General features: G+C 39.3%; 1 protein-coding gene across 7 annotated transcripts; it reads right to left on the bottom strand.

The window, feature by feature from the left end:
- Window positions 1–78,761: 78,761 nt before the first annotated feature.
- On the bottom strand, window positions 78,762–218,168 carry ELAVL2 (ELAV like RNA binding protein 2; the record flags this gene model as incomplete). 7 transcript variants are annotated; one of them, XM_080819360.1, is made up of 8 exons in its annotated part: window positions 78,762–79,092; window positions 79,698–79,736; window positions 87,646–87,871; window positions 92,016–92,169; window positions 118,983–119,086; window positions 146,175–146,418; window positions 149,254–149,344; window positions 218,086–218,168. In XM_080819360.1, 8 exons carry the CDS (start codon window positions 218,166–218,168, stop codon window positions 78,762–78,764), a joined length of 1,272 nt encoding a protein of 423 aa, XP_080675486.1. The 7 variants fall into 7 exon arrangements, with proteins under 7 accessions (XP_080675486.1, XP_080675490.1, XP_080675489.1 ...); XM_080819364.1 differs by lacking the exon at window positions 218,086–218,168 and having other exon boundaries at window positions 78,762–79,089; window positions 146,175–146,415; window positions 149,254–149,325; XM_080819363.1 differs by lacking the exon at window positions 218,086–218,168 and having other exon boundaries at window positions 146,175–146,415; window positions 149,254–149,325.
- Window positions 218,169–288,358: the final 70,190 nt, after the last annotated feature.

A 288,358-nucleotide genomic window follows, 5' to 3' on the forward strand; every position in this document is an offset into this window, starting at 1 on the left:
TCTCCCACTACAAACTTAGGAAGTCCTGGATGTTGTAAGCTCCAGGGATTAAAGGGTGGAGAGTGGAACCCTAAACACCCAGCAAGACTGTTGGTGCTGAAAGGAAAGGTCATACTTTGCCTCCCTCTGACCCAGGAGAATGGAAAACACTTGGTGATTACACATAGGCTTGAACAATCACTTGGCACAGAGGTATGCAGAAGGCATCTCATTAGGGGTCTTTATCAGGCTTCTCTAGAGGAACAGAATCAGTACAGCATGAGAGACAGAGAACATGTATGTGTATGTGCATGTGTCTGTAATATAAGGATTTATTATAAAGAACTGGTTCACACTATTACGGAGACTGACAAGTTCCAACATTTGCAGGGTTGGTATATAGTTCCTGCCCAAAGGTTAGCAGTCTTATCTTCTGAAACATTAATATCATTCAGAAATACCCTCACAGGGGCGCCTGGGTGGCTCAGTGGGTTAAAGCCGCTGCCTTCGGCTCAGGCCATGATCCCAGCTTCCTGGGATCGAGCCCCGCATCAGGCTCTCTGCTCAGCAGGGAGCCTGCTTCCTCCCTTCTCTCTCTGCCTGCCTCTCTGCCTACTTGTGATCTGCCTGTCAAATAAATAAATAAAATCTTTTAAAAAAAAAAAAAGAAAGAAAGAAAGAAAGAAATACCCTCACAGACACACCCCGAGTAATGTCTGACAATTATCTTGGCACCCGCAGTGACCAAGTCAAGCTGACACATATCACCAACACAAGATCTCCATCACGTGACATTTAAGGCCATTTCTAAAACTTAGATCCTAGGGGCGTTTCATCAAGGCATCGAGAGCTTAAGAAGAAAATGCAGGGATGGGATTTGTTGGGATGCCTGGGTGGCTCAGTTGGTTATGTGGCTGCCTTTGGCTCAGGTCATGATCCCAGCGTCCTGGGATCGAGTCCCACATCGGGCTCCTTGCTTGGTGGGGAGCCTGCTTCTCCCTCTGCCTCTGCCTACCACTCTGTCTGCCTATGCTCGCTCGCTCTCTCTCTCTAACCAATAAACAAATTAAAAAAAAAAAAATTTAAAGAAGAAAAGGCAGGAATGGGATGTGTTAAGGCTTATGCCCAATCTTTTTTTTTTTTTTTTAAGATTTTATTTATTTATTTGACAGAGGATCACAAGAAGGCAGAGAGGCAGGCAGAGAGTTGCGGGGTGGGGAGCAGGCTCCCCGCCGAGCAGGAAGACCGATGCAGGGCTCGATCCCAGGACCCTGAGATCATGACCCGAGCCAAAGGCAAAGACCCAACCCACTGAGCCACCCAGGTGCCCCGGCTTAGGCCCAGTCTTGCTGGGGGTTGAAGTTTCTTGCAAGGAATGTTTCCGTATAGCCAGTCTGTGTCTGGGCCCAGTGTAGCACCCAGGCACAGCAGTTTTATAGTTAAATTGTCAACCACTATACAGCATAAAACAAGTTTTTTAGAGACAAAAACAGCAAAACTTTCCAAGGCTATACAAATCGTGCTTCTTCCATATTTTCTGCTATGCCAGTAAGGGTTTGGTCCTAGTTAAGTCAGTACAATGTAGTGATTAAAATATGTTCCAGGGGCACCTGGGTGGCTCAGTGGGTTAAAGCCTCTGCCTTCAGCTTAGGTCATGATCCCAGAGTCCTGGGATCGAGCCCCGCATCGGGCTCCCTGCTCGGCACGGAGCCTGCTTCCCTTCCTCTCTCTCTCTGCCTGCCTCTCTGCCTACTTGTGATCTCTGTCTGTCAAATAAGTAAATAAATTCTTTAAAAAAAAAAAAAAATATGTTCCAGACACAAAGGCCCAAAGGCCCAAAGGCCCAGGTTCAAACCCAGGCTCTGCTTAGACCTACACAATGACCTTTGGTAAATTATTTAATTCTTTGAACCCCCATCCTCACATCTGTAAATGTGGGGATGACACGTCTTATCCTCATTAAATCACAGGATACCAGTAAATGACTTAGCTCAAATATTTAATCTATATAGTAAGTGATTATTATAACTTAAGAGTTCTTTGAAATGTGCTAGTATCACCCTGAAGTCTTTTGAAAAATACTTAACTTCACTCTTCCTTTCTCTTTCTCTTCCACTCCACACCTTAGTCACAACAAAACTACCACTGATTTTTGAGGTTAAAAGAGATACTGCTGGTAGAATACTGAGTGATAATTTCCTCAGAAACCCAGGAACTCCATTCAAGGGCAGGCCTTTGACTTGAGGCCAGAAAGTTGGAAACCAGAAAACAAAGATAAATAATCCGATTTCCTCCTTCAAATTAAAGCTTTGTGTGCCGGCATGTGCACCAGAAAATACTGACTTAATCAGAAGCATTCAATTAAGATTAGAAGAAGTAAAATACAGCATCAGAACTATGGGACGCACAGTAATCAAGTAGTTATTTCCAAAAAACCCAACCTCATGACAATGCTCAATATTGCTGATGTGTGGATATAAGCAATTCCAGAAGCAAAGATAATTACACCATTTGACAGTAATGCAAATTTTCTCTCCCTATGTCACTTTATCTCCAGCTGTGAGGCCAGAATTTTCCAGAGAGAAGACACTCGGGAAGATTCTGCCTTGCCTACTTCTACACTTGATCTTAGACAAAAGGCCAAAAAGAGGTAACTATTTCTAAAGATATAATTCCTAATAAATTTTTATATGCAAATTTCGAATTACATAAAGAAAGTAGGGTTAGCTACAGTTTGCTAAAATTACATTTGTCTTAGACCTATACTGGCTTCAAGCAATAGCTTCAAGAGTCAAATAATTTTGAGAGGGTAAAACACCAACTAGTTTCTTTAGAGAGAGTTTTGTGGATATAATAAATGGAGGAAGATGCTATTTGACTAAATATAATGACAGATTCCACATGCTGTGTCAGTGTGGATTCCACAAAGAAATAACACCTTTTGTGCACAAGGAGTTTAAAAGGAGTTCAAAATACTGTGTGAAAGAAGTTACACAAAAAAGAGCATATACTAAATGCTCCAATTTACACAAAATTCTAGAAAATGCAAATCAGTAATTTCTAATGACAAAAAGCAAACCAGAGAGGTCTCCTGGCAAGAGAATAAAGGGCACCATGGGCACTAAGCACCATGACAAATGGGCACTAGAAAACTTCTGGAGGTGATGGAAATGTTTCATTTTTCTAGATGTGGTGATGGTTTCACAGGCGTGTATGTTATGCCTAATCTAAATCCTACACTTTAAACATATGCAGGTTATTGTTCTCTAGCTAAGCATAAAGACCAAAAAAACAGAGAATTATGATATGAGCAGTCACCGTAGCAAGTAGATGCTCCAAAAATGTTGAATAAATAGGACTCTCCTGGGCAGAGTCTGCCTACTTCTACTGGTTCTGTGTTCTGTGAGTGTTGTATGTGTCCCATATACTGGTATATAAATCTGTATCCTCTGTATGTTGTAATTAAGGGATTTGGATGATCCATGTTCTTCATTAGTCTTTACCACACAGTTTCTGATTTCTGTGTTCACTGCATCATATTTTCCTCTATGACTGTTTCTTCCTCTGTCCCATATTTCTTTCTCTTCTTCACAAAATGCATTAGAACTGCTGCTAACAGCATCTTCATCTCCCTCTGAGGAATGGCTGAAACTTTTCTTCAGCCTGTCAATCAAGAGTTGCCTTTATTTTTCTACCTGAGTGGTGAGAACGTAAGTGCAAACCATGGACAGGCATCTGGCCCTGCTGAGGGGAGACCTACCTAAAATGGAGCCAACACAGAGGAGAAATGGAGCAATAAGGATCATGTGAATCCCCAAGTCCAGATGGGCTTGTGGTTAGGCCTGTCTCTGCACTTGCAGCTTTGTGACCAAGTTCACTTTTCAGGAAGTCAATGTCACCTGGGTGTTCTGTCTTCTGCCATGTGTCCCCTATGTCCCCCAAAAAAGACCAGTGCCATCCGTGGGAAAGCATCATTTGGTGGTCTGTCCGTCAGGGAAAGATGCATGGGAAAGTTTAAGTGTAAAGAGGACCTGAAACCACTAAGTGGGCTTCTGTAACTATGAACATTGGTGTCTCCAGACAAGTTGACAAGCCAGAGGAAGCTCACAGGCATGGTCCCCTCTACTAAACATGTCTGAAATCAATCTCAGGCAAGATGAGCACAGGAAGCAAAATAAGTGCTACCAGCTGTGTGACTTTAGCCATATTTCTGGAGCTAAGTCTCACTTCCCTAATTTTAAAATTTTTAACCATAAAACCGTAAGGGGGCTACCGTACGCTCCGCTTCTTGGTTTTCTAAGACTGTTACATTGAGCTATACACTTCAGTCCTTAGTTCAAGGCCCGGAACAGAGTAGGCCTCTGTTTGTTGTATTACTGTCACTAGGACGTCATTAATATTCATCTACACCACAAAGCCATTATGGTTCTCTCCCTTCTCCTCCTTGACCCAAATCCTGTGCCTTCTTCAAGCCCTACCTCCTCCTCCAGGAAAATCTTCCTGGATTACTTCAATATATAATGCACGGATTATTTTCTTATCTGAATTTCCAAACCATTTATTTTGCACATGTGTCTGATGGCGCACCATACTGTGTCATAAACTGAATTCCCAGTACTTGGCTAAAGCCAGTTCATTTCAGCTTGTGAGAACCAAGTGTTAAATTTTCAGGGATTCTGAGAGGGGGTTGTTAAACACAGCCATTTTTAAAAATTCGATTTCATAAAAGTATAATTAAGTAAGTTGTATTAAAAACAAAGGTACTACACTCAAAACACAACATTTCCCAACTGGTTATATCATATTTTACTGTCATCTGTGCTCCTGAGGTTACTTAGGTCTGTGATATATGTGGGAAGGAAGTACTATAAAATGGAGGATTACCACACATCTCCTTCCAACTCCACTTACAGTGACATCGTGTGGGTAGCACGCAATCAGTTACGGTGGGAGAATTTATACCACAGGAATCAGCAAACGCCAATCAGAGCTCTCTCTCCACTCCCAGCCCACTGAGACAGCTGTTCAACATTTACTGGCATACCACTGGTTTCAACTTTCTCGTATTTGTCAAGTGCTCTGAGTTCATTAGCTCTTTGACAATAGGAATGTTTCACATTTCTCTTTGTTCTCTGTGTTGCTCAACATAGCATTCCATACACAGTAGGCACTAAACATATTGCCACTTATTAGAAGCCTAGAAAGAGGCAATCATTGCACAAAGACTACTATGGCTACATCTATGTGACCTAATGTGTTTAAAAATACACCCTACACAAAAACCTTGTAGTTCTACCACTGCATGAGTTGTAAACAATGAGGAAAAGGCCAAACATGAAAGCAGAGTAAAAATATTAAAATGGGACAAAGTAAATGTGCACTGACACACTCCTACCCCATAACAAAGAGTGAGATTGCTCAAACTCATGTCACAGGGAATGGTCAAAAAAAATCAGTAATGCTCCTCTTAGAGAGTGGAGAAATTGTAGGTGCACAGAGGGTAATAAAAATGTCTTCAAACAACTGAAAGGCTATCACAAAAGAAAAAGATTGGATATTTTCTGTATTGCACTAGACAATAATACCAGAATCAGTGTTTAGATGTTACAGAGACACATTTTGATATGATGAGGAAGAACTGTCCTACAGAGACAACTCAAGATGGATGGAATGAGAAGGGATGAATTCCTGCTCCAGGGTTACTTGAACACGTGGACTGATCACAGGGCTTGGCACATACTATTAACTCACGAATGAGTAAGTTAATGGGCCAGCAGTGGTTCTCAACTGGAGGCCACTACTGTTCCCTAGGGAGTGTCTGGAAATTCACTGAGCCACTTAGTGAAGGGGCAGGGGAGCAAGGCTGTCCCCACACAACAAAGAATTCTATAGCCCAAAATGAAAATTGTGCTTCCACTGAGACCTAGCGGCTTAGGCACATCCTGGAGGGGATGTTTTAAAGATCATGCAGCAAGTGCTTATTGGGCGACCAAGTTTCAAGCACCCTGCTAATCTTTAGGCCTAGTTGCACAAACTGAAGCTTCTTCTTACAAGAGGCTCAAGACTAGTGGAGGAAGATGAGGAAGTAAATGACCAGTTTCAAGAGTGATACATGGCTAATCTAAAAATGTGACTGGGTACTGAAGGAGCAGAGGGTTCTTCTCACTCTTGTAGGACAGGGTCATTTAAAGGGTGGGGAAGGCCTCTCAGAAGTACTGGTGCCTTCAAGTTGGGTTTTCTAAAATGCGCACAGGAGCCCACAAGTTGGAAGAAGGAATTCCAGGTTGAGAAAATAGTATGTATATAGGAACAGCAATGTGAGAGAACAAGGTACTAGAAGTCTGGTGCCATTAAAAAGATTTTGTTTTTTGCAACAGTTACATTTGGGCACCTGCTATGTTTTTTAAACATTTCCCTCAGATGGCACTGAAAGAACCTAAGCATGGCTTGTGTGAAGGTTGAGTACCAGAAGTTGAGAAAAAAGACTGGGTGCTTTGTGAAATGTCCCTTCTAACCCTGAGGATCTTTGAAACTTTCCTGATGTAAGAGAGGAGAGCTATTACCAGGATACCCTCTGATGAGCAGAGCCCTAGACCCTCATCTTAGTGTACTCTCCTCCTTCCCCCCATTCCCTCCGCTCCAGCAACATGGGCCTTCTGTCTGTTGCTTTATCACAAGGCTAAGCCGCTCCCCACCTCAGGACATTTGCACAGGCTCTTTCCTCTACTTGGCACACTCCTTCCCAGATACATAGTTGGTTCCTTCTCATCCTTGAGATCTCAACTCAGTATCACCTCCTCAAAGAAGCTTTCCCCATCCATCTCATCTAAAAGAGCCTTATCGGGAAAGGTCTTATTCCTTTAACTGACTATACTTTGTCCCCACCACTAGAATTTCAGTTCCACGACTGTAGTATCTCCTCTATCTCACTACCTGTGTACTGCACTGCTAGTATCCAGCGGGCTATTTATGCACACTTGGGCTCCCATCCTCTAAGAGATAATATAACAGACAAGAGAAGATAGAGGAGAGCACCTGGGATAGCTGCATTGCCAGAAAGATGGCTGGCATGTATCCTGCCAGTACTCCGGGGATGGGACTAGAACTAGGAAACCGTGTCTCTGGAGAAAAAATTATAGGGCCTGAGATACTCAGCTTGGTGAAAAATCCTCTCAAATGGTGCATACTCTTTTCAAATATCAGGAGAGCATCATGTGGAAGGGGGACCAGAATAACTGAATCAATCCCCGAGGGGAAAGACTACGGGACAGAAACCATGTTAAGAGAGACTCTGGCTTCACACGAAGGCAAAACAGGCAAGTTAAAAAGTTAACAGGCAAAACAAAAGTCAAGGTTCAAAAGGGCCCTCTGGAAGGTTCAGGGTTTCATCAGTGGAGTTTAAGCAGAAACTGGCCAACCAACCCAACAGAGACAAAAAGTCCAAGCCTCAGGCGGCAGAGCAGACCAAACAATTAACATTTGTACATCACCTACTGCCAGCCAGGCAAACTCTTCCAGGTACAGGACAAATATTAACTCATTTAATCCTTATGACAACCTCAGGAGGCAGGTGCTATTATCATCATTTTACAGAACAGACAGAGCTGCAGAAGTCAGCTCACTTGACCATGTTCACCCTGCCAATAAGTGGCAGAGCCACCTTTTTTTTTTCTTTAAATGACCTTTAATGCCTCTTCTAAATTTCATAGTAATTCCTTTTATGCCTCAACTAGAAACGAGTTGACATCCTATTTTTATCGTCTCCAGGGAAAACCATTACGGAATGTCCAAGTGTGACCACCTGACACCACAGAGATTAAGACAGCAGGTGAACACAACACAGCCTGTGCTCAGAACGGACCTCCAGAAAGTCTGTGCCCGGTGAGGGCGGGGCTCGGCCCTGTCATAACCCCCATATTTCTTTTTATTGTCTATCTCCCCTTACCCTTCCGGCCCACAAGGGAAGGGATTTTGTTTTGCTGAGTGCTGTATCCTCAGGTGTTAAATAAATACTTGTTGAAAATGGAAAGTAAAGCAAAGCAGGGAGGCAGAAAGTCCACATCCTCATGGGTTCTCCACCCTGGGCTCTGCACATTTGGCTCTTTGTGGTCCCGTTCATTTGAACCTACCAAGAGAAAAGAACCACTAGGAGCCCAGATCTCAGACAAACTAAACATGTAGCCCTTGTGGTTTTCAAAAGAATCCCTCACAGTCTGGGTTCCACGGTTAAAAGAAAAAACAAAACCAAGCATCTTTCAAGCAAGGTAGCTGAAGCATGGATAAAACTTTAGAGTACATCTCTGGGTCGCTTTCAAAATCCCATTCTGATTAAATGTAATAAAACAGAGTCAATACTAAAATGTTAATAAAATGCTGTTTTTTCCCTAGTCACTACCATCTAATAAAGGTATTTGATCCTATTTATGAAATAAATTATATTACTTAGTACCCACGGGAGCTATTTTGGCTGTGGGAGGTAATCATATTCTAATTTAATGACAGAGGGGAAAAAAATATGCATGACTAAAATAGCTATAACACAGGCTATCCAGCTTTAAGACGACTACATCTTGTAAGGGGCTACAGACATGCCAGTGCTTGTGAAAGTATTAAAATTAACATGTTTAAATTTTTTCATTTACTATATATTCAGTTTTGCCTTCTTCCAGATCCCATAAGCCCACACTATCTTTCTCATGAATATTTAATTTTTTTTCCCTGGGAAGTCAACTCCGCAACCACCCCTCCAGAAAAAGAACTGTAAACAAGGCTGGAGGGAAAAGTGAGACAAGGGAGATGAGGCGAGAGCAAATGCAAAAGGACAGATGGCTAAGAAAAGCAGAGCGTCCCAGAGTCACCCTCCAAGGAAGAGAGAGACAATTAGAACCCAGAAGTGAGCAGATTCACTGTGGAGGCATTTAGCGCTCTAATACCTTATCCAAATGGAGAAGTGGGTTCTATTTTGAGGCAAAGGGGAGGCTTATGAATACTTTATAATATTTGCATTAGACAGCCTATGTCAGCACGAATAGATTGCATCCTTTGGGTGAGTAAGCCACTCCCTGGTCAGTGGTTAAAAATTGTAAATGTCTTTCCTGAAGCAAACTTCCTGGGGGCAGTTGAGTCACCAGTAAGGTGATTTGAAGGCAGACAGAAAACCTTCTTTGGAGTAATAATGAACCACCTCGTAAACACCCATTAGGCCAAAGAGTCTACTGGGCCTCCGAACAGAAGTCAGCGGAACACCATTAAGTGTAGCCACATTTTGAAGCAGCATGAAGACATCCGTGGAGGGGCCTACAGAGTGAAACTTCTCCTCGCCCACTCCATCGGTATCTTCTACCTTAAGCTGGGTTGGGGCTCCTAGAATTGATTTGGTCAGAAAACAGTTAGGGGTCGGCATGATTTATTAAAATTCAAACTGCTGAGTCAAAATTCCCAGAGAGAAGAACATCCATTTCTAACACCCAGGTACCATTAGTGAGGCCAGGCTAGTGCTGCCCCGATTCCTGGGTTCAGTGTGGAAAACACGTGCTTTCCCTTCAGATTGCTAAGGGCTAACTAAATTCCATGGTTTTATTGGAATGGCATTTGGCCTGGGGATATTTTATAGTTTAAGGTTGCCCCCCAGAAGTAGATGTAGAGGTGGCTATCAGCATGTAAGTGGGAGGCGATCCAGGGATATACCAGTAAAAATGCTGACAGGGGGACGGGAAGAACAGCAAGAAAGAGGTCATTATCAAAAGGTCACCAGGAGGGGCAAAGGAGTGTAACCCCACAGAGGAATGTGGGAAGCCTCACACCCCACCTGAGGAAGGAGGAGACTGTGTTTTCACACACCGCTCCCCTCCCACCGTGGGCTGGAGGAGGAGAAGGGTGAGGAGGAGAAGAGAAGAAAGGCCTCAGTTGCCCAACCTGCAGGGCCTGCTGTGTACCTGCAGTGGGGCTTTGGAGCAGGCTCCAGCATCCAGAGGGGTGCCGAAGGGATGAGGAGCAGGTGCTGACGCTGGAAGTCAGGCCCAGGCTGCATGGATATGGCAAAGGGCTAGCGAAAGGGCAGCAGTAGCAGCTGCTGCAGCAGGGAAAAAAACGTGAAAAAGGAGGTGAGTGCCAGTACCTTGAGGTGGACAACAGGGAACCAGAAAACATGGACTATGAGCATCTAACACGCAGATACTGGCCTGTGTTGCTGGTTCCAGCCACAACGTAAGAAAAGTGACTTCTCTCCATTTTTTAATGTGGGGGGAGTATGTATACAAACAATAAGCTTCTTCTCTCCCTGGTCTTCAAAATCTTCAGTAAAAGCAACATTATTTACCAATGTTTTGGTATGAGTTGACTCCAGGGACATTAGAATGCCACTGGTCTACATCTTTTCCAGGCAGAGACTGACAAAGGGACAATTGCATCCAGATCATAACCCTGTTTCTAGTACGTTCTTAGAGACCAAAGTTCTAAAACAAGTGACCTGCAGGCTAATTCAGTCTCAGATATAGATGTTGCCCCACTTCCCAAATTTTTTTTAAAAACTGGTTACCAATATTTTTCATGTGACAGATTTCACGTTAAAATTCTGACCTCCTGGAAAAATACATCAGAAGTTATTATTCACAGGAATCGTCACCTAGCAACGAACAGCCACATAGTATGCATTATTTAGATTGCCACAATCCCCACCACTCTTTATTGTTCCCCAAATACCACACTGGTACTGATTTTTGCTAGCAAAAATCTATCAACCAAAAATGGAAACAAGTCAAAAGGTAAAAAGAAAACAGCCACCTGGGTGGCTGAGTCAGATAAGCACCTGCCTTGGGCTCAGGTCATGATACTGGGGACCTAGAATCGAGTCCTGCATCAGGCTTCCTGCTCCGTGGGGAGCCTGCTTCTCCCCCTGCCTCCCTCTCTCTCTCTTATGAATAAATAAAATCTTAAAAAAAAAAAATAACAAGTACAATGCCTGATTGAGCAATACCAGAGAAGAGCTTATTATTGTCTAGTAATTTGTGACCATCTCCTGTATTAACAGGGAATTAAGGTGACTTTCATAAATCTGCATGTAACTTCCTTAAAGGGGAGTAAAACTTCGAGAAAAAACCTGGAAGATAAAATTGCACTGGGAGGATCTGTTTCATAGCTGATTAAAATAGAGAATTATTTCTAAAAAAGAAAAAAGAGAAGAAAGCTATCTAGAGTGCGGCATGATTCTAGGAAAAAAAAAGAATGCATACTACTCTGTGGAAGTGAAGAACAATCCTATGTTTAAAACAAAAAGTGTGCATTAAACATGAGGTTTCTAGAGTCCTTGAGGGTGACCTTTGTGCTCAGAAAAGATTAGTCTGATGGTACTTTGGTTTTAAACATAAATATTTGATTTACTCAAGTTACAAATTTAAAAGCCTAGTTTTTCCTTAAGCTTCTCATTTCAGCTTACAAATTTAATTCTATTTATAATCTAGTAAATTTTAGCAACTGCTTCTAAAGGGACTTAGAGGAATATTTAGCTCCATTTATAAACAGTTATTTGAAGCTCTTCAAACATTTTAAAATTCATTTATAAATTTAATATATTTGATTTCCTTTAAGTACTTCAATTGTCTGACTTAAAACCTTCCTGAGTAATTAAATAAATCTCTTAAATCAAATAAATTAAATTTATAAATATAGCAAATCAAGTTCTTTTAAATATTCCAACACTGTAGATCAATTTAGTAATATTTCAACCTAAAACCACAAGTCTAAATCAATTACTCAATTATGCATTTTAAATTAGAATTGTAAGACTGATTTGTTACTCTACCATATGAAATTTTCTTAACATATTATAAAAACTTTAAGTACCAAATAAATACAGGTTTCTTTTTAACAAGAAAACATGTTATGATTCTTCTAAATGTTTTTCTTTTTCAAAAAAAAAAAAAAGGCTTATTTATTTTAGAGAGAGAGAGAGAGAGAGAGAGTGGGGCAGAGAGGGAGGTAAGCAGACTCCCCACTGAGCAGGGAGCCAGTCATAGTGCTCAAACTCAGAACCCAGAGATCATAACTTGAGCCAAAGGCAAAAGTCAGATGCTCACCTGACTGAGTCACACAGGCCCCCCTTTTAAAAATATTTCTATATTTAAATTAAAACTGTGTCTGGTTAAAAGGGATGAATACTACTTTTCTAGTTAATAAACACTGTTATTGATCTCAACCAGTAGACTCTAGACTCAGGTTGGGAAAAGTGACGGGACATCCTGAGTCTTATTTATGAAGTTCTTCAAACCAAAGCAGGTGGTCACATACCAGGGTCCTAGGATTTTAGTCACATCATTACTAAATTTCAAACCAGATTAGAGTCTATAACTGTCACTCAGGCGGCTATATACATATTTGGATTACATATTTCTTTGGCACTTAAGATAAACCTTTCCCCCTTTCAAATCTAAAGACCTGTGTCCTCATGGCAGAATACTCATCCTTTTCCTATACTTCCTATCTCTGTCCTGCCATTCTAAAGGACTTTAAAATGTATAAAATTTATTAAAATGATATCCAAATGTATTCTGGACATTTCACATATGCTTCTGTGGATTTGCTCAAGATGTCCAAGGTAATTTTACCGCAAGTGCCATGTGAAAAGACTATACCAGGCTCCCCTGCTCAGCTGTCACAGGTAGGAATTTGCTTTGGCCATGTGGTACACTGTGAGGTGTGCCACACTATGAGATTAAAACCCCAAAAGCTGTTAACATGGATCCCAGGAAAGCTGTAAAAGCCCTCAAGTTAAAATGGAGAACAAAGGGATATATTCTTTATTCTTCACTTCTTAGGAGTCACCAAACTTTGAGAGAATCTGCTAAAAGTTACAGACCCTCTGCCAGACACACAAACACACAAACCCTTTAGCTCACAATTTCCAAGATTTCGTGTTTCCTCTGATAGTCACCAATAGATACCAGGTTAAAATACAACAACCCTTAGACTAGATGGATCTTTAAAGTCGTTTCCCAACATGGTCTTGATAATGTATCTATCACAGTGACACATCACAGAGGTGATACCAGAAATTTGGTTCAGAGGATTGGTTTTCAAAATGAGTAATCTAGAGAGCTTGTCAGAGTCAAAGTAGAGTAGAGTTCAGTAGATATCGGCTAGGGTAATTTTCTTTCTTACAAAAGAAAATTTTATAGTCTGCCTGAGTTTTCATTAAACATGTATGTCAGAGGTAGGGTGTAGTGAAAAAAATGAACCTGTAATGCTAAAAAAAATTTTTTTTTACTTGGCTTTCAGAAGCAAGAGTGAGGAAGATTTCTGTGATGGGTTTTCCCAATAAATAAAAAAGGGCTTTAAAACAAAAGAAGGTAATAAGCATGTGCTCCATTTTTCTATAGTGTCAGGACATGGTACCACATGGTTTGGGGTTTTTTTTTGTGTTTTGGTTTTTTGGATGAGTTATTAAAGACAAAATAGAAACAACTTCTCTAGAAGTCATAACACCTTCAGCGTTCCTAATCTGGCTGGGATAATTAAGGATTACTGAATAGTAAGAGGAAGAATCACATGTTTTATGATTAACAGATGAATAAATGAATGAAATCTTACTATTCCTTCCAAACCCATAATCTGACATATGTCATGGCAGATCACGGGGTTTTCCATGAGCTTTAGCAGCTGTTTCCTCCATATACACTATAACATATTGTTTATTAAACAGAAATAATTCTACCTCCTATTATTGTATGTTTAGATCCATATTTTACCTAGTAATGTCAGTCTAATTGAGTTAAAACTCCACATTGATAGCACAAGCTTAAAGGAAGATTTATACTACCATACTCTCTTTGTGTCCTCTATGTGCTAAAAGCCAAAGGCAAACTTCTAACACAGGTTTTTACCTTCTGGACTATTTTTAGAGGTACTGCCCCCAGAGCCAGGGCTCCTGCATTGAGCACATTCAAGGCTTACATTTAAGCTGTCTGGCTTTTAGAGTAACACAGAAAACAAAGCTCTGATGCATGAGGCCGTCAACTACAGCAACATGCTTTCTGTGAAGTTTCAGTTCAAGAAATGTATGCCTTACAGAAAAGGTCTTTGATTTCAGAAGTTGTTTTGTTTTGTTTTGTTTCCCACTCAAAAGCTCTCATTTTAAATTATGTTTTAAAAAATATATTATCTATTGTTGTTTGGTAGAGATGGGAATCACCAAGGTGCCTACAGAATGATGGGGTCATAGCGAAGGGAAAGGCAAGAGGCTTGAACTCTGCAACCCTGGGCAATCCTTAAACCTCTATGGCAGAGGTGGTGAGAATAAACCTAACACACAGAGAGTGAGGGGAAGGAGCAAGCATCGCCAGGATTTGGACAGCTACCACAAATGTCTGGTTCCCCAGGAGTCGGGCCTCCTCCAAAGGTATTCAAATTTGAATTTTAAAAAATGCAGTAGAAAAGATGTCCATGAAGTGGATGAAACCCAGGGATTCAAAGACAGAGTAAGGTGTCTTTGTTACCTCCTATGCAAACACTGCTGATCAGTGAAGAAGTTGGCAAATATGCATCTTTCTCCTTTCAGGAGAAGTGCCCTAGAGGTAAAAAAAACTTCTGCCAAGATTCCTCAGTACTGTTGTAGCCAAACCTGTCAATATTTTAGGAAATGTTTCCATTTTACCCTCACTTCCTTTAGGGCCAAGTCCCTTCTTTCCACATTGCATATTTTTCTTTTTTTAGATTTTTTTAAAATTTATTGATTTGAGAGAAAGAGAGAGAGTACAAGCAGGGAGAACAGCAGAGGGAGAGACACAAGCAGAGTCCCCACTGAGCAGGGAGCCGGATACAGGGTTCAATCCCAGGACCCTGGGATCATGACCTGAGCTGAAGGCAGACATTTAACCGACTGAGCCTCCCAGGTGCCCCACACATTGACTATTTTTCACATACCCCTTCAGTTAGCAATTTGAAACAAAATGGTTCATGTTTATGTTGACATAAAACATACCATATATTAGAACCTAAAATCACGATATGCAAATCCCTAAAATGACAGCAGAGTGACAAGCAAAGATATATTAGAAGATGTGTTTTAGTCCAATCATATATAAAATGCAGAAATGATACTAACTCAGCAATCACTAAAGAATGAATTTATTCATCTACCCATTCATCCAATTATCCATTCACTCATTTATTCATTCATCATATACTGAGCCCCTGTTATGTGCTAAGCACTGAGGGCAAAAAAGTGAACAAAACAGACACTCTTTCAAGGAGACACTGCCTGGAATGTGGTAGACACAGGGCACTGATCATAAGATAACGCATTAGAGCATTACAGATGACATTCTGGGAGGAAAGAGAAGGCATACCCAAATTCAGATGAGGGAGGAGGCAGGAGCTCTAAAGGCGTCTTGAATAAAGTCTTCAAGAATAAGCAGACATTAGCTGGGTAAAATGGAGAACAGCATTTTAAAGTTAATGGCTTTTTTCACACTTAACAACAAAATACACTTCCAGTACATGGAAGTTTTCCAAGGCTATTATACCCACATGAGGCTCAGATCTGGTCTAAACATAACCCATCAAATGATATCTCCTTGAAGCTCATGTGAAGTTGGTATGAGTTTTCCTAACACAGGCCCATGATTCCTCTGACAGTACAGTGGACCTAGAATGCAAACTTGATGGCATCCCAAAGAAATACAGCTAGAAGACAGCAATTACAATCCAATCCCTCTTGCATACCGAGTGTGTACACACACAGCCACACAAACATAAGAGCCCCAGAATCCAAAAGCTCCATTCTAGCAACAGAACGTTCACAGTCCATTTCAGCGGGTGAACTAAATTAAAAAACAAACAAACAAACAAAAAAAACCCACAAACCACCCCCCCCACACAAAACCCAAAAACCAAAAACAAAACAAAACAAAAAAACCCAAACATTAAAAAAATGAGGAAAAGTATCTTATAGAAATAGTTGCAAATTAACAAAGGAGATGAATTCTTGGACTCCCTTGCATTTTCCAAGTGAGCTGGAAGAGCTGCACTCCCTCTTTCCTACTTTGCTGAAGTCACTGTTGTTTTCAGCTCACTGTACTTTTATCAGTACTAATTGGAACATACTTCCTGCCAGGGTTTAGCATTTCCAGATTTTTTTTGTAGGCACTGATTTAATGGCGCTGACATTAAGGTTTCTATCCACTGGGTCACATAAAAGCCAACTAAAATGGGCTGCAAAAGGAGAAGACTGTTGAAAATCAAAAGGAGTGGGAGGGCAGAAAGAGGACTGTCGATGTGCTTAGCCCGCCACAGAGACATGATAGCCGCTGCTGGCTCTAGTTATTAGCACAGCATGATGAAGGTCTACTGAGAGTTTCCACTGAGCCTCCTCCTGATGGGAAAAAGCTCAGAAAGGAGGAGAAGGCTACAATCTATCTTCTTTGATCTCACAGACAATGAACCAAATATTCCCATCTTAGTAGAAACAAACAAGCCAGTCCCCAGATCAGATCTTTGAGCCTTTACCAAGGGCTGTGGCCAGTTTGGTCACCCCAGTGAAACTCAGGGATTTGCACAGAAAGCACAGATTCACAGCTCTTTCAGGAAAGAGCAAAGGCATGAGGGAGCCACCAAGACTAGTTTTTCAAAGCCCATCTTGAATCATTGCCTAAACCGTGTCAGAACCAGACAAGTAATTGAGGGGAGGAAGCAAGTGTGGGTGTACCTAGAGGGTGGGCAGGACTGGGATAAACTGGAGAGTCCAGGCCCTATCAAAGGGGCACCCACTGTTCAACTTTAGCCCAATGTTCTGCCATAACAGCATGGAGTCTTCTGATATTTTAAGAGACGTGGAAATAGAAGTTTAATGTGAAATTCCCAATTTTGAAATGTTAGCAACAAATGTAAAACACACACACACACACACAAAATGTAAAACACATCCAGGTCAGAGAAAATAGGCCTGGTGCCAGACACAGCTGCCAGATCAATGGTTTGTATCGTCTGATCAAAGTTTTAAGGCAAGAGTTTGGAGATCATCTCAGCAGCAGAAAATAAGACAAAGCAGACACCTCGCTCAAGCTTAGGTCCCTGAACTACACTACTCTAACCCAGAAGGACCCCAAGAAGCATACCAGCTAGCCTTGGACACAAATGCCTTTTATGTTTTCTCTTCTTTTCTCAAAGCAAACTTACTATTAGGTTCAAGATTTCCTAGGAAGAGAAAGAAAGAGAGACCTGGTTTTGATGCTGTGGCATTCTTTTGAAGGTTTTATGTGGCACTATCGGATAGTTTGCATTGGATCTCTACATTCAGTCTTTATTGAAATAAATTTGCCAGTTTGGTTTTCTCTGATTCTCAAGATGACTGATTTTCACAGAGAGGAGAACTGAATAAATCTGAGTCTTCTGATTAGTTTTATAGACAAACTGAGGACTTTTCAACCTGCTTTCCTCAGCATTTCAGGGACTGTACGAACAGTCTTCAATACACTAGGACATCCCAGCTGAATTTCGTGGTGGTCAAAAGGAGTTCAGAGTTAAAAAAAAATCATGTTGTAAACCTGATAAGGCTTCATAGCCATGGGTCTATTTCTGTGAAGTGGGTGGTCACTGGGCAAGAAATCAAGCCCAGACAGGCAGGGGGTCAGTCTTTCATTCTTAAAATCCCCACCAACGCAGAGCACAGGCTTAAGCAGTCTGAAATAGAAAGAGTCAAGGGGATTCATAGGTCCATCTGGGAAATATTTATTTAATGCCTTCTATAGGCCAGGTATTGTTCTAGGGGCTGACGACTAGCAGTAAATTAAACATATGTACAGCCACCATTAAAAAAGTCCCTCAACAAATAAATGTATATTGTACTATCAGAAAATGTCAAGTGCCACGTGAGAGAAAGGAGAGAGTAAATGAGTCATTACAGGATAATAACAGCATGTTTTCTCTAAGTCACAGGGAGCATTTCCTGGACACAGGAAGGAGCAAGAAACATTCCCACACCTGCATTCACATCTCCCTTCACCTTGCAGGGAGAAAGCGCAATTGGAAACCCAGCCAAACTAGTTAAAACTCCTCTCTTTGGGCAGACTTGGGCTCCTCATGCCTCTCTTTCCTCACCTGTAAGATGGGGATAATATTAGCCACCCACCTCAAAGGATTCAAAGTGGATTATATGTGGCCATGTCACAAGACGGTGTGCAAAGATCACTGTGTCACTGTGATCATTATCGTCACTGGGGCGAGCACAGCATCTGCCTCCAGGCAGTTCCTCAGTGGACATCAGTTCCTTTTCCCTTTTCACACCCCTTAGAGTGGGGGCGCCGAGTGGGTGTGAACACACACGTGTATGCTCCAAATAGGACTTCTTACGTAGGAGTGTGTGGTAGATTGGATATGATGGGGGCTGAGGGCAGCTTGAGTTCTTTTTGGACCAAAGTAAGGAGCAGAGTTCTGATTTCAATGTTCTCTTCTGTTCTTTCCACACAAATAGTCAAACTTTACACAATAATGAAGAACTAGAAAGCAATTTTCAAAAGCATTTTTGGACTCTCTTACAGAGTTTTTTTGTGGTCAATACAAATACTTCCATTAAAAAAAAAAAAAGAAACTTAAAAAATTAACAGTTGTGTGAAACCAAATCCTTTAAAATGGTAGTGCTAGAATAGAACTTTAATTTGATTTGTACGGATTGATGGCTGCCCAAAAATTGCATAAAATTTTCTAATGCAAAAATAAGAAAATCTGTGAAAAGGATGAAATGCTTCAAAAAATATGTTTGATGAATCAATCCTAACACTAGTTGAATACTGACTGTGAGATTTTTCAAAGGTTGTTGAAAATGGGTCCCTTTTGGCAATGCAGGTGAGAGAAAAGTTGAGAAATTGAATTCAAATTAAATTTGCAAACTTAATCCCACAGCTGCTTACCTACATTTGCCCAGATATGAATTTAATAGATTTTTCCCACTCACCATTAAAAAGGAAGTATGTGTTAGTCTCTTGAAAAACTGCCCCTAGGAAATCTACTTGAGAAATAATAAAAATAAAGAAACAACCATTAATTTATGAAGAACAATTAATTTCTAGATGTGCTATGTACAGCATTACAGCCAGCATATTGGTAAATTTATTCCAAATCTTTCAAATTAATTAAATGTATTAAATCAGAAGCTGCCTAAATCACAATATATTATAAAAACTAATGTTTATTTCTACATCTAATATATCTGTGGAGAAACCATGCCAGTTAATTTCCATCGATTGTCATAGGCAGAAGAAAAACAAGACTGGCACAGCTTTACCTGAAACAATGAATTTGCTTTGCCATCAACAGTTTTCACTGTACAGAAATTACAGGTCAAATAATTGGGCCTAGCATTAAACCTATCACACAAACCCTTTGTTGAACTGTATTCAAACTTTCAGCAACATCCATTATCTTAAGTTCAAGTAAATCTGATCCTTTTGACCACTATGCTTAATAACTCAATGTCCCTCCCCCTGACTTCCAATGTCCTTAATCAAACTCTCCTTCGAATTCTCCTTTATCCACAACACTTATCTTACTTCTTCTTTGTGTGTGTGTGTGTGTGTGTGTGTGTGTATGTATGTATATGCACACATTTTACATAATACCAATGGCTTAATTTCCCTCAGAACACTGTAACATCCCCAAGTGTAGGAATCTTTAATTTGTCCCACAACAGGATCCAAACACTTAGAACTGTGCCTGGCACATAGTAAGCTTTCAGTTAATATGTGTTGTCTGGATAAATCTAAATGCTTTTAAAGAAGCTCATTATTTAAGGCACACGATGGTGGAAATTTTTTTTTTGTAAGATGAATTCTTCTTCCATTTAAAAATGTACATACATTTCCTACTTATGAGCCCATGTTTCTCTCTGCCAGGTGCTCTAAAAGAATAAACTGCAGTTTGTGTATCAAGGGGAAAGACAGAAAAGGTCACTAAACCACAATGTGGTTACTTACATCCTCATAACCAGTCATTCTCATATTTAACAGCTCCAGGCCACCAATGTACAAATGCCAACATACCAAAATGTAGCCATACAGACATAGTCTGGCCCAGAAATCAAAAGCATGCCATTGAGACATTAATGTTAACACAAAAGCATGCTTCCTGGGGGAGACCACCTTCATGTCAGGCTCATCATTCAGCTACAGTCACAAGCTCGTCTATATTTACATGCACCTTATTTTACTCCTTAAAGGCAAAATGCATAAACACTTAATGCTGAGTACTCCAAAGTATCAATACAATTCCAATGTACACAGTTCTCCTTCAAATGGCTAGCCAAACACCTTTTCTCACTCATTCTGAGTCAATCATCAAATCACCTATCTTTTTTTTTTCAGGTTTCCTATAAAGAAATATGTACTAAAGTCTGAGATATTAAAAACAACCCTTTAATGTGATCTCTACATTCACCAGTGGCATGTTCTTGGGTATAACGCTTACATTCTTGGAGTCTCAGTTTCATCATTTTTTGAACAAGGTCAGTGCCAGGCAGAATTGTTAAGGTTTAAAGGCAGTGAATGCAAAAGTCTTTTGAGCATGGTTTCTGGCATATAGTACTGTGGCACAATTTTTATTGAGGTAATAATTTGAATTCTATTCATAGCTGTAAGAAGCAAAATCACGAGCAGTTATTTTGTTCCATTATAAAAATATAGCTATGTCTCTGTGATCTGACTTCTAGGGTCTTACTTTGGGCTTAAAAGGGGCAGCAGGTGTCAAGGGAAGAGAGGAAGGTTAGTCTTCCTTTGAATGAGAAGGCAAACAGTATGCCCAAAGGCATCTTCCAAATGAGACTATGTGGTACCTAGAAAGGCTAACCAAATTGTTGCTCAGCACCTTGATGAATGATGGCTATGTCTAACTCATCTTAAATGAAACAAGATGGGATCAGGAGGGAGACAAACCCTAAGAGACTCTTAATCTCACAAAACAAACTGAGGGTTGCCGGGGGGAGGGGGGTAGGGAGAGGGTGGTTGTGTTATGGACATTGGGGAAGGTATGTGCTATGGTGAGTGCTGTGAAGTGTAAACCTGGCGATTCACAGACCTGTACCCCTGGGGCTAATAATACATTATGTATTAATAAAAAAATTTTTAATTAAAAATTAAAACTTAAAATGGGGGGCACCTGGGTGGCTCAGTGGGTTAAGCCTCTGCCTTTGGCTCAGGTCATGATCTCTGGGTCCTGGGACTGAGCCCCACATCAGGCTCTCTGTTCAACGGGGAGCCTGCTTCCCTCTCTCTCTCTGCCTGCCTCTCTGCTACTTGTGATCCCTCTCTCTCTGTAAACAAAACAAAAAAACAAAAAAACTTAAAATGGATCATGTTGGGGTGCCTGGGTGGTGCAGTCACAAGTATCTGACTCTTGGTTTTGGCTCAGGTCATGATCTCAGGGTCATGGGATTGAACCCCAAGTTGGGCTCCACGCTCACTGCAGAGTCTACTTGAGTTTCTGGCTCCCTCTGCCCCTCGCCCCATGCTCTCTAAAATAAATACATTGTTTTTAAAAGATAAAATGGATCATTACTATAATGAGTTAGTGACAACCAATACAAATAAGAATGAGGACATTTTCACAAAATGTCAGACTGTGTAAGGAATCCAGAACTCATGTAATACCTTAGAAAGATCTCCACTCCAATAAAATCATTGGTGTTGGACATCTACGCACTTTGGCAAGTAGAAGTTTAGATCAATTTGAGCTTTCCACAATTGCGGAAATACAACATTTATGCATCCAAATGTTACAGAACAAATTCATACCCATCATTCAAATGGGATGCCCCACATTAACTCCATGGAGGGATTTTTCTCTGAGTGAGGGGAATTGTGGAAGTTTTTTGTTTTTTTTTTTTTTAAGATTTTATTCATTTCTTTGAGAGAGAGAGAAGGCATGAGCAGGGTGAGAGTCAGAGGCAGAAGGACAGACTTCCCACACTGAGCAAGAAGCCAGATGCGGGGCTCGATCCCAGGACACGGAGAACATGACCTGATCTAAAGGCAGACATTTAACAGACTGAGCCACCCAAGCACCTTGGAAGCATCCTCTGTTTATCAGAATGAAATCAGAACATCTTCAGCATTGCTGCATCATGTCTTCAAGCCCATAGTACATTCCAACATCTAATCTGTGGGACAGAGCCCTGGGACACAGTCACTAGCTGCTTTTTTTACTAAGGGAGCTGCAACTCCCCTGCAAAGCAACTAACCATTCTAAACTCAAGCCATCAAAGGAAGCTTTCTCCTTAAAATGAACTTCAAAAAGGTGAGTCACTCCTTTTCATAGTAAGTTACCTGTAGGTAAAAAGACAAGGGATGGTCACTTATGCTTCAACACTGAAAATAAGGGTTATGAAATGCTCCTCTGGATGCCTTTCAAAACAAAAGGACTTGAGTAACTGCAGTCACCGACGTCAGGAGGCACTCCCCAGGGTGACCACACAAGCAGCAGCAGCATCGAAATGGAAAGCCCTTAATTGAGAGCTTATTCACGTGCCAACCACAGCCCTAAGCACTTCCTAAGCATCTTCTCGTTCTGTCCTGACCACAAGCTACTGATACTATTATCCCATTGTTTACAGATGAAGAAATTCAGATTTAAACGGATTAAATGAACTACTGAAGAAACAGCTAGTAAATGGCAGAGCAGAAGTTCCTGAGTCTGAGTTCTGATTCAGTGGGGCACCCGCGTCAGAGGAGCACTGGACTGTGGCTTCTCAGTCAGGCCAATCGAATCCCAGTCGTCAGCCAGCTGTCCTATCTTTTGTACTTATATCCCTTCTCTTCCTGACATTGCAATCAGCAAATCTTCTATCCTGGATCAGCCAGGATCCTGGGGAGAAAAGCAAAACCCACACCAAATATCTTACCAGAGAGAATGTGACGTAAGGAATTAGTTAAACAGGCGCAATGGGACTGAAAAGGTGAAGGAGGAAAACCACGATAACACAGAAATGAAAACCAAACAAAACTAACACCACCCCTAGGGAAGAAAGGGAAGAGATGGGGGTAATTTGGATCTGGAAGCTTGGAGAAGGGACTCAGCAGAGCTGGGTGCAAGCTTCTGAGAAGTGGGTGCTAACCAGCTCATGACCAGTTGTGACAGAACCAACCAACAAGAGACTGAAACTAAGGGCCACTGCTGGGGTGGTGAACAGGAACAGCAAACACACAGGAAGGAGCAAAACTTTCTTTCACCTCAGGTCATGATCTCAGAGTACTGGGATGGAGTCCCACATCAGGCTCTTTGCTCAGCAGGGAGCCTGCTTCTCCCTCTCCCTCTGCCAGCTGCTCTGCCTACTTGTGATCTCTCTCTCTCTCTGTCAAATAAATAAAATCTTAAACAACAACAACAACAACAACAAAAAACAACCTTAAGGACTAACTAGCACACACCCTACCAGGATGCACTGGTAGAAGGAGTCAGCTCATCCCTGACAATCCTGTCCCTCGGCTGATGATGAAGTGTGACCCATAAGAATGCCAACTGAAAACACTGTTCCCATCTGATCTGGCCTCCAATAAACAGCTTCATGAATGAGAGAAAATCAGTCTGTGTTTATGCCCACAGTGTGTAAATATTATACCGAGAATCTGATCGCATGCATCTTTACATTCAATGTTCACACAATTCAGCTATAATTCAACACAGGCATTCCCCAAAATCAGCCTGCTATGCAAAGAAACACAATAAAAACCCAAGACTTGTGGGGCAAAGTCAGGCTAGGGGTGCAACACTCACAAACTTGTCAGTGACGTAGAGGAATCTAATAAAAATAGTACACAGTTTTATATGTATTAAAAAATACATTAGGAACTACAATAAATAGGTATGGAATTCTATGAAACTTGACCTTGAAAACACCTCAAGTTTGCTTGTGGAAATGAGCATCAGACAGGCTGCAGGTGATGAGTTATTGGGATGTGGTAGGAGGAGGGTCACCTGAAATCAGAGGGACAGTTTTAACACCAGTTGTGGGGATGTGGATGGGTGTGGCTAACGGCCCAAAGAACTGAAGTAGGTGGTGGATGTCTGAACTGTGAGTGTGACCTGCATATTCCTACACAGCCCAGTTCAGCTGGGTATAATTTTCTGCATTTACCTAATGTTTCTTGCAGACAAAAGCCCACTTAACTCAATACAAAATCCATTTTGTGATCTAAATGTTCCCTAATATACCAATATTAGAATAAATTAATGGTTTCAAAATAATTATAGCAGAACTGATTATATTCTGAAGGCCAGAAAGTATTAACTCCAATATTACAGATGAAAAAACTGACTCAGGAAGACCAAACTTCTCAAAAAAAAAAAAAAAAAAAAAAGGCTATCTTTCTGGGGGCAGCACTGTATTTTCTCATCTAAGATATATCACTTGACAGTATGAGGTCAAAGCAGTCAAACCTAAGGACAGCTTTCAGCGCAGTTTTGCTGGTGACCTTCTTCAGGTGGGTTTAAGGTCCCTGGGATGGAATGGCCAGTGATCTCAATCTTCTTTAGGTCAACGTTTAAAGCAGAGGTGCTGAGCAAAGGAATTCATGTCTCTCCTTCACTTTCTCATAAATGAACTTCTAGACCTCTGTCACAGTGCTACTCAAAAGATGTTTGACAATAGTTGAAACCCATGGAAATAAATATCCCAATGTCTAAGGTCCAGAAATAAAACATAACATGAATGTCTAAGTTTATTGTTCATACTCTGCCTAAGTATCTAAGATGCATAAGTCAATGTTATTCCCAAGATGAATATTCTTTGATGGTTCCCTAATGCCTAAAACATAAGGCCCCATGCTCTTCAGCATGGAGGTCTGGGTACACTTCTAGATATGGCACCTACTTACATATCCAGCTTCATCTCCAACTAAGCACTCACCTAAAACCTAGGCTCCAATCAGCTGACAGGTTTGCTTTTCCCACACACCCAAGTTCATTTCAGAGCTACATAAATCTGCCCACACTAATCCCTCAGTTGAATGCCTGCATGCTGTATGCCCAACTTCTGAACACCAACCCACTTCTGTTTACATCTCCTTGGGTGGGATACCCTCCCCATATCATCAGGCAGAAGTAACAACTTCTTTTGTTGGGCTCCTACTGTGTCCTACACTAACTCCTATCATAGTACTCTGCCAGGTGTATTTGTATGAAATTTGACTCTTTTCTTCTTCTTTTTTTTTTTTTTAATCACAGCCATCTATAGGTATTGGCCATGTCTGAAATATCTCCACATCCCTAGAACCTAGCTCAACGCCCGGTAACTAAATGTACCATATATGTTTAAGGACTCAATGACAAAAGGCTGTTATCATAACAGAAAAGAGATAAAGCTGTACCTTTTTCTTTCTTCACCTTAAATCTGGAAAGGACCCTCAGCTCCACTAAGTTTCTGTGTAGGGTAAAACCTACTGAATTTTGGGAGGGGGGTGGAGAGGGCAGAAAGAGAGAGAGAGAACCTTAAGCAGGACCACACCCAGTGCAGAGCTGATGTGGGGCTCAATCTCACAACCCTGAGATCATGACCTGAGCTGAAAACAAGAGTCAGGCACTTAACCAACTCAGCCACCCACACACCCCTAAAACCTACTAAATTGATAAAGGCAGATGTCATGGATTGAATGTGTGTGTGTCCTTAAAATTCATATATTGAAGCCCAATGCCTGGTGTGATATTTGGAGATGGGGCATTCAGGGACGGGAGGGGGAAGGGGGCAGGTTTAGATGAGGTCATTAGGGTGAGGCCCTCCTGATGGGATTAGTGCCCTTACAAAAGGAAGACAAAGAGAGTTCTCTTTCTCCATGTACCTGCACCAAGGAAAGGCCAAGAGAGCCCGTATCAAGAAGGTCACTGTCTACAAGCCAAGAAGCAGGTCCTCACTAGGAACCAAATCTGTGGACACCCTGATCTTAGACTGTGAGAAATTTGTATTGTTTAAGCCACCTAGCCTGTGATATTTTGTTATAGCAATCCAACTAAAGTAAGATGACATATGACAGTAGATACATCAAATGATTTTGCCAAGATGAAGATGGGCTGGGTCCCCCAACTTACATAAAAGTGTAAAATTCTAAAGGACACAAAATGCACAGAGGCTTCACACAAAAGGCCTACTGAAAATACAGAGAGTATCAAGAAAGTGAAAATTAGACAGTGGGAAATGCTCACCTGGGTTGAGTTACTAAGTGAGGTACCTACCCAAGAAGCTGTGGAGGAGAAACATAATTTTGAGTGCTGTGGAAAATCAATACTTCATTATAGAATCTGAGGACTGTAAGAAAACTGCCCCACACCCCACAGTGGGAGGCTGACAAACTCTCTGTTTAAGTACCAGAGGCCAGTCACCTGGTTCCACATTGAGGCCAACTTAAATCAAATACCTTAACAAGTTTGCAGACACCAGATCTAGGACACTGTAACAATACAGATTGTTCAGTGGTTTGCCTTGTGATTTTCTGGATCTGCATTCTTCAAGAAATCTCCTGTACTAACGGGTGGAAAGTGGAAATCTCCTGTACTGATGGGCAGCAGTGGAAAAAATAATAAATCACGTGATAGTATATCCAGTCCCAAGGAATACTAGGCGTGCTATTCTTGAAAATGCATATTCTAAAAAAAAAAAAAGTATCCTCAAAACATCTAGTTTTTTCCCTCCATTTGGACCATGCATTTCTGATCATGAAGAAATGGTAAACCCTGAAAATCATATTCTTACATGGATATCAGAAGATGAAAACAGGTATATTTAAAGGCAGGTATCATGGGCCCTCATTTAGGAAAGTTGGCCATACTGAGGTTCTAGGTCTGTTTTTCCAAGCATCCAAGGAAGATTTCCACAGTATATCTAACAGTTGCCTCAAATAATGCCTAAAACATCCTTCTTTGGTCCCCTTCCCACAAACATGCTGACCTGCACCAAAGCCCTGTTCCTCACGTTTGATCATCAGCCCAGCTGGATTACCTGGGTCAAATCCTTAAACTGTCCTTCACTTCTACTTGTCTCCTCTGTTAATAAAATCTTGTCACTTTTTCCTGAAAGTATTAGGGACAGGCAAAACACCTAAACCTTTTCCTGACCAGGCTTTGGAACCAAAGCATACATTCTGGGATTGGCTACAGTACTGTTGGGAGGTGGCTGCCCAACCAGTGGGTCCACTGCTTAGCCCAAAAGTGTGACCAAAAGAGTTGGTTCCAGACCAGGGAGTGTGAGCAATGAAGAGGCGCCACCTCCAGGTCAGACTCATGGAAAACCCCCTCATCGTGCTCCTTTATGCCTGTCCCTTCTCTTCTGGCAGTAGCGAAACCTGAGGTCTTGAGAGATGGGGGAGCCACCGAATGGAATAAGCCTGCATTCTCTGTCACCATGTGAGAGAGAGTGAGTTGCCCTGTGTCCAACAACATCCCACTAACTGGATACATCAAGAAATAGGTTTTATTTTAAGCCACTGAAATACTGTAGTTTGCTATTTTACAGCACAAAGAATAAAAATTCTAGAACCATATAAGGTTAAAGCCATCTCCGTATATGTGATAATAAGGGCTATGGCACTGCCCTTGATTATAGGATTCTAACCTCTCCTTTTTCGGGTGTACAACAAACATACTGATTCAGTAATTCTACACATAACATTACTCAATGCTCACCACAATAAGTGTAGCTGAACACTTGATTCAAACCTTAGAGTGATTCAAACCTCTTAAAGTTTACTACTGCTTTGTGAAAATAATTGTAATTGTACTATGTATCACATTAAAAGGAGTCACCATTTATTGACCTCTTTCTGCATGCGAGGCAGGGATCATACTATGTGTTTTATGTATTTTAATCTTATGAACAGTCTACAAAGTAGATACTGCTAACTCTGTCACTTTCCACAAATGAGAACACGTAGGTCCAGGGAAGGTAGCAGGGACGAGCCTGGGTCACAGAGCTAGAGAGCAGAACTCAAGCCCTATGCTGTCCTTCTCTAAGGCTCCTAGACTGCTAGCTATCCAGCCTTCTTTAAGATAAAACCAAAACAAAACAAGGTAAGAATGTTAATGGCTTTCACTCCAGTTTCCACATGAGACCCTGCATTTCACAATGTGCATGTGAATTTACTTTTTGCCACACAGAATAAACAACCTCGTAGTTTAGTTAACACTACTACAGAGTCCCTCAAGTCTCGCTCAGGGACCCCCAGCCTGATCTTGGCAGCCGTATAATGAAAGGATGGTTTTCTGCTGCTCATCTCCACTTGCCCTGTACGCCACCAACAGCAATGCACAATTCACCGGTGAGAACCTCACATACCTCACGTAGGTGCCTCTGAAGTTATGCTTGTATCATTTCTGACCATCTTTAAATTCAATCACCTGCCTGAGAATACAGATTTCAGGTCTGATTTCCAAAACAGGAGATCTTCCTTAGCAAGTGGGCTACATGCTAAGTCAGTTTATCAGACTTTAACTTTCTTCCTCTAAGAAAATCCAGAGGACAGGTAGCTTGCATTGTGCCTTTGAACAGTCTTGAGAACTGAATCAGATCCCTAAATGATCCACTACAATGAGTTGGATTTTTTAATTAATTAATGATCTTTCCATAAACTGCCTTGTTTATGACCGACTGCCTTCCAAATTACAAGCTGACAGGAGGGACAATTATCAGTCATGGAGTCTCCCTACACAGAGCAACTTACGTGACCAACTGTGACTGACAAAGCCTCTCCCAGCAGACAACAGGGGAGCCAATTAGTGAAACAGGATAACCAGGCAGGGCTGAGGTCATCTCTCCAAGGGCACTGACCTCCTAACCCACAAGAGATTCCAGACAGGTATTTTATGCATCAACCTTGGCACAAAATATAACTTTCTGAGTCAAAATGAAGACAAAGACAAATTAGGCACTTCCATGAGAGTACTGATTTTTTTTTCCTATTGCTATGGTAACACCACTCCATTTTAGGAGAGGGAAAAGGAAGAGTGGGCCTTAAAAACTGAGCTATACAACTTGTCAATGATGTATCAAAATGGACTAAAAAGATATTCCTTTTAATTATTTCACTGCTAGGAATTCATCCCAGAGAAACAGTCTGATAAATGTGTACGTACAAGAGACTTTATGACAGCACTTTATTAAACAGTGACATTGGAAAAATAAAAAATGTCTAACAATTAAATAAATAATGGTATATTTGTACAGAGCAATACCAGCCATTACGAGTTAGGATGCAGAGATACACTTACTGACATGGTGCATGTTCGTTGTGTACCTTTAAGTCTGCAAGTTAAGTCACAGGATAGCATATAGCATTTGACTCCATTATAAAAATTTCCCAGGGAAAAATATCTGAAGTTATTTATGTCAATACACTAACAGGAGCAGTTATGTCTAGTGAGAGAAATTTGGGATGATTGGAAAGGTCTGCTGTGTGCTTTTCAGCATTTTCTAGGATGACTTTTCATTATTTGTGTTATTAAAAATAGGGAAACATGTAACCATGGCTACATGTTATATTGTAATTATTTGTAACTGTATTATTTATTCCAAAATATTTGCTGCCCCTTCCTAGAGGCCCTAGCCTGCTATCTTCTTTACTGAGAAGAAGAGAATTCTTGTACCCGAAGACATCAGGTTAACTATGTATTTTGCTTCACTAGTAAAAGATAAAACACGGAAGGCCACGTGTGACTCCATGCAAAAACTTTAATAGCTATTATGTGTTTCCACCAATTTTTATTTTCCTTCTACCCTGACAAAAGAATGTTCCAGATAGACTGCTTCCTCTGCCTGATTCACAAAAGGAGAAGATGTAAAACAGATTTGACCAGACTTGCAACAGTCCTACTATAAGTGAGAAATAAATCTTGGGTTGTCATAGCCACTGAGACTTTGGAGCTGTTTGTTACCATAGTGTAATAAATTCTAAGCTGACTGATACATGAACTTTTCCTACCACCTTCCCAGTAAGACCAAACTAAGATTTAAGTATAACACCCTCTTTACTACCTATCTCCGATTAATTCTGGAGTTTTCATGTTTAACGTAAACCTCCCTGTTAATGGTATTTTTAAACTGTGATCCGTGGCAGAGTTTACTACACCCAGGCTTCCCTTTATCCTGTCTGCTTCTCCACAGCCTCTGTGCATCATACTGATTACTCCTCTGCCTTTCATGACCATTTCTTTTAGGTCTCACTATTCTCCCTATAGTGCAGGCCTTGCTCATTTCGTATCTACATATGGTGGTCATGGACACTGACACTATCCTTCAATGTTCTTCATACAGAGGTGTAAGATTTGCCCTCCTTCAACAATACTTTGCAATTTACCACCATGGGCATACTGAACCTTTAGCCTGAATTCAGGCCACTTCATAATTCCTCAAACTCACTACCCTCCTAACACAAATCCTCAGCACTGGCCAAATAGCAATTTGTTTGTTTGTTTGTTTGTTTGTTTTGTTTTAGCAAGAGAGAGCTCAAGTTGGGAGTGGGGCAAAGGGAAAGGGAGAATCTCAAGCAGGCTCTATGTCCAGCATGGAGCCCAACACAGGGCTCAGTTTCACAACTCTGAGACTGTGACCAGTTACAGCTGTAACTCTGTAATCCAGAGTTAGAAATTTAACTGACTGAGCTACCTAGGCACCCCATCAATTTTGTTATTTTCTGTGCACACCTAACATATTCCCAGAATCAGGGCTACCTGCCCAAGATTACAGTTATGATGTCAGCAACCTAAGCCCTGTGGAGAAAGGGTATACTGATAGCGGAATGAAGGAATAATTTCATGGGTGACTCTAATATATATATAGGTAGTGTGCTCTTAAGGTACAGCTGACAGAGTGGGCAGAGTAGAAGGCATGGTGATAATCTTCAAATGTGGCCACCAAAGACTCCTCATACCCTGGAACACACATGACCTATTTCCTTTCTCTTAGAACTGGGCTGGCTTTGTGATGTTTCCACCAATAAAATGTAGTACACATGATGTTCTGAGATCTCCCAGACCATAAAAGATCTGAGGCTTCCCCCATCTCAGAGCCCAGGCAATAAGCTGTAAGGAAGTACAACACAGACTACAGGAGGATGCGAGTCATGTGGCCAGGGACCTGGAGAACTGGTGGCCACCTCGGATTTTCCAGCTCCTGCCAAGATCCCGGCCAAATGCAGCCATCTGAGTAGCCCCAGGCAACAGTAACTACCTAGTTGAGCCCAATCAACCTAAACACTCATGGGGACAAAAAAAGAAAAAAAAAAAGGATAGTCTTATGAAACTGTTTGTGTCACAGCAACACATAACTAAGACAACAGGCATTCTCCTTACTTCTGCCCTGAACAGAACACCGTTCCAGCCTCTTGGTGGATGGTGGTTTATAAAAGAAGTTTACACAGCAGCAAGAGGGTACCCCCAGGTGACTAACAGGAAGTGAATTTAAACAGTGGAATGAGGGCTGGGGGTGCAGATGAAATGGGAGAGGAAAAAGATGGCAGATAGCACCAAAATCTTGCTCACAGACTGACCTATAGGATAGAGCTAGATGAAAACCCAGAGGTGGTGGAAGATCCCCACTGAAGCTGTGGCAGGAGCCAGTACAGTGTGTTATTCTTTCTGTGACTCTGTTTCCTCAGGCTAGTAAGGACTTGGAAAGAGTCAGGGGCATTAATAACAACTCAATCTATACACATCCCTAACACCCACCATGCTCTGGTTATCAGCAGAGAACCTAAGTCCATCATGGGCAGAAACACAAACCTGCCAACATCAGAGCATTGAAGTCCCAGGTGGCAGAGACGGCCAGCTGATCACCGAACTCATTTCCTCTGGTTCTGAGCAAACAGGCCACATTCTCCAGCCTCCCTTGACTCTAACAGTGGCAGTGTGACTGAGTTCCAGCCAAGAGAATGGAGATGGAAATTATGAAACCACTTCCCAGCCTGCCCTTCAGAAACCTCCATGTCTCCCCATTACACTGCCACCTTGGAAGGCACACATCAACGTATAGCCCCAAGAGGGCAGACTCTGGGTCTCCGATCTACTGCTTGGAGGAGAGTCATCACCCAAACCAACACATTGATTCTGGTGACAGAAAAGGAGTTATCTTTTATACCCTGCTAATACATCCTAGTTGCTGCATGGCAACATCATATGTGAAAATGTCCTTCAGTACAAAGATATCCAAAACAAGAAGTTTCCAGATACTGTGAAAAACTGCAATATAGTAATGAAAATCTTAAGTCTAAAATCTAATCAGCATGGCAGGGCAGGAGTCAATGTGAAATCTTAATTCTAAAGGTGGTCTGGAACAGATCTCTTGGTAACCTTTATCTTTTATCTTAAGGCCTTCAACTGATTGGATGAGGCCCAGAGAGATTATGGAGGGTAATGTGTTTTACTGAAAGTTTGTCATTTCAATGTGAACCACATTAAAAACAAACAAAAAACAACAACAAAAAACTCTCAAAGCAACATCTAGACTGGTGTTTGACCACGTAACTGGCATTTGACTAACCCTAGCCAAGGCAACAGCTAACACTAACCACCACACCAGAGAAGCTAAAGTCTTAGTGAGCCTCTAAGAGCCACTGCCCTATAGAACTGTGAAGCTATATAATCTAAGAGAAGTAACATCACCTGACTGCAAAGAGTTTTCAATTACAATGACCTCTCTTTTTTCTTATAGAACTTTTTATTTTTAATCAACTAGGAAAATTAGGTTCTCACACCCCCAAATATTTGAAAGTTCTGTGGTTGCTTCCTAAATTCAAATAAACAATTTCTGGATTAGTCATTTTATGTGACCTGAGCCTCCTCTTGATCCTACAGGTATAAAATCCAACAGTTTAGTTTTGGTGGTGAGATCACCATTCTCATTAGACAGACATGGACACTAAAAGTTAGTGTGGTCTTCCATCCACCCCTAAGATTCCTCAAATCTCCATGGATCTGTTTAGAAACCTGAATTTTAAAATTAATGCTGGTAGGTATTCTGACCAGGCACTTAATAATTACATGTTACATAAACATGAATAATTTTGTATGTTGAGAAGTTGGAAAATGATGATATAAATGAAATGTTAATTATTCTCTTTTAAGAGAGTTGTATCCTACTAGGATTAAATTCTTGCTTTTTTGACACATTTTTAAAATCTGCACTTCACAGCAGTTAGGAAATAGCAGAATTTGGTTCTGATTTAATCATATGAGAACTAATTCAGCTTCAGGCCAAAATGACACTTGGTGGGAGAGGTTGGGAAGCTTTCACACTACATTTTTTTAAAACACAAATTTCTTTCAACTCTTCCCTTGAACTTTCACTCTGCTTGATACTATTCCTAGATTTTAATTCCTAATTCCCCGAAGGGTAGAGAAAACCATCTAATGTATTATAATCTAAGACATCTTTAGTTTAAATAGAAAGGTTTTAGAATATTAGAATCAAATAAGCCACTTTTTTAAAAATCTGATTTTGGCAAAGAGGACAATAATATTTATATACAGAAACACGTATCATTTTGACCAAAGTCCTTTAACACCAAAAACATTTGAATATCCCTTAGCTACATTATTTCTGTTTCACAAATTATTTGAATTTGAATATCCCTTAGCTACATTATTTGTGTTTCACAAATTATGCTCCACACAGATCTTTGTAATAGGCATTAGGAAAAAAAATAAATCAATCAGCTGGAAGGAAACTCTAAGTTAAACAGGCTCCTTTATTCTAGAAAGTCTTATTTTTTTAAGATGTTAATATATGTGGTGCTTAAAATGCACCTTTGTGTGCACACAGAGGCACAAAGTATGGGTGGTTTCCCAAACTTACATGCTCATGGGCAACTTTTGTTCCCCGCTCAGAGCATCTCTCAGGATTTAGGTTCTACTAAAACATGCTAGAAAATGGCCTAAAGATGCATCCAGGAAGAACTGACACTAACAACTATAACCTTTCCTTTAATGACATGTTTATAAATTTCAGGCTCTCTGTACCTGACTCAAATCCAGTGTCAGTAAGGCCCACTCATCAGATGAAGGAAAATAACAGAGTCTAACCTGAACAGCAGCAATGCTTCCATTGTCCAGCATTCCAGAAAACTGATTTCCCTAAAAAATGCTGACAGTCTTTCAAACCAGGGTGGGTGAATGGTAGAACAACTGCTGGGACAGGGCACTAATGCAATATGCTAAAAGAAGTCAAAATTATCAGTATCCCTCATTTCTAGGTTGTTAAAATTATGGGAGGTTTTTTCCTTTGTGCTGTTTTAAGTATTCTAAATTTCCTAAAATGAGCTATAACTTTTCTAATTAGAAAATAAATTTAGGGGCAACCCGAGTGGCTCAGTTGGTGAGGCGTCCAATTCTTGATTTCAGCTCAGGTCATAATCTCAGGGTCCTGAGACTGAGCCCTGTGTCAGGCTTTGCACTGAGCATGGAGCCTGCTTGAGGTTCTTTCTCTACCGCCCCTCCTGCCCCTCCCACCTCTAAAAACAAAAACAAAACCGAGAAAACGAAGAAAATAAATTTAAATATCATTTTTAAAATACCACTTTAAAAGGTAGTCAAATATATTGCTTCTCAGGGGAGCTTTTTTAATGTAAATATTTACAACAACAACATATTCATCTTCATAATCATTAGACTACAGAAAACCTAGATCAAAAATTAAAACTAAAACATGAAAAATGACCAAAAACTGCTCAACCTGGCTTTGTTTTTTCTGTCAAGGTACCTGAGCTGCCCTTCAGCAAGAAAGGAGAACCTTCCTTTGCATTAAGAGATGCAGAGCAGGGGCACCTGGGCGGCTCAGATGGTTAATTAAGCATCTGCCTAGGCTCAGGTCATGATCTCTAGGTCCTAGGATCGAGCCCCGCATCCAGCTCCATGCTCAGTGGGAAGTCTGCTTCTTCCTCCTGCTCTGACATGCCCCCTGCTTATGTGCTCTCTCCCTCTCTCTCAAATAATCTTTAAAAAAAAAAGAGAGAGAGAGAAAGAGATGCAGAGTCAACCACTGGAAAGACAGATTTTGCCTAACTAGAACTCAGATTACAAAGAAAAATTCAGCACTACAGTCAGTAAATCACTTCTAGAAGAGTCACTTTCAAAATAGCTCACATGCCTGTGGTAGGCTGAATAATGCACACCCACCCCCAGAAGGTACCCACACCTTCATCTCTGAAGCCGGATCAGGTTTCAGACTTTCAGCCTCCAGAGCTGTGAGGGAATAAAGTTCAGTTTTCTAAGCCACCAAGTGGGTGGTAACTAGTTAACAACATTCATAGGAAATGAATGCAATGTTCCCGTCTTAAGGAGGCAAAGAGTCTCGATTTATACCAGGCTGCAGGAGACTCACCCTCTGGCTGACCAGTTCCTGAGGGCAATCCTCACCTTGGGTGGTTGTCTTTTAGTCCTGATTCAGGGATGATCAGGACACTTGTGTGCAAGCTCTAGAAGCAGCCGCTCTGAGTCACACTTTATTAAAGTGAGTTATCTCTAGGACACAGAGCCCAGTCATGTGAATACTACCTGGGATAATGTAGATTTAGTATTAAATACATCATTTCCTGAGATCTTTAGTGCGTGTTTAAAATCATCTCTCTGGCTAGGATATTATTAAAACATGCACCTGACACAATTATATACACACCTATAATCCTGATGTCCAACAAAAAGCCCCACAAATCTAGAAACCAGCAAATGTTTTAAATAGGAAACAGGTGAGAAAGAGACATTTTACTTACCTTAGTTATTGATTAAACTTTGAAAGAATAAAACATATACTGAAGAAAGAATTGCTGTACTTGTAAATCAAATTCATTCCACTTAAGAGCTCCATTATCTCCTAGTAGTACCAAAATTGAAAAGAGGTTATTGCTTTTAAAGGTTTAATTTAAATTTAGGCCCTTCAACAGCAAGTTCAATGATTTATCACACTGACTGAATTCTAATTCTCTTACTATGTTGAATTCCAGAAAGCCATTTCCTTCAAACATTAGGACCACTGAGATACAAACCAGACTTACAGGGACTCATTCACCCTACAAAAAAATAATGTAATTCACACAACATTTAATTAAACAAGACAGTGTTACTGTCACACGGTGATTAAAGTAGTGGTGCAAGGAATATGAGGAGGCATGGCTCTTTTTTTCATGTGGCCTTCTAGAAAATCTGGTTTTGAGAAATGATAAAATATTGATAACTTAGTGTGTCCTGAATATGAAATGAATGATACACAACTACTAGAACACAGAGATAATAAGCTAAACAACTCACTTGTGTTCAGGAGGACTTCATTTCCCTTCCCTTGACTCACTCAATACCATACTCTACGTAAGTGGCAATCTCAGTGGAGAGCCTTGGGAATTCATATCTGAACACAGATCAAGTCCAAATAAACATCATGGTAGAGGCCTGTTAACTATTCAAACACCATTCTCACCTTTCTCCTGGAGGCCTAGATAAACTAGATTTCCCAGCCTCTCAGGCTCTTATTACTGTTGAACACAGGACCGACATCTGGCCAATCAAATACAGCTACAGTGATGTGCATCACTTCCAGACCCGGCCTCTGAAGCCCCAAAATGACCCGCCACACTCCTCATCCTTCCGCACCAGCCTTTGGAGCTATGTGTTAAAGAAGGCCAGTAGAGTCACAGAATGGAAGGAGCCTGAAGGAATAAACTATTGTCATTGATTTCTTGAAGCAACTAGCATTAGCTTAACTATACTGTGGTTTTGCTTGATTTGTTAATTTATGTGTTGATTCAGTTGAAACAAGAATACACTGGCTGCTCCACACATGCCAGAAAATAAGGAAACAATGACTCAACCCAGGAAACTCCCCAGTCAAGGAAATAACACAAGTAGAAAAAATTCCAACGCTGCATGGTCCTAAATCCTATGAATGAAATACGCAGAGAGTTCTGAAAGTTTTCGTGGAAATTGGAGAGCGGCACTAGGGGAATATGGGCCAAGATTCCCAAGTTGGTTCTTGAAACACGGGCATGGCAGGGGCTTCTCCAATCACAGGAAAAAAAAAAACAAAAAAAGTCAGAAACTATATGGGGACGGAGACTGCAGGGCCTGTGGAGAATGGAATGGGGAAAGAAGAGGCGGGGAGTGATAACCATAGGACTGGTACTCTCTGCAACACCTCCAAAGTTAATACCGAACAATGCTAGTAGATTCGCTAAGAAGAGTGTACTTTATCCTCAGACAACGGGAAGTCACTGGTAGTGTTTATGGTGACCACAGGCAGACTTAAAACTCTAACCTGGGGGAAAACACCCACATATGAAATAGAGGGTAGGGTTTTGTGTTTTTTTCCCCTTTAGGAGATGGTGTGATTCGGAAGGAAAGGAATCAGCAATAAAGGGATCAAGTTTACAAACTACTGTAATTCTCATATTGAAAATCAAAGGTTCTGCATGTGCAGAGTTCCCATATGCCCTTTCTTTCTTTTTTTGTTAGAAATTTCTTTATTCTTACTTAATTTTTATTAAGTACCAGCTTGATTTTTTTGTTGTTAGAAATTCCATATGCCCTTTCTGCTGTATCCCACATACAGACTCCCCTAAGGTTAACATCTTGCATTACTGTGGTACATCTGTTAAAACTGATAACCCACTATACACACACACGATCTAAGGTCCATAGGTTGGTTACATCAGGGTTTGCTCATTGTACTGTGCAGTTTTGATTCGACAAATGCACAAAAACGAATCCAGCATTACAATATCATAAAGTTCATGGCCTTAAAAATCCCGTGCCCCGCCAATTCATCCTCCCTTTCTTCTCTCCCCCTGAACCTCTGGCAACCATTCATCCTTTTCCTACCTCCCTCGTTTCACCTTTTCCAGAAGGTCATATATAAAAATCATAGAGTTGTTTAGCCTTTTCAGACTGGCTTCTTTCAATTCCTAATATGCAAGATTCTTCTAAGTCTTCGCATGCCTTGATAACTCATTTACCCTTATTATTCGATTAAAAACTGCTATTGTCTGAACAGAGTAAGAGTTTATGTTTTCACCTGGTAAAGGGCATCTTGGTGGCTTCCAAGTTTTGGCAACTATGAGTAAAGTGGCTACAAACATTCGTATGTGGGTTTTTTGTGTTTTTAGCTCATTTGGGTAAATAACTAGAAGTGTGACTGCTGAATTGTATAGTATGACTACATTAAGCTTTATTAAAAAAAGTACGAAACAGTCTTCCAAAGTGGCCGTACAATTTTGCATTCCCAACAGCAGTAAATGAGTGTCTGTCACTCCACATTCTCACCAGCATGTGCGATCAATGTTTAGGATTTGTGCCGTCCTGATAAGTGTGTAGTGATAGATCTTGTTTAAATTTGTAATTCACTAATGACACATGATGTGGAACATCTTTTCATATGCTTATTCTCCATCTGTAAATCTTCTTTGGTGTCTGTTCAGATCTCTTACCCATTTTTGAATTGAATTGTTTCCTTTTGTTCAGTTTTAAGTTTGGGTTTTTGGTTTTGTTTTGGGGTTTGTTTTTTTTTTTTGGTATATTTTGGATATAAGTACTTTATCAGATGTGAGGTTTTTCCAAAGATTTTCCCCTTGTCTGTGGCTTGTCTTTTCATTCTCTAACAGTGCCTTTTGTAGAGAAAAAGCTTTTAAATTTAATAGAGTCCAAATTTACCAAATTTTCTTTTGTGATTTGTGCTTTTGGTACTGTATCCAAAAAGTCCTCACCAAACCCAAGGTCACTTAGATTTTCTTCTAGGTTATCTGAGGAATTTTTGAGTCTACATTTAAGTCTATGATCCATTTTGAGCTAATTTTTGTGAAAGGGGCAAGGTCTGTGTCTAGATTCATTTTTTTGCATATGAACGTCCAGCTGTTCCAGCACCATGTGTTGAAAATACTATCCTTTCTCCACTGCCCTGCCTTTGCTCAAGTAAGTCAAAGATCACTTGACCATAGTCGTTGTTGATCTACTTCAAGGCTTTCTATTCTGATCCACTGATCTATGTGTCCATTCTCTCACCAATACCACAGTGTCTCAATTATTGTAGCTTCACAGTAAGTCTTGAAGTCAGGTAGTGATTTTTTCACTAACAAAGAGAATTAAGACCTGCCCTTGCAAAGTTCACAGGCGACTTGCTGCTTATTTCTAACTCGGGAGAGAACAGAGCACCTGGGAGAGGTACAGACTATTCAGCCAGCCTGGACCCCAGAGTGAGGACCACATGGGGCAGAGGCCTCAGCTAACCCATCATGAATCTTATGCATTAAGTGGGAAGAAATTTTTGCCATTTTTAAGCCAATGAAGGTTCTGGGTTTTTTGGGGTTTTTTTGGTTTTTTTTTTTTGAGATTTTATTAATTATTTTTTTGAGACAGGGCAAGAGCAAGCACACATGTGCTTGAGAGAGGGGAGGGGCAGAGGGAGAGGGAGAAGCAGCCTCCCCATAGAGCAGAAAGCCCAATGCGGGACTCGATCCCAGGACCTCAGGATCATGACTAGAGCTGAAGCAGATGCTTAACTGACTGAGCCACCAAGGAGTCCCAAGTTCTGGTTATTCTTTTAATGCCACATATGCTAGCCTATTGCAGGCACCGAAATTTGGACTGGGAAGACAGTTTCACAACTTTAATGAAGAAAAGCACTTTGATCTCTGAATGCTTCATCATAAAGAGAACAATCAGCACCAAAAGTGCTCCTGTTAAGTGTAGTCACATAATATTAGTCATGGCTCTCTTAAGAAGAAAGAAATAAAACCCTCAGCTTCGGCAGATAAAGATAAGGCTCTTAAGAGTAATAACTCAGACATGTCAGTGCATCTGTACCCAGTGTGAGCCTCAGTTAGGCATGGAATCTTACCACCCGACAGACTATAGTCTGCCTCGGCTCACCAGGGCAGAGAGGCTGAAAGCACGGGCAGGAAATCAGAGCAGAGAACAGGTAGAGCTACCACACTACAGCACACGGACAGAGGTGCCTTGACAATCAGGGACTCACTGCATGTATTATGCAGAAGAGACTGGACTCAGACCAACTGAAGAGATACTGTACCTGAAGGAAGTTGTGATCAATTTCATTAGTGAAGACTGAGAAATTCATGCAATGAAGGGCACCTGATTCCAGAACAGTCTTGAGGGGAAGAACAAGGACAGAGGAAGAAAATGAGCAAGACACAAAAGGGGTACCCAAATTGGGCCAAAAGGAGACTATTTTAAGCCACAGGATATACATTCCCACCAGAACCCTTGTGAGGAAGAGCGATAAGTTCGTATCACATCCTCTGAACTACCTAAAGGTGGGGCATATTCACATTTTAACATATATAGGACACATTTTAATAAATGAGAGCAGATGCTGGCAAACTATAGTATGTAGTCCACATCCAGCTTTTATAGTAAATCGAGTTGTAGTGGAACCCAGCCACACCCCTTTGTTTCTGTAGTGCCTCTGGCTGTTTGAGAACTACCACTGCAAAGCCGAGCAGCTTTAACAGAGAGACATACCGATTGCAAAGTCTGAGGTATTTGCTACCTAGCCCTTTACAAAAAGAAGTTTGCTGATGCCTGATCTAGAGTACAGATTTAGTCATTCAATAACTCTTTTTGTTGTTTTTGGGAAATTTCAAGTATTAAGGGCACCTGGGTGGCTCAGTGGGTTAAGCCTCTGCCTTTGGCTCAGGTCATGATCCAGGGTCCTGGAATAGAGTCCTGCATCGGGCTCTCTGCTCGGCAGGGAGCCTGCTTTCTCCTCTCTCTTTCTCTGCCTGCCTCTCTGCCTATTTGTGATCTCTCTCTGTCAAATAAGTAAATAAAATCTCAAAAAAAAAAATTTCAGGTATTAAAGAAAGATTCTACTATCTTTACTTTAAAAGGTCCTACTGGACCACGAATGTCAATATTTTCTTACCCCCAAGAAAATGATAATGGCACTTGCTTTAAGGAGATGACTGGGAGGGTATGGAAGACAAACAGTTACTCTTCACTGTGTTCTTTCTCTTCATTTAGACTATTTTAGCAAAAGCACATGTTAAATTCAATTTCTATGTATATCCATGCACACATTCTTTTTACTTAATTAAAAAATGTCTCTAGCAACTAAAGTTATACAGATTAAAGGTTTTATCAGGGTTCATTTTATTTAACTCTTCAACTGTAAAGGGGAAGAAATAACCTCAAGAAAAAAACTGAGCATTGAGAGAGTGTTTGTAAGAGTAGAAAGTGGAAACCAATTAAATGTCCAATTTTCCAAAAAATGACCAAGGAAAGGGGATGTTATGTAAACTGTGGTATATCCATTCAATGGAACTCCACATTGCCATTACAATAGTGAATTACATATGCATTTACTCACATGGAAATATGTTCACAATGTGGTACTGAGGAAAGCTAGACAGAGCACAACATAAATCTTAAAATACACTTAACGTGCATATGTAAGCATTGAAAAGGACTGGAAGGATATACATCAAAGTTAAAAAATTATGTATTTAAAGAGAGTATGTTTTTCTTCTTTTGCTTTTCTGTACTTCTAAAATTTTCAACAGTGAACATGGATTCCTTTTCATTATTGAAAAGGAATAAAGTTTTAAAATATTACTGAGTAGAAGGAGTATGAGGGGATGCTGGTCATGTTTGGCTCCTGACCTGGAGGCCTGTAACATCACATGAATGTTCAATATGTGAAGATTCATCAATCTGTACACTTACATGCACTTTTTGGGTCGATGCATATGTATGTACACACACGTAATATTACAGAACCCAAAAGGGAGGGGGAAAAGCACTCATTTGCCATTTCTTACAGAATTTCATTCACTCATTTGATACCTATCAACTATCTCCCACAGACTGGACACCATGCAAAGTATTAAAATAAAGACACACCGAATATACATTTACAGAGCTGGGTGGAGTACAAAGGCACATAAAAAGTCACACACTTACATGTACGTAAGTTGTAGGATTCAATTACAGGTTCATAAATAATTAAATAAACTAGCTTAAGCAAAAAGGAAAGTCACTAGCCCAAAGAATGTGAAGCAGCACTGAAAAGGAAACTAAAGGCAGAGAAGCATCTAGGCCAGCGGTTTGCAGACATGATTTTGCCCTACCCCCACCCCCAGAACCTTTGGCAATGCATGAAGACATTTCTGGGCATCACGACTGAGAACACTAGTGGTGTCTAGTGGGTAGAAGCCAGGGATGGTGTGAAACATCCTACCACGCACGGTGGTAGGACAGTCCCTTGCAAAAAAGAATAATTTGGTCCCAAATGTCCAAGAGTGCCAAGGTACTCTGAGAAACCCTGAGGCCTTGTTACTATAGACATGGTCTACTGAGCAGCAGTTCTAACCAGCAGCTACAGAAGCAGGTCAGAAATTCAGAACTGGGGTCCCAGCCCAGATGATTTAAATCAGAACCTGTGCACAATCCCAGGTGTCCCCTAAGCATCTCGGGATTTGAGAAGTACTACCCTCAACTCCTACAAAGAGAGTTAGGAACTGACTTTGCCAGGCAAGTGGCTCCCTGTGTGACTTCCCTTCTCTTGCTGACAATGAGATTCTGCCTCGTGCAGAAATCCCAGCTGCTATGGATTCCCAAGGCACATGCCTCATAGTTCCTTCTATGAGAGAGGCACACTGACTCTCTTCCTCAGGTGCTGGGCTACCAAGTCATAGGTGGCTCTCCTAGCTACAGGGGAAAATGGAGTCTCATAAGACAACTACCTGAACTTAAGATCAAAAGAGCCCACACTGAAAATTCAAATGCATTTCTGAAAAACAAGGACAGTTAGCAAGACCAGACATTTGTTAAAGATTTGCTAAGCACCTATAATGTTTCAGACACTGTTCTGACTCTGGAACTAAAACAATGAAAATGACCATGTCCTGAGCCTGCCTCTGAGTTCTAGCTTACATTCTACTGCACAGAAGGGGACAAACACGGGAACAGAGACAACGCAATTACAGAATGAAAGGCACCCTAGGAAGTGGAAGGAGGCCAAGGTTCTAAAAAGTAAGGGATGAAGTGACAGAATGCCTAGGGCACAAGGACAAGTATTTTAAGGATTCTCCAAATGAGGTAACATTTGAACTCATCTGAAGGATAATTAGTCAGAAGCAGCCAGGGGCAGGGCATTCCATAAGGAAAGCTCAGGGACAAAAAGGCCGTGGGGAGGAGAGAGCCTGGTGGGCTCACAGATGAGGGCAGGGTTGGTGGTGAGGAAAGGCGGCACAGAAAGGAACTGGGGATCAGAGGAGGAGGACGGGGATAGGGGAGCAGAGAAAGGGACAAAACTGATGGTGCAGAAAGAGAGAAATATGGTACTGTTGTTTACATTAATCAAAATAACCCACCTTCTGAGGCAGGGCAGGAGGTGGCACAAACTGACGAGGGCTCCAGGCTCTGGTAGCCTTGGTGGGAATCTGGCCTCCACCATTTAGTAGAAGTGTGACTACCTCACACACTTACGTATTAGTTCACATATTTCAAGTAATATGTGAAGATGACTTGGAACAAGCCCACTGCCTGTTTTCATATGGCCTATAACCTACGAAAGTTTTCTTTTTACATCTTTAAATCTTTACATTGGGAATGGTTACATTAAGTACTTGCATTATATCCTGGATTTTGCCGTTGGTCCACAAAGCCTAAAATACTTAGCATGTGGCCCTTCACAATAAAAGTTTGCCACAGAACCAGGTGTGCGGGCAGCAGGTGCTCAGAGGTGAGAGAGATTACTGCCCTCTGTCATCTCCCAAGATTAGGTGGATCCCCAGCGGGCACGAGCTGAGCCTTTTTTGTGTAACGCCTCCTAAAACAACCATTTGCTTGATTTACAATTAAAACACAGTCAAGTAACTTTCCAAGAACACACAACTTAACTCTAAGTCTTGAATTAAAATCCAGTTATTCATGTTCTCAAACCCATGGTCTTTCAGTTGACAGTGGGAACTCCATTATGACTAAGGCTTTATTTTTTTTTAATAAAGATTTATTTATTTGAGAGAACAAGAGAAAGCACAAGCAGGGGGAGTGGCAGAGAGAGAGAGAGAGAGAGAGAGGAAGAAGCAGGCTCTCCACTGAACAGGGAGCCCGAGAGGGGCTCGGTCCCAGGACCAGGGGATCATGACCTTAGCCAAAGGCAGATGTTTAACCGACTGAGCCACCCAGGTACCCCCAATTAAGCCTTTATTAACCTGTTTTCCAAGCCAGACATGTTGTTCCAAGCATGTCTGACACACAGTTCAGATAGAACTGCATGTGGGTACCTGGGTGGCCCGGTGGGTTAGGCCATTGCCTTCGGCTCAGGTCATGATCTCAGGGTCCTCCCAAATTGGGCTCTCTACTCGGCAGGGAGCCTGCTTCCCTCTCTCTCTCTCTCTGCCTGCCTCTCTGCCTATTTGTGGTCTCTCTCTGTCAAATAAATAAATAAAATCTTAAAAAAAAAAAAAGATGGAACTGTATGAATTTTATCACTTTGCTTACTGTATGACCAAAAAGGGGGCCAGGGAGGGGAGGAAATAATTGTTTTTGAGGGTAAGACTTAAATCAACTTATTATCCTTCTTTTTACTTTTCTCCTTTTCCAATTTTCTGTAAGTGTGTTACTTTTGTAATAGGTAACTACATTTTTTTAATAAAGAAAGCAAGCAGAAATAATCAGTCTTATGGGAAGTATCTACATTGTACTTTTTAAAGACAGCACTATTTTGACAGCCAAAAAAATACATTTAGGAATGCAGCATTACAAATTCAAGATCATGTCTTATGAACTTGGCTTAAAGAAAAGCCCTCTGAAAAAATACAACCTACCATCTGTACAATGTATTAAAAAATGATTAGCATAGTATGAAAAAATAATGCTGGAATAGCAGAAATTTTTTCATATTTTAAGAATGCCCCTGGTTCAAGGTTCTTTTCAGATTTCTCCATGAGGTATAAGCAAAGGCAAAATGGAACTTCAAGTCGAGAAGAGAAACACAGAAAGTAAACAAAGATGGACAAGGAACAGTAAACACCCTTTACTGAAGACGTGGCCCTGCTCTAGAAATTGCACAGAGCCCAAGAGAGAGAACTTTTGTCTGCATGCACCCATGTGGAGAGCTGTACGGGAAAGCCTCCCATCTCTGGCTTCAAATGTGGAGTCTGAGTCCTTCTTACACTATGTCAGCCATCAAAAGCGACACAAGCCTTTCTCTGACAGCAGGGCTCTCACTCTCATGTCAGCAAAGTGAATCAGCAGAGCTTGCAGATGCAGAGCTGGAAAAAGTCCCTCATAGCTGACCATGCAGAGGGAGCAAAGGGAAGCGTGGAGCAGGCTTTCCGCCTGGGAGAGCGGCCTGTGGCCCCGTGCTCAGCTTCCCTGCTAATCAAGGAATAGCCTTGCACAATTCCCTCAACCTCCTTGAGCCTTAGCCACACACACACCAAATTTAAAAAAAAAAAAAAACAAAAAAAGGAGTTAGGCCAAGACCTTACAGCCAAAAAGCCATTCTATGCTTTTCTGATGTTAAAAAATGAGGTGCTGTTCACATTTATACAAATAATACAGTATTATACAAATAATACAGGCTTAATACAGTAACTTCCAAACATTGTCAGTTTTAGGAAATTGTGTCCCATACATGTTTACATATTTTTCCCAAAATGAAAAAAAAATTAACGTTTGCATTTCATACCTATTAGGGGGTATTTAACATTCAGGTGTAGTGCCCCAAAGATCTCCGAAACACCAATGCCTGCATCTGAAAAAGGAGGCGGGGTGAGTTTTGCTCCTATCTTGCCAGTGGGCCCTGGAGGACCCCTACAGATGACCTTGTTAGTAGGAAAAGCCAACCACACCAAGAGGTTATCAAGAGAATGACCTCCAGCCCTCTGTGGCAGCTGGGAGTTCGGTGCCTAACAGAACTTCACCTCTCAGGGGCCAGAAAAGCTCATTCAAGCCAGGAGGCAATCTGTCTGCTCATGATCTCCACAATCTCTTCAGTTTCATAAGTTGCCTTACTGGATGGTTGGAATAGGTCAAGTCCTTAATACTGGCAAACAAAAATGCTCCTTTAATGCTGACTTTGTTTGCTCTACAGACAGAAAAGACAGGGAAAAAAAAAATCATACCTCTGACAATGCTCCTGCCAAGAAGGATCTAAGGGTTGGGTAAGACAGACATACAAACATGTTTTCCCAGAGACTGCCAAATAAACTAACACAGAGGTCAGCAAACCTACTGTAAAAGCCCAGATAATAGGTTAGGTTTTTGTAGGCCACAGTTTCTGCTGCAACTACTCAACTCTGCTGTTTCAGTGCAAAAGCAGCGACAGACACCATGCAAAGGTTCCCATAAAACTATTTATGAGCACTGAAATTTGAATTTCATATCATTTTTATAGGTCACAAAATCTTTTATTTTTTCCAACTACATAAAAATGTAAAGACCATTCTTAACTTGCAGGCCATAAGAAATGGGTAGGCAGTGGCTTCCTGATACCTGGCCAAGAGAATGAGCAAGTGTCCTATTCAGCATCCCACCACAGAGGATGCAAAGTGCAGAACCTTGCTTCGTAGGCTTGGTCACAACTGATTTACCCCTTTCCTTCCCCAAACACAATCCTTCTAAATAGTCTACCTATGGGGGCACCTGGGTGGCTCAGTGGGTTAAGCCTCTGCCTTCAGCTGGGGTCATGATCTCAGGGTCCTGGGATCAAGCCCCACGTCGGGCTCTCTGCTCAGCGGGGAGCCTGCTTCCCCCACCCCCTCTCTGCCTGCCTCTCTGCCTACTTGTGATCTCTGTCAAATAAATAAATAAAATCTTTTAAATAAATAAATAAATAAATAAATAGTCTACCTATGGATCTCTCTCCCTTCTTTGCTCCCACCATCCTGGCTCCTCCTCATTCTGCTCACATTACTCACACGACCAAAGCAGTCTCCAGCAGCTTTGGGCTCTGAAAGGAGGTGGAGTCAGGTCATTAACTCCAAACTCCTCACTGGGACCTGCAAGGCCCTGCCTCTCTCTCCAACTTCATTTCTGCCCCTCTCTGTGACTTTGACCCCTATGTAATTTATCAACCTGACTGGGTCACACAGTGCCCAGACACTTGGACCAAACATTCTTCTATATACATCTTGAATGAGATTATCACTGGAATCAGTAGAATGAGTAGAGCAGACTACCCTCTGTGTTAGTCAAGGTTCTCCAGGAAAGGGGCACCTACATGGCTCAGTCAGTTAAGCATCTACTTTCTGTCCAGCTCATGATCTCTGGGTCCTGGGATCGAGCCCCGCATCAGGCTCCCTGCTCAGTAAGGAGTCTACTTCTGTCCCTCTCTCTCTCAAATAAACAAAACCTTAAAAAAAAAAAAAAAAAGGCTCTCCAGGGAAAAAGAGTCAACAGGAGATTGGCTAATAAGATTATGAAGGCTAGGAAGTCCCAGGATCTAAGTCCCAGTTTAAAGACAGAGAAGACTGATGACTCAGTTTAGCAGTTAGGCTGGGTGAGGGGGTGGGTGGAAGAGAGAGAAAGAACTTAACCTTTATCTACCTTTTTGTTCTATTTGGGCCCTCTGAAGGTTGAATGATTCCCACCCACATTGTGGGGGCAATCAGCTTTACTCAGTGCACCAATTCATATCTCTTCTGGATATGAACACCCTCACAGACACACCCAGAAATAATGTTTAACATATCTGGGCATCCCATGGCTAAACAAGTTGACAAAATTAACCAGCACTTTCTAATGTAGGTGGGCCTCATTCAATCAGTTGAATGCCTAAATAGAACAAAAATGTTAACCTACAGTTAAGTAGGAAGAAATTCGTCCTGCCTGACACCCTTTGAACTGGGACATCAGTTTTCTACTGCCTTCGGACCTAGACTGGAACATCGGCTCTTCCTGGGTCTCAAGTTCACCAGCCTTCAGATTATAACTATACCACTGGCTTTCCAGCTTGCCAACCTATCCTGCAGATGTTCCATAACTGCTTGAGTCAATTCCTTCTAACAGATACACACATACACACACGTCCCCACTGGTTCTGCTTCTCAATCAATACATGAGTTCACCTGGACCACTGTGAAGTCCTCTGTTCTTGCTCTCAGGACCTATCACTGAAATGTAAGACTTGCTCTCACAAGGAGCTATGTCTTAATGGTTAACTGTATATTCACACTGGTGATTCAGGTTAACAATTAAAGTCACCAATACGCTTGATCCACGGTAGGAACTCTCTCTCCCATGATCAGACTGTATGCACAACCTCAGGTTCTGGGTATCTCTAGTTCCCAGCAAATAGTAGGTACTTAAACGTCTGCTGAATTAATCAACTTATCTAGATCTCCTCACTCATTAGATGACTTCTTCTGAATCTGCAAGACCCAGAGTAACAGCGGTAGATCAGTGGCAGGGGAGGAAATTAATGGGTACAAGATTTAATAAGGCTTTGCTTAGAAAAGTAGAATTTGAGAGCCCATCAGCTTAATGTCATACTATCCTATTAAAGTATAAAAGCACAGTACTTTTTGAAAAAGTATAGTACTTTTTTACTAGTAAAAAGTGCTTTCCTCCTCTTACTTTTCACCACCTTTGGCAGGTTCCTCCCAGTGACTGCTTGCTTTCTATTCCTCACACTCATCCGTGAGAAGAGCTTATGCTTCCACATGGTGCAGAAAGCAAAGTTAAAGTCAGGCAGTTACTCGTGGATTGGTTTGTGGTTGGTCTGTGGTAAAGCTGATGAGCTTCTGTTCTGTCCTGCCTCAGCCTGCTTCCCAAACCGTAACAGAAAGAACATCTTTAATTTAGGTAAAACAATCTGATCTCAGGACATGCTACAACTTAACTGAAGATAAAATAACCTGTCAGCCCTGGTTACGTGAGGCTGTCACCCCACACCTGAGAGCTCCCCAACGAGGCCAACCACGGTCATCTGAAACCTGCCAGCAAGTCTGGGAACCCAGTCCTGGGAAATAATCCTTTGCTAGAACTGCTCTATCACAGGGAACATCAGACCCTCGAAGATCTTCAGGCCTGCATGGCCTGGGATGGCACCCGGCTCACCTCGTTCTTTAATGCAGAACATTCACAATGGAGTGTGAAATGTGTTCATATCCTGTGGGGCAATTTTCTTTCCAAGTAAGAAGACCCCTTGTACCTGCTCTACTGAGAGGCTTAATCTTGTCACTTTTCCAGGGTGCACTGTCTGCTGCAAGGGGCTAAGTCTGAGGAAAAACAAGGCAGCTATTTTTATAGCTGCCCAACTTTCTGTGCATACAGCCAAATGGGCTTATCTGCAGTGATGCCTCCACAAGCTCCCAAAAAAGACCCTCGACTTAACAGAGACTTACACCTGAGCACTTCCCCCTTTGAATTTAATTCTCTTTACAAGGCAGCACCTTGAGGTGCGAACTTCAAAACAACAACGGAGGGCAGCTGCAGGCATTACAGTTTCCTAGCTCTGGACCTCACTCTGCAGGCTGTTAACTCTGCAGCTCGGATCCAACGTGGGAGTAAGAGGTCTGGCATGACAGTTTAAAAAAAAAAAAAAAAAAAAGCCAATTATGTGGGACATATCCTAAGTGATTAAGGGCTGGCCGGCAAAACCAGAGCTGCATTTGATTCACTAGAAACACATTTCCCAGCCCTGCATTCTTTTTTTTTTAAGATTTTATTTATTTATTTGTCAGAGAGAGAGAGAGAGCACGAGCACAGGCAGAGTGGCAGGCAGAGGCAGAGGGAGAAGCAGGCTCCCTGCCGAGCAAGGAGCCCGATGCGGGACTCGATCCCAGGACGCCGGGATCATGACCCGAGCCGAAGGCAGCCGCTTAACCAACTGAGCCACCCAGGTGCCCCTCCCAGCCCTGCATTCTTATAAGGCAATGCAGCTCAGTTTATAGTGCAGGTCTTGTTACACAATATTTCTTTATTTGAGTCCAAGTACATATTCATGAGATATTGCTAAAAGTCACAAAGGGAAAGAGGGCATTAATCGATCGTGCTGATTCTAAGCTTTACCTCCACAATATACAGGGAAGTGCTAGAGATGAAGGAATGTCTCAATTTGCCTGGAAACCTCCAACATGGCTTTCTAATAATAAGTGTAACTACTGGGTAAAAGCATTTCTCAGTATCTGACTAGTGAAGCCTCCCACAGCTGGTAAGATTAGGTTTCCAGTAAGACTTGCCCCCTGGCCCTCCCCAGCTGCATGAGTGAGAAATACAATGGTCTCTGCTTGATTCCAACTATACTTTATTCCTTAACTCAGACTCTGGTTTTCTTTAGGAGGGCTGTTTAAAGACAATTCAACAGTAAAATGATGATGATGATGATGATGATGATGATGATGATGATGTCATGAACGTTCTTCTGGAGAGCTTCTGCACCCGGCTTAGTTACCTGAACATACTAGCGGCCTAAGGATGCAGGGCCACAAAAGCTGACTAACAAGAAACGTCTATCCTAACAATCAGAACAAGTCTCCATTTCCAAAAGTGCAATTCATTAAGTAGGGAACAAGAAGTTTTCTGAGAAAACTGCATATAGGAAGTAGGGTTAAATAAAAGTTAAATGGAATACTTTTTTGCAGAATTTCTCTGAGCTTTTAATATCCCAACATGTATGTTGAATCCTGAACTTTCTATCAATGAATTCTTTTTCATAAAGTGCAACATTTTGTAGGGCTAGCACTCTATGGGATAAATTTTTGGGATCTTTGGAACAGGCCAATTAAAAGTGTCCAAAGTATTTTACTACCTTTTCTGTCACACACACATCCTCTTCACTATTTCCTATCACTCCATCACAAGGGTGTTTTGCATACGGCAATGTAAAATACAGTATTACACTAATAGAGAGGATACAGGGCAATGAAGATGTTTCCAAATGCTCACTGGCATTATTACTCCTATTTCCTACTTGGCTGGTATTTTGGGAAATTCTGGGATGGGTCTTTCCTCCGAAGCACATGGTGATCTGAAGAAAGCCTGAATGAACAAAATGAGGGGCCGCATAGAAGTGTGACTGCCACATCTGTTAGCAGTGCATTTGGTGAGCCTTCCCCTGTCACTATATATATTCAGAAATAATGACAAAGAAATGCAGTTCCTCCGGGCAAATGAAATGGAGGTGCAAATTAGAATCACACCTCCAGTCTCATTTTGGTATCACTTCTTGTCTGGATAAACAACACTTACTCTCACTTTCCTACTCATGGCAGGTAGCCACTGTTAACACTTGCATTAGGGATCAGTCACAACAAATTACAGTTAAGTTTCACACTGCACTGCAGGAGGCAGCGTGGGCCCCAGGGGAGCACCGAGCTAAACTAGGCCCGTTACCAATTTTGAGATAACTATCATCGGGGCTGAAAAGGCCCCTGTGCCTCAGCCACATGAAGTGGTTAAAATTCTAATAGTCTAAGTGGTATTTTAATATTACTGTGTATGGTCGTTTATTATTCTCTGTGGAGAGCAGCAGTGGGTAGCTGCTTGCAAAAAGGGTGATTTTAATCACCAATCATTTTCAAGAACACAAGAGATCAGTAGTAGTACTCAACTGTGAAAGCCTTATTATAATGGGAAACTGCCTGTGTGGATTAAACACACAAACAGATTTCACTTCAACATAACTGTGTTAGATGCTAAACTTGTGGCATGCAGAGAGTAGCTACCTTGCGTCATACAAAACTATCTGTGGGGAAGAAGAGGAAAATACAGACTGTAGACTCTCCGCTTCCATGAATTTATCTTAACAGGTGGAGAGAAGAAAAGGGGATTTGGTAACCCTGATTCTACAATGGCTAGCTTATTAGATGTTCAAATAGGGCAAAGTAGTTCACCTTTTCTAGTGAAGCATACAGGTGAAACCTGGAAAAAAAAAAAAAATGCCTGTAGAATCCACACAATCAACCTCTTTTAAAGAAGTCAAAAATAAAGTAAATAATATCTTAGGAAAACTTAAGAATCAGCATAGCTATGAATAAATAGGAGAAATAAGCAATGTTACACATTGTTCGAATGAAACCAATTCAGATGAACTCATTCTTCACCAGATTTGCTACATTTTTTTGGCAGATTACTTATTCAGGGAATCTCTACCAAGTTCCTGAGTGATCCTCACATTCCAAGATGGGAGGGAAGAATTGAGGCCCTTTGTGATATGGGACCAAATGACTTTCCCAGATCTGGGAACAGGATTCATTTTATAATTTAGTATATTAAGAAGGTAGCAGAGATTTTTGACATGTTTTAACCCCAAGTAAAACATGGATGGGTTTAGGATGGCTGTAGATCTCTTCTCCACAAGGCTCCTTCCTATTGCTGTTTCAGGTATCTGCTAGCTCTTCTAGAAGTACAGGAAAATTATTCGACTCCATCATATGTATGTCCCCTCATCCCTATACCTTGGAACATCCATTAAAGTGGCCTCTCTTATTTAGAAGAAATCATTATGTGAAAGGCCCCCTTATAGCCCAATGTTCACAAAGTTATCAGTAGCAGCACTCCTTAATGGCAGCGGCCACACACCAAACTCCGCACTAAGTCCTGGGTATGCACGATCTACCTTATCCTTCACAATAAATCTGTAAGCAGGTTTTATTATGCTTATTTTACAAGTGAGGAAGTTGAAGCTCAAAGGGATTTTGAAATCGATTGCTCCTGGTAACAGGGCCAATAAGTGATACACTATAGGTTCAATCCCAGCCTGTCTGACTCCAGTAAGCATGTACACATCTTTATTGAGGAACCAGAAAGTACAGTGTAAGGAAAACAGACATGTGCAAATCAAGATATGTTATCAATGAGCTTAAAGCTTAGTGGAAACCAGTGTGAGAACCAGAAACCGGGATAGGGTACAATAGATTTCAGGCCAAGAGAGGAGAATGCAAAAGGTGGCTTTTGAAGTAAAGCTTGGGAAGAGGAAAATGTTCCCTTTTCTTATTGAAATCCTGTTCTTCTTTCCAGGCTCAACAGGATTTGGTAAGTGGGACAAGGGCATTTCAGACGAAGAAATAACAATGTAAGCATAAAACATAAAAAAATGAAGCTCACATGTTCATAAAAATGCAAATTCTGCAGGTTAGCTGAGATGTAAGTACAAGGAAGGACGTATAAGGTTAAGACTGGAAAGATAGGATTAGGCCAGTAATGCAAACAAGATATGCTTTGGAATGGTACTGAACTCTTCCAGATCACTGCCAAACTCCATCTACCCTTGCATTTTCTCCCAAACCTCTTCCTTCCATTTCCACAAGCATTTCTTCCCTTTCCTTTCACTTGGCCACTTAGTCTTCTACTCATTTGCCATCTTTCTTGAGTTCTCCTTCAAGTCCAGCTCAGGTTCTGTCACTATTCCTCATCTGCAAACCTGGCCTCCTGTACAGTATCCGTGGTCCTCCCTGACTTGGTCCCATGCCTTGTCTTCTCCTCCATCTCTCAATGTACTTAACACTTGTTAGGTTCAATTTAGGGCTCTTCCCAAAATAGCTCTAATGGCTTTGATAATATACCATTAACTCATCTCCTCCCCCAACTCTGTTTCGCCCTCACCGTTCCCCATTTCAACAAATGAACAAGTGAAATTAGAAAGCACAACTAGGATAGAAATCTCATCATCAACCAAAACTCCTACCTTTCCTCTGCTCTGATTTTGAATGTAACCGATTCTGTAATTCTGTAACCGATCTCCTTAATTTTAGAATCATCCTCCTCCCAAGTCCTCATCCATATTTTTCATAATAATGAAATTTAATCAAATCACTTCCCTGCTTAAAACTTTTTAAGGTATCTCACTGGCCCTAGGAAAAAAAGCCTAATCTTTTAAACATGGTATACAAAACCTGTAAGAGGGGCACCTGGGTGGCTCAGTGGGTTAAAGCCTCTGCTTTCGGCTCAGGTCATGATCTCAGGGTCCTGGGATCAAGCCCCGCATCGGGCTCTCTGCTCAGCAGGGGGTCTGCTTCCTCCTCTCTCTCTGCCTGCCTCTCTGCCTACATGTGATCTTTCTCTCTGTCAAATAAATAAATAAAAATCTTAAAAAAAAAAAAGAAAAGAAAAGAAAATCTATAAGAGTTGGCCCCTGTTTGTATGTGTAAGCCTTGCCTCTCATTGTTCTCTCCCTTGTCCCTGTACTCTCGTTCACAGGAACTACTGGAAAGTTCTTAGACTCATATGCATTTTTTTTCCCCTTATCTCTGGACAGGCCAGGCCTGAATATAGCCTGTCTCTCTGGGCTTTCTACATGGGCCTAGCTAACTAATGCCCCCCATACCTTCCAGAGTCTCAGCTTATACGTTCCTTTTTCCAGGAAGACAGATGTGTCTCTTCAAGTCTAAGTTAGGAGTTTCTCTGCTGCTCCTCTACAGCACCCTGATAGACTTACCTCTCCATTCTGTATTGCAGTTGTCTTTTTTGTCTTTCTCACCCATTATCTTAGGAAGCTGTGCAAGATCTCCTAATTCCTGTAATCTCACTCATGAGAAAATGAACTAATAAGCCAATACCACTGAATTCCCTCATATTTATATATTACTTACTCACTTTTCACATCTCTTCCTCCAAATCTGAAGAGAACAGTAAGGAAAAGAACTATATTCACACAATTTTCTCCACTCTCTTCCTCTGCTTTTACACAGCAAACTTAGCTGATAACTTAACTGGTCCATTTGAGAACATAACAAACATCTATCAGTAGGAAAATACAGTAAATGAGAGTCTTAACAAGTGAAGACTCTATGTACCAGTTTTTAAAGACTGTATGTATAAACTCCATTCACATCAATTAATGGTACCTGGAAGCTTAGACTAGAAATAAGAAAGATGGGGAAAAATATGCCAGTTTTTCCCTCTATCCTATAGTTCCTTACTTTCCTCATTTCTCATTCTTTTCTGTTAACAGTGAATTCTCCTAGTAAAAAAGGGATCTTGGCATGGGGTGTGACTGCCACATCTGTTAGCAGTGCATTTGGTGAGCCTTCCCCTGTCACTATATATACGGCGGCTCAGTCAGTTGAGCGTCTGACTCTTGAGCTCGGCACAGGTCTCAATCTCAGAGTCATGAGTTTGAGCCTTGCACTGGGCTCCACACTGGGTGTGGAGCCTGTTGGGGGGGGGGCGAGGGGAGAAAGAGCTGTTGGGTACAAAATGCACTTTGGGCACCTGAGGCCTCCATTTATCTCCAACAAGATGTTTAAATGGGACACAAGTGGTTGCCCAACTGTTTGACTCATCCGGAGAAAATTAAGTCTTAAAATCAATAAACACATGAGTATGAATATTGCCTTTCAATATTAAAAAGGTTAGTACCTGCCCCTTACTACACATTCTTTTTTTTTCATTGAATAAAAGTTTATTAAACATCTATTGAATGTATTCATTTACCTAGTACTAACCCAACACATAGAAGGTAGCCCTTACTACACATTCTTGATGAAAAACAAAAAGGCAAATGTTGCATGCGTTGAACAAATCTTTCTCTTTAAATTGGGTAGTAAAAGCAGAACTTTCAGATGGGCAAAATTACAATCCTTCCCCATGGAAATTGGAGAGACAGGAAATGATGCAAAAACAATGCAGAAATATTTGACTGGTATTCACATTCTAGCTTGTAAACAATTTCCAATTCACTTGCCTAGACAGTTAGCCATCAGTCTGGATGTAAAGAATTTAAGCCCAACCAAGAAACAGGAAGCATCAGTTCTGACACATGTGTGTTTATTTTGGTGGCTCACATCTGCAGATTTTCCCCCTCAATGTATCCTTTCAGAGCCAAAATGGGGGAGGGAACAAAGATATTGGGCCTATATCCATCACTGTGATTATGATAAACTGAACCACCCACTGCATCTTTAGAAGGAAGTTATTAGTTTTACAATGAAGAACTCCAACCCATATGGAGGCAAAGTCTAGGAATAAAGGAAGTCTATTCAATATGATTGACTTTATTCAGTATACCCAATGGCATCCCAAAGCTGAACTAGTCACATTCAGTTTAGAAACAGCTTATCTAAACGGATGTGTTCGCACTGATGTTCAAAGGCATTTGGTGTGCTTTTGGGAGTCAAACATCAGCAAAGGATCTTCCGGACTTCATCTTGTGCTGATGATGAGATTATTTCCAAATAATCAGAACCTTTGATAAATAGGGAATGAACCCAAAGCCTTTGAAAAATCTCCCACATACACTGAATTCTTGTGGTCTTGAATAGGGGTTGAAACAAACCCTGGCCCACTGGTTAAATCTTGCTGACCACCTCTTACTGTAAATAAAGTTTTATTGGGACACAGCCATGACCATTCATTAATGTACTGTTCTGTACTGCAATAAAAGAGTTAAGTAGTTGTGGCAGAGATCACATGGCCTACAAAGCCTAAAATATTATCTTGCTCTTTACATAAAAAGTTTCCAGATCCCTGGTATAGAATGGTGGGTTATTTGCCGATCCCTGCTCTACAAAACCAGCTTCTGGATCAAAATTATTTTGTCTTGATTCTATACTTCTTTACTTAAAAGACCCTAGCACTTAAGGCTTTGGGTTGGCCCAAAGACAACCCAACCCTCCACTTGGAAACACTATAGGAATAGGTCCAAATGGCAACCCTACAGATCTGAACAGATGCCTATTTTTCTTCTGCCCATGAGACAGATGGTCCTCGGAGAGGGGAGAATAATTCGTCCATGAGAGAGAATTCTCTGTGCAGCACTAAATTTGGAAATTTATCCCTGATCCATCTGGCCAAAAAGGATTCCTTAGGAGTACCTTTGCTATTTGAATTTGCTTAACATTCAGGAGGGGAATCCTAAGTACCAAGGCTAGAATATCAGGTATTTTCTCTCTAAATGTCAGTAAAGCTTTCCAAGTCTGCCCTTGAGATAAGAAAACTCAAATACTTGTAAGAACAAAGGGTGATTATAAGGATGAAGACCAGCTAACCACTCATTTAGGGGCCCATTGCAAAGAATTTGTTCACTTCTCTGACAGTAAGTAACCCTGCTGGGTAAGGAAAATAACAACCAGACATTTTTGCCATGTGCAGAAAGTAGGAGGAGCAATATTTACTCTCTGACCCTACATGCAACCTTCACCTTCTCATTAAGACTCTAACCTGTCTTTGATTTTCTGACTTTGTTGTACCAAGGAGCTTTTCTCCCTGGGTAAAACCCACACATTTTCAAAGTTCATTAACTCAGATAAGATGTTTTTTCCTCATTTCATTCCTAACCCTGCTCCAGAGCTGAGTATTTGTTGGGTATGTTCCATCCAGAAATAAGGGAGAGACAAAATTAAGAAGTGACAAGGAAAAGTTAGGCAATTGGAAACAGGAGCCCCACAGAAAGTAATTGTGTAGGGATTCTTTCCATTCAGTTTCAGCTGACAGGCTTCTGAAGTCTGATGGTCTTGAGTTTGAATCCCACTTCTACCACTTACTACCTAGGTAATCTTAAGGTCCTCAACTATGAACAAAATAACCTACTTTCCTGTGCAGTTATCAAAACAACTGAATAAAAATGCATATAAATCATTAAACAGTGCTTGGTTAGCAATAAGTCCTTACTATGTTTTTAAGTCCTTAATACGTACTTAACAATCTTAACGGAGCAAAGTTCCTGCTAAGAGCATAGCTGCTTTCAGAAACAAACGAAAGTAGACTAGGGAAAAGAATCGCAAGGGAAAGGCATCTTTCTCAACTTTCTTCTAAGTCATACGTACTTGGAGACAAAGGAAAAGTCTTAGTAGAAAAGAGGTCATTAAATTCGATATCCACTATTCTTATCATTAGGAACATTAGGAATATCATTAGGAACAATAACAACACCTACTTTTAGAGTGCTTTTGGCCCCAAAACCATCTGTGGAGTTCCTTGTGAGCCTGCTACGCCATCCAACATTGCCTTACTCAGTCACAACATCAAGGGACAGAAGATGCTGCCTCAAATAACTGGAGGTCTCTGTAGATGATACTATGCCACATCAGTCAATCAAGAAATAGTTACATGCCCAGCATTATTTAGGCAGAGTAGATTGTGGAAGAAAAGAGTTCCTTCTACAAAGAAAGTAGCTTAACATTAGGAAAATAATATCACTGACCCTGATGTGGTAAAAGCACTTAGCTGAAATTTAGTCTTACGGGATTTTCTTTAAGAAGCTACTGTTTGTCTATAAAATCGTAACACCTTCCATGGGAGATCCCTAGATTCGTGTACAAATGTAGGAACAGAGACAATGAAATAATAATAAACCAAGGAGCAAGAGTAGATTTTCAAGAAAACCAGGCTGGAGACAAAAATGACAAAGGACTTTATAAATGAAAATCAATATCTGAGTTGTTTCTGGAAGCAAATGGGCAACCAGGACAGACTACAGAACACAGCTGCAGTGACTTCCAGCTGCTGTTAATCTTATAGAGCTCACCTCTGGGGCAACTCCCTGAAAGCAAAGCAACATTATCCAGCTCCTCTCCCCAGATGCTGCTCTTTCTCCAAGCTCCATGGGTTTAGGTTACATTTAAGCTCGCTTTCACCCATGTTGCGAGCTAATTACAAAGAATCCAGAAATGTGGGAATGAACTGGGAATACCGTAGGCTGCTGTAACAAACCTTAGCACCATCTGCTGAAATATTAAGATGCTTGTTTAAAAAGTTGGCTGCCAGAGAAGGAGGTCACAGCACTGGCAGTGGGGAAGTTCTCTTTAATAATTACTTTTTACTTCTCTTCCCAGCACACAAACAGTGGAGCACTGAGCACTGAACTAAAGGTGAACAGTCCAGAGATAAAAGACCACCTTTGCTTACCTTCTTCTCCTACTCCAGGTGCCAGCAGGAAGAGAGCCTAGAGAGCCTTGGTCATCAAAGGACAAGAGAGATGGTCAAAAGATTGTGGCATGTTTGTGTGTTTCAGTGAACAACAACAGTTATTTGGAGAAATACATAGGAATGTCATTAAAATTCCTTTCTTTTTTATAATGATTTGGCAGAGAAACAATCAAAGTGTACATGTATTTATGGAAGACATCATGTAAATATGGTTTTATCCAGGTGTGATCATCCCTTGGACGCTCATAGAATTTAAGGTTCCCTTTGCATACTAGATGTTTCTCTCTCACACCAACAGTCAAAAACAGCCTCGGGTTTGTGAACAAAAAGCAGGTTGACAGAGTTTCAAGGGGCTTAGGGAAGGGAAAGGAAACTCTTATATATGATTTAATGTCACTGTTCACACAATCATACACAATCATACTGGTGGACAAGAAGTGGACAACAATAGCTCTGGTCGTTCGTACTCTCTCAGCAAAGGGAAGAACATTCATCAGTCTCCAGGTGATGAGGACAGCAACAACAATAAGTAACGGCAGCCAACATCTCTTGAGCACACACACCCTGTACGAGGCACTACGCTATGGGCTCCCCCTGCTACACATTAATCCTTCCAACACTCTGAGGCAGGTACCGTTTTCTCATTTTATAGGGAAAGGAAACAGATGCTTACAGAGGGTAACAACCTTATGCAAGAGTTCATCAGCCTGGAATGGGCAGAACTGGCACAGAAGCCAAGCAATCTGTCTGCACGCACAACCACTGTGCTCTAGCACCTGCAGACATGGTGTCAGTAGGCCCGCTTACACAAGGGAGGGTCATCATAAGGTACGAGCAGCAACAAGGAAGATAGACTCTATAAGAGTTGAGCCACATGCTTCACAGAGACAAAAAAATGGAGCCAAAGTGACTAGAGGGGCGCCAGGCCACCCATGTTCAAGACTTCATTCTTGTGACCACCAGCTACTCTGCCTGTCTGCTTCTCTACACTCCACCAGCTGGCTTCCACTCTGTAACTGCCCAAGTCACTCACTGGCTAGACTACACATAGGCCATTCTTGAGTCAAATACCAAGGGTCCACTTAACAGAGGTCAAGTACAAAAGCCTGGGTCATGAGGGCTGCAGAGGGCCGCAACTTCACACGAGTTACTGGAGAGGCAGACAAGCATGAAAGGAGCTAGGAGCACAGCAGGCCCCAGGCTACTCACATAGCACCGAAAGAAACTCTCCAATCCTACCTGGATCCTGACTCAACATTTTTAGCGTTTACAGGGATTATTTATACCCAAAAAGGCACACAGGATTATTTCCCAGTATCAGTAGTTTCCGTGTAGTGAATATCTAGATGAAAAAGTGGGTATGTAAAGATCTCCTACTAATAAGTGTGAAGAGTACCAACAAAACAGACTAGTAGCCTGTGAAAGCTTTTCCTCTCCCTCCTTCACTTTGTGTTTGTTTCAATGTCCTGTTTATCAGAATTAAAGGTGCACGGGTTCTGAATTCCACTTACCAGGAGGCTGGTCATTTTTCTTCATTATGTGGAGGGGTGGCTCTGAGTTTAGCTCAACCATCTGTCGTCCCTCACAAGCCTGAGGGAATCACAGCAGGATCAGGAGAGTTTGCCAACCCTCTCGAGCAGGCTCTCAGGGCAGGGTCGACAAGTCACTTCCCAAGCCTGTGTTGACCAGACAGGAAGAACACATGACTAGATATAAAGCCAGACATGTGGGCCTGATAGGTCATAACAAAAGCGCAAGTAACCCTGTGGGAGGAAAAAACCCATCCCCCCAACATTCACTGTCGAAGTCTCAAGTGCTCATACAGGATACTACCTTCAACTCCAAATGTCTCTAAAGCCAAGAGGCCAAAAATGGTCTCAAGGTAAGTAAGACATTTTATATAGACAAAAATTAATGAAGCAAACATTCAGCTGCAACATAAGCCAAAAGATGAACAAACCTCTACAATAAGTGTAAATAATCCACTGGGAAGAATACTTCACTTTTAAAGAGGCAGGGCATTTTTAAAACGTTTTCCTAAGAAAGCTAAGTTCTAAAGACATGGGTATTAAGTGTTACTAGATTAGATCCCCAACTATTAATGCATTTCAATTTTACAAGCCTTTCCATGAGATGTTTACAATTCTCAACTACTCTGCTAACAACTTTTCCAGCGTCTTTTAAATACACTTGTAACAAACCGTTAGATTAAACATGGGAAACCTATCAAGGTTTGGAGTCAACAGTGAGCGTCTGCTCAGAGGCTCTGCCATTTACCAACCTTGTTCAATTCAGCCAGTCCTTCCACCACGTGGCTGAGTTTTAGACTGGTTTTGTTGGTGTTTTGTTTGTTTGTTTAAGATTTTATTTATTCATTTTGAGAGAGAGTGCACACACATAGGGGGAGGAAAGGGGAAGGAGGGAGAGAGAGAATCTCAAGCAGACTCTGGATGGACTGTGGAGCCCTAGGTGGGCTCTCATGACCCTGAGATCTCAACCCAAGCCTGAAATCTAAAGTCAGACACTTAACCAACTGAGCCAGCCAGGCGCCCCCCCCCCCCGGTTGAGTTTTAGATTCTTACCTATCCAGCCCAATCCCATCTGTAAAAGAGCACGTTAGCATCTACCCTATTTCACAAGATTATGAATACTTTTAAAACTTTAAAACTTTGAGGTAGGCACGAGGCATTTTCATTTCTAATGGCCGCATGGGCTCATATCTATTTTACCTAGCTTTCCACAAAATGTGGCACATGTTGAGAGTAGGTTCCAGAACCCATGTTCAAATCCAAATTTAAAATCTCAGCTCTGCCAATAAATCTTGGGGATTTATTTAAGGCCATGGTTCCTCAGCTGTTAAGAATGGAACGCACAAAAGTTAGTGTATGGAATTGTGCAGTACCTCACACAGCACTCAGCTAATGGGATACTCGATGAAGCACTGGTTTTCTTATTCTAGTTCCATGGTCCCTTCCACCTAAAACTTCCTGAGCTACCTGATGGTTCTGAGATACCACAATTTCTTGCAATATAGTAAGTGCATATATATATATATATATATCATGCCCAAAATGAACACTAAGCCTTCTTCCTAGGGCACATTCTCCAGAAAATAACCTTCCAACTTTTATCTCTATTCCAAAAGCAGAAAAAGTCAAAACAAAAGAAACTGCCAGAGAGCATGAATTTTAAAATCCTGATAACTGGCACAGAAGAAACTTCTACTCTCAGCAGTCACTTTATCAATTGATGAATGAGTTGCCTTTTATTATTATAGGGGGATGTTGAAAATTAAGGGCAAGGAGCAAAATCCCACATACCCAAGCTTCACCACCAAATTTAAAAAGCAAAGTTTGCTGAGTTATCACACCCACAAGTAGCGAAGCAACTTTTTTCTTTTATTAGGATGTATCGAATACTTAAGGCCAACCAAAAAAGATTAACAATGGTTTAAATATTGCAGGAAAAAAATGCTCTAGAAAAGTTTACTTGGAGGGGTTGGAGTATGAATGTACCAGGTCCAATGTTTTTTAAAAATTTCATGATACAGGGGCGCCTGGGTGGCTCAGTGGGTTACGGCCTCTGCTTTAGGCTCAGGTCATGATTCCAGGGTCCTGGGATCGAGCCCCGCATCGGGCACTCTGCTCAGTGGGGTGCCTGCTTCCTCCCCTCTCTCTCTCTGCCTGCTTCTCTGCCTACTTGTGATCTCCCTGTCAAATAAATAAATAAAATCTTTAAAAAAAAAATTTCATGATACAAACAAGAATACATTTAAACTCCAAGAGCTTTCATTTTGAGGTGAATACAAACATACTTATGGAAAGGCATCCAACATCTACCTCCCTGCAAATGTAGCAGTCATACAAGGGTGGGGCTCCCTACTTCCTGACCACACTGATCAACAGAATCATTTATAAGCCTTAAAGGTACCTATGCTCTCAATGGATAAACACAGAAAAACACCTTGAGCCAAAGTAGTAAGCAGCCAACCCTCCATACACAAAACTGCCTTAAATTGATTTAAAAAGGAAAGATTGGCTGGCCAAGTAGGCTGCTGAGTTCTGATCACTGTTTGTGGTACTTGGCAAGGGCAGCGATGAGAAATTATGAAGAGTTCTTAGAAGGAACTGGAATCTTAGAAAAGCTGAGATATACAATTCTTCCTTTTTGAGAATAAAGAGGCAATGCTTCCGGCCAACCCATTCAGAGGCTTCCTGGAAACCGTTCAATTATTATTTCCCTCTTCTATTTATCCTTACATATGTATTTATCTATATAAATGTATCTTCCCTTCTCATAGTGACGAAAGAACACTTTTCCATCAACCTCAGTCCTTCTCAGGATAACTTTTCAGTAAGTAAGGGTAAAACTGTTGTGGACTCCACCTTCAGCCCTTGGTAAAAAGTACCCAGAGAACTGGCTACACAGGTTCTTAACTTCATGGAGTTCAGCCAACCAAACGATAGAGGGAATAACCCAACCCCAGAGGCCATCCAACCACTGCTGCAAGGTATGCAGAGACAGGACAACTTCCAATGCATGCATTCCAGACCTACTGAATCAATCTCTGAGCCCAGGATTCTGTTTTAAGAAGCTCTCTGGGTCCATCTTAAGCACATTCAAATTTGAGAAACACTGCCTGAGAGCACTGATTCTCAAATTTTAATGTGCATATGCATCAACCTGGTAATTCCACAAAAATGCAGATCATGGTTCAGTAGGTTGGAGGACAGAGACCCAGTGAGTCTGCATTTCTAACAAGTTCCCACGTGGTATCAGTGCTGCTGATCCATGGACAATACTTAGAATAGCAAGACCTTAGAGAACAGAGTCCAACAACACTCTTGTTCTGTGTACTACAATAATTTATTAACAATCTAATCTGGGAACCAAAATTACGTGACGTTGAAGGTTGGAAGGGTGGTAATGGTAAGTAATCAGACCCAGCCTAAGATACTGTGCATTTTAGAAAAAACCATACCTTCCATTTTTATGCACTTCAATTTAGATAGTAAGTGCTACTGCAAAATGTATTTCCAAGTATCATTTCACCTGATCCTGCTCAATTTCTAAATTACAGCTTGGTACTTGGAGGCCTGCAATTCTAATCACACAGCAAGTGCTCAACATTCGTCAAGCCAATCGTTTCTCTTCTACCCAAGTTCCTCACCAGCCAAATGAAGGCATTTAGTCCAATTAATCCACAGGCTTATGTACTCCTTACAGGTGCAAGAGTATGCACGACCATCAGGAATCATTAAAAACAGAAACAGCCGCAACTTGTACCGACATAATTTTCTACACACAGAAAGCAGTAGGGTAACTGTGTATGTTACCACCTAAAGGACAAACGTTCTCTTGTCTCTGAAGGCAGAAAAATAAAGACTTTAATCTGAACTAGGTTCCATTACAGCTTGCGAGCTTTCTGATTTCTTGGAGGTGCAGGTACCACAAGACACAAAGGAAATAATCTGAGTTCCAGTCCCCAAATGCATTCCCTGGGCATACTTTAGTTACTAAATACGTAATTGACCATTTACCTACCTGGACATGGAGAACTCTCTTTTCCATTTAATTTAGCAATGATAAAAGAAGCTAAAACATTTTTCCCCCCCATCAGGGTTTCCTTTGTCTCTTCAACCCTTGGGTTTTCCTATCTGTAGTAGAAGAATGATATGATGCACCTTTCAGAATTATCATGAAAATTAGCAACAACTCATTTGAAATGCCCAGACTCCTGACTGGGTCGTGGTTGACATTCAACAGAACAAAGTCATTATGACAACACAGTTTTATACGATGAGAGTCTGGTATGATTTAAAGAGATATCTTCAAATATATGCCAGAACTCCACACGGAATGTTATGGATGGGGTATTTGTACCCACCTCCCCCCACTCCCCGCCCCACAATGCACATGTAGAAATGGAATCCCCAGCGTGATGGCATACGGAGTGGAGCCTTCGGGAGGTAATGAGGTCATGAGAGTAGACTCTCACAAAAGGGATTAGTGTCCTCCTGCAAAGAGGCCAGAGAATTGGCTTGCTCTCTTTTCACTATGTGAGATCACAACAAAAAGTTGGCAGTCTGCAACCTGAAGGAAGACCCTCACCAGAACCTGAGCAGGCAGGAACCCTGATCTCAGATGTCCAGCCACCACCACTGTGAGGAATATCCTCCTGTTGTTTAGGAACCTACCCGTCTCTAATGTTGTATTTTAGCAGCCTGAACTAAGATACTACACATAACATCCTGATATTCTGGTATGACTCTCCTAGGACTTGGATGTAGTCGAGAAATGACATTAGTCAAGCTATAAACTCTAAGCAGGGAATATTCTTTTACCTAGAGTAAATTCAAAGAGGCCATGTTACTCTTCTGGCTATTAACACCATAATATTTCCATAAAAAAGGGAAGAGCTGTGAAATCTCGTGTTTATAAATGTACACAAACACCAGGTCACCTGGGACCCTGAGAAACAAGGCCAAAGACATTTCAACTTCTCTTTACGTTTCTGTCTCATTCTCACTGATACACACGCTATACAGACATAGAACCAGATTATACATTGTCCAAGAGAAAAGACACTAACTGTTCATATCCCTAACGTTCACATTTGGAAGACCTTTCTACTCAAGGAGAACAGAAACAGAATGCGTATCAGAAGTCCCTGGGTGGGCAGACTTGTACTTCCTCCTGGAGCACCGTAATCCCTTTCCCATACTTTCCCTGGGGTCATCATTTTACAATTTAGTTATTATTTCTGACCCTGACTCGCCCTCAAAACAAGCAAGCAAACCTGAAATGTTTAAGAAACACAGATACTAGGGGCGCCTGGGTGGCTCAGGGGCTTAAAGCCTCTGCCTTCAGCTCAGGTCATGATCCCAGGGTCCTGGGATCGAGCCCCACATCGGGGGTCTCTGCTCAGCGGAGAACCCGCTTCCCTCTCTCTCTGCCTGCCTCTCTGCCTACTTGTGATCTCTCTCTGTCAAATAAATAAATAAAATCTTTAAAAAGAAAGAAAGAAAGAAAGACAAACACACAGATACTACAAGCATTAATTTCCTGATAGAGAAAATACATTTAAGAATATACTGGGTCTAGGGATGCCTAGGTGGCTCAGTCAGTTAATTGTTGTCTGCCTTTGGCTCAGAGGTCATGATCTCCGGGTCCTGGGATTAAGCCCTGCATCAGATTCTGTGCTCAGCAGGGAGTCTGCTTCTCCTTCTCACTCTCCATCTGTGTGCACGCATGCGCTCTAATAAATTTTTTAAGAATTATAAAAAAAAAAAAAAAGAATAAACTAGTCTCATACCAGTTCAAATTCGGAATAGACAGCAGCTCCTCAAACTTCATCCTTCCCTTTTATGTATTCTACAAGTATGCTGAATGCTCACAATGTGCAAGGTGCTATAGTGGACACAGAGGAAAAGGAACACCAAGCTGAATCACAGAAACACCCTACTCTAGGGAATTCCCCAGTCTAGAAAGTGAGCTAAAACATGAACAAACATATCTATGTATTATGGACTTCGCAAACACACACACACACTCCAAAACACCCCAGCTGGACTCTTTTCCAAGAGGAGATGTATTTGCAGCAGTAAACCCAAACCACCTCATTTTAGGGTAAAACCAAATACCTAACAACATGGCTGCCCACTATTAACCATGACAATATCAAGTGTTGCTAAGACTGTCGCTCTGAAGTCAGATAGGAAGCTGAAGCGCTCGAGTGACTTACTAACTGTAGTCCTTAGACAAGTTTCTGTACTTCTTCAAATCTCATTTTATTTCTCTGATAAATAGGGATTATTACAGTACCTCCTTGTGATTTTAAGATTGATACATATACTGTATATAAAGTGTTTATTAGCACAGAGCTTGACCCAAATACATAGTCAAATATAAGTTTTCTAGGTGAAAAATGAGGTAGGAACAGACAACAACAGGCTTCCCAGAACCTGAAAAGACTACAACAGAAAAGGAAGAAGAAAGAGACAGAAAAGGAACACCCTGTATTCCTACATCCTTTAAAGCCCATTAACCAATATACCAAGATGTCTCTACCTTGGCTGAAAAACCTCCCTGCACTATGAAGCCCATCTAGAATTTATCATAGGGCCAGAGAACAAGAATCTAGGAGTGAGCCTCAATATTAATGCTCCTAAGTTTCAAAAATGAGTGTCAAGCTCAAAAGTGATCATGAGAACCACCGTGGAAGATAAAATATTTGAGAAGTGCTCTAATATTTGAGACATGTTTCAGCTAAGATCTGATGCTTTACTTTGAGGCTAATACAGCTAGCTGCCTACTCTTCAAAATCTCAGGATCTCTGTATTAAATTATCAAGGAGTCTTCCTAATGAGGTTTTCACTGATTCATCAGTACAACCTCACCTCCCCAGGGCATTCATTGCAACAAAAAGGACAGCGTCACATTGAGGTGCCTTCACTCCTCCATTCAGATATTCTGGCCAACCCATCTAGCCACGTTTCCACATCCCTCTTATCTCACTTAATGGCATCTCTGTTGAGTCTTTCCTTTATCCAAGATAATGCTGCCACACTGCCTTCAAATGTATTCATAATCAAATCTGAGTATTAAAAAAAACCTTGTCCAATAAACATACTTCAATCCTAGTAGTTATATTGCCCTCTTATATACTGGTTAGGTTTCCAAAAGGTTTAACAACATGAGAAATGGTCTCAAAAAGTTTGTAGAAACAAGAAAGCCACCAATAATTCATATTACAATTATTTAATGTTATTCAGAAAGGGAAAGGCAATAATGTCTTGCATTTTGCTGAAATTTTTGTATGTTCAATTCAAATCATGATTCTTTGGGACTATAGCATCGTTGAAAAATAAAGTCACCCAAAGAGAGAAAAATTTTACAGGAAAATTTATTAAAGTTACTAGGTTAGGGGTACATGGCTGGCCTTGGTGGAGCATGCAACTTGATCTCACGGTTGGGAGTTCATGCCCCACAGTGGGCACAGACCTTACTTTAAAACAAACAAACAAACAAACAAAAACAAAACAGGGGCACCTGGGCAGCTCTGTTGTTTAAGCATCTGCCTTTGACTCAGGTCGTGATCCAGGGGTCCTGGGATTGAGCCCCTCATCGGGCTCCCTGCCAGCAGGGAGTCTACTTCTCCCTCTGACCCTCCCCCCTTTCACACTCTCGATCTCTCGCTCTCAAATAAATAAAATATTTAAAACAAAAACAAGAAACTAGATATTTAGTTTACAGGTGTTCATACCTCTCCAACTATATGAAAACTTTTATTGGAGGGTGTGATTAAAGAAGAAATACTACACTTGACTTAGTAATAATAGATTAAAGCTGGCTAATCAAACAGATTGCCATCTGGTCAATCAATTGCCATTTGAAAGGCTGCTCTAAAAATATCTTCATTTAAGTGTCTAAATCTTAACAAAATGTATTGACTCCTAATTAATATAGGCTAGCTAGCAGGAAACAAATTTTCACTGAACATTTTAGATTTCCACTTATAATACAATTACCAAAACCCTCCAATATTCCCAAAATATTTCCCCAAAAAGAGATGAAAAAAACATATTCTAATTCTACTCTAAACTTTCCAAGAAGTCACTATATACTAGTCTTGGGCATTAAAGCAATCTCTAGCAGCCTTTAAAATAAAGCAGAGTTCATCAGCCTGCTTCAGCTTAGTACACTGGCAGTAAAACACATGAAATACATATTTTCTTTTTTGTACAAAAACAAATAGCCACAGTACAGAACAGTTAAGCAGGTGGCTGGCTACCCACTAACTTTGAGGCTATCTACTCTTCCAAAAAATGGGGACAATCTAGAATTCCCTGCCTCACAAGTTGCTGTGACATTCAAATGTCAAAATGTATATAAAAGTATATGATGAATCCTAAAGCAACATGACTATTAAATATGTACACACATATACCCTCTTCTATCAGAAGTATATTCAAAGGCAAAAGATGGGATAAAAACCGTGAAACCCACAATCCCTTCATTTGAGCTGCAGTTTCGGGAAGTGTCAGGCATTAAATTGGAGCCAAGATTATCTAAGAAGTCATTCTTCGCTACAGATATAAATCTGAGGCACCAGACTGTTCTGTGAATCTCTTTCTCACACTTGCACATGTAGATTATCCCACAAAAGCCCCAACAAATCAAGAGCAACAAACAAGGAGTAAAAGCAAAGGACAAATTACTGGGAAAAGCACATGATGCTTTTGGATGAACCATGTTCAGGTTTGCACAGGGAGGAATCAGGAAGAATGGGAGAGGTTCATTCTGCAGCATCCCAGCTTTGTGAAGCCATCCTGGCTTCCACAGAGCAAGGTGTTTAAGTGACTGATCAGCACACCATGCTGATGATCCCATTGTACATCTGATTTGGCTCAGGATCACCCAATCGAACTTGGTAACACAGTAGACTCCAGAAGAACCACCCGTTAAAAACAACCCAAATACAGACTCTAAATGGGCATAAGGCCTTTTGTGATCTCCGCTGGAGCTTATAGTATCTAACAGCTGCAACTGTGACTGTTCTAGCTAATTGCTCTCAGCAACAAAAATAAACAATCGCTCCAGGAAGAAGACTGTACCCGCCAAATATTAATGAATTTTTTAACAGTAAGAAATCTCAAATCTTGGTTTAAAAGCCCTGCTACTGGTTTAAAAAAAAAAAAAAAAAAGTCTCCAAGAACAAACAGGGTTGACGTGGCCGAGACAGAAAGTCCTTATTTTGTACTTAATCCTCCCCCACACTTCTGCCCCCCCCCAAAAAAGAAAAGGAAAACTGCCTTGTGTCTGGAAGAATTTAAGCAATCTGAGATATTTTAACTCATGTATAACTTTTTAACATATGGGGGAAAAGAGTCGTACTGATTGGAGCTATTTTTAAAGTGCAGCTCTACCGTAAAAATAGACATTTACTCATAAGGATGCTTGAATAGAGAACAAGCCCAATCTACGTCTCATTGTTAAGAAAGGGGTGAAAAAAGGCTGCTGTGCTTTCTGGAGAGCCGTTTATGGTCCGCCTGTGATGTCATGGCAGGATCCAGGTGCACTCTAACAAGCGTCTTTCAGCCTCCTCAATCCTTTTAAAAGTGCTCTTCTACCATCAGCTACTTCTCTGAGCACAAGCAATAAGGAGCTAGTATTTACTCAGACCTTTGCAAGAGGGAAGATCACTGCAATCAGAGACGCATGGAAGGAGAAAGAAAAATTACTCACCCACAATTAGGTGCCTCATCATCCTCTCCTCGTCCACCATTTCCTTTTGCTAAGGAGAGAAAGGATAGAAGCAGTTGACTTATCAGTACTCTGGGACATCTATATGTCTTCTGTGCATAAGAAGTAGTAGTAACTTCATAGCTCTCTCCCCATTCAGGCCCCAGCTGCTTAGGTGACCCTCACAACCACATACCCGCCGTAGATAATGGCAAGCAGGCATTTTAGGCATCTCCACAACATAACGCTTGGAGACATCACCCTGGTTTCCGGATCTCAACTGGTCTTTAGCCTGCAGCAATGGAGTTGTAATGGGAAACCATGTAGATACCCTGAATTTAAGCCCTCCACAAGAAAATGTCAGCTGCAATCTGATACCATAAAAAACCAGCAACGGCTTTCATGTGCCAGGTCTTAAACCCAAATCAGAATGTATTAATTTATGTCTAAAACAACAAAACAAAACAAAAAACAAAAAAAACTCTCCATACACACCTGGAACAAAACCAAAAAAGGGGGAAAGAATCCTTATCAAAAGAAAACCAAAAACCAAATGTGAATGTTAAAAATTTTTGTTTAAAAGATTAGATACATAATCATGACTTTAAAAATGTCAGAGATAAATAAATAGATAAATAAATATGACAGAGAAAAAGAGGTGCTCAAATATCTTTTTCACAAGAATGAGTTAATTCTGATTTGTGCTTTTTGTACTTTATAAATTTTCCACAGGGACTGTATTATTATTGATTGAAATTATCCACAGGGATTAAAATAGCATCAAGTGCCTCATAATAAAATGTATGCATCTGCCTATGTTCAACTTCTAGATGCCATGTATATCTGGCAGGATTTAAGAAATCTGATTCCACAAAAGAACACAGTTTATACAAGTTAATTTAGCACGTGTTTTAGTACTCAGTTATAGTGAAGGGCAAAGAGCCAGGAGTTAGGAGGGCTGGATTCAAGTGCCAGGTATCACATTAGCATAAGAACCTTTGAGAACCTTACCATCTCTGGGACGGACTCACACATCTGCTGAACAAGACCCCCAAAGTGTCTTCCGGCTCAAAACCGGAGAAAAACTGGACATAAATTAAATGTTAAGCCCAGAAGCATGGCATAGCTACTGGTACAGAGCAGGTGCTCAATGTATATTTAATGAAAGAATTACCAAAAGAGAAGTTTTAAAAAATATTTAAAACAGAGCATCCCAACCTGTGTGCCACCAAGTCGAAAAAGGGCTAACAGGTGTGTCAAGCTACTGATCTCCTCAGGACCATTTGTGAATGCCAAAATCATTCGTGAAGCACAACTTTTTAAGTATACTAGCACGGTGCACACTGAACCATCTTTATTTGGAGAAGTTCATGATCAACTTATAAAAGAGATCAACTTATAAAAAGTTCAAGATCAACTTACAAAAAAAACTTATAAAAATTGCCCTTCATTAAGAAAGACAGCATGTGGGTCTCTATCAACTGATACTCAAGCCATTTTATCTGAAAACAGCATGAGAAGCCTTTTGCTTAAGAAGCTTTGAAAGGGGGGCGCCTGGGTGGCTCAGTGGGTTAAGGCCGCTGCCTTCGGCTCAGGTCATGATCCCAGCATCCTGGGATCGAACCCCGCATCGGGCTCTCTGCTCAGCAGGGAGCCTGCTTCCTCCCTTCTCTCTCTCTGCCTGCCTCTCTGCCTACTTGTGATCTGTCTGTCAAATAAATAAATAAAATCTTTAAAAAAAAAAAAAAAAAGAAGCTTTGAAAGGGACTCCTCTCACACAATTATGGGTGTGAACAGGTACTTCTCTTAAGAATAAAGTCTGGGGGCGCCTGGGTGGATCAGTGGGTTAAAGCCTCTGCCTTCGGCTCAGGTCATGATCCCGGGGTCCTGGGATCAAGCCCCGAATCGGGCTGTCTGCTCAGCGGGGAGCCTGCTTCATCCTCTCTCTCTGCCTGCCTCTCTGCCTGCTTGTGATCTCTCTCTGTCCAATAAATAAATTAAAAAAAAATGGTGAAGAATAAAGTCTGAAAACCAAAATCCTCTCAACATATACTTGGGTACATATGGAGAACACACAACAGCAACCATTCTCAAAGATGAAGTTCTGCAAAAGAATATTTAAGTAATACAGTAGCAACTGCAATGTGCGGCTTGAACATTTACAGCAATAGCTACTTATCCTTTTTGATAGTAACTTGGGAATTTTTCGGTGTGAAAACCTGCAATATTTCTTGCGATTATTAAAACTCGTAATATCACAAAACCTATTTTTCTTTTGAGAAAGGAAAAGATCAGAAACATATGGAGGGGGTTACTTTCAACCTGGTGCTTAACTGTACTTCTCAACTGGCTGCTTTTCCTTCCGCATTCAACAAATGGAAGTTGTGCATCTTTTGGAAGCCCCATCGCCTGTATTTAGAGGTCATACCCTTCCCTTCCCCCGTCTCACCACAGTCACTTCACCTCTGTCTCATCTGCAGTGCAATCCATAGAAAAAAGCTATCTTGCCAACTGTACTTCATTCCAAAGTGTGGGTCACTCAGAAGGGGGCTGCCAGTTTCTTCAGATCTGCAAGGAAGTCCATGGTGGGGCTGGTGGCTTCTGAAACTGTCCAGGGAGGATTCTCGGAAGGAGTGTACAATGAAAATCAGAGTTAGAGATGGCATATGGCTGACCACGATCTGTAGGTCTGAGGGGCCTGCAGAATAAACAAACAAGCCCTCCCCCCGAAGGGCCACTTTGATGGTCTGCCTTTCTTTCCTATGGTTCTTCATGGAAAGGGAAGGTGTGGTTATTAACTGAACTCCCAAAAAAACCCAGAAAGGTAAAAAGCTATCAAACTAAAACCTCATCTTGGAAATACCTGAGGAACATCTGAGACAATGTTCCCCTCATCTTATAGGAATGTGGCTCTTGAGCAATATGGAATAAGAATGAAAATAAACTGCAGTCCAATATTAAGAGTCAAATGGGTACTATGGCCCTAGAAATAGTATAAACACTATAGAAGGATCACTTTACCATCTAAAATCACGGAGTTTGAAAGATATACACACTGACAAATAGACTGGTCTGTGTTCTGGGGAGATTACTGGGGAGATTTTGTAGGGGTTTTTGCTTTTGTTTTGCATACATTGAACAAATGCTCCAAATAAACGTCTACCTTAAAAGAAGGGATTGTCCTTTCTAGCAACTCCAAAAATCACATATTACCTATTATAGCAAGTATTTCTAGTGCTGCAGTAGAAATATGGGCAAAGGAACAAAAGCGAAGTTTTGAATGTTTAGATACTTTGTATTTCATTATGGACTCAACTTTCTGACTCACCTGAGATTTAACTAGTCATAGTCATAAAAGTGTTTAACAAACTCAAAGGTCTATATTGAATGACTTAATTGCCCAGAAAATACTGTAAGTAGACAGAAGCTTACCCACATGTCTTTGATCAGTGTTCTCTTCTTGACTTCCCAACCCCCCCCAATCTCTTTCAAATCCCACTTAATGCCCCAGCTCAATTGCTACCCTGTGTGACTTCCCATTTCCACCCAAATTACCCTTCCAAAACACACACACACACACACACACACACACACACACCCCACTCCCTTCCTCCTTTTCTTTTTAATGTACTTTGTCCACAGCACTCTTGATCTTCTTTCTACTGTATAGTTACTTGTAGATGTGAACAAATCTTGAGCACAAGACAGACTGTGTGAGAACAGAGAAGCGTATGTCACGCAAACACTTATGTCTGCCCCTTTGAGACACTGTACATTGTGGGGGTTTGTGCTTGGTTGCTATAAGGTATTTGAAAACGTAACATCTGTAAGTATTTCTGGGGGTTAGTATCAATTACTTCATCTTAACCTGCATCTTTAGTTAAACTAAAAGTAATGTTAACATTGAATTTGAGACCATAAGATGTGACATGTCTTAATTCAAAGAATAATGCCAGTCGGCATACTTTTAATATTCAGGGTATTTTACCATATTAGTGCTTTATAAATCATCACCCCTATGTTACATGTTTACAGAGGGCAAGAACATCTGGCCAAATTCTTCCATCAACCCAACTATTCAGATAAACAGTGTCTTATTGTATATGATAACTTTCATTTTGTTTCAGAAAGGATATGGACAACTTAATGCATATGAGAGCACTTCAAGATTCACTAAATGACACTAATGTCAGAAAAAAAATACACAAATGAGCTAATAATTAAATCCAAGAAAGGAAAAGCAGGATCTGTAAGAAGGGGAAAGCAGGTTCACTTTTGCAAGTTCTAACTGGGCTTATAATAACTAGAGCAAGTTAGCTGGAAACCTATTCTGGGCTCTCAGAGCACATGCGACATTGTGGTCCTGGCCCTGTGGCTTATCTGTCCTCCAATCTGGGTGACAGTTTCCAAAAGGTAAGAGCCACACTTTGGTCATTTTTATAGAATGGGGGCACAACACACAGTACACAGATAACCAATAAGCCCATGCTGAACAGCCAAAACAACTTCTGTTTATTTCTATAAACCAGAATTCTGGAGAGGTTAATTTCAGTAACCCTATTATCAACAGGTTGCCTGTATTAATGGTATAGATGTTTTAATTCTTCCAACTTAAAGGGAATTGAGCCTATTTCTGGGAATTTTCAGAGAAAGAATACAAAGAATAATAGAGAAACACAAGCCATTCCCTGCAATGACTGAAGTTAAAAATGTTCTTCAAACAGTAATAGTTACGATTTGGGCAATACTTCTGTATGGCGTTCTGATAAGGTAACAGATACAAAGGATCAAAACCAATGCCTCTTAAATGCATCTTCTGAGAAAAAAATATATATGCATACTCTTCTGGAAGTATATTAAAATTTCAACATAGTTACTGTTAAAATATATGCATTTCCTTATTTCTAGGTAACCCTCTGAAAAGGATGTTATAAGCTTTCACTACATTTTTGAACCTCTCATAAAGTAAGGGTAGGACTCTTACAGTCTTTCTTTTTTTTAACAAAAAGGCTAAATTGCTAACACTTTTACTCAGATCAGATTGAAATAATGTAAAATGATGTTAAGATTTAAAAATTTATGTTGGCAACCCTAACACAGAACTGCAATACTCTAGGATTATTTGTATTATTTGCATTATCTCTCCCTGAGAGGAGAAAGGATTCTAAGGCTGAAAAAAATCTCTGAAGTATACCAGTAGTCTTACCAACCTTCTTTACTGAGAATTTCTCCACTATCTGCTTAAATATAAAAGAACTGCTGACATGCAAACCAGTCAAAATACAGGTTGACATGCAAACCAGTCAAAATACAGGTAAGCATGCAAGAGGAGAGAGGTAAGGGGGGGATGTTCTGATATCACAAAATCAGAGTATTAAATTCATATAATAAAGAAGCGGGTATGGAGATTTGAGAATAATTGCATGTTAGAAGAAAAGGAATTGTCTTGTCACTCAGCTATGCTCCTGACTACTAAGTTGTGAATTCAGAACAATTACTTTAGAATGGCTTTTTACAAAAAACAAAACAAAACAACTTACAGATATGATCAAAATTTAAAAAGCCATTTAGCACACTTTATAAGAAAAAAGAAGTACTTCATTAGTGTATCAAATTTTCTTAAGTTCTACAGAAGTAGAATCTTCGCATAAAAGATCAGCAAGAAGTATTTTTCTTCCTCCACAGACCTGGTAAGGATGTGTAATGAGAACTGAACAGGTATATGCAACACAGATTTGGCCCAGTTCCTGACGTGGACCTGTGCTACCCACATTAGCCTTAACCGAATGAAAACGGAGTTTCTGATTTCAGAGAAGAGTTGCTTCACAATCTGGCACTTGGGCAACAAAAATAAATCTCACACACCAGCAGTTAATCCCACGGGTGAATTAAACCTTGCCGGCAGAAGCAGAATAAGTTATCTTCCTTCTCTGGTTTTTCTTTAGCTCAAGTAAATGTGTGAGGACAATTCTCATTTGTTTAAAAAAAAAAAAAAGTTGGTGATTATTAAATCAGAGAAATAGAATGATGTCAGCATCCAATTACCCAAACTTTACAACTAGCAGATGAAAGTACGTATTCCTATAAAAATTACTCATTAAGTAATATTTGAAAGCTAACTATCAGAAATGTCATTCAAAAAAAATTTTTTTTGCACATTCTACTTCAATTAACATGCTTCTGGAATTCTTACTTTAGATAACACAGCGTTCAACTAAAGATCTGAGAGAACCTCTTAACTCAAGAGGGTAAGTTTATAAGCCTGAGCACAGGAGCCCCCAAAATGCGTATAAAGACCTACTCACCACACTGTTCTTTCCCTTCAACTTTGTTTATTGATGTACTGAACATGAAAAAGTACAAAGAATCCAAACACAAAAGAAAACATGTACAGCCTCTTAAATACTCAACAGAATATATTTTCTATTCCAACAGATGTGAATTAAGTCATACTGTACAACTTCAAATAAATACCAGCCTTACATTTTATTAAGTGCTCTGATAAACACTGTAAAGTGAAGCACAATTTGCATGCCCTCTCATCAATGCCTTGGTTTGCTACAGTAGTATAGGAAAGAAGCATGTAGCTGCTGTTTTCCCAGGAGGGAAATCTTATTTTTTTTTTTTAAAGTATATACATGTATTTTGTTTTTTAGTTTTTTTTTTTTTAAACGCAGAAGGTTAACTCTGACAATCTAAATGCACCTAAGGATATGAGAAAGTGCTAAGCCAATTGATTTCTGAATAGCATTGAGTGGGTCAGCATGAAAACTCGCTTATTCACTTTAGCACGCGCCTCACAGTATATGTACTGTACTATACTGAAAAATTTTATAACTACAATTTTAAATAATAAAAAATAAAACTCAACGCAACCGCAAAGATAATGTACAACTATGTTATGCATAGCACATTGCCTGTTCTAAGGGGAAGCATGTGAGCATCTCAGTTTATACAAAAAGCAGGACGTAACTATATAGTTCTCAGTGCATCCTGATGAAGGCATTTTTGCCTTCAGCTTTTTTGAAAATTTATTATAAGCTAGATGCTAATCAGAAAATATTTTGTATTTTTTAAAATTTCTTTCATACATGGTAAAGACTTATTTTATTATTTCCCCAAATAGTGGTTTAAGCATCATACAAAGTTAAATTTCAGTAGCATACAGATATTTATGATTTTTGTATGAAAAATGTAAGGAAATTTGTTCAAAACCTATGGTTATACTCGTTTTTTTTTTTACCACAAACATATTTATAAACGAAAATGTAGCATCACCATAAACAGCTGAAGCTAGACTATCTACAGACAAAATTAGCAACAAATCTGATGCACTGTAAATTCAAGTCCTCAGGACAACAAAAGTGATTAAGCAAGACCTCAAGTAACAATGTTAATGCCATTTACAAAGGAAAAAACTGATACAAAAACATTCAAAACCTGAACATCACTTGGCATGTAAGTGAAAAAAAAAATCAAATTAGCTGAAAGGTTCATAAACACAAGGTCTTATTTACATTACACAAAGCTCAGGTGTTAGCCTTGAACGTAACTTTCAAAATACCTTCAAATATATCCAACTCAGATCACTTTTGCTGATTTGCTGCAGTACAAATCATGTGCAACATCTTTTTTCCTTAAGACAAAACAATTCTTCAAACAATACTGCAAGTACATCACTAAACACCATGAGCTCTATCTGAAGGGATTTCTTTAGGAAGAACAGATTTTTTTTCCCCCATCTCTTGGTAATTTAAATTTCTTGCCTGCTCTTATATATTCTTTTGTAAATTTTTTTTTATTTGTTTCAAAATCACAAATCAATGTGAGCCACCTATCACATAATAACCAGGATGATCAGACGCTCCACTGGTGATTACAAAAACGAAACCAGCAGTGTTTCCCCCATTGATTCTACTCCTTTCATACAAAGATCTCAAAAGTAGTATTTTCTACATCATAAATCTTTCTAAATTTTCCAACCGCTGCAAATTTCCTGGTAAATTTTAAAAGCTCACTAGGTGTCATATGAAGAGATTTCTCAAAGTATTCAAGTCAAAATATTTGTTCCAGGACCAGTAAAAAGTTTCTCCAAATTTTCTTTTTTATAAAAATAGATGCTTTTTTTAAACCCACATCAAAGAGGCTCTTATCTCTTTGGCAAGGTACTGCTTTACGAAAAGTTCTCCAGTATTCTTACAATAAGCGTTTATAATGTAGCCCCCCCCTTCCCCAACCCAAATCATAATTACAAAATAAATACTGTTTTTAACTTCATAAATAAAAATGTAAACTTCAAAATACTTTTCTTAGACATAACAGCAATGCTTTAAATGTAAACCAAACACAAAGCTAATTGGAAAAAGAAAGAAAAGGGGGAAAAAAAGACACAACCAACTGAAGAATTACAACACAAAGCCTCAGTATTTACTCACAGGTTCAAGGCAGTTATGTAAAAAGAAAAGAAATGTCTTCCCTTAGCTGAAACACTTTAAAAGGTCCACCTTCTTCAAAGAAGGCAATAGAATGCAATGTGACAGGTAAAAACCCTGTACCTCTTGTCCATATTCAAACATAAAAGATATTTAAGAAGTTTTAATTCAAATACTAGCAATAAAAAATCTCACATATTTCTTAGGATGCTAAGTAGTCGTTTTATCCCCATCTCAACACTGACTTACAAAGACATTTACTAATGTATAAAGTTTCTCTTAACTTGCCTTTGTTGTATAGTTTTCATATATAAATGGACTGAGGACAAGAGCTCATTAGGCTTTGTGCGTTTTGTTTGTCTTAAAGGAGACCTGCAGTACTCTGTCTCCCAGACGGTATCCATTGAGGCTAGCTATCGCCATGGCAGCCTCATCATAGTTTGTCATAGTCACAAATCCAAAACCTTTGCATTTATTGGTGTTAAAGTCACGGATGACCTTCACGTTGGTGACAGCTCCAAAAGGCCCAAACATTTGCCACAGGATACTCTCATCTGCGTCAGGAGCCAGGTTGTACACAAAAATACACCACCCTGTTCCTGGATGCCCAGGGATATTAATTCCAGCCAAACTGGTCATTCCATCAATGGTCATTGGAGAAAACCTACTAAACAAAATAGGAAACACACACACACACACACACACCACACACACCACACACACACACACACACACACACACACAAATAGAAATAGAGGTTGGTTACAGCAATGGATGTATTTTTTCCCCCTCCCAGCCCAAAAGTTGCAGTAACCCCCTCCCCTCCAACAGATATATACAACTATCTGATGTTTCAACCAAGGTCTGTGTGTGTGGCTTGCGGTGACATGCTATATTGACAAGGTATTAATTATGAAATGGCCATTATGTGCTGTACTGAACAATACAACCCACAAGAGCAAAGAAATATAATATATTTAGAAGTGGCTTCATGAATTAAGCAGGACTGGAGGGAGGGGATACCAACACATACACACACATGCTATAGCGTCGCAATGCAATATAAAACAAATAATGGGGTTTTTAAAGACCAGGTGGCATCCAGTGGTATACAAATACTCAAATCAACCGTGCTTCAAAAAGCAACTTTTCATTAGGTTGTACATGCAAAAGAAAACTGAACACAAACTCATGAAGGGTGTCACTGCCAAAATCAAAGAAACTAATCAATTATGGGAAGGGATTATGAGTATCATGAACCTCTATCATTACCTCTTTACTCCATAAGCCATATTGAGCAGATTGTCCAACCTGCAAAACATACATTTAGCAAACTTCAGTTTTTAATTTTCCCCCTTGATGTTCAAGAAAGCTGGATTTGTTATAGCCATCTTCCAAGGGGATATTTGTATGTTAATTCTATGTGAAGTCTCAAAACTTTAGGTCTTTTCACATTCCTGGGAGAGTGAGTACCCACTGCCCCAAGACACTAGTTCTTCCGATGGATGGTTTATCCCTACAGTGACCAGAGCCATGCAGGCGAAAGGTATGTGGTCATTCAGAGAGGAAACGTGGAGGCTCTGAGCAGTTAGTCTTTGGGTTCTCACCTATTACCAGGTAAATTCTAAGTTCTCCACGTGCACTTATGGGTAATTTATACTACCGTTTAAAAAAAGAGAGAGAGAAGAAGAAAACAGGCCTCAAATGGAGTCACCTGTGCTGAGCCCCATCTCAGCAAACCAAGACTTAATATCTAATCTAATAGTAGGTTCAAGAACACAAACTTTAACCAGTCAAGCTGGAATTACCTGGTCAGCTCTAGTGATATACTTTGCCTGAAACGACTCCCACCCCTCTCCCAAAGGAAGGTGACCTTGCCTAAAACAATCCACTCTTTGTTAGAAATGTCCCTTTTCCTGCTCCCTTCTGCCTATAAAAGCCTTCCGTTTTGTACAGCTTTTTGGAGCTCCTTTCTATTTGCTAGCTAAAATGCTGCCTGATTCATGAATTGAAGAATAAACCAATTTGATTTGGTGTTCAAATTTCCTCAGCTGAATTCTGTTTTTTAACATTAAGTTTTATAACTCCATTGACTCCTGTGTATACCAGGCACACTGATTAAGTGACTTGCCAAAGACCATAGGGCTAATAAATAGTGACACCAATATTCCATAAATTTCCCTTCAACCTCTCAACTCAGAAAGACTTTCATTTCTTACAAAATGGTGTGTTACAGGTAGAAAGAACCTTACAGACTGTATCAGCTCAATCTGCCATTTCTCCTTGTGCTCAAATAAGGTACAGAAAAAGACAACAGACTCATTGCTTCAGTGAGCAACAGGGCAAAGAGTTCAGACTCTGAGACTGATGCTTATTTTGACTATGCTACAGAACATGTAGCTCTACGCAAAGTCTAAGTCAGGTAGAAACCAACCAACCATCTTGAACATCCCTTAATATTTTTAAAACAAAGTACTTGGGGGTAGGTAGATACTCTTTAAAACTCCCCATCCTTTCCCTATTTCAAAAATTAAGTTGATTTTATAATATTTGCTTCTTTTTGCTTAGAGACCATTCTGATGTCCCAAATTTCCATAATATATACCAATTAATTACACGTATTTAGACGAGGTGGGCACAGCTTATGGTAGACAGAACCACCTCCAACTGCCACACTCCAAGTGAGACCCTGAGGCAGGGGGAAGAGTTTTATTCTTTAACACCTATGAAAGGTAAGTCTGAAAAATGCCTCAACGTTGTCTAACCTGTGGCCTCAAATGAGACTAGGGAACACACAAGAAATCAATTGCTTCTAGTTTTATAAAAGCCAAAAACCATCTCTTTCTGGTGTTTTAGAATTGGAAAGGGAATCTTCACACATTCCTGTCCACAACCACCTCTGGGCATTTTGTGTGTTTTGTAAAAATGGAAAGAAATAACTGAGCTGATGCAATGCAAAGTGTAAGGAAACAGAACAAATCACAATGACAAAGGATTCTTATCTGTGTATGTCTGTCGTCTTGTCCCAACACCCTCTCAGAAGCAGGGACATGTTCATTCCCCACTGTGCCACTAAGCATAAAGCACAGACCTGGATCAATGCAGGCTTAAAATAACTATCTGTTGACAAATAAAGCAATAGGGTTACAAATACTATCCTTAACTACTTAATCCAGAATGAAAAGTATCAGGAGGGCTGGCCTGATTGCACATGCAAGGAGAAAGCACGTGTGTGGAAAAAGTACACAGGTGGGAGGGCTTGGTTTTCTGCAGAGGCAGTAAGTCAAAGACATCAAGGCTTTATACACCAAAAGAAAGGCAAAGGCCACAAACACCAGAATAAAGATGCATACAACTTAGTATCACCAACCATCAAGTAATGTCATACAGAAAATATCATACAGTGACAGGAATGATAAAGAACGCATTTGGCATATGACACCTGTAGAGTAGAATGGCAATTGAAGTCTCCTTCTAAAATGCTGAAGGGCCCGGACGCAGAGACACTCTATCAATTCACTCAAAACAGAGTTATACCATCTCTGCCCAGGTTGGGAGTGTCACACTTTGCCACCATCAATCAGTTTACTATACCAACCGAAAGCCCAGGGATGGAATCTCCTAAGCAAGTGTTCAGTATTTTCAAGACAGGTTGGAAACCAAAACTGCTCCAAAAGTGAATTACACGTGTTAGGGAGAGACATCTCTTTCTCCATTCTCCATCCAAGGACCTTCCAGGCAGGAGGCCTAAGACTTCTACACTAGGATCTCTGAGGACCCTCTCACTGAGCCTCCTAAGCAATGTGTGCTCCACGTGGACACTATGCACCCCAAATCTTGTAACAGCTGGAAAACCGTAAACTAAGCATCTTCCCTTGTAACTGCCTAGTTTACAGTTCACTCAGACACAGGACCATTATTACTCTCCAGAACTATATATTGTTGTTGGGTGTGTCCAGAGCTCAAGGACAGCCACCTTTTATATGTGGTCATTTAAATACAGAAGCCAATAGTTAATGGAGACTAAGTCAATAGTGTCCAGAATGATCCAGGGAGGTGTGAATGATGACATACTACAGTGTGGAAGAAGAGAGTCCATTCAAAAGATACTTTCAACTTTAAAAGTATTCTTTATTCAGATTTAATGGCTGCACCGCAACCAGTACCCTCACTCATCAACAAGTACCCTCAATCAGTCCCCACGCATTGCTTCCTTTCCTGAGGGAAGACTGAGCAGTCCTCAAAGGAGGTGGCACTCTTCCCCTGTTCTGTAGCTTGGATATAATCCACTTTACAAATAGCACATTAAGTGGATCTGGAGGATTAGATAGGGAGGCCTAGCTTTAATTAAAAAAAAACCTCCAAGAAGAGGTAGCTTCACAATGATTTCTACAGAAATCATCATCATCATCAGAGTCAGGATGATACCAGTAAAAGCAGTCCAAGTCAACAGAAACAGGGAGAGCTGACTATTTCTGATTATTTCTCCTCTTCCTAGTACAAAGTCCATGGTGAGGTCAGACACAAGATAATCCAACAGGCAGTTCAAAATTACTACGATACTTTCACAAATCTTGCTTTAAAGATATAGGATTTATTAAGATACTGGATAAATGAAGTCAGCATGATAATAAGCAAAATACTTAAAATATTGTTTCTTTCATCTTTATATGTATTTTCTATGTTTGATTAGGGTTTAAGAGTTCACGAATATAACAGCACAAAGCCCATGTTCATATAATTTATGAAAAAATGATATACTGGGGATACGGGTATAAACATTTTCCTCTCAACAGGAATACAACTCAGACTTGGCACTATTTTGAATATTAGGTAGAGCATTCTCATTTCAAAGTTAGAAGTTACAAAAAGAAAACACCTACTTAATTTCTAAGAAATTTAGCCGACAGACTATGGGGAGGCCCACACACAAGTAGAAAGGGAAATGTGAAGTCAATTAAAGTCAGAAATAAAAATATATAGAACCTCTATATATAACCTCTATATATAACCTCAAAACCTCTCCAAAGCACTGGCCAAGATGTGCTTTGAAGTTAAATCACAAGATCATCAACTTACCCCTTATCCTATTAGATGGTGTCATCTATCCTCTAAGAAAAAAAAATTATTCAGGAGGACTGATAGCAGTTTCTTCCAAAAGGAAATTATAAGAGTAGCAACCAGCACATGCCTTCAACACAACACAAGCATGGATTTAAAAGGCTCCTTTAAAAATGCATAAAGGCTTGGGGCGCCTGGGTGGCTCAGTGGGTTACAGCCTCTGCCTTTGGCTCAGGTCATGATCCCAGGGTCCTGGGATCGAGCCCCGCATCGGGCTCTCTGCTCAGCGGGGAGCCTGCTTCCCTTCCTCTCTCTCTCTGCCTCTCTGCCTAGTTGTGATCTGTCAAATAAATAAAATTTTTAAAAAAATGCATAAAGGCTTACAGAAGCAGGCACACAGGCCATTAGACTAGATCACATTCAATAAAATTAAAGCTGCTCCACAAGAAGAGAGATGAAAAATTTGGCCAAAAGCTTAATTCTGATACCGTGTCCTAAAAAAATATATTTAAGGGGCTTGAATTATACTACCTGTCCCAATAAATAAAAATGGTTTTATTTTGAAAACTGTAGTCAATTAAGTAAACATATTAGATCAGCAGTGTTCATGTTAAAATAATTCTCTATTCCTATGAGTTGACTGAGCCATAAACTTCACAAGCCCACCTTTAAACTCAACCCTTATTGTATGGGTTTTACATTTTTCTGACTTTAAGAGATATGGTGCATTTCATGAGTATTAAAAATATCCTTGACTGGGGCACCTGGGTGGCTCAGTGGGTTAAAGCCTCTGCCTTCGGCTCAGGTCATGATCTCAGGGTCCTGGGATAGAGCCCCGCATCGGGCTCTCTGCTCAGCAGGGAGCCTGCTTCCTCCTCTCTCTCTGCCTCTCTGCCTACTTGTGATCTCTGTTAAATAAATAAATAAAATACTTTAAAAAATATATATATATATATATCCTTGACTATTATTATAATACTTAGAACTTGTATTCTCCAGTCTCCTTGAACTCCCAGGGTACTATGATGACATAAAAAAGAGAGTGAGAAATGCACTGTCTACTGGAAGGTGCCAAAGTAAAGGCCTTAGGACACAGATGTCAGGGACAAAATATTCCTGCAATGATCTAGACCTGAGTGAGAGAAGAGCAAAATACCAACATAAGAAGCAAGTCCTTTAATTCAACAGTCTTTGTGAAGAGAAAGTAGATTCCACCTTAATTCAACAGAAGAGGGACAAAGATGAAGGTAATAACATCAAGTTTTTAAAGTATTAAAAGCAACCAAACATATACCAGGTTAAACCTGAATTCTAGGAATAAAGGCTCCCAATTTCTTCCAACACTGCGTCTAAACCAAGCACTTTCACTTAGCTCAAAGACTAGTTCATTACTTATTATCCACACAGAGGTTTAAGGAAGGAACGGAGAGAGTAGAGACGAAAGTCAGGAATCTGAAAGAAATCTTCTGTTTTCTGAAACCGAGTTTCCCTTACAACAGACAGTTCTTATTCCCGTTTTCAGAATTTCATTTTCTAGCAGTCAAGGAAGAATTTCAAGTTAATAACATACGGAACAAAAAGATAAAAGCAAAGGATGAGCAGAAAGATATTTAGAAAGACATTAAATGTGACCATGAGAACATCCTTGAAAGCATTCCCAACCCACAAGTAAGAAGCACAGAGCATGCAGGAGTGGGCTGGGTGGGGTTGTGTGCAGACACAGCAGTTAGAAGCCTGGTCTGGGAGTCTCAGCGGGCCTCACCATTTCAATGATCAGGCATTCTCCTGCAGATCCTGCCACCTCAGACCTCTCGTCTGATCTTCCTCATCATTCAGTCTTGACCCTCAATGCACAGTTTTACTTAATAACTACCATGAAATAAAATCAGAGCTTACAGTGGGGAACACCAGGAAAAAACTAACAATGTAAAACGAACACAGCTTTCCATTACCATCAAACATTTTATATTTTCACAGGGTTGAAATCAACCAGTAAGTCTCAAAGAGCCTCCCTCTATGTAAGCTCAAAACTCTTTTCTAGACCCCAAAGAGGTTACCTGGATAGGCTGTCCAGGAAACACCTCTAAAATTCCTTCAAGTTTGCGCAAAATTTGCACATCTTTACTTTAAGATGCTACACAGGAAACCTACAGGCGGAGCTTTAAAAAAAAAAAAAAAAAATGGTTTTATGAGATTTTTCTCCACAAGGGCTAGTATCAAGCTGCTCCAATGCATCTCTCCCCCTGCAGCCATGGCCTGGACTACCCACCACAGTCATGGGGAGCAGTGTTTCCTGACAATGTGTGTGTGTGTGGGGGGGGGGGGGTTCTGTTGTTGCTGTTGCTTTTTTTTAAACATCACAAAGTTTAAAACAGAGAGTAAACACAGGCTCAATCAACTGGGTAACCCAGTCATCCAGTTTCAGATGGATCCTTTCAACAGTCCCACCTCTACGGCCATGGCAAAAGCCAGCCTAAGTAGGAACTGAACACAGAGTTTATGGTGAATTTCTTTCTCACACCTCACATGACACAACTGAGTATTTTTTTGAAAGCAGGTATTTCACCAATTTCATCTCTATTCTTTGGCACTCCTTAATACCCCAAATGAAAAAATGCATATGATTTAAGCTCAAAAACTTAACTCCTCAGGGTGCCTGGGTGGCTCAGTGGGTTAAGCCTTTGCCTTCAGCTCAGGTCATGATCTCAGGGTCCCGGGAGCAAGCCCTGCATCAGGCTCTCTGCTCAGCGAGGAGCCTGCTTCCCCATCTCTCTCTGCCTACCTCTCCGCCTACTTGTGATCTCTCTCTCCCTCTCTCTCTCTCTCTGTCAAATAAATAAATAAAAACTGAAAAAAAAAAAAACCCTCCTCATTAAGCTACATTTATGATCCTATTTTTGGTAAGTAACTATTCTGCCCCTGCAAGGAAAGAAAGAAAACTGATAATGCACTTGGGATTTAAAAAAAAAAAAAAAAATTAGCATGGGGTTAGATGGAATTACGGCTGCAGTACACCATATGGCCAAAAAGGATATTAAAAAATGTTCTAGGAAAAAAAAAAAAAACTGGGTGGCCTTGCTTATGAAACCAAAAGTTCTTTGTGCTGTGCTTAATGTCTTAAAGTCACTGTTCTCACATGCAGATCGGAGATGTTTTCATAATGACTCTTGATTTGATTGTTACCCCAGGTTTAAATTAAAACTTGAAAAATTAAAATATTTATGCCTATCTACAAGATAGAATGTCTTCTTTGGGCTGAAGATGCATAGTCATTCTACGGACTATACAGGGGTCTGAAAACTACCACCCACAGGCCAAATCCACACTGCCATCTGCTTCTGTATCGCCCAGGAGTGAAGAATGGCTTTTACATTTTTAAAGAGCTGTTTAAAAAAAGATCTATATGCTACAGAGACCATGACCCCCAAAGCCTAAAATATTTACTATCCAGCCCTTTACGGAGGAGGTTTGCCAACCCCTAAAATACAAGAAATAAAAATTTAGAAGGGGATAGGGATCCATTTGTAGGAACTTAATGTTTTCACATAAGTTTTATCTCCTTAGTGGTGTACACATTATAAAACAAAGTAACTGAAAGAGCTTGACCTAAAAGCTGAACTACGAGAATAAAATCTTACCAAGAAAAGAAAAGAAAAGAAAAAAAAAAAAAAAAAAAGACGAGAAAGGGGAAATCAGAAGCCCTGGAAACAGAAAGAACCCAGCATTCCATAGATCAGGGTTTCTCAACCTCATAACAATTGATGTCTGGAGTTAGACCATTTGCTGCTGTTGGGGGTTATGCTGTACACTGTAGGACGTTCAGCAGCATCCCTGATCTCTACCCAGTAGATGCCAGGAGGAACTGCACCCAAGTTATGTCCACACAATGTCTCTGGATGCTCCCAAATGTCCCAAGGGGCACAATTACTCCCCAGTTGAGAATGACTGCTATAGCTTATTGTCCTTTTTTGTTACCACCTTCAGTATTAGCAAAAGACACTACACCCCAAATATGTTTTCTCTATCCCCATAAGAAATAGAAAGAAAACACCACCAGCAACAGTAAGAACAAGCCAGAATCCTGTCAACAGAAGTACTGCACAGTGAACCTAAGAGTTCTGAGTGTAGTAGCTGGGCATAAGAACCAGACCAGACTTACCTAAAACGCTGTGCCTGCTGAGCTAGTGGTCCTGGATACCTTCTGTTTGGAGACTGGTACAGCTGGGAAAGGATGGCCTGATTGGTTTTTTGGCTTGGATTATTAGCAAACTTTACAGTGATTGGCTCTGTGGCACCAGGAGGTTTCTGGCCATTTAGGCCTTTGATAGCTTCTTCTGCCTCAATCCGCTTGTCAAATCGAATAAACCCTACACCCCTTGATATGCCTATTGGTAGATTTGGGTAAGGATTTGGGAAAGAGGGAGCGGAAGGAGAAGGGAGGGAGAGAAGAAAGGATAAATTAATTTTTCCTTCTCAAAAACATGTCTTCACCCACATAGAACATCTGCCACAAAACCACAGGAGGAGGAAAGTTTCACCTTACCTTAGTAGCAATTCAATCTAGAATCCCAATTTTGTATTTTTTAATTCATCTACACAATCTGAATACCCACCATTACATGCCTACCAATAAGCCTAGACAAATAGAAAGCACGCAAATATATCCATGTTCTCCCTACCTGCTGCCTTCTCTCTCCCCCATAGACTCCCTTGTCTTTAATAATATCAACAATAGCATGCCTGATTTCTACTTCTCAAATTATGGTATCAGATAAGCAGCTCAGTAATGAAGGGCACAGTAGCTTCCTTTCTTGTAAGGGGGAGAACAGAACCAGGCATTTACTAAAAATTCTAAAAAGCTATGCTAAAAATACATCACAGTGGTTGTAAGATATTTCAGCTAAATTTTTTTTTTAAAGATTTTGTTTATTTATTTGACAGAGAGAGACAGATCACAAGTAGACAGAGAGGCAGGCAGAGACAGAGGGGGAAGCAGGCTCCCCGCCGAGCAGAGAGTCCGATGCGGGGCTCGATCTCAGGACCCTGAGATCATGACCTGAGCCGAAGGCAGAGGCTTAACCCACTGAGCCACCCAGGCGCCCCATCAGCTAAATTTTTAAATAATAAAATTCTACTTAATAATATTACAAAGGATACTGGCCTGCTAAGAAAAATGTCTGAAGAGGCTTTTCTGGTTCCCTGAAACTCCCCCCACTGGTTTTAACTAGCTAAACTTTATGAGAGAAACAATATTATAAGGAGAAAAAGCGATAAAAGAAGACCTATATTTTTAAAATAAAGAAAATAGAAATAAAGCCTCAAAGCTTTCTGGTTCTAGCAGTATTACTCCTATGGAAATGCCATTCTCTTGTCTCATGCTCTCTCCCCACTCTGAGAGACAAGAATACGGAAGCAGGGGGATGGCCAAAAAGCCGTCCAGCTTTTGAAAAATGGCAGAGAAAAACCCAACGCATTCCATTTAATTAGCTTTAATGGGCTAGCTGAGGTAGCCATAGCTGGCCATCCGGAGATAAACAGTTGTAGGGAAACACTTTCTTGGCAAGCAAATTGGTACTAGCTGTGCTAGCTTGGGACTAGTAGCTAGAAAAATCTAGATGATTCAGAGCATATAAATGAAGACTAGAATGAGAGGTTACTGAGAAAGGCCGAGAAAATGTGCTCGACCATCATGATTTATAGGAACTTTAAAAAAGAATGAAGTTCTGCTTGCTTTGTAATTAACACTGTGTAAGTTCACTGGTATAAAATTTTTTTCTAAGGTGGAGAGGCATTTCTTCCAGACACCTATCTCAGCCCATACCACTTTTCCTTTCCTATTTAAGTTATATCAGTTGTACATTATTACTACCTGATGACTAACAAAATTGCAGGGTTTTCTTTTCCATTTCAGATAAACTGAATAATTTTGCCTTGAAAGTCTTAAGTAGAAAGATTAAAGATAAAATGGTGAAATGATAGTAAATATACTCTTTTAGTTATCCACTAACATGAAGAATTAATAACCCCTAGAACTTAACTATTCCGTGAGGAAAGCATTAGGTTAGCACTGAAATAGCCTCCACACAGACTGAGTCACCCAAATCTGAGGTCCTCTAACTTGAGCATGCATCAGAAAAACCCAAAGAGGGGTGCCTGGGTGGCTCAGTGGATTAAGCCTCTGCCTTCGGCTCAGGTCATGATCTCAGGGTCCTGGGATCAAGTCCCGCATCGGGCTCTCTACTCAGCGGGGAGCCTGTTTCTCTCTCTCTTTCTCTCTGCCTCTCTGCCTACTGGTGATCTCTCTGTCAAATAAATAAATAAATAAATAAAATCTTTAAAAAAAAGCAAAGAAAGAAAAAGATTAACCCAAAGAGGGTTGCCTGGCTGGCTCAGTCAATTAAGCATCTGACTCTTAGTTTCAGCTTAGGTCATGATCTCATGGGTCATGAGATGGAACCCTAAGTCTGGCTTGGTACTCAGTGAGGAGTCTGCTTGAGATTCTCTCCCTCTGCCCCTCTACCCACTTATGAGTCCATGCTCTCACATGCTTGCTCTCTCTCTGATATAAATAAATCTTTAAAAAAAAAAAGAGAGAGAGAGAGAGAAAATAACTGAAAGGCTTGGTATAATGCCCACCTTAAAGAGATGGGACTTCTGTATCAGAAGTGAAATCTAGGGGTGCCTGGGTGTCTCAGTGCATTAAAGCCTCTGCCTTCGGCTCAGGTCATGATCCCGGGGTCCTGGGATCAAGCCCCGCATCAGGTTCTCTGCTCAGCGGGGAGCCTGCTTCCTCCTCTCTCTCTCTCTCTCTGCCTGCCTCTCTGCCTACTTGTGATTTCTGTCAAATAAATAAATAAAATCTTAAAAAAAAAAAAAAAGTGAAATCTACTCTCCACTCACCAACTTCTCATTAAGAATGATGAATTAAAAAGCATGAATGATATGAACCCAAAAAAAAAAAGGTATTTCTGTTGCTTTAAGCAAATTTATCTGGATTGCTAGACCTGGATTTGTTCTATTTAACCAACTAACACTCTGTGTGATACAGCAAAGTGACAGAACATACACGGATGATTACAAAACGCAGCTATGATGAAAAGGCAGTTTTTTTATATTTCTTCCCTAGACTAAATTTTCTTCATACAGCCAAACCTATAGGCCATTCTCCCAAGCATGTATATGAAGGTAGATATCTTTCTACCCAAAACTCTTAAGGATGTTGCTTCTGATGTATGAGCCCCATTAACAGCACAGGGGAGCAGAACATGACTGCTTGTGTTCAAACTCAGATCTTCACTTGAAGAATTAAAAACTTGGCCTGATTTTTATTCTGTAGTTAATCTACTGCCCCCATTGTTTTTTTGTTTTGTTTTGTTTTGTTTTTTAAGATTAGAGCAGAAATAAATGATATATAGAAACTAAAAATACAATAGAACAGATCAGGGAAATGAGGAGCCACTTCTTTGAAAAGATCAACAAACTGATAAACCTCTAGCCATATACATCAACACAAAAAAGAGAGAAGACTCAGAATCAGAAGTGGAAGAGGAGAAATAACAGACCCATAGAAATACAAAGGATGGTAAGAGATTATCCACTGCTTCCTTTAGAAAAAAACAGACATCGTAATACACAATGATACATCTCCTCTTATGGTAGTAGGAGAGAGAGAAAAAAGAGAAAGAAAACAGGGAAAGTGAGAGGAAAGAAAAGGAAGAAACACAAAGAAAATTAAAGAGGAAAATCTATCTATGTTTTCCCCCCAAATCTTCATGTGACCGCTTGAGTATATGGTAATACAGCCAATTTTCCCCACCTTACCGTGTTTCACTATTTCCACTGTTTTTAAAAAGAATAAGCATTGTTTTTACAATAGAAAATTATAATTTATTCTTAAAATCATGGTCAAACCTATATAGCTAGTTTTTCTTTAAAAGCTTTGGCAGAAGAGCACCCTTACAAAAGTTTTAATAAACCTATTAGTCTCCTTATTTCGGTTTGGTCAAAAGTTATAGCAGGCATAAAATAAATTTTTAACATTCAAAATGTCAAACTCTTACACATGCCTGCATAACACAGGATGGACCCAGAAACCAGCCTGAACAGCTAGTGTGGACACAGGATTATCCTCCCTTAGAGAACAAGGTACACACTGCTGCATTAAACTATGCTTTTTACAAGAAAAAAGACTATTTATTAGAAGGAGTACTTTACGAGGAGGATAAGGGCTTTTTTCACACAGAAGCTTGGAAATGAGGATTATATCATCTACAAATTTATTACATGCCATAAAACAGACTTCGAACCTGCCCCTTCAGGGTATAAATGACGCAAGCTCGCTCACCCCACTCCACAATCTATTTTTATCCATGCAGATTTATGAACAATTCCCGCAGAAAATTGTGTTTTCTGGTCCACATATACCTTTGGTGTGTTCCAGAGGCAAGATCACTATACGGAAAGGCAGAGTATTTCACAGTCTGCCACTCAGAAAGTGTCAAAGATTGTCTGGAGCAGCTGCCTACTTACCGGTGACCTGGTCAACAAGAATACGAGAAGTAATGATGCGTCCATATTGTGAAAAAAGCTGCTCCAACTCCTTCTGGGTCATTGTTTTCGGAAGTCCGCTGACATACAAATTCGCATCTCTGATAGAAGCCGAACTTGGGCGAGCATAGGAAACCTAGGAAAGGAAATGGAATTAAGCATCTACACACACTCAGTTACCTCCCTTCAAAAATTCAAAGACTATCTAAAGTTAGCAGCTTTTCCATACGGAGCACGTAACAAACAACGAAGTTAAAGCAAGTCTGGCGTTAACAGTTTTACTCATTTCTGGAGAAATGCTCAACAAATGGGAAATACCACTCCCCTGGGGGAGAGTATTTATCCCTAGGTTTGCAAGTTTTCAAAACAAACCACACAGCACAGCAGTAGGTTGTCCTCAGTGGGGCCAAGCCCCTAAACTAGGAATGTAAGCTCAATAATTAAGTTTAAGGACTCTAAATTCATCCAACACATTTTTGTGTCCTATTTTTGAGCCTCTTCCATCTCTGCTGGTGGTGGTACAAAGTTTCTAAAAAGTCACCCTATTATCAGTAAGTATGCCTTTTTGATTCATTACCAAAATAACTTTCTATCATCCCTAAACTCCTGGAAATTTAAGCACTTGAATGAGTTACATCCCTTGTCATTCTTTGCTTATTATTTTCTTATCCACAAGTCTCTGTAGTGTTGTTTTTCCAAAAGGTCTTAAGTCCCTTTATTGCCTCTACCTACCATTCTTTCAAAAAGCTTCCTCTCTTTAAGACATAGTGTCCAAAATTCTAGAAGGATGGAAGACAAAATAAGGTTGCCTGTATTTATTTGTAATTAACATTCTTCATGTAAGCTCCATGCCCTAAAGAACTACATCTCTTTTTCTTATAATGATCATCCTCAATATCTTGGCATGTGATAAATGCCTGAATATTTGCTGAGTAAAACCTATCTCATACCCCACTGATCCTGTGGGTTCACACCAGCTTGGTATACCACAGGATTTAAGGGACAGTTCAGGCAGTCATCAAGAGCTTGTCCAAATTATAAATGACGGCTCTTTGCTTAGAACTATCTCTGCCATTTTTCAGATAGCTTTAAGTCTCATGTGCTATTCCTTCCCACAGTGCCTCTGGTTTAATTCTGAGCTTTCCTGGACTACCTAACTGCAAGAACTTCACAACATAACCCCCATTTTTCAGATCATTCATAAAAATGGCCAGTGGGTCTAACTCTGATTTGTTCAGGTACCATAACATGACAACTTCTGCTTACTTCTTTTATCTCTTAGTATCCACCTTTAATCTAGTCCGTTGCTTATTACAAAAGCAACAACAAAAATCATCTTTTCAATTTAAACAAGCTTTTTGGTATTTTCACATATTTTCTCCATGGTTTAAATTATGTCCACAGTGTTATCAGCTTTTTATTTTTGGCTTTTCAGGGGGAAAAAAAAGCCAGGATTTATACTCCTTTGTAACAGTCTTGCTATCTTTCATCTCTGCTCCACCAGTATTAACATTTAATATTCTTATCCTTTAGTCAACAAATTTGCTCATTAACAAGTGAAAATACACCTATTGGTCCAAACACGGTATCTGAAGTCAAGTGAGCACTGTTCTGTCCTACACATACAAGGAATTTGGAATAGTGGTAGAGAACAGATAGATAACTATTCACATGTGCTTTGTCTCTACGCCTGAACACTTAAGAAGAATGAAGACTGGGGAACTTAAATGTAAGTGGAAAGTAAATGAAGGCAAATTCCAAATGATAACCAAAATAATTCAAGTGGAATCTAGTCTTGGGACTGCTATAAACTGAAAAAACAAAGCAAATGAATTACACATGTACTCAGTGGTATGAAAAAATGAATAACCAGTTTCTTTTCTAAAGCACAATTCTCAACTATCAGGGTAAGCTAAAAATCCCACCACTTAAACTTGCTTTCAGTGCAGGGAGCACTCAGCAAGTCAGCTGTTCGGCTGCTCCGGGTCATGTGACTCAAGTGTTCCCTTTAGGAAGAGCCACTTCCCACGGGCACCAGAGTAAGCATCTGTACATTTTCAAAGTTGGGAGGCTCCCTTCCAAGGGCTGATGAAGCAGGCCTGGGAGGCAGGCAGCCACTCCATGAGCTCAAGCAAGGCGTGAGGTAATGTAGTTCTAGGTGACAGCTCTCTAACCAGTATGCCTGGGCTCAAAACTACATGCCATTCATTAAAGGTTCTGTGAACTTGCATAAATTATGTAAGTCTATTACCATGTAACTGTACCTTCTTTGTATGGTTATTAGGAATAATTAACAAAATAATTTCTAATCTACATAAAATTCTTAACACAGGACCTAAAAACCTAGGTGACTATAAATATTATTTATCTCTACAAGCATCTGAGAATATAGGTAAAGACACAGACCATTAAAGTTGAAAGTAACCTGAATCCATTACTGTGTTCCAGAATAATTTACTCATGCAGTGACATTTACTGCTCTGTGCATTTCAGAGGTGTGTGGGTGGAGTGTTTTAAAAGTTATCCTAAAATATATTTAGGAAAACGGGTTTATATTTAGTGCTTATATAAAAGCTTTGAAAACATACTTGGGTCAGTTATGTTATCTGCTTTTTTTTTTTTTTCTTCAATGGCTGGTCTTAAATTTACATTGCTTCTTTAATTCTCAGCTTGTATTGACAATATTTTATTTTCTGTTGATGCTCTAGCATCTGGGGCCTTGATCCTGGAGAGACTGCCCCTCCCAGGTATAGCTACTTCCTGGGAGATAGCAAATGACCCCCGTGAGCATGCCTTTGATATATAAACAATCAATTCAGAGCCCACACCCATAACTCCTTATCAAATTCTCACATACCATGCCTATTCCCCCTGTCCTCACCCCAGGGCCAGATGCCTGACAACTAACTACCCCCCACCAAGCTAGAGTCCTCCAAAGTTATTCACACTAACTAGTGCTAAACTTATTCAGCATACCAACTCTGCTTCCCCCATTTCCTTTCCACAAGGAACTCCAGTAAAAGCTCTGGGCCATGCTCTGCCCTCCTGATTGACCATCCCTGATGCCTCCCCATGTGACCCTACATGTCATGCTGACATGCCCTGTTTCTAAAGATCTGTAACTATAAACTTCTTCCTTCATAACGATAACTTCCATGTCTGCACGTCCTACCATACCTGATTAAAAGCAATCCTGGGTACATTTTTAGAATACGGGCACATTAGAAAGGCTCCAAGAATCAATACTAAGCCTCTACAAAAGAGTATTTTTCAATAACTTTGTCAGAAACTGGTTCCCATCACCACAGGCAGGACAGAGGTAACTACATTGCATATAAACTCACAGTTGTAACAAATAGTATTTCCATTTAATTTACACACAGGGACTTACAAGACTTCACCATGTAAAAGCATTTTCAAATAAGAATGTTTTGTTTGTGGTAGGTAAGGCACACATTAGTATTTTATAGCTGGGCAAATAGGTAAATAACATGCCTAATGTTACATACCCCTGGATTCAAACTATGATCTTCTGACCCCATGTCCTTGTAGCCTTGTCCCGTTTTCTTTCTACAATTTACCACACTATAGTAACTTTTGTTCTGAAAGTTTGGAAAAATTAAATGAATCTTGGTTGTTTCTTACACACACCACACACATGGTGAAATTGAGCTAAGACAGAAGAAAAGAGGATGACAGTAGAAATTATAGTTAAGTCAAAGTTATTTTATTTCATTTTCCATTAATATTTCTAAAAAGTAACTTCTCCCAAGAATGAGCGGTCACTAATTGAGATTCACTGCAGAAACTGCATGATAATTAGAATTTTTAAATTAGTTTTATTACTTTCTAATTCTTAGAATGAATTAAATGAGCAATGTATCTCCACTCTACCCCCTCATCCACTTCCAAGAAATAAAAGTGTAAAAAAGGGCAAACATCCCTCTCCCAGACCAAGGGGCCAAGTCTCGCCCCTATACCTCTGTTTCTCAGGATTAACAGGCCCCTTCCCTGCTCTATCAAAGATGTCACTGTCAATAACATCCTCCTTTCTAAAACAAGAAAATATTTCTTCTTATTCCTCTTCTGCTTCTTCTTCTTCTATCTCTAAAGATTATCAACAGAATATACTTAGATCCAAGTAGGAAGAAGACTCCCCCAGTAGGATAAGGACTTGTATTTGGAGATTCAAATAGGCTTCCAGACAGAATTTTTTATCTAGCAATTATCAGAAACCTTCTCCATTCTGATTTTTCTGTGGATGTGAAGCTTATACTGGTGCCTTAAATGACTACAAGAACCACTCTTGAGCTATCTTAAACCTCAAAGTGTTAAATCTATTTTTATGGTTCTTTAAAGTTAAAACATCTTGGAGAAGACTCAAGAGATGGTTTTGTTTTATGGCAAATTATGTATTAGAAATACTTCAATCCGGGACGCCTGGGTGGCTCAGTTGGTTAAGCAGCTGCCTTCGGCTCAGGTCATGATCCCAGCGTCCTGGGATCGAGTCCCACATCGGGCTCCTTGCTCCGCAGGGAGCCTGCTTCTCCCTCTGCCACTCTGTCTGCCTGTGCTCGCTCGCTCTCTCTCTCTCTCTGACAAATAAATAAAATCTTTTAAAAAAAAAAAAAAAGAAAGAAAGAAAATACTTCAATCCAGTGAACCTCCAGCATATGTCCCAGTGGGGTCAAAATAGCTTCTTCCTTCACCAACTGCAAGCTGTTCTCCTAATCTACATTCACTGGATTAATAGAATGGGTTTGGATTTTAAATTTTCACTGCCATTTAAACAGGTGAATATTTAATGCCTGAGGAGCAAGGTTATGAAATGTCAAAACTACTAAGTGAAGGATCTAATTTAAGAGGCAGCCAGAGAGTCTGCAATTTAAATATTTAAAGATGATACAGGGAGTACAACACTGAACACCAATCTACTCCAAAGATAGCAATTTAAAATTCAGGTTTATTTTGGAATTTCTCACAACCCTACAAGTGATATAATAAACAAAGACAAGCAATACTGAGATTTCTTGAGGGGAAGGAAGGGAAGCAGTTAGGAGTACCAGGCAAATAAATGCTCTAGCCAATAGTTTCTCAAATTGTTCTTCACAAATGAGATCACACTGGACAAAACAGAGATAAAAATAGATTTATCAAAGTAATTAGGTCTTGAAAATGGAATAGTTTGAAACACAATATATTCCTTGTAATTAAAAACTCATTTCTTCATCAGCAACTAAAACTAATTATACATTAAACGTTCAAGGACAAGTAACCTATATTAAGAATGGGCTATCAAAACACAAGTTAATCAAAATACATAGAATTAAAAGAAATGAAAATATCTTATGGATTGAAAATATCTCATGGATAAGAATTAGTACCTTATTACACGTAAATAGTGAAGTTTAAAATCCCAGTACATTGCCTTTAATAGAAGTCCATTGCAATGCCTTTGTCCAAAAACGCAACTGCTCTCATTTCTCTCTGATTCATCAAGGAAAGATCAGTGACAGTGGACATTAATACCAACAGATTAAAGAGATAAGGTCTATAAATGAACAAAGCAATTCCTTCTTTATTAAACTAAGGACATTTGAAAAATCTCCCACTGGCAAGATCACCGTTGAACAACTTCTATCACTTGTCAATTACTGACCCAGGACTATAAACATTAAACCTGAAAATTAGATACTTGCCACTTCAGACTTTTTTGAAAAGCTCCATTCAATCTCTTCAGCTGAAAGGAGTGGACAAGGTCATGCTTGTGCCTATTTAAACTAAGAATTAATTGCCGTTCATATCAAAAAAAGGAGTCTTGATGGGACTGTCTGAAAAATGACTATCTCACTAAGTGAAAGTTAGCTCTGGCTCTGGTAGAACGAGGCAAAGGTCTCATGGCAGCATTAAGCCCCTACAGACAGGTGGCTACACTACACCCTCCAAAAGAGCTCAGAAGTTAAGAACATAGAAGGATGCGATCTCCAACCACAATGCAGGCCACAGACCTCAAAATTCACCCAAAAGGAAGAATTGTACTTTTATCTGCTTCTAAACGCAAAATCCTGCCAGGAACAAGTCTCAAACACACATCAAGGCATATACATATCACAGTCTAAGATTAAGTTTTTTAAGGGCAGGCATGTTTCATAAAGGGCTGCAAATGAGTAACCCTGTAAGAACAAAGCATATGGAAATAAGTCCATAGGAAATTAAAAATTAGCTCTAGCTAAGGTGTTGGAGTTAAAAGCAATAATCACCCCTAGCAGGAAGGCTTAAAAAAGCTATTATAGATTAGGGGAGTTACCTTTAATAAGTATTCCAAAATGTAGAATTCAGAAAACTACATCAGTGGAAAATGCACGTGAGACCTCAAATTTTACTGAGACTTGATTTGCTGAATACTTTAAGTCTCATAAAGACTGTTTTAATTCGAGCAACACCAGAAACACATCTGACTGTGTTCTTCTCTGCTTCAAATCCCTCAAGGGCTCCCTAATGCTTTAGGATTAATTTCAAATTTCTTAGTTCTTTATGCTCAGGGCACTGACTTCCCTTTTCCATATACACAAACAAAACCTTCAGTAGTTTTCCAAACTTTCCTCTCTCACTTCCCTGTGTTAATACAACCTGTTCCTCCCACTTACCTAAATGTGAGACTCTTCGGACTCAACAAGGGCATCACTGAGTGCCTCACGTCCACTCTCACCCGCTTTCTTCAGTCGGAGTTGGTACCCTTGCCAGTAGCTACCCTGCATCACACATATTCTCATCCACACTGAGCAAACCAAGACACAGTTGTCTCTTATCACTGCCTTATGTCCTTGAAGTAATAAATCTTGTCTTTACCCTACTTTGTACACCCTGGTACCTGCCACACATTTACTGTAATGAAGAGGATTTATAATCACACACAAAGTAGGGAAGCTTCATGTTTGAAATCTGGTCTAAAAGTTAAGAAGGGCCATAATCGGGGCACCTGGGTGGCTCAGTGGGTTGGGCCGCTGCCTTCGGCTCAGGTCATGATCCCAGGGTCCTAGGATCGAGCCCCACATCGGGCTTTCTGCTCAGCGGGGAGCCTGCTTTCCTTCCTCTCTCTGCCTGCCTCTCTGCCTACTTGTGACCTCTGTCTGTCAAATAAATAATAAAAAAAAAAAAAAAGAAGGGCCATAATCTGCTTTGTATATAGCAAATGTCATATGTGATGATACTCTGTGCACACTGTGCAGATGCTATTAAACATGTCAAGAATGAAGTTTCATTTCACAAACTGGAAACTCAAATCCCCAGAGACAATAAAATTTTTTATGGAATAATATGTTGCTGGGAGGAGAGAGGGTCTTAATTTTGGAGCAAAAAGAAAAGAGATCATTTAGCCCAATTCCTTGATTTTTAGGAAAGAGGGAGGATGAGGCACACAAAGGTCACGTGACTTGTCTTAAGACGCAGAGCAAGGGATTTTCCACTACCCCACTGGGCTGAAACACAGTCTGAAATCATACAAGTTTGTAGAAAATGACAATTACTGGGAGGATGATCAGACATTTACAAGGAGATACCAGAAGAGATACGTAAGAAGGTAAGAACTTTAGCTCTGCTGAAGTTTTTCTTCTATACACATAAGAAAATCTGAAATACATCAAAATGGGTCTTTTTCTTAGGACAGTTCCTATATTTCTTCTACTAGTATTGCCTGATAGCCACTTAAGAAATGTCTGAAAAAGAGTTAAGAGAGATAAGGGTATGGGAGGGCAGCTGAAGAGAGAAAAATCAAATCAGGAACCTGGAGACTATTGCTTTACATGAAGTAAATTAAAACATATCTCAAATAATCAGAATATTTTAGGTATCAAACATGCTTTTTTTAAAAAAAAAAATCTCCTATCACTTGACAGAAAGGGAAAACAGTAACTGGGTGTATTACACTAGCAAGACTACCTGGTTTTACATCATTTCCTTCAGGGCAACAACATTAAATAAAATTCAAAGCAGTTGATTCTTATATCAATCTTAAAAATGAACAAAAGTAAATAATGTAAGAATAAAGTGATCATTTATGACATGATTAAAAACAAAAGTGTGCTGGTTATAATATTTGTATTAAACAACTCATCATAAACTGGATACTTGACAACTTAGATTTCCTTTTTCACACATCTTAAATGCAGCCTCTGAGAAACTACACTGAGCTGAGTTTATTAAATGCTACCCAAATTAGGGGTACCTGGGTAGTTCAGCAAGTTAAACATCTGCCTTCAGCTCAGGTTATGATCCCAGGGACCTGCGATAGAGTCTGGCATTGAGTTCCCTGCTCAGTGGGGAGTCTGCTTCGCCCCCTGCCTGCTGCTCCCTGCGCTTGCTCTCTCATGCTAATAAATAAAATCTTAAAAAAAAATGTTACCCAATTTAATTTCATGCATGTGTATCAATTAAATGAGGGTCCAAACAGACTGTCCTGAGAGATACCTTTGTATCTTATTATAGTTTCATTAAAATTTTGTTAAAGTAGGGACATCTGGATGGTTCAGTTGGTTAAATGGCTGCCTTCGGCTCAGGTCATGATCCCAGCGTCCTGGGATCGAGTCCCACATCATCCTGGGATTGAGTCCCACATCAGGCTCCTTGCTCGGCAGGGAGCCTGCTTCTCTCTCTCTCTCTGCCTGCCACTCTGCCTGCCTGTGCTCGCGCGCTCGCTCGCACTCTCTCTCTCTCTCTCTCTGACAAATAAAATCTTTTAAAAAAAATTTTTTTTGTTAAAGTATCTAGGTATTTAGTAAACTATCAAAGTTAGTAGAACACATCCAGCCTTCCATTGTTGCTTCTGCCTGGCTGTTGTACACAGCTGGTTCAACAAGGACTCTAGTGCTGGTAAAGGCAAACAGGGAGCCTGTGGTAAAGCATTCCTGAAAATGCAATTTAGGCCAAAAACACCTTCCAAATTTCTAAAAATCTCTGCATCTAAAGAATTTAACAACAACAAAAAAAGTAGATCAAGTAGTGATCTGGCATCTGAAAGGGGGTGGGGGGATTAAATCAGACGGACAATTGCAGCAGCGGTGGATTAGTCATCTTAAAGTCTAAGCAGGAATCTATCAAATGGAATGGATATTCCATATAGCATTTCCAACCCCATACCTTCATTTTCAAAAATGATTACACTTAAGTAAAAATTTTCAAAAATGATTACACTTAAGGATTGGGAGGAAAAAAAAAAAAATGGGGGACTTTCAGCTGTAACCACTAGAGTTCATTCCTATCCCCTCTGCATTAAGAAGTTTTCTGCACTGGTTAGGAAAAGCAAACTTCCTTACTTTTAACATTAAAAATGAGAAAGAAGGGGTGCCTGGGTGGCTCAGGGGGTTAAAGCCTCTGCCTTCAGCTCAGGTCATGGTCCCAGGGTCCTGGGATCGAGCCCCGCATCGGACTCTCTGCTCGGTGGGAAGCCTGCTTTCCCCCCTCTCTCTCTGCCTGCCTCTCTGCCTACTTGTGATCTCTGTCAAATAAATAAACAAAATCTAAAAAAAAAAAAAGAGAGAGAGAGAGAGAGAAGACTATATTTATTTGGCCACATATCTTTAGGCAAATTAAGTAAGGGACGCCTGGCTGGCTCAGTGGGTAGAACCTGGAACCCTTGATCTCATCAGGGTCATGAGTTCAGGTCCCACATCCGGTGTGGAGCCTACTTTAAAAAAAAAAAAAAAAGGTATTAAGTAATATAAATGCGCTAGAATTGAGGCAAACATGAATTAGTTTAGTACTAGGTCAAAAAACTTACAGAGGCAAAAGAAAATGCATTATTACTGGTGAAGTTCTGGCTGCAACAGAGCATACTCTGAACTACTGGCCAGAAACTGATGCTTGTACCAGCACTCTCCAAAGTCATGAAGTACTACAAACACAGGGCATGGAATCACAGAGAGTAAGTTCAGACCCTGCCTCTGTTACCTTATCAATTATATAACTGGGGAATGAATAATTTCCGTACATTCTCTGAAGCCTCTATTTCTTCATTTGCAATCTGACGTTAATGATCATTCTTACCTCACAAAGATTAAATGGAAAAATAAAACTATTAACACAAAGCTGGAGAACCATAGTAATGTTTCATCATACCACAGAATTTCATGTATATATAAAATCACAACAACATAGATCATGATAGCCCCAAACATTTATTAAATGCTTACCATGTACCAGGCACTGTTCTTGGTATGTTATATATTTATAGAAGATTTGAGAGAGAGTGAGAGAGCATGTGCAAACACTTGTGGTGGAGGGAGGAGGGGAAGGTGTGGCAGAGGGAGAGAGGATCCCAAGCCAACTCCCTGCTGAATGTGGAGCCCCCAACACAACAACCCTGAGATCATGACCTAAGCTGAAATTGAAATAAGACGCTTAACCAACACCCAGGCACCCCTCGGTATGTTACATGTATTAGTTGAATTGATCCGAACAGTAGGGTATAAATTGGGTATTATCATAAGCGTCTAAGAAACTCAAAGGTGACCATTATCTCTGAGAAGACACAGAGGGGGCCATTTGGCAGAAGATATATGCACTTTAAAAGGAAAACAGTTCAAAGGGGAAATTTAAAATAAGATATATGCACTTTAAAAGGAAAACAGTTCAAAGGGGAAATTTAAAATAAGTCTCTCCCAAATCCATGGCAGTCAGTATAAAAATTAATCCTTACTAATAATTACTTTATTACAATACAACATTACCAGTATTTTGTAAGACAATGGCAGAGGAGCACGGTGGAAAGCCTGGCTGAAGCATGAGGAAAAGTGTGTCTTACTGTCATATAGAGGGTCAACATCAAGCTGATAGAAAAGACCAACTTAATCTTATTTGTCTAATTAAACTTACTGCATATTAAATAATCCTCCCACCTCCTTATTCTCTCTCATAAAGATCTGTTAGAGCCTAAAGTTGGATGCAAAATGAGAAATAGAGGAGAAATCCATTTCAGGGAGACAGTGGTAGAAATAATAAGTGGACTTCGGGGAACAGGGCCTAGTTTCTTAGGCCCGCAGGTATGCTTCTGAATGTGGGCTGCAGGTTATTTGTGGGATTCAACTGCAGGTTATTTGTCACTTTCATGTGTTCTTTTTTCTCTCTCAAACCCTAGATGGAGTATGTTCAAGCCCTAGGATATGTAACCCACCAAAACTGGCTTGTCGAAAACCTTCTTTTTCCACACATTACCAACCAGTGTTGGTTGAATAGGGGATTCAACCAGTGCCTAATGACTCAACGTGATTTCACAGTAGAAAAAAATGCTAAGGTGGCTATGCTAGCAGGGAGTACTGTGAATTTTTCATTTTGGACACTATCACTAAATATAGTAGGAGGACATTAGGGAGACTTCAAGAAAAAGAGAAATCTCAGTACTAGTACTCAATACTCAGCCCTGTCTCAGGCTTCCTCAACACTGCCAGCGCAGCAGACTGCCTCAATGCCTCCTCCCAGGTAACAGGACCGCAATTCGCTTACAAAGCTTTTCTATTACTAGGCTGTAAAGTCCTAGAGGGTTGAAACTAATTCTTCTATGGGCCCCTATCTTACAGCCCCACCCACCAAGGAGACACTCCAATTCCTGCTGACCTGCATGTCCTCCTGCAGGGGCACTTTCTGAATGAAGTACCTCTTAGGCAAGGTGATTAGAAGGTGTGATGCTTGTCCAAACAATCTGGCTTTCTGTGCTTCACTGGAACAACACAAGTTAAACTGGCTTGCAGAAAAATAGATGTACTCATTCAGTTCTTAGAAAACCATTCTCCAGGAGTTGCTTCCTAAGGGTTCTTTCAAGATTCCGAAATTTGATCAGATGCAATCTCTAACAAGAGCCATACTATCAAAGTTACCAGTTACAATTTTACCTCTAAAAATAAACTTAAAATATAATTTATATAGCATTGGACCATCCAGCAGATGTAAAGCACTGTCAACAGCACTTAAATGTTGAGTTAGAAAGTGAAACCTAAAGAAGGTCTCCACAGTACTTGGTAGAAGTAAACTGGAGAGGTTTAATGATAAAAGTCAACAAGTACTGGTTGGTAATGGTGGAAAAAGAAGGTTCTCGACAAGCCAATTTTGGTGGGTTACATATCCTAGGGCTTGAACATACTCCATTTGGGGTTTGAGAGAGAAAAAAGAACACGTGAAAGTGACAAAAGACAAAAAGACACAGGCTGATGGACATTATGTGGAAAATCACTCATAAAAGGAAAACAATAGTTCAATCTTCATTAACTGTGGAAAAGAAAAAGCAGGTGAGCCCTTCATATGTCCTTCATTTGGATGTGTCCTCAATAAATAGTAAGACCTCTCAGTAAGTATCAGAGTTTCACTTTCGGTTTCACTTAAATTGTGAATTTTCCTATCTTTGAGCATACAGAGCACATCTCCACCATTCCTTATAAACAATACAAAGAAACTTCCTCCTTCAGAAATTTTAAATAAAAGCTTAAGTATTTTGTGAATTGCTCTGAAGACAAATCTGACTGCTCCTCTGAGAGTAGACCATCCAAGGGGAAAAAAAGGTAACATACAGTAAAAAATAAAATAAAATAAACAAATGCTTTAATAGCAAAATAAAAAGTCAGTAAGTTATGACCTTGGTATAGGGCAGTATAGGCAGAGAATGACCCAAGGCAGGAAATAAGACTTTGACTTGCATCTTCAAGGATGAGGAGCCCAGGTGAGCAAGATAAGGATCTCTGCAGAACGAAGACAACCCTGTAATACCAAGTTGGGGCAGATTCTAGAGCCCTTATATGTCACAGAAAAGCGTTCAATGAGCAGGGGAGTGATAGCCTACAGAAATACATATACATATACATATACATATACATATACAATATGTGGGTCAGACACATATACGATATGGAGGTAATTTTCCCATGATAAGCTAGGTGAGAATAGTCAAAATCAGTGCTGACATTTAAAAAGCTAACTTAAATACGATCTACAGTAAGTTCCCTTTTGTTCTATAACTAGAAGAAAAACTGCTTCGCCACAATGTTGGTTCAGATATCCAAGTCTTCTTTGACCTACTTATACATACAGTAATGAAAATATGATGATCCTATTTCTGTGTGTACACTAAATAATCCACAGAGAAATTTCATCTTGGTACCATTTTTAAATATCTTAAATGAATCTCATAGGTTACCATGGATCTTTACAGAACAAGGCAGAGAGGGATCTATGAACAAATGAATTAATCTGCCCAAAATTCATCTCTATAGTTCCTTTCATGAATTAGGTCTTCACTGAAAAAGGATAAATGTAAACTATGGGGGGGGCGCCTGGGTGGCTCAGTGGCCTAAAGCCTCTGCTTTCAGCTCAGGTCATGGTCCCGGGGTCCTGGGATCGAGCCCCGTGTCGGGCTCTCTGCTCAGCAGGGAGCCTGCTTCCTCCTCTCTCTCTGCCTGCCTCTCTGCCTACTTGTGATCTCTGTCTGTCAAATAAATAAATAAAATCTTAAAAAAAAAAAAAAAGTAAACTATGGGGCTAGGTTCAACCAAATTTTCCTCCCTTTCATAGAAGGTTAATACTCAACAGACTGAGCACACTTTATAGTCTCCAGATGTTTCTTCCAAAAAGTACATGTCACACAAAGGCCTCTATGCCTTTAGATGAGACATTCCTTCACATCTAATACCTGTCTTCTTTCTCGGCGTGATAAACCCTATTTTGTAAAACCCTATCACCTCTGAAGCCATTGCAGAGGCCTCTCGACAGCCAGTGACATATCCATTCCCACTGCACTCTGCATTCACTTATCATACATCAAAAAAAAAAACGGTCATATAAAGTAAGTGCTGTCTCTCCCTACTACACAATGACATCAAGGACAAGACGATACCTTGTCATATTTTAGCACAGCTCCAACATTTAGCAAAGCTGACTGGTACATACTAGACACTCAAAATGCTTGCAGAATTAAGTACTTCATTACTCACAGATGCTCCCTATCCAAGATTCCCTATCCAAGATTGTACAGTCTTTAAAAAAACAATTTGCGATTCTTTTTTTAGTATTACTTTTGATATCTTTGCCCTTGGTGGGGGAGGAGAAGGAAAAAAAAGCACATGTACAGTGGCCATTAATAATTTTTAAAAGCATATGCCCTTCCATACAAACTTGGAAACAAACTGTTGAACTTCCTATGATGATTCCACATAATGTAAAAGCCCCTAATGGGATAAGGCTCTTGAAGATAAATACTCACTTTTACTAAAACTTTAACGTCCTTAAAAAATTATTCCTCAAACATCTAAAGGAAAATTTCTAACAATCTTCCTTCAAACACCTGTTGTAAATGTAAAAACAGTTTGCAACACATACCGATATTACAATTAAATCACAACAGCCAAGAAGTGTTTTCAGGCCTGTTTTAACCCAACTGTCAGGAATCTACTGTGTGTATGCTTATATGTACACACGTATATGCACAAAAAGTTAGGAAACCACCTCACTTTCTTCCAAGGTGAGCCCATCTTTGGTAAACCTTAATGAGTACAAACTATACAACATTTGAGGGGGGTGGGGAGGAGTAACAAACATTTTGGATTGCACAAGGCATTTATCTCTCAAATAGACCTAGATGAAAATTTATGTGTCAAACACATGCAATTAACATTTGAGAAGAGGAAACAAAGGATAATAGGAATGCTATTATAAATCCTCCCCAGAACCAAAGAAACTTTTACCAAATATATTTTGTGGACCTGACATTAAGTTAAACTATGAAAAATTTATTCAATAGATAGTTTAAAATGAATAACCCCTGAAATACTACTGAATGTTTTATAACTTCAACCTCTGAAGATATTTTTCTCTCAACATGATTAGACATTAGAGAATAATCACAGGGAAAGCTTTTTTAAATGAACTGATTTGCAGGACTAATAGTCTCATTCAAAGACAATCCCTCATTCTCCAAATATCTATTAGACACCTGAGCTATATATCCCCCCAAACAGCTTTAAGAAAAAGTAATTACTGTATTCCTAAAGCCTTTTGTATGACAGTTGTGAAGATCTTACAAGAAAGAGGGTTGGGTTTTGTTTTGTTTTTAAGATTTTATTTATTTGACAGAGAGAGAGATCACAAGCAGGCAGAGAGGCAGGTAGAGAGAGGGGGGAAGCAGGCTCCCCACTGAGCAGAGAGCCCGATGCAGAACTCGATCCCAGGACCCTAAGATCATGACCTGAGCCAAAGGCAGAGGCTTAACCCACTGAGCCACCCAAGTGCCCCAAGAAAGAGGGATTTTAAGGAAAACACCAACAACATTAAATGTACACAAGGAACAGACCATATCACTTCCATTTGTAGACACCTCCAAAAATTTAAAGAGCAGCAGCAGGAGGGGATAACCACCTTTACCTGTGTTGCAAGACAAAGTGCTCTCCTGCTTCAGATGTGCGGAAGCACCTCTCACTTTACCTTGAGAATCCAGTCCTGAGGTATTTAATTACACTGTCGGGAGCAGCGAATGGTCTGGCACCGTGCCCTTTCCCTGGGTCTCGCTGATTGATAGCATCAATAACATTCACTGGCTGTAATTAAACCGCCAAATAGTACCCCATTTGCCACTTGGTAGATCAATGTTCTTTAATACTCAAAGGACAAAGTACAAAGGTGAGAGGGGTGTTTTTAGCCCTCACCTTCACGGTTCATTTGACTTTGTACGCCAGAGCAGTGTGCAGACAATGCATATTTCACAATTCCCCCAAGACACTGGTTAATGAAGAACACTATGGAAAATCCTGTAAGTTGGTGACAATTACTTATTAACCCATTTTTGCAAATCTGAGAACAGAGGCATTGTAAGCCTTTTGGTGACAGTATGCACTGCTTTCACATTGCTTTGGGACAAAATTCAATTTATAGGTCAAAAGGTTTCTAAATTAAGGTGCATACAGTAAATAGGTTTTTTTCCTTTCAATATTTGTAACATGCGATGTGAGGGAGTATTTATGATACCAGAGCAAATTCCCATTTATTCAAACCATGACTAGAAAAGTTCAAACATCCAGATACTAGGGAGGGGGAGTAGAGGGGTGTGGTTGGGAGCCTATAAATAGGAAATAAATTTTTATTGCATTTTAAAAGCAACTTCCATATTCTAAGGATTCACAACCATCTTGAATCATATAATTCAACTCCCCAATCTCTATACTAACATGAAATATCCATTTTAAATGAATGGGCCCCAGAAGAACCATGCTGCAAATTCCCAACCCTCAGAATCAAATATTAAATGACGTTTATGTACTTGTAAAGCTAAAATTATTTAATGACACTGAAATGCTCTGAAAATGAGTACTCTGTGTGTGTATGTGTGAGAGAGAGAGAGAGAGAAAGAGAGTTCTATTTAAGTCCAGCATTATATTCATTAAAAGTACATCTATTTACCACAAGTTTTCCAAATAGTTTATGATAGAACCCACAAATGAAAATCTTATTTACATGTAGATTTATTTTGAAACAAGCACCACAGACCTATCCAAGTTCAAATCATTAAGGTCCACCAAACAATGTTCTCAGGTCAGACCACCACCTATTAACAATCACCTGTAGTGTTTGGTTAAAATACAATCATTGTTGTCAGTCAGTTTTACTGAAGTCCAGAAATATGCATTTTATCAACCACACCACACCAGGAATTCTGATGAATGTTAATGTTTTGGCACTCCCTTACACAGGGGGACTTTAAACAGGTAATCCTCAAACTCTGGGGGCATACTCAGGATTCCTAGAAACTAGTTTTCCTCCTTGTCACCAATCAATGTTGGTTTCCAAGTGAGTAAGAAATTTACAGGCAGCTTGAAAGGATATATGAATATGAATCACTGACAAATACAAACATGTAAAAGTAAAACAAAACCCATAAAACTCATCCCAAGGTATTTCCAAAAACAAGCCTGGCTAACTGGGGCTCGGCTGGATCAGGGAGCGCATCAGCTTGGCTGGTCTGTGCAAAAGGCTGCTGTGCTTAATTCTGTGAGGCGAGAGCCACTCTCAGTGACTCCAGAATCTTTCCAGGAATACAAACAGGGTCATTTGGGTAAAACAAATGGGAATAGTCAAATTTCTAAACAGTCATTTAACAAAATTTGTGGAAATGAAAACATTTTCTGAATGACTAGTTTCCAGGACCACGCAGATGCTTGCTGCTCACCTGAGGGTCAGTGAGGGTCACTTCAAACCTCATTAGCAAACCCAGAACCCATACAGGAAGGATTACACTTCTCTTTCCTATGGGAGGAGGTAACCTTATACTAATGACCAAAAAATGGAGCACATTAGCATGATTTACTGATTTTTTTCACAACCCACTTCTCTATAGCACAAGGTAACTACAATAGCTTTTCAAATATCCAACAAAATTAAACCAACGAACTAAACAGGGTGACTATTTTCATCATAGAAAAAGTAGCTTTTCAATTTCCCCAATTAGATTTCTAAAATACTACTCTACTATAGAAAAGACTGAAAAACAATTTAATATTCTTGATCTTCTCTTTCTGAAAGTCACAGGCCAACACAAGTACTTTCTACCTCTAGATGTTCAGTAACACGCTACACAATAATTGTGTCATCAGTACCACCCCACCATTTTACAAATAAGAAAGCTAGACCAGGAGAGTGAGAGCAGGACAGAAAGCAAGGACTTATGGCTCGAGGTCTTGATGCCGCATTCAAAGGAGCACTTCTCATTGGGGGGGGGGGAGGGGGGGCGGCACACACACAACAGACTGCCTATACCATTTTCAAAACACAGCCCTCCCTCTCTGCTTAACCATAAACAATAGGTTGAGAAACATCCAAATTAAAACCCCACAAGCCAGATTAGTGCTTGTAGCTTAGAAGTGATGCTAAGGGCAATGACAGGAAAATCTGGCAGAGGTGGGAGGAAAAGAAAATGGACCACACGTGCTTTTGTAAAAAGTCTGCACACAAATGTGACAAACGCACTTTAACTTTTAAACTTGCATCTAAGACTCGCAAGAACCCACCAGAAAAACACTCTGAATGTGTAGTGTCCTATAGAACAGAGATCTGGACAGTTACTATAATAATTCTCTCCCATTACCATCAAAATACTTAAATCTCTGTGAACTTGCCCATCCACTAAACAGGACCTCCAGACACTGGTTTTCCTCTCAAGCTGGAGGTGTGGATGTCTACAGCACTCAGCCCAAAAGACAGCAGTTTTTCCACCACTAGGAAAAGCTCCATTTTCTCACACCTAACAGAGATCGGATTCAGAAAGCCTCAAGACAATAAAATATCCCAATGAAGGTCCCCAAGAAAATATTCCATTTGTCTGTAGTGGTATCTATAACCCATTTCTAAGGAAAACACCTGAATATCAATAATACAAGATGGAAAGAAAACAATAAAAGCCACCAGTGTCAGCCAACATGACCTTACATTCCTGTTCCTAGTGGTGCTATCAACAGCACTGGGTTTTGAACAAGCCCCTTAACCTGAGCTGCATTTCACTGGTCAAAGGGAGTATTTGCCTGGGGCGCTGGGGTGGCTCTGTTGGTTAAACATCTGCCTCTGGCTCAAGTCATGATCTGGAGGTCCTGGGATTGAGCCCCACATCAGGCTCCCTGCTCAGTGGGAAGTCTGCTTCTCCCACTGACTCTCCCCCCAATCCCACTGCTTTAAATACATAAATCCTTAAAAACGGGGTTGGGGGGGTAGGATGAATGTGCCTACAAAAGACTATTGTTTTTACATAAATCCAGACAAGTACAAGGATAAAAGTCCTATGCAACTACTACAAAAAGCAGATAAAGCAAGAAATTAAGGGACCTTCTTTAGAAGTTAGCACACCCATCTTAACCTCTCAAGCTAACTTTACAGGACACACTGAAGTCACTCAACTACTGGTAGTACTTCTCCCAAGTCATAAATAAAAGGCCACAAGCCCTACCCTACCCTTGAAGAGCAGCAGAAAAGATAAGCAGACAAGCGTTAACAGTGCCTAGCCGAAATGCTTTTGCTGAAAACCTCTATGAAATAGACAGGAAAAGCAGAGGCTTGAAAAATAAAATGATCTATAAATTCCCTCCTAAGAAAGATGGGTTCAATCAAGTGCTGAGACTCTCCCACCAACCCCCTGTCCTGTGATTCACAAGCAGGGGTGGGCAGGAAGCAAGCGGAGACAATGCTACGGAAACCTTCCTCCTCACCTATCCCTCTGTGCAGGCTCACCTCTGTTCTACCAACCAATCTACAGAAAAGTCATTCAGATAATGCCAAGTTACTGGCCCTTGGAAATTTTCAAATGTCTCCTTTCCACTATGACAGGAGCTTGGAAGGAGCAAGAGTAACACTAATGGGCCTGAGTTGGGATGATGAAGTTCTGGACTAGGCTAGGTCACCTGTCCACACTCTCCAGGTCACCCAGGGTAAGTAACAACCTATGGTGCTTTTTGTGGTTTAAAAAAAAAGAGAAAAAGGGGGCGCCTGGGTGGCTCAGTTGGTTGAACGACTGCCTTCACCTTGGGTCATGATCCTGGAGTTCCAGGATCGAGTCCCACATTGGGCTCTCTGCTCACTGGGGAGTCTGTTTCTCCCGCTGACCTTTCTCTCCCATTCTCTCTTTTTCTCTCCCTCTCTCAAATAAATAAATAAAATCTTAAAAAAAAAAAAAGAAAAAAAATCAAGCTCACAATGGAGTATTCTACAAACACATGACAAGCATTATACAAATAATACCTTATTTTAAATATCTTATTCCTCATTTCCAATGAGGACAATGGTAACTAGTCTCGGTGTACATATAAGAGCTTTATTTAAATGGACTGAAGGGGTTCTGATAATCTGATGTAGCAATATATTGGTAAAACTTGGCACATGGCTCTAGAAAGTTCCAGACCATGAGTTAAAAAGGAAGTTACAATACATCCAGTCTTTATTTTTAAAAAGGCAAAGAAATTATTCACTCAGCTTCCATCCTCACTTCCACTCCTGGTATGTACTTTTTCCACTTTTTTTATCCCTCCACAAACGAAAGTCTGACCAGCCAAATAACAGTTTAGGTTAACATCTCAGAAGTTGTCAGTTAATTTGAGGCCTGTCCTTCAGACTATTACTTTCAAATTTCCAAATCTGGTCAAGGTAAAAGGTAAATGATGATCCAAATGCAGCAGTGCTGAAATGTGGGGTACTTTATAGGAGATGCTTTGTAAGTCCATGAAGCTCACACTTCTACAAACATCTACACTTTGTACCTGCACAGACAACAAAATCAACTACCTAAGCCAAAAGAACACTAGGGTAGCCTGAGATGCTCAGAGAGATGCAGGATTTCTATCAAATAAAACTTCCCTTCTTCACAAATACTTAAGTCCAATCCATCAGTGCCCTGCTCAAAACTCTTTCATGGTTCTCCCTCGCCTACAATATAAAACCTTGGCATAGCACAGCTGCCTTTTATCATCCCCCAACACTCTCTTGCTCCTTTCTGCATTACTCCCCCTGCTTACTGCTCCAGCTAATTCTGTGTGGTTCCCCCACCATCTGCTTTCAAACTTCCCTACAAAAGCACAAGCTCTTGGCGTTACTGCTATTATGAAACCCAGAGTTGTCTCAAACACCCCAAAGTGGTGCTGCAGATATTCAAACAGAGCACCTAGCAGGTGGCAAGCCTAACTTCACTTACATTTCCAACTTCCATGCCCATTCCTTCTCAACCCTAAAGAGTCGATGATTTATGCAGCGTTTTCTAATGGTCAGAATTAAATTTTATAAAAGAACGGTTTAGGGGTGCCTGGGTGGCTCAGTGGGTTAAAGCCTCTGCCTTCGGCTCAGGTCATGATCCCAGGGTCCTGGGGTCGAGCCCCGCATCAGGCTCTCTGCTCGGCAGGGAGCCTGCTTCCTTCCTTCTCTCTCTCTGCCTGCCTCTCTGCCTAATTGTGATCTCTCTCTGTCAAATAAATAAATAAAGTCTTTAAAAAAAAAAAAAAAAAAAAAAGAACGGTTTAAATGGTAAGTGAGAATCAATGCCTTCCCTAGTAATTCTGTACCAAAAACAGGGTGAAGCTAGAGAACAGTTTCCCAGCACAAATTTTACTGTGGCTGATAAACTTTCAACAATGGCAAAGAGAAAGAGTTAAAACTGTTCTCTCTTCAGGATGGGGTGCTACACTTCACCACTAACTAAATCATTCCATGATAACCATGAGTTCATTAAATATTTATTACATAGTTACACCCTTTACAATGCAATTTGGCAGACCATAGAAACTTAAAAAAAAAAAAGTAATGAACATTCTCAGTGATGAATAAATTGACTAATTTTACAGATAAAATGGAAACTTAAGACGATCTTATCCAAGATCACAAAGTCAGTTAAAACACTTTATCAGTGTCAGGGAGACTAAAATTTCAGAAATGCAGTTCTGTATTCCTCCTATATTAAGGATATAGTTCCACAGGAAGAAAATTTTGTGACCCTGGGTTAGGCAAGGGTATCATGCATTCAATACCAAAAGCATTTTATTTTTTAAAAGAACAAATTCATAAATTAGACCTTGTCAAAATTTAAAACTTTTGTTCTTTAAAAATCCCCATTAATAAAATGAAAAGACAAATAAAAGTAGTAACAATAAGGACATAGTTCATGCTAAAGAAACACACAAAAGAAATCTGTAAATATGACAGTTACTGGAAAAAGGATAGGCTAGTGAGAAAAAGATACAAATGTAAAAATAATTTAAAGCAACACAATGGCTCAGAATAAAAGGTCTATTGGCTTTACTTGTTCTCTAACAAACTGAACACTTTAAGAAATAGACACTGTTTGTAATTAGTATTTCAATTTTTGTTAAGATAGATTTATTTATTTATTTATTTGACAGAGAGCGAGATCACAAGTAGGCAGAGAGGCAGGCAGATGGAGGGGGCAAGCAGGCTCCCCACTGAGCAGAGAGCCCTATACAGAGCTCGATCCCAGGACCCTGAGATCATAACATGAGCTGAAGGCAGCAGCTTAACCCACTGAGTCACCCAGGCACCCCAGTATTTCAATTTCTATACCAGTTTTTCCATATGACTTTAAATGGTGGTTTGGTTATTTTAATATGAGAAATTTCCATTAATATATGTCAATTAATAACTTTTAAGCAAAGGTAAAATTTAGGTTCGTTTATGTCTGAAAGATCAAGAAAAAAAAAATCTATCTAATCTAAACCAAATTTAGGCAGTTTTTCCATGCTGGTAGGATTTCCAAACAAGGATTTTGTTTTCCTTCAATGGGGCAGAGAAGCCCTGATTTTCTCAGGGTACCTACCAGTAGTAACAAAAAACTTCTATTCCTTGAGATAACATCTCCTACTTCCAAGATAAAGCAAGCCCACTTCTGGGAATAACAAATATTTCTACACCCCCTGTAGGAGGGGGAGAAGTTGGGAGTGATGCTGGGAGGAAAGACTTCCATCACCTATTCACAGTACTTGACCGGTGGGGGGGGGGGAGGGGGAAGGGAGCATATAAGATTTTTTGGAAATATTCAATATTTTACTCCATTAATTATGAATTTAAGTACCATTAACCTAGGCAAAAAATACATTTTCCCTTGGTGGGGGAGGGGTATTAGCTTGAAGCCATACACATTTCATATACCAATTTAGATTTTGTCAGTACCTGAGACTCCTAAAAACAAAATAAGCAAAGAACAGGAAGACTGAACACAGTAGTCACAACCGCTGGGATCCCAAACAGTCCACAGAACAAAGGGCTCCCCTGGGGAACAGTGGGGTCTTGATGAGATTCCCACCCCCTTGCCCCAGTATACAATTTTTGACGCTGTCATGATAAGATTCCCATCCCCCCACACCTGAATTGTGTACATAATATACTACCTTTTCACTACACTCCCTAATATCAGAAGTTAAAAACATCTTGAATTCTTCACACCATATTTACCATCTCAGTGTCAGGGACAATGTGGGCAGGCTTTATCATGACTGCCTCCCACATAGCTCAGAGATGGTGTGACATCACCAGCAAGGTAAGCTGCCAAAACATAAACCTAATCAGGAAAAAAATGTGATCCTTAGGAGAAGACAATAACCACTTTGAAACTTTAACCTATGAATGTTACTTATAATAAATATCTTTGTAACATAAGGTAAACATATTAAGTTTTTCTAATTTCTAAGCCATACTTTTTAAAAAGTGAAGATGGTATGAACTACTTTTTACTCTGAATGCTGAACTGTCATTCAGTATGCTAAGAATTATCCACAAGAAGATTATGAAGGTAAAAGATGAAAACAAACTGAACTTTGAATACAAAAATACCAGATAGATAGAGAACCCACCTACTCAGAAAAGGTACATTTTGGTGGTTTCTACAGGGGCACCTGGGTGGCTCAGTGGGTTAGGCCTCTGCCTTTAGCTCAGGTCATGGTCTCGGGGTCCTGGGATCAAGCCCCGAGTCAGGCTCTCTGCTCAGCGGGGAGCCTGCTTCTCCCTCTCTCTCTGCCTGCCTCTCTGCCTACATGTGATTCCTCTCTCTGTCAAATAAATAAATAAAATCTTTAAAAAAAAAAAAACAGATTTCTGCATCTCATCTCTGGACATTGATCCAGTAGCTCAGTAGTGGGCCCAGGAACCTGCATTTCTAATTCACTTCTCCTGGTGATTCTAACGCAACCAAGTTTAGGAATAATTTCTTTAGGATTTCGCAGTGCCTGAGGGACTTTGTTTCACTCACGGCAGAAATACTGAATATTTGTCATTTATTCAACACACCATCCATCTATTGCAAAAAACCCTACTGGGCTAATGCTATTAGGAAGCCCCAGGAGAAACTGCTAAATAAACCACCTTTCACAGCACTTGATACACTGCTTCAATACTGCAATTACTAGGAATTCTACCAAATGCATACTAAATGCTAGGTGGCTTGGAAGATTTAACTTAAGGAGCACACAAACATTTGTATACTCATATATGATGTATGTATTAATTAGTCTACTACAGCTTTCTAAAGGGAAAGAGTTTTGCCACATTAAATGTAAGAGTTTTGTCTTCAACGGCCTGGACTTAGCCAAGCTCTTTGAACACTAAGGTCTCAACTCTTTTATTGGGGGGCAGTGGCTGAAGAAAGTACTTCAGATGGGCTCCCATAGATGGGGAGATTGCTATTCAACTAAAGCAGCATGAAAGGGTATGCCAGGAGTTGAGACTACAGGGGACTATGTGCAGAGCCTGAGAAGATCAGCTCACTAAGGAAGAGCCAGGTTGACTACCCAGAAAGTAGTAGTAACACTGGGTCAACTCCAAAGTTAACTCAAACGATAACGGTGAAAGAGCAGGGAAATACAAGAGAGGTTTGAGTGAGAAGTAACACGAGGAGACTGGTATTTGTATAAGTTTAGTCCTACAGTCACTGCCAGGATGGACTGCAAGAAGGATAAAAAGGCTAATTTATGGAATGATATCCCAGAGAATGGAATGGTTTAAGTGGAGCTTCCAAAAGGTACTTGAAGCAGCAAACATGAGGAGAAAACTGGCTCAAGATGTTGCCTAAGAACACACAAAACATGTCTCACTGAAAATAAGGAAAAAAAAAAATACAAAGAACACACAGATAAAAATGGTGCTCTATAGTTTTGGAAAATGGTCTGCTTTGCCTCTCAGAGAAATCTGGGCCAAATTGAGGATACCAGCTGTTATCTGATATTTTTACAGGAACTGAATGGGGGCAGGGAAAGAAGTAGCCTGCTGCTTCCCCACCACTCCCACCCCCATTTCGGAAAATCAGAAGTAGCAGATGTCACAGTTTAAAAGCCACAAGGCATTACTGTCCTTTCTTCCATGTATTCTGCCTGAGCAGCTGGGCCCTGAAGAGAAAGCCGGGCAATGGGCAGTGAGGAAGCAGCTGCCATCAATGGTTTCCTTGCAGGCCATGGAAATTTATTCTCTGGCGACCTGTTTCCCCTGCATTTCTGCCTTCTTATGGACATTACTGCAGAAGAACTTACAGCAAAAGAACTGACTCACTAGAATGAAATAAGGGCGGCTATTTCTGGAGTGGAGAAAAGGGTATGTTCTGGTATGAGCCATCCCAACCATCTATTCCAATTTCTTCTTAACAACAACTCAGGATCTCAACACTAAGATAAATTAGCAGCAATTCTGGAAATCAATTTAACATGAGGAGGCCTGCAAACGTCCTCAGGAAGACAGAGGGCACACAAAACAATCTGAAGGTAACTGGATATTAGAGGTTTTTTTTTTTTTTTTTTAACAGCATTTGTTATTATTTAATAGTAATAGTGCTTAATAGTACTAGAAAAGGCTAACCTTTGTGACCCCCCCCCCAAAAAAGTGTGCAGAAAAGTATGGAAATTAGAAAAAGCAATCCAGATTTAAAAAAAAAAAAAAACAAAACAAAAAAAAAAAACAAGTCTTTGTGATTGTAGACTATATTAGAAATCCAATTTTTTCCCCCTCAAATTTTGGTAGCATAATTACCAGCTCATTATCTGGCTAAAGTGAATATTTTCAGAGGACATTTTCGTAATCAACAATTCTTGGACATCTTACATCCAAATGTATTTGGGAGCCCCCCCCCCATATAGTTCCTTTTAGATGAGACAGATCTGGGAGGCATTTTTTCCTATGGGCCAACAAATATAAAGAATGAGACGTCAAAACTATCCAGAGCTAATGAATTACCTTAGCTGACAATTCTGAGAGAAGCAACTTTTAAACATAAAGATGACATTGCATTTCCAGATTTCAGAAAAAATGAGCAGAAATCTTCTAGACAAGTCTCTAAGCAAGACGGATGCCACAGTCAGCCTTGACTAACTTCCCCTCACCACTTCAGGCTATAGTCTGAGCTGACTTCTTAAATCAAGGGTGGAAAATAGGTTCCAACTTGAGTCAATTGATAGAGGTTGTCTGGAACATTATTTTGAAAAATATTTGGGAGCCACATACAGACTTAGTGAAACAGACTGCCATGATTGATTGGCAATGTCTGCACTGGGCAGGAGAGGCAAAATTGATGGCACGTGCACTAAGCATTTGCCAGAAGCAACATCCGTTTTATTTTCTAAAGGAAAAAATATCTATACTCCAAATTGTATTAACTTCTTATCAGATACAATCTATGTCGGCATTTCAAAAATTCAAAAAAGCCGGAAAATATCCACAGATTACTGACCAACTGTCTTAAAAAACGTAACAGGAAAAACAACCTGTGTGGCACGTAAGCAGTTCCAGTCAGTCTCCTCAAAGTCAGAGCAGAGTCAGAACAGAGCCGAAAGACCACATCCAGCCTGCAAGCTGTTTTTTATGATCCATGAGCTAAGAATGATTTTTACATTTTTAAATGACTGGGACAAAATAAAAAAACTGTTTTGTGACACATAACAAGACATGAAATTCAAGTTTCAGCTTGCATAAATAAGGTTTTCTAAGATCACAGTCATATCCTTTCATTCACGCAGTTATTGGCTGCAGTTGCTTCAAGGTACAAGGGCAGAGCTGAGAAGTCATGACAGAGGCTGCACGACCCACAAAGCCTAACGTATTTACTACCTGGCCCTTTATAGAACAAGTCTGCCAAGCCCTGGGCTCAAAGAACTGGTCAAAGGTTTCCTCAAGCTATACAGAAAGTAAATCACTCCAAAGGAAGGAGATTTAATTCAGCAGGCTTCACGGAGTACTTAGTGAAGAAAAGTTGCTGCTGCCCACCCCCCACCTCGTTAATACAGGAGTGATTATATAAAGTACTTGTGAATAGCTTCCCCAACACGCAACAAGCAAAAAATTCTGCTATGCCTCCTAGAGAAGTGTCTATGTGGGCATGAAACAAAGGAAAAGAAGTACAAGAAGACTTGAATTCTTTTTTAATCTCTGTTCTGCAAGTAGATATAAAAAAATTTTTAAACATACTTTTATTGTTTTGGTTTGAAGTCTCAATCCATTCAGGGTGTTGATAGCTTTCTCTGCATCCTTAGGGTCAATGTAGTTCACAAAGCCATATCCCAAGCTCTGCCCTAATGAAAGGGAAGGAGAAAAAGGCATATATTAGTTCTACACCACTGATGAGAGATCCACTCTCATTCTGGCATATGGTCTTGTCATTAACACCAGCACGGTTTCTCAATAGTAAAAAGAAGTCTACATTAATTCTCCTAGAAATATACATGTGGTCTTTTTTTTCAGCTACTGTCTACTACATTTGCAAGTTTAAACATCAGTTAGAACTCAGCAAGCTGTGCATTTAAAAACAAAACAACAACAACAAAAAAAACCCCACACATCTCTAAAGCATTCCATCAAACATTCCCTGCCTGAGCCAGAGCACCCAGCAGCAAATGCAACGTTCAGCTTCAGAAACTGTGGGTGCAAGTCTCCGCCAAGCTGCTGAGTGGGCTTCACGGGCACGACTTTTTCAGTTTCATTTTCTTTACCCATAAAAGGGGAAGGCATCAAGCATCAACCAAAAATCTATCAGCATTCTGTACACTGTACCCTGACAAATTTACAGCCTTTACTGAGTACAATTATTTCCACTTAAAAGGTGAAGAATTTTGTGTTCACATGTGCACATATATGTATGCGTGCACATTTATTTTACAGAAGACCCTCTTCAAATAAACTGAGTATGATTTTCTAAAAGAGATTTGATGACCTATATAAGGATACAGGAAAATCTGAACACAAAGATTTATACTGAGAACATCTAAGCCAATGAGAATATGTAGGAAAGGAAGAGTATAAACAAAAATAATAAAACACAATTTCTGAAGAGTCGCTTAACAAGGAGTATTGTGTTGTTTTCCCCTATCATCTGAGCTGTTTAACCCTTGATTCAATGATGTCCCAACTCTCAAACAAAATGGAGGGTATTCAAGGGACTGAAATCAATGAAATGCACACATAAGTAAAGCCAATCTGAAAGGTCAATTTTTCAACCAAGAGGAAGTTTCTCACTTTCAGAAGGTAAGAAACACTAAGTAAAATAGGTTAACAAAAAATCGATGTAAGACCAGTTTAGTCTACTGAAAGTCAAACCAAACTAATTGAGGGTTTCCCAGAAGATGCTCAGTAAAGGTCCAAATACATTTTATTAAATATATTTCTTTTCATCAATTTCATAGCAAACTGAGGGTTTTGGGTTTTTTTCCCCCTTGATGGGGCACTTTAGATGCAAGCGGTTATGAATACAGATATTTAGGATGGCCACTCTGGTTACCCTAATGTGGTTTCCTATTAACTACACAAAAAAAGAGAGAGACACAGAACACTAAATATAGTACCAAATAACCATGAAAACATGTGGTTGTATTTTGGGACCACTACCAGAATCTGCGTGTTGTACAACACCCAAAACTAATATGTTAATTTACCTCAATTAAAAGAAAAAAAAAGAACTTGGGTAATCATTGCTAACATATACCCTGTTATCAAATTGTATTTTTTTTGTATTTTAAAAAAAAAGAGGGTGACGGAAGAGTTAAAACTAATTCAGTTCATTATTTTTTTTTCCTCACACTAATCAGAGATTTTGTTTTACTCACAGTTCTATTTTTAAGTTGTTCCATGGGAAGCCACTGTATTTTAAGCATTCAGTTTTTTACTAATTCAACATTTACTGTGGGTCTATCGCATGCATAGTGCCCTCTTATGAAATGTGCTTCAGTTCTATTGTCACTGAGCAGGATTCAAGTGGGCTAAACATAAAAGCTGCTCAAGCAAGCAGTTTAAGACAGAAAGACAAGCTTTGGAGACAGACACACAGGAGTTCTAATCTTGCCTCTGCTGTTTACCAGCTCTCTGACTTTGAAGAAGCTGCTCAACTTCTATGATAGCCATATCTTCCTTATTTCTAAAATGAGGAGAGTAATTTCTACCCAACAAGGTTGCAGAGGCCGTGATGAGAGAATATTCATTATTGATGGAAGTAAATTATTTCAGTCAAAAGTTAAAGTAAGAAAAGTAACATATATTCACTAGATTTTAATGAGGTTCCATGAATTTATTTAAAATTAAATCAGAAAGACCCCTGGGTGGCTCAATCCATTCATCAGTTAAGCATCCAACTCTTAATTTTGGCTAGGGTACTGATCTCAGGGTTGTGGAATCAAGCCCCTCGTTGGGCTCTGCTCCAGATTCTCCATCTCCCTCTGCCCCTCTGTCCCCACCTAACACGCTAAGTAAATAAAATCTCTTAATAAATAAATAAATAAATCGGGAAAATGCTACAAATATAATGGAGAAAGGAAAGGCAAGCTGAACATTGTATAGTTTTATCACACTGCTATTCTATAATAAAATGTATCAAATCAATTATAGCCACATTAACAGTCTATTTCTCCTATCTATGGCACTATCCTCACACCTGCATTTTAGCAGCTTCTAAATCGAAGTGCTTTTTCAATGTTGGTCACACACTGGAATCATCTACAAAGCTTTAAAAAAAAATATGAAACAACAAAAAAAACCTAATACCGGAGTCCTTTTCCCAAAGATTTTTACTTTATTGGTCTATTTGAAGCACTGGTACCAGGTTTTTGAAATCCTGGAGATTCTAACATGCAGCCAAGTTGAGAATCAGTTTTAATGGTGAGAGAGAATCTGGGGCTACAAATCTGGCATCTAAAACCCTTGAGAGGGGCCATGTGATAAGGGTCTGGGCATGTGAAGAAACTCTGCAGAAAGACTGTCTTTTTTATAGATCCATTTTCAGATACAAGTGGATGTCTTCCCTCCAAAACCTTCAAGTTCAGAGAAACTGTTTACTGGCCTGAGGATGTCACTCTCAGGCATAGAAGTGCCTGCTGGAGTTGGGTCACCGGGTAAAGTAAAAAGCCTACTCTGTAAGTCCCCACTTAGCCCTCCGACTGGCCTCTGAGTGCTTACTCCTAAGCATATGGTAGGCCCTCAAAAGCTTGCTAAATGAATGAATGAGAAACACAGTGGTGTTATGTATTTAACCAAAGGCATTATCATCAACATCACATCAGATGATCCATCCACTAAATGGGCCTTTGACTTGACCGCCCCCCCACAGCAATCATGGCTAGCTGTAACAGTGAGTCAGCCATGTTTCTACTACCTGTAAATCAACTACACTCAGACAACATTTTATCCCTAAATGACTTCTCCTCCACAAAGTTTCTAATTTGCTTATTGGCCTTATTAGAAAGAACACCAGCCATCAATCAAAATGTGCTGCGGTAAGCAAAATTTTAGGATTAATCTAAGGAAGATAATACGAAAGGAGGTATTTGCTGCAAAAGGGTTGCATTTCTAAATCTACTATAGGAGATGAATTAGCATGTTGGCACTGAAAGTGCAAGGGAGTTAGGCGCTTAAGCGATTTTCATTTTAAGGTATTATTGAATGCTTACAATATAAGGTTTCACAGATGATACCAAGATAGGCAAGACTCCCCCCCATTCTCGCCTTCCAGTTCTGTGGTATTTCGCTGTTTAATTTTAGCCTCACACGTATCACGTGATATACTCAGTTTCCTCTTCTGAAAGGGAGATACAATTTTTGAAGCTGGACAAGGTCAATCAGCTCCCTCAAATCGAAAGAGCAGGTGGGAAGTAGTGGTCAGGATTTGAATCCAGAACTCTCAAATGCTAGGCTCTTCTGCACTCAATTCATAGCTAGTTAATACATGAATTCAGACCTTATCTTCAATATGCGTGAAGTATAATGTAACCAGGCATTTTCGAAGAGGGTTCTACCACAAAATGTTTTGAGACCGTTGTTCACTATCTCAAATTCCTGTACTTCATGTGCAAATATCAGTTTCACTATGTATGAATTTCAATGTTATTATTCATTCCTATGACAAAGTAAAGTGCATCTTATATAGTGACCACATCACTTCAGGTTATCCTAAGTGAGTGCAGATTTTTAAAAAATAAAAGCAGTATCAAGTCAAAATCAAGAAAGATTATTTAGTCAGGATCCACTGTTTCACACTCTTGTATTCATCAGCTAGTAACCGTCATAAACCACCAGGGAAGGCTTGGAAACCAAGCATCATCTATCCATACCATCTAAATCTAGTTTTCAAATCATTCTGAATTTAGAACGTGCATATTGATAATCCCAAAACCAAGAATTGTTTCTTTAAAAAAATGTATAAAGCTCTACATTTAAATTCCAAGTATAAAGAAACCCAATGTGATTAAAAGAAAACTGAACAAAATGACAAAGCTAAGTCTCTTCCTAAAAAAGGCTTCAAGACAAAAAAAAAAAAAATCCTATCTTTAAGGGCAAAAAATTCCTTCTGGTAACTGGACATCAAGAATAACGTCAACATCACTTGTCCCCAGCTATCCTCCTTACAAACAACCTGTTGTCTTAAGGCCCACAGGGATTTTTGCAACCATTAATCCAAGCCTTGGTCCGAACGGCCATGGCAAGGATTCTAGAATCCCACTACAGAGAAAACAACATGAACAATCATATGGCCTAAGACCTCCACACAGGCACTAAAGACTCCAGGTAAATACCACACTTCAGCACACGTGCTCTATACACTGCATGTGTGAATGCCTTTGTTTTGCATTGTCCTTTTTAATCTAGAATGGATGCCACAGAAGAAGATGCCTTCTTCACAAGAAGTAGAAAAATCACTTATAAACTGCTCCCGGCATGAGGAGAACAGTGAGAAGCAGGCTACTTAGAACCACAGTCAAGTGATCTGAAGCACAGAGCTGAAGCACTCCACAGGCCTCTAAATGGGACCGAGGCCCATCAAGAGCCACACGGGGGTCAGGTCAGGAAGAGGAAAACAGGAAGAGTCCTTATAGTAACAAAGTGCTGGGGAGACACACAGTAAACTCCAATTTATACCAAACTGTGCGTAATTCAAAGCAGCAGCTATTCCCCTGCCACCTACATTGCTTTTAATAGCATACTTTAATTAAAAATTTAATTGCATATTTTAATTAAAAATACACAATCTTCTGGACCCATTTAATTCAAGGGTCACTTTATTTAGTCTTTTCTATTTCAGATTACTACCAATGTGCAGAACATTAAATTACCTCCTCAGGTTTAAAGGTAAAGGTAATAGACCACCATGATTCTTGATCATAAACCTGGTACAACTAATATTAAGTGAGACCCTTCTGAACATGGAACTGTGGACACTAAAACTCTGTATTACAAAAAGCCATCCTATATATTCTCACCAACATTTAGCATTCATTTTTTCAACAATTATAGAAAGTCTACTTTCTGCTAGTCCAAAGACAAAAAGTTTCTCTTCATAAAACCCTAAATCCTGGGGTGCTGGGGTGGGTCAGTCAGTTAAGCATCCAACTCTTGGTTTCCATTCAGGTCATGATCTCAGGGTGATCGCAGGGTCCTGAGAGCATGCATCTCAGCAGGCTCTGTGTTCAGGAGGGAGTCTTGCTTGAAGTTCTTCCTCTCTCTCCCTCTGCCCCTCGCCCCTCTCCCCACTTACTGGCATGCTCACTCGCTATCTCTCTCTAAAATAAATAAATAAAATCTTTGTAAAAACAAAAACAAAAAACCCTACATACGGTTAGAAGGACACAAAACAACAAGCTCCACAGTGTATTAGAAGAAAGTAAAGGCTAAGGGGATAAGAGAAAAAGAGAGGAGAATGTGGGGGAGAGGGGTCAGGACTCCAATTTAAATGGAGTGGGCCTCATCCAGAAGGTAACATCTGATCCAAGACTTAAAGGAGTAACTCACAGTCTAACAAGAAAGCTCTGTAAGACAGACTTCGATGCAAGGGGTATCCCATAAGGGTATCCCATCCTGTCAGTTCTATCAGCTAAATCTGCCCTCCTCCCCACCCCCTCTGCATTAGCACAGGTCCTCATGTATTATTCTAACCTGGATTATTGCTACAATACCCTAAGCCATCACCCTTTCCCTAGACTCCTGTAACTCCTAAACCAGTTGTCCTTCACCATGATGTTGCCCAGATGATCTTCCTAAAACATAAATCCATTTCTTCTGTGGTTTCCAAGGTGGTCATCAGCTTCTTGCTTACTTCCACTACTCCTCTACACATACCCTAAAATGAACATTCAGTTCCCTGTGCCTGGAATACACATCTCCAACTCGCCAACTCCCACATATTCTTTGAGACTTTCTCTAAGACCCTTTACCTGACACAACTTGTCCCACTCCCAGTACACACTGTTCAATGCGCCTCAGTCCTTCCACAGCCCATATATTATATACCTTTATCTTTGTACACGTGGATAGTGAGTCCACTTGGATTACGGTCTCCCCACCCTGCTTTAAACTATTGAGCAAAGGCAAGCTCAGCATAGTTCCTGACATAGAAAACCCTAGCACAGATTACTAACTACACGCTCACTGAATGAAAGAACAAATGAGCTAATAAACAAAGGAAGAGCTGTCTGCCTTTCAGAAAATTATGGTTTAGAGGAGAGATACCCTGCTCTCCATGTCCCTACATTGTTCCAGAAGGACGACAGAACAAAGGTGTTCAAATGTTACAGTGTTCTTTCCTTCTAAGGGAGTGATGTGTGATATATTTTTTAAAATAGTTCATGTAAAATTTTCCATGAAAAATTTCTACAAATACCATTTAAATGAAATCTCAATTTTAAAAAATAATGTCACCTAGAGTAATTTGATAGATTTACATAAATCTGTTTCACAAATCTGTAAGTATGAATTATGGGATGTCAGCATATAATTTTGTTGAAAGTGCTTTTTCACTAATATAATTAAGTCTGCCGAGACTATTCATGTACAAGTCAAATAAAATGCAGAGTGAATTCTGTAAAAACCTGGTAGTTGAATCAACAATAAAAGGTGACTACGCTGATTGATGTGTATCTATTATTTCATTTAGAGCAGTAGCAATGTTTTATGAAATAAAAAAGGACAAAAGCAGCACAAATCTTTTCTAAATCCCACAGTTAGCAGAAACAGGTCACTATGGTCCTGTCTGACAAGCAAGACTATTTGCAATCTGAGGTCTAATAATGCAATACTTAAAAAAAAAAAAAACGAAAGAAAGAAAGAAAAAGAAAAGATTCACTGTCTCCAAATATAAAACCTCATCCCCTAACCAAAAAAAGCAAATAATTTGAATCAAGAAAACAAGTTTACTCTGGGGGAGGGGGCAGCAGTGCAATTTTTGTTTTTAAAGACAGATCCACCCATTTCCATCATTGGAACACCCTTGTTTCCTCCTTCCCCCAACACACACTAAAGTTGCGAATGTGTTGTGCTTCTTCAGATGGACTTCCTGTTCTTGGGCATTGGTTACTTGTGTCTGTTCAGACAGGCTGTGTGCTGCAACTCTGGCACCAAAGCAAAGAGGACCAGACTTTACAAAGGAGCTCTCTTAATATATCAGATCTGATGTGTAACAAAACCATGTGGATACCACACATCAGGGGTAAGGTTTGAGAGAATAGTAGCAGAACAGAGGGATGCAATCCTCTCCAGTCACGTTTCCTCTCCAAATTTGAATTCCTGACTTAGCCTGAGTCTCAGATGCAGCATGCCAGATGCAGCAAGACCTTTCACTTAAACACTCAACTAAACTCTGGTCAAATTAAACAGGTCCTCCTAGCTGCCCTCTAATGAGGAAGATCAAATTGTGAGGCAGAGGACTAGTGAGATCCTATTACTACAAAACAAGCCAGCCTCCCTGAAAGCTCGGAGCATTTTTACCAGCTTCCCAAAGGACATTACCAGGGATTAGCACAAGAAGGAGAATTCAACCTAGAAGCTCACATAACACATAAAACAGATGGCTCACTCGAAGACTTATCTTCTATCCAAATGCTAATAAAGCTGGCCTAAGACTAAAATGCCCCAATATTTTAAAAAGGTTTTCAGGACTTCACAGATACATTGAGATAATAAAGAAGAGTTTAAATTGTAACTTCTCTGCTGAAATCAAAGTTGTAAATAGTGATCATTTGGTAAATATTACCTAAGCACCCTAATTCTAGAGGGAGCTCTTAACATCCTTAGCACCAAGGCATTTTTCCTTTCAAGTTAATTTTAATGGCCGTATCTGTCCTCTGATTATGCAACTGGTAGAGCTCTATTTTCCTATGGTTCCAATCCCAGTAATTATGAATCCGCTGGCAATGCAGCATGACCTTGCTTAAGTTGGTGAAACTGTGGATTCTTAATACATCACAATTTCAGACAACATTAAGAACTCCCACACAATCCGGTCTTAGGCTACTGAGAACAGCAACAGCATATTAAATTCTTCAGTACTGCACATGGGTACTAAGATGTCTTACATTTAAGACCAGGAAAATTAGGAAATATGATCTTTATCCAAAGTGAGGAAAATAAACCAAGTGCTCAAGCACATAAACATCTTAGAACAAGACTTCACCTTGGAGGTTCTCTAGCCAGAGACACGGTAAGCTACTATAATATCTCAACACCACAGTTAAAACAAAAGCCAGCTCTCATTACTTACTAATTTAGGTAGTTGCCCTCAAAAATCAGCAGTGTCACCTTAAATACTGCAACTGCCCCCATAACGAGAACAAAGGCCAAAAAATGGCAGGTGACCAGAAGGTCAGACACTACAGTTCTAAAAACAGAACAAAACAAAACAAAAGCCCTAGCAACTTTTTTTGTTAAAAAAAAAAACAAAAACAGAAACATAAACAAAAACCAACAATTCTGAGCTAAGGCAAAACTACTTTCAGGGGCCCCTGGGTGGCTCAGTTATTAAGTGTCTGCCTTCGGCTCAGGTCATGATCCCAGGGTCCTCTGCTCAGCGGGAAGCCTGGTTCTCCCTCTTCCACTCCCCCTAGTTGTGTTCCCTCTCTCACTGTGTCTCTGTCAAATAAATAAATAAAATCTTAAAAAACAACAACAACAACAACAACCTACTTTCAGCAGATCTAAGTATGCTGCCATATTCTCATTTCTTTATTAATTAACTCTCTACAAATTTTTTTTAAAGTAGGCCCCACATCCAGCATGGAGCCTAACATAGGACTTGAACTCATGACCCTGAGATCAAGAATTAGATGCTTAACTGAATGAGCTACCGGGGCACCTCTATACAAATTTCTTTTAATTCTACACACACACACACACACACACACACACACACGTGCACGCACTTGAGTTACTTGTTTTATCTTGTGCTTTCCTAAAAGGCAATGGAGTTGTTCAAGGAAGTATCATTTGAAATGAGGGTAAAAGAACTGTGTTTCTCAAAATACTGTTGTGGTAAAGAGAGAAACCAGTTAACAACTGCAGTAGTAAAAAGGGCATCTGCTGTTGCTTGCACTACCAGCTGGTGTCAATCTATGCACACACATACACACACACTGGTGAGCAGTCCATCAAAAAGCAATACAGCTTCTTGGGGCACCTGGGTGGTTCAATGGGCTAAAGCCTCTGCCTTCAGCTCAAGTCATGATCCCGGAGTCCTGGGATGGAGTCCCACATCGGGCACTCTGCTTGGTAGGGAGCCTGCTTCCTCCTCTCTCTCTCTCTCTGCCTGCCTCTCTGCCTACTTGTGATCGCTGTCTGTCAAAAAAATAAATAAAGTCTTAAAAAAAAAAAAAGCAATACAGCTTCTTAATGTGTTTTTCTCTCTTTGTAAGATATTATTTTTTAATTTAGATATTGTAAGAAGAAAAATTTAAACGCCCTAAAACACTAGAATTAGCTTGGTGCCCCTTGAAACTGTGTCAAAAAATCTTGAAAACCACTATGATGAGCTCCCTGCTTTGTCCAGAACAATGGGAAATATTAGTCTATAAATCCCACCACTTCTACCTGATTAAAAATCTTGTTAAAGATAAATTTTCTTCTTGAACACATAATAGTTTGCATAAAACAAAAACAAAAAACACTCTCTCATCCAAAAGGTAAAAGTTCACCAGGCAAAGCCTTCCAATACAAAAAGCTCAGTAAGTCTGCGGGAAAAGTCTGTTCCTACTGGTCCATGAATGCTTTTTTTTTGAAGCTCTCTAGAAACAAAAGGTATCACTGCCTAATTATAAACTGCCATCAAGCAACTAATAAGTCTTACATTACACATACTCATATTTAATTCTCACAATAAAGCTCTGTGTAGATAGATCTGTACCAATTTTATAGTTATAAATTTGGAGGCCCAGAGATGCTAAGTAACTTGCTCAAAGACACACAGTTAGCTGGTTAAGGGTAGTTAGGTTTCTTCAAAGTCAAGGTTGACCTTTCCAAACTTGATGTTCCCAGCATACACTTCACTGACTTTGGCCAAGTTTGGGAATTACACTGAAGCAGAGTCCCATGCATCCAAAAGTCACATGTTTTCAACCAGGATATTCATAATCTTCAAATACATCTGCAATTTTTTTCTTGTTGTCATATAATCAATTGACTGAAACCACCATTCTTTCCTAATCCATCAAGATGCTATGTACAAAAGAAGAAAAAAAAAAAACAGCAACAACCTAGGGGGAGAGGAAAAAGGAATGGCATGCTGCAGGTGCACAAACCATTTAAATCCTCAAAACAAATCCATCATTACAAAACAGATTAGAGATATCCACATTATAAAAAGATTCATTTAAAACAGGACTTGAAAAAAAAAAAAAAAAACTTGAAAAAAAAAAAATAAATAAAACAGGACTTGATTTGCATACTCTTTTTCCAGAAACTCAGAAAGCAATTCTTATGGCTAAAGCCAAACATGTTTGCTACTGCCAAAATTGTCTCCCACACAAGACACTTCTCTCGTCAGCAGATTGCATTAAAAATGCTTTTATACGCACAGTGTGGTTTCCTAGCTGAAGAAAAGCAGGTGGAATCAATACCACATGCTCTCTGCCCTCTGAAGACCTTTGCTCAGAAATTTAAAGCATGACAGTAAACAAGGGAGATGCAGTCTCCTAATGAACACGGAACATCTACGGTTAATGACTGGCATTTCATGCTCAACCAGCAAAAACTTGCAAAAGATATATTTAGTTGGCTGAAACGCAGAAGAAACTTGGGAGTTTCCTGACAGAGAAATAAGGAAATAGGCATACGGAGGAGAGCTAATGTGTAGAGAAAGACAGAGGAGATGGTCGGACCAACGGCACACTGAATGAACAGCACGTGATCTTTGCAGAAGGAAGCAGACCATAAGAACGGGGTGCCCCACATGAAGGTCAGCAGTCATACTGCAGCATACACCAAGCAGGGATGGACAACGAAGAAAGATGAGAGAGAAACCTAGAGCAATCAGGGAAGTAACTCTGGAAGCCTAGAACAATCAGGACATACAGATCTGGGATCAAGAAGACCATTGAGAAAGAAATACTAATAGGCCAGAAAGGGGATTGGACCCAAATGCCTTTCATTCAAGTCCCCAGAGATCTCTAAAAAAACAAAAATTGCAGGATAAAAATCCATGACCTCTTTCACAAGTCCCTACAAACGACAATCTGAAATGGCTAATCTCCTATCTATTCCTTATTCTCCTATTCCACAAAACCTTTTGCTCATGCTACCCTTCTCTGAGCCACTACTCTGACCTTAGAATAAGCATGATTAGCTCATTCTAATCCCTCTATACCCAAAACTGAACTTTCAGACCAACTACTCTTTTCCTTCAGTGGACCCTCCGTAAGGAATTCCTTCCATGAGGAATGGAATCAAAGGCAAACCCTCCTACCCCAAGTAGCTCTGTACTTCCAAGACATAACTTCTCACCTTCCTAAAAGTAACAAAAGACAAGGAACTTTCTGAACCTTAATACTTGGCAATTAACACAGAGCACCAACCCAAGAGCCTCTCAAATATTCATTCACTATGCAGCTAACAGACATGGATAACCCCAGACATCAAACAGCAAAACCCAACCTGACTACCCAGGGAAGACACAATTTTTCAAGACTTCCTTTACAAAGGTATAAACATATATATACCTGAATCCTGCCCCCCTAACCCCCACCCCCAGGTAAGTTGCTCTTATGAGCGGAAAGTATTAATAGTACCATAAATGAACACAAAGTGCTCATTTGACATTTTGTGCAGCTAACACAAAGATATACATGATTTCTGAATGCATGCACATACCTAAGTCCCACACATACAAATGGCGATACCAAGTCAAAAAAGAACAACAGTGAGAAAGAGGGGAAGGCTGGGTCATTTAAGAAGGGGACCCTGGGGACATGTGGCTGGCTCAGTCAGTTAAGCCGGTTAAGCATAGAACTCTTGATTTCAGCTCAGGAATTGATCTCAGGGTGATGAGTTCCAACCCCATGTTGGGCGCCACACTGGGTATGGAGCCTACTTAAAAAAGGGCGTGGGCTGGATAGCATCACATCATCATCTGGGGGAAAAAGTTTCAAATAAAGTAAAAACATGGATCATTTCACCTTCTTATCCGTATCACTGATAAAGTATATTCAATATGTGTAACAAGGTTTTCACTTGGGGACAACTCTCCACTTTAGTTCATTTTATTTCAATAAAGAAAGATCATAATTAAATTAAGAGATATTTTTAGCAAAGACAAAGGAAGTAAATTCCAAAGGACATCCACTGTCCCTGACTGACGCAAAGATTTAGGTATAAATAACATGTGATTTTTTCCTTCTCTTTTGTACAGCACATTTTGTTTAGTTTTATATTTAATAAAGAAAGGCAGTTACATTTTCAAGAGGATATGAGGAATATGGGTGTTTTTTTTCCTCCGCCTCAACTTAAAATAGTCACATAAAAGCACTGATTTTTATACTTAGGAGAAATCCCCAAACAGACCAATTGTGTTTGGTCAGGTAGGGTATAAATGCTGACTATAAAGGAAACTTATTTAAATAATGCAGACACAGCTTCAAGGACCTCAGGAAAGTCCTCTCTGAACTAGTAAAGAGAAAAACAAACTATAGAGAAAGGCAGGAGTACAAGGTGAAAGTTTAAAAAGCTGCAGGTCAGATGGGAACCATGGCTACGAATTAAGTCAAAGAGGTACCAGGACAGAAAGAAATATCCGTTTTGATTTGCTAAGGGACAGCTATGTTACAGCAAACCACTCTGAGACCACAGGGCAATTTGCCCACCAATTAACAGATGGCTGCTGCTGCCTTTTTTTTTTTTTTTTTAAGATTTTATTTATTTATCTGACAGAGAGAGACACAACAAGAGAAGGAACTTGAGCAGGGGGACTAGGAGAGGGAGAAGCAGGCTTCCCGCTGAGCAGGGAACGTAATGTGGGGCTCTCAATCCCAGGACGCTGGGATCATGACCTGAGCCAAAGGCAGATGCTTAACAACTAAGCCACCCTGATGCCTTCTAAAAAGAAATACAAAATGCTCTGGTTCCCAAAATTGCTACACTCATATCATACATAAGCATCTCTGACAAAATAACCTAGTTTAAAAGTTAAAAGATTAACTATTGTGACCCTCCAAATTTAAAATTCACATAAACACTTTAATTAAGAAGCAAATGCTTAAAAGATTTTGCTCAGACAATGACTCATTAGCACACAAAAGTGATGTGGCCCTGCCCTCATCAGCATCACAGTAAATGCGCCATCACACTGACCTGAAGAAGCACAGAGGCTGATCTCTTACCACGAACTAAAAAGTACATTAAAAAGGAAATATGCAAATCATATACTCCACAACTTAGACTATCTGACCCCAATTTCCCCCCACAAAACAGGAAAAACCTAAACCCAAAAATAATCTGTTTAAATTACTACCATGTTATCATCTCAAGTACCCATGAACCTAAAGCAAGATGGTGGGGAAAAGAATTTTATTTAACAAGTGCACCTAGGGTGTCTCGCTGGTTCAGCTGACAGAGCATGCAACTCAATCTTCGGGTAAATTTGAGCCCCACACTGGGTACAGAGCTTGCTAAAAAAAATAAATAAACTTTAAAATAAATAAAAGAAGTATGCCTCAACTTTTAATTTATCTTAAGGACTTTCTTTTTAAGTTTTTTTAAAATTTCTTTGAGATACAGTGAAAGCAAGTGAGCTCTATCTTTGAGATAGAGCGAGATCAAGTGAGGGGCAGAGAGAGGAGAAGCAGCCTCCCGGCAGAACAGGGAGTCCAACACCAGGTTCAGTTCCAGGACCTTAGGATCATGACCTGAGCTAAAGGCAGCAGATTAACCATGGAGCCACCCAGGTGCCCCTATCTTAAGGAGTTTAAAAATGATGCTTCCTTTCATGTGCTATTACTGAAGTTACCTGATTACATATCTGAGGCTCACTCTTGGGGAAGATGCTGTGTTTTTTATGCCACCGGATTAAATAATATTAAGGATGTCTGACGTGGGAAGCAACTTCTACAGACAAAGCTTCTAAGCCATTTGGGTCACATCACATGGCAACTCTGCAAACATATTTCAAGATTAGAGCAAAGACAGGTGGCATAAGGTATCTCATTCAGAAAAAATCACTTTTGCCACAAAGTACCCCCTAAAGAAAAGGGGCTGTGAGTATAAGGCCTCCTGCTAACTCAGCCCTAAGATGCACATCTGTGAAAGGATTCCTCACCTGTGGAAATAAGCTGGGCTATATGAACTCTCTCATGTTCACCCCTGTGACTCCACCATCTACCTTGCCCTTGTTAAGTTACACAAATTCAATTCCTACCAGAACGTTGCCATCAGTCATATTAAAGAGCCTCCTAGGCCACAGAATTCTATACAAAATGCTAGGTATTCAAATATACAAATGACGATTTCACTAAACACTGGTCTTTCAGATCATTCTAATATTGAATAATCCTTAGTGTCAAGTTTTCTATGTTGTTGCTGACAATTTCTTCCTTGCTATTTATAAAGAAGCAAGGGCCTAAACAGTTATGTATTACAAACTAATCTCCTTTATTTTGGGAAAACTTGAAAAACCTTATGTATGTTGCCAGATCCACTTACCAGTCAAGCCCTATCCCTGAACCTAATGCAATGTATAAAATAAGGGCTTATTCTAGCTGTCCTCATAAAACACCAACACTATTAAGGTAGTCCATTTACACCTAGATGATCAATCTCATTCTCACCAAGCAAGAAAATTTTTTTAGCAAGAAGGGACATAGAGCCACTGAAATACATCTCTGGAACCCAAAGCCTTCCATACTGTGCCTGGGTTCTTGATTTCCACTCCTCTCTCAAAAAATTACATCTGAGACTACAGAAGTAGAACTTACACTGTGTTTCCAAAGTTTTATCTCCTACAGACAGTTGTAAATTGTAAAGGTGTAAAAACTTCAGATACCTCTAATATCAGTTGAGATTGAGATAAAGATTGACCCACTCTAAGTAGCATTCTTCTGAAGAAAGAGAGAGGGACAAATTATTTTCCTTAAGACTCCAGACTATGAAAGATTACACTAAACATCAATTAAACAATTTAATTATGCTCTTCTGTGCTACTGGACCATCTTTTAGTCCTCGCACTCTTAAAAGATGGAAATTCACCCAGTATTTCTTCTTATTCCCAGCAATTCTCAAGACTCTTGACTGAATATCCAGAAACAAAAAAACTGAAGGTTAATCATTGTGATAACTGTATGAGGTATCATAACTTACCAAATGATAGTCCTCAGTCAAATTTAAAATCTTACCATCAGACGTAATGACTGCCCAATCTTGCCTGTCACCCCAAGACCCTGGATTCCATTACTGCTCACAGAGCTACCTTATCCCTTTACTTTCATTCTCTGTAATTCTCATCTAAGTTAAAAGGAGGGAAGGAAAATTTCTACAGAAACACAAAATGACCAGGAGCTATATTAGACTATTACAATCCTCAAAGGAATTTTGTTTTTTTCTGAATGCGGAATCTACAGGCTAATGAAGATGTTATTCAAAAGCTTTCTGTATCATTTCCTAAAACCTGGTGATAGCCTGGCTGGGCCATGCCCCTCCAGACCCTCATGCCATGTTTCCACTAAAGCTCCTTGAACAGATATCCCATTCTAATCCTTTAAGCATACATAAATATCTTAACAGGTTGCAAGGTGAGAACATAAAACGAACTGGATAGTCTTTCAAACAACTGCAGTTACAATTCTGTATCAGGGACTAGTTAAAAATAAAAGTACTGCAGAAAAGAAAGCTAAAGCTAGAATTTGATATAAAACACACACATACACACAAAACTGATGACCGTCCAAAAAATCACTGATACTGACAATGTAAACCACTGACTCAGTGGCACAACTGATCTGACCCACCATAACCAACCTGCTCAGATCCATTTTAAGGTGGACTAAGAGCAAACTATATAATTCATTTCAGCGGTATGAAAAAAGCTCTCACAGACTAGTACCAGGGTTAAGAAAGAAAACTCAGAGAACAGTGCCTTGGAGGTCACTGTGTTATTGACCCAGTGGCACCTTAAGACTGGATTTAAAGCATCAAAATGTGAGGAAATAAAATTGTTCCCTCAGGCTTCAGTGACCTTGAACACAATGAAAGGACTCTGGTTTGCCTGTTTACATGCTGCTCTGCCTCCTTTAAACCTTACTTTAAAAGGAGAATTTGGCTTTCTCAGGAACAAGCCAGAAGGTCAAACAGGTTGTGAGGAGTCAAGGACAAGACCACATCTACACTACTAAGTAAAAAAAATAAATAAATAAATAAATTAAAAAAAAAAAAAAAAACAGATCTATCACCTCAAATGCAAAAATGCAAATTTCTATGGAGCTGGACAGGAGGTTGGGGGTGGATTACAGGACTTGTGAGCCATATACACTCCCCTTCAAAACCAAAGCATTATGTAGAAAACAGAGTTCCAACAAAAAGTACAATGATGAGAAAAGAACTCATTAAAAGCTAAAAATAAACTCTAATTCACAATATGCATACGGATTTAACAAAAAAAGGAAAACAAGATGTAAAATTGCATCTGCTAAGTTAACCATGCCCTAGTGGAAATCGCCACCCCCCTTTACACAAACTGAAATCTGTAAAGTCTGTGATGACTGAATAAAAGCAAGGCTTTAAATGTTTTCAATGAATATTCCAACTAAAGAAAACAAAGGGGGGGCGCCTGGGTGGCTCAGTGGGTTAAGCCTCTGCCTTCGGCTCAGGTCATGATCTTGGGGTCCTGGGATCGAGCCCCGCATTGGGCTCCCTGCTCAGCAGAGAGCCTGCTTCTCCCTCTCTCTCTCTGCCTGCCTCTCTGCCTACTTGTGATCTCTCTCTCTCTCTCTGTCAAATAAATAAATAAAATCTTTAAAAAAAAAGAAAACAAAGGGATAGCAATTTTTTTTTTAAGTCTTCTGATCTGCTAACACTACAGGAATACTGGGCTTTTTAATATCCAAGCACACAGGTCTCTGTACTTCCCTACCTAAATGTCTTATTTTATGAAATCAGAATATTTGGTAATAGTATTTACAATTTATATAAATGGGATACTAATTTTAAGGAAGAAGATGTCCATAAAAGTGAAAACAATCCTCAGTTTTTAATCTAACCAATACCTCATGACTCAATTTAACAACTTGCTGATCTTCCAGGCCAGTAATAGTCCACTGGGGAAGCTCAGGGGAGAGTACCTTCATATTTTAAGTCAAGTTCATTCATTCTGAATAACATGCACACAATACCCCACACTTTAGCACTCTGATTCATAGAGACTGGTTTATTATCAGTAATAATCTTTGTAGGCTCCCAAGTCCTGCCTTGAACTTCCTATTCCCACCTTGCCCCACCACTAGAAAATCAATTATCTTGGTCAAATCACCTAGAAAGCAAAGAACAGAATATTAGCTTTGGGTTCTTCCCACATCATGCCTGAGAAATTATAAGAATTTTGAGGCAACAGATCTATTTGAAGATTTTTTCAAAATTGGTTCACCTAAGGAAAAATGTCTGCAACTGTCATAACTGAATGTGTTTTAACTGGTAAGGAGGGGTCTGGAGAGAGAGAGATGCCTGTGTGCTACCCACTTTATGAAAGAGACTCAACTTTGGAGTCAAAGAGCTCCTATAAGGCTACATTACAAATAAGTGGTTAGACTGGGATATGAACCCAAGTGTTACATTCTTTCTAGGCTAATACCTCTAAAATTGCCTCATTAGGCCACCTCCCTAGCTGGGGAGTAGCAGGTAGCAGGCATTTTTTGTTTCTATGTTAATCCTGAGAACTTGATCCCAAGCTAACCAAATAACAACCCTAGCGTAATAGCGGTTTGGTAAATCCTATTACCACCGCATTTGAGTCCATATCGAGTCCATAAATACAAAGGAATGCTATGAACACAGTTTAAACTGAATACTTCCATCTTGCATTTATTTCCATGAAGGAGGCACACAGAGTAAGAATCTCTGTTCTAATTTAGAACAATATAGAAGGAATGATCCTTCCCCAATTAGTTCAATATGATAGATGATATAAAGGTTGAATAGTTAGATCACAAAACAACAGTTTAACTGAGGATCTGTTTCTTCACAATACTTGTAAGAGTGGTCAATGCTGCTTTACAGCTTTAAAGCTCCTCAGAATATAGCTGATGACAGTACCATCACCAATAAAAGGACACCCAATGGTGTCAAAATATTGACACTTTAAAACTTTAAAAAGTGAAACCACGTTTTAAGGAGTAAAACATGCTAACTAAAGTCACTGCATAGGCCTCACAAATCAAACAACACTGACAAGTAAAATGCCAGGAAATATCTTCAAAAGCTGACCTTTTTAGTTGAAAAGGCAAGCTTCGAGGGTTTCCACAGCTCTCAAAATTCGGTAGTAGCAATGCACTCCACTGAAAGTCAATTAACTCAGAACAAGCTCGGAAGAAGCTGGTGAATTGTGAAGCACAGTTTTAGCTTCAATGATCAACTATTCTGTTCAGGAAGTTCTTAAAAGGAAATGTTCCAACAGGTGCAAAATCAAAATGCTTTGCTCTACTGATAATTTCAAAAGTTAAAAAACAAAGGCTGATGTTAAGGTAGCATAACAGATAAGAGTGAAATAAAAACCATCAAAAGAAAAGCAGGTTGATTTTATATTGCATCATGAAAAAGGGAGGGGAGAAAGTCAGTATCATAGGTGAGGAGAAAGAGGATTTTAACATTCTATGGATTACAGGAGGAGGAAGAAATCCTGCATCAGAATTTAATTGCTTTCTATCTTCTCCCATTTAGTTCACCATCTTCTCTCAAGTACATTTTTCCATTATTACTAGGACAGCCACTAAATAAACTGAAGGCAGTTTCTACTCTATGCTATCAATCTCCTGATGCAGAAGTAAACAAAAACTAGAAAAAAACAGTGTGAAAAGACCTGCAATAGCAAACAGCACACAGCCCCTCACACTTGGCTAAATTTTAAGAGGAGGATTCCTTACAGAAGAACTTCAACTGTGTTTTCTATGAACTTGAATACATTAACAAAGTTAAAATTTTGTACCAAATTAATAAAGCAATCAAGTCAAAGGCACTCAATGAATTTTCTTAATCTGCTGACAAGACAACCATGATCATTCTAGAAGCCCTAGTGACAATATTGAGTCAATAAACCACAGAATCAAAACTCATAAACCTCATTTATAAAATACGTCCAAACTCACTTCCCCAGTAGCTATTCTTTTTTTTTTTTTTTTTAATTTTTATTTGACAGACAGAGATTACAAGTAGGTGGAGAGGCAGGCAGAGAGAGAGGAGTAAGCAGGCTCCCTGCTGAGCAGAGAGCCCAATGTGGGGCTCTATCCCAGGACCCTGAGACCATGACCTGAGCCAAAGGCTCAGGCCTTAACCCACTGAGCCACCCAGGTGGCCCCCCAGTAGCTATTCTTAAAAAGCAGTTCGAAAAATGTGTAACTACCTCTAGGGAGCTGCAATACTTTTCTTCATTAAGTAGCACAAATATCAACATCAAGAAATCAGAAGAACTAAAATCCAGATCAGTGACACATAACCAGCAATGGTTTTGTTTCAAACTATTCTATAGCCTCACGATAGCTATCTTTTCTTCCCAGCAACTAACCATTTCAGGTTGCATTACCATTAAGATATTCAAAGAAAAACCTTTTCTGTTTAGGTTTCCTAACTGAAAGTTAATTTATTTCATGCTAAAGGGGCCCTAAAGAAGGTATCACCGCAAATACGTCATTTTGGCTTAGGATAATTTTGAGCTGAAGGCAGTTAAGAATCAACAGACACAGAGAGTTCTCTTCCCTATCCTTTTCTGCCTACCAAGGAAGTCACAAATTTCCCTTGGTAAGAGGTCCCTTGCCACTGTGCCAGAAAGAGGAGAGAGCCACTTTCACCACCAGAGATGGAGAGCAGGCATCAAAATGTATAAACAAACCTTGCTAAAATAGCTCAATACCTTCCATTAGTTTCCCCCATGTAATTCCCGGTCACTTTCCCACAATTTACCAAGCCTCAGAACCCAACCCCCTTTCCTTTGGTAAAATGGTACAAGCCCCCAAGTCTAACCACTTCTTTGAGTTTCAATTTTCTTTTGTGAACTTCAGTGCACACGGGGCGCCTGGGCGGCTCCGTGGGTTGAGCCTCTGACTTCGGCTCAGGTCATGATTTCAGGGTCCTGGGATCGAGCCCCACATCAGGCTCTCTGCTCAGTGGGGAGCTTGCTTCTGCCTCTCTCTTTGCCTGTCTCTCTGCCTACTTGTGATCTCTCTCTCTCTGTCAAATAAATAAACAGAATCTTTAAAAAATTTTTTTTAAAAATACTATGCTTCTTCTGTTAATCCACCCCCCCCCCTTTTTATTGAGATCGAGGTGACATAAAACTTGTCTAGTAGTGCCTGGGTGGCTCAGTGGGTTAAGGCCTCTGTCTTCAGCTCAGGTCATGATCCCAGGGTGCTGGGATTGAGCCCCGCATCGGGCTCCCTGCTCAGCGGGGAGCCTGCTTCCCCCTCTCCCTCTACCTGCCTCTCTGTCTACTTGTGTCCTCTGTCAAATAAATAAATAAAATCTTTAAGGAAAAAAAAAACCTATCTAATTTATCTTTTGTTAGGTTCACTCCCTAGGGGCCTATGAATTAAACTAAGAGAATTAAGGAAAAGATTTTCCTACATGATAATGATAAAGAACTGCATTTAGTTTCTCAAATTTGATAAATTTTAATTTCATCATCCTTAAGTTGTCATCTAAATTACTCAATGCTAACATTGAAATTTATTCCATAAAACACCCCAAGTTCAAAGTTTAAGTGGAAAACTGAACACAGAATTTTGAAGTTTTTCCCCCAAAACTTCATAAAAAGCTTCTACAATGGTAACAATTTTTTTAAATGACTGACTAGTCATTTAAAACAGGTTTAAAAATCTTTGAAAACAGAAAAAGGGGCAATTTAAAAAAAAAGTTTTTTCAGTATGACCACCCAAAAAAAAAATTCATTTTATACAAATATTACTTTATACAAATTTAGTCACTAAAATCTAAAAATAGCCATATTGAAATGTATTGTATTCCACAGTTAATGTATTAGGGACCACCAAGGCATTTACTAGTAGAGCAAATATGCCCTTGTTTTGTGAGGACCTGAGGATACACCAGCCTTTCCACTAAATCTCTAAATAAACAGCTCCCAAGGTATGCAATGTAAGGTGTTTATTAAACTACCACCAACCACCCACCCACCCTGCCCTCTTCAACTACTTGTCTGGAAGAATCAATTCTTAATCTCTTCATACTATGGACATCCAAAAACTGACTTAAGGATTGCAACAGACACATACAACCACCTTTTCAAATTAATGTTCATCAAAACAGCCTGAGGCTCACTGTGACTGACTTCATCACAGTAAATAAATGTTATTAAATTTGAAGGTATGAATTAGAAAAATAAAATACCACTTACTGCTTCAATCCTGAAAAGCGAAGATTATGCTTGTTTTTAAAAGGAGGAGAAGAGGAGAGCGCCTGGGTGGCTCAGTCAGTTAAGTGTCTGCCTTCAGCTCAGGTCATGATCTCAGGGTCCTGGGATCGAGCCCTACATCTGGCTCCCTGGTTGTCCCTCTCTCTCTGCCCCTCCCCTCTCTTGTGCCTTCTCTCTTTCAAATGAATAGATAAAATCTTAAAGATGAGGGGAGAATATTCTCAGGAAGCAACAAAGCTATAACTTAAATCTAGCTTAAACCCTATTTAAAGAAAAAAAAAAAAAAAAAGAGGAGTGGCCGATCTGTGTTAGTATAGGTGGTGCTGTCTGTTCAAAGGTAATCATCCAAGGAGGGACACTGGCAAAGTCCCTCCTTGGGTCCCCTACAATTTGTATATGTTTGTTTGCGTCTTTGTTTTTCCTTTTTGTCTGAAAGATTCTTGTTGGCAGATGAGGTCAACAAAGGACCCACCTCCGACAAGTCCTGAAATAACAGTGCAGACATTTACATCAAGATAAAAAGGAGCATCACTCATTACCTGAAGTCTTCACCTAATTTACTTCTCTGCTCTTCCATTAGAAGAAAGGAAAAGTAACAATGACAGAACAAGCTATGTTGGAGGTTTGAAAACCAATTATACATGTGTACACACATACACACCCTTTCAGGGACACGTTAGATATTCGGTAAAGACATAGCCTAGTGACTTGTAAATTTGATACCTCTAGTCCTGCACTCCAGGAGATAACTCATCAGAAACCACCACTGGGGAAGGGACACCACCATAGCTAGCTGTAGATAAGGCACTGCAATTATTACAACTCTCCCACCCATCTCCAGCTAGAGTTCGGGTAAACCTAAATATTTTGGTCCTACCTTTGTGCAAAATATTCAGGAAAAGTAGTGGATAACTCCCAGGTAAATGGAACATTCTGGGCCCTACTTCAAAGATTCTGATTCAGTAGGTTGGGCAGGGCCCAGGAAGCTGCATTTCTGGTGGTCATCCCAAGTGATTCCAAAGCAGATAACTCTACTGACTGTACTTGAAACGACTGATTCCCAAAACTGCTTGTTTGCCCATCAAAATCACTTGGGGAACTTTCTGACAACAGATTCCCAAAGCCTCCAGACTCTGTATTTTTTAAAACTCCCTCATGGGCAGCCAGATTTAGCAATCACTGAGCTAAAATACCGAAATTCACAACTGTAGAATCAAGTTTTATAGAGCAGCATGATGTTCTTCATTTTATGTATCCATCAGTCCTTGACTCTCAAAACTCTCTTATTCTCCCCTTCTGAAGAAGACACACCCACCAAAAGATGCCCCTCAGTGGATCTATACAAGTTAGGTGTCTCACTATAAATTCATCAGTTGGTCCTGTGGTTAATTTTTAAAGAGTTCTGGCCTCTAATAAGAGGCAAGGAGGAAATATCCCAGGAAAGAAGCAAAAAACTGGAATCCTGGTCCCTGCTCTACCACTTAACAGCTATGAGGTCTTGGACTATTCAGTCATTTAAACAAACCTGGGCTTCAGATCACCTGTTAAGTGAAGGAGCTATCTAAGGTCATCGCAAGGACATTTCTGATTCTAACACTCTATTACTCATTCCTTGCCTCATAAAATCCAGTTCACTCCTCTAGAATGCAGCATCAGCAGGTGTCAAGGACTCTAAAGTACATATAAACCCAAAGAGATGGACCGACATCAGCTAAACTGTACGAGCAGCAATGGTTTCTCATGATGAATGCCTATAGACAGGAAATGGGATGAAGCATAAAGCTGGGCATGAGACCAAAGAAAGGGCCTGAAAAACAACATAATAATAAACAGAATTTAGGCCAAAGAGAAGATTACTATATTTACTACTGAAGAGGTGCCTTAATGTATTTCTCTAATCGTCATTCTATCAAAATAAGTGACATTAATTTGCCAACAACAACACAATCTAAAATTATATACTCACTTTTAGGACTTAGGCAAGAGGCACATATTTTCCTAACCGATTTTTTTTTTAAACCTGAGATACAATTTCCTAATTCATCATTATTTAAGCAGGCAAAGATTAAAGAAAAATGAAAAAGAGCAATTTAAATATTCTTCCCAAAGAGTGACCTCATAGTTTTCTTACAACCCAGACAATTAATGCTAACCCCCAAAAAATCAGAATACAAAGAGCTGGCCCAGGAGCTCCCCAGGAGGCAGGATAAGTTGAATAGTTACACCAAGGAACTCAGACTTGACCCTACAAATGTGTACTGAGAAACCGCATAAACTGGCTAATGCTAAATACACCAAAGGGCCCTGTCCAAATCCTCACAAATTCTTCCAATCTTTCTAGGTACATTAATAGTAGTTTCTTAGGAAGATATGCTCACTTGGCAAAGTACAACCATTCAAAATCCAGTTTTAAAAATCTACCATTTACCATACTATTTTGTTCAATACAAATATTTACTAAGAAACTCAGGATTTAAAAATATATATACACCATTTAAATTTGGGCTTTGAGACTAAATGAGTCAGACCCTTCTGAACACCACTTTAACCCATACTAAGAATGAGATGTCACTGGACTAAGTCAAAACAGGGTTACTAGAAGAGGTGCTCTGTATTCTTATTTACCTGCTCACCTTTTTATAATACACAGTTCATTATCATGGATGTTCATTTATGAAACATGCTCATTAACTTTGATATGAACAGGTTACAGAAGAGTTTCAGAATGTATGATAATCTGTAAAATGATTTCAAAAGCTTTCATAGCAAAAGCCTTTATATGCTCGATGGAAATCTAGTGTTGGGGAGATATCCCTTAAAATGAGTTCTGTGGTCAAATAAGGCGGAAAACCGGCTTCTTTACTGCAGGATTTTAATGTATGGTTCTAACATGCTAAAGATTTGCAATTTGGCTCTTACATAGGAAACTATTAAGGGCAGCATTTCTCAAATTTGTCTGTCAATGGAACATTTCCTCTGAAGAACAAGTATGATTGTGTCTCTTGGAATGAAGCTTAGAAAATGTGTTAGGACCCTCCTGCCCACTGTGGATGTTCTTGGGTACTCCATTCGCTTACAGTAAGTTTTAAACAGATATTTTACCATGGTGGGAAACTTCCTTGGCTCCCTCTCACTGAACAGACAATGGGGTGTTGATGGGGAATAAAGGAAGTAGACAGGAAATATTAATGCACTTTGCCAGTATCCAACCATGTCCTTCATATTACCATGCACTGTGGTTCCATTACCGTTGTTTATCACACTGAAGATAGGGAGGCAAAGGGTATGAACACACAGAATTCAAATTTGTTGCACCATAAAACAGCTCTAGTAAGACTTATGGAAGAGTAAGATAATTCAAGATCGACCAGAGATGAAAGATTAAAATCTTGGAAATGTTTTCTGCAGAAGGTGCCTAATAAAAAGGATATAAGATTTGTTCTGTATTTTTATCTACTCACAGTATCATAACAAAAAATTCAACATTTATATACCTAGTTCAAGCATCTTTTTTTTTTTTCATGGTAGGGATAGTTACTAAGCAATTAACCCAGAAATCACATCACTGATACCATGGCCTTTATACCATTTATCAGACAGTCATTTATGTAAAAGAGGTTGCAAAAGTCACATATGAAGAAGCTGTTTTGCTAAAAAGAATAAAATTTAATGTCAGGACAAATGTATTAAGAACCATTTGTTCTTGGGGCACCTGGGTGGCTCAGTTGTTAAGCATCTGCCTCCGGCTCAGGTCATGATCCCAGAGTCCTGGGATCGAGCCCAGAGTCGGCTCCCCACTCAGCAGGAAGTCTGCTTCTCCCTCTCCCACTCCCCCTGCTTGTGTTCCCTCTCTCACTGTCTCTCTGTCAAATAAATAAAATAAAACCTATTTAAAAAAAAAAAAAAAAAAGGAGCCATTTGTTTTCTAACTTTTTCAACTTTTCAAAAACGGTTTATAAACTTCACATATGCTGACACTGATTTTAGAAAAAGAAATGGAAAAATATTCTCCATTGGATTATCAGTATTCCAAAAAAAAAAAAAATCTCCCTGATGATACTGTGGTGAACATCTAAGTAACATAACTAGTTAAAGTGTAATTATTAAGCATGGATTGATGACAACCAGGTTTTACTTAGTTTTTCCTTGATTTAAGTATGTTCCCTCTGTGAGTTTCAATTTGTAGCTCCAGGAAATAGGATTGTGAGGCCAAGCTGAGGTGACTGCTCTAAGAACACATTCTCCCACCTTGGAGGCAGTTAAGTCCTGCTGTCTTGATAAAAGAAAGGTACTATCTCAGACAAAATGACTGCAGAAATCAACTAGTGTGACCCCTTTCTTTAGCCTCTACCTCATTTACCTAGGGAGACCTGAAGACTCGATTCTTGGTCCAACTCTTCTCACTGCCTTTAGGTATTCTCTGCCCATTTCAAATATTTAGTTTTTATAGTTTGAGTTATAAGCCACGTAAAGCAATTTAATATACATCACCCCTCAAACTTAATAATGACATGAGAAAGTTAGTCTTTCTACACTTAACTTTGTACATTTTCATTGTTTCAGATCAACTCCTACAGGAAACATTATCCCAAGAACATGCTCAATTAGATTTCGGCTTATTCTAAATATTTAGTTGAATCTTACAAAATACTAAGGTTATTCTCCACTACCCAACATTCAAAATGTATCAAAGGTCAAATTACCCAGACTTTCATTTTTATCTTTACGATAAGAAGAACATTCATATACCATTTTTTCCTTTCCTTGTCAAAGAACAGAACATAAGATCTTTCTACACTCAAATTGTATCAGTGCAAGTATTTATACATTGACAATGTGAATATTACTATTTACTTTGTAATATATATTAAAAGCAGAACTATACAGACTTAAAGGAAAAGACATTTTAAGAAGTTTCTTCCTTCTCCCAAACAGAATAAGCTTCCTATATCTCATTGTTAAAATGCTAAATCATTTAAGCTCAGGAAACTAAAAACTGAAGGCTAACGTGATACTTTCTGTCCCAGACATATACCCACTTCTAAAACATTTTTCAAAGTTGTTATTGTACAGCATATGGTATATAAAAGTCTAGTTATAATATACACTGCCCATAAAAATATTTTATGCTTTAAAAGGAAAACAAAACTTTTAAAACTAAGTTTCATGCTGCTAATGTAGTCAGTAACAGAGAGTACCTAGATGGGTAAAACTGCAGCACTGAATGATCTACAAGCAGTAAACTTATTATTTTCTCACACAAGAAACATAATCCTTTAAAGGTGAGTAACCCATATAAAACTGCATACCTGTTATTTTGTCTCTTACGAGCTTACAGGACTCTATCTCACCAATGCTCCCAAAAAGACTCTTTAGTTCCTCCTGTGTCATGTTCTGAGGAAGGTAGTTGACTATTAAGTTGGTCTTGCTGTCCTCTGTGTTCCCAGAGTCAACTGGTGACGAGCAGTTGTTGTTTATGGTGGTTGGACCATTGGCTGTGTTATTGCAAGTTGGCCCATTAGACAGTTGTGTTTCCATGGCAGCAATTACCTGCTAAAAACAGAGAAAACAAGAAATGTCAGAATTCATATTTCACAAACTATTAGAGATTCCAACCAAGAATGTAAATACTTGTCACTAAATACAAGTCATTCTGCTGAAATTACAATAAAGCTTCAACAAAAAGTACAACACCTACGCTAATTTATACTTTATATTAAGCTAGTCAAGTTAAGTTCACAATTATACTTTCACATACATATTCCATACATGCACATAAAAAAGCACACTCTAAATGTTAAACATTCTCTAGAACCGCATTTTGGGTCTATTCACATACCCTTACTCACCTGCAGTGTCCAAACACTCAAGGAAATTTAGTACCAAAGGGCATGGAATTAAACCCTGACTAAAATCATTCTACGAAACAGAAGTGCTTAACATGCTACCAAAAGACAAACCAAAAAATGGTCTTCCAAACTCTGAAGAGATTTTTCAGTTAGCCTAAGAGTTTCAATATTCTAAAACTGACATACATCCATTAACTTAAAATCAAGGAGGCAAGCGTACTTTAAAAATATAAATTTGTCAACATGTACTGTTTTGGTTACATATTGAAAATGTTTTTGATTGACAGTATCTTATACCTCTTCTGTTGGTAAGAAATAAGAAAAAATATTAGATGTCAAATGTTAGGGCATGAAAAGGATTTGTAGGATAACTTGGAAAAGAAGCTATGAGTACTTAGTGTACCTTGTAGAATCTAACAAGCTATTCTTGTCAACCTTGCCAGCTAAAGATCACCAACAAGGCAACTGATCTACAGCATCAAAACAGAATCCCCAAACAATTCAATATGGCATTTCACCTTGATTCTAACTTTAAATGGGAAAAAAAAAAAATGAAAACAAAAATAAAAACCTATCCAGGTCACCAAAACAATAACATAGATATTTCAACTTTTGCAAACAGACCAGCCCAAGGAATTTTCATTTGAGCACATAAGCCTGTTGAAATGCAAGTAATAAGGTACCTATAAACTCCAAATACAGGATAAATAGCAGATTTGGGGAAAATGGCCTCAAACTGTTCAGGCTATTCTAAAAATCTACTTATTAAGCAAATTTGGATCTAGTTTCTAAAAATCAGTGCTACGACCTTTGAGCAAAAGAGTTACAAACCACAGCCCCAAATTTTCTAGTACCATCTTCCAACAGGTATCTACTTTGGTCAGCCAAGATTGTGGGGGAATCCAAAAATCAAAGCATCAGTGAAAGAATTATCCTTCCTATTTCATTCAATACAGCTCTCATCTCCACAAAGAACTACTTCTCAAAACTGACAATTCTGAATTGATGAAATGCTAGTTTGGGGGAAGTTCTCTAACATATAAAAGGCAAAGAATTTGAGGCAAATTTTTTAAAAAGCAAAGTAGAGGGAAAAGAGTGTTACAAGAGAAAAAAAAAGTCTTTTAAAAAGCATATTACCTAAGAAAAATAAAAGGGCACAACAGTGGATAAGCCTACAGGAAGAAATCTCGACTGCCAAGAGATGTTTATAAAAGAAGGCAGCATAGGATAGATTGAGACTGGTCAACTCACCAGATTAAGACTGGTCAGACTGGCAAGAATCCGTGCTATCATGATAAAAAAAAAAAAAAATAGACAAAATCCAGACTACCTATCAAATATCAAACAACCTAAACCTTCCATGACTGCATTTCCTTTCCAAAGAAATGGGTATTTCTTTGACACAAGCTGCAAGCTACCTCTCTTGGGTAAGTGTTCTTACAGTACTTAAAGGAGCAAGGGAAAATAAAGAAATTTTTAGAAATCTGCAAGAAAAAAAAGTGAAACAATTCAAGACATGCATTTTATTGTAATTAACAACTTTATCTGAACCTGAGGAAGGAGTTTTCAAATTTCCTAATAAAGCATAACTTCCATTCTGTAGAATATTTAGCTGTGGGTCACTTTCCACAGCAAAACTCTTATGGAATTAACCTTTGCCCAGCATTTATGAAAACAATGAGTTGCGAGAGCGGCCAAGGCCAATTAAAACAAATCGCTGTTCAAAAATTAGGGTATGTGTAGAAACTATATGAACCCCAAATATGAGATCTGGATTTAACTCACTGGGATGGCATGCGAAATATAAACTGTTCATTGACTGAAATTAGCAGGATTTAGCAAGGACAACAAACACTCCTCACTTAATTGCACATTTATTTCCATGTTCAGGTGGCAAGAATGAGCTCCTAAGCCAACATTCAAGTGAACAGCTGCAGTAGGCTGTGTGCGCTGAAAATTACAGCATCTCTCAGCTATAGGACCATCTGCTCAGAATAAAATGATACTAATGTGCTATATTTTACAAATAATGCATATTCCATTGATAGGCTCAACACAACTGTTCACAGAATGCAAACTCTTTCAACAGTTACTGGGCAAATAATTTTCAGCCAGATTTACAATTTCAACAAATTTTTTTTTTGAGCATCAGGAATTGTAAATAACTTCAAAATTTAGTAACCAAAAAAATACATAGTAAACAGAATGTAAAGAATTACGGTAACTTAGTATTCAGACCATACCAAAACTTTTTTGTTTCTTTAAAAAAAAGCTTGTCACTCTTTTCTTTGAGTCTGCACTAAATCCTAATTTAGATTATAAAAAGTTACATACAAAAGCATGGTTCTGATGCTACATATACCACTATGGTTAAAATTGCAATGTGCTTTAAGTCCTAATGATGGCCATACCGCAATAGGTTAAATATAAGAATAATTAGTATGCCAAATGAAAAGTTCAAGTGTTTGGTATGGCCTCAGCACTCCTGCAACATGCTAAAAAAAAGTAGCCTACAGAATTTAAGAAAAATCCCACAGACCCCAGTCCAAGGCTCTGCTGCCCACGAACCACTTCTAAGCAGAGAAGCCACATCACACAGTCTGACTGCCATGTTAGTTTGGAGTTGCCGTCTGCAATATGGACACAAAAAGTACCGTATGTTAGATGAGCAAGATAATGCAACAAATCAGTTTGTACAAAATTTACAGTGATTGTATTGATATTCCCAGCACGTCCATGCAGTGTGGCTTAATTGAATTTGAGGCAATTCCAATCTAATCTTTCCAAATTCATTTTAACATGTAGTTTTCTTGCACAAATTAAGCATTTTTAATTAAGAGCCTGATTTTCAAACAGTATTAACTAGTTACCTTGACATCTATCCTGAAGAACTACCTTAAACCACATCTCAAAAAAATTTTTAAATAATAAAATGAACCAAAAACACTGCATGCTGTCCTGCCTCTTAAGGATGTGGGAGAAGGAAGGAAATGTGAATGAAATTTATAGGGAGAAAAGGCAGTCATGCAATTCATAAGTGAATGCTTTGCATAAAAGCATCCTTTCCCCAAAATATCAGAAAGGCATTAAAGGGAAACTATATTTGCCCACACTGTTACATTATAGTATAAATGATCCTTAATCCTGGGACTTAAAATTAAAAGTGAATCGAAACCCTGTGAGGTTATTTTGCCACCACCATCCAACTGATCTCTAACAGTTTCACTGAGAATTGTTCACATATACTAAGAGGCAGTAAACCAGCATCTTTCAATTGAAATAATTGGACCAATAAATAGGATTGTTTGGAGTAATGCTTATATAGGATGTCAGCTTTGTCCCTGAACGAAATCAAGTGAACGTTTTTTAATATGTAAATTGTAAACGCAGCACGATTTGAAATTAGTGCTGCTATGAGGCTTCCAATATAGTTAATGAGCCATTTACCACTTATTACAACTTGCCCAAATACTAAACAGAGACACAATATTGGCACAAAAGCCAAAGTTTACATTTTAGCCATATATGCAGATCCTTTAAATGGTCAACAGAATATTCAGAAAAACTCGGTCTCTGAAAACAGACAATGAGTAACAAAGGAGGGCCAAAAACATCTTTTACTTGGGTACTTAGGATTATAAAAATTTTATCCTTGGAGTTAAACCTGGCTGATAAGTGAAATACTCTTGTTGCAAGTGATGACATTAACAGGTAACAATGGATTCCATTTTCTGGCATCTACCAAAAGGGTTCAACATACTCATTACAGGATGCCATGAAAATATTTTACACCTCCTCCCTTCTCCCACTGTTATCAGATAATTCAGTCTGATTCCATGTTTTTTATTTAAAAAGCAAAAAACCTACTTATGGTTGAACTAAACCTGTGAAGAAATAAAGTGTTTTTATATCCGTGAAATATTTTGACAAGAACCTAATTGTGGTTAGACCACATGGGTAGACTAGGTAGGACCACACCCAAGAGTTTAAACCAAGCTTAAATGTATGTCCTGAATACCCTCGGGAATTGGTATCTAACATTTTTCACTATATAAAACCACAGATTCACATTTAATGGCCTCGGTCCCTTCTATTCCAGAGGAGGCGACGCTAATAAGCTAATCTACTGACACCCCTCCTTCTGACAGCCCCAGGGATGTGAACAATCACTTTATTGCACCAACTAGCTAAGAAGGCTGTGTATGGAAAATGATTCTACTGCACTTTTACATTTCAAGCACCCCAGACAGTTTCTCTGCTTGAGGGCAGACACATACCTTTATGGAAAGTTATAAATAAGTTGCTCACATGGCCCTTACCTTTATGCTGGCCAACAATTCAGTTACTAAAAATGTAAAGCTACTTCCCCTTCACTTAAGGACAGGCGATTCTGCTCTACTCAATCTACCAGAGACAACAGGCCTGCACTATTTATAGATTCTACTGGCTCTGAAACTCTTGGGGGGGGGGGGCACATTCCAGCAATACAGAACCATTCATTTTAAAGCTTAAAAAATAATGTTTCAATATATGTTCACATCTTAATTTAGACATCAATTGTGCCAATTAAGACGCCTTTTTTCCTGTTACTCTCCACACAGTAATTTATGAAAGGCACTTCAGCATAGATCAATCTAGAATATTCTAAACTTTCCCCGGGCTCCAAGAGATAATGATGAGGTGTTAGTTTGGTGGAATCATGATTTTCCAGGGGGGTGGGTAGGGGGAGCCCTGGCAAGCCTCAATGTCTTCACATTCACACAGTTTACTTCCAAAACTCCATAAAAACTTTTTAAGTTCCTTTTTTCCTTTTTTATATAAATGGCCTTCTGTGTACTATAACGTCTAAATTTTCTTACAGCAGTGGATTTTAGGTAACCAATGCTACTGCTTGATTTCGTCTACCTGGGACCAACAATTTTCTGGTCACATGAGAGAAAACAAAAGTCCCTATTTTCCAAACCACCTAATACAGAGTTCTGAAACCTAAGGTTCATCAGTCTCCTTCCTAGTTCAACCTCTTACAGACAACCACCAAATAAGACAAACTGCTAATCAAAAACAACCTAAATATATTCTGAGAATTCTCATTAAGTACAATGTCTGCAAGGGGAAAAAAGTTGTCTAAGACCTAGAGCCCATCTGATTTGGGGAACAGCCTTTGCAGGTTAAAGTCATAGTAGGACCACTGAGACACCACTGCACATCCCCTGGTGAGGCCTGTCCATCTTCCTGGATTTCTCCATTGTCACAGTTACAAACCCAATTTGGGCCCTCATGTTTCAACATCTGAACCACTGAACTATAGCCTTCCCAAAGGCCCTTCATCATCCTAATCCACATTAACACTACTACTCCAGAATAGATTTTCCTAAACCTGCGATAGTTCCCTGTTGTCTATCAAATTAAGTACAAACTACTTGGTATAAACAGTATAAACATCTGAGACCCTCTACAACTTCTTCTACCAGCCCACATACTCAGGCAACTAAAAATGTGAACCATTCCTTATCCCTCAAACAGTTGCAATAAATGCAAAGCTATACATTCTCTGGCTTTGCTCACGCAATTCCATCTGCCTGGAAGCCCCCAGCCATACCCATCACACATCTACATCCCTGGTTGTATGGACTAAGCATGTGAAAACATACCTAAGGACGAGAACAGTTATTCTTTTTTAAAAAGCTGAGCATGAAAGGGCAGTGACCTCCCTAAACGCATGCAAACTTAGTAGCTTTCTTCTATCCCACTTCAAGTATTTCAAACCAGAGATAATTGTGAAAGCGTATTTTCAATTTCTGGCATACTCCATAAGCCACGCTTATCCACTAAAATCCAAATTCTTGTTAAGCAGCATAACAAAGAGAAACTATCTTAAGTGATCACTTGTGTACTTTCAAGTATTTCAAGAGCCTATCATGTCATATTGCCAACTACATAAAAGCTGGATGCCAAGACAAAAACTTGGTATAAATGTGCTCCAACCTCTGGCCAGCAAGGTTACAGAGATGTCACATATGGAATCTGGGTCTAACTTGAGGAAAATGGCAGAAGCAGAGGTAGATGAAAGAAAAGGAGGAAAAAAAAAAAAGGGTCTTTATAACAAAGGTGTTTAAAAATGCATCATAACTAAGTTATGGATCTCAAACAGTTTTAATTTGATACAGACTAAAATGTTTAAGCAAATATAAAAGGCAACATCTCTAAAAAGAACCTTGGCCAGGGTTAAAAGCTAGCATTTCTCTCTCACTTTAAAAGGTCCAGCTTGGATAAAGTGACTTTGGACTGGACACTTCCTTCCAAACTAGCAGGTTCTCAATACCACGAGTAGCAGAGCACTAGGACAGAATCAGGGAAGTGCAAAGTCTTCCGTTTGACTACAGATCTCTCTAAAAGCCAAGTTAACAAGGTAAACAGAAGGCATTTGTCTCTAAAGTTTAAGAGGAGAAGCTACCAAAATAAAGCCAGAAACTTTGGCCCAAAAGCATTTTCCTTTGGAGAATACAAGGCAGGGAGCTAAAGCACTGGAAATAATCAGCAGAGTAATGAGAACTTACAGATGAGAGCTGGGTAAGCAGCTGATGGGGCTATTCACCTAGCAGACACACCATTCCCACATCACAATTTTTAATCTTTCCCACTAAAATGGCATTTTCAGGATATATTTCAGCTCTACTGAATTAAGCAACAGAAGAACTTAATCAAGCACTAAAATCACGGGGCTAATGTGTCAACTACAGGAATGAGCCATCAGTTTGTTTTCTCTTTTTTTTTTTTTTTTTTAAACTTTCATTTATTTGACAGACAGAGATCACAAGTAGGCAGAGAGGCAGGCAGAGAGGTGGCGGGGGAAGCAGGCTCCCCGCCAAGCAGGGAACCCAATGCAGGGCTCAATTCCAGGACCCTGGGATCATGACCTGAGCTGAAGGCAGAGGCTTTAACCCACTGAGCCACCCAGGCACCCCCATCAGTTTGTTTTCTTTAAACCTCTTCACTTTCCTTTGTCCTTCCTAAAATAATAAAGGTTTGTAGCTTTAAACTTCATGTGATTTCCTCAATCCTAGAGTCCCTGTCAATTCCTCACCCTATCCCCATAACCATTTTAGCTGCCTGACAGCTCTATAGATTCCTTAGCCTTGTCAAGCTCAGATTTTTGGCCTTGGGATTAAAAAGGGCCCAAGAGCTGCCAGAGACAATACAACGAACAGCTGCAGGAGTCACAGGGAGAATGTTCTTTGGCAGTGAACACCAACATTTCTCTGTCCCTGGGCCCTTTATGGCTCCTACAGACAAACTAGAGTCGTTCCAATGCCACTCTTTCTGAGATCCTGTAGTTCTAAGAGCTGGCAGGATGAAAACATTTGAGGTTAGAAAATAAAGCAAATGAATTTAGGAGTCCCAAGTCCTCCCCTTCATTCTATGTCCACTTCAGGCATCCATGCTGGGCAAGAGAAAAGCAAACCTCCGGTGAGAAATATTTGCTTAAGCTTCACACATTTTTCATTCATTCACTCCATCATCATCCATCAAACACACTTGTATGCAACTCCCATGACCTAAGGACTGTCCCAGGTACGTGAGATACAGTAATGAAGATGAATCCTGGAGTGTACATATGCAACAGGAGGTATACGCAGAAGACCACAAATGAACACATATAAGAAAATAGTCTAACAGTATTAAGAAGTGAGTTTTGGAATAAAAGAAAATGTGGAGCTGAGCAGGAGTTGAGAATGCAGAGGAGGCAGTTTCCAATATTAAACAGCAGACATCCTTAAGAAGGTGAACTCTGAGCAGGGTTTGGAGGAGATATAAACTAGCCACTGTGGGGGGCAAGAGCTCACCTGGACATCCACATCCTAATCTCTGAAATCTATGGATATGTTGTTACATGACAAGGAGGATTTAAACTGCAGAGTATTAAGGCTGCTAATCAAATGACTCCAAGACAAGGAGATTATTCAATATTACCCAGGTAGGGCCGGTGTAAGCAGAAGAGTTGTTTTAATTGAAGGCTTAACAGTCAGTGTCAGAGTAACACAGCATGAGAAAAAGACTAAACTGCCTTTGAAGATGGGGGACAGCCACCAACCAAAGAGTATGTGCAGCTTCAAAAAGATGGAAAAGGCAAGGAAAACAGATTCTCCCCTACAGACTCTGAAAGGAATGCAGTCCTGCCAACAGCTTGATCAAAGTCCAGACAGACCCACTTCAGGGGGCTGACCTTCAAAACTGAAAGACATAAATTCACAATGTTTTAAGCACCAAGATTATGGTTATTTGTTAGAGATGTAATAGTAAACAAATACCTCCCCATGGGGATATCCAGAAGAGGCACATTCCAGGCAAAGACCATCTAGTGTGAAGCTAGAAGTAGTAATAAGACCAGACCTTATAGGGCCTTGGAGGTGTAGGGGAAAAGAGAAGTTTCTTGGACCCTCCTAGGGTCCCTGGCTGGGTCTGAAAATTAGACTAGCAAAGACAGATTAACAGGAGAAAAACACATAAATTTTATTAAACTTTTATATGTACCTGGGAGCCTTCACAAGAAAATGAAGACCAAAAGTAGTGACCAGAGCAGGAAACTTTTACACCTTTTAGGTAAAGAATAAATTTGTGAAGAACTGACAAACCAGAGGGGTTGAGGCTAGAGGTATTAGTTGATGAAGAAGTGACTGGAAAGAGAAGGGTTGGTTTAACAAGGTTTGTCTGCACTAATTTCTAAGCCCAAAATTCTCTGTCTCTGGTGATAAGAGTGTCTTCCTTCCTCCCAGTACCGTGTGGGTACATTTCACATAAAGAGTTTTAGAACCTGTTTCAGGGGAAAGGGGGGGTGGTGGGCAGGGGGACCTTTCTGCTTCTGTTTTCTCAAACTCCTTCAACTTAAGATACTCAATATGCTAAGGTGCCATATTTTGAGGTAGTATGTCCTGAGCCCCATCAGAGGCTACCATAAGATATTCAGCAAAACAATAGCATGCGGCAGTTGTGGAAAAAAAAGCACATATGATTGTATGGGAGGACTCCGCAACTTTGGCAACAGGACAACCTATCCAGAAACAACTGCAGTAACCCTGATACAGAAAGACAGGGACTCTAACCTTGTGTAGATAAAGGCTATTATTAATGGGAATCTCAAGGGGGTAAAGGCCACAAAAATTGGTGGGTACAGGTAAAGCACTTAGAAGCAGTCAGAGCACTCTTCTCTGGTGACACCAGAGAAGACGATATACCCAGGAGAAAACACGTTATTAATGTGCTACTTTAATTACATCAGTTAACTGTTTAAATCCATGATCAAGAAATCAGTTTTGATTCTAACTGTTCACAGGCTCACCAACCACCAGTGCCATTTATTAAGACCTGGGCACTAAGAATACAAGATGATTAAGCAAAGGAATGGTTTTCCATAGAAGGGTTTGCAGCGGGGGTGGGGGGGGGGGTGGTCTCCACAAGGAAATCCAACGCATGAAAACTGAGTTTATGAATATTAAATCAAGTTATTCATTTTATATACGGATTCATTATAGAATGATTTTGTGATTCATTTAATACATTAAAAAAAAGTTTAAAAATAGGAGACACTTGTGCTATTATGTCCCACAACAGCAAACCAAGACTTAATTCCTAACTTAAAGGTAGTGTCAACCTATCCCAGGAATACAACCTTAAAACTAGTAAATGTGGAATTGTCCAGTGAGTACTATGGAGGTAATTCATCCAAAAGACCCCTTCTGTCCCTCCAAAGAAAGATGAGGTAATCCACATATTTTCTTTCCACTTATAAAAGACTCCCACTTTGTTCACTCTTTGGAGGTCCTTTCTGTTTGCTAGATAGGATGCTGCCCCATTCTGGAATTGCTGAATAAAGTCAGTGAGATCTTTGAAGTTTATTCAGTTGAATTTTGTTTTTGTTTTGATTTGGTGGCTGTGACAAGATCCAAAGTGAACTTGCTGATGACATCCAGGGCAACAAAAACCTAAGAGTAGTACTTGCAGAACCCTTAAGTTCTAGGTCTTTCTCACCAGTCCCAACAGCCATGGTTATGTTCCTTTTACTTTGAACACCACACCCTGCCTCCATCAGGCTCCCAACCTAACAGGGCGTCTAGCTGAGGGCAGGTCAGCTGGTGCTAGCAGATGGTTCCACCAGGAACCCAAACCCCTTGCCCTTGAGTCAGTCCACAATTTCCCTTTTTGGAAACCCAGTTCAGTACACACTCTTCATTCTTTTTTTTTTTTTTTTTTTTTTTTTTTTAAGATTTTATTTATTTATTTGTCAGAGAGAGAGAGTGAGTGAGCACAGGCAGACAGAGTGGCAGAGGGAGAAGCAGGCTCCCTGCAGAGCAAGGAGCCCGATGTGGGACTCGATCCCAGGACGCCGGGATCATGACCCGAGCCGAAGGCAGCCGCTTAACCAACTGAGCCACCCAGGTGTCCCCACACTCTTCATTCTTAATATCTGCTGGTTCAGTCCTTTCCCAGTGCCAGGCTGGGAAGTGCTGGTGGTGTACACAGGGCCTTCTCTTGGCCAGTGTGCTGTAAAACCTCTTGGTTACTGCCAGTGTATTAAGGTGCATATTTGTTTTGTTTGCGTAGATAAAGGCTATTGTTAATGGGAATCTTAGGGGGGGAAAGGCACAAAAATTGGGTGTGTACAGGTAAAGCACTTAAAAGCAGTCAGAGCACTCACCACCTAACTCAAAGACTCCAGTGTTAGGATAAGCTAACAGGTTAAGTAACAGGTTGGATTAATACTGGAGTCACCAGCCAACCATAAGAAACTTTCAATGCAATGAGGTATACTGTAAAACATCACAAAATTCCCAACCCAGATGCACATCTGCCTTCCAGCCATCCATTTGGCTCCGAGGGATGCAAAGGCTTACCTAAAAAAAATCTTTTTTCATAAAATAAAAAATTAAATTAAAAAAATTAAAAACTAAATAATAAAGAAGATCTTAAAATTCTAAAAAACTAAGCAAACCACAATTCAGGACACTTGCTTATTTTAAGGTCTAAGAACTATGATCCCAGAAGCTGCAAATATCTACATAAATAACAAAATCTTACTAAAAATAACCTAGAATTAGAGAAGCTCACGGTGTTATGTCCTGAGAGCTCAGCTTGGTAACCAACCTGGTTGGCTGGTTGGGTCAGGGGCCCCAAAATACCACAGGGCAGAAATATGGGTTGCACCCCATTTGAAGCAGATATGCTAGACAGAAATGTGAGTTGCTCTCCACTCACAGTTAAGAGTCCTACCAAACCGCTGCCAATTCCATCAGGGAAATTACGGTGGCCATTATGAGAAATGTTCCAATAAGTTAGATCATTTAAGAGGCACACAAAAAAACTAAGGGCTCCCAGATTAAGCAAAAAGAATGGGATACCTATTTTAACTGATATGCAGAAGGCTACAAAAGGTTTCAAGATTCCGGGCACCTGGGTGGCTCAGTCGTTAAACATCTGCCTTTGGCTCAGGTCCCAGGGTCCTGGGATCGAGCCCTGCACTGGGCTCCCTGCTCAGCGGGAAGCCTACTTCTCCCTCTTCCACTCCCCCTGCTTGTGTTCCCTCCCTCACTGTGTCTCTCTCTGTCAAAAAAATAAACAAAATCTTTAAAAAAAAAGTTTCAAGATTCCAAAATAGCTTCATTGAAAGATTCAATGTAAAAGGCTAACGACAAATTAAAGACATAAGAGAGGCCTAAAACAAAAGACTGTAAGATGAATGCCAACTCCTACTGCTCTCTTCCATCCTTCTTTATTCAAGTACTCATTCTAGTAATCCTGTCTAAATTGTCTTTCTACTCTAAAAAGGTTACAAGACCATAAAAAAAAAAAAAAAAAATTCTGCCAAGTTAACAGATCAACTTCAGGAAGATTATTCTTATCAAACAACAACAAAAAAAGTGAAAAAGTAATTAAAACTTAGACAAAATGAAAATTTCTTTTAAATGTCTTCTCCACAGTTATTAGTAAAAAGCTTTCGCCATCTGAGCAAGTAACTTCAATTTATCTCACTTACCAGAAAAACAACTTAGATCCAACTTCTTCCATAACTAGTGAGTTTTGTATTATTATATCTGACTCACAGCAGTAATTTTAAAATAGAAAATACATGGTCTCTGCATCTATGTATTTGGATGTCTACATGTTCATATGTGCCTACACATACGTTATACATGTGTATTTTCTACCTCCAGATGGTATTACCAAACATTAATTTGTGAAAGAACTCTATGTAACTGACTTTAAGAAAACAAAGTGCTGATATGAATTCAAGTGTCCCTAGAAATCTCAGAAAAGTAACAGAAACTAACCCAAGTGTTCTTCCAGTTCAGGTGGAGCTGGGAAAATACTCAGTATTAAAGCCTAATTAAATTTGTAGGTTTAATTAAAATAAATATATCTTTAGAGTTATCGACACTGAATATAATGCATATACAACTTTTATTCTATCTGGATTAGTCAAATAAGTTCATGTTTTCTGTTATAAAAGTTGTCAGCAAGAAAAATAACTTGGTATGATGAAATTTCTCATAAGTAATCTAAACATGATTACTGAGAATAAGTAAATTAAATCGATGTAAGCAAGATAAAAGTTTTTAGGTAAATTTTTTTAATAGTCTCCCCAGACCTTCTTGGTAACCTGAAATCTTACAGTTCTGCTAAGCTAAATTAAAGGTGAATAATCATTAAATATCAAAATCATTTCCAAATATGATAAAACACAAGAATGCTAATTACTAAAAATAGGCTTATTCACTTTTGGCTTCCTTTACAGAGGAACTAGAGATAGATATTTTGGGTCTATTAGTAAACATGTTTTGTGCCATGCTGAGAAATTTACTCTGAGAAACATGTTTCCAAAAATTATAGAAATTATTTATAAATTTGCCAAGCCACAGAATGCTAATTCTAAAAGACAACTTACAGTTGTGTACTTCTTTACTAGAAATTAAGATTTTTAAGCATTAAGAATTCTAACGTATCTAATTAAAATGACTAGAAATAATAAGAGAACTACATATTCAAGGAAAGTAGAATATGGGTTGTTTGTTTGTTCTGGCCAGAAAAGACATGAGGTTTGAAGATGGGTTTCTATTAAGGGTAAATGAAATATATTTCCCAAAGTAAAATTGGGTTATTTCATAATGGAAAAGGGGAAAATGAAGAACAAATTAAATAGAAAGTTGGGAAGAGAGAAAGAGAATCTTACCTTGTTTGGATCAGTTGGTTAAAAGTAAATGAATTTATTATAAGGGTTATAAAAGCAAGCTTTAAAGTCAATACTGCAAAAATTAGCACTCAATTTTCCTTCATCTGCTAAAAAGACTACGTTTTTTGGAGGACTACTTGTCCGATCCTAGTAAAAATTTGTAATAGGTTTTTCTTTTTTTTTTTTTTTAATTTTTTATTTTAATAAACATATAATGTATTTTTATCCCCAGGGGTACAGGTCTGTGAATCGTCAGGTTTACACATTTCACAACACTCATCATAGCCCATACCCTCCCCAATGTACATTTCCCAACCACCCTCTCCTGTCCCCTCTCCCCCCTGTAATAGGTTTTTCTTTACCTTTTAAGCATTCTTCCTGGAAAACACAGATTTTTGTGTCTTATCAAAATAATTTCCTGTGTCTCATGTCTTTTTTTTTTTTTCAGGTCTTTGATTATTTTTGAAATCTCAGTCTTCCACATTAAAAGAGCTTTTAAAAGAGTTTTGTTGGTTTTTTGTTTTTTGTTTTCAACTATTAAACTTTCTGTGTTTGCATTCAAAATCTTTAATTGTCACTATGGTTAAATGGATAAATAAGTATTATTTCAAAGTGACCTACGATCCTACTTGACCAAGCGTTTCAAAACCTTTTTGATAGTTTTAATAAACTTTACAAAATCAAATTCTAAATGATGTCTTTTTGACCTCAAACTAACTTGAGATTTTTCATATGGTCCCTGGAACATCTCAAAAGATATGGCTTCTCTCCTTATCAAAAGGGAGATGTTAAATTAGACTTATGTGATAAAATTACATGAGAAGCACTGTCAAGAATACTAAGCTTTTTTATGTTTTATTTGTATAAATATATGTTAGAAGGACTCCAGAAATTGTATGAAACGACAAGAAATCTGATATATTCTGGTATAATGTTATCAGTCATAATTCCAGTTATCTTAAGATGTTGTATATTACAAAAATAACCAAACTTCCTTGTAAATTCCATTATGATGAACACTCATCAGATCTTTTAAACATGAAATCATTTTTAAGCCTTTTGTCTTTTGCAGAGTTACTGTTTTATTCTGACGGTTTTGCAAAAGGGTTCCTGTAAAAGTGCTTCATCTTTAAGGAGATTCACGGAAAGCACTTTGACAACTCCAAGTTTTTGTTAAGATTAAGTTCATAAAACTGTACTGTGTAAAAAAAAATCACCAGAACTAATGAGGAAACTGGATTTAAGCAGAACAAGTATTAATGGAGAAGAACTACAACCTTTAGGAGTTTTTGTTTGAAAACATTGCTGGTTCCTTAGTATTTTGAGTTTGTAGATTTAAGGAAACCTTTTTTCTTAAACTGTCTATGACTTATAGCAATTTGGGAAAGTATATACCTTTGTAAACAAGGAGGAAACATTTACTTTGTTCCCCCTACCAAATCCCTCCAAAATTCAAAAACTTTTGAATATTCTTTTCATGGCAATATAGAGATTTACATAAATTCAGTAATAATCTATTCTCCTTGTACCAGGACACAAAAGGAAATACTAACCAAATTACCAACCCTTTGTTTGAATGGAATGGTTATTACAGTAGATGTCGTGTGATGAGGAGTCCTTAGCTTGGCTTCCTAGTCTCCAGGTTTTTCAGAGTTCAATGTAAGATTCATTATGAAAAGTTCCAGCAAAGGCATCTTAAAGAGACCTTACATGGTCAACAACTCTTCTTGCTGCACTTATGTCAAGCCGAGTTTAACACAAACAAATGCGTTTTACTGTGATTACCTTTGGGGAAGGAAGTGGGGGTAACTACAGAGAAAATTTGTTTATGCCTTTGTTGATATTAAATTTTAATCCCATTGTCTTTGAGGCTATATACCTGTAGAACCAACTGGGTCCTAAATTATTCTAGTTTCCTAAATTACTTGACTATGACTTTCCAAACCAATGTTTCAAATTTTCTCCCACCTTTTTGATTTGGAACCACTAAGAACAAAGACTGCCCCTAAAATCTCCTTGAAAGAACTATACCAGGTCCTCCTCACTACCCAGATAGCAGCCAAACTTCAGGAACTAAAACATCAGGCACACCTTTCACAGCTAAAAAGGCTTCACCTGACATCTGTGGTCCTGTACAAACACTGGAGACCTTCAAGTAAAATTGCTGAGGAAGAAAAGTAGTTGACATGGATGCAGACTGCTTCCTCCCAAGACACCAAATCAAGACTTCACACCTTAACTCAACATGAAACCCTTTTGTCTTCTCTTTCTTTGTTTCACCACAGCATTGGGCTAGAAAGATAACACCATCATCTTTATGTCCCAGGCCACTATTAAGAGGGGTAACCTCTCAGACTGCTGGATTTATCATCAAAAAATGCCAATCTGCCATGGTTCTGGAGACCCCCTTGGTCCATTTCCTAGTCTCTGTTAATAAGCCCAAACCCAAAGAAACTTGGGACCAGGCCCTGTATGAAGAAAGGGACATAAGGCAAGGCTAATCAGAATAAAACTACCTATCCCGTCTGCAGACTCTAAACATTTATAGGCCTCCATGACTGTCACTTTTCCTATCCAAGGCCACAGACTCTAACGTACCTTATCAGGAGGCATTTATGATTCAAAATTAGCTTCCATTAGCAGATCAGTGCTCTCTTGGCTACAAATAAAGGAAAATGAGGATATGGGCAGGGCCCTTTCCTTAACTCTTCGAAGTACTCTAGAATCTGCTGCAAAAACACTAAGTACCCAACAACTAGACTCTCTGGCAAAAGATGTTCTTGATACTGAGACTGCCTTTAACTATCTTAGTTCAGCAAGGAGAGGTCTGTGCTGTTGCCAAAACCACCTACTAACCTTGGATTAACACCTCTTGGGAAGCTGAAACTCAGTGACATAAGATTTTATGAGTCCTTTGACTTAGAAAGGTGAATCCTTTCATCGGGTCTCTTTCTTTGACTTACTTGAGTTTGATTGCTTTGGGTCTTGGAGACCAGGGCTCCAAAGTACACTCCAAACATGGGAATTATCCTGCTTACAATAATCATAGTAGTCTCCCTAGCATGCTATATTCTCTGAAAATGCATGCCTACAGCTGCTAAGCATCAAGCAAATGATCTCCCTAAACCTGGACTGTCAAAAAGGTAACCAAGAGAATGACCAGGTTAAAAACTGTGAACTTGAAGTAATGATATGTAACATCACAGAGATTAAGAAAAGATCATCATGGCCTATGAATATCACACAGAGGATCAACAAAGACTTAAGAGAACTTCGGAGCAGTAGCTGGGAATGGTGATAACGCCTTGAATTTTCATCACATCTTTCAGTTAAACTGAGAGTCTGATCAAAAGGGGGGCATTGTTAAAAGAGAAAAAATGGGTCCAAAGTGGAGTTAATTTTGCTAAGCTCTACATCAGCAAACCAAGACTTAATATCTAACCTTGTAACAGCTTCAACCCCTCCCAGGAATGTAACCTCCAACTAGTAAATCTGGAATTTCCTGGTCAGCACTAAGGAGGAAATCAGCCTCATGAGTCCACGCTGTCCTCCCAAAGAAAGATGGGGTAATCCACTCTTTCCTTATCCCTGTCGCCTTCTGCCTATAAAACTCTCCCATTTTGTCCAGTTCTTTGGAGCTCCTTTCTCTCTGCTAAACAAGATGCTTCACAATTCATAAATCAGTAAATAGGGGCACCTGGGTGCCTCAGTCGTTAAGCATCTCTCTGGCTCAGGTCATGATCCCAGGGTCCTGGGATGAGCTCTGCATCGGGGCTCCCTGCTCAGCAGGAAGCCTGCTTCTCCCTCCACTCCCCCTGTTAGTGTTCCCTCTCGCTGTGTCAAATAAATAAATAATAACTTAAATAAATTAATTTAAAAAAATCACTGAATAAAGCCAAGGTCTTTACAGTTTACTCGGTTGATTTTTTTTTCTTTGCAAATAGTAAATATAATTTTTAAAAATCAGAGTAACATAAAAGATGCAATTACTAAACAGTCAGTAGGTCAGAAATTGTTCATAACCTTTGAAACCTACTTAAAGCTGTCAGAATTCAACAATTTTTTTTTAGATTTTTTATTTATTTATTTGACAGACAGAGATCACAAGTAGGCAGAGAGGCAGGCAGAGAGAGAGAGGAGGAAGCAGACTCCCTGCTGAGCAGAGAGCCCAATGTGGGGCTCGATCCCAGGACCCTGGGATCATGACCTGAGCCGAAAGCAGAGGCTTTAACCCACTGAGCCACCCAGGCATCCCAAAGCTGTCAGAATTCAAAATAAGAAAATGTCTCAATGTTCCTCCCAAAAGTCAAAAAAAAAAAAAAAGAATTACATGAAGGTAATGAGAATAAATTACATCTTGTGCAATGGAAGTAAGTTTTTCAATCTATATTCTTCAAAAGAGCCATTTATACGCTTTTAAAACAGTGGAAGTTAAGCCAGGGGTTAACTCAATCCTGGTTATAGGCTGGAATATGCTACCTTCTAGTGATGAATCATTCCAACCTCATTCTTTCATTCTAACCTCAGTGGGCCTAATTAATTTCCATGCCATTATTTGGCTATAGAACCTAAAAAGAGATATGAGCATAATAAGAATAAAATCAACTACTCCCACAGTTTTGTAGCAGAGTTCTTGTTTAGTATAGGCAGATAAATTTGAATTGCTAAATTAAGACAGTTAACATAGTAATCAACATAGAAATTGGATTAACTTCACATTCTTCCACTAAAGTCACAGCTAAAGGGAACCCCTCAGGATAGTAAAAAATTGTGAAAAACTGATTGGAAATCCTCAAATTAATCCCAGTAGTTGAAGGTTTTCATTAGGTAGGTTAAAAACATAGCTCCACAGTAGGATACAGACATTAAAATACAGTTATATTCAGGCTCCAAAAGAGAAACTATGCCTAATCTTAAAGGGACTATAAGACAAGGAAGGTTTATGGTCACAAACATTTTTATCTCACAAGTGTTATAACGGGCCACAAAACCCCATCTGGCCACTAAGGTTAGCATTTTACTCTTCAATGTCATTTAGCAAGCTTTAGGACAGAAAGCCAAAAACCATAGTTAGTGTTTAATCCCCACTGGCTAATACCAAAATGTCAACTAAACAAGGTATATTTCCTTAATAATCTTGGGAGGCTACAAGTATTTTCTTTTAAACTTCAGAGAAACTGAAAACAAAGGGCGAGAGTGGCTACCTTCAGACACAGAAAATCTTATAATTTGTTACTGTGCGGTAAAGACTAGAACAATGGGCTCTCACCCTGCCCACCACAGCATTGTAGGAGTATAAAACTTGATCAATACACTCAGCCAAGCTTCCCTCCTCTCTGAAATGTAGATCATCTCACTGGTGTTTGCTTATGAAATATATTTTTCTTTCCAGCTGATGTTTAAAGTAACTGACATTCCCAAGAGATGTATACTTTTGATTTAGAAACATGGCTATGAATTATTTAGTATGGAAAGTTGGAGCATCTTAAAAAACAAAACTCAGACTAAAAAAGATACTTTATTTCCTTTGGTCTACCTCTTCCCCTTCCTCCCTAAAAGACAGCTTTCTTGAAAAGCTACATCCCAGCTGGAAAAAAACAAAAACAAAACAAAACAAAACCAAAAAACACAAAAAAACCCAGCTAGGTACATCTGTGACTTCCTATGATAATTAAATTCCTAGTTGTTGGCAACATTTCAGGAGGGGAAGGGAGGGCAAGAATTGACACTCAGTTAACCGCCAAGGAAATTTCTAGTTAATTTCCTGCCTAAGATAGTGTTAAGAGCTAAAGCTTTAAAGAACAAAGAAAAAAAGAAAGAAAGAAAATAAAAGTAAAGTAAAGTAAGACTACACATTACAGATCAGTAAGGCCTCCTTCTTAACTTCAGATCTTGTCTGCTTAATATCCATAGTGGGCACATACACCCAATCCCAGATCTCAGATACCTAACAAGGAAAGGCGTCCAAATGTTTAAGTTCTCTGCTAGTGACTGTCACTTCAACTTTAGTTAGATTTCCCTTTTGCAAGTTATCTTACTATCACCAAAACGAAGCACATTTTAATTAAATGCTTAAGGATTTCTAAAAGTACACTGGGCCAAGTCCCCCCACTGCATAAACGAACAAGGAGGTAGGTGTGTGGGTATATACGTGCATACAGAATCTATTTATATCTGTACATATACATTTCCAAGAGTTAACGAAAAGCAATATTGATCTCCTATAGACTGAAATATTGAAAGGGGGTGCATGATACCATAGGCTACACTTTAACATAACATTCTGAAGACTCAAACCACAAAGACAGCTAGCCTTTATTCCCACTCTAGTAAGGGTTGGGGGGGGGGGTATAAGGGTCTGTTTTCTTTAAAAGTTTTAATTATATATGTATTATTTAGTCAGAGTATGTCAAAGCACTTTACAAATTCTGAGGTGCCAAGGGAATACTATGGGCTCGTATCATTATTGTTTGTTTGTGTTTTTTTAAGATTTTATTTATTTATTTGACAGTGAGAGATCACAAGTAGGCAGAGAGGTAAGCAGAGAGAGGGAGAGCGGAGCAGGCTCCCTGCTGAGCAGAGAGTCCAATGCGGGACTCGATCCCAGGACCCTGAGATCATGACCTGAGCCGAAGGCAGCTGCTTATTAACCCACCGAGCCACCCAGGCGCCCTCGTATCATTATTGTTAGTTAGACAAAGGAAGATGCCTCTTTTAAAATGTTACCATAGAGAAGGTGCTCATCTGTCTTTTAGGTTAAGGTTTAGGCTCCCCTCCCCCCATGTCTATGGGCAACATGGGTAGACAGTTTTGCTGGGAGTTTCTTAACATGCAAAGAGAACACTGCGGACAGAAAGTGTAATATGCAGACTTTGCCCAACCATGACTGTCAGCTCCGGTGCAGGGCCTCTGAAGCAGATGCTGTGTTAAACTACATTTAGCACACAGCCACAAATGGTGACTAAGGAGGATAAGAATTTTTACTTGACTTGCTGCAATTTTTAACCCCAGACCTCTAAAGACTACATTTAAATATACAGAGTGCCAAGAGCCTAAATGTTTCACAGAGTTACAGCCTTGTCTATTTTAATTTACCTTACTTTAAAAAAATGTACACACACACACGAGTGCACATGCCTTCCATCCTCCTCAACTCCATCCTCTCATGATCAGCTGCTCAGCCTCTTGGAATTTTAATATTTAAAATTAGAAACTGCTACCTCACTGTTCCTTTGGCTAAGAACTCTGAGGATGACACAAGCATCTTGCACTTCAACACAAGGGAGAATGGGCATGCAGAAGTCTCAGCCACCAATGTACTCTGGAATCCAGACTGAGTATGTGCACAATGAGATGGGTCACATGGTACCACAGTCTCACACAGCCACACACAACTGTACTGCCCCCCTCCATCTTCCTCCTATCATGATTTTCAAAATCATGATAGAACATGATTTAGAACAAGAACATTCTTCTTCTAGGCCGGCCCTAACTTCGATTTGAAGACAATGCTTAATTTTTAAAATAATAATAAAATTAACTAAAGCATCTTCCTAAACCCTCCACAGGATTTGGGTATCTTACTACAGAAAAGAAGTTCGGATTATCTGAGTGCCTCTTGTAGTAGAATAAATCCTACTACCAACAGAAGGTAGGAAAAAGTAGAAAAGGAAAAGAAAGTAGCCATTTATGGACTCCTTATTCCAGGCCAGGCCGCAAACTAGATATTTTATGAACAAAATCCCACTTAATCCTCTTGTACACTATGAGCTATATACATCATCTTTCAGTTATAAATGAAGATGCCAAAATTTCAGGAGTCCATAGAGCTATTAAGTAGAGAAACTGGAATTTGAAAGCAGTGCGGAGACTCCACCTGAAGACTCCTAACAGAGGTCTTCTGATTTCAGGCTTACCCTTTCTCCAATCCATTCTCCATTCCACAGCTACAATGGTCTACGTAAAGGGGTCAACATCCCATAACCATTTCCCTTTTCCAGGTCTTCAGTGACTCTCCACTGCCTACAAAGCAACATCTCAGCTCAGCGATGAGACACTCAGCCTAACCTGGTTCCCAGTTAGCTCTCCATGGCACACCTACCACTCCACTTCACACCACAGGAGCAAACTCCCGGCAGTCACTCCCTTGCCTAGGCTGCTTCCCACAGCCTCATTACCTTTCTTCTCCTGGTAATGGAAACATCCTCGCACACAAAAAGGAGACACAAGGTCTCCAGGAAGCCTTCTGTAAATGACCGAGTTGGGCCAGATACTCCTATGTGCTTCTATTAGCCCATATACTCACATTTACCTCCTCAGCAATAAATGTGGACGGAGATCCATAAAGAGACACCAATGTCATCAAGTGCAATTCAAGATGGTGAGTAAAAAAAAAAAAATTCCTATGAATTTATGGGACTTTTCATGTGGTTTTACATTCCCTGCCAAGCAGAAACTTTCCAGTGCAACTCTATATACCTGAAGGAGCCAGTCAAGGTCACCACAGACTAAAATACAGAGGATGGTAGACTTCGAGCAGGCTCTCATAGCCCACCATCAACACACACATACATACCTGTTTCCAGTTACACCTGCTAGTTCTTATAAGCTAAAGCTTCACGTTGAAACTGATTTTTTTTTTTTTTAAATTCAAAGTATAAGCCTTTGTTAGAACAACCTAAGCCTCAGGGAGTAAGCGAGAGGTGGAAAGACAGGGACTGTCACATCACAGTTTAAAATAAGCAAACCTTACCACTATTGTGAAAAACCAAGAGCATACCACAAGATAATAACTCTTCCCCAGCCTAGCCAGGGTCTGGTATATAGAATAGTATCAGGGGAGAGAAGTAGAGAAGACGACACCAAGGAGAAAAGCAACATCCCTGATTTACAGGGCATGATAGGCACACTGTGCTAGACACTGGAAAAACAAGGTGCACAAAACCTATTCATATCCCACCCCTCATGGAGCTTCTCTAAAACACACCTGCATCCAGAGGAGTCAAAGGCTTGCAAAGCAGTCTTTAAGAATCCACAGTCAGGAATAATAGTCTCTCTGAATGACCTATGCTAAATACTGTGCTATCCAAGAAAAAGATACAAGGGCAAAGTCATTGCCATGGAAACTACCACCTCTAACTTAAACATCTGAACTTAGACACATATTTGACCAAAAAAGAAGCATCTTTTTTACTAATGTTTAAAATGCTAGAGAGTAATAGGAGATTTTGCAGTTATCTCATTTAAACAGTAAACTGGGGGTACCTGGGTGGCTCAGTGGGTTAAAGCCTCTGCCTTTGGCTCAGGTCATGATCCCAGGGTCCGGGGATCGAGCCCTGCATCGAGCTCTCTGCTCCACAGGGAGCCTGCTTCCTCCTCTCTCTGCCTGCCTCTCTGCCTACTTGTGATCTCTGTCTGTCAAATAAATAAATAAAATCTTTAAACAGTAAACTGGATTTCTGACTCATTACAAAAATTTGAAACTATGAAGAAACACAAGCTAAAGTTTTTCTGCTTTAGGATTGCTAAGAGCTTCTTCCTACCCATTTCTTGCTATAATGTTTTCCCATATAGAGAGCAAGTTTCTTTAAGAGAACTTATCAGCACAGACTTTTACATGTAAATTACTGTTAACAAGACTTTCAGAAAGTACTATGTAACAGGAAATATGCTAGTCCAGAGCAGTGTAGACTACAACCGTTTTCAGATCAGCCTACAAGGAAAGAAAGTTTTACCATCATTTACTACTTTAATCTCAGATGAACTTGGGGAAAAAAAAAAAAAAAAGGTGAAGTGAATCCTCAAGCCATTCTTGAGGCCATGACCCCCAATTTTTTACTGGGAATGGGAAAAAAAAAAAAAAGGGCAGAGATCGACACAAGTAGTCTTTCTTAGACACATTTTTGAGTTCTTTAACTTGATTTTGATTGCCAATTTCTCGCTGAGAATCATCACTACACAGGAAATAGAATGGTTTAGAAATTGGATTTTACTATACCCTTAGCCCCACCCAAGCATGCTTTTTAAAACCATCTTATGCTGGGCTAAAGCCCAGGATTCACAACAAACGCTTGGGGACTGCTGTCCTTGGAACTGAGTTGAGGAATCAGGATACTATTTTTCATTTTCTATTTCAAGAACACAGAAAGCAAGAAGCGGGAAGGGAATCATCGAGGTAGAAGCAGAAGTAGTAAATTAAGACTGGAGAAAACTTACATCACATTAGAACACTCATTAGAACAATTTCACTGCCATCAGGTTAAGAAAGAACAATTACTATGCATCACTGGCCAAGACACAGTGGTATCTGGCTAAAGTAACTACTTGTCCTAAACTGGGGAAAAAAAAAAAGTTATCTTGACTTGCTGAAGTCTTGACTAAAGACAGTTGGCTTCCTATATTAAGAACTGACCAGGGGCGCCTGGGTGGCTCAGCTAGTTAAGCATCTGCCTTCGGCTTAAGTCATGTTCCCAGGGTCCAGGGATAAGTCCTACATCAGGCTCCCTGCTCAACAGGGAGTCTGCTTCTCCCACTCCCTCTGCCTCTTCTGTCAAATAAATAAATAAATAAATAAATAAATAAAACAAAACCTGACCAAAATGCACACAAATAAATCCTCTTATTTACCCATCAAGATAGCCTGCACATTAATTAAGACCTACTCAACATGGCTAACAAAAACAGCAGCAGCCAGGTGACCACTTGACATCTTTTGTGGTATAAAGCTCATCATATACCTAATGGCATGGTGAACAAGACCCAATAGTGCCTCTTACGAGAAGGAAGAAAAGCTGGACCGAGAAGGAGCCACACAGTGTAAGGATAGAGGGCGTCAAAGTCCCCCTGATTCAAGTATTATGCACTCAAATACATGCGCATGGTTAATAAAACCAAAAATAAAGCTCAATGACAACAATGGACTTCGCTTAAATAATCCATGAACGAAGTGGGAAAGGGGTTACAGGATCACACCTGAAAGGAAGAATAAGGAAAGGTGCCCAAAAATAGTCATGAGTAACCACATATGATCATGCACATGCCTCTTGGAAGAAAACCACAAGATGGAGGGGAAAAGCTCTTAGGCAATGATGTTCCTAAAAACCTCCAGCCCAGAGTCACAACTGGAAACCAGAGGGCAGGTTTAGTCTGCAAACATGTGTTATTTGGTGTATCTAATGTGTTTTTCTCTTTAATTAGTAATATCTAACACTTAAAACTTTACCAATTTAGCTATTCCATAGTGTTTTGTGTTTTGTTTTGTTTTGTTTTTTAATTCCTAGCTTCTCTTAAAAAGAGAGACAACAGAGGCCACAGTCCCACAGCACTATTAGCCAACAGGCTGCCCTTTTAAAAGGAGCATGTTCTCTGCAGTTCTCCCAACACCAGCTTTCCTCCTATGCCTGGTTTCTGCAAAGGCTGGACCTCAAGTAAAACAACATCACAGCCTGAAGGTCAAACATGCTGAAGGGTGCACAGCTTTTCTCCAGAGGTAGTCGGGAGGTTCAGGAAGACTGGGGTATATTGGCATATGGATGGAGGAACAGAAACGACGAGATCCCTAGTGCAAGACGCTTGCCAACTTCATTGTAGATACAGCACAGAGGTACAGGATTGGTGAATTAATATTAACTGCTTTTGGCATGACATGTTTATCTAAATTCAGGATCTTCCACTTCAAACCTAATTGTCTATGAAATAAGCATAACATAGAATGAAGCATAGCAAAGGAACAAGCATAACAAAGAATGAGGCAAAAAAACACATCAAGACTGTTACTATACAACCCACATGTCCACCATGTACATACAAGACCCTCTAAAATGAGATCCATTTTGGCATGTTACACTACTCTACATTGGGACTAACTAGAAAGCTATCTTGTCCATAAAAAAATAAATAAAAACAACGATAATAATAATAAGTATATCTTATCCTTTCCAGAAACTGAGGAGAAACTTAATACAGACCTAAATAAATACTTTACTACCAAAAAGAAGGAAAGAGAGGCACAGCGAGTGCGTCATATTAGGAGTAGGAGGGGGCAAACACACAAAAATATAAAAATCACCTTCATTATACCAGAAGCCTTTGAATTAATACAAACAAATGTGAAGGTCGAATTCTCTAAAAACTATCAATGACATACCACAAATTACTCTCTCGAGGTAGAACAGAGGGTAAGTAGGAACAGAAGAATAAAGAAAGAAAAGGTCTTCCTTGAAACTTATCCTGCTGCCTTCAGCTTACCCAAACAACACTACTGCAAAAACCTGCTTCAAACCAGGACAACTGTCAGGCCAAGGGACAGAGAAGACCCCTGAGGCTGCAAGAAGTCTTCTGAGAGCAAGGAGAGTAGAAAGCCTGAAGGCTGGCCACTTTACTGCAGGATGAACATGCAAATCCGGAGGTGGTTAATGGAATGAACCACTAGAGGGTGGGCTGAATGCATTCTTCCAGGCCCCCGAAGCAGCTATTTTGTTTCTGGTACAAGTATTCAAAGCACTGCAAAACTGTCCTGAGGTCCATTTGGCAATATCAGAGCCATTACAACTTGGTTAAAATGCTGAGGTAATTAACTCACCATTCTTTCCAATTCTCTAACAACACAGGTCTAAACAAAGAGCAAGGGACACCATCACCCAACGATAGAATAATGGTTTCCCAAGAATCTCCTGAACTGAGAAATATTTGAGCATTGCAGTTTTGGTAATCTCAGGCAAAGACCAGGAGAAACTATACTTTTCATCTCTTCTTGTTAGCTAAAAGCCACAGCTAAAAATAAAAGCTAGAGGAACTCCAAAATGGAGGGTTTTATAGGACACATTAAATTATTCTCTATCAACTGCAAATCTTTAAGGTTGCAGAGTATTACTTTAATGCTATTGATTTTTTTTTTTTTAACCCCAGAATCCAAGGCAATTTTCCCTTGGAAAAAAAAAAGGAAAAAAAAAAAAGTCCTCATGAACTTTCATTCTAAACTCTACTGTGAGGGAAGGAAGTCTGAGTCCCTAAATGTGCAGAGCATACTGCCTATTTCGCAGATGGAATTTAGGTCGATTTTCTTCTTCCAGGGCTGTATTACCAAACATCAAGTGCGAACAGACCACTATTTGGCATTAAACAGCAGCGGTGCATTAAAATAATTATTTTATATTTGTTTACTCATCTAGTTTATGAGTTTCCAAAACAAAGTGGTCCAAAAACAGAGACCTTACTAAACATGGAATCTGAAATCTCATTTAAGTAAAAACACTGACAAGCATTTAGTTCTCCCCTTGACACCCAACTGTTATTAACCCTCATGATAGGTTTTCAGCCTAATAAACTTGGGAAATTGGCTTTCCACATACCAAATTCCTCCAATTTTACAACAGTTCATAGGTACGGAGTATTATAGTTCTTTGTATAATCACTATCTCCTGGTATTTTTGGTCCATTTACTATGACCTTGCAAGAGTTACACTCTAGAATATATGAATATCTGGTAAGAGGTATGGTATACCTCTTAGCTCATATCACCAATTATGTTGGCCCACACCAAGATTCTTTTTTTTTTTTTTTTTTTAAAGATTCATGTAATTATTTAGGAGGGGATGGGGAAGGGGAAGAGGAAGAGAATATCCAAGCAGACTGCCTGATGTGGGGCTTGATCCCACAGGACCCATGAGATCAGGATCTGACCCAAAACCAAGACTCAAACACTCAACCACTGAGCCACCCTGGTGCCCCTTATTATATTCTTAATTAAGTACCAAGGTTACAGAAATAAATGCATTGGATCGGTCTAAATTCAAATCAAAATTATCACATACAATATATAGCAGTTTCCAAGTCTAGCTACAATTTCCCATATCCAAAATATCAGAATGAAATGTATCCATCTGTATTAAAATGAAGGCTTCCGTTCAATTCTTCAGAAGAGTTAAGAGATGGCCAGGTAAAAATCAAAGTCAAGAAAACACAAGTCTCAAATACTACATCACATGTTGGGGAGATGTGGAGTTTAGACTTTCACATTAACCAAAGTCAAGGCTGGGAAGTGACCTTGGGGACAACTATGTCCTTCGCCAGTGCTCATCTTCTAGATAGGATAGGAGGATATGGAAACAGGAGAGTAAAAGTAACAGCCTACATGAAGCAAAGAAGTTGGCTGCCAGTCCTAATTGTTTTTTTCTTAGTAGTTTTGCTGCTCTTCCACACATTTTAACCTCAGTAACTTCCCTTATCTAGGAAGTATAGATTTTTCCCATTCAGTCTATTAAACAGGGCTTTTATAAGAAATAAGTTAAATAATAGGTAAAAGAATGGCTTATGAAAATACTAATACACTCATCTTCTTGAGAACAGTCTTCTGTTCCCACTTTCTTCTACCAGCACATTTCTAATTTACGCTAAGGTCAAGATGTCACAATCACTATAACCTGGAAAACTCAAATTAACAAAGATAAATATACACTACTCCTGCATACAGATCATGGTTGGCTGTGCCTTTCTCACTCACTCAAAAAAAAAGGTCATTTTCTATCTTAAACTTACCTGTATCCAGACCAAGAACTCTCACATAACACGTTCCAAGTACAAAATTATTTAAACCACCACAGCAGACAGAATAGACTATTTGAGTAGTTTGTATAACATAAAGTTTACACAGATACTGATTCAGGTGCCAATTTAAAAACCACACACTATAAATACCCCCACGATAATTCATAATTAAAGTACACAGTAGGCATCTGCTTGCAGCCTAGCATAGGGTTTAACACAAGGTCCTAACATGGTCAACAAATTGACAGTAGCCTGAAATTAATATTAAATGCTGAGCATTCTTGAAAACATAGAAGAGATTAGGCCAATTTCAAGAGCTAGATGTATGAACTAAAATTAAGCCTGATGATAATTATTATGTAGCACACCATACCAAGAAAACCACTTTATAAAGCCCGTACTTCCTGGTGCAGTCTGCTGATGAAGCACTCCTACATGAAATTTACTGATAAACTACTTCCAATCCTACCAAACAGCTTGGACACAAGGGAAAAGCATAACTGAAGATGGAAACCCAAAACTCCAAAGGATGCAGGGGCCAGGGTGGGGGACTAGGAGGAAGAGCAGGAAGGAGGTGAAATTTTCTGGATAGTCTTGTACATATCTTATCCGCCCTTTACTTCCCTCCAGTTTTTTGTGTTTTTTTTTTTTTTTTTTAAGATTTTATTTATTTGAAGGAGACAGAGTGAGGGAGAGAAGGCGCATGAATAGCGGGGAAGGGGGAGAAACAGACTCCCCTGATGAGCAGGACGCCTGATGCTGCCTGGATCCCAGGGCTCTAGGATCCAGACCGGAGCTGAAGGCAGTCACCTAACTGAGCCACCCAGGTGCCCCTTTCCCTCCTAGCTTCTCATCAGGCCCTCATCTCCTCTCCCAATTTGAGATCTCAGCTGGGTCCTCAAAGATCCTAAGATACTAAATACTTGCTGAGTGAGAGAGAGAGAGCACCCATCACATTTTCTAAAGTATCCAACAAACTCATACCTCAAAAGGGCAGGAAATATCTGGAATTTTGTTCCACTACTTGTGAAAGGTATTCTCTGGGGCATGGCATCATCCTCCTAGATGATCCATTTGGGCAGAATTATCCTTACCTTAACTCTTAACCTTTACTGCTCAAATAAAAATAGCCAAAGTGAACATAAATGCTCAAAGCACCAAAGATGGAAGACAGATCTCAGTTTACAATCCAGAGGTACTTCCACGGAGTGACTGCAAGCAAAACTAAGTAAGATACACAGAAGAAATACACATAACTTCAGACAGTGTGACAACCTGTACAACTAAGACAACTACAAAGGGGCCATGTGCCAACCTGAAAACAAGGAGATTACTGGGGGGGGAGGCATCAGAGATCCTTTGAGATGGAGTTTCCCAAAAAGGCTTAAATCACAACTAAAAGGACACAGAAAAAAATAGATGTGTCTCAAACATCAACACATTTGAAGGACAAAGACATTCACATTCATTCTAATATGCAAATCCTGTAACATTCAGGGCACTGTGATGGGTACTCAAGATGACTCAGATAAGGAGTTCCCATTTAGTGCCTACCAAAGAACAGAACGCATGCAGAACCACAGCACAGGACACAATCTGGTAAGTGTGAGAGGCAGGGATTATATCTGGATGACAGAGAAAAAAATCAGAAAGGTTCAAATAACAGAGAAAGGACATATGCACTAGAGGCTATCCATTGTCATATGTTCAAATACGGGATAAGACACATGCATTCAACCACTTAATAAATGCTTGCATCATCATAGCCAAACTATAGGAAGAGCCTAGATGTCCATCGACAGATGAATGGATAAAGACGTGGTGTGTAAACACACACTGGAATATTATGCCAGCCAACAAAAAAATGGAATCTTGCCATTTGCAACGATGTAGATGGCAATAGAGGGTATCACGCTAAGCAAAATAAGTCAGAGAAAGACAATTATCATATGATCTCACTGATAAGTGGAATTTGAGAAAGAAGGAAGAAGATCATAGGGGAAGAGAGGAAAAAATGAAACAAGATGAAACCAGAGAGGGAGACAAACCATAAGTGACTCAATCTCAGGAAACAAACTGATGGTTGCTGGAGGTGAGGGTGGGTGGGAGAGATGGGGTCGCTAGGGGATGGACATTGGGGAGGGTATGTGTTATGGTGAGTGCTGTGAACTATATAAGACTGATGAATCACACACACCTGTACCCCTGAAACAAATAATACATAACATGTTAATGTAAAAAAGAAAAAAGAAAAGAAAAAAAAAATGGGCATCTGGGTGGCTCAGTCAGTTAAGTGTCTGCCTTCAACTCAGGTCATGATCCCAAGGTCCTGGGACTGAGCCCCATATCGGGGGATCCCTGCTCAGCAGGAAGCCTGCTTCTCCCTCTCCCACTCCTCTTGCTTTTGTCCCCTCTCTCGCTGTGTCTGTCAAATAAATAAAATCTTAAAAAAAAAAAAAATGCCTACACGAATCCACAAAACAGGCACTCAGGGAAGGCAACTTAGTAGGAGAGATAAAGATATTAAAGAATCAAAAGGACAAAACTAGGGGCACCTGGGTGGCTCAGTGGGTTGGGCCTCTGCCTTTGGCTCGGGTCGTGGTCTCAGAGTCCTGGGATCGAGCCCCACATCGGGCTCTCTGCTCAGCGGGGAGCCTGCTTCCCCTCCCTCTCTGCCTGCCTCTCTGCCTACTTGTGATCTCTGTCAAATAAATAAATAAAATCTTAAAAGAAAAAAAAAGGGACAAAATTACTGAAAACAGCAATGCATGCCATGAAAAGAAAATAAGAATCTATGGGAGTAAAACAGGAAAGGTAAAAAAAAGAGAGTAAAACAGAAAAGTCCTCTTTATAGAAGTGACATTTAAACTGAGATAACACCTAGAAGTAAGGAACCCATTAGATCTCTGCCAACACTTGGTCTTTCAAAGGGGAGGGCAGTGCCATGCAACATGCAAGGTGCTCAGGGGTGAGGGAGCTGGGATGGTAAGACATAACCTGTGTCCTAAGGGATCTCATCCTAGTGTAGCAATCACATGCAGAATGTGGAAGCCCCATCAGCAGAACTGTACCATTATGGAGCCTTAAGAACCTGGAGAAATCTTAAAACCCATCCAGCTCAACCATTCCTTTTTTTAAATGAAGGATATAAAGGCCACAGATTGGCTCAGGGTCACTGAACTAAGGAGCTGCAGTGGGGCACCAGCCTATCACTTCTCATTATTCCACAATGCCCATTAGCTTTTTAATCAGAAAATTCATTTGGGAAACCACAGCTCAGTAGTTGGAAACGTATAAGGAACACTTACCATCTGTAAGGAAAATAAGCAGACTCGGGCCTAAGTGTCAAGCACTTCACCAGACATTACAGAACGATCTTCCCTGGTTCCGGACACAATAAAAAATGTAGACAGTTTTTTCATGACGTGAAATATATTCAATTTCTCTTCTGAAATTACATGCATCCAACTTTTGGGTGCCTAAGCACTGAGGAAATTATATTTGATAATGGAGATTCTGTCAGATTTTCTTAAATGACTTCCTCTGGCAAAAAGAGTTGGCAGGGGCACCTGGGTGGCTCAGTGGGTTAAGTCTCTGCCTTCAGCTCAGGTCATGATCTTAGGGTCCTAGGATCAAGCCCTGCATCAGGCTCTCTGCTCAGCGGGAGCCTGCTTCCCCCTCTCTCTCTGCCTGCTGCTCTGCCTACTTCTGATCTCTCTCTGTCAAATAAATAAGATCTTTAAAAAAAAAAAAAAGAGCTGGCAAACCTATCAAACCCCCTCCCCCCCACATATGCTTTTATATTTTATTGTACTTGCCTGAGAAATACAAACATTAAGGAACAACTGTTAGGGTAACGGGGAATGTGGGGAGCTACTTAAGGAGTTCACAGCAGTAAGGTTCATCAAAGCAAAAAAATTAAAACTCCAGTGCTTATCAAGGAAGATAAACAAGTTGAAGACATGAAGATAAGTAATTGGTCATATACTCACACAAATGACTATAATTCAACAGCAAAACAGGACCCATGCTTAGACCAATGAAGGTTATAAACAGAATTTTGATGAATTTAATTCTGTGTCCTGCTGGACAAAAAAGGGATTCTCAATCTTCCAAGTTATTATACCTGTCCTAAGATGTCAAATGTAGTCAAAAAGGAAACATTAATTTTTAATCACATATTTTCCACATCACACATGATCATTTTTTAAGGACAGTGTGGAAAGAAATATAATGGGAAAATGACCTTTAAATTGGAGCCACTGTAACTCAACCCTCACGGCCTTACACCTGGTTAACCCAAAACTCCCACTACAATCACTAATCATCTTATAGCACAGAAACCCAGACATACTCTGCCAATTAGCAGCTGCTCAAGGTCAACCTGTTAAGAGCTATTTCTAAAGCCTATGACCAGGTTTACCTGAGGCAGAATAATAGGTTAAACCTGGAAAAGACACACAACGGGAAAACAGTCAATCAGCTTATGAAACTCTGCAGAGTTGATGAGACAGTGGGTCTGACTTGAAGAAGACTTATTTCAACCTCTCACTTAATTCATAGTCTCAAAGAAGAAATAATGACCTAAGAATTCTAGACGTTTGTGTTTTGAAGGTCACCAAATGAAATCACCGGGAAGGGGAACTCTCCCAGAATGCTGATTGATCTACTGGAAAAAGCAGCCTGGCTGGTATTCACTGATGCTACGCTCTGTTTTGGACACTAACTGTCTCAAGCTAGCTGAAGTTGGGAGATTTTTAAGTCTTTCCAAGGACATCAGAAACATTTGTGTCTGTACCAGAGCATTTATCTCTGTTACTGAAGGAAAGTCACCTTCCAGAAGAATTGCCGTAAAAGCCCATATCATGTGCACTAATATAAAAAGTAACATAGAAAAGGAAAAATAGTTTAAAAACACAATTCTATTATATACCAAGAAAGTCAAGGTGAACTTTAAGAAAATTAAAACCCTGATACCTAATTTTACCAAAATGATGTAAGCAATAAAGATCTAATTTATACTGAGACACACTATATAGTTCAGACTATTCTAGACAAGGTATTCAGAAGAATGCTTGTTTCATACCAAGATTTATAAGACATGAATGATTTAGAAATGTACATGGACCTGAGGTATTAAAATGATGACAAACCCAAGGTGATTACTGACATACCAGAACAATAACAGGAGTTTTGAGGTCTCTTTTATTCTCCAAAAAAAAAAAAAAAAGGTTCAATAATAACCTGTCTTTTAAAAATAGAAAGACAGTCATCCCTTTCAACTGATGTGATCTGCCCTTTATCACTGGAGATAGAATATTTCACTCAAAAAGTCACCTTGAAGCTATAAAGATGCCTGGGGGGAAAACTAAACTTCAGGTAAGGACAGGGCTAGCAACCTGTTAAGACAAAAAACTAAGACATATGTGTTCAAGAACAAATAGTAGGAAACTTGAAGTGGCTTCAATAACAAAGCCTTTAGTGGCAAGAGAAAAACAAAAGAAAGCCTTTAAAAAAAACTAAGCCATTGAAATTTTAGAACACCCACAAGTCCCACTTTATTTTACTTCGAAAAAAAACTTTTGAATAGTATGTTGTACACCTGAAACTAATATAACATTGTATGTCAACTATACTTCAATATTAAATTTTGTTTTAAAGTATAGGAAATTAGGGATAGGAGGAAATAGAAATGAACAAATTTCTTATTTTCTCAGTTGGGACTCAAGAAATTTGCTCCAAAGTTTCGAGGAATAAATACATTACAAAAGGTTATAGTCGTCTTAATCATAATAGGAATATAAGCTTTTCATAGTAAAGAAACACAAAAGCACACCGTATCTCGTGCGCACGTGCACACACACACAGAGGTAAGAAATACCAAATAATAAAATATTTAAAAGTAGCAACCAAAAAAATAAAATATAGGACAAAACTAAAACTTAAATCTGTTATGTAAAGAACTCAAAATGGATTAAACTCATTTATAAGAAGAAAGAAATCTGCTTAACTCACAAATAAAACCCAGCAATATGGGGGCACCAGGGTGGCTCAGTCTGTTAAGCACAAGACTCTTGATTTTGGCTCAGGTCATGATCTCAGGGTCCAGAGATTGAGCCCCACACCGGGCTCCATGCTGGGCATGGAGCCCGCTTAAGATTCTGTCTCTTTCTCTCCCTCTGCCCCCCCCATACCACACCCTCCAAAAAACGAAAACTGAGCAATATGCTACAAATTAGAGACATGTATAAATATGTCAAATTTATGAAAATGTTGAACTTAAAAAATTATTATAAAAATATTTTATAAAACATTTGTCAAAATGTCTCCAAAAGGTTGTAATTTTTTTTTTTAAATGGGGGAAAAAGTCTATCAGGAAAATGTAAACAATAGTAACAAATTAGAAGCTGGTATCCTAATTCAGACAATCTTGAACTGCAGTCTTTGAAACAAGCTTTAAAGCATTAAATGTGATTTTTTAAAACACCACAGACTGAGGAAGTTTATAACCTATAATGAAACTAATATAAAATCTGTGTAGTCAGAAGAATTTTACAATGTCCCCTAGTATTCTCTTAGTATCCATCCATGTCTTGCACAAATCTCTCCCCCTGAAGTTGGAAAAAGACAAAATTGATGCCACGTTATCTTTTTTTCTTTGAAAATTTTCAGGTCTAATAAAGACATAAATAAAATAGAATAAAACATCATTGACCTGCAAACAAATTTTAAAGGTAAAGAAAAATTCAAACACACAGGAAAGGCAATAAATAAGTGGCAAATAAGAGAAAGAATATGAGCATTTGGAAATGGGGGAAAAAAAACACTGTTCGATGGGGTGAAAAAGACAACAGTTATTATTAGTTTAACTGACGGTGTGCCAAGCAGTGTGCTAAACCTTTAAGGGGCAGTATCCCCATGTGATCCTACCAACAAGGAAATGGGTCATTTTAGCCCTATTTTGCAGATGAAGAAAAATGAGCTTTAAAAAGATTAACTTCCCCAGCACTACAAAACTTGCAAATCCAGGTCTATCAGACTGTAAAGCACATGCTCTTTGCACCCCATCAGTAAAGCGGTTAAAATAACCAATGTCTGGCTTCACCCCAGACCAATTAAATAAGAATCTCTTGTAAAGGCCCAGACACTGGTCTTTTTTAAAGCACCCATTTGATGCTAATGTGCAGCCAAGGTTGAGAGCCATTGCAAACACCTTCATAAAACAAGTGGAATATCAGCTGGGTCATGCAGAACAAGTAGGAGCCAAAATCATCAGAGATGGAGGAAGACATCCAGCTTTTAGGGGGAACTGACTGTGGGCATCAGTGAAGTTGAAGAGGCAGAGCCAGGCAAGAACATGTCCAGAGAAAAGTCTCACCAGAGCAGGGACTAAAAAGGCAAAGAAAGTCAACTGGAATCTTTCTGCTGAGCACAAAGTACAGACCAGGAGATTTGTACCATAAAGACTGCAGGTAAAAAGGGGGCACAAAGTAATTTTTATAACCTACGTAACAAAAGGAATATGAATTTTAGGATGCCAAGGAAGAAATAACAGTTAACTAATCTAAAGTCAACGGGCAGGAAAGCTGGGTGGCTCAGTCGGTGAAGCATCTGCCTTTGGCTCAGGTCATGATCCCAGGGTCCTGGGAGTCCCACATCAGGCTCCCTGCTCCGTGAGGAGTCTGCTTGTCCCTCTTCCTTCTGCCCCTTTCCCCCATTTGTGTCTGTTCTCTCTCTCAAATAAATAAAATCTTTAAAAAACAAAATAATAAAGTCAACAGGCAGAGATATGAAATAAAGGAAATGACAGATAAAAAGCTGGGCTTGGTGAACCACAGATTAGTGTAGTGGTTATAATCACGAGCTCTGTAGTAACCCTTTCCAGCATCCCCCATTCCACACCTTGATATTCCTCATTTAGAGAAAGGAGAAAATATCACATCATCTTGCTCACTTATTGGAAGGAATAAATGAAAATAGAAATAAAATAAAGAGTCTCTATTTTAATAGAATGCAATATAATAAAATCAGTACCCCAATTTTTCCCTTATTACCACTACAGCTATAGATGGTCTTGATAGTTTTAAAGATTCAGTAAATGTAGACTAGAACTTTGACCTGCCTATTCAGTTTCTATTTTCAATTACTCTCCAAATCTGTCTAGTCCAGTACCCAGAGGTAGATGCAGCCATGAAAAAAATTGGAAATTCTTCCTAAATGGTAAGATGGAATATATCCTCCCATCCCAGAAGACATTTTCATTTCACAAATAGTCAGTATAAGTTTATATATTAAGTCATATATTTATGTAATTTACATATAAACTTATATACAAAATATTATATAATACTCTGTCCTCAAATGAATTTTGGGGGCCAAGTAGTATGTACGAAATAAATTTACTAAGAGGATTGGTTAAACATTCAGTTACTAGTCAAAATAACCACCCAACTTAAAATCTGAAGTCTGTGAAATGATAAAACTTTGGTAGTCTGTAAGATTTCCTATTTAACTGTCATTTTCCCATACCTTATTTTGCCTTAAGATGATTTCGCACACACATAAGTAGGTAATCCTTTAGCTAAGTAATCTTTAAACTCACACTCTGAATGGTAAGAAATTGCTTTCTGAATAATTTATTATTATACAAGCTATCCCGTCCAGTCATTATGATGGAGACCTGAGTTGATGGTTAGGGTCTCTCTCCTTCTCCAAGAAAATAAACATTCTTAGAAAGAAGGGGGTGGAGGTCAACATAGGAAAAAAGTAGAGTACAGTTGTAAAAAGAGTCAACTTCTTCTATCTTTCAAGCCTTTATTAAGTATACCTCACAAATGACAAAAAGATATTTGAAGTGTTTTTTTTTTTAAAGATTATTTATTTGAAAGAGAGAAAGAGAGCAGTGAGAAGGGGCAGAAGTGGGGGGGTGGGGGGCAGGGAGAGAATCTCAGGCCAGCTCCCTGATGAGCAGAGTCCTAAACTCTCAGCTCTAAACTTAGGAGCTCAATCCCACGACCTTGAGATCATAACCTGAGCAGAAATCAAGAGTTGGATGCCCAACCCACTGAGTCACCCAGGCACCCCTGAAGTTGTTTTTAAAGAGCTCTGTGTTCTTTTAACCCTCTCTTGACTGTATAGAGGTAGGGCTCTCAGAGCTGGGGAGGGGAGAGGGAAGAGGGGAATGTACCTAGAGTGAGTAATTAATTTCTAGATCTTAAAACCACTTTTCAAAGGGAAAACAGCTATAATACTTAGACAGCCTATTAAGACACACATAAAATGGCAACTGCTGTTGGGAGAGGGGAGCCTTCCAGCAAATGAGAAATTTTCTCCTAAATCATTCTTTGGCTAGAGAACCACTCTAAAATAAGTGAAGGGTCCTACAGCTGTTCTCTTGCTTTGTACCAGAAACAAAACAGATCCAAATATTAGAATGAATCTCAGTGAAAGATCAGAGAGGGATGCCTGAAATTGACAAACTTCTGTGGCAAAAAGCACAGAAGGCACAAAATCCACTGAAGTACCCTTGCTTGGATGCAAGAACAGTGGGTATTTTCAAACCACTGGAATCCACATTCTCAGAGACCCACACCTCCCCTTCCCCACTCTGAACCTGCACAGGTAAAGCAAAAACATACTTTGGCTTTGGAATGGCCAATCTATTTAGGATAAAGTAGAGGCATATCAGCTGTTCTGGGAGTTCACTTTCAAACAAAACAAGGCAGACACTGAAAAACCTGACTGAAGGAAATAGGGTAATACCCATTTCTGGTTCCAGCCCATTCTCTCAACTCCACTGCAAATACCTCTAAACCTCAGCCTAAAGAAAGTTAAAATTCTCAACTGTGTTCCCCCAAAGAGCAAAGTCAAAAGGTCTGAATCTCTGACAACTACCCTGATGAGACAGGAAAGCAAGAGTTTAGTTGGGGCCAAGAACTATAAACTGACTAGCTAATGCAGCTAGGTGCTAGCTGTTTATCCCAAGCTCTGACTTTACATTTTCTTTATTAGGGTTTCACTTTGAATTTGAAAACCAGAGCCTCCTTAAGAAGTTGTGATCGGCAGACATGTACTATGGGTAAGTACACAAAGCAAAAGCAATAAAAATACCACAAGGCTTACATCTCTTAGCATTTCCAACACAACACAGGTTGCATGATGAACACTTGACTTTCTGATGTTCTTGAACATCAGAAAAGGGGGCCCACAGGGTTTCATAGCTGCACAGACACTTCAGCAGACGTTCAGGGAAAACACTGCCAAGACCCTCTCAACACCCATGGCAAAGAGCATCATGTCTTTTAAATATATGTTCTGTTTAAGTGGCTTTTAAGGCATAAGCACAGTGCCTTTAAAAGCAGTTTGTAACAAAAGGTCAGACTATAAAATTGAAGAGATGAGAGAAGAAATCAATTGTATGTCAACTGTCAAAACCCAACTTGCAAAGGCAGAGTTGGTCAGAAGCTGTTTTATGAGGTAAAAAAAAGAAAAAAAAAAATCATCACATTGGAAATGCCTAATCCCTGGGGTAGGAACAAGGAGCCTTTGGCCAGTTGTAAAAATCAGACACCATTTCTCTTCCGCACTGAAAAAAGAAAAACTATACATCAGAAATGCAGGGAAAAGATGAATTTCTCTTCATCGCTGAAGGAATTAAATACCTTTGCCCCTGTTGTGGGCTGGATGTTTCCCAAAATCCATAGTTACGCTAAAGTCCCGACTCCCAGTGTGACTGTATTTGGGAACAGGGCCTTTAAGGAGGTAATTTCATTTAATGAGGTCATAAGGATAGGTCCCTAACTGAATAGGGTTGGTACCCAAATATAAGGAGGAAGGTTCACAGGAGCATGCATACATAAAGGCCAACTGAGAATACCATTAAGAACATAGCTACAATATAGAGAGGCCTTACCAGAAACCAACCTTGCCAGCACCTTGACTCTGGACTTCCAGCCCCCACAAATGTGCGAAAACCATTTTTTTAGTTTAAGCAACCCAGTCTGCACTATTGCAGGAGACTGATACAGCCCCCAAACCAACTCTCAGTTACTGTTTCCTTCCTGATGCTGCCATCCACCCTTCAGAGATTTCTGGGATCAGAACCCTGGGTAGGGATCCACTGACCCATACAACCTTAGTTTTGAATCCACAACCATTAATTTTCCCTTGACTACCACCAACATCCACCCTTCCATCTTCAATTCCCTTGACACTAGGGCGAGACTTTAGCACCATATGCGTTGCTTCCTGCCTCCTCCCAATCACAATCACTTATGCTTCATTCCAATCTGGCTAGCTTCAACTTCCCAAGAGGATCTCACTCTGTCACCTGCTCAAATACCACAAATCACATTCATAAACACCTACATTGAAGGTTGTTTTCCATTTTTTGACCACTTAACCATAATGTGCCCTCCTCGCTTCTCAGGCAAAATCCTGTACAAGACCAAGATGACCCACAGCCATCCCGTGAATCTCTCCTGCATTTTCCCCATTTCCTTCTTTTTATTGTCACTGTTGCAACAACTTAGAATGTCCGCTCTGCTCTATTTCCTCTTTCTAAATGATGGCTGGAAGACAGAAGTTACTGAAACACAATATACAATCACAAGAGGCCACGGCAAAAACCTCATACCTCCAAATGCTGCTCTGCTGTACGTTTTATTCAAATAAGCTTTCACCCCCGCCAAGGCATCATGCCAAGTTCTTATGTGAGAGCTGCAAGATGGTACCATTTACCAAAAGAGAAATGGGAAACAGAAAGTCACAAATTCCATAACATGTCCAGACTATTTCTGGCTTGGAGAGAAAGGAGGAGAAAATCCACAAGGGCTTCAACTGACCCAGAAACAGGTACATGGAAACAGACTATATGCTCTACCTAGAGTCAATGATGTTTAACTTACACAGCACAGGAAAATTTCAGCTCCACACAAATAGGAAATGGGGGAGATCATACATACATGAAATTCAGAAAGTTTTCAGACTCGTGCCTTCCCCTAAATCTTATTCTAAGGACTGCATAAGGTCTAGAAGGACCATAAGATACCACAAGATCTGATCTCAGAGTTCAACCAGTTCTCTCCTAAAACCCACTTTATTTCTAAACCCACCCCTACATCCCAACAACAAAACTTGTAACTAAAAGAGACTTTCAGATTTTCCAAATTCTCAGGGATCTTCTCCCCTAGCTATCCCCCAAAGAATTTCACAAGCCTTTTCAACCCTCTTTTTTTGAGGACATGACTGACTATAACCTACATTAGATCCTTAGTGATTTTCATCATGTGGGTGACAAAAAAAGTAGTAATACTCAAAGGTTTCCACAAATTGAATGCCTGGCTCTTATTGTGTATGACCCCACAACAGCCTCTGTCCCACTCACTGGACTTTCACTCCATACTTTCATATCTGCTATTTTCTCCACTTGACATCCTCTCTCCCCTAGTTCCAATTCACACACTCACTCATCACCGATAAAAATTTCACTCACCTTCAAAGCCCTCCTTTCCTTTAAAAACAGTACTTCACGAGCTCTTTCCCAGCAAGTTAGCATGTACTACATCATACAGACACCTTTAAGACCCCACCAGTAAGGACTTCACCTGCATGTGGTCATTTTTATGTGAAGACCTAACCCAAGTAGAGACTTAAATACACCCTTACCACTATTGCTCCAATCTAAATCAAAATGAACTGTAGTCAGCTCTCCACAATACTCCAGCGTCACTGGCTAGCACACCAAGAGCACACAGACGGCCTGATCAGCTTATCTTTCCCATTCTAACATAAGGGTGAAAAGACAGGGAAATACCAAGCAGATCTACAATCAGGTTCAGAAATCAGAAAGAAACGGATAATACAACACTGAAGGACTTCAGTGACTGTTTTCACGTTTTCTTTTTTCTTGGAACACCAAGTGCCCAAGAGGGCTGGGCCATCAGCTTCCCATCAAAAGGGGAAAAGAACCACCCACTTTCTAAAACAGATTGACTGTTAAACATGTACAGCAGGCCCCTTGCTGGAGAAAAGGCAAGCTGTCCTGCCAGAGTTCTTAAAAGCTTCTGAGGACAACAATTTTTTTTAAGAGATGAAAAGATATATTCTAACCCATACTGGATAGATAAGACTCCTTTCTCGAATTCGTTTAATGAGAAACTTTTTCAGTTTTAAAAATTCCTATAATTTGATAATTCCCAAAATACCAACTCTTTTTAGATCAAATAGTCAAACCAGACTAATTCTTGAAATTACACAAGTTTTGTACAATCAATCCCCAGCGTTTAGAAAAATCTTTCTAAAATTCATGTGGTTAAAAATGCAAACTATCTTTTCAGTCAGTACACCAACCACTTGACACAGTTCTGTGTCAAGATTTCCTGATCAATGGAATAAAAATAAAATAGGACAAAGTAATCATTAATGTTTCCACCCTCTACATTACAGATAAACAGAGAGCCAAGACTATATATGGTAGGTATACGCAGCTCCTGGAAAACTAAAACTGAAAAGATTAATGCTTCTCTTTAACCAAAATTTCTCTCTTCTCTTACACACACACAAAAAACACCTGCATACACAGCCTGCAAATGAACAACTATGAAAATAAACCACAGGAATAAAACGGCATTATTTCTTTTTAGACATTAGAACACATTTCTAGGCAATATTTTCAAAGCCAAGGAAGCCCTTTCAAAGACCTACCTTCATGGATAGAGGAGTAAGGGGCTCATAATTAAGGAAGATAATTTGTTTGTATTTTATATTAAGATTCTGAAAGAGTCTAAGACCCCACCAATAACTATGTAAGACACGGAGAAGACCAAATTTTAAGTACTGGACAGTATGTCTGTAGTCTTTAACAGACTACAAAATGATCCCAAAAAGAATGGGACACTTAATAAAATACAGAACATTTTACACAGAAATTGTAAATTGCCTTTATTAAAATAGACTCTGAAATCTCAAAATTGTATATTGCACAGCCATTTTTTAAAAAGATCTTGCCATTTGTAAAAACATGGATGGACTCAGTATTTATGCTAAGTGAAATAAATCAGATTGAGAAAGACAAGTGTCATATAATTTCACTCATATTGGAATCTAAAAAACAAAATAAATGAACAAACAAAAAGCATAATCAGAGAACAAATTGATGGCTGCCAGGAGAAGAGGCGGATGGGCAAAATGGGTGAAAGGGAGTGGGACATACAGGCTTCCAGTTGTGGAATAAATAAGTCATGGGAATAAAAGCACAGCATAGGAAATACAGTCAATGATATCATAACAGCATTGTATAGTGGCAGATAGTCGCTACACTTGCGGTGAGCACAGCGTTAAGGGACAGGGATGTGGAATCACTATGCTGTACACCTATAACTACGGTAACATTGTGCGTCAACTATACTCAAAAAAATTTTAAATCTCTGACACAAAAAACTGACACAAAAGTAAGAGCTATTTAATGGCAACGTGTCTCCTCCCTGAAAGCTGGTTTATCGTTATTTAGCATTTCCAGGAAAGTATTTCCAGGAGCCAAACAATGGTTTTTAATACTGACTCCTCTTCACAACCTGCTCTGTAGCACTACCACCTCTTTAAAGACTGAGGAAAAGGCTTACATGAATGCTTAAATGACTTATTTCATCTAGATATTTTTTCCCACTATATTGTGGAATAGCGTACAAAGGAAGTATACTCATTTTGGTCCTTGGATTTTCTACTGCGTCTTAATTTTACAGCTATGAAGAGTAACATACTTCAGCAACCTAAGGAAGAAAGAGGAGCTTTCTAGGTCCCACCAAGGAAGGAGTACCCAAAACAAGACTATGGTGTTAGAAGGGTGATAAAAGTGAAAGCCTAACTCTGGTTCCAGCCTTCGTCTCAGGATTTCACCTGGTTATTTCCTAGTTCCGGTGATTTACAAATGTGGAAGCTTATTACATATAAAAGCTCTTAGTTCCAATAAGCTCTGGGTAACTTGCTATCTCCATTTTAAAAACCTCTTCCTCACAATTACCATCCATTTGAAGAGTGATTTGACCCATACTTTGTCCTCTGAGACATTACATGAAAGGACTCTCACCTACTCAAAAATCAATCTTTTCAATTAGATGAAAACCTAATGAAAGCTGGAATCATCTTGATGAAAGCAAAATACTGCCAAAAGGCAAAAACAGTTTCACACTCTAACAGTAAACCCACAAAGTTGCCAAATTATAATTCTACTATATAGTTATTATGGTCCAAAGATCTGTAATTTACCTCAGTAAGGCAATGGTTTTTCTCTAATTTAGAGTTTACCATCTTTATAGGGAGCCATGACACTATCATTGTCAAATTTATGTACAGATTTGGTTCTTTGAACAAGAAGGTATTTAATCAAAGTTCTATAATTCAGTCTCTTTAAAACAATAATATCCCAAATATTAGAAAGGTATTACGAGAATTATGCAACCCTATGTCCTTTGTATAGGTTGCCCTACTGATTCAATATCATTATGGAATACAACAGAAGGGATGAATTTAGGTTTGCTTATCCACTAAACCCCATTCTCCTTATGGCCAATCATAAGGCTGCATTCGATAGAGAGCAAACCACTAAAGATGAGAAATGGGATGATGGAAAGCAAAGCTGGTTGACATGGAGTCCAACTCACAAAGAGGACATGGCAGCCAATTTAGCTAAGTGGGCAAAGGTTGAATTAACCTAACCTTTATGCTTCAATGTCCTGATTTGTACAGTGAATACTATCTGTCCAGCTGAGGCCTGAGCTGCTAACAATAGGACTAGAACAGTTTAAGATGTGAGAAAAAAAAATGAAGCAAAATTCAGAATGAATCCCGTTTTTATTTAAACCCAACAGTGAACCTTCATTCTGTTGAGGGGGGGAAAAAAAAGTATTTTCCAAAAATATACCCAACAAAAGCACTGCAAAAGAGATTTTCTAAAAATCATTAAATTCAATCTTAAAACATAAGCAGCCCAGGGGCGCCTGGGTGGCTCAAGTGGGTTGAGCCTCTGCCTTTGGCTCAGGTCATGGTGTCAGGGTACTGGGATCAAGCCCCACATCCGGCTCTCTGCTCAGTGGGGAGCATGCTCCCCGCCCCCCCGCCTACTTGTGATCTCTGTCAAATAAATAAATAAAATCTCTTTAAAAAAAAAAAAAAAAAAAAAAGGCAGCCCAAAGTAAACACATGATCCCTGAGTAAGTCCCTAATGCACTGCAGGAGAATACAACAAAAACTAAGTAATGTGTACATCATCCTCATGTTATAAAGTAAATCTCATGTAATACACACTTAAATGAGCCCTGAATGCCAGGAATTGGGAATTGAAAACTGAAAAATCAGGGTGCTGCAGGGGAGGAGGGGATAATGACAGAATTAATCAAAGATAAGATGAGAGGAAATGGAAAAGGACATCATCATGTATAAGATTCAATGTTGCCATGATATGTGTGAATGAACAAAAAGTATGGGCTAAGAATTCACTGACCACGTTCAAAGGGGGGGAATAATCTCTGACTAGTTCATAAAGTGGACATTACATTTGGGAAAGAATGGAGAACTCTGAGTACCCAAAAGTGCTTGAAATCTGTTCTGAAGGCCATAGGGAGATGCAGAAGTTTTCAGGTAGGAGTGGCAGAGCCAAAGCTGTCCTTAACCTGCTATCTCTTCTGTACAGGTTCTAACTCAAATGTATCTAAATTTCTTACAGCTCTACTTTTATCTATGGAGATCTTTCATAAAAATCAATGCTAAAAAGGTTACATAAGCAAAGTAGTACTCCAACTGATCCACAATTGAGGTCTAATACCTGAGCACAGAGAACTCTAGCACATTTAATATGGCGCACTCTCCAACCAAACTGCATGCCTTCTAATTCTAGCTCTGCCATTTACTGCATCTTGTGCCAATAACTTACACTGCTCTGTGCTGCAGTTTCTTGTCTGTAAAATGGGAGAAATTTGACTTACAACCTCAGAGTTCTGAGAACTTGAGAGAAAGAACGCAGATTGCTTAAAACAGTGCTCAGAACAAAAAAGCTTCCAGGTGAGGCTGATACAACCACTTCTACTATGCCATATTCTTTTGACACCCGATTAATGTTACTGTAACATGTCATATAAAAGGAAGAATTGTGATTCAAGAGCCTTTGGAGAGGTCTACGTGTGGAGGGGAGAGGGAGATAAGAGGGGGGAGTCTGATTTTTCTGTTCTGATACTTCCATAACACAAGCTAAAAGCTACAAACCTGGGTGAACACTTTTCTTTTTCAATATGCCTTGTCCATTTTTCCCCTCGCAATGGCTTAAAATGGTTCCCAGGCACATGTATGTAATTAAAATTCATTATCTTAAAAGACTGCTTTAGGAAACCCTGTAATGAAATCTGCTATCATTCCTTTTTTATGGATAGATATAATTACAACCTAATAGGCATCATTTAATCAAGACTTAACAATTAGGTTCTTAAATCCAAAACTTGATTATTTTCTTCCTTGAAAGGTGCACAAAATTTTCTCCCAGGTGGTGGTCATGTAAAGGAAAAGCAGAAGAACTATTAAACCCTTACCATAATGGACTTCTGAAGTGCTAATTATTATCCAATTATGACAGGCATAATCTGAAAGTAGAGACCCTAATACAACCTAATACAATCTCATCACATTTTTATTTAAACGTGTTCACCTCCATCTCCAAACAACTGCCCACAAAAAGCCGGAAATATAAGTTGTACTTAACTCTAACCTACTGCTTCTAGACAAGAAAGCAAAGTCATCAGTAATAGCATCCAGCCATTTCCCTGATTCTAACGTTAGCAAATCAGATCGCTAAAGGAGAAAAGCAACCCTGCGCCTGCATTCCATCCCACATTTTGGATATAAAAAACCACTGGCTCTGAGAAGTGGCAAGCTTTCCTAAAACACTCAGGGTCAAACTGGCACTAGGACCCAAGTCTTCCCCAGTACAAAACAAGATTTTGTACTCTACCTTCACCCCACGATGTGGGGGTGGGGAAAATAAATAATTTTTTTTTGAGGGCCTACATTTTCAAGTCTGATCCCTGTGCCTCGCACACCTAATTACAGTATCTATCCCCATTTCAAGCTAAATAAGATTAATTCTTAGTCACTGATGCTTACTTAATAGTAACCCCTGCTACTCCCAGCAGCCAACACCCTAGTCTGAAAGGGATGTAGATCACTAATTAATGCATCATCTACTGAGAGCCTGTAATTGCCTTACCACACCCAAGTCCCTTCTGGCTAGACTAAGCTTCTTTACAGACCTAATACACCGAACAGAAGACACACAGTTGGGCAAGAAATCTATTAAAGTATTAGAAAATCCTGAAAGGGCTCTATTTATCACTGAAAAGAGAAATCTAAGTTCTTCACTGTTGCATTCTCTTCCTTTTCCCAAAAACTGTGAGACACCTCCCCAAAAATCTAACCCAAACCCTTGCCTTTAACTTAACTTGTCCAATGACTCTATGGTTCAGAGGACAGATGTGATCTTTATGCAAGAGTCAAAGAATTCTAAATATTGTAGAAACAGAGACTTAAAGTCAAATAATTTCTCCCAAAATAATCTCATTAACATGAGGGAGTATTTTCAGTCTTCTAAAAAATTCCAATTCAGGACAGAGACAAGAAAATAGCTACTGTTTCTGAGAGTTTACTACAGTACCCCCATCAACCTTTTGTCATGGGTGTCACTCTCATTCTGCAGATCAGAAACTGGAAGGCTTAGAGAGGCAGAGGGACTTGAATAAGGACCCTGAATTCCTCATCTCCCGTGTAACAACCACGTTCTCAACCAGAACAGAGTTCCTGTTTCTGCTCTCAACTTACTTAACACTGGCAGATGTCACCAGGTTGTCAGCTCCCTAGGGGCCACTTCACAACTGACGGTGGAGCCAGAGAGCAGCTGGGCTGAACTAGAAAGAACAAAGGGCCGCCTGCTTCAGCAACACAGGTCAACCTCTAGCACAACCTCTAGGACAAGTTCTCCCCCTGCCTCTCCTCTCATCCAAGGAAAGTGAAGAGGACCACAGCCCCACATGCTTTCTTTAAAAACTAAAATGAAATTTTAAGAGCCGTTCAAAGGATGTAATCTTTACTAATGTTAACTGGTAGTATGCATGGTGTGACAATGGAAAGCCGCTTGAGATCCCGCACCGCTTTCTCTGCCTGCAGAAATCAGCACGGAATCCCTCCCAGCAAATGAACCTACAAAATTAGAAAATCTCAACTTATTTAAAATAAGTTACTGTAAAAGTTTAAAACTAAATTTTAAAATTTAGTTTGCGGAAGCATATGATGTTTGACATTCTTATTCAAATACTAATTTAGATCTATCTTCTCTCAATATGGGTGCCTTTAAGGACAATGAATATGCTTTTTAAATCTCCTCAGAAGATCTCATCCTCATTTATTAAACAGAAGCCACAGGAAAACTGGCATTAACATCCTCTTTTTCCTAATCTTCCAAAACAAGAGCACCTCATTTGGGCTTTTCAGATCAAAACCATATTACATACCAACAAACCTTACAGCTGGACCCAGTTCCAAGCCTAAATATTGTGAACTGTATAGCAACCTTTCCTTCCTTCCATTTTTACTTTCCATTTCAATCTGGAGCTGTATTAACACAGATGCAGTTGCCCTGCAGACTTTATATCTCAAAAAATAGCCCTTTGCCTTTAGAGATACCCTTACCCAGAGAGAGACACCTCAAAGTATAAAATATAAAAGCCACATTAGTGGAAAGAGGCTCAAATTTTATTTGTTTATTTATGTGTTTGCTTATTTATTTTTAACTGACTGTTGCCTTATTTCTTTTAAACTAGGCAGAAATCTTCTCAGATTGAAGATTTCATTTTTTACAGCCACAAGTGATTTCCAAAATAAAAAAGTGATTAATGTTCTTAATCTTGAATTTTGTGTTCAAAGAAAATAAAAGTTTTACTATCATTCAATATTAAATTCTGTGTACAAGGAACTACCAGAATATAAAAGTGTCGTCTTTGTCATCAAGGACTTCAGAGTTTCCAGAGATGTAAATTTCTTATAACCTGAAACTCTAAAATACCAGGATTCTCACCACCACCCAGCAGAGGAATCCTAATGAAGAACATTCGTTTTAAATAGAAATCAATATCCGTAAGAATGCTAAATGCCACTGGTATGGGTATTTCTTGATCAGATATGGCGTATGAAGGTCTCAGTAGCTGACAACATAATGTTCAGGAATTTGCTATCCAAATAAAAATGCAGAAAAGGACTAAACAAGCAAATCTGAAACTTAAAAGAAGTTAGTGCTGTCAGAATATTAAACAAATGTAGAATCACTACACAGAAAAATGAATGGAAACCTCCTCATCACCAACAACCTCGTTTTATCATTTAAGAGGGAAAGTATTCTTGGGGCATTTTCTTCTCCCAACAGACAGAGCAACCTGGATCAACGGACAAGGAGAGCCCTGACTGGCTGTGGTAGTCTGGATGACATCTTACCATCCTCCTCCTTACCCATCTAATCCTATGACTACTTGGGGGCAGCAGGGGTGGGCGGGGGGGTGGGGGAGGCGTTGGGGAGAGTGGAATAAATGCAGTGGAAAGTTTAAAAAATATAGTGCAGGTGTGTTCAACAGCTGACAAAAGAGGTTAAGATTCTATATACACCCACAGTACCATTTAGTCAATTTCTATTTAGGAAACAAACTGGGACAATGATTCCAATGTACGGAATATACATTAGGTGAACTACACCAAGGTGCATTTTTAGCTCATGTGACCTTCCAAAGTGCTCCAAACTGTGAGTTATGTAGATGTGTGGGCATGTGCATATTTATAGAAGTGTTGAGAGCACTATAAAAACAACAACAAAAACAACACATGACTAAATCATAAAATGGTAGCGCTGCAAAGGACTTCTGACAACTAGTCCATGGCCTCAATTTTTAGATAAGGAAAATAAGAACTAAGACTTGGACCAAGTTTTTAAAACTTCACAACACTGAGGTCTTCGATCCAAGCAAAATCTCAAATTATTCTTGAATTCCATGCCTTTATTCTTAAATTTACACTTCCCCTGGAAAGATGACTGTCTACTTCCTCCCTATAATACAGATTCTAAATTGTCTTTTAGGGCTCAAATGAGCCTTGCCCTATTTCTTTCAGGCAGGTCATTAATACAACCCAGGGGTTCTCAAATTGTGGTCTGGGAACCCTAAGGGTCCCTAAGACCTTTTCATAAATCCAGGAAGAGAAAACAGTATCTTTTTCTTTCTTTTTTTTTTTTTAAGATTTTTATTTATTTGATAGAGAAATCACAAGTAGGCAGAGAGGCAGGCAAAGAGAGAAGGGGAAGCAGGCTCCCCGCTGAGCAAAGAGCCTGATGTGGGGCTCAATCCCACGACCCTGAAATCATGACCTGAGCCAAAGGCAGAGGCTCAAACCACTGAGCCCCTCAGGCACCCCAACAGTACCTTTTTCTTATTCATTCTCTCATAAATGTACAATAGAGCTTTCCAAAGGTTATATGATGTATGGCATCTGCTCCTGATTCAGTCTGGTACAATATGACAATACAGCTCACCTCTATTAAGCCACGCATTAAAGAGACCGAAGAATGTAAAACCATGCTCCTCTTATCACTATTTTTCTTTTAGGGGGAAAAAAAATATATATATATATATATACACACACACACACACTTCATCTTTAAAACATTATTTGAAGATTTATTTATTTGAGAGAGAGAGAGAGACAGAATGAGTGCAGAAGAAGAGGGAGAGAAAGTATTCCAAGCGGACTCCACGTGAAGCATGGAGCCCAGGGCTTGATCCCACAGGGCTTGATCCGACAACACAGATCAGACCCGAGCCAAAACCAAGAGTCGGATGTTCAAATGAGTACACCATCCAGGCATCCCTTTAAAAGGTTATATATGTGGCAGGTTTACTATTTTTTTAACTAAAAGATAGTTTTAAAACTTCTCAACTTAATTTCTAACAAATAGACAGATATAACCTAAACAAACAAAAGGTCTTTTGAGTTCTCAATAATTTAGTCTGTAAAAGGAGTCCTAAGACCAGAAACTTCTAGAAACACTGGTCTAACTCACTGCTAAGTAAGCTTTCTTTTTTTTAAAGGAATTTATAGTGAATTCCTTTAGCACATGGGGATGAACTCCAGAAAAGCTTCCTATTTTTCTTCCCACCTTCAAAGGGATGTTCCTCCGGCCCCAGGACGACGTAAACTACTTCTTGGGCCCAGTACTTTTTAATCACGTCAACTTCATTTGATGGGAAATTTTTATAAACCCACAATATGAGGAGCGCATGGGTGGCTCAGTGGGTTAAGCCTCTGCCTTCGGCTCAGGTCATGATCTCAGGGTCCTGGGATCGAGCCCTACATCAGGCTCTCTGCTCAGCAGGGAGCCTACTTCCTCCTCTCTCTCTGCCTGCCTCTCTGGCTACTTGTGATCTCTGTCAAATAAATAAAAAACAAAACAAAACAAAACAAAAAAACCCCACAATATGAAAGCCATGAATTTACCTTTCTATTTGGGTTCTCAGGAAAGACACTTTATAAAGCAGCATAAATGATGTTAAGTGTTGCCTACTTAGATTGGTTTAGAAAGTGCTTGTGAATGCTACAAAGATCTCCTAAAAAGAGTACCCAGGATGCCAAGAAGCAGTTTTTCATTTGGTCAATTCCATTATAGGCAGAAAACCATCTTCTGTTTTCCTCCTGCTTCTGCCCTGTCGGCCCCTGTCCTTTACTTCAGCTTTCCTCACACCAAGTCAATCCTACAAAATTGTCCCCAGTCTGATTTCTCTCAAGGCTTCTCTCTACCACCCCCTTACTAGGAAAGTCTCATAATGCCCTTCACCATACAAATGGAAACATTTTGGCCTGGGTTTCAGGACCCTCTAGAAAACCCAACCATCCTCCAATAGTCAAAAAAAGATTTTCTCAATATGCTAGGAGTACATCATGCGTAAGCCCCCCCCTTCTCCACCTAGGAAAAAAGTCTCCCTGTCCTATATAAAATCTCCCTTCAAGTGCCACTCACAGTTATCTACCTTCCCAACTGTGGCAGCAGCCCTCACGAAACCCAAACTCCCATACTCAGCACCTCACGTGTCCTGCCTGTGGGCTGTCAGCCAGACTTAAACAACTGGAGGACAGCATCCACGTCCTACTATTTCTGAACTCCCAGAGTCCTGGCACAACACAGGCACCAAACACTACTGAACAGTTTAGAAGCAGATGTTAAAAATTTATTAAAATGCTCTGAAAAATACAAGGGGGGGGTTATCTCTTGAATTAGTAATTATGTGTCAATAATATTTTTTCCAAATTAAAAAATATATGGCTGATGCAAAAAGATCATAACTGCTAAACCATAAAAAATGAAAGATAGAAGTCTTTAATTCTTCCAACCCACACCCCAGAGATTAAGAGTTTCATTAGCAATCTGAACACTGTCAAAATGAAGACAAATGTATACCAATACAGATGAGGAAAGCAAATACCCTAATACATACACAGAGATAGACCTTTCTTTGCACCTTACTTATTACACTTAAATATCAGCACACAGAGAATTCTTTCTTTATGGATAACTGTAACAAAGACCAGTTATTTAATTAACCAATTAATTGTTTTAATTTAACCGATTCCCTACTGATAAACATTTCCAGGGTTTTGTGATTTCAAACAATGCTTGCAACAAATAACTTATACAAGAGAGCAAAAATATAAATTTAAAGATAGCAATTGCTGGCTCACAGTCTATTTGCATTTTAAATTATACTAATTGCTGCCAAAAAACCCTCTAAAAACTTATCAATTTGTAATCCCTCTAAGGCATCGCCTGCATTTTAAAAATGAAACCGAAATAATGCAGCAGTGTAGAGGAAAAGGGATTGGGAGAAGGAAAGAAAAGCCAAGAATCAGCCATGGGTCCAGAGCCTCCAACCACAGTCACTATTCCTAAGATATTAAGCAACACACCTTTAGCATTAGCCCCACCTGTACAAAATCAGGGTATGGGTTGGTATTGTGCATAAGGGCCCCTCCAGCTCTAACATTCTCTGGCGCCCTTGAATTTGCTATATATAAGAAACACACATTAAATACCAAGACAAAATCCCTCCTGTCTTGTGCTGCCCAGAACTAAACAAACAAGTGCTGGGAAGTCTAACTGCCGCACACTAGGAAAGCTCTGATGAAACCCCTGCTAGGAATTTAAAAATGGAACTGAAATGGAAACTGGAGGAAATGGCTACCTGAGAGGAAAGAGAAAAAACCATTCCAAAAACAACAAACAAAAAAAAAGGATTACTCTAATCACTTGAGGGTTTTCCTAGTTTAGGGCAAGCTGCGTCTCAATAGAAGAAACATAGCGAGATGGCTATCACAAGCAAGGACCAAAGCAACCTGATGGCTACTAATTAATAAAAAAGCCACAAACATCCCTTTCAAGCTTACCATCTGAAAAAAATGGATGATAACAGAAGATAGGATTTGCTAAGCTAAATAAAAGCCTTCATTAGCAAGAAGTGACAGGTTCACAACCCTGCTGCTGATAAACTGCCAACACACCAAGGCCTTCAAAGAAGGGCGGCCTATTTAACATATTGCAGCTTTAAAATGAGTTGCTTTAGAACAAACAGTTCTATGTCACAGCATACCAGATGGAGCTGCTGCAGTACCCTGGGGTGGGTGTGCATGTGAGTGGGGGCCAGGGTGTACCACAGGAGTATCCAGGGCAATAACCCTTCCTGTGTGGTTAGCCTTCCACCATGAGAGCATCCACCTTGCACTCCACTTCTAGGTCTGCTTCCAGAAAGACTCAGTGTTGAGCAGAAAGCAGCCATTCTTCCAAGAGCCAGAGGAGGTTTCACACTATTAAATGATTTGCCCAGCGGTCATCCCTAGGGCCTGCCCTCCTTAATCCTGGCAAACACAGCCTCTCAGTCCAGTCCTGAAGCAGTGATAGCTTTTTAATATAGCATGCTTTGAAGCTGTATAAAACAGGTCATACATACACATGGAAGGCACAATCTCCTCCTAGCCAGAGTGGTTAAAGAAGCATCACCCCAGACCTTTCCCTGTGTGGTCCAAGGAAATTGTTAAAGTCACTAGCTAGGAGACTGAAAATAGATACAGCGAAATCTTAATTAATCCTGGGGATGGATGAAGAGGAACGGCACTGTTAATACAGAAGTCACCTTAAAATAATAATTATCTATTATCTAGCACTTAATTGCTATTATATAGTAATATATAATATTCACTTAAAAACAACAAAAAACTCAGTTTAAACATTAAAAATTTTTATTAATTCCAGGTGGTAAAGTATGTATATTATACACGGCACCTTCACAGAAGTCAGGGTACCTACGCAGAGTATACCATTAAAACACACACACACAGGGCACCTGGGTGGTTCAGTCATTAAGCATCTGCCTTCAGCTCAGGTCATGATCCCAGGGTCCTGCAATCGAGCCCCAGCATTGGGCGCCCTAATCAGTGGGAAGCCTGCTTGTGTTCCTTCTCTCGCTGTAACTCTCTCTCTCTGTCAAATAAAATCTTTAAGACACACACACACACACACACACACACAATCTCATATACAGTGTTTACCTTGAGCATGTGTAATTACATAATTTTAATTTTGATATTAATAAAATAGGACCTACTACAGCCAAGGAATACAGCTGCAAGACAGGATCACTGACATCAAGGAACTGCCAATGTACTTGGAAACATTTAAGAAGTGTCCCAAAAGTACAAACTTGGTGTGTGTGTGTGTGTGTGTGTGTGTGTGTGTGTGTGTAAACTAACTGAAGGAGCCATTAAGAACAGACCACGCAGTGGGGGAGTTCTCATCCCAAGCCCCTTCCCTTAACTCTCTCAGAATAATGCCAGAAAAAGCATTTGAATTCTCCTCTCCCAAACTAAAACTAAAAGTTTTAAAACTAAAAGTTTTACTTCTCTCCCAAGTTCCCTCAGTCAGGAATGGAGGCTACTGTGTATTTTCAATGGCTTCGTTCTACAGAAGAAGGGACTAAAATCTAAAAGCTTTGATAAAATAAGATTCAACAAGAAAAAAAAGTTGTAGGAGCCAAATCACTCCATTCTATAAGATACCAACTACCAGGGATTCAAGTTTCAATTGCCTTCCCAAAAAACCACATAATAGTAAAGCAGAAACAGTTGTTTTAGCCATCAGAGTCCACCTCTGAGGACTAAGGAGTTAAAAATATATTCTTATAAGGGTAATAAGCATGTAAGATACTATTGTATAATACCATGTCATAAATTCACTGTACTGTTCTGCTCTGATCATCTGTGTGTGGATGAGGAAACAGAGCCACATGGAGAATTTACTTCCTCTTCATTTTCTCTTTTTCCTTCCTTGTCTTTTTGTGAGGATTTAGAGAAATCTCCCAGACTCTACCAATCTCTTACAAATATACAGAGCCCTTTAGGATTAAGGGACTGCCCAAAAGCCACTCGGGTCATTTCCAAAAGTGTTTTTCAATAAATTTCTGCGTAAAAACCTTAAAGACAACTGCCTAAGCCTCTGTCACCCCAACAAATGTTTTAAAGACAATTCCAAATTATTATAGTATTTGTTTCTGGTTTAAACATAAATGAATACAGGGAGGAACACAGTGTTATGAAGAATTAGGGGGAGGTTCAAGATCTGGCAGAGAAGGATTCTATAAAAGTTTATTCATAAACTAACTGAACAAATCAATGGCAAGCTAGAATTTTGAATTGGTATAGTACTTTAAGGCAAGCAAAAAGCTTAAGGGAAATTCTTCTTCAGTTTTTACCACCTCACTCAATATACTGGAAAAACACTACAAAAAAAAAAAAAAAAAGAACTGATAAATTATACTTCAAAAATCAGAGAGCATTTTTCTCATAGCCATGAGTGAAGAGAATAAAGGATGGAGATGATGCAGATCTCACTGCTGGAGCTGGCATTCCTGGTATAGTTTTTGGTGTGAAAGCTGCCTAATTATTATTGTTCTAAAAAGAACATTAAAATTTGTTTCTCAGCTGTTAAAAAAAAAAAAAAAAAACTGCCAGATCTATAGTGGAATACAAGTGAGGCAGAAGAGTTCAGATTCAGGATCCAAAGTTCACCATGAATCTATCAGGGAAAAGAGGATTCAACTTTAAAAACCTTTTGTAATATACTAATGTCTATAAAATTAAAAACTAAAAACCCTACCTTTGTGTAACACAAGGAGAGGGTAGACAGGAGGAAAGATAAAATGAAAAATGAACTTCCCTGACCGCTTCACACTAAGTTAGGAGCCCCAGAGACTTTTCCTTCATAGAACAAATTAGAGTTACAAACAATAACTTCTAGAACTTTAACATGTGTCCCCTTGAATAAACGCTAAGTTTCATGTCAGCAAGGACTATATCATCTTCACCACCATACCTCAATATGTAAGAGTGGGTGATGAACAGTATGTATACAAACACTTACTAAATAAATGAACTTTTGCATAGAAACCAATAAATGTTCATATATGGAGGCTGGAAAAATAACTGTTTTTAAACTACCGCAGGGTAGAAAAGGTTAATCAACATTCAAAAAAGTGAATGGGTAAGCAATTGGAAACAGCAAAATACCTTTAAGATCAGGAGGCTAGGCAAAATACAATTATAAAAATGTAAATCCTATAAAAGTGCAGGTCTAGAGAAAAGTTTCAAGATTCAAGAAGACACTAATAAAAACTAGATTTTGCCAAAAAATATATAGTGAATATTTTCAAATATTCATGGGCTATTTAATAAGCCATCATCAAATCTGCTTCATTTAAGACAGTAACACAGGAAACAATTGTGGAGAATGGAGAAGAGAAAGAAAGGATGATGAAAAACTCCTATGGAGAAATCGCCACAAAACTCCTTAGGGAAACAAATAAAATAGGACACTCAAGACTTGAAAACAAGTCCCTGGATCTCTATAGGTTTCTGAATTTCTTAGAGAACTGGGCAACCATAGAAAACATTTTACTCAAAATCTTTGGTAGTCTAGGCCAACTTAAGAGAAAAACAAAAAAACAAATTAAGAAAAGTGGTACATATTCATCAAAGTCATAAGTAAAGACTGTAGTGCCCTATAAGTTAAAATGATGTGAAAAAGCTATTCAGCTTTGAATTCTCAAGACCTATCCTAGTTTGTTTCATCTTGTGATGCCGTAAATTATAACAGTAAAGAGCATCCTTGACAGGACTGCGCTTTCTACTCTTTGCTGTGTCTACTGCCTATTAAGCCAATTTTATACCAGAGACACCTGCTTGTAATGTAGAGACAATTTGATTACTTTATTGTTTTAAGCCTACACCAGCTTCACAGAACACAGATACTTGTAATCTACAAGAAGTAAAATACACACAGTGAATAAGACACCAAAGAACATGTTCACGTGGAACTTACTTCAGCTTCTCAATTCTAAGACATCGTAGAAAGATGTACCACTAACCTCACAGCTTTGAGAGAAATAATCACTACATTAAGCAGACATATTTTTGAGACTCAAAAACAACGTAAAAAATTTTGCATCTAAGACTTGAAGAAATATGGCTTTTGTTAAAGCAAGTTTTTACTAGTATTTTCCTGTAGTAATTAAAATTTTAATAAGATCACCTATCATTTGTGGCTTACCTAGAGATTCAAATAAAATTTTCTCAAATGACATTAAGTTGCTTCTATTGTAAATTATCTTCTCTATTCCAAATTTTGAATTCAAGTGAATTAACCAAATGTTTCCTAAGTTCCTACTACAAACAAGTAACGCACATAATGAAAGAGATAAAGTAAAACTAAAAAAAAAAAAAATTCCCTTTTCTTGGGAAGACAACCAAATTATCTTGAACCTATACTCTTCCCCATCCTCCCTCCAGCCAATTTTTCTGACAGTTAAGTTGGAAAAACAAGGAGAATCAAGAACAATCTTTACTGGGTGGGTATTTGCCTGATTAGGTTTGGACATCATACATCCTATTGAATACCTGACCTGCAACTGTTTTTCTGAGAACAAAAATAGTGGTGTTTCGAAAAGTCCACCAGATTTGGAAAATACTAGTTTCAGAAACTTAACAAGTTTAAGGAATAGCCCCTACAGATTCTCTACTACAGTGAGCCGGGGTTAAATGAATGTCACTTTCACTGGGAATAGAACAGACAGTATTTCAATCTTTTTTCCTGATTTTAGCAAAATCCAAAAATAAGCTGGAGACAGTGTCTTCATTCCCTTGCTTATAGAAAATAACCAATCCATACTTCATATGCCTCCAAAAAGTAATCCTCCAAGTCAAGACTGCCAGCTGGCATCAGGAAGACACCAGCCTGTGATGGAATCCTTCCAAAAGTCACCTAGCCATGGACCTGAAATAATGCAAGGTCAGAATCCTAGCTCTGAGGAAACAAGTAGTAGGCATTTTGCTTCAAGTGCTACAGGGATCAGAATGAAGCTTTTAAAACAAAAAACGGTAATAACAGCTCCACCACTGAGGAACTGAACACAAAAAAACCTAGAGATGAGATACAGTAGTTGAGCTGCCTCTTGGATCTGACTCTCTGGCCACAGGCATCTTAAACTACAACCAGCAGAACTCTGAAAGGTAGTAAAAAACATTTTGGGAGTTCATGGAAAAGGTACTGAACTAAGAGTCACAGACCTAGGTCTTACTTCCCCACTGGGGAGGTGGAATCCTTAGGCAAACCACCTAACATCTGAGCCTCATTTTCCTCATCTATAAACTGAATATCTGGGGCGCCTGGGTGGCTGAGTGGGTTAAAGCCTCTGCCTTCAGCTCAGGTCATGATCCCAGGGTTCTGGGATCAAGCCCTGCATCAGGCTCTCTGCTCAGCAGGGAGCCTGCTTCCTCCTCTCTCTCTGCCTGTCTCTCTGCCTACTTGTGATCTCTGTCAAATAAATAAATAAATAATCTTTTTAAAAATTTTTAAAAATAATAAATAAACTGAATATCCCCAGGGAGCTCTGGTAAGGTTCTGGAAGGACAGATATGTTGGGCACCATCACTGTTACTGGAGGAAATGCTCTCATCTCCTGGTTCCATCATTTTGGGTGGTGCACCACCTTCAATTACTGTTTTTCTGTCCTAATAGGTCTGTCAGCAACTAAATGCAGGCAGCTCCTTGGTGACCCCGCCCAATACACTGCCAATTTGTCTGGATTGTTCCTCTGGGACAACAGCAGAATTAAGACAGTCACAGCAGCGTCTCTGTCCAGTCACAACTTAAAACTTGGCAGGTTCTGCCGTGCATAAATGTTCTTGACCAGTGACTGGGCTCCTGGCAAACCAGGAAATAGTCATACCACAAAAGAGAATCAAAAGAAACAAAAATGACATGGGAAGAAGTGCAGAGAAGAGGGAGACCCCAAAACTAAGTAAATAAATATACAAACAAAACAGACCAAGAGGGATGCCTGGGTGGCTCAGTTGGTTAAGCAGCTGCCTTAGGCTCAGGTCATGATCCCAGCGTCCGGGGATCGAGTCCCACATCGGGCTCCTTGCTTGGCAGGGAGCCTGCTTCTCTCTCTGCCTCTGCCTGTGCTCGCTCACTCTCTCTCCCTCTCTCTCTCTGACAAATAAATAAATAAAATCTTAAAAAAAAAACAAAACAAAAAACCAGACCAAGAAAAGCTACACACTTCCTGTCCCCAAGGCAATAAGCAGCAACCTGGCCATATCCCTAAAGCCCAGACTACAGAGATCGGTCCCTTTTCTCAGTCCCTCAAACACTTTTAAACTACAGGGTGGGGGAGGGGAGGCAATCTTTTAAATTGTTTTCTGTCTCATCTCCTTAAGCAGACAGACCAAATATGAGAACAAGGATGCTTTATAAACCTTCTCTAAAGCTCTCTCAGTATCCAGCACTTAGTAATAATGTGTGACAAAATAATAAACACTATACAATATTCCTGGCTTCTGAGCACAGTCCCAATACAAAAACCCTGAAAACTTTTTAAAATCCTTTAACTAAGGGAAAAAAAAAAAAAACACCTTTAAATGAATTTAGATAAGATCTATATGCCAAGTTAATCACAGCCCACCTATAAAAAAGCCTTTCTTACCCTACAGGAGTAGCTCCATCACAATGATTTTCAACCTTTAGGGAGATAAAACTCTTTTTTCAATTCTCAATTCCTCAACCAAACCAACAATGAAGACACCCTAGAAGCCCATCAACCAGATGATCCAGGGTATGTTAAAATAAGTAACATATTCATCTAAAAGAATCATATAATCAGGGAAGAGGACTGGTAGTCTTGGTACCAAGAGTTCTTTTTAAGTGCCTCTCAGAAACAAGTTCAGAGGGTTGGTTGCCTGGTGGCTCAGTGGATTAAGCATCTGCCTTCAGCTCAGGTCATGATCCCAGGTTCCTGGGATTGAGCCCCAACTGCGCTCAGTGCTCAGGGGTGAATCTGCTCCTCCCTCTTCCTTTGCCCCTCCCCCTGACCATGCTCACTCACTTGCTGGTGTGCATGCACACTCTGCCCCTTCCCCCACCAAACATAAAATCTTAAAAAAAAAGGACATGTTTTTAAAAAGTTGAGAATGTACCTATAATTTTTTCAGAACTATATACATAGTTAATCCAAAATCAGGTTTTTAAAATTAGCATATACTTTTACTCACATCCTGAGTATAGGGGGAAAAAAAGTGGGTGGGCTGGAGACTGCACCAACTTTTAAACTGCCAGCATTACACTCCTATTATTATTCAGAAAGGTTTTGCTAAGATGTTCAATAGAGGGCCATATTCTAATTCCTCATTATGACTGGCCTACCTCAAGTGGCTGCCAAGAGAACAGGGCTTTACAGGCATTGTTCCGTCCTCACACACTACATCAGTGCCAGGTTGATCAAACAGATCTTCATATCTGTTTGCCAGTCTGAACAAAAAGTTAAACTAGAGGGGCACCTGGGTGCCTCAGTCGTTAAGCATCTGCCTTCAGCTCAGGTTATTATCCCATCCTGGGATCGAGCCCCATACTGGGCTCTCTGGTAGGCAAAGAGCATCCTTCTCCGTCTCCCACTCCCCCTGCTTATGTTCCCTCTCTCACTGTGTCTCTCTCTCTGTCAAATAAATAAATAAAATCTTTTTTTTTTTTTAAGATTTTATTTATTTATTTGTCAGAGAGAGAGAGAGAGTGTGAGCACAGGCAGACACAGTGGCAGAGGGAGAAGCAGGCTCCCCGCAGAGCAAGGAGCCCGATGTGGGACTGGATCCCAGGATGCTGGGATCATGACCTGAGCCGAAGGCAGCCGCCCAACCAACGGAGCCACCCAGGCGTCCCTAAATAAATAAAATCTTAAAAAAAAAAAAAGTTAACTAGAAATATAAGGGTGTCAAGTCACCAAAAGGAAGGCTCTACACTGACATTTTCTACCCACTTATCATTCATCTGCATTCATCTCACTAGACATTAACACACACCAAACTTGCTCTCTGCTATTCGAATTATGCTATTATGCTCAGGAGCAGATTAAGAATATCCAACTTCCTTATTGTTAAAAAAAAAAAAAATTAGGGGCTCCTGGGTGGCTCAGATGGTTGGGCGTCTGCCTTCAACTCATGATTCCAGGGTCCTAGGACGGAGCTCCACACCAGGCTCCCTGCTCAGCAGGGAGTCTGCTTCTCCCTCTCTCTCCCCACTGCCCCGCCTTGTGCTCTCTCTAGCTCTCTCTGTCAAATGAAGAAATAAAAGCTTAAAAAAAAAAAAAGTTTAAAAAAATTAAATTACAGCACTGGTCCAAACATGATTATGTGGAACCTCTTTCTACTTCTGCTGGTGCGTCAGCTTGCTCTACTGCACACATGGGAGAAACCTTTGCTGAAGCTGTCCTGCTGTTTCTAGAGAAGAGCAGAAAAGGCTGAAGGCTGAAAAAAAAAAAAAAAAAAAAAACAGGAAGAGGAGACAGACAACATACATAAACCTCACACCTGGTAACCTCTCATATCAGCTTTTTTTTTTTTTTTTTCTTACAGCAATCTAAAGGGAAAACGTCTTTTCTAAGCTGACACCATCAGCAATGCAGTTAGCAGGTGGGCCACAGGCCTCTTTTAAACAGCTCATAACATCCTATTAGTTTTCACAGCACCCAAGCAACTTCTGCTGACCACAAAGCATGTGAACGAATACAAGCAGATGACCAGTGGGAAGAAATTCCCACTCCCAGTAGGGGCAGGTCTAAAATCCCGGGAAGAGGAGGAAAGGGTAAGATAAACCACTATCAGTATATCTCCTAAAAGAAGGAGAAAATCTCTTTACATCAAAGAGTAAAGGATACTTCTCCAAATGAGGTAAAGGAGACCACAAAATCTAAATTTATACGGAGTGGTCTAACATAATTCAAACATTTACAAGCACAAGCAAAAGAACATGAAATCTTTTTTTTTTTTTTAAGATTTTTTTTTTTTTTTTTTTTATTTGCCAGAGAGAGAGAGAGTACACACAAGTAGGCAGAGAGGCAGGCAGGGGCAGCGAGAGAAGCAGGCTCCCTGCCGAGCAAGGAGCCCGATGCGGGACTCGATCCCAGGACCCCGGTATCATGACCTGAGCCTAAGACAGCTGCTTAACCAACTGAGCCACCCAGGCGTCCCGAAATCTTTTTTTTTTAAAGATTTTATTTATTTGACAGATTTATTTTATTTATTATTTATTTATTTTTAAGATTTTATTTATTTATTTGCCTGCAGAGAGGCAGGCAAAGAGAGAGGGAGAAGTAGGCTGCCCGCTGAACAGAGAGCCTGATGCGGGGCTCAATCCCAGGACCCTGAGATCATGACTTGAGCAGAAGGCAGAGGCTTAACCCACTGAGCCACCCAGGTGCCCCAAAAGAACATGAAATCTTAAGCACTCCTGCCTTTGTCTTTATATCTGAGAAAAAAAAAATTTTTTTTAAAGATTTTATTTATTTATTTGACAGACAGAGATCACAAATAGGCAGAGAGGCAGGCAGAGAGAGAGAGAGAGAAGCAGGCTATCTGCCGAGCAGAGAACCCGATGTGGGGCTTGATCCCAGGACCCTGGGATCATGACCCGAGCCGAAGACAGAGGCTTTAACCCACTGAGCCACCCAGGCGCCCGAAAATTTTTAATTTCCATAGCCTTAGGAACTGTCACAAAGTCATAGCTCAAATACCCAAAAAGGCCAGGCAGGAATTTAATCTGAAGTGAAACAAATCATACTCCATATAAAGGATGCAGTTGACAAATATTGGCCCTGTGTTGCTCCGCCCTACCAACTTTTCAAGAGATATTAAATATGGTTCTAGATCTTTATATATTTCCCAGCACCTAAATCAACACTTAACTACTTTTTTTTAATGTTTTTTTTTAATTTCTTTTCAGTGTCCCAGAATTCAGTTTATGCACCACACTCAGTGCTCCATGCAATACGTGCCCTCCATAATACCCACCACCAGGCTCACCCAACTCCCACCCCCCTCCCCTCCAAAACCCTCAGTTTGTTTCTCAGAGTCCACAGTCTCTCATGGTTCGTCTCCCCCTCCAATTTCCCCCAACTCACTTCTCCTCTCCATCTCCCCGTGTCCTCCGTGTTATTTGTTATGCCCCACAAATAAGCGAAACCATATGATAATTGACTCTCTCTGCTTGACTTATTTCACTCAGCATAATCTCTTCCAGTCCCATTCATGTTGATACAAAAGTTGGGTATTCGTCCTTTATGATGGAGTCATAATACTCCATAGCATATATGGACCATATCTTCTTTATCCATTCATCCGTTGAAGGGCATCTTGGTTCTTTCCACAGTTTGGCGACTGTCGCCATTGCTGCTATGAACACTGGGGTACAGATGGCCCTTCTTTTCACTACATCTGTATCTTTGGGGTAAATACCCAGTAGGGCAATTGCAGGGTCATAGGGTAGCTCTATATTTAATTTCTTAAGGAATCTCCACACTGTTTTCCAAAGTGGCTACACCAACTTGCATTCCCACCAATAGTGTAAGAGGGTTCCCCCTTCTCCACATCCTTTCCAACACATGTTGTTTACTACTTAAAAAAAAAAAAAAAATATGTGTTTTAGGCCAGTGGCACCTGGGTGGCTCAGTCATTTGGTCATCTGACTTGGTTTCAGCTGGGGTCATGATCTCATGACCTCAGGGTTGTGTGATTGGACTCATGTCAGGCTCTATGCTCAGCGCAGAGTCAGCTGGAGATTCTCTCCTATCCCTCTGCCCCTACCATACACACATGCTTGCTTGCTTTCAAATAAATTATTGGGGTGGGGGGGATGGTTTAGGCCAAATGAAACAAATACATACCATATGCAACCTCTGGCCATCATTTGGGACAGATGGAAGAAACTCTGTCCATGGATACCCATTTCTCCTTTTTGTCCTCTAACAGCATCAGTTCACTTGGTCACAGAAGATATTCTTCAATGAGTAAACTGTAATAAAATGCTTAAGAGCCAAAGGAAAGGTACAAGCCAAATGAAAAAAATAAAGTGACAAGTGACTAGGCTGCTCCTGACCCAGAATTGCCAGGCTAGAGTTAGAACTACCAGAGGGCTCAGAAGCATAGACAGGTGACTAGGGGACAGAGGGCTAGCACAGACATATCAAAGAGAAGAGAGGAAGGCTTTGGGTAGATCAGGTTCCTTGCAGAGACAATGGTGGGGAATGATGAAAGTCAAAAGCACTGATGACCTAGTATTTGGGAAAAGTCCATGAGTCATTCACAGCCATGGGCCACAAAGGGCCCCAGGGGTTTTAAACAAAATAAGCCAGCAACCAGTAAGTAGCACCTCAGGGAAAGAAAGCAGTGTTGAGTAAACTCACTGGGAAACAGACCTTACCTGTGAATAGGTTATAAAAACGTGCTCACTCTATAATAAACTCTGTATACGTAGAACAGCCCAGCTAGCTCTGCAGTAATGGTGGGTGATCCTCACATCACCAGAGGGACCTCCAGTAGAGAAGCGGCATCAGGGAGATTTTTAAAAACGGACTTTCAAAAGTAGCTCAGAGTAAACTCAAGATCAAGCACAGTCAGTTCAAGGAATATTTTCCTAACCTTACCCAATTCACTGAATTTATTTTCAAATACGCAGCGATTTATTTGCTTTGAGAAATACCTCATGTACTTCTGATACACACACGATGCCCAAAGAATAAAAAAGTGTTAAACATCCTTTAAAAACTGAACAAGTGAACAATTTCCAATAACTTACTTGACAGGGCATCCATCAATGGCTTTTCACTTAGGGTGGTAAGAGGGTATTAAAACAAGCAGGGGAAAAAAATGTGTTTCTATGTAAACTCCATTTTGTGATGTAGAGGAATAGATCCCTTGGTAAGAGATTAAACAAAATTCAGATCAGAAAAATATGGACTGATTATTTTAATTTAAATGCTTAAATTTAAAAATCTGATTTCTCATTGAAAAAAAGATGGGATATTTAAATTGAGACATTTATATTCCTGGAATGTTAACTGGCTAAATTCTCATAATTTCACATGTAATTTTTTAACATTATTTATATTTTCCAGAAAAAAATGCATTTTAAACTTCCCTTCCAAATCCCATCATCCTAGATATATTTATACCTATTTCCATACTGAAATGCTCAAAGACACAATTCTCTCAAAACCTCCCGGCAGTTTGGGAATCTTCTTTCTCCATGGCAGAAATACGCATTATATGATGATACGTTATAAAGAATCACTCAAAATTGTGGTTAATAATAACGCACTGAAGGCCAAATATATAAAACTAATCAGTGGGAACTACTGATAACCACCTTTCGAATTCAGTAAACGCTGTCAATCTACTGCCAAAAAATCTCATACTTCAGTATGTTCATCATCACCTCATCCTTGAGATGTGGAGGGTAAGCTTTTATACTCAAAAAGGTTAAGAAACCAAGGACATAAGTAATGGAGCCCTAGACCAGACAACGGAAACTTCAGGCTTCCAGCCTATAGCATATCCCACCTGGCTCTGCTAAATTAAGAACTTCAACTTAAGTGACAAAACCTACTGAGGCAAGACAACTTGGTAGCTAAACTGGCAGCACTGTGCTCACCACAAGACCTTACATGTGTAATATTTGTTTACAAAATCAGAATGGATTTTAAAACAAACTATGAGGAGACAAGGAAGCTTAGAATTTGTCTTCGATGAAGAACCCACATTGCTAAGGCCACAGCAGACGAGCACTGATACGAAGAGCTTCCCCCCACCCTCACCAGAATAGAGGACAACTCTAATACTCGGAGGTCCTACTTCCCAAACGGAAACCTTATTTTAAGCCTCTTGAATCCTTAGGGCTAGATGGTAAAAACTGTATGGCAATTTCAGTGTATGTACATTTCTCTAGATAGAGAGGGCTCACAGCTTTCTTCAGAACTCAATACTAACAAGAAATGTCAATTTTACAGGAATTCCGTAACAAAGATACAGCAAAGTTAAGCATCCCTATTCTCTCGAAGAAATAAAACTAGTCAAGAAAATGTCTAATAAAGCTTGAAGTGAGTTTGACCACTGCTAACTAAAAGCAAAATGAAATAAAATAAAAAACCTATTCTAAAAGGATAATCTGCTTGATATTTATGAAAATATGGATTTTTATGACATTCTATTAATACAGCCTCTAAAATTGCTAAAATCATCTCCAATAATGAACAGCCTACAACAACAAAAATTCTTTAGGAAAAGAAAAGCTAGTCATGTAGAATGTAAATTTCTTTTTTATGAGACTGACTCCTTTTAAAGCAAGGGAAAAGGCTGGTACGAATCTATTACCATTAGATTAAACTAGGAAAAAATATACAGATACTCAACCCAGGAGTTCAAAACTCATCTAAAGCAAAACCTTCAACATGTTAAAACAAAACAAAACAAAAACTATCCTTTTACTCTGTCTCATAATAAATAAGCTTAATAAAGAAAAACTCTCATTTTCCAAATAAATAAATCTCTAAAAGTAGGAATGGGGTTCTTGCCTGTCAAACCTTACTTGCCATACATTTTCAGTCAAACCAAGAGAGTGGAAATCAGATACGGAAATAACACACAAGTACTACAAACGTACAAGTTTAAAAAAAGAAAAAAAGTTACTTGCAATGTTTAAGGCAACCTCCAAATTGGTTTAGTCTGAATCTCCTGCCACATATTCCTAGGACCTTAGTTATTTTACCTATTCCACTCCTTCCCAAAGCAATCATCCTTCTCTGTATGAAGATTTATTACAAGGAAAACCCGTATGTCATCACTCAAAACTACTCAGCAACTCTCAAAGGGGAAATATACACTTAAGAGTATCAATGAAATTGATGTCTTCAAAACCTAACCCGTAACTCTGAGAAAATAATACCTTTACCAGAAGTAGATTTTTTAAAAAGATTTTATTTATTTATTTGACACAGAGAGAAATAGTGAGAGAGCAAAGAGAGGGAGAAGCAGGCTCCCTGCTGAGCAAGGAGCCCAACTCTGAGCTCGATCCCAGGACCCTGGGATCACAACCTGAGCCAAAGGCAGCTGCTTAACAACTAAGCCCTACCCAGACACCCCTACAAGTAAACGTTTTAATGTAGCCCAACCTCTGGACAGGTAGCACTGGTATTAAAGGGGACGGGGGAAGATGTGTATAGGAATGCACCTTCTGCGTGTTACAAAAGAGTCTCCTTTTGCTTTATACAAAATACAAGGCTAGAGACATATCAAGCCATATTCTCTTAAAAAATATTCTCCTGTGATCTTACTAAAATTAAAATTATGATAGGCATCATGCATGCTGAAAGCCAAATCTGTTTATTTCTTGTTAGTGAAAAATTTCCTGCATATTCCGTAAAACCACCGCAGGATTTTACTATACTAATTCCTATTTTTAGTTCAGATTCCAAAAGTTACCATTGCTAGTTAAACCGTAATAAAATGTGTATTTTTTAATACACAAAAGCCTTAAAACAATTTACTGCCTTCCAAGCTTAAGCACCTTCTATTTCTGCTTAACAGATTTATATTACTTAAAATCAAGAAGAAAAAGCAACCAAGATTGCAAACCAATTAGTCTCGAAAATCAAATAGAACTTAAATGTTCTTCCCAAATGAGAAACATAAAAAACAATGAGTTTGGCATTAAAGTACACAACATGTGGGTTCTGTGAGTAACCAGAACCAGTGAAGACTTCCACGGATCTATAAAATGAAACTAGCCAAACCAAGTGAACATTCTGTGTGTATGATGTCCTCTATAGAGTTAATTCAAGAGTTGGGTGTGGCATCACCAGTGCATAAGGCCTTCAAACAGTTCCATAATATATTAGCATTAAAAAGCATTATTGGCAGCTAAAAATATTATCAAACGATTAAGACTCTAACCAGGATAAGCTATGTAATCTGTGGATCCCAGTACAAAAGGAAAGAAGAGGGTCCCCTTGTTCAAAAATTTAAGAATTTCAAGGGGGGCACAGTTAAGACGGCAGAGGTTACACGCCCATAAAGCAGTTCTGCTTCCAACCAAGTGCTCAGGCTTAAAAACAAAACCGAACCTCAAATGTGGCAGCTTACTGTGATGACTGGCCTGTCCAGCTGAATATCCAAAGAATAAGAAAGAACGGCTACGGACTGGTTTTCCACAGGGTGGCATACGACCCAGCCCCATACCACCTCACTATACAGCCTCCCAAAATGCCATGAAAAATTAATAAATAACCTGACCAAGCTAAGTACCACGGATCTCTAGCCTCCTTATTTCCAAATAAACAGTACTGGTGACAAAGGTAGTAAAATAACGTCTTATGGTACCTTTAGTAAGACTTCGAATGAGAGCAAAAGAACTGACCCTACCATGCAGACCAATCTATCGAAAAGGTAAACAGTAAAGTCAGTCTTAATAAGATGCTATTTTGGAATATCCAGTCCTTTGGGGAAAAAAGAACATGAAGAATAATGTGTCACTGTGGCGTTCTTGTGCCATGCTAAGGTCTGAAAAGTATACCGGTTTAAAAAAAAAAAAAAAAAATTTCCCCATCAAAGAAAAGTTGATCCCAGTTTAGAAGTCAGGGTATTCAGGATGGCTTTGCTGTATCCTTAAAGAAAACTTGTGACTTGCTTTTAGAATAAAAGAAAGAGAGGTGGGGGAGGAAGGGATGGAAAGCAGTATTTTTTAAAAATTATAATGCCAACCAGAAAAGCATATAGAAGGCTGGAATGGCCGGAAGTGGTAACAAGGATTCAGCCAGAAACATCTGTCTGTATATAAAGGTCCAAAAGGGTGGATTAAGGAAAGGGATAGTAGAAATGTCACTTAGAGCACTGCTGTTCCATGTCACACCAGGAGAGTGGTCATAACTAAAAGTGTAAAACCCAGGGAGAAGGACCTTACTTCTCCTACGAAGAAGCATTAACCAGAACCAAGCAACCCTGTTCAACGCCGAAGAAACAAACGAAAACCAAAAAAGGAACTCTTAACAACCCATCCATTCTTAGCCTAGAAAATAAGGTTCAGTAAATAACAGGCCTGGCCACACTTACCAGTTTGTGAGTACCTATGCTATTCCAGGAGCATACCCTAAAACAAAAATTCTCTTCATCCACAGTAATAGCGCGTATGTACATTTTAAAAGAGCTGACCTGATTCCTAAGAGCAAACACTATACAGTGAAGGAAACACCTACAGACAGATAAAATGGGGGGCCTTAAATGACAGCCTCAGGCTGTCTTTAAAGGGTAAAAAAAAACCTCATTCCCCAAAAGGTGGCAGCACCAAGTTACCCAAATGGTCAAAAAGGGCCCAGTTTGATCACACAAATACATTCTCTCAAGAAGGAAAAAGAAAAAAGAAAAAAAAAAGGGGGGGGGGGCAGAAGAATCACATCAAATTCGATGTAATGTTTCTTCATAATTTAATTTTTCCTACCCCACCCCAACCATTACTTTCCAGGCACATTTTCTTCTTGCCCCTGTTTTCCCTTTCCTTCCCCCATTTCCAAAGGAACTTTCTGTAAGTATGCACACACACTTCACCTGAGCAGTATTAAAATCACCACTCCTACAAATCTCTCATAAGGAATAACCCCAAAACAAATGCAGTAATGTTCCAGTCCATCCAAGGAAAACAGTCACCATTTCTAGACCCAAAGGTCTAGATGAGAAAAAGTAGATCCAGGAAAGCTTTCCTGCCCGCTCACCAAAATGGAGACTCCAGGTCAGCTTCCACAAGAAAGAGCATGCTTAGCACAAACGAAAAATTCAAAGGACTCTGGGGAAACGGTTCTTGAGAAGATTCTCTTCAAGAACAACTAGCCAGTAATTCAAACTGATTTTTTAGAGAGATGGGGAAATTACACCCCAACTGGTATTCGAGTGGTTTAGAATGAACTTATTTGTCCTAAGTTTGGGACTGAGATATATTTTAATTAAGACAGAATTATGGGTAGGTCCATCAAAAAATTAAGTTTCAAAAAACTCTTTGTCCTTGACGGGGAAATATATTCACGTAGCATTGCTAAGCACCATTCTTTGGGGAGGGAATGAAAGAGAATAGATATTCGGAACAAGTCCTCCTTTCTCACATTCTCAGAAAATGTAGAGAGAAGACAGGAGATGAAATTTTTATCATAAAGATGATTTTTTTAAATGCACACTATTTTAAATGGCCATCTGGACAGCTACAACTCCGTGCTCATAGCTCACATCTAAGAGACAAGGTTTTGCGCCCCGGTCCTCCAGGATAACAAGTAGGCTTTTAAGGCAACGCGGTGGAAAGACTGCCTGCTGGTCACTGTCAAGACCACTGGAGGAGCACCTGCTGGTGAACCGATGTTGGTCCCCGCGAGACCACCAGTCGCACCAGTGCACGCACACTCGTCGGTGCACGGGGGCCGCAAGTGGCTGGCCCTCCCAGCCGAGCTGGAGGCGCAGCTGCCGCAACCTACGAGTGAGCGAGCCAAAGCCCCGAGTCTACCTCGCCCGGCGGCCCGGCCCGCCTGGCGATTCCCGCCCAGCACACTGCCCGCGCTCAAACCCAGGATGCCACCGTGAGCGGCGACCTCGCGCGGTTGCGCCCGGCCTCACCTAATACCGCGCAAGGGAGCGAGCGGCCCGGGGGATCCTCTTTGCTCTGCCCTGACCGCCTCCAGTCCCATGCCACCTCCGCACACTGCGTGGCCGCTCCAAGTCTCCAGACGCCCCAGGAGCTCCAAGGACCACGGGCGAGGAAGCGCCGTACCAAGTGGGCACGCCACCAGACACCATCCGACTGGAGAACCCAGTGCACACAGCCTCCCACAGGCGGGGTTGCCAGTCCGCCACAGAAATCCTGCCCTTTTTCTAGAAAAGCCCCCTTCCCCCACTTTCCCTCCAAAGCACTCACCTGCGTCTCGGCGCAGCTCTCCCGGCGCTACACGCGGCCGTACCCGGGCACGTCCAGGCCTGAGCACGCTGCCTGGCGCGACTGGCCCCGCTCGGCTCCCGCCGCCCCCAACCAGCTTGTGCCCACAGGAGGGGCGGTGCCACCTCCCGAGGAGCCCAATTCCCTCTACTCCCGCCGCAAAGGGCCGAGCTCTAGGAACTTCGCGTGCACAACCTCCGCCACCCCCACCGGCGTTCCCGCCCGAGGCCGGTCCAGGGCTCCCACCTAGCGGAGGCCGGACTCCGCTCGGCGCCGCGGCGCCGTGCACAGCCCTTAGCCTCGGCGTCCAAAACAGACCCGAGGCCAGGCGCCGCGTGCCCGCCTTCCCCGCCCCCACTCCCACACCCCCCGCACTTGCCTGCTACGACTCGGAGCTGCAGCTACTACGGCTCGCGCCGCCAGCCGTCAGCACAGCCGCGGAGGAGTCGCTCCGGGCGGGCTCCGCGGAGAGGCGGTGGCGGCGGCGGCGGCGGCGTCCCCAGTCCTGGCGGAGGCGGGAAGGCGGACTGGAACCCGGTGAAACCCCCGCCCTACCCGCGTCGCGCCGGCGACCGGCCTCCTCAACCGGCCGGCAGCTGCCTCAGTGACGCCCAGGCGCCGCGGTCCCGCCGTTTGTAGCGGGGCGGGGAGGAGGGGCTTGCTTGGAAGAGCGCCAGGAGGCGGGGCCGGCGGCGAGTTAGCGGCGCCGCGACTGCCGCCGCCGGCGCGTGCCCTGCCCGGCCGCCCGCGGGTCGGTGCCTGCGAGAAGACGCCCGGCTGCGGCCGCTCCGCTCGTCCCTCCCGTGTTCCGATTCCGAACAAGCTCTGGGACCAGGTTCCCAGGCAGCGCGGAGAGCGTCGCGCGCCCAGAAGCGGTAGATTCCAGGTGCAAGTTTGCAAACCCCGAGGTTTCAGGCGCTAACTGGGAGCCAGAGCGACTTGCGCGGGGGTTACTTTGAGGTATATGTGCATCAAATATATACACACACATACATACACATATATTGCAAGCAGAGTCAAAAGGTTCTTTTTTCCCCCTACTTCACAGCCCAAGGGTCCTGTCCCTTGGCGGAAAACTAAAGGCTTAGCCCCGGCTACCCCACTCTGCCTCTCTAGATGGAATCTGACGTTCAAATAAGCCCAAGTACCTGTGCGGGGTGCTATACTCTGCTTCAAACGCAAAGTAGGAAATCCTGCACTCGACTATACAAGAGCCTGCCGCTCTCTGCATCCTTCCAACGCCCCCCACGTCAGCCCCGAAACGGCCAACTCTTCACCGAGGGGGCGTCACATCGCTGCTTAGCCTTGGCCCGCCCCCACGCCCAGCTCAATCGCCTTTCTCCTAGAAAAACCTGTGCCTGTCCTCAGACTCAGCCTCGCGACTGGGAGTCAAAACCGACCCCAAGCCACGCGGTGGTAGCACGTTTTTACACCTGCTCAGCCGCTTAATTATGAGAGCACCTGTCGTGTTGTGGTTGTTTTCATTGCGAAGGCTTCTGTTTTAACCCTTCCCCCTTAAAAACTGCACTTAAAATATCACCTGTCATACCTACCTGAAATCTCAGGAGTTAAGAGAAAGGAACTGAGCAGTGGGCGACTGAGTCGCCGCAAGAACGTGACCGAGGTTACAGCTTCAAGGGCATGATGCGGGTTTGATGCAGCAAGGTCCGCTAAGGGCGCCCAGCGCTCCCCGCCCCCACGCGACGGGCGGGGCGGGGAAGGGGGGAGAATGGAAGAAGGACTCCTTTAGCCCGGGGCGGGGGTGGAGGAGACAAAATTGCCCTCTTGGACGAAGTCAAATCAGGCGTAGTAAGGTAAGGCGTTTAACCATAATTGAAATGGAGAAAATCCACCCCTCAATTTGGGGGACCCAGACTGGGGACACCAGAAATAGCTAATTGATTCTATATCAGCATTTCTGTTGTCACCCCAAATCCGATTAGCAATTAAATGACCTTAATTGACTTTGCACGGGGTTACTGGGAAAACAGCTCAAAGCGCCTGCGCCTCTTTGACCTCCCTCTAAACAGTTAATTATAATATTCCTATCCCAAGCAGGCGGGTTGCTAAAAAATGCCTGGTTCCAAACGTTAGGCAAAAATGGGCCTACCACATTTGCCAGTCCAAGCCTAAAACTCTTAGAATCCTACGCCCTACTTCCTGAAGCTGACTTCTTGAAGTTATAGGAGACCTCTTTACAGAGTTCCCTAAGTCTTCCAATCCACTTCGACCTGCAAACGTTGAGTTTTTCGTGGAGAACTCCAGAACAGGTTAAAATGAGGTGCCTAAGCACTTGGTTAAAAAAGAGAAGAAGAACCCAGGAGTGATTGGTGTAAGACAGACAGACTTAGGGAATGACAATAAAAACTGAGAGACAGTTACTTTTTTAAATCCTCCAAAAAGCGACTTTTAAAAATCAAAATTTTCTGGTTTTGCACGCTTATTTGTCCAGATTCTGACAAACCTTTCAGGTGTCCCATTTAAGAAGCCATTTTACGAAGGAAGTCTTACAGGCCCAAACAGCTTTTCTACTCTATCACCCCTAAAACATGCACACTTTTTTCCTGACCTTTAGGAACTTATTTTTTTAATTAGGAAAATAATTTATTCGGTTACTATTGTCTACTCTGCACTCTTCCCCCACCCCTCCACTTTAAGCTTGCATTTTATAAGTTGCAGTGTAGGCCTAAGAAATAAGCCATCTCCATCTCCCTATTCCCAACATCCAGAGGATGGAGAGGGGGCCGGGGGGTGTGGGGATGGGCTAAAGGTGTAGAGTCTTAACCAACATGAGTGTTTGTAGTGAGTGGGGGCGGGGAAAGAACCCGTGCATTTCGGGGAGAAAGTAAGAGACATTCATCCCATCCCAGCAGTGTAAAGAGTAAATACTAAATGGTTGACTGTTTCTCTCACTCAGGCCACAATAAAGCCAGATCTGCAGCTGGCAATTACAAGAGAAAATACCCAGTCTCGACATCAGTTTCGCTAACCGGTACTTGAAAATGGCAAACGGGGAATGTATCCAACCTCCAATTTGCCACAGTTGTATAGCTCTCATATTAATTCTTTACAGACGTGAAATAGGTGGGTACGTAGCAACGTGCTGGGCATAAATTAAGCAACAATGGCCACGCGACGTCCTATTCGCCGCGCAGCTTCCGTGCAGGGCACTGCCACCTTGCTATCCCCAGACCCCCACCGCCCCGGAGATGGCAGAGTCGAGTCTGGAGGCTGGCCGCAAGTTGGCTTTTAGACCCGGGAGGATGGGTGGGGTGGAGAGCAGGGAGAAATTAACAACCCCGGAGGGTTTTATACCTTTTCTCCATTCTCTCCATCTCAAGCACCACACCGGCGCTCTCACGCACACTCACCCTCACCCCCTCGTACCAATAAATTAAACTTCTCTTAGGCAAAGGCAGCACCTCCTTCACCGCCACCATCACCCTCTCGGTCCTCTCCGCCCAATGAACACTCTCCCCCCTTTCCCACATCTACCCTGATTTCTCTTTTTCCGCAGTAGAAAGCCAGCTGGTTTCTTCCAAACCCTGAGAAATCACAAAAGTTAAAATGAAGCATGGGTCTACCCAGCATCTCACCCCCAACCATCTTTCTCCTGGCGTCAGTTTAACAATAGCTATTGGGGGGGGCGGTAAGAAAGGGGGTGAGGGCAACGTAGCGGAGTTGGCTCCTGGGGTGGCTGTGAATCTTCGCGACTGCGAAGGGGTTTCCCCCTCGCGCCGAAGGCAAAGTCAGCCGCGTAGGACCAAGGACAGGGCTTGGAATCCACTTCCCAGCGCCCAGCACCGCAAAGCTCCCAGGCAGCCGCCACTCCACAGACACAGCTCCAAGGATCTTATTTACGCTTTTCTGAACAAAGGGAATCTCATATCCGGTACAGACTTAAGAATTCAGCCCTAAATTGGCCACCTTCTTTTAAAAAAGAATCACGGTAATTGGCGCCCATGATTTAGAGCCCGCACACCTAGCAATGATGAGTTTTTGACAGCTTCTACCCACCCTAACTAACCCCAGCCCTAGCCCTAGCCCTCAGGCGGCATGTACTTTTTCAGTCAACTACAACTAGCAGCCTGGTGTAGCATCTAAATTCCATCTGGCAATCCCATCTCCCCAGCACATGTTATCTGGTTAATGCAATTAAGTGTGGGGTTTTCGCTGATCTAATCTGCAAGTCCAGGCTTCTGATTCCCCTCAAAGGTATTAAAGCCTCTCCAGTCCCTTGGCTGCTGTGCGAAAGTACAGGCATGCATCCCCCAAAACCCAAGTTCTCTCTCTCTTCCCACGAAATGAACTTCCAACCTCAATCCCGTAGCTCACTCAACACCTAGACTCCCATTATACCCCTGCTCTACTCTAGCCACATTTACCACTTAAGTTTCTGCCATTGACATCTGCGAAAATTCAGTACGTCAAGCATGCGTCCTCTTAGTCTAGCTCTCTAGAATTAAAAAGCAGAGCAGTAGCTTTGAAATGAGACAAACATGTGCAATTAACTTCATATTCTGTATTCCGCTCACTTACAGGTTTTCTGGGTTTGCCAGCGCATCGCTGCAACTAATGATTAAAGAAACCAAACCGAAACTTACCTTTCTCCCTTAAGGTTTTTGTGTATGTGTGTTTTTAAAGTAACGGTGCAGTTCTCCCAATAAGGATGAGCAAGAAGCTGCTGGATAGTTCTCTTAAGACAGCACGAAACCTAAACTGTGCTCGGCTTAAAAGAAGCAAATAAAAAGAAATGCTTTCGACCCCAAAGTCCAACGCTAAAAGAAATGGCGAAAAAAAAATATGAAAGGGGAGGGGAAACTTAAAAAAAGAGAGTTTAAAAAGACGAAGAGACTATTCTCCTATTGCCGTTCAACTAAACAAAAAGAGGCAAGAAAAACAAACGAAGGAACAAAGAAAAGAGACGAAAGAACGTTTTTTCAAAAAGACGATGTCTTTCTCCTTGTTGCTTTTTAGTAGGTCGCTACAGGAGTAAGCTGCTGCATCTCTAACTGAGAACAGAAATAAGGGGGGAGGACGTCTTAAAAGGGAGGTGGACTGGACCACAGATTTATAGCACCGTATCACCAACCCCTTCTCTGCCTCCGCACTGCCGTGTGTGCAGCTGCTCTGCCAGGCTCCTATCCCGGGCAGCACGCGCGGAAGTATACGCCGACTGGCGCCACAACGTAACTTGCTCATCTCCCCAGGACCCTGATTGGTCTAGATGCTTCCATTGAGGCCGCCCGGGCGATCATGCTTGATACGATTGGCTAGAAGCTTGTGTCACTCTCAAGAGCTCAATGGAGTCCCGTTTCAAGGTAAGTTGTGCGGGGAGGTACACACTTAACACAGGCGGCGAAGGGAAATGCAAGAAGCAAAAAGAGATGGAAAGAGCAACGTGGGAGGGTTGGAACTATAGTATCAGAGTTTGCGACATGGCATGATCTTCTTTCCTCTTAAATCTTTCTGCTTCCGAAAGACTCATTTTCCTTGCCATCACTGCCGCATCTATGGCACGTTTCTTTATAACATTAAACTCTGTCCGGTATGTATGAGTCATTGAGAGCTCCCTCTCTTTGATCTGAGTGAAAGGGATGAATGTACATCCATTACTTGCCCGCATGCCTTTTTCGATTTATGTTTCACTATTCTGTATTAGATATTAAGCAATTTTATGTCTTTCTCTCTTTTAATATATGCATATTGCAGCTCTCATTTATTTTTAGGGTAAGAATGAATTCAGAAATGCTTTCAAATAAAGCTGCACGGTTTGAATTAGCTTTCATTTCATGTTAGAAAAGTATAGGATAAGCATCCTGTCAGGAAGAAAGGTACTGACCAGAGCTAAGATCCTTTACTTTGAGGTATATGGTGACTCAAAAAGAGCATCTGTATATAAAATTAGAACAAGCCACTCCTCTGTATTTGCTGGCGGTCCAGTTCTTGGACCACATACGTATTGCTGATAGTAAATTAGTCGAACCTTTATCTGGGTTCTTTCTCTGAGGATTTAGAAAGTTTAACCAGAAGACCAAATGCTGCCAATGCTTCCGTTTTATAGCTGAAGACTACTTTATTAAATAGCATATTTCAATAGCATTCAAGAGACTGAAGTATAGTTTTGTGCATGATATTTATTTCTTCCTCCAAGTGAAAACGTGGTCCTCGGGATCGACTTGATGTATAAATAGAGACAACATTAACTTGACATAGGTTCTTTTTCAGCCTGAATTTCTTCTTTTAATCTTGACAGTGCCAACTTCCTAGATAGTATTATGTTTCTTATACAATGTAACATATCTTCTCTAGATGCTCATGCCTTTCTAAAAGGAATTCCTTTACCTGTTTACTACTAGTGGCTATATTTGAAAATTCAGAAAAGGGAGACAGGTAAGAGTTAGAGATTGGAGAAGGGCGGATTAGGATGGGGGAAAGGGACAGATAGTCACAAAGCAAAATAACTACAAAGTGAAGGGTGAAGTAATTCAGAGTTCCTTGAGAATGTCCTTGAGTGTAGATAAATGATTAATGGCGAAGAACATAAGACTTGTTTATCTCCCCGTATAGCTGGTGTAATATGTTCAAGTTCTATTACTTTGCATGACAATAACACAGGGTTGGAAAAGGAGGCCTGAATCTATATGTTATCTTATAATTAACATTGTTATCTTATAATTTATAATTACCATGTCCTAATCCCCAGCCCCACTTTTTATATAACAACAAGACTGGGGTCCTAATTTCAACTTAAAGCTATTTTCTAGACCTGGGTGGAACTCATAGGAAGTAGAAAGGAAAGCAGTTTGAGGAAATGGAATAAAGCGGCTGAGGGAGGGACAAGTCAAGGGAAAAGACAGAAAGACTCCACTTTACCTAAAGTAGATTAATCACTGTATGAATAAATAGTTGGAAGATTGTGTTTGTTATCATCTTCCTTCAACGCCTCCCTTCACCCCCAGGTCAGTACAGAGAAATAAATCTTAAAGTAATAAATACAATTTAAATAAAAATATAATACTGTTTATGCAGACTTATTTATGAAGTGAAATGCCTTTTCCCCTTGTTAACATGCTCTTAATATTGATTAGTTGCATGAATTCATGTAATATTATCAGCACTCTGTAGGAAATCTTTACCATTAACTTAAAACTACGTAAGTATCTTCTAACTGGGTGGAAACTAATACCTTGCTTTATTTTTTGATGTGTGTTTGTTTCCACAAGAAGTTGCAGATTACAGTGGTATGTTTTCCAAAAGAGGGAGGGTGGATAAGGACAGCTGGGTGTGGTGTGGAGTGGTGAAAATCTAGCTTGTGTGTTAGGCAGTTAAAGAAATTACTTGAAAAATAGTAAATTTGTCCATTCAAATGCAAAACACTAAATTCTGTGGATTGGGTATATATGCTTTCTTTACTTTGGGCAGAGGAGCAATTGTTTTTGAAAATGTTGTCAACTTCAACATGTTGTTTTTTCTATATAGCTAAAATGAAGTTAAATTATTTAAAATATTGAAAATATCTTACAATACTAGTTTACTTCCTCAATAAAACAGATGTTTCTAAATTTAAAAACATTTAAATGGATACATATACCTTAAGTAATGTGTATTTTTCCAACTTTTAAAAATAAAAACTGAATACATCCTATTTAAAATAAATGATATCTGGATGTATATTTCACTTTGAAATTCAAGTTATCATAGCTTGGAATACTAACATAATCTATCTTGCAATTAATAAAGACTATGTGTAAACATCACACTCCACATTAAGGAACTGTAATCAACCCCTCTTCATCCATAGTTAGGTAAAGAATTATCCACAGCATCTGAACTTGCATTAGAAAAGCATTTAAAAGACATCTGAATTTTGACTGTTATCTTAGCTGACATATTTTTAAAGTCCTTAGTACTATTTTAAATTGCAGCAGGGAATGAATAGAGTTGAGGGGTCACTCACTGAAAGTTTGGAGAAAAAGTTTGTTGTGCAAAAAGAAAGTTGCAAAAAAAAAAGCTGAAAAATAATGAGTTCAATGGATTATTTTGCTAAAGTTCATAAAGGAACACTCATTCACAGGAATACTCATAAGCTATTGTGGGCAATATCTTTTAGGATAAATAACTCCCTTACACCAGTTGAGGGGGGGTGTGATTTTAGCATTTTATGATAAAGGATGCTATCAACTACTATTGTGACATTTTTTTAAAAAGTAAATAAAGCAGTTAAGCTGTTTAGGTGAGTTTACAATGTGTGGCTTAGGGCAATAGTTCCAAACATTATACCCTCTCAGAAGAATAAACATATTCTGTGTTAGTTTGTTGGGCAATTTGGGGTGGGGGTGGGGTCTGCAGTTCAAAATGTTGGAAATGCATCATTTTAATGCCTGTGTGAGAAATATAGATATTATATAGCTTGGTGATTACTCTTTTATTTGTTCTACCTAAAAGAGCATGTCAACTTTCCTTCTACAGTTTAGAAAACAGGAAAAAAGTTGTGGAGAAAATTGACACCAATGTTGAGTTTAGAGCGTGGCAACCGGGCAAGGGAATGAGGCAGGAATTAGCACCATGGACAGAGACGAGCCGGTCCAAAATAAAGGTTTGCAAAGCCTGACTGACAGTGTTTTCTGTCCCTCCCAAGTAAGATACGGAAACGGCAATTCTTGGGAATGTTTCATTGCACAGACTTTAAGGAAGAGGCTGTCCTACTTCACAGAAACACGTTTATTTCGAATTAGGCTGGCTTTTGCTAGAACTCGGCCTTAGTGACAAAGCGTCAGGAGAGTTAGAGTTCTGAACTCTGGGCTCACCGTCCACTAAAATTCTCTGTTCACACACTCCCTTGCCCAGATGAGCCTGTCTTTCATCAAGTATTCATTTAAAATAAATGCAAATCCAGGTAGCCCTCGGAAAGTCTGCTAAACCTACTCCAGAGTCCTTAATCCTCGAAATTCCCAGTGGGAATCGCAACAACAACAAAAAAAAACCCATATCCCTTCCCTCTCGCTCCCCCCACCCCCAGTTCCTCCCCGGCTCCATCCACTTACTGGCAATGGGGCAAAGTCTTTTATCTGAAGATAAGTGACCTCCTAAACTATTTTGCAAAGGACCCTTTATGTTGCAAACACTTTCCATCAGGGACAGTGCCAGAACCCGCAGAGAGCAGGATCACAAACATCCTTCACTTTCTCTTTACATTTTGTCTTTAAATTCCTGTTCGAGAGAAAAAACTGTAAAGACAGTAGACTCAGGGAGAATTCCCCTAAAACCTTAGGATACTGCTCACTCATAAAGACATGTGAATTGTTTATTTAAGTGTTTAAAATTTTTTAAATGTTGTCTAGTGTCACGGTAAATCCTTTGAGACCAACTTAGAGTGCTCTCTCCCCAGTCCCACCTTTTTTTTCCCCCTGGGTAAAATTTGTATGAAATTCATTCTCCTTTAAGTGATTTGACTGCAAATATTCAGTCTAAGATCTGTTGCACGTGCCCCAGAGTGTCTCAGAAAATATATTTGCAGCTTCGGATCGACGATCATTTATGTAAAGCTTCCCACAAAATGTCCTCAGATTTCTTTTCCTCCTCTTTTACACAGTAGCAACTTTAAGTAGAATAAACTCAAATCTTTGCTGAGCATGCAAAGAGAGGTCTAGCAGACCAGTCAAGGGTGAGGTAGGAAAAACTGGAGGTGAGAAAAGGCAAATCAGAGCTTTGTGTCCGTTTCTTTCAGGGATACTAACAGTTTTCTCTAAGCTTCCTCCTGGAGCCGATACATCTCATGCAAAATTAATACAAGTAATTAAAAATAGCAGTTTCCAAAGTTAAAGGAAACCATCTGTCTCAGCTGGTGGCAATCAGTCTTTTGGCCGGCCCCTTTACCGGGACCTGGGAAGAAACGGTTTTTCTGCTTCCGATGCTCCGAGGCTCTTTCTCATATTGAAGATTTATGTTTCCACTTGTGTGCGATGCACGTCTAATTTGAAATAATAAAGCCGGCTGAGCGACCAGTCAATCAGAGCTATCAACTGCGCCCGGTACGCAGCCCTGCCCCCACCTCCCACTGGTCTCTAACCCTCTTTCCCTCCCCTACTTCCTCCCCCACCCCACACCATCCCCCTCCTCTCCTCTCCCCTCTGCTCTCTCACACATTCGCACTTTCTCCCCACGTGTGTTCAGATCAAACCCTTGCCCCATAGAGCAAGTGACCGCACCGGGGCACAGTGACAAAGGCAGAGTTTGTATCAGAAGAAGACTGAGGCCCGGGGAGACAGGGCGGCTAGAGAAACAGCTGTCTTATCAGCCCGGTGCAGAGATGGAGATGGCTCGAGAGGTCCTCAACAGATAATCACTTGAATAGGTTTGCAATGCGCCAAACTTCACGCTTGATAAGGCCAACCCAATGTAGAGAGCAGCCCAGATCCTGCTCCATTCTGTTTTATCTGAGCTGTAAATTAAGAAATTGAAATTCAGGTGGCAGAGGCAGCAGTCGGCTGATAGACCGCTAAAGTAAACTGTCATTAAAATGCTTGCGGCAGGCAGAGAGGGGGCGCCTGGAATGGGATGTTGTTTTATTTTTTTTTTTAACGGGGGGAGGGGATCCGTGAGAGAAAAAGCCCACCGGTTTTAAAAATTATCTGGGGAGCATAAACTGAGGAGGACTAGCAAAGGGGCACAGCATTTTGATCATGATTCTTAGTCATAGCTACCCTGCATAAACAATCTGAAAAGTATAAAGTTGTGGAAAGTTTGGTGAAATAAGAGTAAGGAACAATTTAAAGCAATCTGATAGAGAACAGAATTCTGTCTTTATCAGAGCACGGGGCAAAGGAAGCTCCTTGGCAGCAGTATTAGAAACTGATTCTAAATGCAATCTGAAGTATTCCTTCTATTGTGAGAAAAGCAGATCAACTGGATACAGAGGAGTTACCATAAACTGAGGTTAACTTGACCTTTTTGTTGATGTGATAGAGCCACCAGAGATTCCAGGGTAATTTTTAGAAAAGCCTAAGAAATTATCGACCACAGAAGAGAATCAGCTTACCCACTTACAGGAATAAGAGTTCTATTTCACCCCCTTCCCCTTTACCCAGATAATTACTAAGGGGTAATTCAGGAAACTCAAAAAATTCCATGTGTGTATTTGACACCACATGGTTCTTAGAGCACACTTTATACCTACAGTCTTATGTCTGCTTTTATGGATAGGAGGTGTGAAATTCTATGCATTATTTGACTAAATGTTTCACAGAAGTTTAAAATGTATGATGATCAGAATATAACCAGTGACCTTGGTGCCTTGATTCACTTATGACTTTGCACCGTATTTTGTTCCTTTTGTCATTGAGTGGATTGCAAATTCACTGGTGTACATTTATGAGAGTGCATGACAGGATGCATTTCATTTTCCACAACAGCATTTATAACTTAAGTTTTAGCAATATTTCTGCAAAGATACTTTCTGGTGATAACACATAGTTAATACAGCTTTAGGAAATCAATCAGTTTTTACTTTAACCCCAAAACTTTGATCAATGCCAGGGTACACTTAATTGATACTATTAAGGCTGCTTAAATCACAGTGGGAACTGGAAGAATTAAAAATGAATTTGTCAGGAAAAGTAGTGAAAAAAAATTAAGGTACAGATATATATTTCAGTACTTAATTAACTATTTAGATACATTAAAACTATTATTTTAAACTTTGCACTTAATCTGATTACTCATAGGAAGATGAGCAAATATATACAAGTCAAGGAATCTCGAACACATTTCTTTTCAATTCTTTATGCAAAAATCCTTCCTATCACCTAACCCAAAGATCAGTTTGTTTGTTTTTTTTTATTCAAGTATATGGATGAATGAGTGCAGTATATATTCTTTAATGAGAGAAAAATTTATGTTTATGCAAGCTAACTTTTCCCTTCCATATCACCATTTTCCATAATGTTATATTGGTTTAAATAATGGCTGCTATATAAGCATTTTAAGAAATATTCTTTCAAATTCCAGCCTTTCAGGCACTATTATCTTCAAATAATCAGACAATAAGATATTTTTCTGCTAGTTACAAATACTCTTAAGTCTGAACTGCCGGCTTTAATAAGGCTCTTGAGCTATGTTTATTTTTGTTTTTCTTAATTAAATTGAAAATATGCATACAATAGACAGCTTAAACTATTCTTTGCCAAGACATGTAGGACTTTTTAAAGATAAGAATTTACAAAAGGGTTAAAAGATGTACTCTCACCAAGTCTGAAATGAGAGAAAAAGATATTGTATAAATGTACATTATAATGTTCCAAAACTACAAGATAATTTTAAAAAGAGAAAATCACACTATTGAAGAAGAAATGTTTTAGCATGAATTATAAAAACCACTTCTAATTTTTGTCACAAACAAATGATATGTATGGCATTATGAATGATGAAAAATAACTTAAAGATCCCAAAATGCCAATTAAATTTGGGGGGGATTCCCCATTATTAACTCCCTCTGTGGGAAATGGGATAATAGATTTTTAATGAAAACATTCTCTCTATGATATATAAAGGCATTATTTTCAAGAGCTTTAGAAATACCTAATTTTGTAGTATTTTTGTCTAAAACTGATTATAAATCTATTACCAAAGAAAAAAATCAGACAATTGATACTGTCCTTATAATATTTATCTTCAGGTGAAGGTCAAATGATCAATGCATAATCAGTTCCTGTTTCTAACTATTTATTCCTGATCTTTGACGAAAGACCCATTTCAGTTTGCTTCAAGCATCTTTTGAGTGCCAGTATTTGTACAATATCTCCTCCTAAGTTTTTAATAGTATAGCTTGTCAAAAATTCGTCCTTTAAATAGATATTTCAGTGTTACTCTACCACGAACTACAATTTTGAAAACTGTTAAGAGTTTGGGTTTGTACATAGGCACATCCTGATCTGAACCTGACTTCATCATTGTGGGGCCTTGGACAAATTACTTAATCTCTTCTAAGCCTTGATTTCCTGATCTATATAATGGTGATAATAATGCTTAATGTAGGATTACTGTGAGGTTAAATGTAACCATGAGTGTAAAATATTCAAACTTCCTGGAACAGAGGAAACAGCTGATACGCAGTAACTACGATGATGGAAACAAAAATGGTGACTTAGCACATTTATTTGACAAAGCAAGAATTAGAGTTCCTGCTTTTACATAGCATCTCTTAAATATAGTCATTTGCTCTCATTAATATCCCAACTGATATATCCTATGATAAATATCTTCTCCCATTTCTAATTGTAACCAAGTTTAAAAGGCCTCAAAAGGCATAAAATCTTCTGCCTGCCCTCTTATGTGGCTTCAATATATTTCCCAATACAATTTCATGATTTGCCCATAAAAAGTTGTGGGTCTTCAAAAAGGAACTTAGTCTGAGGTTCCATTTGATTGATATAATAATAAAAACACCTTAGATTTTTATAGTACCTTATATCACAAAAAGCTCAATGCACTTTTACATATTTATCATTGTAACCAAGAAGGTAGGGAAGGACATAAATTATTTCTCATTTTCAGGAGTGTAACAGAGGAATTAGGTATATGGGTTACATTTTAAGATTAATAGGAATAAAGAGAAGCTTTCCTGAATGTCATTCTTGCTACAGTGTGTTACTCTCTTTAGCATTAACTATGACCATTGTTACTTTAGTTAGGCTCAAAATATTGGTGTTAGGCATTCAGTGTAAGTTATAATTCAGTTACTTACTCACTGAAATCAAGTTGAATGAAATACATACCATTACAGTCTAATCAAATTAAAGCATTTTGACTTTATGCCAAGAGATACTTTTATTATTCAATTATATATATATGCATGTATTATCCATTCTTATTTACCATTCCGTGTTAACTCTAAGGCAAAAATTTAAAAGTCTTTAGCCGTTTATGACCTTGGAAGAAATCGGTTTCAATCTCCTTATCACTGGCCTTTCCCTAGGCTGATTCCCTCTCTCCACATTTTTATAGGCTATTACATTTATTCCATTTGCATAAGCTAACAGTACTTTCTGCTCTAGTTTTCTATTTCTTAGATTGTCTGTGTTTGATAAATCTATCAGTATAAATATCCAAACAAATATGGAGGTAAAGTATATAAAGGACACAAAAGAATATGCTTTTTATAATAGTTTTTGTTTTGAATGAAATAATGTCCACTTGACATTGGAAAACATATCATATCAAAAGAATACTAAAATTTCTTATGGTTTATACTTTCACAGTTCCCTCCTGGGCTAGCAGTGCCATGGATTAACAGAAATGCAGCTACAGATGTGGACTTTCAGTGAATAAGTAGAATGGAAGGAAACAAAACTTTGCATCCTGATCAAAGAATGAAGCTTAAACTTTTTGAGATCTAAGTTCATACATAGATCACAATAAAAAAAAAAAACAGATAGTATTTTCATTTTAAATTTAAGCTTAAATTTAAGTTTCATTTTAAACTTCCATGAGCATCTCTCTGTGTCCTAAATGCACCTTAAAATTTGATAAGACTGAATCACACAAAGTTTAGTCCAGTCATGTGACTGCCAGGGTTCTATGAGGAAGTGTAATTAGCACCGAGAAGAAACACACATGCGTACACACAGCCAGAGCTGCTCTCTACTGCCATCACTCCAATCCCTTATGATCCTTCATGTTGATGTGGCTAAATGGGAAATCTATTTCTCTGACTGAGCATGTATGTGCATTTTAAGGAAATACTGAGAATACTATTGTAATAAAAATGATGCTCTCTTCCTTTGGTCACTGTCATTCTGGTATAAGAAATTAGAGAATATGTTTGTTTGAAATGTCAGTTTTTGTAAACATGAGTTGGAAGATGTAATGTAGATGAATGGTGTTACAGACTATTTAAGCTGTTTGAGTAACAAACAGACATTTCCTTGAATTATTTTGACACAATTTACTGTGAAATTTCTTTTTTTCTTTTGCTGATATTTCTAGATTCCTTGTGCAGACAATAAAAAAAAGGCCTTTCTTTTTTGTCGGTGCTCATTATTTAACTCATACAACACTGATGTTTTCTAGAATACTAATATTTCCGAGATATGAAATGAATGCTAAACGAAAGGTATGTTTCCATCTTAACCACATCAAAAGGAGACATGAAGATCTGAGCCTCTTTACACAGTGTAAGAAAAGAGGAAAATATAAATATATATTATGGTATTTTAGTCCTTAGTTTTAAAAGATCTTTATATAAATCTGCTTTACTGGGTGTATGACCATGTCCACGTGTGTGTGCGCACACACGCATGTGTGAGTGTGTGTGTGTGTGTGTTTGGAGCAAATGACATGAGATACAGAGGAAAAAAATTGCAAGACTTGGGTAGAGGAGACCAGGCTGACTGTAGTGGAGGAAGGGAGCTTGAAAGCAAAGATACCAGGTTGGTTAGGTCTTCCAGAGTCACATCATGGAAAGGCTTTGAAAGCCAGCAGAGGAAAATACTGACATAAAACTACTACACTTGATCTTAGCCAAAAGGGCGAGAAGTGAAACTGACATAAAACTACTGGATACAGGATATATTTATTGATAAGTGTAAATTTTGGACTCACCAAGTGCAGAGAGACTCAAAGGTACAGGAATCAGAATCAAGACATAAGGAGGGTTAAGAAGCTAAAAAGTTAAAAACAAACAAAATAAACATAAAAACCATTGGAATGAGGTGGCAAGGTCGGAGGATAAATAAAGATGGGGGAAGACTGATAGGTATAGAAGAGGAGTTCACTCATAATAATGAAAATGTTTTGATGGCCAAAATATTGATAGAAGGCCCTGGAAAAGTGATAGGGTTCTGAACAAATAGTACTTTTGAGCCAAAAAGCCCAAGACAGCTATGAGGGTGAGAAACCAGGCACCAGAGCCTGCACTCTGATTAGCTATAGTTGCCTCTACAAACACTGCCAGGAAGGATCATTGAGCTCAGATTCCTAGGCTTGGAGAAAGGAGACATGAGTCAGTATTATTTCTCCCACTGACTAGCTGATTCCCTATCAGCAATTCAGTCAGCATTCTGACTGAATGTCGTGATTCCCCAAAGATTGGATTAGTGAAAATAATGATCATGGGTAACAAGTATCCAGTATGTACTACATGCCAGACAGCATTCTAATGTTCTACATGCATTAAATCATTTAATCCTCACAATAATCCCATCACTTTAAAGATGAGGAGACTGAAGAAGTTGAGTAATTTGCCCAAGAACACACAATGAGAAACTAACAGAGATGTGCTTTGACCCCAAGTACTTCTTTTGTATGGCCAAAGTCCTTAACAACCACTTATCAGATGACCTCTGCGGTACTTTCCAGGGGTAATATCCAGTAATTCTAAAGAAATAGAGCAGAAATTTAAAAAAATAATAATAATAAAATAAAATAATATATATATATATAGCAGAAATTAAAGATGACATAACATTTGCAAAAGAACAACAGTACCGAGATTACAATTAACATGAATGAAAACTCTTTTTTAAATTGGAAATAATCATACTCAAGTCTTGACATGCTGTCTATTGCTGACAAATGGAAGTGAGATAAAAGATACTTAGGATGATTTACTTCTTTAAAATGATTCAGGTCAGATCAATAGGATTTTGAGAAACAAAATGTATGATGTCCTAGGAGGTCGAAGCCACCAGTCATATTAGGTTGTGAGGACATTTTCATTATTTAGTTTTTGTAGATTTTAATTTTGAGAAGTGTACTCTATAACCATAGTAAATAGTTATAAGCCATTGAAAAGGAGAGTATATGTTTGTAATTTAGTGATATATAAAGATTTCCATGAAATATTGTTGAGAGTATTCAATATCTCATAAAGAATAGTCATCAGAACATTAAACAGTGGCTATTTTGAGGTAATAGGAATTGGACCTTTAGGTCCTTTTTTCTTTATGTTTTCTGCATTATTGGGTTTGTAAAAATTCGGAGCATCTATTCTTTTTTATAATCTGAAAAACAGGGAGTTTTGTGTTTGGGGTCAAAAAAACACACCAAAACTATGCTGAAGAGCTCAACCTTCAGCCCTGTAGCCAGCAGGTGGAAGCCGGTGGTAGATACTGAATGGAGAGGACCAGGGACTGCTTAAAAGACAACTTAGATTCATAGAGAGGACAGATGAACAGCCTGGAGTTTATAAACAAGATAATGTTCGCTTGCAAAAACAAATCTTGAGATTTAATACATATGAAAAATACATATATAATACAGCAAATTGGGGCGCCTGGGTGTCTCAGTTGGTTAAGTGGCTGCCTTCGGCTCAGGTCATGATCCCAGGGTCCTGGGATCGAGTTCCACATCTGGCTCCCTGCTCAGAAGAGAGCCTGCTTCTCCCTCTCCCTCTGCCTGCCACTCTGCCTACTTGTGCTCTCTCTCTGTCAAATACAAATAAAATCTTTGAAAAAAAAATAATACAGCAAATTGACAAAAATTTCAGAAATTGCTCCACCAGTTTCTTAGAAGAATACAATGTAAGATAATAACTAATCTGCCCATTTAGAATTGCTTAATATTCACTATACTCAATAATATCAACTATTTCCTTCACTTAATGCCTATCTATATTATGACCAAGGGATGTTCTTTTCATTTAATTAATCATTTCTTTTTCCTTATTATACCCTTTCCTGCAGTTGCTAGAGAATCTCATAAAATGCACCTTTATTCCCAACTAGCAAAACCCTTAAAGTGATTTGCTTATATTTCTATGGCATATAAATAAATGAAAGCCGTAACACTGTAAATAATTATAATGAGATTGAACAAAAACTGGCTTCCTGACAGGTACCATTTAGTGAATTGCTATTTCAATGCCCTAAACAGTCACCTGAGTTAATTCAATTTTCATATTGTTTAATATTTGTCTTTAAAATCACTCTGCAGAGAATGGGGAACTGGCTCCCGGTCTCAACTCCACAGGATGGTACAGTCTGAACACCCTCATTTATTTAATTTTGCTATTTAAAAATATTCTACTATTATGACCAAGAATCTATCAAGAACTACATGCAGAATTATTTAATTTTAAAGGAATATAATGACCAAACCTGTAGTCTTGGGAGAGCTGGAAAATATTAGAAAGAAATATTAAGAAAGAATATGAAAATAAGAGAAATTTCTTTTTTAACATAGCTTTGCTACTGTCTTTTAAGCTCTATAAGTTGTGAACATGTATTAACTTTTAGGTATGAATTATGACTGTTTTGAAAAAACATTATTTGTCATAAACAGAGGACATAAAGCACTGCTGCCCTCGATCACGCACTCATTTGACTCATGGCGCAGTCTTGAATAATTTTAAACCAAACATGACTGCGGCAATCAATTTTCGTCCAATTTATTGGGCATGAGTTAAAGCCAATTAAAAAACCATTTTTGGTGCAATTCAAGGGGAAAATGTATAAACCCATGAAAAACAGATTTCAGTCCTAGACATGAGTCATCACTATTCTAAAAAATGGTGTCAGCCCCAAATCAGAAAGAACAAATCTTAAAATTGCATATTCCACACTGGAAACTGCATTTCTCGGCAATGATTTTATATAATTTTTAGTATTTTTTAATAAGAAATTAACCTGGAAGAAAAAAGTAGGCTCTTCTAACATTGTGTCATTTCTGAATATTTTTAAGCCATGAAATTAGAAGGTAGTTTACAGCAGCTCTTGAGTTTCTGAATTAAGACCTAAAGTAGAAAGCCGTCTCTGACTTTTATACAAAGAAAGCAAAACAGTTGACCTATAATTTTAAAGAATCGTTTACCTATTAGACCATGTCTCCTCTCACAGGAGGAGCTGTCTTTTAAGGCCATGAAATGAAACAATCCCTGTACACTCTGGATAATCTTAGGATAATCAAACAACAAAATGGGAGCTTCTAGGTTGGAAATTACAGCAATAAAATACAGCCATGCATTTTCAATCTGTGTATTTAAAAGGCCTTCTCGGGCTTGTAGTGGTTCATAATATTCAAGCAGACGTGGATTCTGGTTCTGCCTCTCCCATATCCGTGGTATATGATTTTAGTCACATTCCCCGACCTCTCCAAGCCTCAGATTTTTCATCGGTAAAATGAGTACTATACGAATAAGAGCCACCTTTTAGGGTTATTGTAAGCACTAAGTGGAAAATATTTGTCAAGGGCTTAGGAGAATGCCTGGCACAGAGAGACACTTCAGTGACGGTTAGAACCAGTGGGAGGAGAGCCTGGAGGTTCTCACTCATAGCTATGGATCAAAGCCTCAACCTACCGGGGAGGCCCTTTTCGTTTAAAGTACAGAGACCTGGTCTGTATCCCAGGATGTCTGCTTAGTAATTCTGAGGTGAGGTCTAAGCTTAAGTATTTAAGAAAACCTCCACGGATGATTCTGATGAACCAGTGATTTAAAACAAAACTAAACAAAACAGTACAAATTTTTAGTTGCTCAGTTAACTTGCAGTTAAAGTGTGGCTTGTATGGCTCTCTGCTGAGCAGATTAATTGGAATAATTATCAAATCTCTACTTTGAATTATGCTGGAAGACACTTAACAGGGAGACTTTTAAAATATTTGATTTACATTCATATGTCTGTGAGGTCACAGAGTAAACCTGATTTTCCACCATTTCCTGTCATATTGAAGAAAAGATGTGTAAGGTGACCCTGGGAAATCTCAGTCATTCCATTGGCATGGGTATGTTTTAGTGTTTACTATAGCTTGTAGCTTTTACTTCTACTTAATAAACAGAGAGAGATAAGACAGGCTTTTTTTTTTTTTTTTCAGTTATATTTTTCTGTTGAGTGAGTCCATTTCTAACTGTCCTATTTCAAGATAAGTAAGCAGTCTCCACAGTGATAGAGATCAAGGAGTCCCACATGGTTAAGAAAAGCAGCTATCAGAAAAATATTCATATTGGCCTGACATGACCACCCTACAAGTTATTCACCATGATTGTTTAACAAAAATGAGGACATTTCCCCTGGAAGTCACTTTTAAATATTAACTGGGGGGGAAAAAAAGGACTTTCCTTCATATTTTCCCATTAGTGGAGAATAATTTATTAGATTAACAACCTGTCACCGTGGAAGGGAAAGAGATATTGTCCTAGGAGACCTTGGGTTTTAACAATATAAGTAAAGGGACAGCACAACCCTAAGGAAACAAAGGATGGCCAGGTCCTAGAGGTATCAGGAGAAGGTGATGGAATGGTGAAAAACCAATCACAGAGTTTTCACTATTTTTGCCTAGAACAGCTCTAGGTGCAGTTGGTATATTCTCAGACTTATGGCTTTTATAGGCCTTGTTGGTAAGAAATCAAAGTTATGTAAAACCTGGCATATTTCTGCACAGGAATCCAAGAAAATTCTAATACTGTCCCACCACCAGATAAGAGTTTTTAATTCAGAGAGTTTTCAGAGAGCACGCCATTGATATACGCTTTCCCTGGATCTCAGAAAGAAAATTGCTTAGGTGACCTAAGATTGAGAAAATATTCATTCTCTGGGAACATTTTTAGCCTGACCCTAGGGTTTAGAAAGGATTCTTGGAGTCTAGCTCTAATTCCAACATCATGCATTGGCAAGCTATTGGTAGATCCAGGTGTTAAAATTTTGATCAAGGAGTTGGTATCCCCAGATTCCAGTTTTTTTGTTTTGTTTTGTTTTGTTTGTTTGTTTTTTAAGATTTTATTTATTTGACAGAGAGAGAGCCAGCAAGCATAAGCAAGGGGAGCAGTAGGCAGAGGGAGAGGGAGAAGCAGGACCCTTTTTGAGCAGGAAGCCTGATATGGGGCCGGATCCCAGGATCCCGGGATCATGACCTGAGCTGAAGGCAGCTGCTTAACCAACTGAGCCACCCAGGCGCCCCAACCCAGATTCCAGTTTTAAAATTGTGAACTCTGTTTCTATATATAAAATAAGATGATATTATTTATTTTTCTTCCTTTATGAGGTTATTGTGAAGTCAAAATAAAATTACATATATGAAAACAGGAAATTTTTTTATTGTTATGGCATAAGAATTGAGAGGAATACAACCTTGTTAATGTATAGAACTTTCTGGCAAATTATCCAAAAGGCTTTCAGGAACGTATTTCCTTTTTCTTATTAAGTAAACTTTTTTCCCTTTTTCAATATGATTTCACAGAAGTTTCAAAATTAGTTTGTAAAATAACAACTCTGTGTTAAAACTTCAAAAGGTGAAATTGCCTGAAACTTGCAGAACTATTATGGAACATAAAAATGAAAATCTGTAAAAAATAAAAATAAAAATAAATCCTTCCATTTTCTTTGTGTATGAAAATTATGTTTTATCTAAGTCTACCCTTAGGCAATTGGTTTCTAAAACATGGCTCTTTGAAATTGTGGAAGAGAGAGCTCTTTCAGAATTTTTCATTGAACCACCAGAGAACTGCTTTCTCACAGCTGGAAGCTTAGACAGCTGATGAATCTGGATACTTTTCTATTCCCCTGGGTAACAGTTCAATGACCCTCACTGCGCCATCAGGACAACCAGCAATATATGTGGTCAGGAACACGTTCCAATACAAGCCAATTCCAAAGCCACCCCTCCATACAGCCCCTAGGACCAGGGAACAGATAACTCAGAGCCCCATGTCACCTGAATGGGAAGACGCTCTATCTGTTGAGGAAAATCAGCCTTCATAAGAATCTGCTTTCTGACCCAGGATCAGAACACAAGGCTTATATGCCTATAAGGATTCTTTGAAGGACTTCTGTTGTTGGTCTCAGGATTTGGTATCTGAAACTTATCAATATCGCCCCCCGCCCCAATTTTTTACATTATATAGGAAATTACTCTTTCACTTCAGATGCATTTCTGAGTCTCTCTTAGTAGAAAGCTACATAGCTTTCATTTTTAACTTACAGGAAGAACAAGCAAAAAGAAAATTTCAGCATAGCTGTCACTGCAGTACTATTTACTGTATCCACTAGAGGACTCCTCTCAGAATGGCTCAAAATATCTCCCCTCTCATTCCCTGTGGCCTCTGGCATTTGATGCTCAACTAACTCTTGAGTTGGGCCACTGGCTACACATCAGTGTTAGGATGAAAACATTCCCCCTACTTTACACCTCCTGCTAGTTCAATAAAGTAATGTTTAAATAACTGAACTGGCTTCAATGAACTGTACTTGCCATTTTTTCCTCCTTCTTAGCTAGATAAAATGGAGATAATTATGAAGTGGATGAGCAGGTTTAATGAAAGCCAGTTTCTTTTGGTATACTCCTGAAGCAGCAATCATCATCTGTTTGGCTTTTGAAGAGCAACAATTATAATCACTTAAACCCCCAAGGGGAACAAAAATAGAATTTACATTAGCATATAAAATATACAGCTGGATTGGGCAAGCCTATAAAATTCTGGGGAAATCATTCTAATCTGAATGCTATTCAAACTCACAAGTAAAATGAGTTCAAGAGTATTTTACATGCTTCCTTCCTATAAAATAATACATATAACAATGTTGAGAGGATTTTCCTAAAAATGAACAGAAGGAAATAAAAAATTGTTTCCAGGAGAGAATCCCAGCAAGAATGCATTGTCAAGATATCAGAAAGCAAAATGCATAATGACATTCACATGAAGTACTAATCACTCTGAAGTGAAGATTTTTCAGGCAATTGGGAGTTTAAGAAAGAAAAATAGGACGGTTTCAGTCGGATCAATGATGAAACTTAAGCCTAAGTAAAGAAAATTTCAGATTAATAGTACTTCCCTCCTCCAATGTAAATGTGAAAGCAACACAAAGGAAAGTGAAATCACTTAAGTTGATGCCCTATTGTTATAAAGCAGAACTCTTTTTTCTATTTTAAAACATTTTCATATCATTTCCTCTCAAATAACCTCTTTCTTACACCTCCTCCTCTAATTCTAGCCCAGATCACAGGCAATCTCCCTCACCATTTATGTTATTTAATTACTTTTGCTTTTGTGTGCCTTTCACGGTTTGCAATATACTTCTTTCTCAACCCACCCCCCCACCCTCGGCCTTTGGTAGAGCATAGAAGAATAAAAATGGAGCCTGTGCTTTATCCATTATGCTACTAGCAACAAAACACTAACATAATCAATATATTAAAGGCTTGCCTGGCTGTGCACATTTGTCAAAGGCAGTGTATCTGAGAAATTACACTAATGTATCTTAAAAAATTCAGCATCCTACGTAGAAAACTTGCTCTCCCTCATCTTAAGTACATATCAAATATCAAAATGTAAAAACTAGAAAAATATAGACCGTCTTTTTTTTCTTTTTTTTTTTATTCTTAGACTGTATCTTTCTTTATATTATTTGGAGGTCCAGTATTACACTTTTTTAATGAAAAAAAAAAAAAAGTCAGTGTGCAAAACTTCACCTCCACTGAGACGCACTTCCTGAATACCCTCCCTCAAGCAAACTGCAGGCAAATTGGTGATAGTTTCCTCTGCACTCCGAAAAGCACTTTGTACATAGCTCGGATAGCAATGATCTCACTCCTTATAACCATTTGTTGACATGTCTGTCTCCTACACTGACTGTGCATTGCTTGATAGCAAAGCCATCTCTCCCAGCGGGGTATCCTCCAGCACTGAGCCTAAAACCTAGTAAGCATGCCATGATGTTTGTTGAGTAATATATACCATTAATTTATATTCCAGGATACACCAAAATGTTATGTTGTCTATGATAAGAACTAAACATATTAAATACCACCTCTGGGGGCGCCTGAGTGGCTTAGTGGGTTAAGCCTCTGCCTTCTGCTGAGGTCATAATCTCAGGGTTCTGGGATCAAGACCCAAATTGGGCGCTCTGCATTGGCAGGGAGCCTGCTTCTCCCACTTCTCTCTCTGCCTGCTGTTCTGCCTACTTGTGATCTCTCTCTCTCTTTGTCAAACAAAATCTTTAAATAAATAAATAAATAAATAAATACCATCTCTGCCATAACACCAAATTTAATGGTGATAAATTAAGCAGTGAGAAATTAGAAATTCAGAAGTGTAGATTTCTAAAGCAATCTTTACTCTCATTATCCTTAACAAAGGAGAGTGGTGATTTTTTATATTTTGTTAAATATTTATGTGTCCCGTGGTTCATTATTTTTATTGGAAACACTCAAAAAGCTGAGTTCTCGGTTCTTAATGGTAATGACCTCCGATTTCATTAACTGTATATTTCTATTTAAAAAATCCATTAAAACACTGTCTTCTCAACCTCTGTCAATGTCTGTCAGGTGTGGTGGTATCTAGCTTGTATTATTTTGCCCTTTCCTGTAAACCCTTCATGCTCTGAGAAGCTTTGAAAATCCATAACATACAACTTTACTTTGAACACAAAATGTAATAATTTCATGTTTAAAAGAATTTAAAAGGATTATTGAGGTGCAAAGCTTGAAGGTTTCCAGAACTTATAAAAGAATTATCTTAAGGTCCTGCCATTCTTTTCCTACTTTAAACATAGTCCACACTTCCTAATTTTTCAAGTGAAATTAACATTTTGTATGAAGTTAAGGGAAAGCAATAGTGATGATATAGAAGAGAATAGACTCAACAGGCTTATCCTAAAATACTCAAGATTTTTTAGTTAATAATAAATATAGTTAATGTACTTTTCATTAGATAAAATTCAGTTTTATGGTATTATTCCATAAGTTTAAAACTGAAAAACTGCTTTAATAAGTTTTCTCTTTTGCTTCATACTAATGAAACCCTCACTTTTTATAGATGTATATTTACACTTATTTTATATATATATATATATATATATATATATATATATATATATATACCTGTGTACTTTGATGAATTTGAAGGGCAAGAAAATTGTCTTGATACAGTTCTGTGATTTTAGTACATAGTAATATAATGTAAATTTTCAAATCAAGGATAAGACAAAGTTATACAAATATTTTATTAACTATGGTAAAAAAATGAGATTGAATTTTATTTAAAATGAGGTAAGTAACTAGAATTAATTTTCAGAGGGTGAAAATCCAAGAGTCTGTTAAGGCATGGTCTCCAAGGTCAAAGTGAAATCCAGCTGAGTTATATGTGACCAACAGCTAGAATATTGCCAGGTTGAAACACTCAAGCCCCACAGTTCTCTGATTGTAACATGGTTCTTAAAAATCAAAAGTTATCAGACTTTTAAAAAAAAGCTACTGGGACTCTCATAATAATTGGGGCTTAAACATGATAGATTTATGGGGTGCCTGGCTAGCTCAGTCAGTAGGGTGTGTTATTCTTGATCTCGGAGTTGTGAGTTTGAGTCCCATGTTGGGTGCAGAGATTACTTAAAAATAAAATCTTTAAAGAAAATAAAAGTCAATATGATAGATCTGGATGATTTCACTTTATGAAAGGCTGACACAAATCAGACCAATCAATTTCTAAAAAGTTCTTCCCTTGACAAGAACATAAATTCAAATGCTCTTTTAACATGTGAGCTCTGTGCATTTTAAAAAAGTAACCCAATTTAAAAAAATGTTTACACTAAACAACTCAGGAGACCATTTATTGCATAACATTCAGACAGAGTTATTCTGAGTACTTTCATTTCTTCTCAGGTGAAAGTGAAAAATCAAGTAGTTTTCTGTTGAATGGAAATGATGTCCTTAAATATTTTTTCATTGGTACTTAAGGGAACTTGAATGGATCCTCATCTCCATTTTTGCAGATTCAAGTTAATAAATAAGCAAACCAGAGCAGATGCAATATCTGTGTCCCAATCTCTCAGGTTCAAGGATTTCATAAATAAAAAAAGAGTATAATTAGAGCTTTTGAAAGGGAATCTTTTTCTAATATTTGAAAGTCTATCATCTTGCATATTTAAAAAGGAATCAAATAATGGGATCTCATTTGAAAATTCTATTTTCTTTTTTTTAAATTTAATTTTATTTTTTCAGTGTTCCAAGATTCATTGTTTATGCACCACACCCAGTGATCCATGCTATACCTGCCCTCCTTAGTACCCACCACTTTACATCACTTTTTTTTTTCTACATCACTTTCTATATGTCTCTTTAGTTAACTAAATCAGGGCGGTTTAAAAGTTCACAAGATAGTTACAGCAGAAGTTAATTGATTATAGGCATTATCAGAGCAAACTTATTAAAAAATACCTAAGTATGGCAAAAAATAATTAAATGATTTGCCACTTATCAAATCATGTAACATTTCATTACTTAGACAAATATTATATTCAAAGTTTCAAATTCTTTAAAATGAAAAATTAAAGAGCATTTTAAGTTGATAAAATTAAAAAAATCACTCTACTTATTTGATTGTAAATCCTCTTTCAAGGAAAACTAATTTTGCAGTTAGGTTTTCCTTTTAGTAAGTAGGCATTGTTGGTACTTATTTGAAAATACTTTTGTCATTATAATTGATTTACTCTTGCTTCCCTTTTGCTTGTTTTTGGGGTGGGATGGAGAATGCAATAAGTTCTCCATAATTATTGTCCCAAGAGAGAAACAACCGACAAATTAGCCTAACGTACTTTCACCCAATTTGGGAATTATGATTAGGAATATTTCACTAAGCTTTATTTCTTCAAAACATTTTATCAAAGAAAGTGCCAAGATTAAGGGTAATCATTCCTACCTTGGGAATTTGTGGAAATCAAGTGGGGGGTCTCTTTAAATTCAGAAAATTATCTCATATTTTCTATTATTTGATTTTCATTTTGTTTGATTTTAGATCAAGTTTCGATAGATCTGATTCAAATGCTCATTAAGCTGACTGACCTTACTCTACTTAGTTGCTAGGCATAATAAAACCTACCTCCTAGTGTGTTTTGAAGATTAACTAAGATAATATATGTAAAGCACTCACATATGAGTGGATTCATGCCTGGATCATGGCAGGTAGACAACAAATGTTAACTATTAAAGTTAACTTCTTAGCTGCTTTAGATTGTCTACTTGATAAAAGGTATACATTAAGTTCAATACTAATTAGAAGTAAGAAATGAAGGTTATTTTTGAATTGTTAAAATCATAATACCACTTCAGCAATTCCTCTTTTGCTTGTTTGATTGCAAGCACATTTCATGTCCTAGATAGGGTACAAGAGATAAAATGTTCAATGTAATATTAGATGACCCTAGCTGCCACTGACCTGCACTCCCCACATCTATCCCATCTATTTTGCTCCTTTATATATGATACCTATTTACATAAAGTGAGTCAATGTTATGGGAAGCAATGACTATTTCTATGAGAATATTGCTTAGTTGAAAACACTTAGAATTTTGTTATTATGAATATTATAAGCTTTCTGCTTTCGTAAAATTTATGGAAAATATCAGAACATGGCCACTGTATTTCTAATGAGCTAATGACATATAATTAGAACATGGAGGAAAGAAATGATTATAGTATTACATTCTGATATAAAGAAATTTCCATATTGAGAAAATTCAGTAAATCTAAAATTGCCAAAGAATTGTGGTGTTAGGGAGGGAAAGTGCCAGGAATATATGGCATTAAATAATCTACATTTATAAGATATTAAACTATATGTACCATTATTAATTACCACTTAGACAACTTTAAATTACCCAAGTTATTTTAAATAATAAGTTTTATGAATGTCTTCAAATAAAAGAGTATTTTCAATGTGTAGATGAAAAGTTATAGTAAAGTTGAGGGCTTAGTTGAGATTATGAGTATTATCAAATAATTCCGATTAAAGTTGTTTTCCCCCAAGTATCCAAGTGATCTAACTTTGCATATATCCAGGCCATAAATTTACTTGCAAATATCTGTACAGCAGTAGTAGTGAATTCTTACTTTGTTTATATTCCTTACACAAATACAGTTTAAGATGTTCATTAAAAAAAAAAAAAGCCAAAACCCCAGGCAGTACCAACATAGGTTAAGATTAATCACAAAACAGAATAGGTATGACAGTTGAGTATAATGGTCCAAAATAAATTAGAGTTAAAAATATTGTGAGTTGACTATAGTCCAAGAATATCAGTACAAAAAAAAAGCAAAATTCCCAATTGAAACTCTTGCTACTACAGATATATAAAATACTATATTCTAATGTAACCCCTTCTAAAAAATTTTTTTTTTCAAAGTTCCACTGACTTGACTCTGCTTGTACCAACAGATGAGTAGTTTAGTTAGCCATTTGGTTTTTAAAGTCTCAAACAGAAAACTTTTTAAAGAAGGTGATCGCAAATGGCAAGACTAACAGCAACAATGGTGATTTGGGAAGCCGACTGCATAAGCTTTCACTTTCTTTTGATAGTTACTGGTAAGTTCCAACAACTTCATGAAGAAGAGACCAAAAATAAGTCAGTTGTTAAATTAAGTTATTAAATGATATGCCCAACAAAATTCATGAACTCTGTTGCAATGTAATCAGCTTAAAAAGTTATTTTCTGTGTTTTTTGTGATCAGAGGAAGTTTGTAATAACTCATAGGTCTAGATTAGAAAAACGCAAGCATATGCAATTATACTGCATACATAACTACCAAAAATAATGATAATTAAGAATGGTTTCAACAAAACATGAATATCATTCCTCTCAGGGGGGCATTTTTGTTTCCATTCCGTCCTTCAAATGAGAAAACTCAGATGGCCTTGTCTCACCAGAGAATCTGCAGGTCCATACCAATATAGGGCATCCCAGTCATCTCCATGACAACAGCCCTTGACAAATTAAAAGGTAACCAGATTCACAAACAGAAAAAGTTAAGAGTACTGAGCACTGCTAATGTTTTTTTTTTTTTTTTAATTTGTTTAAGTCAGAGCTGGCCAAACAATTTAGAGTTTTCCAGAGGAAAGGTTGAACCTTTTACCAAACTTGAAATGGTTAAGCATACTACAAATATTAAGTTGCATAGCTATTCTCAAAAAGTGAATGAGATAAAGGGACAAAACTCAGAAATCCTTCTCTGGAACACACCTCCCATTTTTAAACAATAAAAAGGGATTAGGAGAGGAGGTTGGGAAAGGACCCTTAAATAAATCTGTACTCTTTAGTTTAAAAGGAGAGAGGACAAGGAGAAGAGGAGGTAGATGTAGGAAGTGGGATGGTGAGCAATTCTTTTCTCCAGCCTCAAACCTCTTTTTAGGATTACAGCTTTCCAAATGTATTATTTTACCATCCATAAGTGTTTAGAATTTGCCTAAGAATGATGGCTTCTAAGGTTGCTACCTGAGAAGTGTGAAGATGGAAGGAGGAGGTCTACCAGTACAGGTGAGGGCACAGAGATAGTTGTGATTGAGGATGACCCCATTGTTCTTTTTCTCCTTAAGGATTTAGATCAGGAATGACCCGGCTACTGTGCTGAGTTCAGGAAGTCAGAGCTGCACGTTCTTTAGAAACCAGACAATAACCTTGTTCCCTTCGCCTCCCTCCCCTGCACCTCGACCCTGCAGACTGCCAACTCTCACCCACTTTAAATGCATCAAGCCCATTACCATCCCAAGAGAATCAACCAGATAAATGCAGAACATCTCTACTGACCACAGTTAAAAGAAAAACAAAATTAGAACTACTGTTTTTTGTTTGTTTCACCACCTCCTCTTCCCAGTCCCGAGCCCTTTGTGTGTGATGATTCCCCTTCAAACCACCCACAGACCAAATATACGAGAAGAAATGATAATTTTTGGTTTAAAAGTTCACTTACCACAGCAACCTCATATTGCTTTGTCATGCTTTTTGCACTTAATTTTTCAAAACTGCTTGTGCAGGACGCAGAACTGGGAAGGCAGGACTAAAGTATCTCTAGTAATCACAACAAAAAGGAGAGAACATTCACCAATCAGAATTACATTTAAATGCACAAAACCTCGGAGCAGGACGCACGGTTCACACCACAGGAGGGAGAGGGCGGGGGTGGAAAAAGCCTAGCTAACAAAACAAAAGGTAAAGGGGAGAGTTGAGTGGTTGGAGGGCAAATTGATCTAAGCCATCTTTGGACTGAGGATGCCTTAAAACCACCACCACCATCACCCAGCCACCCGCCCCGCTCCCAGCACCCCAGCGATTACCCGAGTGACTGCACTTGCCTCCAGCCAGCACAACTGCAGGAGAGGAATGCCCCATCTAAGTTCACTAGCCCTGTCACAGTCTTCCACTGCCTGATGGGTTCGTTCAGGAAAACACTTCCAGAGGCATCCATCCACTTGAGGTCTGGGTTTGGCTGCTGCTGCCGGGCTGCTGCGAGCAGCTGCTAGGATCGTTGCCGTAGCGTTCCTGCCTCATTCGCGCTGCACAATAGTCCCGGCTGGGTGCACCTCATTAAGCCAGCCTGAGAGCCCCAGGAGCAGGGCAAGCCGTGTGACAGCGCAGCCCCTTTGTAATGACTGTGTGATGGATGCAACCGAAGGGTGGGGTCTGGGTGGGTCAAAACTGTTAATGACAGTATGTATCATTCTGTCTGTCCTCCAGGAGAGGGAAGCCCCCTGCCCTCCCCCTAGGTCGGTTTCTCTCTCTCTCTCTCTCTCTCTCTCACACACACACACACACGCACGCATACACACACTCCCCTTCCAACCGCCCCCCCCCCCCCATGTCATTTTCTGCAGTCAGCGTTCAAAAAAAGTATGAAAACCATCGGGTCATTTCTGGCTCAGTAGATCACGGACAGCGATTTTATCCAAACACTTAAGGAAACAGAAGATCCTAAAATCGAAAATAGGGGCGCAGGAAGGGCAAGAAGAGCGGGCGGGGTGGGTGCGGGATCGAGCGGGATATTAACTGGCGGATAGTTTGCAACTGTGAGTCAACTCGCACCAGCAACCACCCGGCTCCGGGAGGCGCGGGACAGCGCTTCCGCGCACATCGCGTTGCTCTCGAGCCCAGGGACTGTCAAGAGGGCGGGCGGCGGGGCGAGGAGGGAAAGAAAAGCAACCCGAGAGGCACCCAGGCTGGGGAGGACACTGCAGAAGGGGGTCTTGCACTCTGACCGCGCGCAGCCGGTGGGGGAGGAATCCGGCACCCAGACCGATAGCCCACCTGGCCAGGGAGGGGCTGCCAGGGTGCTGGAATGAATCCCGGGGTCCGATACGCCGGGTCGGGCGAAGGGTTCGGTCCCGGGCTGGTGGGTATCCCTAGGGCCAACGCCCCCCTTCGGGTTCACTGTTCCAGGTCTTCCTGTGCCTGGGAGCACCGCCCCTGCAGGTGCGCAGCGAAGTCACCAACTCCCGGACTCCACCCCCGACCTCTTCCCTCTCGCCCGCCAACAGACCTGACACCTCTTCCTGCCTCACTCCGTTCTCGGCCTCGCCCCCGCTGCCCCCGGCAGGCAGAAAGCACTAAAAATGCCTCTCCTTTTGCACACTTTGTAGAGTCTTGGATCTTTGCTTCCCTGACTTCCTCTTGTCCTGTTGAAAACACCCACGGATACACTTTTATTCCTCTTTCAATTTTGTTAATGGTCAGAAGAATCCAATTCACAAGCACTGATTTTTTTTTCAAGCACAGGGAAGTCTCACGGGGCTTTAATTTCCCTACGTGGACAAATAGACTATTATTTTACAGGTCAACGTTCTATTTCCAACTTACGACGATGCTGTGTACTCTTGATGTGGCTACAAAGCACCTGTTCCAAACTACCTGAGCGATTCCTCCAAAACCGCGTGGGTATTTACTTACGTTGATTAGAGTTTATGGAGCATCACGTCTCTGACACTACGTAATCGACTCCTCTCTTTTCATCATTGATGCCTTATAGCAGCTAGAAGAAAGCAATAAGCAGAGAGAAAAGAGGACATTTATGTCTAATGAAACATTTCTCCCTTTTTATGTCAGCTATTTATTAATCACTTAAAATGTATATACTTAAAGTGTATATAGGTTATGCAGCCTGTTCTAGGCTATGGGAGTTCCCTAAGAAAAATCTTTATGATCCTCCTCAAAAGGTTCCCGATATCTGGGGAAGGTAAAAGAAGGGGAGGCTCTTAATTGCTTCTAATAAGAAACCACTTTTCATAGATGGGAAGGAAAGATCTTGTCACAAGACTTTTAGCATAGGAAAAGAAGGGTGTGGTATTGATTTTGTGGGGTTCCCTCATGTCTTATAAATCTATAATGTCACAGAAAACTTTCTCTTTTTTTAACCAGTTACTTTTTACAACTTTTAACAATTCTATGATTTGAAGGTAGTACCAGACTTATGTTCAAATATTTTCCATAACTAAGTAAAGGGGGGAAGATTGGGGAGGAAGGAAGACCAGTTAGAATTAGTGAAAAATCTAAATAAATTGACTTATTAAGTAATATATTGACTGACAGCAATACTGATTTAATAAAGCATACTTAGAAGAAATCCCTAGAGATATACCTTAATGAGGAAGAATAAGATTACATATAATTATAACAAAATAATTGTTTCTACATAAATACCTCCTATGAGCATGAAAACTTAAAAAAAAGTTGCATTTACATTATCTTGCTAATACTTTGCATAATGTAATTAGCTAAAAATAGTGAGTGGAGATAGCAAATGGTTTTTGTACTAAGTCATCAATTTGTAAGTATAATAATAAACAATAAAAGTTTATGTTGTTATTAAGCTCTCCAGTCCTCAAGACCTAGATGGGCAAGATACTAAATACTTTCCTCTGAACATATTATCCTGGTTGAAAACTATGACTTTTTTTTAAAGAATAGTTCATTAGCTAGCCGGGTAAGTTCCCTCTCTACCCTCATGAACTTTTCGACAGTTTTGAAGGCATTCTGGAAAACATACATCATACTAAATTCATTTTTCTCTGATCACCCTTTCTGTTCCTCCAACCTAGAACGACATCATTAGGAGCGGAAAAACGGAAGGGATGGGAATGCTAACCAATGGAATAAAGGTATTTTCCTTGACACTTTGAAAAGTAGACAAAAGAAATGAATGATAAATTTGGAAACTGGGTCTTTTACTAAATGAAACTTTTAAGATGGGATAAAAACAGCTCCAGTAAGTGTATACGTTAAACGTATTAACCCTGTGAAACATAAGATTGCACCTGGGAGAAGTTAGCACAGTTGGAGACTATTAAGACACATCAATGCACTCAGCATTAATGAGAACTTGAGTCTCGTGTGGAACACAGTTGTAGCAAATTGGCCAGAGTCATATACCTAAATGTAAACTGAAAGTTTTCTAGGAGGGAAGGATATATCAAATCCAAACAAAAACTGTAGATATTTTTTTAAATCTACCATCCTACAAGATGTTTATTCTACCAAAATTTCCTAGCACATTCCACAATAGCCTATTATATAGTACATTCTGAAAAGAGAGTGTTTAATACCTGACAAAGGTAATATGTTCTATTTTCTATGTTCTATTTTCTATCTTTATTAATACTATTATAGGCTTCATTTATTTCAGGGCCAGCTCTATGTGGCAGGAGAAAATAGAGGACAAAACAGTTTCTTTGGCATACATCAAGGAATACATTATAATCAATAAAAGCAAACCAAGTCTGGAAAATATATAAGCCAGGTATTAAATAAGCAATTCACCATCTGTAAATCTCCCACCAGTGGGTGAATGTTGAGAGTCATGCTAAAGGCTTCAGTGACTAATGGGATACAGTGCTTAATCCTAAACGACCTTGACTTTCTCCTTTTAGGAACTTCTCAACAAGCTTTCTGACAGGTAAAAACAAGATCACTGTGTAAGAATCCAGTAATGGATTCTGAAGAGTCTCCTTCATGCTGCCTTTTAAGAGGAGGTTCAGTCTTTGGGAAAGCATTGTCGTTGTGCTCTTATGGTGTCTTTGCCCATGTTGGAAAGCAGGATTTCTGGAGTCATATCGAAATTGGCTCCAATGCTTATAAGCTAGGTAAACTGGGCAATTCTCTTAATCTTCTTTAGTAAAATTAAAAGAACAAGGACCAACTTCTACTATTGTGCTGATTTAATGATACAAAGTGTGAAAACACACTTCATAGTAAAATGTAAGCCTTACGGAAACAGATAATGTAACTGGGCTCACTCAACACAAATTCTCAACCTCCTCCCTCCTTGTCTTCAATTTAGAGCCTGGAAATTTGAATATCTGATTTCTCAATTTTCCTTGCAACTATTAGTGGCTGTTTAAAACAGTTACGGAAAATTTGATGTAATTATATATTTGCTTAAGGGTTGCCTGGAAAAACTTTTGCTTTCTTGATGACAGAAGAATAGACACAGCTGCCACCACCTTTTGCTCATTTGCCCTACTGCTTTCATCTACCTGGATATTGTGTGTTGTCTGGAGGTGAAGCAACCATCTTGAAATTATGAAGCAGAAAGTTGAAGGCCAATCCCTGAAACATGGTGAAGAAAGATTAGGAAAACCCGGGTTCCTGAGGACGTGCTTGAGTTGTTTAATTAGTCCTGGACTAGCTATTTTTGGGCTCTCGTTTTATATGGAAAAAAGCTCTGTTTAAGCTGTATGTCACTGAATATTCTATATCTTGAAGCTTCCCCAGCTGATATATTGGCTACTGTTGTGGTTTCCTGCTTATAAATGCACTCTGCCTTGATTATTATGACCCTGCATGACAGTCATTTTGAGTTCCAGGTAAAAGATCTCTGAGACTCCACCTGTAACCAGGTCACTGGTACTGGATGGGATAATCTCCTCAAATTATTGAACAAGGAGTGGGTTTGTGAGAATAATTTACTTGAGGAAGTCCCACAGTAATAGTTCTTTTTGAAGAAGCTGCATAATTGTGCTATAATAGGTTGAACTTAAAGTTTATCTAGTCCAAACATCTTTCCTTTTTTATGATTTTTTTTTTTTGCTATTGTTTTCAAACAAACATACGGGCATACTCACCTTGGAATGTATCAATTTTGAAATATTTAGAATATTCACCTTGGAATACAATAAACTCCTATTTGTAATTGATGATCCCAATTTGCTGCCATAGCTAAAAAAATTTAAAAGCCTTTTTTTTAGGAATTATGTTCAGAATCTGAATCATAGTTTTAGGGAATTCCTGCAAAGTCAACAATTTTTTTCTCTAAAGATTGGATTTGACTTTGGAAAATATCCAAAAAGTTGTTCACAATCAAATCTGGTAAATTAAGTATGCAATCACTTACAAACTGAATAATACATATGTTTGTCATTGCTGTTTAAAAAGTTAGATGTATACACAAAATAGCAGACCTAAAACAGGCCTAAAAGTGGGTTGTAGCAATGATGACACTGCTTAATTAAACATTTGTCTTCCGAAGGTGACTGCTTTGGAGATCCACACACTTGGTCACATGTGTTAGCTAAAGTTGTCAATCTCATAGCTATGTTCAGTTGCAATTTCTTTGAATAAACCAGATGTTTCCTTTTCACCTTTCCCCTTCCATTCTGTCATAAATTTCTTATTCTGAAACAGGCTCATTGTTCAATTGATTTAAAGCATTTTTTGTAGTACCATCACTTTACTATAGTTGATTTTTTTTTTTTAAGTACAAGCTGCAAGACAAAATATTGCCACCAATAAGGAGTAAGACTATAAATCCAATAGACTTGGGGCGCCTGGGTGGCTTAGTGGGTTAAGCCTCTGCCTCCGGCTCAGGTCATGATCCCAGCGTCCTGGGATCGAGCCCCACATCGGGCTCTCTGCTCAACAGGGAGCCTGCTTCCCCCCCTCTCTCTGCCTGCCTGTCTGCCTACTTGTGCTTTCTCTCTCTAATAAATAAATAAAATCTTTAAAAAAAAAAAAAAATCCAATAGACTTTCATTTGAGCTCCAACCTTACTATTACTAGCTGTGTGATTTGAGTGATTATTTTATCACTTAGGCCTATTTTTTATTCTGTAAAATGAAGATAAAAATAGTACCTACCTTAGGTCTTGTGAGAATTAAATAGGATAATAAATATGGGGTTTGCATGTAATGTTTGCCATATAGAGAGTGATTAACAAGCATCACTTAGGATAATACCATGTTAGACAAATAGTAAAGTCTTTGAAATACTTAAAATGGAAAAAAAAATACTTAAAATGTAAAGAATATCAGGCTGTTTGTGGGAGTTGCTATGAAGAACCACAACTCTACTTTTCAACAGTTTTGAAGAAATTCTGGAAAATATACATTTTACTAAGTTCACTTTTCTCTGATCTCCATTTCTCCTCCCCCAACCTAGGACTATATCTATTAGGAGAGGAAAAATGTAAGGAATGGGAATGCCAGCTAATGGAATAAAGGTGTTTTCCATGACACTTTGAAAAACAAAAGGAATTAACAGTGAATTTATTTTGAGTGAATTATGAGTTAATCACAGATAGTTAACATGGAATAATCTGGATACTTATTGTTTGATGCAGTGGAAAGACATCCGATATAGTAGAAACAAACCTGTCTTGGCTCTCATCTATGATTCTACATAAATCTCTTAATCTACCTAAGTCTCATTTTTCTCAATGTAATATAGTTAACGTCTGTCTTTCCAGGGAAATGTTCTCAAGAATTGGTAAGAATCTAGTAATTACTACCCCCCCACTGTGCGCACTTTTTAAAAAAGATTTTATTTATTTGACACAGAGAGAGAGCGAGATCACAAGTAGGCAGAGAGGCAGGCAGAGAGAGAGGGGGGAAGCAGGCTCCCTGCTGAGCAGAGAGCCCAATGCAGGGTTCCATTCCAGGACCCTGAGATCATGACCTGAGCTGCAGGCAGAGCTTTAACCCACTGAAGCACCCAGGTGCCCCACTTCTTTACCCCTTGTTAATAAAGAACAGAAAACTAGATGCATTTTTTAGGAAGGAAGCATTTCTAGGAAGGCATAATTAAATTGGAGTTGACAAGATTTCCAGAGGTATTTCATTACTCAGAGAAATAAGAGGATAGTAAAAGGTAGATGACTATTTAGATCATGTATGTTTATGACATATCAAGCCAGGTGATCAAACAAAAATTGATGTCTGGGTGCAAGTTAGTCAACTCCTCTGTGCCTATCCTTCAACTACTAAATGAGGAAGTGGAATATGAGTGTGCTTTACAGTCATTCAATTATTTGCTTATAGTTAATTTTAATAAAATATAATTCTCTTATTTGACTAAACAAGACTTTCCCTTCACTGACCTAATTGCATTTGGCATGGAGGAGGATAGAATGTAGAAGGGATGGAGAGATACAAGGGGAGAGATGAAATAAAATCTTTCAATAGTTTTTTTTTTTTTTTTTTAAGATTTATTTATTTCAGAGATAGAGAGAGAGCATACATAGATGCAGGCCAGAGGGAGAGAAAGAGAGAGAATCCTCAAGCCATTCCCTGCCCAGCAAGGAACCCCATGCAGGGCCTGATGGGGGGATAGGGGGGTGGGGAGGGCTGGATACTGGGACACTGAGATCATGACCTGAAGTGAACCCAAGAGTTGGATGCCCAACCGATTCCAGGCGCCCTAGAAATCTTTCAATAATTTTTTACTGACTACAGCTTATTTTGTGTTAGGGTACAATCTCAAAAAGGAAATTATATTTTTCAAATAAAAGGGAAAAGTCAAAGTCCTCTAAAAGTACTAATATTTTTAAAAATTTCGTATTTTATGGGAAGAGAAATAAATCATGAATAATATGCTATGCATAAAATAGTTTATTTAAAAATAAAATTAAACATGTTAAATTTTAGGTTTTCCCTAACATAGAAAAGACTCCACTGTAAACCAGTGGTTCTCATAGCAAGATCTGCAGACAGCACCATCACCTGGGAAATTATTGGGTCTTATGCAGACTTACTGACTCAGAAACTCAGGTGAACCTATGAGTTTATGTTTTAACAAGTCTTCCACAAGATTCTAACGTATGCTAAAATTTGGTAACCACAGCTATAGGCTCAAACAAAGGATTCTGTACCTTGGCCTCGGGAATCCTTGCACTTTTCCTCTCTCTTGATACCTGGGCACTGCCATGTAAACAGTGGCAAAGTAGCCTATGAAAACATAAGAGATCACATGAAGGAGAGCCCAGGTGTCCCAGTGGAGGCCATCCAGACCAGCCTATAGTCATCAGCAGCTGGACACATAAGAGAGCCTGGCCAAAGTCAGGAGAGCTTCCTCCAGGACCCACAGCTGATGTGTGAGTAATGCCAGCCAAGAGTGGAAGAACTGCCCAGCTGAACCATGGACCCATAAGCAATAATAAATGCTTATTGTTTTAAGCTGCTGAGTTTTTAAGTGCTTTGTTATGCAGCAGTCTGTGAACTGATACATCCTACCAAATGTGTAGAATACATACTTTTCCAGCCCCTCCTTGAGAACCTTTACAATGATAACATTTTAATGAGGTTAAGGCATCCTGTTATTTGTGAGGTGATATTTGTAAAGATCATTTTAAAGATTGCCAAGTAATTCGTGTATACCGTTGCTAATTTGTACACGAGCCCTGTGAAGTGGGTATTGTTATTAATCCCATCTTACAGATGAAGAAATTGAGAATAATACAGATTAAATATTCACTCAGTGTCACACTGTAAGTGGTGGAGTTGACAGTGGAACTCATGTATTTTCAGCATCAAAGACCCTATCTCTCCACTCTGGCACACTGTAGGAACTGGAAGGACTATAAATACCTTTGAGGCCAAACCTCTTATTTTGCAGGTTAAAAAAAAAAAACTAAAGAAGTAAAATCATTTGGCTAAAGTGATTCACAATTCAAACCTTTCAATCTTTATGATGTCATTTGGCTAAAGTGATTCACAATTCAAACCTTTCAATCTTTATGATGCCAAATATTCACCCCTGATTGCAAAAATGGAGACACTAAGCAACAACCTCAGAGTTGTTTTGACCTGGGCAGAGGCATCACTTTTAAATGAGCCTAACAGGCGATTCTGTAAGTAGGCCGTGCATTGTTTGAGAAAGGCTGAGTCAAATTCGTCATGGAGCCAGGACTCAAATTCTGGTGTGATTCCCAGTAAGGTCAGCTTTAAACTACACCAGTGATTTTTGAGAGAGTAGGGAGAAGGATTCTGCCTGGTGACGCAGAATGGGCAGGAGGTGGTATATAACAGAATCACCTTACAGAGCTTTCTCAGACCACCCGGGTCAGACAAGTCCTCTCTCGCGCGCTACAAGTAGGAAAACTTGCTATAGTAAACTACTGTTATTGGTGGGCTTATGTTATCATCTCCAGCCCCCAGTTGCATGGGGGTTAACAATAACAATAAAGATTGAGAAGTTCTACTGTACTGGGTTACGCTGCCTCAATTATTTTATCTGGTTAAATTTACCCTCACGCAATAAAATCTAATGAATAAAGGCTTCAGTGAGAATGGGAACCAGAAGTATTATATTTTGAACACAGTAAGTATATAACGGCAAGCTTGGGTCTTGCTCATGTAGTTTTATGCCATTCCCTAATGGGGGCATGTAACTTCAACCCCACATTCAGGTGACACTAACCTCAGGGTAAGGGAAATACATAGATCTCTGAGGGGCTGAGACAATCTAAAGGTTTTACTACTTTCACAGTAATTTTCTAGTTCAGAAATATGCTTTGTTCTCCATTTTCTTTGTCAACGGGTATTTAGATCCTTAAACAATTAACTGGCTGTCATGCCCTTTTTACAGGTCTTGTTCATCATCTGTCCTAGGGCTCTCTACCTGCCTTTCAACTTCTCTGAAACCACCATCTACCTGCCTGGCTATCTGTCCTTTTATTTCCCATAGGACTCACCTGCCAACTGTGCTGGTGTCCTCTCTGCTCTATCCCTCCCTACATTCTTCCCAAGACACAGATGGAAACCTGTGCTCAGAATGGCTATGCTAAGGAAAGGAACCTCTTGCCTTGTTTCTACATTCAGACACCCAGTGTATTCTTTTCTTTTTCTTTCTTCCTTTTTTTTTTTTTTTTTTTTTTTTTAAGTACTGTAGGTTTGGTCACTGCAGCAGTGTCCCAGGTCTTAGAAATGAACTGCAGGAAAAAGAAAGTGAAATGTGAGTTACTTGCCCAGTCCTAGAAAGGCAGTGTAGTACAGGCATCCACAGGTCAGTGAGTTTTTAACTTTTACAGATTTATTATTTTCATTATTGAGAGCATGTGGGGGGAGAGGAAGCAGAGAGGAAGAGAGAGAACCTCAAGCAGACTCCCCACTGAGTGGGGAGGAGTCTGACATGGGGCTCAATATCTTGACCCTGAGATCATGACCTGAGCTCAAATCAAGAGATGGATGGCTAACAGACTTTTCCATTTTTTTAAAAAAAATTTATGGTTTCTACGGGGCAAAGTTACCCAAAAGGAGCAGTAAGATGCTGATATGGAGCAAGTTGCCCAAAAGAGCTGCTTTATTTGCCTAAGGACAGCCCTGTATCAATGGACATTCAGAATCATGGTCCAGGAAGAAAAGTTATGTGATGTTTTTACCTTCTATTTACTGTGTTAGTCATGTATTGCTCTTGTAACAAATTATCGCTTAGTGCCTTACAACAACACAAAACTTTGCAGGTCCAAGTCTGACGTGGGTCTCACTGGGCTAAAATCACCATGTTTAGAGGGCTGTGTTCCTTCTGAAGGCTTTAGAGAAAACCCTGTTTCCTTGACTGATGTCCCCTTTCCATCTCAAAGCCCTCCATGATGAGTGAAGTCTGTCTCACATTATATCACTCTGGCACTGACTCTCCTGTCTCCCTCTTACCCTTATTTTTTTTTTTTAATTTTATTTATTTATTTGACAGAGAGAGATCACAAGTAGGCAGAGAGGCAGGCAGAGAGAGAGAGAGGGAAGCAGGCTCCCTGCTGAGCAGAGAGCCCGATGTGGGGCTCGATCCCAGGATCCTGAGATCATGACCCAAGCCGAAGGCAGAGGCTTTAATCCACTGAGCCACCCAGTTATCCCTCCCTCTTACCCTTATAAGGACTGTTACAATTACACTGGGTTCACCTGGATAGTTCAGGACCCTCTCCCTATCTTGAGATCATCTGGTTAACAACCTTAAGTCCATCTGTAACCTTAATTCCCCTTTGTCATATATTGACAAATCCTGGGGGTTAGGTCATAGATATCTTGGGTGGGGGAGCATTATTCTGACCACCAAAACTACATGGTGAAGAAAGAAGTTTCTCATGGCAAATAAGCATCTAATGTTGTCTGTTCTCTAGGATTCATAAAGACAAAATACAAAAAAAATTTTGCCAGGCTCTTTGACCTAAGGGAATTTATGTAATGTACTGAAACTTCTAAGGTGGTTAATAAAGCAATTGTTATGCAGTAGGCTGTATGAATGTATCTTTTTATTTTTTAATTTTTTTTTAAAGATTTTAAATTTGTTTGACACAGAGAGAGACACACAGCGAGAGAGGGAACACAAGCAGGGGGAGTGGGAGAGGGAGAAGCAGGCTCCCCACCAAGCAGGGAGCCCGATCTGGGGCTTAATCCCAGAACCCTGGGATCATGACCTGAGCCGAAGGCAGATGCTTAACGACTGAGCTACCCAGGTGCCCCTATTTTTTAATTTTTTAAAAAGATTTACTCATTTATTTGAGGGAGACAGAGAGTGGGGGGGACACAGAGGGAGAGAGAGAATCTCAAGCAGACTCCCAAAAGGGCCTCGATCTCATGTCCCTGAGATCATGAAGTGAGCTGAAACCAAGAGTTGAATGCTTAACCTACTGAACCATCCAGGCATCCCTGAATGTATCTTTTTTTTTCTTATACTTTTTTTTTTTTATTTCTTTTCAGCGTAACAGTATGAATGTATCTTTTTAAAAGTGTATCTGGTTCTATGGTTCATCTTCTGTAAGTATTGTTTTATTTTTATTTACTTATTTGAGAGGAGAGAAAGAGAGAGAGAAAATGAGTGGGGGTAAGGGCAGAGGGAAAAGCAGACTCCCTACTGAGCAAGGAGCCTAACATGGGGATCCCAGGACCCTGGGATCATGACCTGAGCCCAAGGCAGACACTTAATTAATTGAGCCACCCAAACACCCCTGTAAGTATTGTTTTTAACCTGAAAGCATCACACCTATGTGTATAAGGAAAACATTTGTAAAAGCCAGCCCCCACCAAATAATGGAGATCAATTCAACTGAAATGGGTACAGGTATGAGCAGAAGGAACAGAATAAACAATGGCTTTGTAAAAGTAGAAGCAATTTTTTTTTTTTGCATTCTTATTATATAATGTAATAATTACGGTCTCAAACCTTCATCATTTCCTTTGGCTCCAACCCTGGATCCCATCTATGCTGTTGATTTAGCAGCCAAGTCAGTGATTTAAGTGCAAGGCCTTATTCTGCATGCTAAATTCTGTTTACAGAATCAAAAGATTTTCAAATGGAAGTGCTTGTCTGGAGTCTGGAGATGAGATCTATCCAAGTGCACAGAAAATCTTAAGTCTGAGAAGTAACTAAATTACAACACTGTTTTTATTGAGTTCAACATCAGTTTGTTAAAAAAAAATTAAATGTTTCTCTGTTTTTATCTTTCTTGTTCATTTTTAAAAGAAAAATTACTTTATTGATTTTGTAAATACAACACTTGCTCATTATAATGAGTTCAAGTCATGCAGAAAAGTAAAAAGAGGTTTTTAAAAAAACCACCGCAAATCCCTTTTTACCATTATTAACACATAATACTTGCTATTTTTGTAAGCAGAATGAATTAGAATGAAGCTGAAATGAATTATAATGGATTGCTAAACTTCAAATAAATATTGTATCCAGTACAGCGCATGTTCATTCTTTTTTTTTTTTTTTAAAGATTTTATTTATTTTTTTGACAGAGCTCACAAGTAGACAGAGAGGCAGGCAGAGAGAGAGGAAGAAGCAGGCTCCCCACCGAGCAGAGAGCCCGATGCGGGGCTTGATTCCAGGATACTGGGATCATGACCTGAGCCGAAGGCAGAGGCTTTAACCCACTGAGCCACCCAGGTGCCCCAGCGCGCATGTTCATTCTTAAGAGATCCCTGTAAAGTTAGGAAGCGATTATCAAAAACACTAAAGTGTTGAAAAGATAGCTTTAAAACCTGCACATTTCAACTGTAGATGGCATCAACTGTTTCCCTACTCTGAAAGATGAAGACATTAGCTTTTTTTTACCTTCTTCCACCTCTTGATCTTGTTATTTATATTATTATTATACATTGCCAAGGTTTATATATTTGCACTGTATTTAAATGATTTAGGTATATTTTAGATTGTTTCGATGCTCACCCAGGACCTTTTTTTTTTTTTTTTAAAGATTTTATTTATTTGACAGAGAGACAGTGAGAGAGGGAACACAAGCAGGGGGAGTGGGAGAGGAAGAAGCAGGCTTCCCACTGAGCAGGGAGTCTGATGCGGGACTCGATCTCAGGACCCTGGGATCATGACCTGGGCCGAAGGCAGACACTTTACCACTGAGCCACCCAGGTGCCCATCACCCAGGACCTTTTACTCCTTTCCTCTTTATTTTTTAGTCTGCTTGTAAGTAGCTGGGTTTTATTATCAAGTAATGCGTGTTGTCTGGATTTTCTTTTTGGGGGGGGTTGTTTTGTTTTCATTTTGGTGAAGGGTGCATGGTGTTCTATTCCTCAGACTTCTTTTGTGTTTGAAAACATCTGTTCTACCTACTGCTGTTGTATACCAAGTGGACCTGTACTTTGTCTATTTTGGATGTTTATATTATTGTTTGACTCTATTTCTTTCCTTCAAAATTTATTATATATTTTCCAGTGGCTTCTATTAGTGAATGTTACTGTGAAATCGTGAGACCAGCATGTATATTTTTCTTTGACAGTGATTCGCTTTGCTTTTTGGGGTGTTAAAAGCATCTCATGCTTTAGTGATGAGTTTTCCCAATCAAATTACCTTGGAATATATGTTACTTTTCAATCTGTAGATCAAATTGTTGCTTCATTTCAGATAAGTTTCTTCTTCATTGAAAAAATACATTATATATTTGGGCACATTGCTGTGTTCTTCTGGGTTTTCTACCTGAGACATAGGAATGTCGCTCAGAATTTGTTAGCCCTCCACTTCGACGAGCTTCATTCCAATTCCTTAATTTCTTTTTCTTTCATGTATTTACTATGATCATCTCAGGTCTTTCTTTCTTACTTTTGAAATGTTATTATTATGGGGGTGCCTGGGTGGTGCAGTCAGTTGGGTGTCAGACTCTTGGATTTGTCTCAAGTTGTAACATCATAGTCATGAGGTTGAGCCAGGGGTTGAGCTCCACACTCAGCATGGAGTTTGCTTGAGATTCTCTCTCCCTCACCCTCTGCCCCTCCTGCTCATGCCCTTCTCTCTGAAATAAATCTGAAAAAAAGAAAAAAAGAAATTTATTATTATTTAGTAATTCTGTTTCAGTCTTCTATTTCCTTAGAGTTGTAACCCCTCTTTTCTTCATTCTGCTATTATTAAACTAATTTTTGGAATTTTTGCTTTTTTCTTCTTAAGCTATAAATAGCAAAGCACTTGCAGGGAATTAATTCATTTTCTTACATTATGTTTTTTCTAGGCTTGGTTCAATACTGGTCTTTCATACACTCTTCCTGCCTTCCTAATTTGTTTGCATTATTGCCTTGCTATTTCTTTTCATGGTGTGTGTTCATGGAGATCTGCCCAGACCTGCATTTCTTTTCTTATAATTAAGGAATGTTTTGACAACAATGCCACCTTAACTAAGACCAGTTTGTTTTCTCCTCTTATGTGGAGTTTGGTGGCTAAGAATGTATTGTTCTAGATTTTCTCCCCCTTGGATCATGAAGGCAAAGGGGGACAACTCAAGATTGTATGAACATCTGGGTTCTGCTACTACTTTGCACACACTGTGAAAGGTCTTCTACCAGGGTTCATTATTTCTACTTGGAGGTGATGGGATATCTTATTCTCATTGAAGAATATACTTGGAATTTGGGTGTAATTCTGAGTGTAGATCTTAATTCTGAGTGTAAACCTCACTTCTTTCAAAGAGAGAGCCCACACCATTTTTCACTTCCTTGTTTCATCTCCCCCTTGGCAATCATTTCTAACTACTCCCAAGTCAGAAGAAGAAAAAAACAAAGTTGTGTACTCCTAATGTTACTTTTCCTGTTGGACAATATCCATTAGCACCCTATTCTGGTCTTTCCTTAATCAAAAGGGTGCCAAAGAAGATCGAGTGACTTCCCTGATGGGTGATGATATCTCTGATTTGGTGGATAAATCTATCTAATTCTGGGTGTTGGCTGGTCATGCATTTTGCTCTTACCCTAAACTATGTGATCAACTTAGCCTCTTTGTATTATAAATACATATGTCGGGCACCTGGGTGGCTCAGTTGGTTAAGAGGCTGCCTTCAGCTCAGGTCATGATCCTGGAGTCTTGGGATTGAGTCCCACATAGGGCTCCCTGCTTGGCAGGGAGTCTGCTTCTCCCTCTGACCCTCCCCCTTCTCATGTTCTCTCTCTCATTCTCTCTCTCTCTCTCTCTCTCTCAAATAAATAAAATGTTTAAAAATTCCTTTAAAAAACATATATATATATATATATATATATATATATATATATATATATATATATTTCTTCCCTTCTGCCAATACCTTGTGTTTTCATTTTTTCCCCTTCAGAACACACGCCAGAAAGGCCTCCTCAGAGACCTCAACAGTTCAGTCTGGGTGGGAGTAGGGCAGGTTAGAAGTTGATGTTGGCAAACTAATCATGCATGTTGTCTTCCAGAATCCTATACTTACTTCATTTGCCACTCCAGTTTTTTTTAAATAATCTTGGGCTATGTCCCTTCCCTTGTATATGCGATTTGGGTTTCTTTTGGCCCGGGTTTTACTATTATTACTTTGTAATTTATTTTCATTTGGTCATCTTTACATGCAAATTTGAAGTCATTTTTTCCTTTTAGTTAATTTATTTAATTATTTTTTCAAGTAGGCAATATACACTACAAAATCCAAAAGACACAAATGTGCATATGGTGTAAAGTAAGTATCCTACTTATTTTTTTTTTTTTTAAATTTACTTATTTGTTTGACAGAGAGAGATAGATCACAAGTACGTAGAGAGGCAGGCAGAGAGAGAGAGAGGGAGGGAAGCAGGCTCCCCGCTGAGCAGAGAGCCCCATGTGGGGCTCGATCCCAGGACCCCGAGATCACGACCCGAGCCGAAGGCAGAGGCTTAATCCACTGAGCCACCCAGGTGCCCCTAAGTATCCTACTTATTCCTATCTCCCATCTGTATGGATCCTTTCCCCAGAGGAAATCACTGTCATCAATTTCTAGTGTAACTCTCCAGAAATGGCATTTGTGTATACTTTAAATTTTTTTAAAAGCTTTTATTTATTTATTTGACACACAGAGAGAGATCACAAGTAGGCAGAGAGGCAGGCAGAGAGAAAGGGGGAAGCAGGCTCCCTGCTGAGCAGAGAGCCCAATGTGGGGTTGGATCCCAGGACCCTGAGATCATGACCTGAGCCAAAAGAAGAGGCTTAACCCACCAAGCCACCCAGGTGCCCCTACTTTTTAATTTTTTAATAAAAATAATAACATACAGCATATACAACTTGATACTTTAAAAAAAACCTTATATCTTGAAAGTAGTTCCATATAAAAACCATACAACTGCTGCATTATTTTAAATTGTGCATAATATTTAATTTTGTATCCATACACAATTATGTAACTCAGACTCAAGAGGTAATAACAGGAAGCTTTTGTTTCCCCATCAGATCCTTTAAAATTTATTTAGTAAGTGTAATCCCTGTCCCCCCTGCCCAACCGCCAGGTGGAAATATGGGGAGATTCCTAGGACACTTTGCTCCCTCTTAGCAAACGGTAGTTTCCTTTGCCAGACTGAATTCAGATATCAGAGTGCATCGTCTCAGAGATTATTCAAATCTTTTGGGAGGATGGGGAATGACAAGAAATTTAGTTTGATCCCTTTGAGGCTGTATTTATTCATGCTCTCCAGACCGGGCATGTTTAAACTTGACCACCCCTGGTGGGCTTTTCAGTGGTTCTCTGCTGGGTCCCACAAAATATGAGATCCTTTTGAAATGGGGTAGGTACTTTTTCCTTCAGCAGGCCCTTCCTATCCTGCCTCAACTTATATTTCTCTGGTAGTTCACCCTCCACAGTCATTCAATGACAGGTCCTCTCACCTCTGCCAGTTTCTGGAAGCCCTCTAAGGCCAAACTAAAGATGGCCCTGGCCTGGCTCTTTCTCTTCTGTCCATAGCCTGTCAAGAGGGAATCACATCTTTTCACCCTGACAATCTTAGGACTGTGGGTCACTCTTACCACAGAAGAACTTTCTTGGTTTTACCATCAAGTGGTTAGTTAACCTTTTATTTACCCTTTGAACAGCTTACTCCTGTGGGGTGCCCTGCAGGGAACACATCTCAAGCTTTCTCACTGGCCCCAACAAAAGCTCCTTTCTAGTACTCTGCTGAACTACAGTTGCATCGGAGGCAAAAAGAAAATGTGTACCCTTATATACCTAATATCTTCCCATATTTTGAACCAAGTGGAAGGAAGTTAAAAGCTTTTTCCCCTTGCCACCCACCCAAATGACTATTATACATAGAAAGCATCACTGCGGTCCAGTGTGTCTGCATATCTTTTGTCAATCCGTATAAACACGGGAAGGACACAATAGCTGTGCTGCCCAAAGGACTCTTCTGTTGTATAATAATGCAGTCATAAAACAAACAACAGCCTACCTCAATTTAAAATTTTGTTATTTTGTTCAATGTGGATTGGTTTTGCATTAATTTTGATTTTAAAAAATCTAGTACTGAACAATTATTTATCTTGATGAATGTGTTTTTGGCATCCCCTTAAAATTTTTTTAAAATAATAGCTTTATTGAGATATAATTCACATATTAGAGAATTTGTATATTTAAAGTATACAACTAGTTTTTAGTATATTTTCTGAGTTTTCAACCATGACTATTTTAGAACATTTTAATTACTCCCTTGGGGGGGAAATTATATATATTAGCAGTCATCCCTCAATCCTTCCCAGCCCTAGGCAGCTAGTAATCTATTTTCTGTCTCTATTGATATACCCAAGGAAAATGAAGGGAAAACATGTGTCCACAAAAAAATGTTCACTGCAGCATTATTCATACTATCTTAAAGATACTTCCCTTAAGTTTTGCATTTGGCCCTGCTCCCTCTTTGAGCTAAAAGAGGGAAAATCCCTCCTTCTTTCCTTTTCACATCAGTGCAGTACTTCCCTCCAAGAAATTCCCTTCACAAAATCCTCCCTCTTTCCATACTTTGAGTTATTTTTATAGCTTGATCCAGTTGAGACATCTACTGGTCTTGAAGTTGCCTTTGAGTAGGCAATGAAGAAGTAGTATGGTTAGCACTTTGAGAAAGTATATTATTGTCATTTTAATTTGCATGTATTTTACTATGAGGAAAAGTAAAATAATTTTATAATTTAAAGGCTATTTGTTTTTCCTTTTCTGTGAAATATCTATGTCTTTTGCACAGTTTGGGAGACTGGCTTTTTAAAAATTAAATGACAGGAAGTAAAGATTCCTATCATCAATATATTAAATAAATCAAATGATTGTATGTAATATGAGTGGCAAATAGTTTTCTTGAATTTGCTTTTCTTAGACTTGGTTTATGATATCTTTTATTAGGCAGAAATAGAATATATAAAGTTAATTCACATTTTTATATACCTTTTTTTAAAACTCATTTTTAAAAAAGATTTTATTTATTTATTTGACAGAAAGAGAGATCACAAGTAGGCAGAGAGGCAGAGACAGAGAGAGGAAGGAAGCAGGCTCCCCACTGAGCAGAGAGCCTGATTTGGGCTTGATCCCAGGACCCTGAGATCATGACCTGAGCCGAAGGCAGAGGCTTAACCCACTGAGCCACCTAGGTGCCCCGAAACTCATTCTTTAAAAAGCTTTTTTCACTCAGAACTTTTATGGCTTCCTTTTTTCACAGTACTTTTTAATGCACCTCAAATTTACATCAGTATGGGCACCTGGGTGGCTCAGTCATTAAGTGTCTGCTTCCGCTGAGGTCATGATCCTAGGGTCCTAGGATCGAGCCCCACATGGGGCTCACTGCTCAGTGTGAAGCCTGCTTCTCCCTCTCATACTCCTCCTGCTTGTGTTCTCTCTCTCATTGTCAGATAAATAAGTTAAAAAATCTTTTTAAAAAATTACCTAAGGATGAGGTATGTAGACTGGATCCAATGTTGTGTTTTCCAGGTATTTATTTCCACACTATTTCCTGTATAATCCAATCTTTTTTTTCCCATCTATGATGCCTCCTTTATCATTTCTTAAATTTCCATATGTATTTGGATCTATTATTGTTTCATGATACACTCCCCAAACACACATTCATTCTATAATCTTTTTTTTTTTTTAAATATTTTATTTATTTGAGAGACAGAGAGAGAACATGAGCTGGGGAAGAGGCAGAGGGAGAAGAAGGCTCCCTGCCAAATAAGAAGCTGGATGTGGGGCAATCCTAGGACCCCAGGATCATGATTGAGCCAAAGGCAGCCACTTAACCAACTGAGCCACCCAGATGCCCTTATAATCTTTTAATTAATGTAGTTTTTTGATACCTGTCTTAATACCTACGGCTCTTTACCTTGTACACCTTAATACTTGAAGTGAGTAGGATTCTTTAGTACCTTTATTTTTCAGACTTTTCTAGCAGTTCTTGCTTGATTATTTTTCATATGAACTTTAGAAGCAGCATGTCAAGTTCCAAAAATATTATCCAACTATTCTTATTGGGATAAAATTAAAGCTTAAAAATTAAATTAAAAGATATTAAAGTATTTATGAACTTCAGTTTTATTCAGAACATGGTATGCCTTTCTATATATTTACCTCCTCTGTTGTATCCATTAGTGGCATTTTAATATTTTTCTCATATAGAGCTAATACTTTACTTGTTAATTTTATTCCTGGTGTTTTATCTTTTTTGCTGTTATTTTTATTTGGATCTTTTTCTTTTTTAAAAGATTTTATTTATTTATTTCAGAGAGAGAGGCAGAGGGAGAAGCAGGCTCCCTACTGAGCAGTGCAGAGAACCTGATGTGGGTGGGGCTCATGACCTGAGCTGAAGGCAGCCACTTAAGGGCTGAGCCATTCAGGAGCCCCTATTTGGATCTTTTTCTTCATTATCTCTTCTAAGTTGTTGTTAGAATGTGTGTAGGTTATTGATTAAATGTCAATATTTTACCTAGTATTTGGAAGAGGTTTTTAGCTCATTCTCTTGGGTTTTCTAGGTACATGATTTTACTTGCCTAGTAATAATGATAATTCACTTTTTACACTTCAATTTTTAGATCTCTTACTCTATCTGATATCTACTTGCATTGACTAATGCCTCTACAACGGTTTCCCTCTGCATGTCATCATGATTTGCTCTCACTTCCTTCCTCTCTTGAATGTCACCTTAACAGAGAAAATGTTCCTGACCACTCTATGTAAAATAGCAATGCCTCACCCATCATTACAATTTACCTCAATGTTTCTCTTACTCTTCTTTGGTTTTTGCCCATGGCAGTTATCCCTATATGATATTTGTTTGCTTATTTATTGGTTTTTCCCTAATACTATAATATTTATGTAGGCAGGGTATTTAGCTCTTCTGTATAAAGATTTGCCTCAGCTGCCTAGAATAGTCTCAAGCACCAGTTGGCTTTAAATGAATGAATGAAAAAAAATATAAATAAATAAATAAATAAATAAATAAATGAATAATGGTGGTAAAGAATATCTTTAATTTATCTCTGAGTTAATGGGAATGCTTTGATGGTTTCCCCCTTTAAGCCCAATGCTGTGTAACTGGTATTTGAAGTTTATATAAAATCTGTCTTGTTTATTTATTTTTAAAAGATTTGAATCTTTTACTCTACTTCCAACATGGGGCTTGAACTTACAACCCCAAGATCAAGAGTCTCATGCTTTACTGACTGAGTCAGATGGACCCCCAAATCTGTCTCATTTGACTTAATACAAGGATTTTTAAAAATTGAACTTTAAAAAATTTTTTAGTTCACTGGTTTAATTATTTTGGGGGGAGGGGCAGTTAGGTCCAAGTGGATGGAACAGTATTAACCTTTGAGCCTCAAAAATTGTATGACTGAAATTTAGTGTTTGGCTTTGTGTCTTGTCACCATTCATTGCTTTTTTTCCCCAATACTTTTTTGTTTTGTTCAACTTTGAATGTAACACCTTCACAGAAAAGCGCACAAAATACAAATGGGTAGCTCAATGACTTTACACTAACTAAAACCCCTGAAAGCGCTATCTATGTCAAAAAATGGAACATTGCCCAAACTCAAGAAGTATGGATTATACTCCTCTCTTAATCCCCTGCTCTGATTTGTAGCACTATAATTTAGTTGCATTTTTTTCTTTATATGATTGAAATCACACAATGAGTATTCTTTTGCCTATATTCTTTTGTTCAACATTATAAAATTCATTCATGTTGTTATTTATACACGCGGTCTGTCCATTTTAACTGTTACATTACGATATTTCATTGTGGGAATACACTACGTCCAGAATTCCTTTTTTGTTTTTTTAAGATTTTATTTATTTATTTGAGAGGCCGTTGGGGGGCGCAGAGGAAGAGGGACAGGCAGACTCTCCACTGAGCGTGAAGCCCAACATGGATCCTTTCTTTTTAAAATTTTATTTATTTATTTGACAGAGATCACAAGTAGTTAGAGAGAGAGAGAGAGGAAGAGAAGCAGGCTTCCCGCTGAGCGGAGAGAGCCCAATGCGGGGTTCGATCCGAGGATCCTGGGATCATAACCCGAGCCAAAGGCAGAAGCTTTAACCCACTGAGCAACCCAGGCGCCCCGCTTCATGGATCTTGATCTTACAACCCTAAGATCACAACCTGAGCTGAAATCAAGTCGTCGTCGTCCCCGCCCCCCAAACAACTGAGCCACCCTGGCGCACCACTACTTCTAGAGTGCCTAATCCCCTGTCCCCCTACCCCAGACAGGGACAATTGTAAAATGCTGTTTGCTCCTTTTTTCCTTCCCCCATAGAGAGTGTTCTGGCTCCTTTTCCATAACTAAACACAATTATTGCCTCTTACTTTCCTTCTCTTCTTGACTTTCCATGGCTTCTATTTTTTCTTAGCCTTTCTGCTCTTAATGACAACATCCTTGTTCCATTTTTTCCCCCTCCGGGAGCCCACTCTCATTTCCCCCCTTCCCTGACCATCTAATGCAGAATATTATGATAAAGAAGAAAATACAGCAATAACAAACTAAAGCACTATGCAAATGAACTATGAATTTTAATTTTTTTAATTTGTTGAAAATATACTGTTCAGAGAACTACCTTAGATTTGGAATGATACTTCTTTTTCTATGCATTTATGTTTAAAAGACAAGGGTTAGTTCTTTTTAGCTTAATTCCTCAAAGTTCTGATATTTTAAAAAATTATTTCTGATGATGTAACATAATTAAAGCAATTTAGAAAACAAATGTATTTCATGTATATAAATATAATTAGATATTTAAATACATGAGTCACATAAATTAAATTATTCCCTTAGCAGGGAGCTCACATTATCTTTTCATTGAAACTTAAACTAAAAATAAGTAACTTAAAAAATACTTTTATTATTTTTTTTAAATTTCTTTTCAGCGTAACAGTATTCATTGTTTTTGCACCACACCCAGTGCTCCATGCAATACGTGCCCTCCTTAATACCCACCACCTGGCTCCCCCAACCTCCCACCCGCTGCCCCTTCAAAACCCTCAGTTTGTTTCTCAGAGTCCATAGTCTCTCATGGTTCACCTCCCCTTCCAATTTCCCTCAACTCCCTTCTCCTCTCCATCTCCCCATGTCCTCCATGTTATTTGTTATGCTCCACAAATAAGTGAAACCATATGATAATTGACTCTCTCTGCTTGACTTATTTCACTCAGCATAATCTCTTCCAGTCCCATCCATGTTGCTACAAAAGTTGGGTATTTGTCCTTTCTGATGGAGGCATAATACTCCATAGTGTATATGGACCACATCTTCCTTATCCATTCTTCCGTTGAAGGGCGTCTTGGTCCTTTCCACAGTTTGGTGACCGTGGCCATTGCTGCTATAAACATTGGGGTACAGATGGCCCTTCTTTTCACTACATCTGAAAAATACTTTTATTTCTGTACGACTGGTATTTACTTAAAGTAGTCTCTTAAATTTTGTGACTCATTTTGGTATTGCTATCTTTTGTTTTAAGTTTTTTTTTTTTTTTTTGTAATAGACAGAGATCACAAGTAGACAGAGAGGCAGGCAGAGAGAGAGAGAGAGAGAGAGAGGAGGAAGCAGGCTCCCCACTGACCAAAGAGCCTGATGCAGGGCTCTATCCTAGGACCCTGGGATCATGACCTGGGCCGAAGGCAGAGGCTTTAACCCACTGAGCCACCCAGGTGCCCCAGTATTGCTATATTTTAACAGCAAGAATAATCTGAAGTATTCATCTAAATTTAAATATTAAGGTTATATTATCCATAACTAACATCTTTATTGACCTCTTGATTCAACTAAGTATTACTCACTTTTGCTTTAAAAATGAGAGTTCTGGGGGTGGCTGGCTGGCTCAGTTGTTTAAGCCTCTGACTCTTGATTTCAGGGCTCAGGTCATGATCTCAGGGTAAGGAGATCAAGTCCCATATTGGGCTTTGTACCGAGGACAGAGCCTGCTTAAAATTTTCTCTCTCCCTCTCTCTCTCTGCCTCCTGTCTCCACAGGCTCTCATGTACAAGCACTCACATTCTCTTTCTTTCTCTCTCTCTCTTAAAAAAACAAACAAACAAACAAACAAACAAAAAAAACTGAGAGTGGATAAATCACAAGAAACCTTTCTTGAGACCTCTTTTAAAATTTTTAAAGAGCTTCCACTTAAATATACTCATTGAAAACATGTATTTGTGTGTATTCCCTCCTAAAATGACATTAAAACCACAGTCAAGGAGCTAGAGCTATAATTCACAAGGACAAATAGAATGAGAAGAGAGGCAACATCTATTAATGTTGCAATTGTTATTCTGACGAATTATTTTCAATTCAGTTACCTAACTTAGTAAGACTGGGCAGCAAGCACTATTTTTAGAACTTCAGCAACTGGAACTACTTGGAAAATGGAATGAGTTTCCTCATAAAATAGAGTTTCTCAGGGTGCCTGGGTGGCTCGGTGGGTTGAAGCCTCTGCCTTCGGCTCAGGTCATGATCCCAGGGTCTTGGGATGGAGCCCCACATCAGGCTCTCTGCTCAGCGGGGAGCCTGCTTCCCTTCCTCTCTCTCTCTGCCTGCCTCTCTGCCTACTTGTGATCTGTCAAATAAATAAATAAAATCTTAAAAAAAAAAAAAAGAGTTTCTCATCTTTTTTGGGAGTTAAGCAGAGGTAGGCTCTCCAATTATAGTAATGCTATTTGAGGGTACTAAAGCATTTGATGGGTATGCGTGTTTGTGTGTATATGTAATGGACAGTGTATTGGAGCTGGGGATGATGGTGCAGAAGGAGACCAGATGATTCCTATAGATTTTTACCCCATAGAGTATCTGTCATTCAAATATTATACAACTCCTTCCTTATTTATAAACCTATGATATCTCTATACCATTATTTAAAAATCTGAACTGTCAGGATGTCTGGGTGGCTCAGTCATTAAGCATCTGCTTTCGGCTCAGGTCATGATCCCAGGGTTCGGGATCGAGTCTCACATTGGGCTCCCTGCACAGTGGATAGCTTGCTTCTCCCTCTCCCTCTGATCTTTCCCCTGCATGTGTTCCCTCTCTCGCTGTCTCTGTCAAATAAATAAATTAAATCTTAAAAAAAACAAAAACAAAAACAAAAAACCCTGACCTGTCAACTTATGTTAATAGCAATGAAAAACTTGAATTTAACAGAATAAATTTTGAGTATTACAAATTTTTACTTTCTACTTTACCTCTTGGAGAATCATCACGATTTGGTGATTGTTTCAAATAAAGAAAATAAATCATTTATTTGCAAATAACTTGTATAAATACTCAAATTGTGTTGGAGTTAGTCAGTGCCAAAATTATTTATCTGCAAATCCTGGGACTTTAGTTTTAGAGAAAAACAGGAGGCATAAAGTAAGAGAAAAAAAACCAAACAAACCAGAAGTCATTATTTTAAAAAGTTATAAAGTTGGCTGAAGTGATTTTCTGTCTAGAGTCCCATGGACTTAATTTGAATCCTGAATTTGTCTTTTTCTAGCTGTATCACTGGTTAACACATTGTTTATCCCTTTGGAGCCTCAGTTTCTCCACCTATAAAATGGGGAAATATAAGGGGGAAATAGCAACTAGCATAGGGCTTTTGTGAGCATTTAATATGATTCAGCATGTGAAGGATTTAGCACATGGCCTTGCAAATGCTTAATAATTGTTAGCTATTAATGATAGAATGATGTTAACATTATAGACTGCTACCCGCAAGCATTATGGATATAACCTAAGATAGCTTCTGTAACACACCATAGTCAGCCATAGATCTCAGAACAATGTCCTGGAAAATCTCAGCTGGTAGATGTTCCGTGGGTTTCTACAAAAGAATATGGATAACAATCAACTTCTCATTCGTCTCAGAAAAATACCACATAGAGAGTCAACATATACAGGTATATACATATCACTATTTTGACATTGTCCTAGAGAGGGTAGATAAGAGGCAGCATCTGTGCTAGAAAATCTGGCCTTCTATATTCATCTGGTTATGTAAGTAGCTATTGTTAGGTTATATCACTGTGTCGGGTTTAGCTGGCATAATGAGATGCTGAAGTATTTTAAATGTATGAGCCTGGTATTCCTGTGTGACGAAATGCATTGTTTACTAATGACATTAAGTGTAGGGTAGCTCATTTAAAAAAATTGTTCTATTGTATAAAATGAGCCTGCTTTAAAAATAAGAGCATGTATTTTATTTAATCCGAAAATTAATGCTCCTGAAGAAAATGCAAACCCATTTTAATGGTTACCATGCAATTCTAATAAAAGTATCTGGCAAAAATGATCAGCAATTACTTACTGTTAAGCCTATTTTACTTGTACTGAAGGGAGAGAGATTTTTTAAAATTTTAATTTAAGGAATATATAATAGTAGGACTCCAGAATCATAATGTTCACAGAGAGTAATGGTTTATTAAGCACAATTCATATACCCTGTGACTGGGTGTGAATTCTTTTGAGCTTTAACATAAAAAAAGCAACAAGCAGTGCTAGTTTGCCTAAAAAGAAACTGACTTCTTTTGTAACTGGCTGCTAAAAAACATTTTTCCAAGTTAGGTTAAAAAAAAAATTAGGAATAACCTAGCAAATGGCTACAAAATGAAAAATAAATCAATCAATACTTAGAATTGTTAATTTCCAGCCTTGCCTCAGACATCAAGTTTTCCGATTACATGTAATGTAAAAAGCATATTCAGGAAAGAAAACAAAGAAAAGAGGGAAATCAATTATTTTTTCTTGTACCATGAGAATACCTTTTTGGGCTTGCAAAGTTAACTAATAACACACTCAGAAAGAGCACTCTTCATAGTGGGTATAAAAATGGCCTAATTTGAAAGACAAAGTGTTGGCCATGCATACCCAGTAGGTTCTATTCAGCAAACTCTTGAGGTTTCATGTTGACATAATGAAATATTGTACTATTCCTTGTAGGCTAAAATTTTTCTTTACTTCCTTAAATCAATAGCCTAATAATATTTTGTCCAACTCTGACTGCATCTAAATTTGAAGTTGCTTTGCCGAAAATTGTACTCATACTGCTCTCAAGGTGCTCACCCTTTCTTTTTACTTCCCTTTTAAATATACATTAATAAGAATCACTTAAACATAGCTATTTTCTTTGTATATTAGGGAAGATGTCCATCTTTCTTAGTGTTGCCAATTGGTTTAATTTCTTTAGGCTCTTTAATAAAATAAACGTTGATGTCCAATGTGATTATTCTTGCATTAGCTAGGTAATTTCTCTGGGGTAGGTGACAATTTAATTCAACAATAAGCTGTTATATGTATAGGGAAGGGCATTTTGGGCAGAATCTGGATTAGTTTTCACACAAGATTCAATGTACTATAAATGTATAAACCAAATTCTTCTTGAATCTGTATTGTGGAAGAGTTCATGAATTTTTAATTCTCAGGTCCCCACCAATGATATAGTGTTTTGTAGATTACATTTAATTTTTAATATGAAAATTTTCAAACAGACACAAAAGTAGAAAGAAAAGTAAAATTAATCTCTGTGTAAGAATCATCCAAATTCAACAGTTATCAAGACTACCATGATGGATGGCTTCATAATTTTTACTTTGCAGGAGTATTTTATATAAACATTTTCTGAAGAATAACAAACTACAAAAAAGTACACAAACCATATGAACATAACCCTATGAGCATCTGTTTTATGAAGCAGAAAACAGAACCCCGACAGTGTTCTTATGTCCCTGACTAGTCACTACTCCCAACTTCAAGGGAAACCAGTATTAAGACTTCTATCATCATAGATTAGTTTTGCCTATTTTTGGAATTTTATGTAAATGAAATCAGATAGTATAGACTCTTTTGCGTCTGTCTTTATGTGCTCAATATTATGTTTATGACATTCACCCATGGTATAGCAGCTTGTTGGAATTTGTCTATTCTTGTCATTGTGTGGTATTGAGTTGTAGGGATAGGCCATTATTTACCCCTTTTACTGTTGAACATTTGGATTGTTTCCAGTCTTTGGCATTAAAAATAGTGTTACCATTAACATTTTTTAAATGTGCCTTTTGCTGAATATATGCATGCATTTCTTTTATGTATATATGTGCTGAAGTATTATAAGCAAATTCCAGAAATTGTCATTTTACCTTTACATATTTTAGCATACTTTGCTATGCATCTCTGAAAAGTATGGACATTTCCTCACATAATCATGATTGCTTGCTATCATCTGATGCCTTGTCTTTTACTAATTAAAATGCATTTCCAGTACATTTTAAAATGAGAAATCCCTTTTTTCAGGATAGTTTTGGAAGGTTATGAGCTGAAAATATTGAAGTTGAAATATACCAAAGTTGATGGTAGTTTTCTTTAGTTTTGATGGACAGATCAAACAACCAACAAGCATTTACTAAACTCCTTTTTGCTGGATCATCTAACTACTGTTTGGCAGTATTCGCACCCACACACTAACTTACTGACTAGAATTTAGAGGGAGAAAATAATTCCTTTTGATAAATTGTTAGCAATGGAATTGTTTATGTAAGTATCATAAAGTAATAATTCAACTCACAAACAAAATGGACTGTGGAGCATACTTTAAAGAATACTTACTTAAATGACTTTTTCTAAGCATAGTAAATGTTACTTCCACAGGATTTCTAAGAGAGGTTTAGAATAATTAGAATAGTAACCAATAAATTATATATATAATAATTATATATATTATATTATAGAAAATACATTATATAAACAAATTTAAGAAAGGACACTATTATATATTATTAAAATTTATTATATTAATATATAATTATTATAGTTAAAATAATCAGTACTTAATGAAGACATTCTTTCTTTCTTCCTTTCTTTTTCTTTCTTTTCTTTTTTTTGAAAGAAACAGAGAGAGGTTATGAGTGGGGTGGAGGAGCAGAAGGAGAGGGACAAGCAGACCCCTAGTTGAGCATGGAATCTGATGTAGGGTTTGATCCCAGGACCAAGATCATGACCTGAGACCAAGGCAGATGTTTAACTGACTGAGCCACCCAGGTATCCGTCAAAGAGGTATCTTAATAAACATTTCCTAGATCTGATTTCATTATTTTATGAACATAATGTCATGGAAAGAGGTGATCTTTTTCACTTGTGATACATGATAATGATTAAATAATTTGGAATACCTTTATTTATATAATCTTGGTTCATGTTTTCAGGTTGGACCACTCCTATTTTATAGATTAATTTTTTTGCTCTGATTTTCCTTATTATTTTATCACTCCAAACATTAAAACTTGTTTCAAAACTTGCCTCAAATTCTGATTTTCCAATGCATTAGCTGTGTGATCCTCATCAAGCAATGACCTCTGAGGCCCAATTTTCTTGTCTAAATCATATGGTGATAATTTCTACCTCTTTGTGTTTCCCATTTATCTAATAATAATTGTAATATTTATCATGAATATTTTTCTAGAAACTCACACCATATATAAATATTCTTATATTACATGCTATTTCAATCGTTAAAAGTTCAAAATCAAAAGACTGGCATAAATGCAATAGAAACTATTTAGGCTTTCTGTTTTTGTTTTGAATTTTGTTTTTCTTTGACTTTTGATCACCTAAAACCGTAAAAGCAACAATAGCAGACAACAGCTATGATTTACTGAGCCTTCCCATCTACCAAGTATTGTGTTTATTATTTCACATAAAATGTATGTAATCTTCACAACAATGCTGTAAGATAGTTTAATACCAATAACAATAATTTATACCTTTTTTGCAAATGAAAAGATTGAAATTCAGATAAGTTAAATAAGGTTTTCATTGCCACAGAGCTGGTAAGTAGTAGAGACAGAATTCTAATTCATTTTTCTTTTCTTCGGCTGGGTCAAGATTTCCTTTATACAACGGAAACTCACTTTATTCTGCAATAGCATCTGTACAAATAGAATTGTGAGCACTATGATGTAGTTATGTTAACTTTCAGTAAATTTTTAAAGAAATGTCAGTAAATAATACTATTTTACCAATCTCATGAGGTGTCAGGTTGGAAAAAATAAAATATTAATATCCTTTCCTTTAATATTTGTAAATAGAGCCTTAAACAATTTGTGAATTTTCATATTATATACAAAATTAGCATATTTTAGGAACTCATGTTTACAAGTTGATAACTTTTTTTTATAAGTACAAAACTTTTAAAATAATTAATTAAATCTTACCTAGCATTTACTCATCTACTGTGATGTGTTAAGACATTAACTGGATGTGCAGAAGGCACTTAGCACCTTGACTAATTGGCAGGCCACGTTTTTTTGTGGGACTAACAATGTGCAGGATCTGAGCATTCATTTTATTTATTTATTTATTTACTTATTTATTTATTATTTTTTATTTAAATTCAATTTAGTTAAAATACAGTATATTATTAGTTTCAGGGGTAGAATGGACTGATTTATCAGTTGCATATAACACCCAGTGCTCATCACATCAAGTGTCCTTCTTAAAAAGTATCATTAAAAGTTCTGCTGCAAAATATTTTCTTCTGTAATAAGGAGCCATGTAATGTGGCTATTGAGAAGTCACATTCCTAGTTATTTATCCACCTCCTCATCAGTCTAATGTCAAATTATATTTCATCCCTTCCACTGTCTTAGAAGTCTTCAATATAAAGAATTTTGGGGGGGCGCCTGGGTGGCTCCCTCGGTTAAATGACCCGCTCTTGATTTTGGCTTAGGTCATGATCTCAGGGTCATGGAATGGAGCCTTGAGTGTGTGTGTGTGTGGGGGGGGGGGTCCCGCACTGAGTGGAGAGTCTGCTTGTCTCTCTTTCCCTCTGTCCCTCTCCCTACTTGCACTCATGTGCTTGCACATACTCTCTCTCTAAAAATGAATAAATCTTTTTTAAAAAAGAATTTTTTAAAAATGATTTGATTTATTTATTTGACAGAGAGAGACATGGCGAGAGAGCTGATACAAGCAGGGGGAGTGGAAGAGGGAGAAGCAGGCCTCCTGTCAAGCAGGGAGCCCAACACGGGGCTCTATCCCAGGGCCCTGGGATCATGACCTGAGCCGAAGGCAGAGGCCCAACGACTGAGCCACTCAGGTCCCCTAAAAAAGGAATTTTTGATGGAACAATTCATAATGCCTAAAAACATTTTCCTCGTATAGTTATAGCCCTAGTCTCTTCTCTGATTAAAGACAGAGGTGATTAGTAAACTGAAGGTCAGTTTTTTCCCATGTGTTAAGTAAAATACTAGCACCCTTAACTTAATAAGTGATTACCTTGGGGGAATCAGATATATTTTCTAATCCTGCTTAAGTTCTTTCTTGTCATGGTTAAGGTTTTGTTTTTTGTTTTTTTAGATTTTATTTAGTTATTTGAGAGAGAGTGAGAGCTGGAGAAAGAGAGCACACACACAGAGGGAGAGGGAATGAGAGAGCCCCATGTGGAACTCAATCCCAGGAACCCGGGATCAGGACTGGAGCTGAAGGCAAACGCTCAACCAACTGAGTCACCCAGGTGCCCAGGGGTTAATGTTTTTAAAGGTCCCAGGAGGTTAGAGTGTGTGTGACATGTGGTGTGTGTGTGTGTGTGTGTGTGTGTGTGTGTGTGTGACTATTTCAGTTTGTAGGGAGGTAAGGAGTAGAGCAGAGGGGTAAGAGGCGCTGAGGAAAGTAGGAAGAAGAAAAGAGAACACATCAAAAAGAAAGTTTAAGATTAAGGTTGCTAAGTATAGAGGGATATTACTTCAGAGATAATAGTTTCCCATTGTTAGAAGTTTTTGAAGAGATGCTGGAAGCTGTTTGGCCAGTATGTAATGTAGGGGGTTTGGATATTTGGATCTAATATCAGGTCCACTTGTACATCAAAGATTCTAGAAATCCATAATTCTAAATGATAGGAAACTGGTTAGAGCTCCTTGGATGGCAATTATGAATCAGATCAAGTTCAAAGGGAGAGAAGTTTTTGTTTTTCTATTTGCATGGCTACAAGAACAATTTCAAACACATGATAACAAGAGTGCTTTGTCTTACAAGATGAAAGTTTGACTCCACTTTTCGCTCTCTATTACCAACAGTAATTCAATTAAAATTTTATTTCAAGCTCATCTTCTGTCAGAAGCTTTGTCTTTGGTATGCTTGCATTCTGATATACCCTATGTAAGTCATTCAAACTGGTGAGCATCTCATTTGGCAAAAAGAATGCAGTTGTTTTTTTCATAAACAGCAGTTTGGAAAACTGGGTAGAGAACAAACTGTTCACTTAGCATTGCAGTTACTTTGTTCTTTTTCTCTGTGATATGCTCTAATTTTATTACCACAAACAAATGAAAGGCGTAGGGATGGGAAGTAGGGTACAGGCCATATTCTGAACTGGCTTTCAATTGTGACTTGTTCTGATTCCATTTGTACATTCAAAAATGGCTATTTTGAAATTAAATTTGCTTGGCATATCTAAGCTATCATTTGCTTTTGTTTCGGGGAGCTATCTTCATTCTGTGGGATGATAGGATTCAGGTCTAGCTGGTCACTCTATCATTTCAGTGGGTGAAGCTTGTCCTCACTGAGATTGTATTATGTTTAGGAATTCACTTTTTCTTTAGCCCTGGGATGAATATTGTTATTCGCTTTGATTCTTCCTCAAGTGTTATCTGTGTGTGACTTGCATCAGCATCATTGGGATGATTATTAGATTCTCGCACAAATTTACAGAATCAAAACCATAGGGATCTGAATTTTGAACACATTTCTACACAAACAGGTTATTCCTATTTAACCGAACATTAAAAAATCATGATCATCTGAGTTATTCTGTATTGTCTCTCCCCTTTCAGTAGCTTCTCACAGAGAAGTGTACCATTCTTATACCAGTTTTGGTCCCCTCTCTGAGTCCTGAGTCTTTCTCGAACTGAGGCAAATTCCCTTGTTGATCCATGAATTTTTCCCCTTGTAACTAGATGTAGAAACCAAACATCTCAAAAGAATACTGTGGTGGTTAAATTTTACATGTTGATTTGGCTAGGCTCTGGTGCCCAACTGTTTGGTTAAATGTTTGTCTAGATGTTGCTCTGAAGGTATTTTGTAGATGTAATTAACATCTTTAATCATTGACTTTAAGTAGCTTGCTCTTTTTTTTTATTTTTAAGATTTTATTTATTTATTTGACAGGCAGAGATCACAAGCAGGCAGAGAGTCAGGCAGAGAGAGAGGGGGAAGCAGGCTCCCTGCTGAGCAGAGAGCCCGATGTGGGGCTCGATCCCAGGATCCTGGGATCATGACCCAAGCTGAAGGCAGAGACTGTAACCGACTGACCCACCCAGGCGCCCCAGTAGCTTGCTCTTGATAATGTGAGTGAACTTTTTCCAGTCAGCTGCCTTAAGACCCCAAACTGGCATTTCCCAGGGAAGAAGGAATTCTGTTGCAAGACTATGATACAGAGATCCTGCCTAAGTTTCCAGCCTGCTGCTCTGCCCTTCAGATTTCAAATTTCAGAGTAGCCAACTCTCACAAACTTGTAAGGTAATCCCTTAAAATCTCTTTCTATATAGTCTATAAATAATCTCTTATCAATCTCTATCTGTCTATCTATCTATCCATCTTTCTATCTATCATCTCCTATTCTGTTTCTTTAAAGAACCCAGACGGGTACAAGTAGCTCCAGATGCCATGTGACTCTCAGAAACTCTCATGGACTAACAGTCTCAGGACCTCCTTAGTAGCCCCCCAGCTGCGTGTTTGTGTAGTCAATAGTACTAATGACTCTCTTTGATCTTAGATTACTGGTTGCCTCCCCATACCTGCCCCCTAGATAAGGCCTTATACTGAACAACTAATTCCTACTTTTCTACCATTCAGTTCATCGAATTCCTAATTATGGCTTGCTTCCTGTATTTTCTGATTCTGAACTCCATTTAGTGGACTACAAATACCAAAACTATACATATAGGATACAGTATTATTTACATGGCTCTATCTTTGCAACCAGAGAAGTTTTCCTAGGACCCAACTTGTTTTAGAGTATAGGTATCATTTCAGATCCTTTTTGTCCCTCTGCCCTTTATTCTTGTCTTTTCTGAATTTTCCAAACAGAGCATCATGGCTTGTGTCTACATATTGATTTGGCAACATAAATATCGTTAGTATGTCAAAAAAAAATAATGCTTTTTTTTATCTTGTTTTCTGCCAAATTTTTGTGTCAAGCTTGAAAAGTATAAATGTAAGGAGATGAGAAAACATTTTACCATCTCAGCAATTAGCCTCAGAATTCCTTCCATGGTGAGAAGGGTTTTGGGGTAAAAAGCTCCCATGCACTAAATTTGTATTTTGTTGCAAGAGTATGGCAGTTGCCAAGGTCATGTGTTATAGTTGTAGGGAGTATGCTATATGGTTTCAAGGAGAGGTTCTAGAATCAGACTGTATTGGTTCATATCCTGGCCCTACTATTTATTAGCTCTGTGAACTTGGAAAAATTACTAGACCTTTTGGTTCCTCATCTATAAAAAGGATGATGATATTAATAGTTACTTCCTAGGATTTTTATAAGGAATAAATGCAGTAATATAGGTAATACACATAGCACAGTGTCTGAAGTATATGAAATCCTCAATCAATGTTAGCTGTTATTATTTTCATCGTTAGAAGAGGGAAAGCTCCTCTGCATGGGACATGGAAAAAAGAGAAAGGGAGAGGAGGGTAGGAATCAAGAAAGTCGGGGCAAACCTGGGACTGTATTACAATAGTAAGAGGGCAGAAAGGCATTTAAAAATAGTTCTGGGGGCGCCTGGGTGGCTCAGCGGGTTAAAGCCTCTGCCTTTGGCTCAGGTCATGATCCCAGGGTCTTGGGATCGAGCCCCATGTCGGGCTCTCTGCTCAGCAGGGAGCCTGCTTCCTCCTCTCTCTCTCTCTCTGCCTGCTTCTCTGCCTACTTGTGATTTCTGACTGTCAAATAAATAAATAAAATCTTAAAAATAAATAAATAAATAAATAAATAAAAATAAAAATAGTTCTGATTTGGGGTGCCTGGGTGGCTCAGTGGGTTAAAGCCTCTGCCTTCGGCTCGGGTCATGATCCCAGAGTCCTGGGATTGAGCCCCACATGGGCTCTCTGCTCAGCAGGGAGCCTGCTTCCTCCCTGCCTCTCTGCCTACCTGTGATCTCTGTCTGTCAAATAAATAAATAAAATCTTAAAAAAAAAATAGTTCTGATTTAATATTCCACAGGAAATTAGGGTACCTGGTGGCTGAGTCAGTTAAGTGTCTGTCTTCCACCAGGTCATGATCTCAGGGTTCCAGGATGGAGCCCCATGTCTGTCTCCCTGCTCAGCAGGGAGTCTGCTTCTCCCTCTCTCTCTGCCTCTCCTCTCCATTTGTGCTCTCTCTCACTTGCTCTACTCTCTCTTAAATAAATAAATTTTTAAAAATCTTACAAAAATAATATTCCGGGTGCTTGGGTGGCTTAGTTGGTTAAGCAACTGCCTTCGGCTCAGGTCATGATCCTGGAGTCCCTGGATCGAGTCCCACATTGGGCTCCCTGCTCAGCGGGGAGTCTGCTTCTCCCCTGACCCTCTCCTTTCTCGTGTGCACGTGCTCGCTCTCTCTCTCTCTCTCTCTCTCCAAATAAATAAATAAATATATCTTAAAAAAAAGTATTCTACAGGAAATTGTTTGAATTACTGTTATAAGCCTATTTTCCTTCCTCCTCTCAAAGTCAATAAAGTCTACTAAACTCATGAATCCTCCATTTTATTAGTGTGTGTGTACTATGGAGACGGGGTAGAGTTTCATATCCAGGTTAAACTTGCACATTATAGAGATAGTATATACAGCAGCAAGAACCAAGGTGGTCAAAGATTCTATGAACCTGAGCCTCTCACCAATTTGTTGGAATTTTTAAAATTTTATAAACCAGATCAAGACAAGTTTGCTCAGGTAAAAAGCATGGGAAATCCCCAGCTGATACTGGATTAAATGAGTAATTTTTTCCTTTCATATTTTTTTGAAAAATGGGAGATTTTCACAATAGTGTTCCACATTGCTCATTCTTTGAACCGTGTCATATGTATGCAAAGACTAACACTGTCATGTCAGTTACTTTTTTTTTTTTTTAAAGATTTTTATTTATTTATATGACAGACAGAGATCACAAGTAGGCAGAGAAGCAGGCAGAGAGAGAGGAGGAAGCAGGCTCCCCACTGAGCAGGAAGCCTGATGGGGGGCTCTATCCCAGAACCCCGGGATCATGACCCAAGCCAAAGGCAAAGGCTTTAACCCACTGAGCCACCCAGGCGCCCCCATGTCAGTTACTTTTTAGTGAAAAAGTAATTTCAATCTTTACTTGAACCTGTAGAACAAAAAAGGGTATCAAATTTATATTCCCAAACTGTGCTGTCTAAAATACACCTTACTCATCCTGTAATTTTTTTTGATGGATCTTACTTAGGAATTTTCCCCAAACTCCCCCAGATATCCAGGTCTTTTAATCCCTTTGTCCCCTCTCCCAGTTCTTTGTTACGTGAATAGATGTAGGATTTGGGGCTAAGGACTCTCCTCCCCCCCCCTCCCATTTTCATTCTCATATTTTTGCATCACAAAAGAACAGGTCCACCCAGAAGGGGATCTCATCAGGAAGTAGGAAAGAAGAGAATCTCAATGGGCAATGACAAATTTGTCTTTAGTAGGGAGAAAGACAAGAAAAGAGAAAACTAACATTAGAAACCTTTTTCCCCTACTGTATCCAGGAAATCTAAAAGAAAAAAAAGAAGACCCTGTTGAATCCAATCATCTATGTCTCTTTTCTTGAGAGGGACTGATCATCATTCATTAACACATGTTAATGTTTAATTAATTTTTGATAATGTAAGTTCATACTGAATGTATAATGTGAGCTACATTTTACATTTTTTACACATTTACATAATGACAAACTAGAGTCATTGGCATGCTAGGAAGGACAACACAAGAAAAGGCAATTATAGGCTGATCTTCCTAATAAACACATCATACATGGGATTATGTTAGCTCATAAAATTATTTAGAGATTATAACCTGTATTCCTATTCTTTGGAAGACCTGAATATTACTGGAACATTTATTCTGTGAGAGTTTGGAAGTCTTCACTAGTGATATCATTTGGGCTCGGAATTTTCAACGTGGCAAGATTTTTTATTTGGATTTAATTTCTTCAATAGTAAATAACTATCTAGATAATTTTATTTCTGCCTAAATAAGTTTTATAAGTTATATATTTCTAGAAATATTTCATTTTTGTCTAAATTTTCAAATGTTTTGGCATGAAGTTGTTCATAATATACTTATATATTTTTGATGTCTGCTGTGTCTCTGATAATTTCCTTAGTTATGTATCTTAACATTAGTACTGCTACTAGCTTATTGTCCCTATCTATATAATTCTTGAATAGGACAGAATTCCATTTCTTTCATATCACTTTCTGTAAAATGTCCACTGCTTTTTACCATGAGAATAGCATGGTGGATTAAATAAAGATGAACACAAATTCATTGAAATCCCACCTATCAAGAGTGGGGTCTAGTTCCCTTTGCTTTGAATCTGGGCTGGTCAATGACTACATTAACAAAAAGTATATAAGATATGAGGCCATTCTGGGCCTTGCTTTTAAGAGGAATTCAGTTTCTACCTCCTCCTCTTGGAACCCTGAGCCACTGTACAAAAAATCTGACTCCTCAGCAGAAGACATCAAATGGAGAGGCTCCAAGGCTATGAGAGATGCAGAAGGTTCCTGTAAAGGCCTATTTAGCCAGAGCGGCCCCACCTCAGTTGAACAGCCATTTTGTTGTTTATGCAGTAAAACTTAAATTGACCCCCCCCCCCTCCCGCCAGGGAACTTTTTTAAAAGCAAGTCCGGGGAAACCAGTCCCAGGTAACAAAGCCCAAATACAAGGGTGGGTCAGGTCAGGTAGAGATAACAGCCCGAATGCAGGGATGGGTCGGGTCAGGTGGAGACATCCAATCAGTAAAGTGCACATACTGTCTCCCTAGCTACCAAGGAGTGCGGCCCCGCCTCTTGGGTGCCAATTCTGACCAAGGTGATAGGCTAGTTCAAATAGCTACTATGGGGTGGATTGTAATTCAATTGGTCACTTATGTGTGACGTAGCATGACCGTGCAGCTTTCTCTGTCTGTTACAATCTCATTCACCACCTGTGTGTGGCCTGGCCCAACCACATGGCCTTTGCTCTATAAAAGTTAGTCTGTGAGGCAGGGAGGGGTTGCCCTCTCTGTAAGGGGCGGCCCCAACTGGTCTGTTTGACGGTCGGTTTGATTCTTGATGCTTGCTGCAAAATAAAGCTTTGCTTGACCTTCGCTTTGTATGAGTCTCGCTCCTTTGACCGGGGACCCAACATTGGGGACCCAACAGTTCCCACTCAGCCCAGCCTTCTAGCCATCTGCACCAACGTGCTAGGGAACTGAGTGAGACCATATAAAACTTACCAACCAGCCTAGAAGCTCATTGAATGTTGCTGAATAATTCTTGGTGGTGGAGAAGAAGAGGTTGCCAGCCAAACCCTGCCTGAATTTCTTACCCACTAAATTGTGAGAGATAATAAAATGGTTACAGTTTAGGCACTAAGTTTTGGGGGTAGTTTGTTTCACAGTAATAGATAACCAGACAACAGAAGACATTTTGCTTTATGTGTCGTGATTCTGTTGTCATTTTTATTCTGCATTCTCTGATATGTGCTACATCTTTGAGAGAAATTTTATGGACTGTCCTAGGTCTGTAGTGACATTCTGGTTTGAATAAAAACTGGTTTGAATAAAGCAGCAAAACTGTATCGACCTTCATGGTAAAATAATTGAGAAATATAAATTAACTAGTTAGGGAGGAAATATATTGATAAAATAATTGCTCTCAATAAAATCATGCAGGTAGAAAACAACTGAGATGTGCTTATGGGGTAATACACCAGTTTTCTAGAATAGAAAATTTTTGAAATGAAGTTCTAGGGGAGAAAAATTAAAATTCTAGGTGAAGACTAAACTTATAATGTGCCATTTTTAAAGTGCATTACATAGAACTCTAAGTTATGTGATAGTTTTGGAAAAATAGGAAAGAAAAGAGTTCCATGAACAAATATGTCTGAAAAAAATAAAGCTCACCAAAGTGTCAATTAATAAATATTTATTAAACCAAAGAAAACTGTGCTAATGTTTAATAGTTTTATACTTTTGAGGACTTGGACTATCCTTCAATATGCTTATGCAATTGTAAATACCTAAAAGGCACAGAGTGTGAAAGACTAGGCAAGGTTCCTAAGTATTTGACCACATAACAATCCTCTTGATTGTCCATCAAGGAATTACTTGCATTCCACAGAACACCCTTTGGGAAATGTTCCTTTAAATCTGTTGGATTTTTTTTTTTTTTTTTTTTTTTTAGATTTTATTTGTTTATTTGTCAAAGAGACAGAGAGAGAGAGAAAACATAAGCAGGGTGAACTGTAGGCAGAGGCAGAGGGAGAAGCAGGCTCCCCATGAGCAAGGAGCCCATTGTGGGACTTGATCCCAGACCCCTGGAATCATGACCTGAGCTGAAGGCCAACTCTTAACTGACTGAACCATCCAGGTGCCTCTAAATCTGTTGGATTCTGATATAGGCTACAAAAATGACTAAATTCTGGTTCCAGTAATAGCCAAGGATCTGGTATTGGAATAACCATCCTGTCTGTAACAATTGTAAACTTTGGATTAAGTTAAAAAAATTAAAAAAAAAAAGGGAAGGCATGAGGTTTCACCAAAAGCAGGAAAATATACTAAAAGCAACTTAAATCTCTCCTTGAAAGAAGAAAACTGCACTGAGTGAGATTCCACATTTACATAGACTTTTCCAAGAGGACACTTCTAGACTAGGCAGTGTAGGGTGCTTGAGTAAAGAGATACCGAACTATCGGCTTGTGGTGTCACAGTGTGGATTTTGGGGCCCTCCAAGTAGCTCAAAATTGGAAGAGTACTCCATAGTGTGGGGTCTATATGCAATCTAAGTCTATATATAATCTCTCCTCCAATCTTTGGTTAATCCCTGAACTGGGCATGCACAAGGAAGATCTAAGCAGCCAGGTGGATATCAAGCCTGAAAAGCTAAGTAGATGAGCAGAGATTTCAGTTGCTGCTCACCACAAAAAAGAATTTGGAATTTGAGTCCCATCAAGTTAACTTTTATGCTAGAACAAAAATCAAATATCTTCTCAAATGAAGATGACAAAATTCTGTGTCCACAATGTATCATCCATGTCTAGTATATGTTTGTTCTAGCCATGCAAAAAAATGGAAATATGACCTATAGTCCAGGAAAAAAATGCAGAAAAAAGAAGACAACCCTGAGAGAGCACAAGTGTTTTAGTTACAAGTCTAATCTACATTTCAGAAAGCAATTCCTTTAATATCTATAGACAAATAAGAATAAAGTAAAAGTGCTAAAATGGTAACATTTAGGGAATCTGGTAAAGGGTTTTGGAGAATTCTTCGTATTATTATTGTTTTTTCTCTTACTCTTTTTTTTTTTCTTTCAGGATTTCATTTATTTATTTGAGAGAGAGACAACACTTCAGAGAGAGAGATCATGAGCAGGGTGGAGGGGCGGAGGGAGAAGCAGACTTCCTGATGAGCAGGGAGCCCAGTCCGGGACTTGATTCCAGGACTCCAGGATCACAATGGCACATGCCCAACCAACTGGGCCACCCAGGTGCCCTGTACTTTCTGTTACTCTTAAATTATGTCATTTCTCAAAAATTTTAAAAAAAATGTGATATGCCATTAGAGACAGGTAGAGCTAAGGACACGATTAAAGTAGAGGAGTGTGTACTATGAAAAAAAAATGAAGAGAATATTGAATGTCAGTGAGAGTGCCACAAAAGGGCCAATCTTGCACGTTGTGAGAGGGAGTAGAAGGTGGGGGAAACCCTCTGAAACAACTGGTGATTTATATTAAAGACTTTGACAATGGGCATCCCATTTTATTCAGTAATTTCCGTTCTGGAAATCTCTCCTAAAAAAACCCCAAATATCAAATATGGAAACAGTTTTTTTATACAAAATATGTCCAATCCAGCATTATTTACAAGACTAAAAAATATAAGGAGTCTAAACATCTTTTAAAAATTAGATGGTCACATATATTACAGTAAAGCCTTATGGGTGGATATTATACAATAATAAACATAATGATGAGGATGGTAGCTGACATATGCTGTCATACAGCTACTGTGTATCATGAGTTCTACTAAATCTTTTCTATGCCTTATCTCCTGTAATTGTCACAATGTCCTTCAAATTGACATTCATGAATAGTTTATATTACCATAAGAAACATTATATGATGTTAAATGTACAATCCAGGATACACAGTTTTACACAGTCTAATTAGAAACAACTTAAAGAATAATTCTATGGAATTTTACCAAATTACCAAAAGGGTAGTAAATTACTCTTTTAGGGTAGAAAATTACCAAAAGGGTAGTAAGAACTGTCTTTAGATGCTGGGATAATAAATGTTCTTTGTTCCTTTTATTTTGCTCCATTTTACAAATTGTAGGTAATAGTTATGTGTTAATTTTGTAATAAAATATAAGATAAAACAAAAAGTTATAGTAAAAATTATTTCAGCAGAAGTCTATATATAGCTTTCATTTGAAATACCATAAAGGGGAAAATATTGTTGAAAGTGTCAGAAGGTTAATTAAGAAATGTGTATGTGATGTTCATATTTAATCCAAATTGATTTCTTAAGACAAGAGTTATTAGATATTTTTATGACAAGACCA

Source organism: Martes martes, assembly GCF_963455335.1.
Source record: "Martes martes genome assembly, chromosome: 12".
NCBI lineage: Eukaryota > Metazoa > Chordata > Mammalia > Carnivora > Mustelidae > Martes > Martes martes.